General features: G+C 39.1%; 2 protein-coding genes across 5 annotated transcripts; one reads left to right on the top strand and one right to left on the bottom strand.

Moving 5' to 3' along the window:
* Nucleotides 1-3611: 3611 nt before the first annotated feature.
* LOC117435425 (zinc finger protein 438-like) lies at nucleotides 3612-65890 on the top strand. The gene is given in 6 exon segments (XM_059019626.1): nucleotides 3612-3769; nucleotides 9050-9188; nucleotides 54767-54978; nucleotides 57059-58205; nucleotides 58207-58812; nucleotides 59349-65890. Coding segments are annotated over 3 exon segments (2343 nt in total). The 5' UTR covers nucleotides 3612-3769; nucleotides 9050-9188; nucleotides 54767-54978; nucleotides 57059-57081; the 3' UTR covers nucleotides 59962-65890.
* A 46341-nt stretch (nucleotides 65891-112231) lies between these two features.
* On the bottom strand, nucleotides 112232-225352 carry LOC117435459 (supervillin-like). Of its 4 annotated transcripts, XM_059019627.1 has the most exons (43): nucleotides 225154-225352; nucleotides 218804-218875; nucleotides 177552-177615; nucleotides 176982-177073; nucleotides 171563-171620; nucleotides 171081-171223; nucleotides 170217-170925; nucleotides 157263-158180; nucleotides 156603-156773; nucleotides 155960-155988; nucleotides 154302-154366; nucleotides 153255-153394; nucleotides 152328-152423; nucleotides 150057-150306; nucleotides 147615-147692; nucleotides 145722-146412; nucleotides 144596-144818; nucleotides 140725-140857; nucleotides 136905-136952; nucleotides 136067-136144; nucleotides 134668-134736; nucleotides 133647-133794; nucleotides 133118-133204; nucleotides 132616-132699; nucleotides 130419-130602; nucleotides 129574-129746; nucleotides 127143-127298; nucleotides 126160-126296; nucleotides 124004-124151; nucleotides 123550-123695; nucleotides 122461-122636; nucleotides 121654-121801; nucleotides 120961-121240; nucleotides 119848-120002; nucleotides 119296-119401; nucleotides 118633-118840; nucleotides 117954-118087; nucleotides 117645-117800; nucleotides 117267-117410; nucleotides 116578-116699; nucleotides 115816-115971; nucleotides 114212-114232; nucleotides 112232-113201 (listed from the first exon to the last, which is right to left on the bottom strand). In XM_059019627.1, the coding sequence occupies exons 1-43, from the start codon at nucleotides 225203-225205 to the stop codon at nucleotides 113115-113117; spliced, it is 7335 nt and encodes a 2444-aa protein (XP_058875610.1). In that variant the 5' UTR covers nucleotides 225206-225352; the 3' UTR covers nucleotides 112232-113114. The 4 variants fall into 4 exon arrangements, with proteins under 4 accessions (XP_058875610.1, XP_058875619.1, XP_058875623.1 ...); XM_059019636.1 differs by lacking the exon at nucleotides 218804-218875 and having other exon boundaries at nucleotides 133647-133797; nucleotides 224913-225351; XM_059019640.1 differs by lacking the exons at nucleotides 218804-218875; nucleotides 225154-225352 and adding an exon at nucleotides 204218-204739 and having other exon boundaries at nucleotides 133647-133797.
* Nucleotides 225353-242572: the final 17220 nt, after the last annotated feature.

Below are 242572 nucleotides of genomic sequence, written 5' to 3' on the forward strand. Positions count from 1 at the left end.
ATGTTTGTGAGCCAATAAATTACTTCATGCTGTGAATTTGGAAAAGTGCTTACAGTGAAGTTTTCATATTTAAAACACTAGCCTTGGCAAGCAAACAGGGTGTCTGAAACCTGCTTCTCGTATTTGGTCGTATTTAAGAGTCTCTGCCTTTTGAAGACAGTTCTTATTTTTCAATATATCCTACACTACACTTCCATATACTGGAAGGTAAGCATATGTTTGAATTTATATCTCTTTTATATTGGATGCATTGCTATAAGGTATAGGATTTATATTTTAACTGTGGAGAGTGATATATTGTATGTTGCAGGACGTAGCTTTGGGCGCTTTAGCCTTTTGCATTTTATAGCCTGAAGGCTAAGCATATGATAACCATTTGTATTACTGTAATGAAGTATTAATGCTGTTAAACCTATAAAGGCACTGGAAACGACCAGACTGCTTAAATATTACAAATATTGATTGGTTCCATGAAGCACAGACTCTTTACTGACTGTTTATGGTCTTGTGTTTGTGCAATTTGAAGGTGTGCTGAGAATAGACTTCATATTTAAGGGACATTATTTGATTATAAGCAGTTAAAAGGGTTTTATCTTTTAATTGTTATTATCAAGAACGTAATTGTTTTTTTCTGAAACATTATATTGCATGCTATAAAATCTAGGTGACTTTTATGACATGTAATTTGTGAAATGTTTAGAGCACCATTACTAATCCTTTGATAATCCATCATCTCTCAATCCAGCAGCTGTGGACCATTTGAGGACAGGTTTGGTTCCCAAAGAAAGCTGTCACTCAGTATTTGTTGTTAATGATTACAACATGTATCATTTACTGGTAGTAGAAAAACCTACTAGGCCAAAATGAAAGGATATAGTCACTTTAATTAGATGGATTATCTCCTGTGTGACTAAAACATGACACACTCATTTGGCACTACCCATTTGAATGGCCTAGACAACATTTGACCACAACAACCTTGTCCTTGAGTTCAGCTCTTAAAACAAGCTTAGTCACCACTTGCAAGTGTAGCAGGAAGTGTTGTGTGATACAATGCCGTTGCAGATTCTGTCCTTTCCCCTGTCGGTGAGATGAGATTAAAAGCTCTAAAACCACAAATGCAGACAAACATACAGCTAGTGCTAAACAGATCAGTGGGAGTCTGTACATTTAAAATACAAAAATACACATTGTTTGTACAATTAAAGGTTAGTATTATTAAGGTATCTTTCCATCCATTTTTGTTATTGTATAAACAGAAATAAATAATAAAAAAAATCAGAAATTGATACAAATTGATATATTTTGATCAATTATGTTTGCTAGGGTTGGATGCATGTTAGTAAAATACTTTTCAAATGCATCTGAAATCTGTTTTATTCATATGGGTTGAAGATCCATATACATCACATGAATATATGTGTACATCACAGAAAAAATGGGGAATTACATAACAGGGTTTTGAGCCGCTGATCTTTGTGGTTATAATGCACATTCATTTAATTTGAAAATGTAGTAAAATCATGAGCAATTACATCAGTTTTGGTATTTACTCTATCGAATGATATGTTTGTCAAAGCAATGGAAATATGGTTAGACAGTCGGCACTTATTTAAAAGTGATGAATCTTTTGACAGTTACGGAGAACAGACTTTGAGCAGATATCCACCCCCAAAGGTATTAAAAGCAGCTCACAATGTGAAAGGGTCATGCATACCTCCAGAACAACTTGAACACCTTGCACACTTATCAACATTAATTGAAAAAGAGGGGCGTTAAAAAGACATGGATCTTCTTCTTATTATTATTATATTACAGTACAAGTAATAATACAAGTAATAATACAATTATTATTGTACCCTGCAGTCACTCATTTTAGGTTCAGGGTGAAATTTGCGGTATTCTTTAAAAGGAGAACCAGTGATAAGGGGTTACATGAGTGCTAACAAAGAGTGTAAAATCCAGGCAGGTGTAGGTATGTCTATAGAACAAAACTTGTCACATTGTGCTGAACCTTGTTCGAGCCCTTCTTCAGCACAGGTTATACTGTATAATAATCTTGGGGTCTGTGTGACATTCACTTACATTTATTATGAAAAGGACATCTGTTAGCAAGTTGAGACTATCTGGATACAGGGGTACAGCAGCACAGGTACCAGGATTTATATGCATAGCATTGGCATATACACAGTTTATCTATAGTAATGTGTTTGAAAACCAAGGGCAGATCTAATAGATTCTCAGCACAATACAACAAGGGACCAACAGTGGTTAAACCCTCTACTGATTTAGGTGATCAATTAATAAATACAGTCCTTTATGATGCGGTCTTGCCCATTCACTCTTGAGTCAAAATATTCACAAAAAAACTGGCAATGGGGAAGCTTACTGCAGCTACTTAAGTACAAGAAACATGTGATTTACAATTTCATTATCTTGCACAGGAGATTTTGGGGAACCTTAAGTATCATGATTTATAATACTGAATTCTAAAAGGGGAACTTCTACTTTGTGTACATAGAGTATTCTGGCAGAGCAACGCAACCTTCCCTTATTATCTCATGGTGCAAGAGTCCCCTGTGACCAGTTACCTTGCAGTGAGTAATTAACAACTGTCTACACAGGTATGACAAGAAGTGTGTTTTTTCCTAAGATGGAAGTCCCCCACTTAAACAGAATGACCTGAATAGGGGGGGGGGGGGGGGGAAGTAAAATCTCCCATCTAAAGGAAATCCTGTGCTGTGTACATTTTAACATGAGTCACTGCTGCTTATGTTACTCTATAGCTGCATGTGTATTCCATACCCTTTGCACTCACCCCATGTTAAGCAGTGCACCACTATCAGTTTAATTATTTAGCCTGTTAACCATTCAGTGTGGAATGCAAACATTGCCAACATTATGTATACGCATCAATACTGATCTTAGCAGGAAATGTATCTGATATGATCCAACATTCAGTTAATTTCATATTTCCATACACAACATAAGTAATGTTATGCAATAACAACACACACATTGTGTTTATTTTAATAGTATGTACAGCCTAATGTTAACATATTCGTTTGCTTTGTGATCAAGTTCCATGACAATACATAACTGGATAATGTTTATCTAAAAACAGATATAAGATACTGTCCACCAATGAGCAAAAAGAATAATTACTGCTCCCTTATAAAATTACATGTATACCACATAGTTAGTCAGTTCTCTTGAAATTATTGCACATATTTTAACAAAACTGCTGTCATTCAGTAAAACTGCTGTCACCGAGTAAAAGCCCCTTAGGTTGAGACGAGCGCAGGGGGCGGGAACAATGAAAAGAACCCTCTCACACCGCTCCATGAGTGGATGTCGCATTTCAGCAGTAGTTGATTGGCCACATTTTACAATATGACTCAGTGGCTGTCCGAGCCATACCATTACGTAGAAAAAGGGAACCATTCTAATTTTGATTGTTTACACATAGAACTAAAAGTAAAACCAGTAAATGTGTACATTGCAGTAAATTATTTTAAAAAGCTGCTTTACACCACGTGTCTAACAAACGCACGCACAGCTTTTTCTGTAAAAACAAACAAGCAAAAAACCCAGTAAGGCTTCATACCACAATCTCCCTTTTTACCACGAGAACAAAGTACAGCTCAAAATGGCTGTTGTGAAACAGCTGTGTGACAGTGTTGTCCAACATAAAGAGTATTTTATTTTTTAAAAGTGAATAATCCACTGTACTGTCAGTCAGAAGAAACAACGAGCAGAACACGGAGAGGTGAGGAACATGAACGACACACCGAAATGGCTGCATCTGGCTGCTGCTGTTATGAAAACGCAAATCCAATCGGGTTCCTAGGCGACCGGATTACGACAGTAATTTCAACCAATAGCATTGTTTAGTTTAGTCAGGTTTAGGGCCTTGCATGCAAATCGCAGGTGTCCAGGAAAAACACAAGGCGAGTTGTGTTTACTTAAAACAGCGTGGTGTCACGGGTTCAGAGGGATAGCATATTAATTTCGTTAACCAGTATCGGTTGGTTTCTTTCACTCAGCAGTGTGTAGCATCCTGGGTGGCACGGTGTAGCAGTGGTAATAATATGCTGAACGTTTATAACAACCACATTAATCAGAACTGAATTACAGTATGTTAAGGGCATTACCCCATGATTTAGATCAATTATTTTCCTCTTGGATTTTATGACAGGTCATAAATACCCACATGTTTACGATACGGACACATGCTTGTCTAAGATGCTACCATTCAGTAATTTAGTACTCTCTGGTGATGCACGTCCAATGTGTTCTATTCCGTATGCTGTGTATGTCGCGGTGAGCTACTTTTTCATAGGCTGCAATTCATAATTTAGCTGTCCTTGGCTGGGTTTACACGGGACACTACTGGTACCTTCTAATATGGATGCTGCTGCCCTCTGTTCTTTGGCACTTTTAATTTAGTACAGCACCATGACAAGGAAATGGATGGGACTGAAATTCGCGGCAGCTTCATGTTTGTCATTGGGTTTGCTCAAGTGAAAACTACTGCATGGTCTAATATTAAAGAACAGAAAAAAGGAACCGTTCACTTTTATTGGTACATCAAAGCATTACTGCCTAGCCATTGTGGGTTGCTTCCTGGTAAAAACAAAACAAACAAAAAAAAACTATTACAACCCCCCCCCCAAAAAAAACTGGCGTATCAGCCTTTTGGAACCCAAGAAGCACATTTAAACAGTGTCTGTAAATCAGAACATCATTACAGTGCATTAGTGCATGTCGGATCACTGTTTGATGTGAAATTATTATTATTATTATTATTATTATTATTATTATTATTATTATTATTATTATTAAGCATTTATTTTATTTTATGTGGAACGACTGACAGTCTGACTTAGAAGTTCAAACTTAACAGGGACAGAATGTGCAGGAATGGCAAAAGGCCCCCATAAACTCTTGCATTCACTTTACATTCACATTCTGGCCATATTACTAAAGGTCATTTCAGACGTTTTTTTTTTTTTTTTAACAGTATTTCAACGTGTCAGCAAAAAGAAATGTATTTAAGAAGGATGCAATGGGGGTCATTGAGAAGCACCGTGAGAGCTAACAAGATGGTGTATGTTTTCTCTAAACTTTGGTCTGTAAACAATGTTAACATTGTTGCTAGGGAAACTTTCTGCGCCATGTCTGTCTAGTATTTAACATGCAGTGTTTTGACACGAACTGCAGTTTGTCAGTCATGGTGCAGTGTGCAGTTCACAGACCCTACACACACATATGGCTGATGGAAACAAGATTATGCTTAGCATTAATTACCAAACACCCTTAGAACTGTAACATCAAAGGATGTATTTGCTACTTTATAAAGGTATACTGTATATACAGGCTGCACATACTGTATACAGTAGTATATGAGTTGCAGTGAAATACAAGAGGGAATTTTATATTACATGGATTTTACACAATATATTGACATATAAAGTTGCATTGCATGGCTAGTGCACGGTTGTAACAATTAAGGACTTCATATTTGCAGGCTTACTGTATATAAACCCTAAATATTACTGTAAATGTCTGGGTGACATTGGCATTTTAAGTTTTGTCTGTATATGGACAGTACTCTGAGTTTGTGTCTTAATGCTTTCTATACAGCTGTAGTCTTTGATTTTATTAGTTCCATTACTCATGCTGTCCAATAAAAAAAATAACTCTTTCACTGCCAGATTGTATAAACCATTGGCCATATCAATCATACAGACCACATGCTTTGACATATGGTCTTATAGTTTTATTATATGATTCCTCCATTACATTTCCATTGCAGGCAGTTACAGTAGAAATACACAGCATTATAAGGAAAGCGGTTGGCAGTTTTAAAAAGGCAATGCTTTATAAATCTGGGAATATTTTTCAGTATTTATCACTTTTAAATACTATGGTAAGTGTAACCATGGTGTTGGCACAAGTATCCAAGCTTATGTTTTCAGAGAACTGTTTTACATGTTATACAGTGCCTTGCGAAAGTATTCGGCCCCCTTGAACTTTGCGACCTTTTGCCACATTTCAGGCTTCAAACATAAAGATATGAAACTGTAATTTTTTGTGAAGAATCAACAACAAGTGGGACACAATCATGAAGTGGAACGAAATTTATTGGATATTTCAAACTTTTTTAACAAATAAAAAACTGAAAAATTGGGCGTGCAAAATTATTCAGCCCCCTTAAGTTAATACTTTGTAGCGCCACCTTTTGCTGCGATTACAGCTGTAAGTCGCTTGGGGTATGTCTCTATCAGTTTTGCACATCGAGAGACTGAAATTTTTGCCCATTCCTCCTTGCAAAACAGCTCGAGCTCAGTGAGGTTGGATGGAGAGCATTTGTGAACAGCAGTTTTCAGTTCTTTCCACAGATTCTCGATTGGATTCAGGTCTGGACTTTGACTTGGCCATTCTAACACCTGGATATGTTTATTTGTGAACCATTCCATTGTAGATTTTGCTTTATGTTTTGGATCATTGTCTTGTTGGAAGACAAATCTCCGTCCCAGTCTCAGGTCTTTTGCAGACTCCATCAGGTTTTCTTCCAGAATGGTCCTGTATTTGGCTCCATCCATCTTCCCATCAATTTTAACCATCTTCCCTGTCCCTGCTGAAGAAAAGCAGACCCAAACCATGATGCTGCCACCACCATGTTTGACAGTGGGGATGGTGTGTTCAGGGTGATGAGCTGTGTTGCTTTTACGCCAAACATAACGTTTTGCATTGTTGCCAAAAAGTTTGATTTTGGTTTCATCTGACCAGAGCACCTTCTTCCACATGTTTGGTGTGTCTCCCAGGTGGCTTGTGGCAAACTGTAAACGACACTTTTTATGGATATCTTTAAGAAATGGCTTTCTTCTTGCCACTCTTCCATAAAGGCCAGATTTGTGCAGTATACGACTGATTGTTGTCCTATGGACAGAGTCTCCCACCTCAGCTGTAGATCTCTGCAGTTCATCCAGAGTGATCATGGGCCTCTTGGCTGCATCTCTGATCAGTCTTCTCCTTGTATGAGCTGAAAGTTTAGAGGGACGGCCAGGTCTTGGTAGATTTGCAGTGGTCTGATACTCCTTCCATTTCAATATTATCGCTTGCACAGTGCTCCTTGGGATGTTTAAAGCTTGGGAAATCTTTTTGTATCCAAATCCGGCTTTAAACTTCTCCACAACAGTATCTCGGACCTGCCTGGTGTGTTCCTTGTTCTTCATGATGCTCTCTGCGCTTTAAACGGACCTCTGAGACTATCGCAGTGCAGGTGCATTTATACGGAGACTTGATTACACACAGGTGGATTCTATTTATCATCATTAGTCATTTAGGTCAACATTGGATCATTCAGAGATCCTCACTGAACTTCTGGAGAGAGTTTGCTGCACTGAAAGTAAAGGGGCTGAATAATTTTGCACGCCCAATTTTTCAGTTTTTTATTTGTTAAAAAAGTTTGAAATATCCAATAAATTTCGTTCCACTTCATGATTGTGTCCCACTTGTTGTTGATTCTTCACAAAAAATTACAGTTTCATATCTTTATGTTTGAAGTCTGAAATGTGGCAAAAGGTTGCAAAGTTCAAGGGGGCCGAATACTTTCGCAAGGCACTGTAGTGAACTAAAGTAAGGTGGGGAATTCCTCCCATGATTATAAGCCTTCTAATAATTTCTCAGGCAATTACAGCATCGCCTGCTGCTCACTTTTCAGACGTTCTAATGACATCACTAACCGGAAAAATTCTGAAATCTCAGACTGCTCTGCCCTTGGCACAGTCATTTAGGTTCAGGTTGTAGTTTCTCAACATCTGTCACAAGCAGTCAGTAGTTGGAACCCAGACCTGAGCCATTTCGTCTGTAAATCCTTGTATCTTGTAAGATATACTGTACAGAGATTATCTTAGTACAAGTATGTTAACAAACTAGTGCTGGGACAGATATTTGAACTTTGAAACAAACATTGCTGGCTCCGTAGCTGCAGCTCCCAGTTCGCTGTATTTGCCAAAAAATAATATATGTATACACTGACTCTTATGTCTAGCAGTGTCAGGATGTGAGTGCTGCAGGGAATGATGTACTGTCCAACATAGGGTTATTTACAAAGGGAATGGTCCAGTTTATTATTATTTACAAAGAAAACAGGCGTTTGTCCCCGCTACCAGCAATGGTATTGGGGGTGCTGGAATTGTAGTTCCAAAATAAAAAGGGATAAACAAAACAAGAATCCAGAGTCCCAACAGCACAGGCACGGCTTGTGGTTGGGACACAGTGCAGGTGCTCCAGTACAGGGGCGGGTTGTGGTGCTGTGCAGTGGTAGTGGTACCCCGGGATTTGTTTGCTGGCACCATGGCTGCAGCTCCCAGTTCACTACTCATCTGCAATAACAAAAACAAAACAAAAGCACAGTGCTTCATGTAAGGGGATGTACTCACATAGCTGCGTCCCCTTTGTACTGCCAAACTCCTTCCTGTGATCAGTGCGGCACCACGGTCTAACCAATTGCCGCATGCAACACAGCTGATCACAATAGAGTCGTTCAGCAGTCTTACAGCTACAGCCTCTTCCCAAGATGGCCGGTTTCATTACCATCGAGTCGGCCCATCCCTGTGAAGGCGTACCACCAACCTTACTTAGCGCCCTCCCTGGTTGGGAGGCAGATGTGCAGCTCAGATTCCTTCTCTCCTGTTCACAAGCAGCAATAATTAATACATTTTTGGTTTGCATAATGTACAGCTTATTGCATAAATAGAAAATAAGTAACTGAAAATGGGATTGTAAAAGTTGCCATTTTAGATTTTCAGATTTTCAGCCATGTTGTCTGTTGCCTGCTTGTATGATTACTGCTTTATTTGCTGGAGGCTACAGCTACTGTACAGCTGAAGGCTACAATCATAATCTTCATTTCCAAGTTCCCAGTAAAACCAGTGCAGTGTTACTCTGCTGCATTTGTACAATATTTTACAGATTCTTTTTTTAACACTGTGTTGTCTAATTGTATGTTTTCTGAATTCCTGTTTTGTGTTTCATTTAGAAAGGTTCTTCTGGCTTGTCCTGGTAGCAGTCTCTTGAAGTGCTTGTTCCCATGCGTCAGTTCTAGTTTATTACTGGCATGGCTCCCACTTGTTTATCTTCACACTTGTCATCCAGACCAAACAGTACCTGATTAGTAGGTAAGTAATCATTTTACCCACCCTGCTTCAACCTCAAAAGTATGTGTCTTGTTTTAGTATTTATTTAGTCAGGCATTTTCTGAAGAATAATTCTTATCAGACCACCATGTAGAAAAAAGGATAATGCAATTAAAAAATGTATGGTGTGTCTTCCTGTTTGTATAATGTGACAGCAAGTTTCAAGGGGGAGGCAGTTTCCATCCCTACAGCCAAAACTGTCTAAGGGGATGTAAACAAGCTGAACAGTCAACAAAACCTTATGGCTGAAGCGCACAGAAGGCTAAACGATGGAAAAATGTAGTAGACAAACACCAAGGAATTATTTTTCCTGTTTGTGATGCATATCCCACAGTGTTGCATATACAGTACAGAATTTTACACCTGGAGAACCACTTTGCAATTTTGAAGAAATTTAGTTTGGACATTTTTTAGCACAAGCTGTTGAGAGTATTTGTTTAAATAGGAGGGCCTGTTTGTATGTAATTGTATCTAGAGAAATGCTAATCCAATTGTGATAAAACATGGTTACACCATTCTTTACCACAAAGTTATTGAATGAATATTTATGTGTGTGTATATATAATGTAGGATGAACTATGTCACATATTTACTGGATGAGATTCATTGTGACATACTGTTTTGTGATAATAATAATAGCTCTAACTTTGTATTTGCAGCAACAAAAGGCTGTATATGTACTAACATCTATAATATTCACTATGTCTTCTGTGGTAGTGGAGCATTAATTTATGAATCCTAATTCTTCTTCTGTCAGTTCAGTATTCTGTTTGCTCTGCTTTTAGGGCATTCTCTTGAAATTGCATTCAAAGGTGTCCATTTGAAAACCCTGAATACATTCAAACACTTAAATTCTTACCCAGTAACACCAGAAATAGAAATACACTTTTCATGGGAAACCTGCATACAGGCAAACTTGTCTGTAATATAAATACCAAAACTGCAGCATACCCAAATTTGGTCTTCATAGTTTGCTGTGTAGCTTGGTTAGGAAAATAAGCACTCCCAGCTGTAGGTATGCAGAATTAACCAACATAATTCCACTGGGACCCATTCATGCCATTCTATATCACAGTGGTAATTATCAAACTTGTCAAGGGGATAGATCCATAAAACAGCCTAGCACAGTGGTACTCAACGCTGGCCCTCAAGATCTATTCCAGTCCTGGTCTTTATTCCAATCAGGTCCTAAATTAGTTAATTGCCTCTTAGCAGCTTAAATTAACTACATTAGAACCTGCTTGGAGTAAAAACCTGGATTGGATCTCGAAGGCCAGAGTTGAGTGCCACTGGCCTAGCGGATGGTGGTCTTGGTGGTTTTAATTTACAGGGTTTTTAATTGACATAAACAAGGCATATTAAAAACACACACAATATCGAATGCCCAAATGCCCATAGGAAACTCAGACCTGACATAATTGCAAAATGGATTGTGGCAGGGCAGAAGCCCTGCTGCTGTAAGTAGTGTGTGGGGGGATGTAAGTTTGACAGGTATGGAGTGAAATCTGTCCCTGCCAGCAATCACAAGTGTGGCCATTCCCAAATTAGGTAATTGGTGTATAAAAGGAGCCAGAAAGCCCCTGTTTGTTGATGGGAGTAGGTGAGTGTTTCATTGTATTGTGTGGGTGAGGGGTGAGGGGTGAGGGGTGAAGGGTGAAGGGTGAAGGTCCCATACCCAGCCTGACATTAATGTTTGTGGTCAATATTGTTTTGTTTAACCTTTTATTTTGGCCATTGTGCCTGTTTATTTGTACCAGTGTTTGTTTGTTGATTTAATTAAACAGTGCTTTGAACTGCATCTTTCCTGAGCCTCATTCCTGATGCTATCCTTTCACACATGGTGTCAGATTGGGATAGCTACCCCTACAGGCTCAGAGTCAGGGAAAGCTGGAGTTCAAAGTGCAGTTGTGCACATTTAATTAAATTAACAAACAAAACACTGGGACAAATAAACAGGCACAAGGGCCAAAGTAAAAGGTTAAACAAAACAAAAGGCTTTCTGGCTTCTTTTATACATGGGGAATGGCCACACCTGTGGTTGCTAGGAGGGACAGATTTAACCCCATCCCTGCCAACCTTACATTCCCACACACATGCTATTTACAGCAGCAGGGTTTCTGCCCTGCCACATGGATGTAAAACTCAGCTGACACATATAGTATAAATCAAGAAGTCTGCACTCAACTTCTAGTTTTGATATTCCTTTAAGTTTTATTTTTTTAAATGAAACATGCTTGTGTAAAATCCACTACACAAGGGCTACTCAACCCTGGTCCTGGAGGTCCTCTGTCCCTCCTGGTTTTTGTTCTAACTATACACTAAATTGATTAATTGGATCAGCTTTTTTTTCTTTTCTTTTATTGTATGCAGAGTCACTAAACTCTCTAGAAGGATCTTTTGGAAATTGTGAGGAGGTATTGGACATTACAATTCATGACATTTTAGTATAGCTAAAATAATACATTGGATAGGTTTTGCTTAAAGATTTGTGAAATGTAGTTGTTTGCATATATTTACAGTAGGTCATCCCCTTTACTTGCACTGAGCTTGGAGAGCTGTCTCTAACAAGCTTTTAGATTATTCTATACCAGATTTTGATGTTTCACTGTTCGTGTTACCACAGCCCACTGTATACAGTAAGTGGGGTGGGGGTTGAATACTATTTGCTTGAGTAATCCCTGCTAATTATGTTTAAAATGCAATTAATAGTTTAAAATAATAATAATAAATAAATGCAGAAAAAGGAATGTTATGAGGATTCAATATTTAGAAGCGGGCATCATTAAAAGTCATTTTAATAGCAAGTCAAAAAAAGTAAACATTTTTGCCATAACAAGAAAAACCTCTTGTTTGCATTAATTTTTTTTAGAGAGGAATGTATCTTAGTCACCTAGTCTGAACGGTGTATAAACAGGAAACTGTGTTTAGTTGGGAGTTGCTAGGAATTCTTTATTTGTGACTGTGGGTCACAGGAGAGTGGAAATGGGAAAGTCAGCCTAAATACCTGGGTGAATAATCACTTCATAATGCTTATCAGTCCTAAATAACATTAAACAAAACAAATAGTTACATTTTAACACTGACTCTGGGCATCTTAAATCCTATTAGCGTGCTGAAAATGTCTTTGTTAAACAAGTTACTATTAATTGAATACGTTATCCACTAAATGTTCTTTTTCAAATCATTTTAGGCTTGATCTCCTGTCTGTGCTATTTAAGTGTTTGGTCTTCTCTTAAGCTCTTTGGGTGGGCAAGTGGACTGCAAAGTTGACGCTTGTTTTCTGTCCTCAAGATGACTTATTTATATTGGAATCTTTGGCAATCTGACATTTTCATTGGCTGTGTGGGACACACTGATTTATAATGACCCTATTAAAAGGTCCCTAGTCTGTGATAAAAGCTTTGAGTGCCCACTGATGTTCCCTGTGGCAAGGGCATGCAAAGCATGAATGACTATTCCATTGACCTCTGTCTGGAAGAGTTCAAATACAATGGTACAGTATATCAGTTTAGGTGGTTGGTTCCATTAACTTCACCCATAAAGAAACATAATAATACTGTACTGTGTATTAGACAGTTGTTCCGACAAGAAGTCTTTACTGAAGTCTTCAAGTGGAGGACCATGCAAGAATTTGTTTCTTCTGGCACCTCATCTATTTTGTGATTAACAGAGGTAGTTCATCCATAACTTTTATCACTCAATCATAGGATATGAGTACTAAAAAATAAATGTACAGTTGTAAAACATTTAACAAGAAGATTTATCGGTTTCTTCTGTCTAATTTTGACTGTTTCTTTTTAAGAAGTCTCTTGTATATTGTTCCATATTAAATTACAGCAAATGCATCTCATAAATTGCAGAAGAGTTGCTTCTCACTCTGTGTTTTATGGATGAGTAGATGTTGTTGTTAGAATGCATTCTATATAATCCAAGGTGTTTTATTTTCACATAGGTTGCCATTATTTCTGGCTCTCCTCCTACATTGTACCAATGTTCGGTCTACTTTTAAAAATAAGATTGTACAAACGCTTGTTTTACAGTACATTTGTTAACTCGGAGGCATGAAGGATTTGTACAAGCCCTAAAATGATCTTAAAAATAAATTAGTTGGAGACCTACTGTATAAAGAGACTTAAATATTGAAGTATCCGGGATACAGAAGCTTAATGGTTTGGTTCATTAGTGGGGCTATTAAATTTCACATGGATACTGTTAAGAAAGCCCTGAATCTTGAAATGTCAGTCTCCTGAATGTCTCCTTCTTAAGCAGTTTCTTTTCACTGCTTCCTGGATGGAAGGGCTGCCCCAGGTCACCAGAGTGTTAGGACTGCTGTGCTGCTGACAGCTCTGCTGAGGGAGCATAAAAGAGGAGCTCTCAGCTTACTGGACATGAAGGATACTTTTCAACCAGGGGGTGGTCACATGTGCGGTGAACTCGGAGTTAAACTGAAAGAAACTCTGCTCCTGCATATGAAAAGGGAAACAGATTGAGGTGCAGTTGCTGTGTTTAGTTCTTTTGAATACACCCCCATGCCTTTCTAATCATTAATTTCTGCACAGGTGTGGTTGATCTTTCACTACAGTAGGTCACGTATTATTTGGGACGCTGGGTGTGGAAAGCACAGTACTACTGTGTAATAACCAGGAAGCAAGCCACACAACTGTTAAACTCTTGTGATACTTTACATTTTGAAAACCCTTGGGAGGAGGAGTCTTTTGAATGTGCTTTGCTCCATTAAATCATCTTCTTTCTCTCGCCGGACTGGGTTAGTTAATGTAGAAAAAAATGTATGTAGCTGGAAATGCAGTTACAGCAGTTCTCATGCCACTGCATTCCTCTGAAAGGCATCTCATTATATAAAAACAGATTGTCAGAGTTGTACTGTGATTAGGATTGTGTCCTACCCTTGTACTGATTTCTCTTTATTTATTTAATGAAATATTTAATTTGAAAAAAACACACTGTAATTAATCATCTTGTTGTCAGATGCTTCCTTTGATAGTGCTAGCAGAAATTTGGATGAAACAAAAAAGAAAACATTCACACATAACAATGAATCATTTACATTTAAAAAGAAATCCAATGTAATACTATTTAAGGCTAGAGTCAGCATGCAGGGTGATATAGTGATTATAATCCAAAGACTACATTACAGATAGGACTAAGCATTATTTGAACAGCTGGTTTATTTGAAGATCTCAGAGTAATGTGTATGGGCTATAATGTTATATTAAAAAAAAAGTAATTTTTAGTGAACTGTTCTAGATTCATTGGTTTGCTGTTTTAAACATGGTAGCTCAGCAGTGAGTAGATAACTGCTGCATTAGTGGTATAATATGTAATGTAGGATAATAGTTCTGTATCTGGAAATGTGTCCAATCCTAAATTAAAAGTTAACAGTGAGGTAGAAGTTAATGCTAATAATAAAGGCTGCTCTTTTCATGAATTAATGGGCCGTACCATATGCAGGTTGAACTCATTCAAATGGAGGATTAATACTCCAAGCTTGTCTAAATTTCATGCAGAATATTGTCCTAAAATAGCATGACCAAGGACAAGAGTACCTAAGTTCTTTGTTGCTGCCAGTTTTGTAATGTTTTATTTTCCTTTCACGAACCATGGTGCAGGTTGCACTTTGGTCTATACTGTAGAACTCTGACCCACACAATCTTGACTGGCTTGCTTTTTCTGATTGGGAGTTACAGCTCATTTCAGTGCGCAGATCGTTCTCAGATGCTATTATTTTAACACAGCAAGGCATTTACAGCCTGCTCCTTTCTCTGCAGTCTGAAGAACTGGCAGTCCATTAAGGCAGCCCTTCAGTTACACCCCAGTTAAAGTTGGACACGCTAAACCTTCTGCAACTCACAAGAGACCTTTAAATTATTAGTTTTTATGAGCAGAAAAGTGGTTTAGATGCTTTTTTTCTGCTGTTATGTTTTTTTGCTAAAGGTACCAGTTTGACCTTGACAAAAAAATGTGGAGTGAGACTTAAGGTTAATGCTAAACTGCTGTAGTACAATATTCCAAAGGTTTTAAAGGAAAGATAGTGAGTTTCAACATGTACCTGTCAGTACAAAATGATTGTTCATTTCCTGTGAACTGGGAATGGAGTAATGACATACAGCTGTTTTGCTGGACCATACCCTTTCGTTTGTCTTTATCCGTTACAGTCCAGTCTTTAATAGCTCTGGCAGATTTTCTGTTCTTAACATTGGCTCAGGTTTTAGCCTGTACACTTTATTTGATTTTTTATTATTATTTGAAATCCCTTATAACATGTCTTCAATTTTGGCAGGGATCCCCTGACTGTCTTATATTTTCACTGCTCTTTTAAAATATACTTTTAATATATATTTTTAATAGTTTTAATATTTTGAGAAATTACTGAATGTTATGTGAAAAAGGTGGCGAGTAGTTCTTCACATGCTAGGCTTCTTACTGTAGCGACCATTCAAATAAACAGCCTGTAACTGATGTGTTATAAAGTTTTCCAGCAGTAATGAGGACCATGATCACAACGATATGGATGTTTTGCTTGTTTTATCTCTATCTCTGTGTTTCTACCCAGCACCAAGATGAGGCTTGAGCCAATATGAAACCTTGTGAGAACCAATCCTTGGAGGCAGATTCATTGTTCTATTATAACTTCTAGGGTAATTGTAGTATATTGAATACATCTTATATTGAGTTCTACTGTTGCCCTGGGGAGTCTTGCTTTTCATCCCTTTCCAGCACTGTTTTTTCAACGAACATTTATCAGACAGACACCATTGGGGATCCAACATAGGTCCCATCCTACAGACCAATTTGACCTAAGGTGGCAGAGGTGCTGTTATTCAGCAAGATTCACACCACACTGTCCATCACAACCCCAATATGAAAGCACAGTAGTTTAAAATACCTCACATATCAGAATAACAGCTTCCATCCAACTGTTTTTTAAATTTTTATTTTGATAATTTTGTGTTCCAGACTTACGTCAACACTATCGGCTGGTTTCACACACCCCGATTAGCAGTGATCTTAGTTTACCATTGAAACCAGCCCTATAGGTTCACTGTCTTACAGGTAATAAGACACTATGCTGCCCATAGGAACCTAGAATATGTGGGGTCAGAAGGATCCTCATTGAGTACAGAGAAAATGTAACTCTGGAAAACAAAAGATCAATGGCAAATCAATAAAGGGCTTGTAAGAATGCTGCTATGCTTATGGGTGGTAAGATTTCAACGTTTTTAGAAGCATTGGTTGTTACAGTACACCTTTAAGGCAGCACAAGTAAAGTGGCTCAAAGTGGTTATACTTTAGCTAATGAAACGGTTTAATAAATCTTAGCTGTCATGTTCATCCAGTTGCTAAGAAGCACATGTTATAGCACACGTATTTTCATTTGAAAGTTGTATTTGGTACCAAGCTAAGTAAAGACATCTCTGTGTGCATTCCACACTGCCTTTCAGGAAGTCTTGCTCTTTTCACCTGTGCGGCAAAATTGTCCAGTCCCTGTTAATGATTGGCATGCTTTGGTACCAAAGAACAGGTACAGCGACCTACTGGAATGCAAACTGAGAGCTTTCTTTAAAGTTGTATGGTACTAGTTTTCACAAAACATCACATTGAGAACTTGGATTGAAATACAAATTAGCAAAAAAAATCCATGTCACACGCCACTACTGTTATACAAGATTTTGTGGCGTGTGAATGCAAATTCAGTTTTTCAGGGTTAGCGTGTTACAGTGTACAGTACATTATTATATAATAATATAATTAATATTATGTAACTTTGCTAAAAAAAAAAAAAAAAAAAAAAAAAACACTCTATATGATATTGTCTGAAGTACCCTGCAGGATAAACAAAGAACGCATGAAAGTTGAACACCTCTTCTGAACACTTTCATGAGCACTCCACCTTTAGTGAAAAACTAAAATAGCAATTCAAAGGCTTAATGTGTTTTATATAATTACTTGTAATTGGAACACAGTAAGGTTTAGCTTCTATTAGAGCAGTGTTGTCTTTATATTATATCTTGGTCAAAAGCTGTGTATTAATGTTTCTATATCGGGTATCAATTTGTGGTTTAACTTCATCATCCCTGTTTCATATAGGTATGTGTGGCAAAGTGCCCCGCCCCTGTGTGCATTTGTGTGTTCTGTGTTGTATGTATGGGTGCGTATGTTAATGTTGGTGTATAGATTGGTACACGGGATATAAACGGGTCTGTGTTTCACGTATATTTAAAAAGTGTAGATTTGTATGTAGGCACGAGGAGGGCACAAATCACTTCACGTGCTGGTTAAATGTAATATGTGAGCACGGGGTTGCACAGAATTAATTCACGTGCTGGGATTCAAGTGAATAATTAATTAGTAATTGAATCCCAGCACAACACTATAAATAGGCACATTTCTAGTCAGTCAGGGTTGGGTGTTCGGAAGAGGAGAACGGGTGAGAGAGAGAGGAGTAAAGTAAAGTGAAGAAAGATCGTAAATATAATAGTTGTTTGTTCTCACCGTGTTTGTTTGTCTCCGTGCACCGTTTGTTAAGTGTCAGTCGTTTTGTCTGTCTGTTTATTTTGGCGTCAAGTGCCGTGTCCTGTTTTGTGTACCGTTTCAAACCTTTTTATTTGTTAATAAACGCTGAGTGCAGCCATTGCACTCAGCTCATCACAACCACTGTCTCTGTATTCCTTCCTGCTTCCGGTCTGACGCCACCCACTCTGGCCGTCTTTGTGACACGTGGTGTCAGAAGTGGGATAGCCGCGCCTCCAAGCGTCAGACCAGGAGGGGTCTGGATTAAAAAAAAAAAAAAAAAAAAAAAAAAAGATTACAAATATTGTTTTGGGGGGAAAAAACAAACAAAAAAAAAAAAAATCAATGGCAGAAGACGCCATCAAACTGCGGGGCTGGTTCCTGGAGAATGCTGGGCTGGAGGCCCAGTCTCTGCCCATAGTCGTCCGGGTCCTGTGGATGATGGACAGTGAGAGATGGGAGGCATATCAGCAGGAACACACCCCAAACACCTTGGAGGAGGGTGTGGAGTTTGTCCTCAACTACCTGGAGGCAACCATAAATGGAACAGCAGCCCAGGTAGCAGGACCACCAGCAGAGGAGTACCTGCTGTCCCCATCTCCACCAGCAGAGGGTGAGTACCTGCTGTCCCCATCTCCACCAGCAGAGGGTGAGTACCTGCTGTCCCCATCTCCACCAGCAGAGGGTGAATGCCTGCTGGTTTTGCCTCCACAGCCCAAATGGGAGGAGCCTGAGCATCCACAGCCCAAATGGGAGGAGCCCAAGCGGAAGGAGCCCGAATGTCCTACGCCTGAGTGGGAGGAGCCCGAACGTCCTACGCCTGAGTGGGAGGAGCCCGAACGTCCTACGCCTGAGTGGGAGGAGCCCGAACGTCCTACGCCTGAGTGGGAGGAGCCCGAACATCCTACGCCTGAGTGGGAGGAGCCCGAACGTCCTACGCCTGAGTGGGAGGAGCCCGAACGTCCTACGCCTGAGTGGGAGGAGCCCGAACGTCCACAGCCCAACAGGGAGGAGTCGGGGCGTCCACAGCCCAACAGGGAGGAGTCGGGGCGTCCACAGCCCAACAGGGAGGAGTCGGGGCGTCCACAGCCCAACAGGGAGGAGTCGGGGCGTCCACAGCCCAACAGGGAGGAGTCGGGGCGTCCACAGCCCAAAAGGGAGGAGTCGGTGCGTCCACAGCCCAAAGGGAGGCAAGTCGGGGCTTCCACAGCCCTGGGACCCAAGCCACCAGCAGAGGGAAAATGCCTGCTGGTTCAGCCCCAAGAGCCAGAAGGGGAGGAGTTACAGGCTCAACCACCTGAAAATTTTTTGGGGGGAGAAGGGCAGGATGCTGGTGTCCCCCAGCAGCCTCTCGCTATGCTGCTGAAGGCAGCACGGCGTGCACATGCCCAGCCGCCACAGCAGAGGGAGCCAGCACCGCCAGGAGCAGAGGAGCTGGAGCTGCCTCTACCTCCACCACCTCCAGGAGCAGAGGAGCAGGAGCTGCCTCTGCCTCCACCACCTCCAGGAGCAGAGGAGCAGGAGCTGCCTCTGCCTCCGCCACCACCACCGCAAGGAGCAGAGGAGCAGGAGCTGCCTCTGCCTCCACCACCTCCAGGAGCAGAGGAGCAAGAGCTGCCTCTGCCTCCGCCACCACCACCGCAAGGAGCAGAGGAGCAGGAGCTGCCTCTGCCTCCGCCACCACCACCGCAAGGAGCAGAGGAGCTGGAGCTGCCTCTGCCTCCACCACCGCCACCGCAAGGAGCAGAGGAGCAGGAGCTGCCTCTGCCTCCACCACCTCCAGGAGCAGAGGAGCAGGAGCTGCCTCTGCCTCCGCCACCACCACCGCAAGGAGCAGAGGAGCAGGAGCTGCCTCTGCCTCCGCCATCACCACCGCAAGGAGCAGAGGAGCTGGAGCTGCCTCTGCCTCCACCACCGCCAGGAGCAGAGGAGCTGGAGCTGCCTCTGCCTCCACCACCGCCAGGAGCAGAGGAGCTGGAGCTGCCTCTGCCTCCACCACCGCCCGGAGCAGAGGAGCAGGAGCTGCCTCTGCTGCCCGTACCTCCGCAGGGAGTACGGTGGCCGGAGCCCCAGAAAGGGGAGCTGCCGGCCACGAAGAAGGGGGAGGAGGTCTGGAGACCACGTTCCCCAGCAGTAGTTTCGCTGCAGGAGTTCTTGTGGCCGGAGCCCCACAGGAGGGAGCTGCCGGCTACGAAGAAGGGGGAGGTCGGGGGACCACCTGCCCCCGCAGCTTTTTCGCTGCAGGACGGGACCAGCATGCTGTCAGCCGTGCCACTACCGGCAGGGGAGCTGACAGCATTGCCAGCCATGGGCCTACTGAAGCCTCCCTTCCCAGCCCGAGACTTTGTCCTGGACTGCTGGATTTTTAAGGGGGGAGGTGGCCGTTGAGGCCATGTGTGCTGCGCACAAGGGGGGGTATATGGGGCAAAGTGCCCCGCCCCTGTGTGCATTTGTGTGTTCTGTGTTGTATGTATGGGTGCGTATGTTAATGTTGGTGTATAGATTGGTACACGGGATATAAACGGGTCTGTGTTTCACGTATATTTAAAAAGTGTAGATTTGTATGTAGGCACGAGGAGGGCACAAATCACTTCACGTGCTGGTTAAATGTAATATGTGAGCACGGGGTTGCACAGAATTAATTCACGTGCTGGGATTCAAGTGAATAATTAATTAGTAATTGAATCCCAGCACAACACTATAAATAGGCACATTTCTAGTCAGTCAGGGTTGGGTGTTCGGAAGAGGAGAACGGGTGAGAGAGAGAGGAGTAAAGTAAAGTGAAGAAAGATCGTAAATATAATAGTTGTTTGTTCTCACCGTGTTTGTTTGTCTCCGTGCACCGTTTGTTAAGTGTCAGTCGTTTTGTCTGTCTGTTTATTTTGGCGTCAAGTGCCGTGTCCTGTTTTGTGTACCGTTTCAAACCTTTTTATTTGTTAATAAACGCTGAGTGCAGCCATTGCACTCAGCTCATCACAACCACTGTCTCTGTATTCCTTCCTGCTTCCGGTCTGACGCCACCCACTCTGGCCGTCTTTGTGACAGTATGCCACACTTATATTTTTACATGTGAATGCTGATCACTTTAGTCAACATTTCCACTGTCCCATGTACATGTAACTGTTCTGAGATGTGTGCCCAGATGAACATTGAAAGTTGAACATTGTGGTTGTCTAGATCACAGTTAAAGCTTAAAAATGTCTACCTCCAGTAAACCTGTGTTTAATGTAGAATTGAAAGGCCAGTTTAAGGTCCCCAACTATGAACTATTTTACTGTTGTGAGCTGTGTGTGGTCACTAAAAGGCTTTGCTAACCATGCTTGATACTGAGACCTGAAAGAACCTGTTTTCAGAGGTAAGGGAGGACATCATTGGAACAGTGTGCTCGTCAAGAATGTTCTTTTTGCTGTTAAAAGCTCAAAACTTCTTCCAAAAACTCAATGACAAACATTTTGACCAGGAGTCTTTTGAGACACAACAGAAGTTAGCTGAGAAACAAATGACGTCTTTGCTATTTTCTGTCCAATTTGTCATTTATTACAAAATCCTGTCAGACTTTTCTGTTATCTTCTGAAGCAGGGCAGTGAAGATGCATAGGCTGGTACTTGCGGTGAGTTGGAACCAGGAAGCAGATTTAGTATATAGAATATTTTTTCTAATGATGCTTTCAAACGCTTCATCTGCATATGGGTTATCTTTAGAAATATGCAACAAGGACAGGCTGCTGCTGTGGTTTCCCACTGATTTCTAGCATTACCGGTATAGGTGACTGAATCTGGTAAAAGTGAGTTGCTACTGTTTAGGCTAATACTTACCTTTCCAAACAATTCTGGCAACTTAGAGAATTATTTAGTGAAATGACTAAACAATCCTGAAACATGGCATGCATAATATAATAACCTGTAAAAGATACTATAGTGACATTTCAAGTTTTAAAATCAAATGTTTTACAGATTACAATATTATTATTATTATTTATTTCTTAGCAGACGCCCTTATCCAGGGCGACTTACAATTGTTACAAGATATCACATTATACATTATTTCACATTATGCAGATATCACATTATTTTACATACAATTACCCATTTATACAGTTTACTGGAGCAATCTAGGTAAAGTACCTTGCTCAAGGGTACAACAGCAGTGTCCCCCACTGGGGATTGAACCCACAACCCTCCGGTCAAGAGTCCAGAGCCCTAACCACTACTCCATACTGCTGCCCCTTTAGCATTTATATTGCTCCCTTTTCATTCTACAGCTCAGCTTTTCATTTGTAATACATTTGCACTTTGAATAGCCTCAGAGGGTACATCACTATCAAAGTAGCCCTTTCCTCCTCTTGATTCTCAACATTCTGTCTTTACTTGACAGGGAGCAAGTGTCCCTTGAGGCACTTCCTAACTGACCACCTAGCCCTGAGATCATTTTGAATAGAAATTCTGCAGTTATGTAAGACACAGGAAGGGGAAGCTGTGCTGTCCATTAAAAATAATAGACTCCTTTCTTTTCTGTGCCTGCAGTCCATAAGTGATAATTTCATCCAGCTGCTTCCATACTTTGGCGAAAAGGGCAGTATAATTTTTCATCCTTTTTTTTTGGCACTAAAGGGTTACTTTTCACATTTCCTGTGTAATTCCCCCTGCTCTTGCTGGGTTGTGATTACTTTCTTGATGTTAAACATTCCCAGGCTCCTATAACCTTCTGGCTTGCCTGCACCGGCCAAGTAAAGTCCCAGGTGAACGTGTGGGCGAGCCGCCTGTTTTTAAGGATACAATCTCTCCTTTTTCCTGTGTACGGCTCTATTCTATTCTTTTCTTTTTTCTTCTGCATTTCCTTGTGTGTTTCTAAAGTGCCATTATTAGGAGACGAGTATATAAAAGAACAACCATTTAGGTATGTGTCTTGAAGCAAAGGAGTTCTAATGGTTGAAGGTCATACATACAATCAAAGGTAACAAAACTGATAAAACAAGGACAGGTGATTGTGTGTTTTATTTTATTTATTTAATTTAGTAAAACAGAAGCATTCCTGAGAGGTATTAAACATGTATCCACAACAACCAGTGCAATGTAGTTTTCACACACATTATTTCAAGGTATACCTAGAGCAGCATGAGGACACTGCTTTTTTTACAGTATTTTTTTTTCTAATAGACAATTGTTTTGTCCTCATAATCACATGTTTTAGATAATCAAGGGTACATGAAATGTGCCTTTATTGCACACGGTTTCATGCGTTTTTTTATGGTTTTGGATAATCAGGAGGCGGCTGTATGAGATTTACTATGTACATTACTGTAGCAACACCTCATATTGCCAAAGCCATTTGAGATACTAGCTGTGTATTTGCACAGTTATTATAAAATGCTGCTGTAGTTGTACTTTTAACACCGTCTCTGAAATACTTTGAAGATACAGCCTTAACCCCTCTCTTCACATATTTGCAATTTTTGTAAAACATACTCTGTGTCCCAGGGGGTATTTTCATTCACAAAAAACACCTAATGTCTAATTGAAATTATAAAAGTACAGTAGCTGCAGAATGATGCACCACGTGGACATGATTTTGGCATGAATTTACAGTGGAAAGCAGGCAGTAAAAAAACGAAAAAAGCATGTGGACTCAAACACAAAGCCAGTGAATATACTTTGATTTGCAAAACAGATAAAGCCTAGCTCTTTGTCTAAACCTGATATGATGCTGGATTCCCTGAAGCCCAGGGCAGTATATTGCAGCTGTGGGGAATGCATAATAGATTGTTATAAAATGTTTGCATTAATAAAATGCATGCATTTACCATTCATTGTCTGTAATACTGACAGGTAATGTGGTTATATGCCCCAAAACTGAATGTGAAAACTATAGTCAATATTTATTTTCTAAATTTCATTTTTTTTCTTTACATTTGTGTTTCTGAATAAGGTACAGAGTATATAATGGGTGGAGGCACTCCTGTATACTGGGGGTGACTGCAGATGCCAAGAATGACAAAATAGAGGCCTCTATTGTATCATAAATCCTGTAAGTCTACTGTAGTATGACCACAACCACAAAACTGTCTGGGAAATAAAGTCCAGTAGCCCTGTGTCAAAGTCCTTTGGGATGGCAGCACAGGCACTGGCATATTTACATTAAGACAATCAATATATCTGTTTAGTGTGACAGGGATTGTTTGGTGCTTTCACATGCCTTTGGCAATAAACTAAGCACAAGTGTATCAATAGTGGCACTCGGTTATTAGCATCAGTATTAAATCAATATTACTGATCCAGTCTGCCCCGCACTTTCGTTGGTCTGGAACAGGTCCAGAATCGCATTTTCAAAGGATGTTTTGGGACGGCCCTCGCTGGGTTTCAGTTTTGTGCCGGGGCATCTCTCTGAATTCCTCTTCCTTTAGTTGTTTGACTCAAGTGCCTGTGCGTCCAACCTTTTTCTAAACACTGGTTAAAAAAATTCAGTGACAGTTTTTGTTGCCATTGCTTACTTACTCCAGTAAACTTGGTAGCAAACTATAGTCTTCCTGGTGAATATTTTTTTAAAGTGTAGCTGGGCCTACAATGCGATTTTAGGAGTCTGTCCTGTCTTATGTAATCTGTCTGCAGCATGTTTAGTTGATATAACAGGCATGCTTTTTTTGGCAAAGTTGTCCTTGCAGTGCCCAAACTGGGGAACTGACATTGCCTGATCCTTTGTCATGTCTAGCCAGACAATGCACCATGTAATACAACTATCTGTAACCTTTCATGTACTGTGTGATTAGTACACAAGTATGAGGACCCTCAGTAATGTGCTTAGCACTGTGGTGTTGTGTTTATATATATATATATATATATATATATATATATATATATATATATATATATATCTGGATTGTGATGTCCAAATCCTTACTACTGTAAATTGCTTTCCATCACTGAATAATGCAAACCTAGTACAGTACAGTCTATAATGGTGAATTTTCTGCAAACCTGGTCTTTGGTTTGGCTTAAGTTTGTTGGTTAAAGTTTATGGATACCAAATGACATGTGATTGCTTTTGTTTGTGTAGACAGGCAGAGTTCATAATTCATTATTAATGTGACAAGGCGTTTTCAACAACAACCATCCCAACCTGGGAAGTGCAGTTCTGCATTCTCGTTCTTCAAGAACTGGGTAACTCAAACAGAGTGCCTGTTAACTGCAAAATAAGCAGAAACAAATGCTGCTCTAGATTTTAAAGGTGTTACAGTATTGTTTGCATTTGACCAGGTCAAGGAACAGAAAAATGTGTGTTATGCTGAGTATATTATACTGCTGTATTTGCACTGTCAAATTGTTGTTGTTGTTGTTAGAAAAATGCGTCAAAAACATCAACAAAGCTTTTGAATTGCCGTATTTAGAAGAGATTTGAATAATTATGCAGAAAGTCTGATTATTTAGTAATTGCATTCAAATTTAAATAAGGTAAGGTACACGTGACCTTAATTTGTCAAAGTGGTCTATACATACTTCGGAGTATGTAAGAAAATTAAGTTTATTAAACACAGATGGAACTTAAAGAAGGATAATGTCCATAGTGACCATAGTAAATGCTTAATCTGTAGGTAATCAAAATAAAGTATTGGAGTATTGCTATAGCCTCACTGTAAACCTGCATTTCCACTCGCCATAGCGGTTCCAGTAGCACCATCTAGTTATTACATATTTCTACATTGTTCCATTCCGCATTTTATATAATACAGCATGTTTTCGTCATATTTTAGTTTTGGCTTTTATTTCTTGTAGTAATAACAGTACACTCACTGAGCTGCCATAAACACAGCAATATGGTGGCTCTGCCAGGAACACTGAGGGCTGAAAAGTGGGGGGAACCCTGTGTTGAGCTGTCCTCACTCTCTTCTCCAATGGAAAATGCTCGCAGTGCAGTTTTGAACTGTAGCTGAATTACTGTTAACTGTGTTATGAGTGAATTACAATTGTAATTAAATGTACTAAAAAGTTCCAGGTCTCATGCATGTCACAGTAGCCTTTTATTACTTCAATTGGAGATAATAATTCAATTGAGAAGTTAAGGACTGCTCTGACATACAGTACGCCAGAGTCATTTGAGCCAGAATGGCTGTAAGAGTAACCATACAACTGAACACTGCTATATCACCATGAAGGACTGTGAAGTAGTGTTGTAGTAGAGAGCTGGACTTTGTAAACGAGTGCCAGAAATAGACAAGCTGCATATGCATAACCTGTACAGCTCTGATACAAACACGTGTTGAAGTCCACAGGATATGACTACATAGGAGCTTGTTATAGAACAGTAACAGGCTTGCTGCACAAGCCTAACTGTAAAATGCAAACACTATAAGAAGGGTGCTTTTCTGTTCAGGCCACTTGCCAATTAGTGGGTTCCAGTAGGTGCGTGATCATGGCTGCCATTTAAGGTGATTTTATAAAGAATCACCACTGATATTAGTGCCGTACTCTAACAAGCACATTGGCCTATGCACTGTGTTGAAGATTTATAATAAAATTAGTCTATATTCATCAAATTCCACTATTTGACTAGTTGGTAATCGCCAACCACAAGGTGTAATGATTTATTAAGTCTTAATACTCTAGATTATTATTATTTTATTATTATTTATTTATTAACAGATGCCCTTATCCACAGCGACTTACAGTTGTTATAAAATATCACAATAAAAGTATCACATTACAGGTAAGAACAGTTATAAAGTACAGTAAAATCAGTAGAAAATAAGATCAAATTCAAATAAAAGCAAAATAAAGAATACATTAAATAATGACATGTTCAAATAAGAGCAATTGCAAAAAACGTGACTATGGATACCCAAGAGTAAAATCAAGTACAAGATACAGGAAATAGTTATAATTACGAGCAGTAGTAGAATATGGCAAAGTATGGAGCAGTTCAGTGCAAGTACAAGATGATGCAAGTACTGGTACAATTCAGTGCCATATAGTCCAGTATAGTCAAGAGTTGTGAGGTTTACAGATGCTGTCTCAACAGGTGAGTCTTGAGGTGTCTAGATCACTTGGGTGACTGTCTTATGAGAACTGTGAGACAGACTGCCCACTGTAAGTACTGTAAGGAAATGTCCTTCATTAAAAAGCTTGGCTATTGTAGATCTCTTTTTCATTGCTTTGGTTGAGTGAGGAGATTTGGCCTATCAGCTGCATAAGCCCTTTGAAATTTATCAAGCAAAATCCTGCTGGGGAATTAACTGCATGACACTGTTAAACACTGAAATAAATACCTGTGAATAAAGACCAGCCATCGTCCTTGGAAATTTGAAAAAAAATGTATTGAGTCAAAGCCGCAGCATTGATGCAACTTGCTTTGTTAACGCTGCACAATACATTGAAGGAGCGAGTGAAACGAATTTGAATCCTTTCAAATTACAATATTTTCTTCTTCATATTGTTTGAAGGCTTCCATTTCAAATGCTTCTGATAATACAGTAATTCATTTAACTGTCACTGGCCTGATTTATAGAGAGACATGGTTCATGGTGGCTGGGCTACAGGGTTCCTGCATTCTCACGTAAGACCCCTGTTCTTGTATTTGTGTGGTCAAAATCCATACTTTTATTATCATAAATCGATAACTCCCCCTGCAAGCAGTTCACATGCAGACACTGTTAAAAGGAACAAAAAGAACAGTTACTGGCGGTGTTTACATGCAAGTTTTAATCGCGCTACTATAGTGGATTCATGACGTGTCACGTGCAAATGACGCATGATTGTGCTCGTTCCAAAAGTGCACGGCAAAAAAAGTGTGTGACTTAAGTGACATTACACTTTGGTAAAGCACGGTAAAGTGTGCAATAATTGGCCTAATTAGTCCTATAGCAACAAACTCCACAGTCGTGCAAAATACTTAACGATAGACTTTCATGAAATAACACGATACCTCCTCCACTTCCCCTATGTAAAAGAACGCTCTTTTCTGGGATACGGTCTTTCTGTCCTCCCTAATACAAATCAGTTAAATATCCATCCATTATTATCAATCCGCTTCTCCTGATGAGGGTTGTGGCTAAATTATATATAAATTGCATATAAAGATGTTGATTTATACCATTATTTATTTATTTCAGTGTATTATGAACGATGCATGAGAACTACTACATCGTTATGACCAGCATTATTATCATAATAATAATACTACGAATAAGGTAGCTTTTTTCCCGCAGGATGTTTCAAGCTTCCACCCCTCCTGACAGCAGCAACACCAGCTCCGCTGGACGGATGAGGAAACTCGTTCCTCCTCCACATTATTGCGGACCTGGGGGTTATGGATGAACTGGATCTACCTCGCCAAGTAATGCCACCATTTTCACCAGTATTACTGGTGCTCTGGCTGAACTTGGTATAAATAAACGCTCCTGCAGGTATGAGATAAATTCAAGAAACTGAAATATCTGTACCTGCAGGAGAGAAAACGCCTGCAGTCCTCCGGTCAAAGCTCGAGGTCCCAATTTCGGTTCTGGGAGGAACTGCACCGGTTAATGGGTGACCGGCCAGTGGCAGTGGCATCGGACCATTTGCTGGAATCCTCATCCTCCCAGACGTCCTGTGAAATACCAGCTCCATCAATACAATATGGTAATTGCGCCAGCCATTTACTTTTCTAAACTAAAATATGCTACCGCGGTAAAGTTAGCTTGATGTTTGATATATGTAACACAATTTTTGTTCCTGGGTAGTAAGTGTTATTTCCTAATTGCTTATGCCTCAAAAGTATAGAAAATGGCTATTATTCCCCACAAACTTTGCTTTTGTGACCAGGACAGTGATATTTTGAAATTTACCTATTTCCAATGAGAAAACGGGCGAATTTGTGTCTTTTCATTCACATAAAGTCAGAAAAAAACAACATATGAATCCAAATTAACATGTATTTATACTAAAGTAATACAAAAATGACTACAAAAGATTTAGAAGTGAGTAGTTTTTTGAGATTTACGATTATACTTTAAATCACTTTCATGAATCAGCCCCCAAATGTAGTCTCCCATCATGTAGTGATAGGGCAGCAGTGTGGAGTAGTGGTTAGGGCTCTGGTCTCTTGACCAGAGGGTTGTGGGTTCAATCCCCAGTGGGGGACACTGCTGCTGTACCCTTGAGCAAGGTACTTTACCTAGATTGCTCCAGTAAAAACCCAACTGTATAAATGGGTAATTGTATGTAAAAAAAATAATGTGGTATCTTGTAACAATTGTAAGTCGCCCTGGATAAGGGCATCTGCTAAGAAATAAATAATAATAATAATAATAATAATAATAATAATAATAATAATAATAATAATAATAATGTTCTCGTTATACTGTCCTTGGTAGCGGCGTTCAAAGTCCAGTATATCCTGGTGGAAGCGCTCGCCTTGCTCCTCCGAGTATGCTCCCATGTTCTCCTTGAATTTATCAAGATGAGCATCAAGAATATGGACTTTGAGGGACATCCTACAGCCCATTGTGCCATAGTTCTTCACCAGTCTCAACCAGCTCCACATAGTTTTCGGCCTTGTGATTGCCCAGGAGGCCCCGAACCACCGCGACAAAGCTGTTCCAAGCCGCTTTCTCCTTACTAGTGAGCTTCTTGGGGAATTCATTGCACTCCAGGATCTTCTTTATCTGTGGTCCGACGAAGACACCGGCTTTGACCTTTGCCTCAGACAGCTTAGGGAAGAAGTCTTGAAGGTACTTGAAGGCTGCCGACTCCTTATCTAGAGCTCTGATAAATTGTTTCATAAGGCCCAATTTGATGTGCAGTGGTGGCATCAGCACCTTCCGGGGGTCCACCAGTGGCTCCCACTTGACGTTGTTCCTCCCCACAGAGAACTCGGTCCGCTGTGGCCAGTCCCGTCTGTGGTAGTGCGCCTTGGTGTCCCTGCTGTCCCAAAGGCAAAGATAGCAGGGAAACTTGGTAAAACCGCCTTGGAGACTGTCACAAAGATGGCTTGAGTGGGTGGCGTCAGACCAGAAGCAGGAAATAAACAGACAGAGAGGTGTGGTTTGGTGGAGCTGAGCGAATGGTTTCGCTCAGCATTTAATAAACAGCACAGAAAATAAAAGGTTTTAAGCACAAAACAGGACACGGCACTTGCGCCAAAATAAATAGACAAACAAAACGTACTAAACACTTAACAAACGGTGCACGGAGAGACAAACAAACACGGTGAGTACAAACACTTATAGATTATTTCACTTTACTTTAACGTTTCTCCTTCTCTTTCTCACCCGTTCTCCACTCTCGAACACCCAACCCCGAGTGAAAGAAATGTGCATCTATATATACTGTTGTGCTGGGATTCAATTACTAATTAATTATTCACTTGAATCCCAGCACGTGAATTAATTCTGTGCAACCCCGTGCTCACATATTACATTTAACCAGCACGTGAAGTGATTTGTGCCCTCCTCGTGCCTAAATACAAATCTACCTTTTTAAATCACACGTGAAACACAGACCCGTTTATATCCCGTGTACCAATCTATACACCAACATTAATACACGCACGCAACATACAACACATAATATGCACACAGGGGCGGGGCACATTGCCACAGAGACCCATCAGGAATGCCACCATTTTGAAGTCTCCTATGACCTCCCAGCCGTACACATCATACTTCAAGGCGTCCAGCAAGGTCTTGATGCTGTTGTAATCCTCTTTGAGGTGCACCGAGTGAGCCAGGGGAAGAGATGGGTACTTGTTACCATTATGGAGCAGCACGGCTTTGAGGCTCCTGGATGAGCTGTCAATGAAGAGGCGCCACTCATTCTGGTTGCAGGCGATTCCGATTGCCTCGAACAGACTGGTCACATTGTGGCAGAAGCAGAGCCCATCTTGACGGGTGAAGAAGCTGGAAAAAGGTTGGTGACGCTTCCTCTGATCTGCGACTTGCACACTTTCATCCAACAAGTTCCACTGCTTGAGCCTAGACGTCAAAAGCTCGGCATTGGACTTGGTGAGACCAAGATCTCTAATCAAGTCGTTGAGGTCTTTTTGGTTGGGGTAGTATGGATTTCTCTCCTCAGCTCCACCTCTGAAATTGTCATCTGGATCTACAACGTCTTCCTCGCTCTCTGACTTGCTGCTCTCTTCTAAAGACGGCTGCTCTCTCTCCGGAGGAGTGGGTACGGGGAGCTCATGGCAGTGTGGCACCAGGGCGATGGATGAAGGAAGGTCCGGATACGTGATAGCAGGTGCATTCTTGCCAGTCCGACGTTTGGAAGGGTCCATGTGACAAAGATCGAATGAGTCTTAGTGTTAGATCTCCCTCTCGACCTGTGAGAGCACGGTATACGAGGAACAGAGTACCCTTAATGAAATGGCACGACAATTTATTCCGTAGGGTAGATGGAAGTCGGTCAGTTCGGAAGGGGGCGGAGCCATGGCACCCGAGCTCAGTGACCCAGACGGTAAGCGGCGTGGCATCCGAGGACTGGAGGAGCGGATGCGCTCATTAACCTCGGGGTCATGGGCGAGGGTATAAATAGGGGGCATGGCTTGAGTGATCTGTTCCTTTGCATATGGTTAAATTATATGACCAAGAAGGAGCCCGTTTGTGAAATCGACCGTGAGTGTTTCGTGTCTGTGTCCTAACACTGTGTGTCTTGTGTGTTGTTGTCTCACTAAAGATTACTGAGCACGATCCGGAGCTGCAGCCGCAGGCCAGCGACAAACCCGGACTTCACCACTCACCTTTTCACTACTGGAACTGTCTTTTGTTTTGCACCTTTTAGCACTTGAATCACGCACTGTCTTTGTGTTTGTGTTTAGTGTGGGTGTCGGAACGGGACTTTGGGGTTGCGGGTCAAACCCGTAGGATTATAACGAGAAGTGATATACGCCGCTGTATCACTTCCAGCACTATTATTATTTACAGGTTTTGCCTTGAGGCTCTGGACATTTATTAATTTAAATAAACACCCTTGCACCTGTACCAACGTTTTGTCTGTGTGATTATTCTGCACTGCACTCACCTGCACGTCATTACCACTTTCGACAGTCCACCATGCAGAAGTAGCAGTTGCTTGAGTGGTCAGTGGGTTCCCGCCAAATTCTTGGGATAGCGAACTTCATGGCTCTCTTTTCCCCTCTGTACCATCCTACAAAAATACATTTATTTCACCCATGACTAATGTGTAAGAGATTCTCGCAACATTTTTCATATATGATATATTTTTTCAATAACATTGAAAATTGTAAAACATTTTTAAATTAAAAACTTTTACAATTTTAAAAATTTTAACACATTTTATAGCATAAAATTCCAAGCAACAATTGTCCATCTTACGTTCCAGAGTTTTTTTGCAGTGCTCGCAGGTGAAATGAGGTGCCCAGGGTTTGTCTTGATCCCCGACAGGCATAACGAAATATGCCTTGTAGGCCTCACACATCTTAGCAGATGCTTCCACTGAATACTTTTTTGCTCTTGTCTTGATAAATTGGCCGCAGACATAGCAAAATGCGTCTGCTGGATGCTTGCAGCCTCTTGATGCCATCTCAGAAAAATGCAGATATGTATCCACTTAGGCAGCTGGAACTAAACTGAACTGGTGGGCTTAAGGCCCCTGTATTTATACTACTATTTATATTACTGGAAAGTTCTAGAAAGTTCTAGAAGTTACTCCAAGTTTACTCAGCACTGAATCTATCTGGAATGTTCTGGAAAATAGGTAAATTTCAAAATATCACTGTCCTGGTCACAAAAGCAAAGTTTGTGGGGAATAATAGCCATTTTCTATACTTTTGAGGCATAAGTAATTAGGAAATAACATTTACTACCCAGGAACAAAAAAAAAAAAAATTGTTACACGGTGTATTCGTTTGATATTCGACTCAAGCTAACCCGACATGAATGAAAATGGCTGTATCTCGCCAACCACAGAAGCTAGAGTGCTCAAACCAGCTTTAATTTAAAGGAGACCAATTGTGAATTGTTTCACAGTCTCTGTTTTACATGTGAATCCTAAGAATAATTTGTGAAAAAACAAATGGTTGGGGATATGATATCAAGTCATTTTACGCATGTCAGGCTAAGTGTGTGCGCATATGCGATATGTTTTGTTTTTCACATATTATTTTTAGGATTCACATGTAAAACAAAAGCTGTGAAGCAATTCACAACTGGTCTTCTTTAAATTAAAGTTGGTTTGAACGCTGTAGCTGGTAATCAGACGATGCGCCTGGAGTACAGAAGGATGTACCGTCTGATTGCACGCACTGCTGCCAGGCAGGATAGGCACCTTTTGGAAAGGCTGGACCACACTGATCAACAGCACCAAGAGGTGGTTGCGTTGCACGCCAAATTTCTGCACACAATAACAAGAGAACTGCAGGTGCCTACCCCAGCTCCCGCTGAGGTGGGCACCCGTTCTGCTGTGCGCAGTCCTGCCGAATCAGCGGTCTGAGAAGTTTGTACAGAGCAATACCCACTCGCTTCTGCAGCGCACAGGTGTACAGTCATGTATTGGTGACGGCTCCATGTCCACCCGTACAAGTTCCACCAGTTAGTCAAACGTAGCTCGGATAACGCAAAATGTTTCAATCCATTGTTCGTCAGAGAAAGACTTGTGAAGCACAACCTCCTCCCACCAAACAGGGACGATGATGCGCACGCATTCGTCTTTCCTGCCGACACAGAAATAGAGGTCTGTACATATGAACGAAGTGGATGAGGGTGTCTGCTGGAAAGAAAGCTCTAGATAAGAAAGCAATAGATGCACGACTCCTTTCCTGCAAACCCATTGCATGGGACTGAAGGAGTTCTTCCCATACAAGACTTAATCTAGCCAGTGTTTGCCTGCGTCTTCTCCATCCATCCATTTTTGTCGTAACTACGTTGTAAGTAGGCCTATGATTTTATATACCCTTATAACTAATTAGCAAATACACACAAATTATGTATTTTTTTATATTAACAGCGTTTGTGTAAGTTTCCACATTTTCTGAATAATTAATTTTAATATTTCAACAAAGTACCTGTGTTTGAAACCAACACATCATGAGTTGTTGTTAATATATTTGTTCCACATTAACGCATATTTGTGATTATTGAACGCATATTACTTTTGTTTAGCACATTAACAGTTACGCAGTTGGCTAAGATTGATATATATGGGTGTGTGAAAGGACATCAGAAGCCTAAGAAGCATAAGAAAAGCAGTAATGGGAATTGGTGAGTGCTGTCGGTTTTTGTACACGTGCTACTTATACCAATTTATAGAACAACTAATTCTAAACAATAATAGTAATAACTATTATTATTTTCTTCTTGGCAGCATGAACCGTTTTAACTGCAAGCCTTTTGCATTCTAGACAGATGGGTGGTAATCTTCTCTTCATCTCTGCCTAGCGCGTAAAGCCTCATGTAAACCCCTATGCATTATTTGAACGATATCTTTTACCGTGCAGCATCTCTTTTCAGCACGTTTGGTGATATTTAAATAAACCCTCCCATTATTTTATTATTAATGAGGTTGTTTGCATTTGGACGACTAAATTGCATTGACCAAAAAAGCGCGAGAGATCTGTTGTCACGCTTTTCAGTTTTTGCTTGTGTAGCAGGGCGGTAGTAAGCCCTGCTTATTGATATGTGTTTGTTTGTTTTATTTTCAGAACGAGGGTTCCCCCTCCGCCCCTGTGTTATTTTGTGTTTGTTTATTTTGATGATTTATTATATTTAAATGTATGACGGCGAGCGCCGTATGTTTTGTTATTGTTTGTATTTTGACAGCGTAGCCGATTTGTTTTGTAGCGTGGATAGTCCCATCCACAGAAGTAATAATAAAACTCGTGCAGAAGGTGGCCATCTCCCGAATTAATTAAGTGATTTAATTTGTTGCTAATCGGGAGATGGTCACCTGTTATAAAAAGCCTGCAGCTCTCCAGCTCGGTGTGGGTGTTAGTGAGGAGCGAGAGTGGAGAGAAACGAAACGAAACGAAACGAAACGAAACGTGATTTAAAAAGATTCCAGGAACAGTGACAGCAACTGCCCAGCCTGACCTGGGATCGTATTATTTATTTTGTGTTTGTGATTGGTTTTGTATACCCTTTTATTTTGCTCTGTGAGAGCAGTTTCTTTTTGTTTAAATATTTTATTTATTTGTGAATTAAAACGGCGCAAGCCTTTTTGAACTGCAGTACCTGGTGTCAGTATTTCTTCCTGCTTCTGCCGTGACGTCACCGCTCGTCCACCCTGTCACAGCTTGTAAACTGCCCCACTGTCACTGATAACCCCTGTAAAGTGCCACACCCAGCCCATTCAGACAGTTGCCATGCTGAGGCGCTAGGGAGGCTGCACTTTGGTTGATCCCTGGAGCCTGGCAGAGGAAAAGCACTGAGGCTCATGCAGCTATAGATAAACAACTTCAGAATACTGTAATCTGCCTAGTTTTTAACCTGTAGTACTTTGTATTTAATCACATCCTGATGTAACTATCACTATTTAATCATATCCTGATGTAACTATCACTATTACCTGCTGTATTATTGAATTGTGGTTTGTCAAACTTGTACTTTACTTGAACAAAAGTTATTGTATTTCTTGCTCTTATTGTATTACTTGTATTGTAACGCTTGAAATGTTTTTGCTTACGATTGTAAGTCGCCCTGGATAAGGGCGTCTGCTAAGAAATAAATAATAATAATAATAACTACATTATAAGAACACAAAATAATATGAAAATGATTTAAAATAATATAAATGTCCGTAGCCTGCGTCCACTCCACAGCCACAGGTTGTTTTCTAGTTCACTTCACACCCCAATTGAAAGGGTTTGCGGTGGAATATGATATCTCACCTCCCTGATTGTCCACATCGAGCTGGATTGATGCAGTATGCAGACTGTCTAAGTTAATGCAGTTAGACTGTGTACAGTAAATTCTCTGGTTTACAGTAGCACCAATACTATTTTGTGCTACCAGTAGTACACAAAGCAAATACAATACCTAGGGCTATTTATTTTTGCATTACAGGAGTTGCGGTATCTACTTGTATTGTAATATTTTGGTTATAAAGCTATGGTAAGTTGGGGAGCTCCAGTGAATTTATCATGCCAAGGAAATTAATCCTAGTTAATTAATGCAGAGAAAGTAACATTTATTTAGATTTTCTAAAATTAGATCTCCAAGATTCCAGATAAAGGGTAATATTGTTTTGTGTTGAGCAATGAGAATAAATTAGCCTACCTAATACCTTATTTCTCTAAATACAGCACTGTTCTTGCTGAATCCCTGTTCCATTTGTGCTGTCATTCTGCCTGTGCACGAGGCAAACAACATTGTCAGCTCTTACAATAAAAACAGAGATTGATCCTGTTCCCGCTGTTATTTTAAAGACAGAAGATGTATAACCACTTGATCGCTCCTCTGTTATAAATAGAGGCCTGTTTAACGTTCTCAAGTTCTCATGGTGAAGGAAGAGCCGTGAACCAATTAATTTGTCACGACGAGTCTCTTAAAAAGGTCTCCGCTATTTGTGAATCAAACAAACAATAAGTATAGATTTCCTTCTGCTGCTTGCTCCTTTATGCTTGATATAAATCCAGACTTTGAGTTAGCTGGGTCTGCTTGAATCCAATCTGTAAAAGGAAACAATCCAACAATAGGATGTATCTGCTACCCTGGTGCTCAGTTGATTTTAGACCCATAACAGAAGGGGAAAATACCAGGAAATTAGGTACTGTAACTTTAAGATTGCCAAGTACCTCATTAGAAATACTTTGGTAAGTTCAGTGGGGTTAGCATTCCTAATGAGATTAGTACTGATTACATTATTTATGAAGCTGTAACTTATTCATGTCCTGTGCATGCTATCGGTCGCATCTGAAAGTGTTTGGCTGACTAGAGATGGTAATTATGAAGTTAAAGGGGTAAACTGTTACCTTTAAAACATCTGGCCGGTGTTTGCTGGCTATCAAATCTGCTATATTAGCTGATTTTAATGCACTTCTGTTTACATGCTTCATATACAATGTCCAGCAGGACTGCATAGTAGATCACAAACCTGCTGGCCCTGACTGGCAGAGCTGCATATTCGATCTCCCAGGATACGGTAGAAAAGAGCCCCTGGTGACTGGATTGGAGCACATTCACTGTTCAGTGCATACGAGCCATGTCAGTACAATATAAGGCAGCTGAAATGAAATTTGCTTAGTATTAGAAGAAGAAAGTTTACAAACGAGAGGAGGCCATTCAGCCCATCTTGCTCGTTTGGTTGTTAGTAACTTATTGTTCCCAGAATCTCATCAAGCAGCTTCTTGAAGGATCCCAGGGTGTCAGCTTCAACAACATTACTTGGGAGTTGGTTCCAGACCCTCACAATTCTCTGTGTAAAAAAGTGCCTCCCATTTTCTGTTCTGAATGCCCCTTTATCTAATCTCCATTTGTGACCCCTGGTCCTTTTTTCTTTTTTCAAGTCAAAGAAGTCCCCCGGGTTGACATTGTCTATACCTTATAGGATTTTGAATGTTTGAATCAGATCGCCGCGTAGTCTTCTTTGTTCAAGACTGAATAGATTCAATTCTTTTAGCCTGTCTGCATATGACATGCCTTTTAAACCTGGGATAATTCTTGTTGCTCTTCTTTGTACTCTTTCTAGAGCAGCAATATCCTTTTTGTAACGAGGTGACCAGAACTGAACACAATATTCTAGATGAGGTCTTACTAATGCATTGTAAAGTTTTAACATTACTTCCCTTGATTTAAATTCAACACTTTTCACAATATAGCCGAGCATCTTGTTGGCCTTTTATATAGCTTCCCCACATTGTCTAGATGAAAACATTTCTGAGTCAACATAAACTCCTAGGTCTTTTTCATAGTTCCCTTCTTCAATTTCACTATCTCCCATATGATATTTATAATGCACATTTTTATTGCCCGCATGCAATACTTTTTAGCTGCTTCTGCTTGGTCCCCCAGCTGTATTGCTGGAGAGTAGAGGTACTGTATGCACCTGGTCCACTAGAGTATATCTAAAATCAGTAGGGCTGCAATGAAGGATACATTTTGCCCTTCGAAGGTTCGGAACACATTACTGAAGGAAGGTTCAAACCTTCAATGGTACTGTGACGAAGTGCCCGCCCCTGTGTGTATTTTGTGTGTTATGTGTTGTATCTTGCGTGCGTGTGTTAATGTTGGTGTATAGAGATTGGTACACGGGATACAAACGGGTCTGTGTTTCACGTGCGAGTTAAAATTGTATAATTATATTTAGGCACGGGATTGCACTTCACGTGCATTTAAAGTATGTAATAATATGTGAGCACGGGGTTGCACAGAATTAATTCACGTGCTGGGATTCAAGTGAATAATTAATTAGTAATTGAATCCCAGCACAACAGTATATATAGATGCACATTTCTTTCACTTGGGGTTGGGTGTTCGGTGAGTGGAGAACGGGAGAGAGAGAAGGAGAAAATAAAACAAAGTAAGAACGTAAATTAGAAGTGTTTTCACTCACCGTGTTTGTTCGTCTGTCTGTTTAAGTGTAGTACGTTTTGTTTGTCTTTTTGTTTTGGCTCGAGTGCCGTGTCCTGTGTTTTTGTTTCAAACCTTTTATTTTCTGTTCTGTTTATTAAATGCTGAGCTCCACCAAACCACAAGTCTCTGTCTGTTTATTTCCTGCTTCTGGTCTGACGCCACCCACCCTGGCCATCTTTGTGACAGGTACTCATTTGCAAAACACCGTGTAACAATTTTTTTTTTTTTTTTGTTCCTGGGTAGTAAGTGTTATTTCCTAATTGCTTATGCCTCAAAAGTATAGAAAATGTCTATTATTTCCCACAAACTTTGCTTTTGTGACCAGGACAGTGATATTTTGAAATGTACCTATTTCCAATGAGAAAACGGGTGAATTTGTGTCTTTTCGTTCACATAAAATTAGAAAAAAACATATGAATCCAAATTAACATGTATTTATACTAAAGTAATATAAAAATGACTACAAAAGATTTAGAAGCGAGTAGTTTTTCGAGATTTACGATTATACTGTAAATCACTTTCCAAATCAGCCCCCAGATGTAGTCTCCCATCACTGTCCTTCACTGACAGCTCATCCAGGAGCCTCAAAGCCGTGCTGCTCCATAATGGTAACAAGTACCCGTCTCTTCCCCTGGCTCACTCGGTGCACCTCAAAGAGGATTACAACAGCATCAAGACCTTGCTGGATGCCTTGAAGCATGATGAGTACGGCTGGGACCCCCGGAAGGTGCTGATGCCACCACTGCACATCAAATTGGGCCTTATGAAACAATTTGTCAGAGCTCTAGATAAGGAGTCGGCAGCCTTCAAGTACCTTCAAGACTTCTTCCCTAAGCTGTCTGAGGCAAAGGTCAAAGCCGGTGTCTTCGTCGGACCACAGATAAAGAAGATCCTGGAGTGCAATGAATTCCCCAAGAAGCTCACTAGGAAGGAGAAAGCGGCTTGGAACAGCTTTGTCGCAGTGGTTCGGGGCTTCCTGGGCAATCACAAGGCCGAAAACTATGTGGAGCTGGTTGAGACTCTGGTGAAGAACTACGGCACAATGGACTGTAGGATGTCCCTATCCTTGATGCTCATCTTGATAAATTCAAGGAGAACATGGGAGCGTACTCGGAGGAGCAAGGCGAGCGCTTCCACCAGGATATACTGGACTTTGAACGCCGCTACCAAGGACAGTATAACGAGAACATGATGGGAGACTACATTTGGGGGCTGATTCGTGAAAGTGATTTACTGTATAATCATTAAATCTCAAAAAACTACTCACTTCTAAATCTTTTGTAGTCATTTTTGTATTACTTTAGTATAACTACATGTTAATTTGGATTCATATGTTGTTTTTTTCTGACTTTATGTGAACGAAAAGACACAAATTCGCCCGTTTTCTCATTGGAAATAGGTAAATTTCTAAATATCACTGTCCTGGTCACAAAAGCAAAGTTTGTGGGGAATAATAGCCATTTTCTATACTTTTGAGGCATAAGCAATTAGGAAATAACACTTACTACCCAGGAACAAAAATTGTGTTACATAGTGTAATTTATTGGTGACATCACCATAACTACTTGTTTATGTTTGATTGAAAATCCATTTTTTTTTTTTACAGGTAATCCATATAAATGGAATAAAACATTCACATGTAGTTTAAAAATATGATATATAGAACAGTAATCATGTTTTTATAATTTAAATAAAAATAAAAATACATGTTGTTAATTTACACTTAATTGAGCTTGCTTGTGATCTATACAGTAAGCTTGCATTGCACCAACTGCAGCGGACAAAGCTTTATTTATCACATTTTACTACTACTAAAAATAGTAATAATACTGTAATGGACCTTGTTGATTGCTCCATTAGAACTGTGATTAGACACACCTGTTTAATTATTATTTATTTCTTAACAGATGCCCTTATCTAGGACGACTTACAATTGTTACAAGATATCACATTATTTTTTACATACAATTACCCATTTATACAGTTGTGTTTTTTTTTAGTTTTTTTTAACTGGAGCAATATAGGTAAAGTACCTTGCTCAAGGGTACAGCAGCAGTGTCCCCCACCTGGAATTGAACCCACAACCCTCTGGTCAAGAGTCCGGAGCCCTAACCACTACTCCACACTGCTGCTAATTAGCGCAATGCAGTTTGTCGGCAGGTGCTGGCGATTGCAATTTGACTGCCTAAAAAGAGAACCGGCGCTTAACACGACGTGCCTGGACTTTGACTCTGAAATCAGCAAAGTGTTCTTTTAAACTGTTATACTATTGTATTGTATTTTCTACCTTGTAATCTGTGTGTTTTAGTGTTTTATCGGTCTTAAGCACACTTAAACTCTAAATTGATTGATTGAAGTCGTGTGTGGATCTGTAAGGGACAGACACACTCCTCTTTGGTGAGGGTTTATTTCTGTGTGTTTGAGTTTGCTGTGATGTATATTGTTTATCTTGTTTGCTACTAGCAGTTAGTTGATTTGAGAACTTGTGGTTCATTGAGCCACTTTGTTGTGGTTTGTGTATTGTTACTTATTATGATTGTATTGAGTTCACTAATGATTTATTGTTTATTGAGTTATTTTCCTACCCTGCACAGGTTTGTAGTGGGTGTGTCTGCCCCTTCTCTTACCCATTGCACAGATAATTATTAACTTAAATTAATTAGTGTATTCTATTGGTATGGTTCTAATTAATTGTGTATTAATAAACCATTTGCCCTGAGTTGTGTTCCTGGTGTCTTTGTGACGTGACTTCACATGCTCTCCTCCTTTATACTAAAAATATATCAATAACTACCGGACTCCCCAGTTAAACAAAGGTGGTGGCAGCGGCACACTATTGTATAATTAATCCATGCCATGAACAAGAGGGTTCATTACAATACTAATAATAATATGAATTTACGCTTGTCAAGTGACCCCAGAGATTGATTATGCCTCCATGATACGAGTCGCTTGCACTGTTTGCATTAAACTTTTTTTTTTTTGGTTGTCTGGACATTTAACAAAAAAAAAACCCAACAACAGAGGGGTTTCGAGACATTTCTTTCAATACAGCTTACACTATACAACGCTTTGCTGTCAAGATGGCGAATGAAGAAATTAAAGGTTTGGCTCTGGATAACATGAGCTGGAGCTGGGAGGGGCGGACGGTGCTTGGTTTTCTAAATTAAAATGATTTGGTTTAGTGTATATTTTGAGTATTTCAAACATATTCTACCATAGCACTTCTCTTACACTGTCTTGTACACTAGGTATTAAGTACATATTTTACTGACGAACTAGAGGTACGAGGCCACTGCTTTGGATACTATACCCTACTCCAGTTGTACATAATGTATAACGATGTGGTAGCGGATTTTATTAACAACTTTTGTTTACGTAATATGTACAAATCAAAAGATCGAATTTTGCATCTGAGTGACATGTAATGTGTGATTTATAGTATTCAAACATTGTCAAACAGTTTCTGTTAATAGGAAGGAAAAAAAAACATACAGTGCGTGAACCCGTCTGTCGAATCTTCAAAGGTTTAAAACAGTCTTCGAGTCCCTGGCTAGCGAATGAACCTTCGAACACAGCCCTAAAAATCAGCATGCAGTTCAGCCCAGTAGCCCATTATATTTCTAAGCATATATTATTATTATTATTTGTTTATTTAGCAGACGCCTTTATCCAAGGTGACTTACAGAGACTAGGGTGTGTGAACTATGCATCAGCTGCAGAGTCACTTACAACTGCATCTCACCTGAAAGAGGAGCACAAGGAGGTTAAGTGACTTGCTCAGGGTCACACAATGAGTCACTGGCTGAGGTAGGATTTGAAGCGGGGACCTCTTGGTTACAAGCCTGTTTCTTTAACCACTTGTCCACACAGCCTCCTATGCTGTTTAATTGAATAATAACAAATAAAACCATGCATTATTCAATTATCAGTATTTGATTAATTGAAGAAACCCTTAATTGAAAAACCCTTAAACTTACCTATCAGGAGTGTGAAGGAAAATCCAGATTTATTGTATAACAGTGAAAGGCAATGCATTTCATCTTGTAATTGTTTTCTTACTTTGGCAAATTAAAAGCAATGCTATATACAGACATTGTACAGTATAAGCTTTTTGGGAACAGGCATGAACTAATAATGTTCTGGCATACTTAAAAATAAAAGCTAATGGCAACTTAATAACTGCTATGGCATGTTCAATTTCAGAACTTTCAGATACCAAAATATCACAGAAGAATTTGCATATAATAATAATAATAATAATAATATATCATTAAACTAAATGCTGGTATTTTAGCTCCGTCTGATCAGAATTGCTGAAGCTATGGTTCTGTAGGAAACCTGTACATATTATAATATGTACGTGTATAATAGGTTTATAATAAATATATATGTAGTCAAATGTTTAGCAAATACAAGTACGCAGCACTTTCTTATGGAATGTTGTTTTTTAATTATTATTTGTGTAATGCTGTCTGGGGTTGTTGGTTTGTTTTTCTTTGTTTGTTTGTTTGTTTTTTTTGGCCAAATGAGGCAGGCTACAAATTTTGTGGAAACCCACTTAAGAAAGCCGTACGATATCAGTAATTCGCGCAAGGCCAAATTGGAACTCCGACACAAACATTTAAAGATACCCTCCCTATGTTTATATTAATTAGGTTATTTGCATTTGGAACGAGAATTTCTCTGGCTAAAAGAAAACTGCATGGAAACACACAAAACCTGAAAGTACTACCAAAATACAGTAAGAAAAAGGTGAGACTTGTTTTTCTTTTTCCATGGAAATTGCCCTAGTGAATTAATTGCCTCAGCCCATAGAGACTAAACACTAGGCCGTATCTTTGGGAAAACAGCAGACTTGATAGGCAGTCAGGTGGATAAATAGCAATGGTAATCAGGCCCTTTGTAAAGCTGTAGTGTGGGCCAGAACAAGAGCTGCATAATATTACCTTCATAATGGATTTTGGAAGTTTCTAACTTGTACTATAATGACTGCCCGCAATACAGCAGGCCTCAAAGCAGTCTAGCACCATTGTTATCACAAACCTCTTAATTTTAAGTAAGTGTTTTGCTTTGTTACATGTATTGCATTTATTGCTGAGCATGATTTTGCAATATGCATTAAATGAGAACCTTAAACTACATAATGTTAATACCAAGTTTTATGACAATGGGACAAGCGATTCTCTATATACTGTATGTGCTAATATGGAAGTGTGACATGAACACAGTATAAATCATTTTATTTATGGGTCTAATAAAGCAGATATTGACTCGAGTTTTCACATTATCCACTACAGTCACACAGTCAATATTTGTTGCAAAAGTACATTTTCAAAACCATGTTGTACAGCATTTTTCTTTTTGTTCAAGCTTGGGGCTTTTGGTTTCTTTCGCTTCCTTGTCGGTTGTGACGGGAATAAAAGCTGTTTGCTATTACCAGTCTTACATTTTCTACTAAATGGAGCACTTTTGTTTTGCTATGAATGACAACATGCCCCCCCGGATTCTCTGAATTGAAGGATCTGTGAGGATGATTTGTACAACGTCTGAATGATGCAATAAAAAGAGCTACAGATTTACAAGCACAGTGGGCTGGCTGGTGGCTAACCGCAGTCCTTTGCAGTATGAGATCCTGGCCCCCCTCCTTCATAATGTGGCTGGAACTGTAAAATAGGACCTCTGACACAGGATGGTCTCTTATCTAAAGTGAGGGAGGATCCTACGTGGCTTCTTGTGGACACCACAGAATTAACTCACTTGACCACAGTATTTAATATCCTATTGCATCATTGGCCTGTCTTGTCACAGACCGGACAGGCCTGGTTGTAGTACTGTACTGTATTGCCCACAGGCATTTGAAAAGCAGGGCATTTTGTAATCTGCTGAACTGTTTTGACATAGTCTGGTGTCAGCACTTGACAAATCGACCTGTTACTGTATTGCAACCTATTTTTGTTCCTAGACAGGTTTAAACACACATATTTTGCCTATACAGGAGGACAAGTCACAAAGCAGTGCTTATTTTAAAAGCTCTTAAAAATTATCTTTACCATTGGATGTTGTGTTATCTTTTTAAGTTGTAGTGTACTCAGCGCTCCAGATAAGATTGTGGGTGATTGAGTAATTTACTCTGCAGTTTTGACACTATGAGTAAAATGTATTTTGGGTGAGTAAAGTGCAACATTACGTTGAAATCATGAGTACTTTCAATAAATACTGTACATATTTTAATGCTAACTTATGTGGTATGCATTAACTACAGCCTTACATTTTAACTGTAATGTTACTTTGAACTACTGTACAAATACTTGATCTTACAATAAAAAACTTACCTACCCTTATTTTTCACCTGAAAAAAATATAACCATGTTTTTTTGCAGCTATTTAGTCCTGCCTTAATAATATTAATAATATTATAGTCCGGGAAGCTGCTACTCTCGATGTAGCTAACTACTACTTTTTTTTTTTTTTTTTAAATCTCTACCGATACTGAGAATAAAGAAATGATAACATTGTATTCCTATTGATCGTCTTGCTATAGCAATATAAAGCACCCCGACCCTCTTCAAACATAGAATATTGTATTTATTATATAGATTTACCTTCCAATTCAGTTGACAGATAGGCAAATGGGTAGATTAGGTTGAGGGGGACTAAGACAGCGCTGAGGAATCCTAAGGATCAAGACTCCAGTCGCTTATTCAACAGCCACAAACACGAATTACATGTTTCTGGCAATTCCCAGGCAAGCATCAGTTAGATGAAGTTTGATAACATGCAAACTTAAGCCGTGCAGCAACATTGCTCTGCATATTCTTTGCGCATTGAATTTCAATATCATGCGTAATTCCTATTTTTTCAATGCGTGAAACACCCAGTACGCAGCTTATCTGGAGCGCTGACTGTACTATACGTACTATACATGTTGTCAAGCCCTGGGTGGGCCATGCTCTTTGCTTTTGTAATGGTCCTAGTTCCCTGCACATGTAAAGTATGAAGCTGCTTTTTCATGTTCACCTGATTTAAGGGCCTGTAACACTGACAACCCCAGGCCTGTGGCATTAAAGCACTGCAGTAATTGGAACTGTTAGAATAACATAAGAAAGCAGTGGGGAAAAGTCATTCTTAGCATCTAAAACAGAGCTGACAGCTTTCCATGTGGTAAAAGTTAATTCTGGCTCTCAAGCAACTGGCAGGCCTCAGTCGACCACTCCTGTTGGAATACCTTTTCAGCTTTTCCAAGGTTTGAATGTGTTATAAGGCAGTCAAGACGCACTGCAGAATTGATGAAGGTAAACTGTTCTTTATAATAGGGTAACAAAAAAAAGAAAGAATGTTTTGCACCCAGCTGCTAATGTATTTCTGAAAAGTTCAGATCTCGGTAGTTGCTTGGGAAACTACATTTAAAGGAAACATTATTCTGATTGCAGTACAGTAGATTTAATATGCATAAAACTAGGTCAACCATGTTCAGCCAAATAGAAGCTTGGCTGTAATGTACCCTGGAGCATAGGCTGTTGTTTACTAATAACTTAATAAATTGCCTACTACTATTACCTACTGTATCACCCAGGTTATATTTGTATGAAATTACAGTAGATGGTATTGTATCCAGTAAGAATGACTTGGTTTCCATGTGCTGATTAGGTTATTTTAACAGTAGCATGTGCTGTGCAGTACAGTATACAGACATAGTACCACATCATTGCTGTTTGCTTCTATGATCTGGTCTGACGGTTGTTTCTGTACCGAAAACACAGACATTTTTAGTTTAAAGTAAGAGATGGATTGACCAACCTGTGTAGGATGACATGGTTTACTTTAATATAAGTGCTGGTATTTGATCCTAATTATAAACAAAGGAGCTACTAAAGTATAAGGATGTATATATTTAGCCCAAAATCGAATACCATTTGTAATGCAAAAAATATATAGAGTGGTACACTGCTATGCATGTTTTATTTCAGCATATAAGACTTGCATAAATTATGCTGCTGTAGCAAAAGGCGTTGCTGGAAAATGTAATCGTGCTGGAATAGCATGGTATTTATTTGGTGACAGCAAAATGGAAGTTGTCTCCTTTTAGGAATGATAAACAGAGACTTGCAAGTCTAAACAGCGGAGAGCCTTTGGTTGTAAATGGAAATTTCCAATGAGCAATTGATCCACACCAATGTAGTTGCAGTGCTGTGCCTTCACAATAATGTTATTATAACTAGCACACGCAGGGTAAAGGGTGGGTAATGGCAATCCCGGAGTTATTTATAAAAATAAAAAAGCTAAAACATCACAACAGTCTGGAATGTTTTTTTTTTTTTTTTTTTAATAGATGGGTTGTCTTCTTGTTACAGCACCAATTTGATCAAAACAGCAATAGATACACTTCAGCTCAACTGCTTCAAGACCAGTGTCCGTGCCAGGCTGGTCTGTGCAAGTGAAATGCAGGTTGTTAAAATCCTGAGCACCCAGTGCTGCACAGTATACTGTAGACTGGTCTGGGAGAATATACAGTTACTGGAATGAGTTAAATAAGTACTGTGTGCATCGCCAGCAGGGATTAACACGTCTCGATTTGTAGAGGAAGTCATTTATATTTGTGAGGATGGTTTAGACTATTTCTCAAACGTTATTAATAGAAAAACAGCAGTTCAAATACTGTGTGTGGCCTATTTCATTACCCTTTCCTCCAGCTGAACGAGTGTACAGTACTTGCTTGTGGCCATGAATGGTAAATAGCACCCAGTTGCTAGGAAAAGCACATGTTTTCAGGTACTAAAGCTAAAGAACAGTTCCTTCAAAATCGGTTTTCCATACCTTGCCCAGTAGTATATTGTATTTTGCCTGCAGAGATCCATCATATCACCAATGCATGCTCTGGCAAATTGGTTAAAGTTTTAATAAATTAATAAAGATTTCATTTCAAGTGACTACAATAAAGTCATCCCTTTCAAAACTGTAGTGATCACAGTCAAAACTGACCTCATTATCGACTAAACAATAATTGCTGTTTACTATAACAGCGCAGTGTATTACCCTGGCACATTATTGCCATGTATACAGTATACAGTAGTGGGGGGTGGCTTGCTTTAAAAGATGTACTTAATGGACAGGCGATGGCAGTATTGAGCAGACACAGTCTAGTGGGGGGTTGAACTTGAAGCCAGCTTTTCATTTCAGTTTCATTTTTTTTTTTCTTTTTTATAATTCAAAGAAGCTCCAGATCCTTAGTGATTCCATTATCAGAATGCACTTCTACTTTTAAAGCACAGTTTAAAGCCGTCCAATGCAACAGAGGAAGTGTCTGAGCGCATTACCCACCGGCGCTGCTTGACAATTCAAAGAGTTCAGAGATTTCCAGATAGTTTTAGTGAACAGCTGAGGGATGGTTTAGGAAGAGAGCTTTTTTTTTTCCTTTCCCTTTTCTTTTTTCCTTTTCACTTCAGATGTGCTCTAACAAGGTTGTTCTTACAAAGATAAGAAATGTTAAATGAATAATTTACAGAATGTGTTTTTTATTTATTTAGCATTAAACTGACGGCTTCTGTCAGCCCTTTCAGGATTGTCACTCTAGTTATGCAAATCATTAGCTGCTCTGTCTAATCTTGACTCAGAGTGACATGGCGTTCTGTCTAGTGAAGAAAAGGAGAAGGATGAACCCTGATGAGCAGGAATCTGCTGACAGCTTCACACAGGCCTTCCAAATAACAATGTTTCATTAGTACACAAATACACATTGTAGTTTCAGTAGAGCCTCCCCTCTAAATACACAAAGGGGCCTGTATGTTCTGTATGTATGCCACAAAGAGGGTCACAATCTGGGTATACAGTGGCTCTCAAAAGTATTCACCCCCCTTGGACTTTTCCACATTTTATTGTGTTACAACATAGAATCAAAATGGATTTAATTAGGAGTTTTTGCCACTGATCAACTCAAAAAAGTCCATAATGTCAAAGTGAGCAATAAAATCTACAAATTGTTCTAAATTAATTGCAAATGTAAAACAGAAAATAATTGATTGCATAAGTATTCACCCCCTTTGCTATGACACACCTAAATAAGCTCTGGTGCAATTGTCTTTAGAAGTCACATAATTAGTTGAATGGAGTCCACCTGTGTGCAATTAAGGTGTTTCACATGATTTCAGGTTAAATACACCTGTCTCTGGGAGGTCCCACTGTTGGTTAGTACATTTCCTAACAAAATCTACATCATGAAGACGGAGGAACATTCAAAGCAAGTCCGGAATAAGGTTCTTCAAAAGCACCAATCGGGTAGGATATAAGAACATTTCCAAGGCATTGAATGTCCCCCGGAGCACAGTAAAGTCCATTATTAAGAAATGGAGAGAATATGGCACAACTGTGAATCTGTCTAGAACAGGCCGTCAAAAACGGAGTATCCGGGCAAGAAGGGCACTAGTCAGGGAGGCCACCAAGAGGCCTATGGCAACTCTAAAGGAGTTATAGTCTTCCACGGCTGAGCTGGGAGACACTGTGCATACGGCAACAATAGCCCGGGTGCTTCACAAAACTGGCCTTTAAAAAAACTCACATCAAATCTCAGCTAGAGTTTGCCAGAAGGCATGTGAGACTCTGAGACCAAGTGGAAGAAGATTCTATGGTCTGATGAGACCAAAATAGAGCTTTTTGGACTCAATGCTAAGCGCTATGTTTGGCGCAAGCCTAACACTGCACATCATCCTGAGAACACCATCCCTACCGTGAAGCATGGTGGTGGCAGCATCATGCTATGGGGATGCTTCTCTGCGTCAGGGCCTGGAAAGCTTGTGAAATTAGAGGGCAAAATGGATGCAGCGAAGTACAGAGAAATCCTGGAGGAAAACCAGCTGAAGTATGCAAGAGACCTGGGACTTGAGAGAAGATTCATCTTCCAGCAGGACAATGACCCCAAACGTACAGACAAAGCCACACTGGAGTGGCTTAAAAACAAAAAGGTCAATGTCCTGGAGTGGCCCAGTCAAAGCCCGGACCTCAATCCAATTGAGAATATGTGGAAAGAGTTGAAAATTGCTGTTCACCAAAGGTCCCCATCCAACTTGACGGAGCTTGAGCAATTTTGAAAAGAAGAATGGGCAAAAACTGCACTGTCTAGATGTGCAAAGCTGGTAGAGACTCATGGCTGTAATTGCTGCCAAAGATGCCTCTACCAAATACTGACTCAAGGGGGTGAATACTTATGCAATCAATTATTTTCTGTTTTGTATTTGTAATTAATTTAGAACAATTTGTAGATTTTATTTTTCACTTTGACATTATGGACTTTTTTTGTGTTGATCAGTGGCAAAAACTCCTAATTAAATCCATTTTGATTCCATGTTGTAACACAATAAAATGTGGAAAAGTCCAAGGGGGGTGAATACTTTTGAGAGCCACAGTATACTGTGCATAGAGGTGCCTGTCCATGACAGCCATAGTCCCTGCCATGCGTGTAAATATAAAATAAGATCCATCAGTATCATAGGAAGTATGACCTGCATCCACAGTATGTATTGAATATTTGAACACTGCATGTCTGACGTACAGTTCAAACTGTGGATGTAGGCCGTGTGATACACTTTTTCATTGTACAGTACAGTTGATTTGTTTCCATATACAGTACAGTTGATGCTGAAAGACCCTAAAACAGCTGTTTTTCTCTGTTTCATTACAGTTATTCTCTGGTTATAGAAAAAGATGTTTCAGAATAGTTTATTGCTTTTGCCTCAAGAAGAAACTAAAGTGATTGTGATGAAAAAGAGACTGAGCTTGTGATATATTTGAAGCATTCCAGAGCAGAGAAATGTAGTCAAGCTCAATCATGAAAGCAATCCTGTGAATTATATTGTGATCTTTTATCATGTCATCCCATCCCTTCTAAGGCTTTAAAGAGTTTTAATTTCAGTGAAGTTTTCCTCCAAGACCTGGAGAAATGGCCAGTTCCTCTGAGAGTTTGCTGCTTAGTAAACATCTCATTTCCCCACCCCAAAAGGTGAATTCAGGCCCACTGATCTGCAGTTGAATTAACGTCCCACACTAAGAGAGCTGAGATTCAGCCTTGTGGCCTTGTGGCTTGCATGTAGTTCTCGAGTGCAGCAAATGATAAAACCAGGGAGCTGGAACACTTTGAAGCAACATTTAAAGCCTTAAGTTCTTTAACTTTAGCATGTCCCAAATGCCCACTTTTCTATAGTCTCAACCTATAGTATTGCCAATTATCAGCAGGCTGCAGTACACGTACTGATGATTCTGCTGCTGCTTCTCATCTTATCCCTGCAGTTTTCTTTTTCCATTTTAACCAAAAAAACACTGTGTTAAATTTGATGAAGGTCTTGTCTGTTTAAAGTAACAGCTTAACTGTAGGAACTCTTGTATAATTACTTTCACAATCCCTTGATCCTGAGAGACAATACTTCCCATGCATTCAAAAAAGTCGGTCGGACTTTCACCGGGTAGATATTTGTAGTGTTCTTTTAATGCATTGTGATGTTTTGAACCAATAGCCCCCTCTTAATAGCAGGCAGCCTCATTTAAGTGACTGCATTGTTTGTTGTTGTTGGATTGGGAAGCATGGCTTCAGATTTATGCCAGGTGGTGGCAGATGAAGATTTTTGACTCAAGTACAGATGCGAGGGTTATTCAAATGACTTGGATTAATTGTTTAAATGATCGTTTTATTTAACGTAAACTATTATGAACTTGTTCTACCCTTTAATCTTTATGTGGCTTAATGGATGAATGTCACCATTTGATAAAGGTGCACCATCTTGTTTTCCATCAGTACAATTTTTCATAATCTAAGGGAAACAACATTTTAAGGGTGTAGTCATTTATCTGCATGCAGGCACGTCCCCTGTAAGACTGTGATACATGATCAAGACAAACAGAAACATTGCAGGACAGCCTTCACAATGCCTTTTCCCGGTGATAAGCCCTGCTTCGGTGCCAGAACAATGAGTTCTCTTTCAGTGACACAGCTACCTGGAAATGCCCCGAGTGATTGCTGTGACCTCAGCATGACATCACCTCGGTGGCGGCTACAGGAGATTCTTGACTAGGATCAGCAGCTCAAGTGTCCCAAAAATAAATAGTGCCTTACTCTTCAAACAGGGGCTTTCTGAAACGCACATTACTCCTAGGAAGGCAGACTGTTGTTGTTGATATTATTATTATTATTATTATTATTATTATTATTATTATTATTATTATTATTATTATTATTATTGGTATTATTATATTCCACAACAATGGCTGCTGTGACATTTTGAAGTAGAACTGGTCATCAGTAAACCCAGTAGATCTGAGATTTGTTGCTAATTATGCAGTACTGTATATTATGCAATATAATGGTCTGTTAGTCATTTTGAGCTTCTTGAATGTCAATTAAAAAATAGACCTTGTATATAAAAAATTTTACCGTACTTTTTATTTACATAAAGTAGCTTCCATTAAATACATTTGGTGGGGAAAAAAAAGGAGCTGCTGATTTGATCATAATTCTTTTTACCTTTTACAGAAAATAGGAGTATCTGGAGTCCACATGAATACTACAATTAGAAAACAGTGCTTCTGAGACCAAAGGCAAGCCCCCTTTTAAGGTCCTACTCGTTGGTTTTCCATTGAATCTATTGAAAGCTACCGTAAAATTGAAAACACAGATGGGGTCCAGAAATATGAAGGTTACAAATCGAATTAGATGTGAGGCAGACTATTATATACAGCTAAGACCAAATGTTTTGCTTCACCCTAAAGAATTAACAAATTTTGCTTCATAAAGTCGAATGAAACCTGCTGAATACGTTAACATATTGAATTGCATACCGCTTTGTAGTTTTCTATGTACCGTACTTACCAAAAAACTGACAAAAATAAAAAAATGTGACATTTCAAAATCTAACATGAACTACTGTACTACTATTATGGCTTTCGCGATATTATTTTGTAGTTTTCTTTGATTTGCATGATGTTAAATAAAATATCTAAATTATGTTCATATAGTATTTTTTTTTTTATTATGTCTTGATCCTACAATTCTAGGTGATGCAAAACTTTTGGTCCTAGCTATACAGTAATTCTCAATGTTCTGAGTGCTACACTGAGGAAAGACTCAAAATGCCCAGCACTTCCCTCCTTATGTCACACTGAGTTTTGCATATAACTAGAGAATAGCTTGTCCAATTACCTTTTTACTTTAATTGGGTCCAATTTTGGATTAGTTGATTATTTCACAATGGCGCCACTAGCTGCAGAATGGTCCTCATTATTTAGCATTATTATTTAGTCATTGAGAGTGTCAGATTCTGGAGATGTAATGTATGGAGGTGTCTTTCTGTCTGGTGACCCATTCACCTGTATGTCACACATATTTCTGCATACCTCCGTTGATATATGCTATAGGCATCACCCTTTTCATCGCTGTGATACTGCAGTTCTAATCTTGAATTTACAGCCATGGCCAGGGATGATATACTTCAAATAGTCAACATGTAAACAATTTATTAAGAGAATAATGCCATTACCAAAATTAAAGAAAATACAAGCTTGTTGTTAAGTATTCGGTTTGCTGCATGTACTGTATGTCCTATTCTCTAGAAATCTTGAGTGATTTTGCAGTGATGACAGTAAGGTAGAGCTCCATGAAGCCTGGAACTTGCCACTATCCTAGATAATCAAGAAACACATACTCGTATCGCAAAATATACCAAACAGATGTAAAATGTATGGATTTTATGCAACGCAATTCTTAATTTTACATGCATTTTGGGGGTTTCCTTTGACTTTAATCTACTTAATATATAATAGTAGATAATTGAGTTCCAGTGTGTTTGGGATCATTATGAAGCTGGAACTCAAGTCGTGGGCCAGCTGGATGTCTTTCGCTGGGTAGGGCATGCTGGATCAGTACACTGTGGTGCTGCTCCTTTTCCTGATCATTCTGATTTCCTTTGGCCGAAGCATGTACAGTACAACACTGGTCATGCGCTGGGTAGTGGCAGATCTGTGTTTGGAGGATAGATTCAGGGCATTCCCTACTGGAATATGGTAGCTTGTGAGGGGTATGAAACACCTGTTCAGGAGGCTGCCTGGCACACTTGGGAGTGTCAGAGAGTGTTGAGTTACATGTGTGGACGGACATTTCTCCATTAAGGATTTTATTATGGGAGCACTGACAATAATGTTCAGGTTACAGAGTATGGTTTTTCCACACAACACCTCAGCACTTATTTATTTTTTCCTGCACTCTTCTGTTTCTGTGTTCCCTTTTAAAAAGTTATTGCAGAATACCTCCGCTTTTCCACAGCTGAATAAAAAACCTGCTTTCTAGATGTGATGATAATTTTCTTCCTGTCTGATTCACTAGTCCAAGAAAAAACAGAATTGTATTCTAAATCCCTTTCAAGTTGTTCTGTCCTCTCTCAGTAGACGGTAAAGCTCCACAAATAAAAATGGCCTGTACGGTTAAAAAAAATATCCATATTTTTTTGCCTGAGTGAATTAATGTGCAGCCTGAGTTATGAAGCCGATCCCTTATTCCATTCTGTGTGTTAGTTTAGTATGTTAATACCATCTTATCACTGTAGTGGATGTGTATCATTGCAGGGAAGCTGGTGTAACTGATGTTGAATGTTCAGGGCTGAAACAAAGTCATTTGTTTTGGGATATATTCACACATGCTGTGCCTCGTGATGTAGAGTGTTGGATATTGGTAGTGGCGCACACTGATGCAATAAATTGCCAATTGGGTATTATTTTTTGTTTCCTATGACTTTTCCTGTACCATCTACATCTAAAGTTTTTATAAAAAAAAATAATGCATTTTCTTTCTGTCATAACTGGTTACCCAGATATGTACATGTGCACCACATAACTCCTAACAAGGTAGTGGAAACTGTAGCACAGATCTGTAGATATCCTGTTCTTACAGTAACATTTTTGGTGTGATGTTAATACAAATAAAGGTGCACAGAAAGTACTGTAATAACAAGCAACATGGGACATGCTAAACTAAAAGCAAATCTCCAATTTTTTATACTGTATTCCTAAGGTCAGTATTGTGATGCAGTGAGAAAGCAATACATAATTAAACAGATTGCATCCATGTACTGCTATCCCTTGTGCAATATGCATTTGACAGAAATACAATGAGTTCTGGTGATAAATCTTCCTCCCGACCTGTGAGGGCGCTAAAGAACAGGAGGAGAAGTATCTGGAAGGGCTCGCCTGACAGTTTGTTTCTGGGACAGGGAAGTGGGTCAGCCTGGAAGGAAGCGAGACTCTGTTGTAAGACCGTATTGATTTGACAGGTAAACGACGGGCAGCTGCAAGTAATAAGGCAGCTGCAACCGTTTACCTAGATATCATGCGGGATTACATATAGGGGCCAGGGTAACGCTGTTCTTTTCCTTCGTTTTGGGTAAAGCTCGAGAGAGAGAGAAGGACTGAGAGAGGAGCTCTCAATAATAAATAGAGACGTGTTACGTGTTTTTGTGTTGTGTTTGTCTGTGTTGTAATTGTTTGTGTTTTTTTACATCACCAGACAGTTAGAGCACATCTCCGGAGCTGTCCCGAGGGTCAGCACAATCCGGAACACCACTGCACCAGGGCTGCGAGAGGAAGGGAGTGTTTTGACAATTTAGGATTGGAGGCTCAGCCTCTAGAACAGGAGAGAGAGAAAAAGACGGGCCCAGACTCCAACCGAGAGAACCTTATATAAGAACCTGTGGAGTTTCTGAACTCTAGGTCACGCAAGTGAGTCTCACTATCCCCCCAGAGGGGACCAACACAGACACGCGACACATGAAAAACTGAGGAGGAGGAGGACAAAGCTAACACAAGAGAAAGAGCAGAGCTGTGTTGATAGGCACGTGAAAATAGGAAGAGACGAAACCCTGGCTTCCGCTCCCCGAACCCCACTAAAGTTAACATTAAATACAAAATGAACATAATTAAGCCTAGTTATGGTTTTAATGCATTCATAAAGCCAGAAATAAATACCTGAAATTAAAGTGCAATAGGAAAACTCTTGGGTCAGATTATTTCAGAAAAGCCCCTTGCTGGAGGCCATGGTTTTCGCTCCAGTTAGCTGTGCCAATATGACTTTTGGCAAATCTTGTGCTTCTGCTAATCTCTCTGCTGTACGTGTATCATTATCATGAAATGCAGGTGCAGAATAAGAAATGTCTGCATTATGACAGAAAACAGTCTCAACACTTCGCCATGGGAAACAACACATTTCTGATTGTCTACATCTGTTGCAATGATATATAGAAGCTGACTGACAAACAAGCAGGGATACAACACCTGCCTCTGAGACCAGTCCCTGTACAGCAGATGTTAACATCTTTGTTAAAGCAGATGACTTCCTTGTCTGAAAGCCTAGCAATGAAAAAGACATATGCTGTACTGTACTTTGCTTTCTTGTTTGTTTGGGTAGAAGTTAATACATTGTCTGTAGAGAGATGTCATCTTGTGCAGTTTGTGCTCTAACTTTGCAAAATGATATCTCCTGCAAGGTTACAAAAGATCTTAAGAAAAAAAGCCAGGAAAATAAAGTGAAATCCAGATAACTGGAGACTGGTGTGGATTTTTTTAATTTTTTTTTAACACAAAATTGATTGTTACAAACACTGCATGGAGGTAAAATATGTCATGGTGGGGAATTGGAGAACTGATTTATAAAGGGCATCATTTTGTGTGTTTTTAGAAAATGGTGGTATAAAAATACGGTACTGCTGCATTAAGTCACCCTTGACTCTATTTAATGTCAGTACAAATAATTATGTATTAAAGGTAACTTTCATATTGTACACTTCCTGCCTAGAGGCAATTTTGTGCTCCACTGAATGCCAGGAACTACATTTTTGAAAAAAAAAAAAAAAAAAAAAAACTATAGAAACAGCATGATTTAGATATCATGCTGAGATGGATAATAACATGATAACACAGGGCAGTTTAGTTGTGTTTTGGCTGATGTAAGGAAAGTGCTAAGAGCTACATTTCACATGTTCTCCCTCAGTTAGAGATATAGTCTCACATAGGTTTTTTGAGTTAAGTTTCTACCTGTATAGTGATTATGGGGAACAATGGTTTTATCCTGAACACAATATGGCAGAAGGGCATTAAACAGCTCTTTAAAACAAAAGATACACTTTGATGTTAACTGCAGCATTCTGACTTATAATAGGAAACTCCTTTTTACACACATGATGCAATTCTATCAGTTGTATTAAAAAGGTAATACATGATTCAGTTGAAGTGATCATATCAAAATTTAACCTTCATAGTGTTGTAAGACTCATTTTGCATAATTAACAAGTTTTACCATATCGGAGAGGCCTGCCTGCCGCAAGGCTACCCGAGCTAGAATTTTCACATTTCAAAACCAGGGGGAAAAAAGCTCTAAATACATCTATAAATAAGACTGGCTTGTTTTCTGGAAAGATGGGTAGCAGTCTGGTGGTCCAGATTACTGCAGATCTGTGTAGTTCAAAAGTCGCTGTGAAAGACAACAATTCCACAGCCTTCCAAAGGTATCTGTGAGACCCACCTGCTAATCTCAATAAAGGTAACCAGTAACCAAAATACTGCCACCTTGTCAGTGGAGAAGAACCGCTCTGCTGAGCTTGACACTTCCTGTATTGATCAGTGACGATATCCTTTCCATAATGTTAGTAATAGTCACGTGCAAATTTATTTTGTGCCATAAATTGTATATAATATTTAAATGTCTACAAAAGTACACTAGGTATTTTAAGAAAATGTTCAAATAAGTATCTTACAGGATACTTGAAGTTGAAGTTAAGTCACATTATTGATGTTGTTTTTACAGGTGAGCTTAGACCATCATCCATCATGGCATGTCCGACGAAGAGCCTCCAGTTTAGGACCATTGCTCCTAAAGTGCCTTCCTCTGTCGTTGGGCCAGCTGTCCTGTCATGTCAGCCCTCCCTGCCCGATGCTCAAGCGACCAGCCCGAAGTCCATTATCATGCCAGCTCAGAAATACCCTCTGATGCAGGTTGCCAGCCAAGAGGGGACCTTTTCCCTTGTAGCCTTGTCTCCACCTGTGACGCCTCAGTCACCCCAGCAGATCCAGAGAAACATGACCTTCCCGAAAAACATGAAATTGCCAATCCCAAGGTACCAGGCCATGAGAAACAAGCCCACTCCGGAGAAGGCTGCAGCAGCTCAGACAGCTCACATGTTCACACCTGCCAAACATGTGACACAAGCTGTTCAGATGCAGACTTCTGTCTCCCCTGCTGAGACTCCCTCTAAAGTAGAAGGATCCGAGCGAGTTATATTAATCGACCCCAGCTCCAATGAAATCACTGTCACCACATTGCTTACTGGGAGCACTGTCTTGGGGTCTTCTGTAGAAAAGCCAGCAGACACAGATAAGGCAGATATAGACCCAACCATCTGCAGTGTTTCGCAACACCTCCACTCTGGAGCAAATGCTGCTGAACCAAACAGCAGCACTTATCTGAAAGACTCTGAGGATGAAGCCGAGAAGTTAAAACAACACCTATCAAAGCCTTCTAACTCATCCAATACCATAACTGTTCTCTCGCCAGCGATTTTTGGCAAAGCTGTCCAGATTATTCCATCTGCTCCTAAAGTGAAAGTGCCCATCTTGCCCTACTCCAAAGTAAAAAACACCTTGTACCTGGTGACTAAATTGAACTCGAAATCGCCAGAGAAGACAACGTCTACCTTGAAGTCTAATCTACGCAAAACAGCAGAACATGCGCCAAAGCCTCTGGAAGCTTCCGATGGATGTTATCTAGCTTCCTCCCCGTCGCAGGGCACCTCACAGCAGGCAAATACAAAGTGTCTTGCTAGCAGCTTTGGAAAAGTGCTTGCAGATACATTTCAAAAGCCGACCACCGGCACCAGTAGAAAAAGGGGAAGGAAAAGAAAGGCCGTTGAGGATGTACTCGCTTCGGAGGCTAAGAAGAAGAGATCGTTCTCTTTCTAAGAGACGATATCCAGACAAACCATTGCCAGAAAGCAGCGGATCCAAGGAGAAGGCACTAGATATTTCCAAGAAGTATCGCAGTATCAGGCCTAAACCTGTTGCACTGGCAGAAGCTCTTCCTCATGTGACGGGTCTCAATCAACTCCCTGAGTGTTTGGAACATGAGTTTTTTACAAACCATAGATTTGCAGGTAGAGTTTTAGACTGTCAGCACTTGGACAACATTACTGACAAGTATGAATCTATGAAAACTAGTAATGTATACCTTGGGTGTAAGCAGTTGCACAGGTGCCCCACCTGCAACCGTTGCTTTCAGTTTAAACACCACCTCCAAAGCCATATGAATAGTCACAATAACAGCCGTCCTTACGTTTGCCCCCTGTGTCATAAGATGTACGCTCATTCGGGCAGCCTGAGCACGCACATGAAGCTTCATCACAGCGAAGGCCATCACAAAAAAAACATGCGCTGTGAGTTCTGTAATAAAGTTTTTGGCTACATCGGAGTCTACTTCAGACACCTGAAGGAAGTCCATAAGGTGATTCTTAGTTTAGAGCCGTCTGTTCGGCAAAATCAAGTTGAAGTTGACACTGCAAATGGGGGGTGAGTGATTTATTAATATTATTATTTTTTTTTAAGTATGTTACTTAAGTATTAAGATCATGTCACCTTAAAGTCTACCTTCCAGCTGTTCACTGATAGAGGCTTTCTTTGTCCTCTTCACACATCAGGGTCCTGTGGCATGCATTTTATATTGTATAGTGGGGTCTATTTCACATGCTCACCTTGAAAAAAAATAAAAATAATAATCATAAGAAACATATTGGAAACTAAAACTACAGGAGAAATAACTACCTTATCACTTGTCTGCCTTTCATTTTGGTGAAAATCTGTTGGTTCTGAGCTGTAAGGTAAAACAAATCCAGCTTTAGTTCTTTATTTTTGGTACCCGTTCATTATGGTCAGATCTCAGCTAGGCTATTGGAGTGTAAATGAGTTACAGAAACTTTTAATTCCATAGCGTATAAAAACCATGCACAGAATGCAAGAAAAGGGGAATAGTCATAACATTGCTAATGCTAATAAGAGAATGGATTTTAAAACTTTTGTTAGCACATCTTTAATGATCTGTCTTCCAGGAGTAATTCCACAGATTCCAGTGACGACCCAATTCAGAGTCAAGAGGAACAGGCGGAGCTGCAGATCAAGTGTGGCCGCTGCCAGACCATCACGCCCACCTTTGCGGATATGAAGCTGCACCTACTGTATGTTCATGGGGAGGAGATCCAGGTGAGGCTCAAGGACGGGGTCCTCCAGGGAGGCAGAGAGGCTGAAAGCGAGCTGGTCAAGCATGCAGCCCACTATTGGAAACAGCTGAACGAGAAGAGGAACCTTGTCAAGTGTGGAAGCTGCAAGGAGGAATTCTACTCCTTCTCAAAACTGAAGAAGCACATATACTCCCATCACCTAGGTGAGTTTGCAACGAAAGTGGATAGTGCAGCATCTGAAAACACACACAGGGACCACGCTCAGAACACCAGCCCTGAGCTGCTTGACAAGAGCATTACACTGAGGGCAGAGAGGGGTTTCAACTGCATCTTGTGCACAGGGGTCTTGGCCAGTAAGGAGGAGCTGTTTGATCACTGGCAGTCTCATCACAACTGCGAGGACCTTGCTGTGCTGTGGATGGTGGTGAGCGCTTTTATGGAGCGAGAGGAAGTCAACCCTTCCAGTGAAATCCCTGAAAGGTAGTCAGCATATCACCCCACACAGCGCTGGGGGCTAGAACAACTCTTTCAGAAGGGGCTACAGAGAATCTAAGGGGCATTTATTCCTGGAGAAAACAATAGATTTAATATAAGCCTACTGAACATCTTTGAAATTATTTTCCCAAGACACTAGTGCCAAAAGTGCCTTATGGAATGCTTAATGCAATGTAAACCTAGCCTATCTAAGATAAGGATGCAAAAGATTGTAGTTAAATAATAAAGTTAAATCAGATTTTTCTTATTGAAAAAAAGTGTAAATGTTCTTGCCTTGGTCATCTAACAATTCTGGTAAAGTACAAGCATCTAAGGAGTACACGAGTTTTAAACATGTGTAGTAATGTATATATCCCTGTTAAATTGGTTAACTTAATTTAGTTTTGTTGGTTTGTTGCTCAATGGTACAATAGTGTTTAAAGAGAAATGTGTGCCAGAATGATTTTCTGAACGTTAGCATTCAATCTGAACTATATATACAGTTCATATATACTGTATATATATACAGAGGTCGGCAATAATATTAAGAACCCATAGCAGCTCTGAAGTTGTATAATTGGTGCCTGAGTCAAATGTATAAAAGACACCATTGAAATAATCCATGGGAGTGTGCTTCAGAGGAATATTTAAATATAAAAATATGAAGGATGTGGAACGGGCAGTGCTGTGTGATACACTGCCTTTACTGGTTCTGTCCTATCCCCTATGCCATTACAAGCTCAAAAGCCACGAATGCAGAGGAGCCCAGCTCTTGCATTGTGGTCGAGACACTCACTTGAGGTGTGCGAGATCACCGGTTTGCGCCCAGCCACCGTCTTGTTAATATCTATTTGCATTTTTATTTCCTAAAAATCAATAGGAACCTATAATATTTGAAAGCTGCACATGCTGTTCTAAAACAGAGTTGGGGCTGGCAGAATTGAAAGGCTGATTTAGAGAAAAAATATAATAATTTTGGTGCAACAGAATGCAGAATCATGTAACATGATTGCAAGCATCATTAAATGACAAGAGGAATGTACAAAATCAATCAAAATGAAATCTGAAGTACTGCACTGCATAATATCCAGTGCTCAGCATTTTAACCATGACTCCCACAAATGTACTGTCTTATGGTGAGCTTGATCCTTTTCTGAAGTAAGTAATATTATAAATAGTGGATAGATATAAATTATGATTTCAAAAACCACTTGTCTTATTGTTAATGTTTGATAATGATCTGGTTATGTTATTTTTCTATTGGTATGGGAAAGCGAATTATGTTAAATAACCATTCCTTTGTATTTTAGGCCCCACCCATTCAATGGCTCTATTCATCTCTATCAACAAATTCCAGGCTGCAAATAGACCTTGATCTATTTGAGGCTCCACCTCAGCAGACACTGTATGCACATGACCTCACCAGATCTAGGTCTAGGTAGTAAAGTGAGATGGATCCTGGTGGTCAGGATTCAGATCTCTTCTTGATTTGGATAGCCATGTGTGTTCTGCTGTCTGACTCTGCTGCTTTGTAAGATATCCTCCAGAGGGAGTTGCTTTACAGTCAGAAGCTGTCATGGCATCTTGAACATCAGTGTCAACCCAAGAGACCTACAGCATGGCGCCATGGGGGTCTCAGCACAACTTCCACTAGCAATGCAAGCTGCACATGTCTGCACCCATTCTGTCCTTTTTGTTCAGCTGGAATTTCTATATTACAACCACTATTGGGACTGATTACATCTTTAAGTCTTTATAGAGTTGGTCCTAATAGAGGAATATTGTCATATTGTCTCCGTGTGGAATGAGAATCACAGAGTACAGTCTTAATGGTGAGTTGGTCACAAAAAGGTGTATGTGTTCATGTTTTTTTTTTTCCTTTAGTGTTGTCTATATGCTGTACTTATGGTCTGGTTAGGCTCCTGTTCTTCTAGATATCAAAGGTTACAAATGGTACAGATGGACAACAAACATAGGCTACCTCACAGTAACCTTGGTGCCCCGGAGAGCTGATTACCATCTGGTACTTGTGCATGGTTCTCTTCAATGTAGGCAAAACTGATGTTCTTGCTTTCCGTCTGCGTACACGCACGTGCCTAAATAATGAGCCTGCGTTAACGGAAAGCACTATGTGGGCAGATTTTGCTATACAGTGTTACCTTTCTTCTGTGGAAGACTGCAGACAATACCCAAGACAACAGGATGGATATGTTCCTTTCAGGGAATTTCATTTGCTAGAGTGGTAACCTACAGTTACAAGGCACTCTTACAAATAAGGTTAATGAAATAAAGCTTCCAGACAGCAGAAAGTACTGTCTGCGTAGGTATAAAAATAAAAAGGTTATCAGGATTACGTGCGGCCAAGCCTGAGCATATGGTTCCACATTAAGAAAATGTATTTATTTTACAAGTCTGCTACACACATTTGCTATTTAGCAGTTTGAGGGGTACAGCACATACATGCTGTCTAGCAAGCTTGTGACGCCTGTCACACAAAAGTAAATATTATATAAGTGGTCCATTTAAGTGCACCACTTTCAGCCTGGCCAGGTATTCAAAATGTGTTGTTTAAAGTCAGAATATATGATACTTCAATGTATGCTTACTGTTACCCTTTTAAGAGTGGGTTTTAGGAAACGTTGCCCCTTTAAATATGTTGGAGGACCTTGACCTTTATAAACCCTGAACTAATGCACTATGGGACAGCACCTTTTCCTGTTGGGAGTTTGGACTCTGGTTAGTTTGCTGCTGAAGGTTTGTCGTCGGGTATTTCATGTGTACAGGTTCACTAAACTTAGATGTGTTAATGCAAAACTGCATAAAGTTAGATGTATACTATGTTTATCTAGCTTTAGTTTTTTACAGTTTTAGTCAATGGTCTTTGTTTAGCAAACGTTGCTGGCACTTATTTTTCCTTTTTCATTGCTATTTCCTGGAGGAAAACAAGACATTCCATTGGATTTTGGATTACAGCTGTGTTTTTTGGACTTTGTGTTGTCTTTCTGGAGCGCTCATGGACAACCACAGAAACCGATGAGACCGAACTGATTTATTATTATTCTTTTACGGCGGATGTTTGTTTAATTTCCTTTTACTTTATTTTTGTTGGTGGATTACAAACTGAATTTTGATTTTTGGGTTTTTTTCTATTTTTTGTTTGTTTATGATACTGGACTATTATTTTGGGACATTTCTACTGGACATTATTTTTTACTTATTTATTGCCTCTGTAGGCTTACCAGTGGATTTACCACCGTCCTATTTCTGTTTCAACTTGGTTTTATGTGCATGGGTCAGCAGCTACCCGAGGTACTGTGAGTCATAAAATTGTTTGGTAATCTGTGTGGCTTGGACAGATGTTTTTGAAATTAAATGTTTTGCACTCAAACGAACCTAGCAATCCTATTTTTTGCTGTGTATCTGCCTTTCTGCCATCTACTTTTTATGTCATTTTTAAGGAGTTTTTGGTAGTAACCAATTCTTATTCTGGGAATGTTGTGTTGGCCTTTTGGGTCAAAGGTAGATTGTTACAAACTCAGTCCCTCAGACTTGGCTGTTACTCGTTTGTTTCCCGAAGCGGGGGCACGCATCCCACATACAGTATTGAACCCTGCAGTTCAGTGTTCCTGGAGCTTTGCAATTCAATAGACAAATACTGACATTACCGACTCCAGCTCCCATTTGACGGGTTCATTAGCTCAAGCTGAAGGTGATGTAGTACTGGTATGTATATAATAAAAAGGGGGCTTTTGTTTTGTCTATTGTTCCTATCCTTTTTTGTTACATAATTCATTTTGTAGCAATTCTTGTAAGTGGTATTTATGTCTTTGGCCGTACCGCCATGTAAAAATGAAAGCTCTTAAACTACTCCGAGCCTGTCCACCTTTCTTGTGTCTAACGAATGATCTTGTGGCTCAATTAATTTAGCTGATCCATCTCTCCTCCCTCCACCAGTATACTGTAACAAGGATTCCTGCAATGCGTCTCCCCAGGGAAAGCTTGGATCTGATTTCTGCAGTCAGAATCAATTACACTCATCCATTTTTCTCTGCAGCATTTAGATGAGTCACATTCTTCAGGCACAGTTCAAGCATACAGTCAAGTCTCCTGGGTTGCATGCCTCCTGGGTTCAGCAACCCCACTGTCAGCAGAGAAAAATCATTCCCTTTTGCAGATTGCAAAAAGAAAAAAAAAAAGTGGATAAATCCGTACACATAGAAAAGCAATCTAAATGATAAGGTATAAATAAACTTGTCTGCTCAGCAGTAGTGGGTGTATCTATATAGGGTGATCATAACGGCATTGGCCACTTTGTATTGCCGCTGTGGTTTACTGTAGAGCTGTGAACCCAGGGAGGTGGAGGCTGCAGATGGTAGGCAAAAAGAGCTCCTTTTCAAGAGGATTACTGACCATCGCTAATGGTGGTTGGGCGTTTACTCGTGACCCTTTATTTTCACTCCTGCCAAGTCTTCATAAAAGGTTTCAGATTTTGGCAAATTTGGTGTACCAATCCAGCTTGGGTTCCACCCCCAATTCATTTACATTTTACTTCCTCCATAATGTTAAAAAGGATGCCGGATTCTGAAATAGACAGGTTACGGACTGTAGAGGGTATAACACCATCCAGGAGAGGGGCTGGATTAGACAAGTTTTACTGTATTTTGAAAGAGGAACATGAAGTCCCGTCCGAATGTCTTCGCCAATGTTTTTTTTACCCTGTTTTTCTCACCAATTTGTTATTTGTAGCCCTGTTCACTGCTGCAACCCCCTGGTGACTCGGGAAACAGAGGCTGGAACACGCGTCCTCCGAAACATGCTCCTGCTAATCTGTCTTTTTTTCACACTGCGGATCCACAGCAAGGCCACCAAACCTATAGTGCTGGAGGACAACACAGATCTGATGGCTCCACTGCAGAACCGCAGGTGCCCTATCAGCCACAGGGGTCGCTGATGTGTAGTGAACCGTGGATTGCCCTGCCGACCTAAGCCCTCCCTACCCGGGCGGCACTCGGCCAATTGTGCGCCAGCCCTAGGAACCCCCGTTCACGGTCGGCAGTGACATAGCCTGGATTCAAACCTGCAATCTCCAGGCTATAGGTCGCATCCTGCACTCCACGCGGAGTTATGTCCATATTTTTATCCCAGATAATTTTCTCGGAGATGCTCCGATTTGTTTTACTCCTGTTTTACTCCTGTCTGTCTTTTTACTCCTGTGCGAATCGATCATGTCAGTGTTATGTTAGAATTGGTACAGCATTTCCGGGGTATTCGCCTCAAAGCAACACCAGGAGTGCGTTCAATGAGCAGAGCGCCCCAGGGCGTTGCATAGCTTTTCCTATTGAACGATGTGCACAGCGCGAGCGCTTCCTAACAGTAATGAGCCGAGTTAAGAGCTGCCTCGCTGGAGGTTCAAAATGGCCGAACTGCATCATCAGTGCACTGGCTGCAAATTGATTTTTTCAAATATGGATATGTATGAACAACACGTGTGATAAGTAATATTTTTGTTGTCATTTTGGCTTTTTAAAACTGATTATGATATTTTATTTTTTTTTAAATGACGATTGTATTACAAAATAAAACATGGACAATTTATAACTTGACAAATATGATTCACGCCCCAAGATGCTAAACCAAAAAAAAAGTGTTAGTAACTTTACATTACAAAAATACAGTAGCAGTAATTACATTTAAAAAAATATATTAAAAAAATTGCAAAACTCACTTAAGCAACTTTTTTAATACACAGTGATGCATTGCCTGCAATTGTGAAACTGCTTGCTCCTAACACACCGTTCAATAACTGCTAACATATATTACGGGCGCCACGAGAGAGCATTCTGCTTATTGAACGCGCCCCAGACTTTACAATAAACCATAATATAATATTACAATTGATACAATCAGTATCAATACAGTTCAGTAAAACCCAATGATTGGGCATCGGGGGGAAAATACAAAACATAATCGCAGACTCTTAAAAAATGGATGCCTTGAATGGTGTATTTGAAGATATGTATGGAAATACATATCACTCAAAGGATGAAATGGTTATTCAAGCCTTTGGAAAAGGCCACTAGAGGACACTAGATTTTTAGTCCCGTGCGAATCATGCTTTTGTTGTATAAAAGTACCCCACCTCATCTGGTAACTGGCCTGTTGCCTGTAGAGCATATGTATTTCCAACATATGAGCCATTTATGTCACATTTGCACATTTACCCCATTTTGCCTTTTAGGGCTTGCTCTGTCAGAGTGAACTTGACATCTGACACATAATGTCAGTCCCCATTACAGAGCATTTGAAGCCTGGATCTGAGAATTATAATGTCAGCTAAACTGCAGCCATTTCATTTCCTGTTATGTAGAAATACCTTTACGTCACTTGACAGTTCTACTGAGCACCACTTCTTCATCTTCGTTTAAAGGCACGATGGGAAATGATTCTTGCAACATTATAAATTTATTTTTTTTACAAACCAAAGGCATGCCAGGCTTTGAAGATATTTTTTTTCCTCTGGAACACCTTGGGTCTGTCCTGCGTTTAATTGTATTGGAAACAAAATGATAATTTTGAGATTGTATTGTCCCACTGTACTCAGATTTAAAGAAATAAAGCAATATGCAACTACATACAAGCTGTATGTAAGAGCATGCAGGTAATTAATAATATGTTTGGTATTATTTAAACTTAGCAAATGAGAAAATAAAACTATGTATAATAGTCAATAGGCTCTATTTTAACAAGATGTCTGTGTGAGGGTGGAGCTCCTGGGACCCAGACATACAATCTGATTAAAACTTTTATCTAAATTACAAAAAATACAGAAAGACGTAACCTGCTAATACTGTGTTGTACATTCCAGGGGACTTCAAGACGGTGGTGGGTGTGATGAGAACCTGCTTCCTCCTCAGAGGCCTGATAATAAAGAACCTGAAACCCCAAAGTGGACTCGAAACATTATTTTCCCAGTTATCGCATATTAAAGAGTAAGTAGCGAGGTTCCAAAAAAAAAAGAGAAAAGTGTTAGATGTCCCCCTACAACTGTTTAAATAACATACCTGTCATTTCTCTTTTCATTGTTAACATCCTTTACACTTATACTGTAACTTTAAAGTCTGTTTCAAAGCTCTTTTCAAAATGTCTGCTCTAGTTTGAGATATGTCCTCTAAATCACTGTAGGATGTTAACAATAAAAAGAAAAATACAGGTGTGTTATTTAAACAGTTGTAGCAACACATGGGGATGTGTAATACTATATTTTTCAGAACCCCACTACTTACTCTTTAAAGAAGTTCTTAACAAGAAATCAGAGTAGCTGGAGTCTGCTGTGCATAATTTGAACAAGGACCTCTGCACACCCACACAGAATGGGGTCTTGGAAGACAACATGGTGACTGGCCCTAAAAACTGCTAACCTTCTGTAAAGCAAACTAGATGTTTTGGAAAACCATCACAACAACCTCTGGCTGGTTGGGCTGTATATACAGTATAATCCCATCGAAGCTACTTAAAATGGGTTTAGCTCAGTCTGATCTATGCTGGCATAGGTGTGGTGGTAGGGCTGCAATGCTACATCTCTTGTGGGACTACTCCCCCATCTACTGGTCTGGTCTAGTGCACTGTAGCTCATGCCTTGTCTGAGATATGCCTGTTGGAGCTGAGCCTGGTATCTGACAAATGCTGTCATGCTGCCTCTGGCTTTATGACAGCCAAGAGAACAAGCCTTCTTAATTGGGAAAAAAAAACACAAACCTGAATGTTACTCCTTAGATAAAGGGCTGCCTGATTACCTAGGTTTCTTAAATAAGGATTGCTCCAATATTTCAGCAGGGGCCTTGAGGGAATCTGGAAAGAAGTTCATAAATATATTGATTTTCACTGATTCTTTCCCAGACAGCTCCCTGGCGAGAAGAAATGGATTTGTGAACTTAGGTGTGTAATACAGTGCAGATTTGCAGTGGTTTGTATGTATAACGAAACTGTCAGACAAACAAACTGAAGCTTTTTACTTACTTTGAATCTGTTTGCTTGTTTCTGTGTTAGTTTATTTCTGCTTTTTTATTATCCATGATTTGGCATTGTTATTGTTTTGCTTTGCATTCCTCTTAAGAAAATAGCAAAAACAAAACTTCTAAACACAAGAATATATGAGGTTGTATTTAGAACTGCCACTGTGTACATTATTAAAATAGCCCCCATGGGTTTGCCTTTGTGTAGCACAATCAGTTTTATATTGCCTGCAAAGTCTGCTTAACCAAGATTGTATTGTTTCCTTTACAGAACCATAGTTATCTTAAGCATGCATTAAAGTACAAGGTTGTTCAGTGTATAAAGACACTGTACTACAAAAATACATTGTTATCGTGCAGTCTTGCTCCAAAAGTATTTTGATTATTATGACCTGCCACTTTGCTTACTCAGTCCATTGATTACTCAGGAGGCTTTTTGCACAGACTGAGAGAGAGAAAGAGAATCACATATGCATGAATATAAAATACAAGTGAATGATTTTTAATTCAAATTGTTCTATCCAAATTCCCTGATTGAATATTGAACTCATTTTTTTAATTTTATTATTACTGCTCAAAACCCTTGAATGGGATAGCAAATCATAATAATGGCAGAGACATCATATTATCGTTCATCCCAAAAAGACCAGTGGCCTAGTTTACGAACCTCAAAACACCTGCACCACATCGAGTAAGGGTCCCCAAAGGCTTTGACAGCACCCCACACCCATTATTATAAATGTGTCAATAAATCAGAGATTACAATACATTACACTGGAAGAAAATTCAATTTGTCTCTAGAGGCCATTTAAAAAGTTCTTATTAGATTCCATATGGCAAAACTATGCAGTCAATCTGGACTCTTAGTATTGTGTACGCCCTCCCTTGGCCTGAATTAGTTCTGCAAACTGGAATACTTGGAACACCCCTATTTCTGGCTCAATCTTGACCCATTCCTTAGCATTTGGTCTCTTTATTACCACTCCCACAGAGCCTGCTCAAAATATTTTACAAATTCAGTGTTTTGAGTTGAGACCATGGTGAAAAATGGACTTCCAATGGCTTAGCTTTTGCACCACTTTACACTCCAAGATGTTGGCAAAATGTATTATTTTTCCTACATTAAAAATAATGTACTCATCACAAATTTAAAGATATATTTGTAATCCTGACTCACAGAACTGTATCCACCCCACAATAAAAGCCAAGCACAACTCATTCCACTGTATTATATCAAAGTGCTTGTATCTCCCAGGTGCACTATTGTTATAAATCCAGAGTGGTTGAGTCTCTCATCATGGAATAGCCAATGTTATACCAAACAACACAGATTCATTTTCAAGAAGAAGGAAAAAGTGGCCCCAGGGTATTGTAGCTCATTTTGCTCAGTAAAGCCAGGTTGGTGATGAAGGTTTTTGTATAATTATCTTTTTGTTTTTTAATCCTTTCACCTACCTACACTATTTCGCTGATTGTATTATCAATTGACACTTTGTTAATTGACGTCCGTTCATTCAGCCATTGACAAAGCAGCCCAACAGAGAATTTAGGAATGGGAAATGACACCTCAATAGTATATTTTCCTGTTGTAGCAAAACAACAAACACAAAAACAGAAGCACAGCTAGAACAGGACTCTTCTTTCAGTTGGGTCCAGGAGACTGAACCCTCTGCTGTGCTCTCTGACACACCTAATTGCCTGGGGGCTAACCCAAAGTGTTCTAATTATCTACAATATACAGAACCTTCTCTCACCTGCCTGCTGACTCTAATTACCACCACTATTACTCTGCTTGATTTTTATAGTACCAGGAAATCCACCTGAATCTCATCAAACCCTTGAGATCCTGTGATCACAGAGCCACCACAGACAGGGCGGACTCCTCATTGCAGTAAAATGCTCTATCACAGACTAAGCTCTGGCTTGTCCCGGCTGGCTATAGGGTGAATAAATAAACCTTGAAGCTTGTCTGCTGATACAGTTGAAAATATCAGATACTGTGAACATGGAGAGCAGAAACTAATTAAGCAAACTGAAGCATTAATAATAACCTTTCTGGCCTCTAAGCATTCTCACTTGCTGCGCAATCGCTATTGGTCCAGGATCCAGGCATGCAACATGGCAGGAGCTCTGGCTAATTATAAAAACCATTCAATATGAATGAAAGCATTTATTTTCTTAATTCCAGGTGCTCCCCACAGCAGGATGTAGAGTTGCCTCTACCTTTAGCCCCACCTTACTGTATTCTTCCTCAGTAGGCATTTCCAGATCCTCATCTCCAGCAATAGCTTCCAGTGCTTCACTGTTGTACATAAAACACAGCTCCAGATACCCCCCTATTGTTAGGGACATGACAAACCTTGCATATTGTAGAGTGAAATGTATTGGTAATCCTAGGAAAGAAAACGTGTTGATAATGTTAAATCAGTTTGCTGGAGGTGACTGGTATGAGTACAGTCACAGGGGTAACTTAGGTCAGAATGGTTGAAGTGATAAAGCATGTGAAAGAATGTATGGGAAAGGAGAAGATATGGTCAACAATTACCACGGTAGCTTCATAGAAGAGAGTAGTAAGTGGTTGGTTGCACTTGAATGGAGTAACAGCTGAATATCTCATTTCTATTATAATTAGTAAGATAGCAGAAATTAACTGTAGTCATGTAGTCTCTGAGCCTACGAGAGGCATAGAAGGCATACACAGATAGAGGATGTTCCAGTACCTCCAGAATCCTCGTGGACCACAGGTGTAGCGTCTGAGGGCTCTCTCCAGGGGTTCAGGTAATCCGATCAATTCTATAGTATTTTATTAATACTAGTGGCATGTATTGTATCTAAACAATAATGCAGAATGTAGTTTGGGTGTTTCAAACTAATGCTAAATATGATTAAACATGGTCTGGTCTCGTCTGTGTAGCATAACACAATAGTTAATTACATGTTTACCTTAATTCATTAACCTTAAAATATTGAATTAAAAAACAATACTGCAATACAGAGTGGGTATTACCTGCAAGATAGCTCACCATGGTGATACATGCTATTGTAAAGCACAGTTGCTTACTGTGTGTGCTTGAAGACATTAATGTTTTTTTCTGCACTATGGAGCTTGAAGTGTCTGTTACTGTGAAAGCTATAAGATTCAATCAGTGGGATAATGACTGCTGAATAGGTTTATATTTCTACTTCATTTGAATATTTGCATTAAAAAAATGATATAAAAATAATTTTAAAAAGCCCTTATACAGTAAAATATAATAGATTGTGCACTATGTCAACATGGCCTCATTTACCAGATTTGAATGAAATCAAGAAATAAAGAGGAGCACTGAAGAGAAAAAAATCTGCTATATTTAATAGACACCAGCCACAAGTGCAAGATTCACTCATTGCTAAAATGTAGGGAAAAAAACATTGATAGCTTTTGGTCATGTCTTCCCTTGCATCCAATTCCCTGATAGCCACTCAGCTGGTTCTAGTGTGTTAAGAGTAGTATCTAATAACACTGGCTATTTGTTGAGCCGAGTGAGAACCAAAACCATGAAACTCTGGCCTCACAACACTTCTGAATCTGGCTTGGAGCCGAGCAGAGGCAGGGGCGGGGTTAATGATTTTTTGTTATTACGTTGCGGCGTCTAAGGCAGATTATCTTGCTTATCAGATCCAAACTGCTGCTCTCTCTGAGAAGCATTCTTCTCTTTGCTTAATCAGCCCTTCATTGCATTTCAGATATATTTAGTAATACATGAAGAATGAAAATGAAGAAAAACACAACCATAACCACTGCATCCACCATTCTCAACTCAAATACAGCGCCTCTCAATACCGCATCATGTACATGCGACTCGACACGTTCATTGCGTGTGATGTCAGCTGCGTGGCTTCGACTCTGCAGTGGAAACACAACCAGGATCCTCCTAAGCTGCGCTGGGCTGGCTCGGTGCGGCCCTGGCACGGCTCAGTTGTACAGTGGAAAAGAAGTATAAGGATAGATATAGTTAACCAAAAGAGATCCCTGTGGCGTTCTCTAAAAGAGTAAGGACTGATCAGTGTGGGGAAATGCGTCACCAGCCAACTGCACTGATAGGTCGGAAAAACACTACTGGCAACTTGCCAAGCGTCTCTTCAGCTAGCTTTTTTACTGAACAAAACAATAAAAAGAAAGGCCTTTCCAAGAAAGAGTTTTTTTTCCTTTCCAGTGTAGAAAAGGGACTGCAGGTGTTGTGTGTGTATGTATATCTGCATAAACCACCGTGCGTCATGCTCTGTTGTAGTACTTCAGGATCAGGAGCATTTCTGAGAAAAAAAAAAAAAAACACAGAGGCTAATGAGTGATACCGAGAAGCAGAGAGTGCTTTCTTTCACTCCTGCTCGTTCAATAATTATTGATATTATTTTCTTTTCTGGTTATGTGATTATGTTACCTTAATACTGTTCTTAACAAAATTCTCAGTTCAAAGTAGTGCTCCACCAGTGACGACTACTGCTACTACTACTGTTTTGTAATTCTAAAGTAATTTGCATTAGAAAGTACAGAAGAACTCCCTCGTAATTATGATATATATATATATACTGTATATATATATTTCTTGAGCAATACTTAGGTGGTCTAACTTTTATAATATTCAACCTAAATGCATAATGGACGGGCCGTCACACATGGGATGCGCCATGTAGAATACATTGTGGGTGAGTAATGAAGACACGTACACTGTCTAATCTGTTTGTTCGTTCTGCATTGTGCAAAACTTAGGAACAGGACACAGTGCAATGAACATAGAGAGAGAGGTCTGAAAAAAAAAATGTTTCACTAATATTTTCCATAATTTAATGAGCAAAAAAACAAGATCAGTCCAGTCGGTAGACAACAATCACTCCAGTGATTCCAGGTGGATCCTTATCTTATCCACATCCCCATTTCTGTCTCTCTGATCACACATTGTTACCTGTGCCGCTGCTCCACACACATGTGAAGAATGCTCCTCCAGACGGTCAAAACCTCATTTTGGTAACAAGACCACAATTGCTAAAGCAGAAATACCTTATAATTCCATGCTGAGCATGTGCTTTTATAATATGTGATGGTTATTAATGCCTTCTCCATGTTGAAAAGAAAATCTGTGAAAGCTTTTCAAAGGATAATTGCCCTGAATTCTAAGGATGTGTGGCAGGAATTTTAATAATGAATGTTGTATTGAAGCAATCAGGCACATTATAGTGGATGTCAGGCTTCCAACAGCTGAAGCTTGTGCATAATGTTTTACCTAGGGGACATGATTTCACTCCCCTGAAGGCTTGGAAATGTATTGTATTTGTTGTTTATATGTATCTGAAATCCCCAAACCTAAGCTTGGTAAGCCCATATTGACATCTTCTGTTGTTAAGATGTTTTTTAGTATTAGACAACCTTGCTGCTTTATTCACACACTTGGAGCACTTCAGTCTTGCAACAATTGATTGAGGTAAAGGGAAGCTGTCAGGAATGGAAAGCATGGGAATGTGGATGCATAGGTGAATATTAGTGGTTTTAATCTTGACATTTTCTTTTGAACGATTAATCATCCGATCTACGATTAATGAATCGATTAATCACACCTGTTTGCTAGTTATAAGAAATTGTATTGAAAGACAATTACAAGTTATCACTTTCAGTGGCGTAATTTGACATTTTCTTTTGCAAAAAAGCAGGTTAAAATTGTTAAAATGCCTTTTATTGCTTCCAGGACCCTGATTGCCTGTAATAATGTAGGTGGTAATAATTACTTGACAATCACATTGCATACAAATTGAGAAGCTAATTTCAGAACAGCTTTAAACTTAAGGCAGGATGTGGTCATTGTTTTCTCTTTCAGCTCAACAGGAAACAGTTTAGTATATGAAAACATACTGTACATATTATCTGATGTGGTTGGTGGTGCATTATAATAGATAATAACTACTGTACTATGATTTTGTAAAAGTCTACAAAGCTCTGTAGTCTTCAAATTAGTAAACATAACAAACAATGTTGTCTGTAAAGGGGTAACACGAATGACCTTGTAATTACACCAGCATTGTAACATTGCATTGTAAAATAACTGTGTGCCTGTGAATACTGGTCTTCATGTGACTGCAGCATTGTAACATTACATTGTAAAATGACTGCGTGCCTGTGAATACTGGTCTTCATGTGATTGCAGCATTGTAATATTGCATTGTAAAATGACTGGGTGCCTATGAATACTGCTTTTCATGTGATTGCATCATTGTAAAATGACTGTGTGCCTGTGAATACTGCTTTTCATGGGATTGCAGAATGGTAACATTACATTGTAAAATGACCGTGTGCCTGTGAATACTGATTTTCATGTGATTGCAGAATGGTAACATTACATTGTAAAATGACCGTGTGCCTGTGAATACTGCTTTTCATGTGATTGCAGAATGGTAACATTACATTGTAAAATGACCGTGTGCCTGTGAATACTGATTTTCATGTGACTGCAGAATGGTAACATTACATTGTAAAATGACTGTGTGCCTGTGAATACTGCTTTTCATGTGATTGCAGCATTGTAACATTACATTGTAAAATGACCGTGTGCCTGTGAATACTGATTTTCATGGGATTGCGACCTTTCAACTCAAGAAGCAACACATTGGGAAAATCACAGGACGGCAGTTAGTTAGAGTCATAGAGAGCTGTAAAAAGATACATATTTTAATAGAATTTGTTGATGTACTCTAGCGTGAATGGAGTTCAGGGTTTTTAAGGTATAGTTGAATGATATGATGCTGTTGATAAATAATTAATTTACTGTTGTAGTGTCAGCAATATAATTCTAGCCTACATTAGCAGACTCACTGCTCAGTGTACAGCTTTTTACTGAGCTGTAAACTTGAGGATAATTACTGTGTGTTACATAAGATTACAGGAGTGAGTTACACCTAATGCCAGTGAAAGTACTCCATACATTAAATATTTAATCGGACACTGAGGGAAATGAGGCATACAACTGTGGAATTATACAGGCCCTTAGTGAAGCAGTGAGCTAAGCTGCTATTATACTACAGCTTTCCTGATAGGAAGGAAAGTGTATTATTACCAGCTGATTTATCTGGTGGCACATACAGTGCCGTGAAAAAGTATTTGCCTCCTGTCTGATTTTCTGCATTTTTGCACATTTTTCACATTGTATTTGGTCAGATTGTTTTGTGGGTTGTAGAGGTATATAGAGGGAGTCTGAGAGAAAAAATGACACCAAAGTTTGGTGCTTCTTTCATTTGTTTGGTGTGCAAGGTAATCAAACATGCAATCTTCAGGTGTGAAAAAGTCATTGCCCCCCCTAGTTAACTCAACACAATTATAGGGATAATTAGGGGCCAGCTGTTTGAGTACTTTGGTTAACAACCAGGCCTGATTTGGGCCAGCCCTGCCCAATATAAATCTGACTAACTTTGGCCCTTACCATCAGAGCGAAATTGTCAGCACACAGGTTCTAGAGGCACATCATGCCACGAACAAAAGAAATTCCTGAAAACCTCCGAAAAAAAGTTGTTGATGCCTATCAGTCTGGAAAGGGTTACAAAGCCATTTCTAAGGCTCTGGGGCTCCACCGAACCACAGTCGGAGCCATATTGTCCAAATAGAGAAAGTTTGGGACAGTAGTGAATCTTCCCAGGAGTGGCCGTCCTGCCAAAATCTCTCCAAGAGCAAGGCGTAAAATCATCCAGGAAGTCACAAAGAACCCTAGAACAACATCCAGGGATCTGCAGGCCTCTCTCGCCTCGGCTAAGGTCAGTGTTCATGACTCCACCATCAGAAAGACACTGGGCAAAAATGGGATTCATGGCAGAGTAGCAAGGCGGAAACCATTCCTCACTAAGAAGAACATGAATGCTCGTCTCAAGTTTGCCAAAAAGCACCTGGATGATCCTCAAGAGTCAAAAGTGGAACTTTTTGGCCGACATGGGCCCGTTATGTCTGGCGAAAACCAAACACTACATTCCACAGTAAGAACCTCATACCAACGGTCAAGCATGGTGGTGGTAATGTCATGGTTTGGGGATGCTTTGCTGCATCAGGACCTGGACGCCTTGCCATCATTGAAGAAACCATGAATTCTGCTCTGTATCAGAGAATTCTACAGGAGAATGTCAGGCCATCCGTCTGTGAGCTGAAGCTGAAGTGCAGCTGGGTCATGCAGCAAGACAATGATCCGAAACACACAAGCAAGTCTACATCAGAATGGTTGAAGAACAAGAAATTTAAAGTTTTGGAATGGCCTAGTCAAAGTCCAGACCTAAACCCCATTGAGATGTTGTGGGAGGACCTGAAAACGAGCAGTTCATGCTCGAAAACCTACAAATGTCACTGAGTTGAAGCAGTTCTGCATGGAGGAGTGGGCCAAAATTCCTCCACGGCACTGTGAGAGACTAATCAATAACTACAGGAAGCGTTTGGTTGCAGTTATTGCTGCTAAAGGTAGAGTAACCAGTTATTGAGTCTAAGGGGGCGATTACTTTTTCACACGGGGGCATTGGGTGTTGCATAACTTTCTTTAATAAATAAATGAAATATGTATAAAATTTTTGTGTTATTTGTTCACTCAGGGTCCCTTTTATCTAATATTAGGTTTTTCTTGAAAATCTGATAACATTCAGTGTCAAATATATGCAAAAATGCAGAAAATCAGACGGGGCAAATACTTTTTCACAGCACTGTAGCTGGTCTCAGTTTCTATAGCTGGTTTCAGTTTCTCCCCTCTGAGTGTTTCACCGTTAAAGTGGATCAGGGTGGGGCCTAACGTTTCCCAAGCTACAGTATGTGCTCCGGTTCACTGAATTCACTCATGGATTTTGCATCAACAATTGAAAGCAGTTGTTTTTCTACAAACACAAAGTCACCTTCTGACGAGAGATCTCATTCGTTGTTGATGTTTGGTTGGTGATTGTGCAAGAACTGCAAGGTATACATCCCCCCCGCATTAGAAATAAATAAGAGCTATTTTAATAACCGCTTAGGCATTTGATGCTGTCTTGTAGAACTGCCAGTTCCTCTTAATAGCAGATTGATCTGGAGCTGAATTGTCATTATGGGTTGTCAAACTTTTTCTGAAAGGGGAAAACAGAATCTAACCTTTTTCTTGTTATTGTGTGTTGTGTTTGCAGAACAGTTGTTTCACAATTGGCTTCACATTCTGGCCATTAATCTGTTTTAAAAGGCTGGTTGCACGCTACCTTTTGCAGGCTCGTTTTACAACATAACAAATGCTGTTACTGTTGACATCTGAGCTTGTGTTTACTCTATAACTTCAGTTACTTTGTCTTTCTGTTTACAAGATCAACTCTTTCTGGCATTTGAAATAGAAAGATTTCTTTAACCCACAACCTACAACCTTACTGACCTGCAAACCAGAAAATGCATACATGTTGTACTATACAGTTATCTGTCATTCAAATCCAAATTGCTGAGCTACACAACAGTTTTGTTGCACCCACACGGTTACCAGTGTTGTATTTGAGCAAGAACGCGCCAGAGCGCACCACAACGCCATTCTGGTATACTTTTCTATAGGCAGCAGTGATGTAGTCAAGTCGGAGCTTCCATAATAAGCAAGCTAAGTCACATGATTCACATCTCCTGCACAACTGTCTGATTCAGTCAGTAGTCCTCTTGATGCAATAAAAAGAGCATTAGGAACTTCTATTACGAACTAGTTCTTTAAGAAGGCTACAAATACTGACGAAGACGACAGCAACAGTGAGTCAACTACGACTGTGGACATAAACACAAACAAAGCCACTGACACACAGACAAGTAAAGATAGAGAAACACACTTTGTGGAAATACTTGTAGAAATTAGATCCAAACTACTACCTATTATATGTGTTTGTAGAAGTTCAGTATACAAATGAAATGTGACTAATTCTTTATTATTAGCTGCCTAGGTGCTGGGGCATGCTTGTTTTTAAAGGCATATTACAGTAGTTGTGGCCGGTGCTTGTATGTACTAACTGTGCGATCACATCTGTGACGGAGCCAGTCAGAGACAGTAAATGGCATAGCTACTATACATTCAGCCTATGTAGGGGAACCAATACTATATGTTCCTACCCCTAGAGATTATCTCGGCTCTGGTGTGTTTAAAAATGTAGATAAATACAAAGTACGGAAGCACTCCTGGGTTTATAGTATATTTCTCCATCCCCTCTTTTCTGTGAAACATTCTGAACCACCACTGTGTCAAGTCTTGTTTTTCAGGGAACACTATTTATGTCAATAACCTGAACACATGAACACAATGAAAGGACTCACGTCTCCACTTTACTTTTCAAGAGCAATACTTTGCTGAACAAGCAAGTGGTTTGAAGTTGTTAAGCCATAACAAAGGGTACAGCTCCACACAAGGGGTTTGTCTTCTTCAAGCAGCACTTTAGGTGTTGGCTTCTAGTTATTAGTGCTAGTAGATTTTAACACAGGCAAAGGACTAAACGAGTTCAAATGAGTCATCAGCTATTTCACCGTGGGCTGGGTTTCCATGCGAGTAGGCTGTGTGTAATATTATGTTACATTCAAAATACAGCCCCCCACTAGGAGAAAAACACTCAGTTGCCAAGAAGATTGAATGTGATTCTCAGAGTATAGCTTTCAAACTGTATGTGTACCTGCAACCCATTCCACTGTCTTCCTTCCAAATACGTATACGCTAAAAAACAAACACAAAGCGAAATAAACGGCAAACACAATCTCTGTGCACTGGATTTACCTTTGATCATGACTCCTAATGGAGAAAGATGGATGTGAGAGATGTAGTGTAGGCTTCCCAAGAATCTGTCAAGGGTGGGTGTTGTATCCTCTTGAAGCTTAACATAATTCTAGAGGGCATTCCTTTGAGCATCCATGTTTGTTTTCAAACAGGCCATTCACTAATGATGGAATGGGTAAGTGAAATTCCCCTAAGATGATATAACATTTTTTTAGAGAGGGACATCATTGATGATCATAGAGCGTATGTCACAGTCACATATACCTCAGAACATACCAGTATGTTCTATCCAAACTGCCATCACACAACACTAAATGACTAACCGTTTCTGATATTAGGTCCATTTGCTCTCCTTATACACACACATTTTCATTATTTTCAGTGAGCTGTTATACATTTAGTGTCCAGCAGGCACACGTAACTAAGGTATACCATGTACTTTCCAACACATTCATAATTCTAGGTTTTGTTAATGTAACAAGGAAGAGGCTGGGCACGAACCAGTGACCCCACGCACCACAAGCAAGTGTCTAAACCACAATGCAAAAGAGCCAGGCTCGTCTGCATTCGTGGTTTTAGAGCTTTTAACCTCATCTCACTGGAGAGACAGGACAGAGTCCGTAATGACAGTGTATCACGCAACACTGCTCATTACATTCGTAATTAGTGACTCTACTTGTTCAGAAAAATTATCAGCTGACAAATGAAACACATGAGGGTATCCATCTCTGTCATAAAAGATGCCATTTGATTGCCTGTGCTTTGGTACTCAATTATTGTGCAGGTAGGGGCAAATGAGGGAAAAGTATATTTTCTTATTGTATAATTGTGATGGGGTGAAAAAGCCTCACTTGTAAATAGTGTTTATTTTGTAGTGGTACTTTTTTTCCCTTCGCTCACATTCTGCAGTATAAATGTAATATAATTCCACCAGCTACATCAACAGCAGTATTCTCTGAATCTTCATGTTTAAGTGTGCCAAAATATATTACTTTATACTGTTAATAAATGTTCCCAGGAAAGACTTCATTTTAATGTGAAAGCAGCTGGTCAAACTGAATTGCTTAACTGATTGCTAATTTATCCAGGCTCAGCTGTATTTTAGCATGGCCCTTTGCGTTAGCAGTTGAGAGTCCAGTTACCTGTGTGCTCTCGTGCTCTGCTACATAGAGCTATTTTGATAGAAGCCTGTTAGGCAACTTTCGTTTTTCGTATGGTTAAAAGTGATTTCATTTTTCATTTAATAAAAGTGTGAAGCCCTGCGCTTGAACAGCATCCTCTGACTCCTGCTCCAGTACATCCGCACCCCCATTGTGCCTCAGTCCAGTATAGACATTTACTAGTTATTTGTTTTGGCCATGGAGCTGAGTCCCATGAATCAATGTTGTAGTTTTCTTACACCCAGAGGGAAAACTTCTCTTATTAATAGCGATAATGGCCCTTGTCAGCTTGCTGCATTGATCCCAAAATGGATGGTGCCGTATTGTGATGCTGAAACTCCTTAACGCAGGGGTTGAAATGCATCATTTATGTGTACTGTGATGCTGAAACTCCTTCTCGCAGGGGGTGAAATGCATCATTTATGTGTACTGTAATGCTGAAACTCCTTAACGCAGGGGTTGAAATGCATCATTTATGTGTATTGTGATGCTGAAACTCCTTCTCGCAGGGGGTGAAATGCATCATTTATATGTACTGTGATGCTGAAACTCCTTATTGCAGGGGGTGAAATGCATCATTTATACACTCTGCATGGTGAGGTCACATTGTTTCAATAATTAATAAACAGACAGCCCCTCTTGTACATTACATCATTATTTTTTCTTAGTCCTTTTTTAACAGGTGTGGAAGGGTAGCCTTCAGGGCCCTTGCTCAGGCTGCTGAGGCTGGGGCAGAGGCTGGGGCAGAGGCTGCCTTGGAGGCTGCTTGGGGCGGTTCCGTTGATATGCTGGTTCCCCACGTCCGGCGTTTCCCCATCCTTGCTGACGGCTCCGTGTTTTAGCTGCTGCGGAGGCCTGGAGGTGGTGCCTTGGGGATTGGAACAGTCCGGGTTACCGTAGTAACTGCCGGACGCTGTCGCCGTGCCTGGGTATGGGAGGGGAGCATTGCAGCCACCTGTTGAGACATCTCTTGCTCTCTGTGAGAGCGTTGCAGTATCTCCTCTACCGCTGGTTCAAAAGTATGGCCAGAGGAGATAGGCGCATCCAGTAAGGTGGACTTGTCCGCAACCGGGACCCTCACCTGAGACAACCACAGCTGTCTGCGTGCCATCACCAAGCTTGTCAGGCTTCTACCCAGGGCTTGCCCTTAGAAGCTGGAGATCTGTAGCAAGGTACCCGAGACCAAGCGTAGCTCTGAAGCCAGTGGTTCAGGAAGGGTTACAGATTGCAGCATGCCATCCAGGTAGGCTGTCAAGAGACCTGCCGTGTTGGCCAGGCGCGTTACTTGCGCTTCCGCTGTGTAAGCCTTTTTTAGGTGGGCTTCCGTGATCCTCCATTGGCAGTTCGGGCATACAGGATCCTTGGACAGGCCTCCTACTGGGGCACCTCGCACTAAGGCCGCTATGGTGGAGTCCACCGGTGAGAATTGTGCTAGCCTTATCGCCTCTGCGCCTTCCAAGAAGGCCAGTGAGGCTGCACTCTTGGACACACTGGGCGCTGAGGCCAGTTGGTGCAAGGAGGATTTGACCTCCTCCAGAAAGTCTGGGAACACCGGAAAAGGCTGGGGGGTTGAAGTCTGCGCTAGTCTGAATACAGACCTGTACAGTTCAGACGCTGCCTTCCAGGGAACCTGGAGGAAGTTGGAGTCGAGGCAAGCTCAGAGCTGGGGTCTGTCTCTTGTGTCAGGTCTTGTTCTTGAGACCAAGTGAGACCGATAGGAGCCGAGAGAAGCCGAAAAAAAAAAAAGGTGCGTATCATCTCATGAATACTGATACGACACCACATAGATAACACGGACATAAACAAACAAGATTGCTGCTTCCGCATCCAGCACTCAAAGAAAATCGCAGACCTTTGGCAAGCTTTTTGAGATGTTATAGTAATAAAATAATGACTTGGATCGCATTATTGAGGAGTTTGGTGATAAAACGAGTGATCAGGAGATGATTTATCAGTATGCACGACTATGAAGAGGTATGTGATAAATACAGTGAACAAGGGGTGGGGCGTGGCTGGAGATGCAGTACTGAGTGTCCTGTTTATATGCAGTACCTTTTAAACCTGTTTTACTGTGAAAAAAAATACTTTTAAACAGTGAGTGTAAAATAAACAGCGCGTGTGAAAATAAATTGGACCTGACGCCTGAGAGGCGCTGAATAAATGGACCGAGGCTATAACGCTAGAGGGAATCGAGTGTGCTGATGCAAAAAGTGATTTAGCACCGAGGGCGTCGATGCACTGAGGCGTCGAAGCCCTGGGGCACCGAGGGTGTCGAAGCACTGAGGATCTGGGGCACTGGGGATCGAAGGTACTGAAAAGCACTGAGGACACCACTGCAGGGAGCTCTGAAGCGCTGCAGGTGTCAAAGCACCGAGGAGTTGAGTCCTCGAGGCACCGAGGGTGTCGAAGCACCGAGGTACCGAGGCTATGAAGCACCAGGGACCCGAGGGTATCGAGGGTACCGAAGCACAAAGCTTAAAAGCCTCGAAAGTGTCAAAGTGCCAAGGTGTCGAGTCCTCGAGGCACCAAGGGTGTCAAAGCACCGAGGCTATGGGGTGCCGGAGCAATTCTCAGATGGTCCCTTCTGGATTGCGTGCAGTACACAACTGGTGCAACGCGTAGCTTGCAACGGGGTGGCATAGCCTACAGATGTGGAGAGAAAAGACAGAAGAGAGAGAGAGAGACTTTTTTTTAATAATAAATTATTATTATTGGACCTACACACCGCAGTAGGCCAGGCCTAATGGAGGAAGCATGCGTTTTTGTTTTTTTGTTTTTAACTGCAAGGCAGTAGCACACACAGACACTCAACAGCAAGTTGGAGTGTAAAGGTCTGCAGCTTTGATATAAAATGCTCAGTAAATACCTGACAAGCAAGCATATCCCAAAAGTATTGTTTTGGTGGTCATCTTCGAATTGAAAGGGAACATGTTTTTCCTTCAGCAAGAGAGGCAAACGTCAGGGCTCGGGGTTGGGTTCGATCACTTTAAGTTTCTCCAAATAGTTTTATTTCTAAATTCTAAGCCGACAGGTATCACTTAAAACAGAAAGGAACCTGTTAAAAACATGTTAATTATATGATGACATTTCCTGCCTTGTCTATGTAGTTTTGCAGATTGGACACTGGAGGATAGGATAGCAGAGAGCGAGAGAGATGGAAAGTGGAAATCAGAGAGAGAAGATGCAGTTTCTTAGGCAGAAAATTGACTAGATTTGCAGCAGTAATCAGCAATAAAAAAGAATCTTGGAATTTTATATTATCGAATTGCTACTGTGTAATGTAATAACTATACCTGTGTAGAAATGCAATTACATAATTTTTATTCACAAAAAAGAAAGTATTTAAAAGTAAAAGATTTTACTCTAAATATCACCATCTCTGCATTCACTTTCAATATGATATTAGATCAAACATTGCCAAAGTGAAAATAAAAACTCTAGAGCTTCCCCGTAGCTTGGAAGTTATTCACAATATTCCATACTGTCCCAGTTTAAGGACTTAAATCTGACCACTTTAGATTTAATCCAACCAGAGCTTTTTTCATTAAAATCGGGCAAGTCATTTTCAGATATCACTTTGCTGATGAGAATACTGATGATCTGATTCTGTGGTCCTCAGGAATGCCTGTGCCATTCATTAGAGACGTTATATTCGCAAGGTTAAATGACACAGTCGCCAACCTATACGTGTGTTGTGATGCATATGGTATTTGCTGCTGCAGGCTCCGTACTGTGTCAAGATACTTAATTCCTTGGATGAGTGTCTAATGTAGGCATAATTTATGTGTGCTTTATTTAAACTTTTAGAAATCAGCAACTGATATGGTGTATGCAACCCTTCATTTTCATTCAGTGTTCAAATTGAAAAACACCAGGGCTATACAGTATCTGTATAACTGATCTATCGGTTTTAACAAGTCCCCCCCCCCCCCAACTGGAAATAAATCATAAAACGCATTGTGACAAACCAAGGTGTGCTTGCCACATGCAGGATGGTATTCACTTGTCTTTTTGTGTAAAAAGGAACAGCACTCCAAAAGCACAGGTAAGGGTTTTTTTTTTTTTTTTTTTTTTTTTTTTTTAAACAGGGCAGGCCTGTATGTTTATTTTAAACACACAACAACATAAACAAAACCAAAACCTAACTCCTCCAGGAGTGCCAACTAAACATTTCAGTTCTAAACTATACCGGATAGCTGAGCTGTTTACCTCTCACAAAAACCCCATATAGTTTTACAAGCGGCTCAAAACACCGTACTATCTCTTTGTTCCAGCTCCCTGGTTGCCTCTCTCTAATGGACCTCTGGGTTCTCTTTTTATAGGATGTGGCTGTTCCCAATTAGCACCAATCATTCCATTTGGGAGCAGCCACATTCTCACATGATTTTGGCAAGGACAGGAATTAACCCTGTCCCTGCCAACCACCACCAAAACACACAAATACAAACACTATTACAGGCAGGGTTTTTTTTTCTGCCACATGCATTTCTATCAATATTATCATCAGCAACATGAATACTATATTATCATGTTAACAGGATGAGCGTTTGTTTAGTATTGACAATTACTGTAGTGTCACAAGATACCATGCTGTTGTACAGTAATGCAAATGTGCTGATTCTGTGCAAGGTGATACTCAGGCACAGGTGCATAGGACAATATATAAAATCAAACAGGTTACTGCATTTTCTATTTGCATGGCAAAATATAAAAAGGGTAAATTAATTACACTGTACAGTAGGTACACTGTTCTAGCAAAACACCCTACTATTAGGTTATCACAGGTTTCACAATTGATTTCCTTGAGAAATGTCCCCATTGCCGTGTAATATGTAGTTCCCTGTCAAATTTCCCATTTCTGAAAGAACAGTGTAAATATACATATTTTTTATCACTTCAAAATAAATACAGCAAACCATTGCTTATTGATGCACTACCTGTTACACAGTTCACACTGCATTTAGGAACTTGGCAGTCAGTTTAGGTTGCTTCCAGTAAATGATTGAACACACTCCATAGAGCTGCACCATTTCTTTCAAGTGTCTTCAACAAAAAAGGTACCAGGTGTATCAAAGATCAGAAATATTTCTGCTAAAGATTGCTCTGTGCTGTACAAAAAAGGGACATTTCACGTGTCTGTTGTTATTTTTATATTTATTTGAGTTTGTATTTTGTTCGATAATTCTCTAATGGTGAAAATAGAATGTCTTTAAAAGGTGGACATAAAACATGTAATATTCTAATATTTAGGAACGTTTGTTGTATAATAACTCTAGAGAAAATAATAAATTTTGAATGTGACAACACTATTTTTTCTGCTTTAATAAATATTATGTTTAGTCGTGAACTATATTGAAATACGTATTTTAAGACAGTGAAATGCTGTGAGAATAAAAAAAAAAACGCTCCAGCCTTCATCCTTTAGTCCGGCAGCAGTGAGTACATTTCACATTTTGGAACAGCAGAAGGAAAATCACTTCTTCCAAATTATGTTTTCCAAAAGAGAACTACAGTGAAGTCCAGCTAAATTATGAGCACACTCCAGACTTTGATGTTTTCTGGACTAATGTGCATAATATGTACCAAAGGACATTGTGCAACTATAGCCTTGTACACAAAATGTAATAGCGTGACTAGTGCTGTTCTCTTTAAAAGGGAAGGTCTAGCCAACCAAAAATAGATCATTTACAGCACAAAACAAAAACATATCAAGACAAAAACCTTTAGGCAAGATAGAACGTTTTATGCAACACACACGTGTGTGATTTGTAATGTTGACATACAGTATTTCTAAGCCCAGGCTTCAGTGATGTCCAGCCAGCAGTTAGGAACACTGTTATTTATGAAATGTGTGTTCCAGAGGTTCCCAAGTGGCTCGCCTGGTAAAAGCGCAGCCATGTGGTGTGCAGGATAAGGCATGCAGTCAGGGGAGCGAGGAGGTGTGCAACCTGGCTGTGCAGCGCGGATCTTCGTGCTACAGCAGACACTACTGTCCTCCAGAGACCGGTAGCTCCCTGACGTCTGCTCTTGAGTTCTCTTTGCTCACAAGTTGTGTTTTTTGTCACATGGTTTTATAGTAACAAGTTCTCCATATATAGATGATTTCTGCATTACTTAGAACCACTCCACATTTGATTAATAGGCCATTTACAATGGCCTTATCTGTTTCCTTCCCAGGTTGGGATCTGCACTTAAGATGTCACAAGCACATTTTACCTCTGTTTACTTTGGGAAAGCATGTCTTCAAAACCAGCATTTGTTTGATTGAAAATAAGGATGTACCGGTAACATTAATATTTATATTTGTATATGAAAGATGCTTTCAGGGCTTTTTCATCTCCTGCAACTAATCATTAGCTATCTCCTCTTTCAAAGAAGGCTCTGCACCTGTTTAAACCACAAGTACATTCATCATTAGTAATCAAGTATTGTATTAAATAATATGTACTTATACATTTTTGTATATAACTGAAATATAGCTATATTGATGCAAGTCAGTCAATATAGCTATATCTAATGCACACATTACTATTCACTAGTGAAGTATGTATGTATGTATGTATGTATGTAGGCAGAAAAGTATCTATTAGGGCTGTACAATAATACCGATATACAGGTATATTGTGATATTCATCAGGCAATACAATAACCGGTATTTTAACAACAATACCTGTATTTTTAGTTAAACTGATTCAGGGAAATGTCTACTGGAAAATGTCGGCTATTGCCTCGCGAGATAATCAACTGAAATTTTGAGCTGCTTAAATTCTGCAAAGCAAAGTCACATGTGTGCAATCATTTCCTAATAAAAAAATCTAAAATGATTGGCTGTATAGCATCAAACATTGCGCTATGTTGTTTATGCAAGGCTGAAGTAAAATATACTGGCGGTACTACCAACCTTATATACAGTCGCATACATGCCAACAGTCCCTATATGGTCGGGACATTCACGATTTCCTAGCAAATGTCCCGCGTCCCGATGCATAGGAAGAAAGTCCCGATATTTACACATAGAAAAAAAAAAAATATCCTGCACAGTAGAGTTAGTGAAAACCACACGCTGTGCTCTTCGTGCGGCTGACACATCTGCTGATCACTAACTTACCAGTATACAAAGGCAATGTTTACTGTCATGCTGGTGAGGTGTTGTTGAGTTGAGGGGATATGTCTATTATTACTTTGGCCAGCACCAAGCAAATAGGCACAACTGTCAAAGTGGTGGGGGCCAAGGTTGCCACAATTGTTTCTACTAACTTGGCTTGTGTTTTTCAGGCACAATAAAGACAGATCAAACGCATGAGAAAGAAAATATTATAAAAAGGTTGGTGTTTCTTATGCATTTTACTTAAAAACTAGACATTAGGGCGTCCCGGCTTGTTAATTCCTGCCTCCCGGACGCAGATGGTCAAACCCGGACAGGTGGCAACCCTAACTCAGGGAGACGGTGTTGAATTCTCAAAATGCTCTGCAACCCCTGTATAAACAAAACAACACACATTCTCCCCATTCATTCACTCACTCCCTGTTCCCCTTACAATACATGTAACATATATAAAAGACAGACGAGTCAAACTGAACAGACAACAAGTCCTGCAACAAAGCAATTGTCTGGGTCATTACAATATATTTTTTAATTATAAAAGTAAATATATATGAAAGCATGACCTCTATGTACAAAAATCTTCACTAATATGCAATTGAACAAGAACTGTTGAATATATGGGCAGCAGTGTGGAGTAGTGGTTAGGGCTCTGGACTCTTGACTGGAGGGTTGTGGATTCAATCCCAGGTGATGGACACTGTTGCTATACCCCTGAAGAAGGTACTTTACCTAGATTGCTCCAGAAAAAACCCAACTATATAAATGGGTAATTGTATGTAGAAATAATGTGATATCTTGTAACAATTGTAAGTCACTCTGGATAAGGGCATCTGCTAAGAAAATAATATTTATTGTTTCATACACTATTAAATGGCAGTGTTCATATGATAGTGAAAAATAAATACATATCAAGATACAGAAATAAATACATGTCTATGTATTCATTTATTTAAATATTTAAATTAATGTATTTATGTTTTACTTTTACCAAATATATATAGGCTCTCCTTCAGCATAGCTAATTCTCAATGGTCCTTTTTGTCCAGTGGGACCACAAATAGCGTTACTCTCATCAACCACTATCAAGAGAGGAAACCGTACTTCCTTGCGCCAATAGGGACCACAATGAGCGTTACACTGACAGGAAACCAAACATTTTGATGATTGATGATGATTGATGACCCAAAAAAATATCAAAAATTTGTCCCCTAAGAATTCTCAGCTGGCTGACTTCATCTTTCAAAATACCGCTTGTCTCAACTAATTGTGTAGCACTGACAGTTAACACAACAGGCTTGCAAACTGAAGATTATAGGATCATACTCCATGTATACATGAGCTTTTTTTATATTTAAATAAAGAAAGATTTTTTGCAGGCAAATGTTCCATTTTAAAACAGAAATAAATCATTTAATATAAATGATAGACATCACAATAAGTGTGTTCCCTAGTATATTTCGATGTTGACAGAACAAGTTAATTGTCATTGTACTTGGATGTTGTCTAATATACATATGCGTAGATAAAAGTGCCTGGGGTCTGAAGAAGAAAAAGAAAGAAGGAGATGGACATTTTTACCGTACTTTGGCGACTTATTTCTCTTACTGTATCACAGGTATTGACTTTGTTTTTTACATTTCTCCAAAGAGTGTGGGGAACTACACATTAAAAGTGGAATGGTGGTTTTGGCTGTCCATGGGCTAGAAGCATCGTTCTATATACTGTCAAGTACAAGAGTGTGGGGAACTACACATTAAAAGTGGAATGGTGGTTTTGGCTGTCCATGGGCTAGAAGCATCGTTCTATATACTGTCAAGTACAAGAGTGTGGGGAACTACACATTAAAAGTGGAATGGTGGTTTTGGCTGTCCATGGGCTAGAAGCATCGTTCTATACTGTCAAGTACAAGAGTGTGGGGAACTACACATTAAAAGTGGAATGGTGGTTTTGGCTGTCCATGGGCTAGAAGCATCGTTCTATATACTGTCAAGTACAAGAGTGTGGGGAACTACACATTAAAAGTGGAATGGTGGTTTTGGCTGTCCATGGGCTAGAAGCATCGTTCTATACTGTCAAGTACAAGAGTGTGGGGAACTACACATTAAAAGTGGAATGGTGGTTTTGGCTGTCCATGGGCTAGAAGCATCGTTCTATACTGTCAAGTACAAGAGTGTGGGGAACTACACATTAAAAGTGGAATGGTGGTTTTGGCTGTCCATGGGCTAGAAGCATCGTTCTATACTGTCAAGTACAAGAGTGTGGGGAACTACACATTAAAAGTGGAATGGTGGTTTTGGCTGTCCATGGGCTAGAAGCATCGTTCTATACTGTCAAGTACAAGAGTGTGGGGAACTACACATTAAAAGTGGAATGGTGGTTTTGGCTGTCCATGGGCTAGAAGCATCGTTCTATATACTGTCAAGTACAAGAGTGTGGGGAACTACACATTAAAAGTGGAATGGTGGTTTTGGCTGTCCATGGGCTAGAAGCATCGTTCTATACTGTCAAGTACAAGAGTGTGGGGAACTACACATTAAAAGTGGAATGGTGGTTTTGGCTGTCCATGGGCTAGAAGCATCGTTCTATATACTGTCAAGTACAAGAGTGTGGGGAACTACACATTAAAAGTGGAATGGTGGTTTTGGCTGTCCATGGGCTAGAAGCATCGTTCTATACTGTCAAGTACAATAGCTCAGCTGCCGCCGTACTGCAGTCATGCATTTTCTTGGCAGTGCAAGACGCCATCTTATGTTCTTGACCCTGAGGGATATCACTCATCCGGGGGTCCCGGAAGTCTTTCTGGTTCATCTGGCTTGGCTGACATTGTGTTTCCTCCAGCGGTGTACAATGCCTGTCTTCAGATCAAGCCTGGCAGGTATAAACACCTCAGACATTCCTTAACTGTGGCAGTGCCACCCTGCATTTAGCCGGAACAGAGATAATCTCTTTGGGCAGTTTGTAGCCCCAGGGCTCAGTGAGGTGTGCGGAATTAATCAGCTGCACCTGAAATGTCAACAGGCCTGCACCAGAGGCTATGCAACCCTGCAGCAGGACACTGGCCAAAGCTTTTAACCTCAGGGGAGAAGGAAGATCTACTGAGCACAAAACGTGACAGTAAAAAGAGTGACAGCACATAGGTGGAGCTGGTGGTGGGAATGTTCAGAAATGCTTTTTATATATTGTAATGCCTAGCTAGGCTTAATTGGGAGAAGGCATTTGGAAGCAAGCATTGTATTAAAGGAGCACTGTGACCTTTAGGATGTGCACAAGTACTATGTAAACGTGACTACTCTGGAGTATCATGATACATTGATACTGGCTCTTCAGTACATGCTTACAGTGTCTAACTTAACGGCATCTTTCTTTCTTTTTTCATTGCATGAACTATAAATGTATCCCCATTTTCTCCCTAATTTAGAATGTCCAATTATGTTCCCTCACCACAGCAACTCCCACAAGCTCTTACCAGGTGAGCCATTCAGGGACCAGAACATTATTTCAAGAGGTGTAGTGTACAAAAGGTTCCAGATGAATGGCTGTGTCTCCACAGTAGAGTTAGTTAATTTTTTTTTTTTAACAGACAATTAAATATTAATTTGGTGTTTTACTTATTTTACAGACATCACATACATTGTATGACGCTTTGTTTTCATAACCTTTGTTAATATTTAGGTCTGCTGCTGTTTTGACCACCTGAATCCTGTGATCTCAAATTGAAATAAAAATATATATATATATATATATATTTTTTTTTTAAACTGAAAAAACCCTGACAGCCCTCTGCTAGGCTGCTATATTTCCCTGACACCCTGGATTCCTAAAGCTACAGAGTTCAAGCCCTGGAAAGGTAAACTGATCTGGTTATCTGTTCCTCGCCTGTGTTTAAACAACCTCTGTAATATTTCTAAACAAAGCTGCACCTCTACCTCAGTCAGTGACAGTTGCTAAAGCTGTTTCCATCTGGACCTCTAATCTCCCGTAAAAGAAACAGGCTAATGAAAGTGCCCTGGGCACTTCACAGGCAGGAAATGAGAGGATTAAACCATCCTGGGGCTGTGCCAGAATTAACAATGAGGAAAACAAGCTGTGGTGCTTTGCACACATTCGATTTAGCTTTACAAAGCAGGCCCAGGCAGACTGAGGTGAATTCTGAGGTTAACGGGATTTCATTCACTTCACCAGTGGACAGCCCATCCACCCTACTGCACATGATCCCCTTACAGCCTGCCAACTCCCTGCTTTCAGTGTGCGAGTTTGTGTGCATATTATCGCTAACGTGTTCTGAAATCACCAGTATTCGTAGCTGCCATTATTCCTTGCAGTATCTGTCATCATTACTTCCAGCCATACGCACTGTAGGCTGAGCAGTAGCTATCCTCTGGGAATCTTGCCTTACATGACCCATTGGACTTTGGTTAACACTTTACATTAAGTGCCTCTTATTACTGTGTACTTACATGTAATTACATTGTCATAATGCATAGTTACAATGTACTTCATGTGTACATCTTTTTGCACGATATAACCCTACCCCTAACCCTATCCCTAATTCAAACTCTAAACCTAACCTTACCCCTAACCTAATCATAACTCTAAACCTAACCTTTACCCTAACCCTCTAACCCCCTAACCCGAACCCTTTTCTGACACAATTGTGCACTTACAATGTTATTATGCATAGTTACAATGCACTTGATGTGTAAATATTTTGCACAAATATGTCAGTACACAACTGCACCCCTCTAGGGTTATTGTTAGGGTTAGAGGGGTTAGGGTTATAGTTAGGATTAGGGTCAGGGATAAGGTTAGATTTAGGGTTATAGTTAGATTTAGAGTTAGGATTAGAGTTAGGGATAAGGATAGGGTTAGGGTTATGGTTATTGGTAGTGTTATAGCATGCAAAACGATTTACACATTAATTGTAACTATGTATAATAACATTGTAATTATGTGTAAGTACACATGTATTTACTAAGTAATTACTATGTAAATACATCGTAATTAGAGAAATTGAATGCAATGTGCTACCCAACTTTGATTTCCAGGTTGAAATTATAATTGTAATTACAGATTTTTCAACTGGGCACCATATTGTAAAATGATATTAAGTATACTTTTAATAGAACGTGTGAGCCACTAATAAAAGAGTGAAGAGTCCTGGCATTGAAAATGGTCCCGGCCTACAAATCTTACTTGGGGACATGTGTCAGCTCAGAATCTCCATGGTGACACACTTTGCTCTTCAAATGAGCCTTCAGTTCAACAGCGGGCAAAGGTAATAGTTTTTGATTGCTGGTATTGAGCTCATTGCAAATCATTTTCCTTGTATTATGATGATTTAACACTAAGCTCAGATGTCTTCATTGCACGGGGAATGGGAGAGAAGGGTGTCAGAGGTTTTTTCACCACATAATGACTTCATAATAAGATAGCAACTTGAGAACAATATTAGGCAATCCACTGACCTGCAATTGCACTCGTTTTAAAAATCCACTGGGCGAAAGTGCAAATCTGTGGACGCTTTGCTCTCTGCTCAGCAGTTTTCAGGGACAGCACAGGGCAGGTTTGGATTGTGTTGTTACAGAAAGGAAACATTTACAATGTAATAACGTACTTCTGCAGCCCTGGTTTATATCAGCCAGTATCAGCCACTTTAATTACACGCAGGTATGCTCGTCAGCCTCCAAACTGTAATCAGAGTGAAATACAGCTGAAACGATATCTGATCTGGGAATTTATTCTCAGCTTTTCTTTTCCATGATGGTTTTCATTTCCTGTAATTTGGAGCTGGAAACATTTATGGAACATCACATGGTTTTGGTTTACATAGCAAATCAACTGCAGTTGTGGAAAGGTACTGATTTAACAGAAATAGGTACTCTAATCATTTTTATGGATCTTAGGGCTTTATGGGTCTTACTTGTTTTCTAGGCATTGAAGCCGGACATAAATTAACTTCCTATCAGGCAGGAGTGGTGATGTTCTCCAAAAACGTCTTTAAATTAGCCAGTTTATTGGGACACATAGTTGTTTGATTGCTTCCCCTTCTAGCAAAATCCTGCATGGATAATTCTGTAAATGCAAACAGACTTATGAGGCAAAATGGATGCAGGGACCTAAATAAGGAACAATTTATACAGTGAAGGCCTTTTCTACACAGCATCAACACGGGTCTGGGTTGGATGTGATACTGACCATAGTACTTGCTACATAGACTTGCTACAGTACTTGGAAATCCTCACCTGTGATTGGTTAAAACCTCATCATAGGAGCAAAAATAGATTTAACTATTGCCCTCACATCCTTACACCACCGGGCAATAGTTTCAGTCTGTCATGTGATTGGTTCACATCACTGTCGATTCCGCCTCTTTTCACACCCATTTTGCTCCAGAAATATGTACTGCAGATTCAGCTAATACTGAGGGTGCAATAGCTTCAGTCTGTGGCTTTGGATATTATAGCCCCCTGTCGGTAACCATAGCCTTCCCACGGGTCAAATACAGTGCTCAATTTCAGACCTGTTGCAACCCACAATCTGTATACACTTTGGGAAATACCATGCACAGTCATCTCAATTTTCCTCCCATAATCCTGACCAAATTACCGCAGCTTAGTAAATGAGACCGTTAATGCTATAGCAATAGTATTATCTGATGTGTTTTAACAGAGGCAGTTATTTCTATAGAATATTAACTGGTAGGCAGATCAGCACATCGTCAAACTGTGACCCTTTGTTGCTAAACGCCCAGGGTTTCCACATACACCCTTCTACCAACAGGGGTCACTGTGGGGCAGAGAAACATACAGTCCAGTAATGCCACCTTGGAATTCACTTTTGTTTATGTCCCCCAATAATTTGCTGACACTAGAAAAGATACTGGTTTGTTTTTTAAAGTGATCAAATATTGAAAGTATAAGTAATATATGAAATATAAAGACACGTTTCGCATTTAGCCCAGTTTATTTCGGTGCATGTGAATACGGGTCATGCAGCAGTGCTTGTGCGCTCTGTGTTGTTGGAACAGAAAGCGATGAAAAGTGTTGCTGGGGGGAACATTATCTGGATGCATTGTGATGCTTATAAGAGTAATTATATTTCTACAGATTAAATAAAAGGTGAGAAATGTATTCCCCAAGTGATTTATGAATGACCTATTCATAAACCTATTGTATGAATAAAAATACAAAAACAACCAGAATGATGTTTAAAAATAATATTGCTATGATACAGAATACAGCAAAGGTAAAGCAATGCATTTCATGTGAACACTGCAGGCTGTTCTTTACAACGAGCCTGGAAATAAATACTTTAGCTGTAGTCAAATCTTTATTAAAATGTAACATACAGTATAATATTATGCACTCAATGGTAAGTAAAGTAGACAACCGTTTCAACAAAATGTCTTTTTCAATGAAGATATTACATTGCTGTCTCATGCACTGTGCACATTCCAGAAATATCTTTTTTTTTAACATACTCTCAGTTGTTTTCATATGCTCAGAGTGCTGGCTAGTAGTTCAGCATCTAGATACATTAACTCATGCTTTGTTTATAGACTGTTTTCTTTAAAGGGGAAGTCTCATTGGAGCTTTGTAGGATTCATTAGAAATGTGCAACATACTGTATGCGTTGACATTCGCAAATATCTGAAATACCTGCTTGCCTTGTTATAGGTATCTGCATGTTCTGCCCGCGTTGTTGGACAGCTGGGCTCTCACGCCACATGCAACACGAAGTTAAAGTTCGATGGAAACCCTGAAGGCTTTTTGGAAAGTCAACACTGTGTGGTTTGCAGTTTGCGTCCAGGCCTTGCCTTTCCATTCAATTCAATGGGCTGAGATGCCAGTTCTTTACACTATGCGTTACCATGCTGTCACCATGGCCTTTTACACTTTGCTATGCTTTTTCTGGGACTGCCCCAAAAGGTTCATTATGCTACTGATGACACATGAAGGAATGACAACGCAATAGCAAAGGGTAATTAAGAGCACTTCAATATATGTCAAAAACAGACAAGAATAATAATCATGATATTGCCCAGGCCAAACAGAACTCCCTTCCCAGCACCTCCTTCATCTGTAATGACATATTCTCATCGTAACAGACAGCACAGACACAGTAAAATGCTATCCTGAGACACTACTGTGATCTGTTCTCTTCTTATTTCTTTTGCAATAGCAATAAGAAGTCATGTCTTGGTTATGAATTCACTTGCTGTGCTGCACCTATAATCAGTTAATAGTAACAGATCTAAAGACATAAAGACAGCCTGATTTGAAATGTCAAACGCAATTGAGCCGAGTGTCTCTATCCCTTTGAATTATAAAGCAGAGTCGTGCATGCAGAACTTGTACAGTATACCAGTGTACTGTATTACATTTGCTTAGCCACAGCCACGTCTGTTCCAATCATCAATACCATTGCTAAGTGTGTATATATAATTTAGATAATTATCTCACAGCTCACTCTTTATTGCCTCTCCATGACTTAAGTGCTCTGATATAATGAGGTTCCACACAATGTGCTTGCGTATCATTTATAGCTGTTAATGGATGAGCTAATTAACATAGTCAATTTAATAAATTATTTATGTATGTATTTATTAATTTATTTAAAACCGAGATACAACATGTAATTTCCAGAGAGGTCGTGTATGGTATGGGGGTTAGGGAATGAAAGCCATTTCAATTAGATTAGTCAGAAGTAGTTAGAGAAGCAGATAGAGAAACATATATATATATATATATATATATATATATATATATATATATATATATATATATATATATATATATATATATATATATACATACACAGGCTAACTTTACTATAACAAACCCCCATGGTAACTGGAGAAATGTTCGTTATATCAGGGTGTTCACTATAATAGGCTTTGGCATTTTTCTGTATCAGAATAATGACAAAACAGCAAATTTGAATTGAATATCAATATATAGTACTTTTATGAAGATTCCTTCACATTGATCAACATTTAAACGGTATTGTGACAAGGTACTCGTGTCACTTGTGTGGGTAACCACATTGCAAGACAGAGAGACATGGGAGTTGGAGTTGAAAACGCCGGCTCAGGCGCGCAGGATTTATTAAACACAAAACAGAAAGTAAACAAACAGGTCATGTGACGCTACCAACAACAGTAACACACAGAGGACACATACAGAAGACTGTATAAAAGGCAAAATAAAACACAGTACAAAAGCTACAAATAAAAGGTGCAACACAGGGCAAGCGCTATTCTTACTGAACAAGGCGTCCGCTCTAGGAACCTGCTACACTACGTAACCCGCGCTATACATTACTTGGGATCAATATCCCCTAAACTAACCTACTTATGAGCCGGTATTCTTACAACGAATCCTGCTTATTCATACGGCCTTGGCTGGGCATTGCCTTCACAAGTACCGTGTTGCAGTTTAAGGGTTTGTGGCAATGTGCCCCGCCCCTATGTGTATTTTTGTGTTTTATGTTGTATGTTGCGTGTGTTAATGCTGGTGTATTGTAGTTGGTACACGGGATATAATGTGGGTAATGAGCACGAGTGTTTAAAATGTATAATTGTATTTAGGCACGGGGATTGCACTTCACTTCACGTGCATTTAAAGTACTAATATATGAGCACTGAGTTTTCACAGATTAGTTCACATGCTGGGATTCAAGTGAATAATTAATTGGTAATTGAGTCCCAGCACAACTGTATATATAGATGCACGTTTTACTCACTTGGGGTTTTTTTGGGTGTTTGGTGAGTAGAGAACGGGAGAGAAGGAGAGTAAAAGAAACTAAAATAAACTAAAGAATAATTATTTGTTTTGACTCCCCGTGTTTGTCTGTTAGTCCACTGTTCGTTTAAGTGTTAGTCTGTTTTGTTTGTCTATTTATTTTGGCCGCAAGTGCCGTGTGCTGTTTTTGTTTAAAACCTTTTTATTTTGTTCATTATTAAACGCAATTCACATTTCACTTCGCAGTACTGTGTGTTTGTTCCGGGTCTGACGTCACCACTACAGCCTGTTTGTCACAGGGTTGCGTAGCTGTAGTTCCTGCAGAGCGGACGCTCTCATCCTGAGGGTACACAGCGCCCCTCTGTGTAGCATGGCATCACCCAGAATGATCCCCACCAGATGTTTTTATGCTGACAGACACTCAGTCGAGACCCGCCCACCTGCTGACTGAGAACCAGCACGACCAATCACTTGCTGCCCTTCCTCTCAACCAAACTTAGCAGGCAATAAGTCTCAATCGAGTGCCCGTCTGTAAACAATCATTTGATCAAACATAACTCCAAAAAACACACAAAATTAACCCATTTCCGCTACAGGTATGTTTAAAAGAAAACAGTAAAGGAAAGAATGTACACTTACATACTGAATACAGTAATTACATGTCCTTCTCTTTGTCATGGATGATTCGTACTACAATAGGTCATCTGTGAATTAGCATTATCTTTGAATTAGTCAACCATGGTCTTTGTTTTCACTGAGAGAATAACATACTTGACACTGGAGAAAGTTCAGCGTCAGTCAGTACTGAGATCGTTGTATCCGGGTCGATCCTTATGTGATCGTTCTAATAGGGCTAATTTGCATTGAAAAAATTGGTTCTTGCTATTGGGATCGTTAAAAACAGGTGTTCGTTATAAGAAGGGTTCGTTATAGTGAAGTTAGCCTATATATATATATATATATATATATATATATATATACATATATATATATATAATCGGATTCTGCCGAGTCAACGCCCCAGTTTGAATGATCGCCCCACCCCAACTTTTAGTTGAAAGTCAAATTTTCACCATTCATGTTTCATTATGTGGTTTTGCTGTGGACATGCTGCTGCAGCTTTGAATTGTATTTCACCAGTCATTAAATATGTTACGTCTTGATTCTTTAGCGTGACTCTGCGCTGCGCTCTACCTTTGGATTTTAAGCATGCTTAAACATAATCTATCTACCTATGTATGTCCACTGTTTTGTCATTTCAAATATTTTCATCAAACAAACATTACACTTTAAAGCTGCAGTCTCCAGTGCAAAAGCACATCATGAAAAACCACATTTGTAGGTGAAAAATGCTAGAATAAAAGTTGCTACATTTAAAAAATATATAAACACGTGGAAATTCTGGTCCACTAAAATAAATGGCTTTACATAATCTCTGGAGTGTCCAGTGTGAAACCACAACACGAAATAATAAATTACCGTAGCATCCAAACTAGCACTATAGCATTAAAATGTTCAATACAAAGAAATGCCTGTTACAAGCTCCTGTAAATACAAAACCAACAGGGGACTATAATGCCTGAAGCCAAGGGGCCTTTAGTTTCCTGCTATGAGCTGAGGCCTGCAGTCCATATTTGTTTTCTGAATCAGTTAATTAAGTCATGTTTTTGAAGTCCATAGCGCAGAGTTATTAAAGTTTTTTTTGGCATAGAACTGTCTGATTAACTTTCTCACTACACCATAGAATTCTCGGAGGAGTCCATTGAGTTTGTGAATGTCGTATTTATTTACATCGTGGAGTTGGATTTGTTTGAATTTTAGAAAGTCAGAAAACACTGAAACCGAAGTTTTTATGATGATTTTAGTGTTTGCACATCTTTGTTTTGTAGTATATTTTGTAATTCATTTTCAGTTACGCCACAAAATCGCTGTCCAGGAGGCAGAGATGTGGGTTTTCCTGCCATTTTGCTTTGTTGTGTAAAGACAGGATGGGCATTCAGCGTGATGATGTAATTTGAGGGAGTTTATAAGAAAACTATTGACTGTAAGCAGCGTCATGGGGGCAATATTTTTGGTCATGTGTTGAGGTTTTAACCAATCACATGTCAGAATTTCTAAGGACTGATTCATTAACAAATAGGAGACACGCTATTTAGCTTCTAATTTACAACAATGAAAATCAGACTCAGGAATTGCAATTGAGCGTAAAGTGTGTTGTTCTTTTAAAAAAATAAATTGTGTTGCACTGTAGTGTTCTAGAGTGTGCACGGGATGCCATCTGTACACAGATTATGTACTCAAATTCAAAACCGACATTGGTTAATTTCTTACCTGATTTCTAATGGTAATTTAACTGTGTTCTACAGGGATCAAAGAGCCATTCCATGTGTTGATGTGGAGTTCCTGGTCACATCCTCTGTAACTGAGCTGCTCAGGAGGAGCAGGACTGGTGGCCTGTCTCTGGTCACATGGTACAGAGAGAGCAGAAACAGCAAAGGAAGGAAAACATGAGGGTGCTAAGCCTGGATCCCATGGTTTCCTTCTTGAAAGGGTCAATCTGGAATCAATCAGTGTCACTGTGTTTTGCCAGCTGGTTAGGGTTGTCACTTATGAGTCTGAAATCCTGACATACGCTAAAACAGTTTATTTTTCTCCTTTGGGGGGGGTTCTGACTCAATAGAAAGTTCAAAATTATCCTGCTTTATATTTCATAAGAACATAAGAAAGTTTACAAACAAGAGGAGGCCATTCGGCCCATCTTGCTTGTTTGGTTGTTAGTAGCTTATTGATCCTAGAATCTCATCAAGCAGCTTCTTGAAGGATCCCAGGGTGTCCGCTTCAACAACATTACTGGGGAGTTGGTTAAAGACCCTCACAATTCTCTGTGTAAAAAAGTGCCTCCTATTTTCTGTTTTGAATGCCCCTTATTTACTCTCCATTTGTGACCCTTAGTCCTTGTTTCTTTTTTCAGGTCGAAAAAGTCCCCTGGGTCGACATTGTCAATACCTTTTAGAATTTTGAATGCTTGAATCAGATCACCGCGTAGTCTTTTTTGTTCAAGATTGAATAGATTCAATTATTTTAGCCTGTCTGCATACGACATGCCTTTTAAACCCGGGATAATTGTGGTAACTCTTCTTTGCACTATTTCTAGAGCAGCAATATCCTTTTTGTAACGAGGTGACCAGAACTGAACACAATACTCTAGGTGAGGTCTTACTAATGCATTGTAAAGTTTTAACATTACTTCCCTTGATTTAAATTCAACACTTTTCACAATATAGCCGAGCATCTTGTTGGCCTTTTATATAGCTTCCCCACATTGTCTAGATGAAAACATTTCTGAGTCAACATAAACTCCTAGGTCTTTTTCATAGATTCCTTCTTCAATTTCAGTATCTCCCATATGACATTTATAATTCACATTTTTATTGCCTGCGTTCAGTACATTACACTTTTTTCTATTAAATGTCATTTGCCTTGTCTCTACCCAGTTCTGAATGCTGTCTAGATCATTTTGAATGACCTTTGCTGCTGCAACAATGTTTGCCACTCCTCCTATTTTTGTGTCGTCTGCAAATTTAAGTTTGCTTACTATACCGGAATCTAAATCATTAATGTAGATTAGGAATAGCAAAGGACCTAATACTGATCCCTGTGGTACACCACTGGTTACCTCGCTCCATTTTGAGGTTTCTCCTCTAATCAGTACTTTCTGTTTTCTACATGTTAACCGCTCCCTAATCCATGTGCATGCATTTCCTTGAATCCCTACTGCGAGAATGAATCTTTTATTTCATATTGATTTATATGTAACATTTTATTCTCCTTCATATCTTTTCAGTGTCCTGTCTTCTGCAATAAAATAAGATCTTTGAGTTATTCTAGGATCAGATTATTACAACAACTATTCAAAACAGAACTGTCAACAGCTATCTAACACAAAACAGGGATCAACCCTGAAAACTCAGCCTGAATCATGACATACTGTAATTTTTTGCATATATCACGCATCCTGGGTATGATATTCAGGTTGTGTGTTATGTACAAGGTAGTACTATGATGATTTTTGCCGTAGTATGGAAAAGGTGTGTATTACGAAACAATGTGTGTGTTATACACAGGGTGTGTGTTATATTAGAAGAATTATGGTAGAGTATTGACAGTCAAACCTTAACACTTGTTTAAGGGACTGATTCAAATGCTACTGTATGGTGTTTAGAACAAATCTCCTTTGCTGAATGTTTCCCTGCCATATATTTTTCAGTTGCATCTCTTTTTATACATTGATATTTATATTCATCTTTCCTAGTGTGACACTGACTTTAAACCCAACACCCCTTAAACTCCAAATTAAATAATTGCTGTGCCAGGCATGAATACACCTTTAAGTTGTCTTAAACTTTCCATGACACACCATAATAAACTTTTACAAGGTTTGTAATAGACAATACTAAATGAGACAACGTGTACTTGGAAAGCATGCAGCAATAGAAAGGGAATAGTGAACTGAAAACTAGTCTCACAGCCAGCACAGTCCTAGCCCCTATAGCTACATTCCTAGATATCTGATGTGCAGAGTTGCCCCCTAGTGACCATTTCAGGTGGTTATTTCTGTCTGTTTGGAAATTGAATACCGTCCCAGACAAACTGACTGTGCAAAGGAACACGTGCCATTTTTAGTTACACCACCAGGAACATAAAAAGGAATGGCTCACCAAAATGCTTCTCCATGCTTCACAAAGAACTGCACAAATAAATCCACCTTACAGGCCTTTATTTATAATAAATCACAGTAACCAAGTTGCTTTGAAGTGGCTTTCTTAAATTTGGGCAGGGAAATAAATGTTCCATGCAACAGTAACTAGAAACCAAAACCTGTCCATTTAAGATGCGATTCCGTAATGTGAAAAAGATCAGAACACAAGTGACTCACTGGGGGAAAAAACAGTGGATGTTGTTCAACCACAATGACTACTTCTCGCTTTCTAGAAAGTAATGTTGGCACCTGACCAGAAATAAGTTCTCTGGAATAATGTTGTTTAAGGGGGTAACTATTTCATTTTGCTTTCTTGACAGTCTATTAAATTAACATAATAAACACAAGATTCAGCTGGAAAACAGCTAAGTAAGAACAGATGGTTAAAAGTATTAACAAAATACTTGGCAGCGCTTGTGTTTCCAGGTTTCATTTCCATGTATGTTTAGACAGTTGTATGTGTTTGTAGCAGATGGCATGCTCAATATTTCCAAATACAGATTTTAATTACGCTTCACACCCTAACCTCCTAATCCCCAGAATAACTATCGCCCCAATGTTTGCATACTTCTACAAAGAGGTAGATTACTCGCCCGAACGAAAATCATTGCAATACAATAGGTCAGACCTGTTTATGTGCGGAGCTGTCTGCATGTTTATGTTCAGGAGGGAATCAAACCCCCACCTGGTATCCCTGCACGTTACAGTTTCATTAAACAGGGTTACCTAAACGCTGACACTCATGTAGCAGTGCTGTGCAGGGGAAATGCGTTGACAAATTAACTTATGTGTGATGTTAAGACCTTTATTGGCTGCAGTGCAAGAATACACTCTGACATACATTTGGTCTTAAAATGCCTATATTTAGTTTCCCAATTATGGTGCCCCACACTGTTTTATTAGAAATTAGACATGCTGACCCACGCCGACAACTTTTGAGATATCTACTCCCCATCTCCTGGCCACACTATGTATTACATTGTATCTTCCAATGCAAAGTACAATCTCACTGGAGCGCAGATATGAAAAAGAGTTGCTAGTATTTTTTAATTATGTGTAACTTTGTGGAAGTCTTATATTACAGATTTGATTTTCCTATAATCCCATGGTTCACAGTTACTGTCCTATTGTTTTGTGAAGCTTCTACATATGAAACTCAGTTCTGGAAGGAAAGTCGAGCCCCTTTTCTCTGGGTTTGACAGTGAATCGCAGCATTAAACAGACAAGGTAATCTGTTGATCTGGCAGTTGATTTACAGTAGTGCATCTCCCAATTTCCTGTTTTCAGTTCAACTTGTTCTTTCAGATGAAACATTTGGTATTACATTTCAAGCAGCATTTCAGAATGGGCCTTTGTTGTATGCCTGCTAGACTCAGGTGACCATGGAAACCAGACAACCAATTATTTTAATCTATGATTCTCAACATTTTGTTTTTTTTATACTCCAAAATCTTTAGCACATTTATTCTGAAAATAAAAAAATACCAATTATTGTGCAATTCTTCAAACCAACTTCAGACTGCTCGGAAGCCTTTAAATTAAAAACCTGAGTTGAAAAAGGAATGTTAATAACAAATTGGAGTAAAAGGGCTTTGAGAATCTTGTCTAGTAGTCTTAGACCTGAGAAGAGAAAGATGAACGCAGTGTCATCTTCCACAGTAGCAATAAATAATATGTTTTGCCACCTGGCTGATAAATGCTTAAAGGAGGTACTGATAAGGAAGTGCCGGCACAGAACATCATCTGTACCAGCTTGGCATCACTTCACTTTTTGAAACTAAAAGCCTCCCTTCTTGTATGGTCCTCCTAGCTTGTTTTTAGGTTTATGTCCAACTAGAAGAACTCTTCTTTTCCCCCCAAGATATCGTGACATTTAAAGTTAGTCACATGGTGTTTCAGCACGTTAATATAAGGAGTGTGGACGAACCCAAGACCTGGTAAAAGACCATACCGGAGTTGGGGTTTTCTGGCTGATCTGAAAATACAACCGTATCTTCAATTACAAGCAGTGCAATCATATCTTGAAGGCTTAAAAAGAGTTTTATACTGTAAAACAATATACTAATACTAATAAAATACAAGTTAAAAATGTGTTGAATATATTTATAAGGTTTATACTGAAGCAGACTTCTGAAGTAACATTTTTCTGCCTTTGTAATACAGGGTTCTGTGTGAAAGGGATTCAGAATGTGAACTTCAAATGCATGAAGTGGATTTAATGTACAATTGTGGCAGAATGAATTAACAAATTTAAACCATGATATTCATGGGCATCTCGATATCCATGCATTAGGGTTACCACAAAATTACATTTCACTCTTCATAAGATGGAATATGTGAACACCTCAATAATGCTATATTTAAGTTAGTTTTCATTGCTTTTCTTTGCTATACACTTACGCAACTGACTTCCCTGCATCAGTGATCCAGCTGTCTTTTCTTATGTGAAGCCATCAATCCATTACCATCATTTTGTATATTTGTGAACACCTACACAGTGTTGGTTTTATCCAACTACCCTACGCGATAGCCAGCATGCACTGTTATCCTGTCCACATTCATTAAAACACCTTTTCCCCGCAGTCACAATTTGCTTTGCGATAATAATATAATGGTCCATGTGCATGCCTATTATGGTAAATCAGCCCCAGGTACAATATTTTTTAAAGCTGCTCACTCACAAATTGAAAGCTCTAGAATTCATTACCACCCTAGTCCATTATCCAAAAAACTAAATGCACACAGCATTCGCAAAGCTGCATTAATCCACTCTACCCTGCAGTAAATCCCTTGCTTCAAATGTGCACTACTCCAGCCCTGCAGGCAAAGAAATACACTTTAATACTTGCCTAGGTTTAGAGAATAATGCCAACAGGTTTGTTGGAATGTATCCATGGCCGTCACTAGTTAGGAGGACACCGAGGTCATGTCCTTGTTGTTTATTTTGCATCATTAATGCTGATGCTTGTGTAAAAATTCTGGTAAAGTACAAGCCTCCTTAATTTTCTCTGTTGGTTTGCTGTGTGACATAGATTTGGAGGTTGAATAGTAAATACCAGTCATATAAATACTGCAGCTATAGCTTGAAACCTCAGTTTGACCTCGGTAGAATGTCAGCTCTATTGACGACGCTGAAAGTATCCCTTACCTGTTGTAAAAGTTTACTATGGTACTGTACAGCTAAGGCCAAAAGTTTTGCTTCACCTAGAATTTTAGGATTCAGAACCTAATTTAGATATTTATTTAACATCATGTAATCATAGTAACAACAAAATTATATTGCAAACGTCTACCAGATACCAAATGTAATCAAATATGTTCCGTCACACTAGTCAGCAGGTTTCATTCGACTTTATGAAGCAAAATTCATAAATCCTATAGGGTAATGCAAAGCTTTTGGCAATAGCTGTACATCATGTTGGGTATTGTGTCTCTCTCACTTACTGGCTTCATTACAATAATTTATTACATGCAGTAACTTCCAGGGGCCTCAGTGTAAACAATGACACCCACCCTCACAACTAATTCACGGCTCTATTACTTCAAGGCTGACTCCCTTTTTGCTGGCCCTGATAGTTGTCTAGTAATTGCAATTCAATTAAAAACTGGTTCTCTTACTTACAAACTGCCCTTGTGAGACCTATTATGAGACTTTTTAATTTGTTATACATGAACTCTTATAAAGACTCTATATGGACCAGACCAGACCTTACGGTTGTCTCACAGTGGTTTGTTGAATGGTATGGCCCACAATTAAGTTGATATTTACTGTACATCATTTTAGGTGCTTTAGATGAAATACTTCCTTAATATTGACATAGTATTGCATTTAGTTTGTGTCCTAATTGAAAAGGATTTTTAGGTTAAACATAGATGAAAGAAGACAATCAAGCTACAAAAACACCATTAAATCTTAGAAGAAAAAAAAAATCAAGAAAAATTCCACCCTCGACTTTAGTTTCAATAAAATCTGTTTTATTTTTTAACTGAAACACCTCTGTATTTTTTAAATAAAAATTGAATAGATTATTGAAACTAAAATTGCAGACTTTTTCTTTTAGATTTTATGCTGACACCTGATGAAGACTTTTTGAGAAATACTTTATACATTGCACAAAGGTATTGGATATAGAAATGTACAAAATCTTATTAATATTTGTAACATATCGAGCAAACCATGAATAAGGACAAGTTCCACTCAAAAAGAATGTGATGATGCTTGTTTAAATTGTGATGGTATATATATATATATATATATATATATATATATATATATATATATATATATATATATATATATATATATATATATAACTATACTGTTATACTATGAGAAATACTGCATTTTTAATGACAATGGAATACCTCTGTTCTCATTCAGTAATGATGAGAAAAACAATTCTGCTAAACCTGAGATCTGCACTAGACACCAGTCTCTTCCCTTTGCTTCCATACCATTGAAAAGGTTTTGCTGCAGGATTCAGTTCTTCTATTGGGTCTGTTTAATATTGAGTTTTTGTTTAAATGTTAGAGCTGGAGGGTAAAAAATAAATAAATAAAAAGCCATGTAGCTCTGAATCTCAGCTAACTAATCTGTATTGTGTAACCTGCAGCATCCTGCCAGGGAGCTTGCAGGAGACTCTTCTAGCATCCATTTAAATCCCAGTAACGAGAATATTTGAAGCTACCATCCTAGAGTCTATCTGTCAGTCATTTCTCAGTGATGTGACTGGAGGGACATTCGATTCTCGGCTTCAGTCTGTCCCTTTTTATCAAATGCACCTTCTGATGTTGGTATCTGTTTGAGTTTAGTGCTTCATGTAAAAAAACAACAACAACAGGGGTATGTTTTACATGGTTACCATGGCCGATGTTTATGGAAGATTTTCACAGGGCACACATGGAAAATTCCATTTCCTTACAAAGACTTTGGAAGCAGTGTAATCATATCTCACTTGAGACAAGCTAGTGACTCCTTTTAAATCACACTGATAAACATACAGATTGCCTGAATTTACCAGGAACATTCGAGTCTGAACTTTTAATTTTAATGTAACCTGCACTTCTGCTCCAGCTTTCCAGCATCAGTGAATTTAGAGATTTTTGAAATGTTTTCAATAATGGGTTGCACTTTAGACACACTTGACCTTTAAAGGGCATATAAATAAACACACACAAATCTAATGCTTGCACGAGCCACTCTGGTGCAGAGAACACAATGGGAATGATAATGGCAGAAAACCACAATAATTGCATGTTTAAAACACTCCTGCTGGATGGCTGTTGAAAACCGACAGGCTCTAAACATTCACTGGTGATATCTCATCTAGCGGTAAGACTGCCTGCACAAATGCATCACATGGTACTGTATGTTATTAGATACCACAGGTTTACAAGAGCTCTGGATATTGGGTGAAAAAGTCCTACAGTAGTATAGGCCACCTGTCAACCTTCTTTCAAAATGACCTGTCAATTGTTTTTGTTTTTTTGGTCAGTCTCATCCTGGCTTTTAGTAGATGCTGGGCGACATCAAAAAAAACAAAACAAACAAACAAACAATAAAACACAACAACATTTGCATTTTGTTAAGGCAGTGGGTGCAGTATGTGGGGTAATGCTAATAAACAAAATGGCTGCCAGATTTGCCCACTGTACCTTTTTATTCAAATAGCTGTTTCCAGGCTCAGGGTCAATTCTTGTTTTTCAATTCCCAATTCCAATTGCTATTGAAACAATTCCAACACATGATTGCTCAACATTGCAAATTAGCAATATTCTGTTAAAATGAGCTTCACACAGTGGCAACAGATCACTTCAATTGAAGTCACCGTTAGTCAATTAAACTGGCTTCAAATGAATGCAGTTGATGAATCACAACAATGATGTCTCTAAAATACCAACTCCAATTATTTCAAAGGAATTGGAAGTTTATTTTAAAAATTAATTGGAAATTGAATTTTAATTGAAAAACTAGAATTGACCCCAACCCTGGGTGATTCCCATTTGACAAGCTGAGATTCTTAATGTAAGCTGTTCTTAACTGTTCTCCAATCTATTTATTTGACAACATCATTGCTGATTCAAGGTAGAGCTATGTTTTGAACACAAGTCTGTATCAGTGCGTGCATTTGTTTAAATACGTGTTTATTTCCCTGTCCTGAATCCTACCCTCCCCCTCATTCACAATAACATTTTATTCACAGCAAAGAAATAGCTGGACTCTGCACTCTGCCTTGTAGTCTCCACTACGGAGACTCAGAAGTGATCAGTTCTAAGTGAAAATTGGTGTTCTCAGAAGTCATTCATGAGATCACTGTGACGTCATCTAGAAGGCAGTGCATGGAATCTCTGAGAATATATTGCTTAGCAACATCAGAGTTCTGTCTGCAGTGTTTAACAGGTTATCATGCTGCTGCTGTCATGTAGGGTGCTGCTGGACAGTGAACTTGAAGCCCTCATGGTCAGTCAACAACCCACAATATCCCAATCCAGAAGAGTCTTAAATACACCATGTAGCAAATAACTTTAACTGCAAACAAATCCAACATATTTATTGGGTTAGTCTACAAAAAAACCTCTCCTCAAATACTGCAATATTATTGTTTTTAAATCCGGTTTCAGACACCACACTGCTTTTCAGTTGTACTCCTGTGATGCATACAGGAAACTATGCAGGGTTGTGTTCCTCGTAACACAAAGTGGGAAAGAGGAAACCCACCAGAGTTAATGGGTCCTAGTTTAATTCTGCAGACCTTACTATAAAAGCTAGCCGCATGAATACAGATTTAGAAAAGGTATGAAGTTAATTAAAACAGACTCCATAATGCTGTGTATGGGAAGTCTGGAAAACATAATGGCGGCAAAACAATAAACGTAAATGACAGGTTGAACCTTGGTTACACTTTGAAGTCACATTTTTTTGTTCTGTTTAGAGCATCTTTAAAATGCCATTCAACTGCAAGTCTTGTATACGCTATGGTAATTCTTTCAAGCCAGATGCCTGGTTTAACAGAATGACAAAAACATATACACAGAATAAACAAACTAAGTCAATCTGCTGAACAGCACTCTTCAGAATATGTATTTATTAGCCTTAAAGTGCCACCTGGTGGAGAACATCTTTATACAAAAATGTAAATAGAATTGATCAAATATTCCATGAAAACGATCACAATTTGGACTGATGTGTCTGTAGAATGTGCTAACATATCCCAACAGCAGTGTCAGAATCCACACATACTCTTTATTTATATATATGCTCGGAGCACACTCTTAAAGACGTTTAAGGAGGACAGAGATGTTTTAAACTCCTCTAAGTAGCTTTGTTCGTGCACTGGGCGGGCTATATGTCCAGACAACTTTTTAATATTCAAGAAAATCACACAGACTCATTTAATTTGAAGTTTTACGAATCAGAGCAGTGTTAGTACTCTTTATTAAATGCTTTAAAAATTGATCAAGTGGTTGCAAGCCACTTTGGATCCCTGCTAATATGCAGCCTGTGCGATCCAGTGCCTTTACAGGTTTAATAGCATTAGTACTTCAATACATTTATGGTTATAACATGTTTTTAGCTTTGAGGCTATAAAATGCAAAACACCCACCGCTACGTTCTATCATGTTCTATAGCTAAAATATAAATCCTATACCTTATAGCAATGCATCAATATAAAATAGATATTAAATTCAAATATATGCTTACCTTCCAGTATATGGATGAATAGTGTAGAATATATTGAAAAATAAGAAGTGTCTTCAAAAGGCAGAGACTTGATTTCGACCAAACAGCAATCCGTTTTTCAGAGATCCTCAGAGCATAGACCACACAACTTGTAGTTAGCAAGTCGAGTGATACTTGACTGGGGTTTTACCTTCGTTTGTATCGGATTTTCCCTCTGTTGAATACATCAGGAGTCCCAATCTGATCATCAATCTGCCTTGACAGTTCTTATCTTTGAGTTAATGATATATTCTAGAAGGATCCGGTCAGTTCTTTTTTAAAACTAATTGGAGTCGCTCAACAACCTTCAAAATTAATTGGATATAACTGCTTTCCAAAGATATTGGAACATGATCTCATAGTTTCTCTATTTTCAACCCCTCCTTTTTCTAGTCAGGTGAATCACAGTTCACAGGATCCTTGCTATAATACCTCACAATACAATACAAGTTTATATGTGTATTAAAAGAGATGCTATTATATATATATCTCATCATCATCATCATCTTTCTGTGTGATTATATTAACCTGATTATATTATTCCCTCTGAACAGTCTTTTTGTTCCACACTTTGTTAACATAGCTGTAAATGAAAGTAAACTAAACTGAAAAGGTGTTTTTGGTTTAGTTTACTTTCATATACAGCTATGTTAACAAAGTGTGGAACAAAAAGACTGTAGGGGTTTATGACAAGCCTTTGAATAAGCATACAGTGGTTAGTTCAGTTATTTCCATTTAAATGTAAGCTATAATAAAACATGTTAAATATAGTAGCCTTATATTAACTTGTACCATACTTTGCCCAAAACTGACCTCTCTCCATTTCTAAAAGTTGCCTGCACAAGCAGGTTTCCATACACCTTGTTTACTTGCCAAGCCTAGTGTTTAAATTAATATGAAACTCCACTGTAAGCACTCTTCCAAATTCACAGCATGAAGTCATTTTTTGGCCGATTCAAGAGACGACTGGACCGGTATCTTTTCAGATAATAAAAAAACGCTTACATCCTAATTTTTATAACTCAGCTCGCATTATTTTCTTATAATATAATGACATACATACTCCTGTCTTTCTTAAAGCACCTTCCATTGGTTATCATTCAAGGTTTGCAAATCCCGCTTTCAAGAGCCAACACCGAATCCTGCTTTGCGGTGCCAAAGACTAAGCTTCATTTTTTGAAGGTCTAATGCCCTTCCAGAATTATACTGTGTGTCTGAGACAAACATTTAATTTTCACTTTTAAATTCTTCTGTTTCCCTGTAAATAAGTACCTCTGCAGTCAAATCTTTATATAAACTAAACATGTATATTCTTGGTTTAATTGATATTGTAATGTCTAAAAGACTTTTTGTTTAGTTGGAGAAACTGAATTAATTCTTAAATTGATTAAATTAAATGAACATTATCGCAAATGTGTCAACAATATGTTTGCAATATTATCAGTGCTATGCTTCTGTTATAATAAACCTTTACTATGTGCTTTCAACAGTTTAATTTTAAATGGCATTATAAGATGCATTTCTAATTAAGTTACTTCAGTATAACAGTTGCTCCTAGAAATTGTAATATTATTTTTACTCCATTGATAAATCTTTTAAGCTTTTAATGGAAGGTCCATTTATTTATGTCTAAATACAAGCTATCATTAATATATCTTCACTGTTCATACAAAATCCAGTTAAAGCAGGTTTTAAGACAGCCTCTGCTTTTTGCCAATTTTAGGGTTGATTAATATGAAACACTATTGTAAGCATATTCCAATATTTCAAACCAATATTGAACTTAACATATTAACACATCCTACGCTTTCCATTGCCATCTCTTCCTGCCAGGTTCTAATTCATTTCTGTTATATATAGAAAATGATTATTGTAATATAAACTCCTATCTTCTGTTATCCAAAAGGTATTTCTGTTCGTTACTATTAACGAGATCGCTCATTAGAGAGGATCTTGGCTTTTAGATCGCTGACCATCAAAAATCCCCGCTTCATCGGCCAAAACCAATGAGTCATCTTCAACACTGCTTTGACTAGAGCCAGATAAGGACAAGGTTACAAATCGGTTCACTTTATATGCAAAGTTACAGTTTATACTTTAAATGATTTTATAACATGTAGTTCTAATTCAGATATGTCAATACAGCAATCTCTTATAAACTGCAATTCTATTTTACTTCATTGATATACACAGAAGAGGCTAATTTTTAATGAATGAAGTCTGTGATTGTTAGAAACATACACTGCATTAGCTACAGTACGTATGCAAGTTTATTTTATTTAGTAGGAGATCCTGCCTAACTAACTTAAGTGAAAATGTGGGAAAATATAATTTAACATGTATGTATAATGTAAGTCCCACATGAAAGACTATAGAGAAGAATATGTAATGATACAGAGGTGCTTAGAAAAAGCAGTAAGATAAGCGGTGTAGGCTAAAATCAGGATGAAGTACTTGGGACCACGTGCCAGTTCTGACCCTACTATTGCTCATACTGTAGAATTGCTAGATAGAATTGCTATCTACAAAATCATGGAAAGACATATTAGTTTTAGTGGGTTGGAATTATTTTGCTAGCTCTATATAGTTTAACAGTACAGAATCTCATCAGGTGGAGACCACTAACAATCAAAATGTTAAGTTACATAATACAACTCTAGAGGAGTTATACCAAGTTATTGTGTGATCCTCAACTTGGAGCCCACCTAGAACTTTGCCCATCTAAGGCCAAAAACTATTGCACTTTATAAAGCAGAGAGAAGGGCAAACAGGTGAATCCCTGGACATCCTATAATGGCATTTAATTGAAGTTTCTAAAATCTTAAATGGCATAAGTAAAGGAAGCAGAGAACTACTCCAGATACATGGAACACTGCACCTCCCCCTGGTGAACTAAGGTAGTAACATCTAAAACACAAGCTTCATTTACTGCATTAAACTGTTTCCTTTTTGATGTGCTGCGCAGCCATATCTCCTTCCCATCTTATGATGTGTAGTCTGGGCATTGAAACATGAAAAGACAAAACACAACAGCACTTCAGCTTTCATTTCTGCAAGTTTTATTTTCTAATTTCTTCTACCGCAAAGGAACATGATTAGTTTTTACAACAAATGTTGTAGTTCAAGATGTCTTTATTCTAGCGTTGCTTCTAAAATGACCAAAGTACATTTCATCGCTGCCATCCTTAAACATCTTCAAAATGCAGACTAATATATTTCTGTATATAAACTGTACACAAATACAAGGCACTATACACTGTGATTTCATATAGAAATAACTTTCCCTCTTCATTAATTCCATGCCTTTAAAAATACAAACATTTTATTTCAGAATGCAAAAAAAGATTTTATATATATATATATATATATATATATATATATATATGGCATTTTTATTCACATTTTGTTTCTACTACATATCAAGATATGACACAAACCCTTTATAGAGAATATATTTTATTTGTTGTTCTTCCTAGGTGTTTATATAAATATAAATTCTTTATAATGCATTAACACACACAAAATAACACCTTACAAAGAGAATCTTATCAAAAATTGGTAGGCAGTATGTGGCCGAGTGATATCTTTCAGATGTCTTTGGGACAACTGCTAAATGTAAGTGCGTACAAGGTCTATGGATATAAAAGCACTGCTGCCCTGAACCTGAAAATCCACTCCACTGGAAAAAAATAATAATAATAAATTTGCTTAGGGGTCTCCTAAACATTTACAACAGAAAAAAAACAATATAGGACAAACTAGTACAGGCAGGTACATCTAGAACCTAAATGATTTCTTTGATCTTCCTCTCTCCGTCTGAATCTCTTGAAGATTAGGGGAGACTTTACACCGCTGCTGGTTCGAAGGTGGCCGGTCTGCACAGTCATGGTGGGCCTGACCCATCGTGGCTGCATGCCACTCAAAACAGGCCTTTGGCTTTCTTTACTTTCACTTGTTTCCAAGCAGGAAGCGCCTCATATTCTTCTCTCACCATGTCTAACGCTTTCTGAAAATACAAAGACCAAAACACAATTACTACCTTAGGCAGAATATGATTTTTATCCACGAATTACATCACGAAACACAAAAACAAGAAATACTAGCCAAGCAAAATCTCTCCAGTTTCAATCAGAAATATCAAACACCAGCGTTCCTCATGTGCTACCTTGTCTGTGTTGTGTAAATAGGTTTAATCTATTAAGTACCAAATAAATGTATATTTGAAAAAGAACACAAGCTGTACTTATGTAATTTGACACGTTATATTTAGACTTAACTTTTGACGGTTAACAAAATTAGAGTACGCTATCATAACAATGTAGTTAGAGAAAATAACAGGTAGATGCCAGTTAAAATGCTTCAAATGCTTAAAGCGGACAATGGCACTTTAACCGGTTAAGAATTTTGTTTTATTTTATAATTTTATAACTTCGAGTTTTTTTTTTTTTTTTTTTAAAACAGGCACAATGGTACAAATGAAGATATCCAAACTGGAAATTGGTGTGCTGGGGTACAAATAAATGCCAAGGCATGTTAAGTCTTGACCGTGTGGGTAAATGAGGAAGGCTGAGGAAGTACTGTAAAACCTTGAAGCAATGGACATAATTGGTGGTGGAAAATGTCAAAAACTGCCATGCATGTGCTGAGACAAGGACGAGTGTCTGGAAGCTGTTGTCAGACTCAGCAACAAAACTGAGGGCTTGTACCCATTTAAAAGAAGCAAAACCATGTACACTTGGCATCAACAACCAATTTCCAACCCAACCAAATTCACCAGATGTTCGCTCTCCATAACTTAGCTGTGGTGCAATAAAACTAGCAGGTGATCAAACTGTGCAAGTGGGGCCTAACTTCACTTGGTTCCAAGCATTGCAATGGCCAAATCTTGGAACCTTAGGGAGAGAAACAAAAGTGCTGTTTAGTTTAGACAGAAGCTGAAGTTGTAGACAAGCTTGTCGAGTGAGAAGTCGTGATGGTGTACTGCAAGCCTCCAATGAACACGCTGACTGCACTCACCTTCATAGTTGACTCTATCTCCTGGAATGTGAAGTGAACAGTTAACAATGGGTTACATACACTGCTACAACATTGTGACATGAATTAAGCTAGAACACCTTTTTCAGAGACATCTGTACAAATCCACCCCTTAAATACGTAGACCTTTCTCCTGTACAACCATTATTCAAGTTGAGAATGGCGGATCCAGAGGTTATGGTTGTTTTTCTTCGTTTTCATTCCTAATGTATTACTGAATACATCTGAAATGCAGGCTAATCACGCATAGAGGAGAAGAATGCTTTTCAGAGAGACCAGTAGTTTGGATCGGATGAGCAACATAAAATCAGACAGACGCTGCAACATAATGACTAAAATCATTAACCCCGCCCCTAGCCCTACTTGGCTCCAAGCCAAATTCAGAAGTGTTGTGAGGCCAGAGCTTCAATGCTTAGTTCTCGCTTGGCTTGACAAATAGCCAGTGAAAAAGAGGTAAGCGAAGGAAGATCCTTAAAGTCACTAGTGTGCTCCTCAAACCTATCAGCTCTAAGTAATGATTCACAGAGACAATGGTTGTCTTGGTAGTATCCATCCTCATCATGAAATAAAGAACTGCATCTGCCATAGGATTCAGACATGACTGGGATCAAATATGCAGGAAGCCAATGGAAGGGTGATGGCAAAACTCTTCATTATCAGACAGGAAACTTTAAAAAGAGGCCCCATGTTCATGCTTACGCTGAGAGAGCATGAGTATAAATGCCTACCAATAATGGATACATCATATAAAAGATGGGGTAAATGTGTCAAATACCATGCTTCAAAACTAAAGCCAAAACGGAATTACCTGCAAGCCACTTCATGGGCTTTGACAACCCTATCGCTTTCTTATATCAGAGTGTGTTTAGTTTATTCCTAAGCGGCTGGTCCAATCAGAAGCTCTTTACACAGCGATACAGGGCTCAACAGCTTTATCCTGACTGGGCGGCTCTTGCAATCTCTCTTGCTTTTTAGGATTATGCTATTTGCTGAAAAATGTAACACACTTCATTTCAAAATATTAAATTCATATTTTGGTGAATTACAGCTGTAGTAACATTACAGGATAACAACATTGATAAAAGACCACATTAAAAACAAAATATATTTCTCTCTCCTGTTTTAAAAAAGTCTTACATAGACATCCATGCAAAAAAAAAAAAAAAATTGGAATCTGACATGAAAAAAGAGCAGAGTACAGCAAAAAGAAAGGCTGATAATTATTGCACACCTCAGGGGGTCGCAGATTTGTTTCCAAAGCCCCAGTCAGCATCATTTTAATACATAGTCAATTCTCACTGCATTAAAAAGCAGCTTGGTATGGGTATGAAATATCACAGTTAGCTGATGTATTTTCTTCTTGTTTAAATTCCCTTTGCATATAAATTTTCTGTGTCCCTCAGGAAGTTTAAAGTACCACCGCAACCACAAAACAGAAAATATACAAAGCGCTTCTAAACAAGAAAACTACATTGGTTAACATGTCACACTTGTGTATAGAGAGAGCTGCTCCCGGGGATGATAAATTAAACAGGCAGATTTGTACTTGAGGTTTTATCAGCTGTGAAACTAGACATATTCCTCACCTCAAAGTCGTCATCTGAAAGGTAGAGTTCCAGCTTCAAGGGGTCGACACCCTCTGGGAGGGGCCTGGCCAGCAGCTCATCCAGGGGGTAGTGTGTCTTACACAGCCGGGCCAACACGTCCTCCACCAGGATGATCTGACTGCACAACTCCGCCTCCTGCAGACCAGCAACACCCGCCGCCATTAGGAACGAGCATGTTGCAAACAACAAATACTCAAACAGTGCCGAATTAAGAAACACTAAAAGAAGCCAAAATTCAATGACAAACATTACCACTAGAAGGCATTGAAGAATACTTCGAGTTTCTTTTTATTACTTAAAAATAAAAAATAAATAATATTTGACATGTCCACCAGCTGTACACTGAATGTTGCTGCACAAATAATAGTGTGTCTTTGTCGCTGGGAATTGCAGCTTGTACACTTTGTACTGTACTACAAGGTGTGTTACTGGTATAAGAATTTGAGATGCTTTAGTATACCAGTATGGAAACTGGTATGTATTCTACAGTAACTGGTATGTATTCTACAGTAACTGCAAAAGTGACAACAGGACTTAATAAGCGCATGTCCTTCCATTTAAACTTTACTGATCAAGCACAAACCTATTTCTTCAAGATTCCTTACAATGTGGATTTGAAATGGCTAGCGATAAACAGTGTACAGTACATATTAATAACAGTGCACAGGTTCATGTATTGAAAGAGTTCTAGAACAGCCCTTTGTTTCAAAGACACTGGGTCAGGAAGTGGCTGTTCATTACCCTCTCTGTGATTTCCGCAATATCTTCTCTGTGCTCCCAGCTGGGGAACATGTTGGTAAACGTTAGGGGTTCCAGCCCAGCGTGGATCAGGTAGGACTTGGGAGGTTTCTTGTAGTTCTTTTCTAAAATGTAATGAAACGAAAACATTACATTTAGAAAACCACTTTAGTGGTTCATTATTAGTGCTTCTGTTTTAAACAGGTGAAGAATAAAACATGTCAGTAACATATACTCCCCCCCACCCTCCATCGGCTCTAAAGGAGAGCTTTCAGTGTAATGAGAGCTGATGACCATGGGAGGTACCAATAGTATGTACACAACAGTACAGAAGAAGGGGTTGAATTTCACCAATAAAATAAAAAGCTTGAAGCCTTCCAAAGTGATGCCAGAGTTTATGGTTTAACTAGCTAAAAAGAAAAAAAAAAAAACAACATTCAGTGCCGCGGCCTGTCCGATTCATACAATGCACAAACAAAGCAAGAAGGACAGGAGAAAGTTGAGCAAATGTAATTAAATGTAGTAAAATATCCAAGTGGATATCCTCAGTCAGTGCGCTTGGGGGATTCAAGTACACATGCAGGCCAAACAACACTAAAATAGTTCATTGGAAAATGATACATTCATTTGTGTTGAATTGCATGTTATTCACACAACGCGTGGCTCGCTTATCCTGCGAATGGAACCCCTACCTCTGCAGTACTGCAACACAGTCTCCATGGCACACTTCCTGTCTGCATCCCACCGGATTCGAGCAGAGCCCGGAGTCTCACCGTCTGTGGGCCACCAGCCCTGCCACAGGTAAACCTCGTGGTGATTGTCGACCATAAACAGAGCTGTGCAGCAAAAGACGGCATTAAAACCCAGACTGTTTTGGGGTGGTGGGTTAGGAATGTAAATGCTGTAAAAATCTTCACTTCATGTTTTGTACTAATTCACATACTGAAAAGTTGCACCAGCTGTAAAGAGAAACAGCTTGTGATTGACCACTTTGTACTACTAAGTCGGGGGCAGTACAATATTGAAGTGGCTGGTGATTTTAACAATGCATGGTATAGTGAAAGCATTACCTGGCTGTGGGGCAGTGTAAAGGTCTTCTTGTAAGAAAGGCAAAGAATTCACTAGCTCTGCATGCCTCGAGTGATAAAGATACTCCGTTGCATGAAACTCCCCAGAAGAACTACTCAGGATAAACAGACGTGGAGTAAAGTTGAATTTACCAGGATCTTGACAAAGTAAAAATATATATATATAAATTATTATTTATTTATTTTTATTTTTTTACAGTTACTGCAAAAAAAACAACAACAAAAAAACACACCCTTATGTTTCCTATATATTCCAGCTTTAAATGTACTTTTGATGAGCTGTAATCCTACCTTGCAACATACAGTCATAAGCTTTCCTGTCTCTCTTTCCCACAGCTTCCCAGAATCCTCCTGGCTCTGCTCCCTCATCACATTCATGTATTGTCACTTTACTGCTGCTGTGAAGCCCTGCTTCCAATGGACACCTGCAAGCAAAGTGTCAAAAACAGTGTTGCATATCCTGTACTTCACGTATCCGTTTACATTACATTCTTTTAATGTTCCAGAACACGTTGCAGCGTTTTCAAGAAACTTACTTCATTTCTGCTCTTTCCCGTGTGTCTGTATCGCAGCAATATGCTCTTAAAGAATTTGTCATGAGGATCGTAATGTATCCACGTTTTACTCCCTCCTGCAACTCTGCTTGTAGTTTTCTATTCTCATAACACACCATTTTTGTCAATCACACCATCTTTGCTGCAGTAGGGAGAATGAACTGGATACAATGCGATGCTCATAATAATAATAATAATAATAATAATAATAATGTATTTTTCCTGCCTAACATGCCTGAGAAAGTTGAGAAATGTATTCCTCAGTTGATAAAGTAAGTAAAGTTAGGTAAGAAAATTAATTACAGTAAGCCGGTTAGTAAGCTAGAATGCAGAAATCAGGAGGTAGGTTTATATGCCAGTCCATCAATATACAATACTGCGAGTCTCATGTGTTTGTATGGAAATACTGCACGCACTGTTCTTTTATCTTGTTGGCTGCAGTCCTTCCCACATCCCTGGTGTGTGGCTGAGCCTTGCAGCCGTGCCAGAGATAGATAATGGCTTTGTTGACATTGAGAAGGATCATGGAAGCCCTGGAGCGCAGGCTGCTGCAGTGACAAGCCGTCTCCAGCAAGTTCCCTTCGACCGGGACCTCTCCTCGCACGCAGTACAACCGCCAGTCACCTGGGAGGCAAAAGTAGTAGATGCAGTTGATGAACTCCGCTCACACCACACCCCTCAGCCTCATGCCGTCTCAGGCTTGTAGAAATGCATTCTTTTTAAATGTATTTTACATTGTTCTTTGCTCATAAAGAGAGTTGCTATTTCTTCCAAGTCCCTTCTGGCTGCAAATGAAAATGTTACCACAATTCTCCTGGAAACGTATTGTAATACACTGTCTGTGCGATATCTGCCACAAGCAGGCTATAACTAAACTACTGTAGACCTGGATCCCCAGTGGTTTTCCATGTAAACAAACACATGCAGGGGAAATCCAGTGGAAATCACAGGGACTTCCTTGTTGATGTTTTTTATCCAAACCAACACCCTAATCCCGTCAGTCAGCCGAGGGATTTCATCCAAATTCCCGTAACCTGTAACCTGAAGGACAAAGCCGCTGGAATATGAATAATATTTACTTTGCGTATTTTCTTCTTCCTCTTCCCTTTTCCCTGAATGCACAATCATCCCTCCATTGAAACACTGCAGGAAACAGGGGGGCTCCTTTCCTTGTAACACCTGAACCTGGGGGGGGGGGGGGGGAATAAAAAGTTATCCATTTGAAACAAACTTTGAAATTCTTGACTTGGGAAGGGAATAACGCAAACTGGTTTATTAATCCAGTAAATATTGAAATGTGTAAATTGGCCTGGTACGGTACTAGAAGAACCTGATATAGTTTCTACTGCAAGGGACATGGCAGGAGCAGGGTAGAGCTCTTAAACCTGTGTCACACGTATGGGAAACTGAGGAAACACGATGCACAGAAAAGCCAGGCATTATTTCATATAAATCTGTACTATCCCTACACAGACCTGTGAACTAAGGTGGTTACCTTTTCATTGCATCTTTTTTCTTATGGAAACACATTATTTTTCCAGGTGTCCAAATAAAAATGTCTTCTGGAGGCCAGCACTGAGTGCAGGGCTAGTGCGAGTTTGTGGCCCTGTACTCTAACTGAACACACTTACCTGAGCTCCCCTCTCCTCATCCAGCTCCACTGTCATCAAAGCAGATGTCCCCTTCTCGCTCACCGTCGAGTGCCGCCCCTGCCAGAAGAAATAGGCACATTTCTCCTTCCCAGCGCCAGCACTACGAACCTGCTCCGGCTTCTGCCTTTTCCCAACTGCAAGAGAGATTCAAAACAGAAGATCAGCAGAAAGCATGAACAGTGATACTAACACTGTAGACCACCCTGTATGTGTTGGTGGGACAGTGAAGAGTGAGCTCCATTCTATTCAGAAGCTTGTATGCAAGCTCAGAGCTACCAAGCAGAACATCTCAACACAAAAGAATACAAGCATTCTGCATTTGGATTCACAGGGCTACCTTGTTGGATAAATATGAGCTAATGCTATGCACTGCTAGCTAATGATAAATGTTTGCTGATGCCAAGTCAAATTATACTGTTTTTTAATGTAAGACACATTAGTGAAACATTAACTGTGGCACTTTGGATTATTTCAAGCTTGTGGGGACTACATTTCAATAACATACTGATTGCTTAAAGAAAATCAGGTGGCAAATGTCTTTATTATTAAATGTTAGTAATCAAAAGATGTCGATTTCAACAAGCTGAAATAACAGCACTCGCACACAAGTCAATTCAGTGGCTCATCTCCAGATATCACACTTGTTAGTGGATGAGTATTCACATTGCAAAACTACAACAACTGCAATGTTGCTGCTAATCCTCCCATGTGAAGAGGCTGCAAGGTTCTTAAACTGTACTGCCAAGCAAGTGCATTTTAAAATCAGTGCCTGCTGCATACAGTAGAACATGTGCAAAAACAGGAGAGAAAAATACATTTCATTATTTTGTATCTATGTTGCTGCCACTTCATTTCAAACTATGCAATGACCAAATGAAGTATATTTGCAGCAAGGCACAGCGTTCACTTTAAGAATGGGCAAGTGATTCCAAAATCTCCAGAAAAAAATAAACTCAAATGCCAAAAGCAGCGTATGGTACTGATGATACAAAAGCTCCTGGTTTTATTTCCTCTTGTTGTGAGTGATTTATGGGACAATACAAAGTTATTCAACACACATGTAGAATTGGTGAAGGGCTGCTTTCCACTAACCTGCAGCGCTCACCATGTACTTCCACTTCACCACATACGTGTCTCCTTCATGGAACTGCCCAATACTCTGCTTGGGCAGCCGGCTGTAGTCAAACTCCAGAATGTGCCACACATCTATGCACTGAGTGGTGATCTCAAACAGCCTCCTGTCATCCCCTTCCACAAACCCCGAACCGCGCCCAACATTCATGCCATCCAGCACTGTGCCCACTGGAGTCTTGGGCACTGGCAGCATCAGCGCTGCACTGTACGGCTTAAACTCATGACCGTGCTGCTCGTGCTAAAATTATGGAGGAGGGGAAACAAACAAATCAACAACAAACAAAAAAAGGAAAGGAAAGTTTATATATATTATTGCTTTAAGTAATGCGGTAGTACCAAGTTCAAATTCATATTTCATAGTTTAAAAAGCATTACTGTCCAAATGGTCATGGAAGATAGACGGCTCAAGGTTCAGCTAATCAAATAGAACATTCTGGCAATTTGCATTGATCATTGCTTTCAGTAGCATTTTTGCTGGTTGAAAAAGAACGAACTGTGCCTCTTATTTATCGGTTTTATTTTTTAGTTTACATAAAATTCACACCCTTCAAATTATAAATGATGAGAAGGAAATTATTATTATTATTATTATTATTATTAATTTGGCATTTGACTAAGGGCCGCTCACCAGTATGAATGAATCAGACCTACCTTCTGCTCAGTGGACTGCTCATTTCCATTCTTTGGAGACAGCTTCTTCGATTCTGTCCAGTCCAAGAACTTCTCTTTGAATAACGTTGTTTCGTTGTGCTCAGTAAGTCTGCCAAAGATAGCCCAGTCAGGACGTCCCTGTCCTTTCCTATAGAAACAAAAACAACAAAATACCTGATGAAAACATGCAACTGATTGGAGGTTTGGAGTCTGCAAATTAGCACAGGCATTTCAGGTTTTCAAAATTAATCAACTTCACAAATATCTTTGGAAGGTCCCTACATCATTTGCTTCAGCCAGATGAGACTATAAAAGGACATTTTGTAACGAGTACCTAAAATGTTTACACATATTGAAGTGCTTGGCTCAAAATCTTAACCAGGAAAAAAAAAATGCTTTGCATGGATGGCTTCAAGAAAACAAACCAGCATCTGAAAAGCAAAACCAGGTCCCATGGGCCTTCACAATTGGTTTAGAAAACCTTTGCATTGTAAACTCTGCAAGCAGCCTGAAGTCAGACTGTTTGAAAAACCTTTGCAGGCTTAGCTGGTACATTAGACTGTATTTACATCCTGTTTGCAAAATGCACATTGTATTCAAGCAAACAAATACAAGAAAAAGAATGAATAGAAACAGAATGTACAGACCAGCTAGTTAACAGCATGTTGGTTTCATGTTTGTATTGAAACCATTTTGTTCATGATCAATGAACTCCAGGAAAGGGAGGAGAGCCTTTCTGCCCACTCAGTGGATTAAAAAAGCTGACAGCAATACAATGAACACACAGTACAAATGGAAGATCCCTGCCTGGGTATGAGCGCGTTGCACTCCCCTGGGTCCAGGGGATTGATGTCGCAGTTAGTGTAGTCAAAGGTGCCGTTCCACAAGTGCTTTGCCAGCTGGAATGCCACCTTTCTCTGAGCCAAAGTAACCTCTTTCCCATGCCACACGTACACCTCACTCCCAAAATCGAACACAAGCACCTGCAAAAATAGATAAACAAAATTAACTGCTGCTGCCAACAGATGGTCATGCCGAGTGTTAAACTTGACCCATTTAGAAACGTTCGTCCCACTTGCTTTTCATTAGGATTCTGGACCTCGGTTCTACCCGACTTTCTGCCAAGTTTCAGTTTATTTTGTGACGATTTACAGCAAGCTGACTACATGGACACTCCTTGTATACCACTATAATAAAAAGCAATAATTCCCCAAAACACCCGACATGTTCACGCTGTGGCTAACTACTACACAGTACAGTGAAAACAAAAGCTTCAGGCACTCCAATAAAATATTATAAGAACATAAGAAAGTTTACAAACGACAGGAGGCCATTCAGCCCATCTTGCTCGTTTGGTTGTTAGTAGCTTATTGATCCCAGAATCTCATCAAGCAGCTTCTTGAAGGATCCCAGGGTGTCCGCTTCAACAACATTACTGGGGAGTTGGTTCCAGACCCTCATAATTCTTTGTGTAAAAAAGTGCCTCCTATTTTCTGTTCTGAATGCTCCTTTATCTAATCTCCATTTGTGACCCCTGGTCCTTGTTTCTTTTTTCAGGTCAAAGAAGTCTCCTGAGTCGACATTGTCTATACCTTCTAGGATTTTGAATGTTTGAATCAGATCGCCACGTAAAATATATATATATGTTCTCGTAATAGTTCGGTCCAGATTTTAATTTTAGAAGCTTAATGAGCATGGACAAAAACAATAAAAATGTAGTTTACTTATAATGTGGCTACATGTAAACAGCACTTTACATCCTGTAGGATTCAGTTAAAGTGTCAACAACCCCAGGGACAGACTGGCAATGCAGAAAGAGCTGCTGATACACAGAACTGGTCAGCCTGGTTCCTGGGGTGCGATGTAAAGCATGCTGCAGCCTCTCCAATGCCTGACCTCTTTGGAGTCCAGCAGTGTGCACCGCGGCACTTTACCCCAGAAGTCATCGACTGGGACAAGCTTGTCGTCCACCAGCCGGTAAATGCAGTTAGTTTCTACTATTGCACTTTCATAGAGCTCATCTTCCTCTGGGCTTCCAGCACCTACACACAAAAAAGAAAACACTGGTTTAGCTGTATTAGCAGGTTACATTCGTATATGCAACTGCTAAACACAATATTGAGTTATTTCTTTTAGCTGAATAGTTGAAAATAACAACCATAAAAATCCATGCAGACTCAAAATAAGCAAACTGTGTAACATATATAAATTGCAGTACAAAAAATGGATGTGTGCAAAGCAATTCATGTATATACAAAAGAAGTCCATTTAGTTTTATGCTTTACATTGTCAAAATATGTAGCATGTCAATTTTAAATGAATCTTTTTTAAAAGATGATAAATCCAGTACCCTGATAGTTGGACTGTCCTCCCAGCAGTTTCCAGAACTCTCTCCCTGCGTGGCTGTGTGTGTTGATTCCTTCCTCTATCGTCTGCACATAGGCAGCTCTGCAGCCCAGGTCTCTCTTTGTTTGGATAAAGCCTGCAAGTTCACTGGCCTAGAGAGGGACAAGAGAAAGATGTGTGCGCTGTTGTGGTGGACTGAAGTACTGTACGACATCAAGATTTTAACATAACCATGCAGAAACCAATTTCTTTATTTCAAGCTACCTACTTTACTCTAGTTGAGTATCTTATAGATTATATCAAATTCAGGGATATCACTGCAGAATTATTTCTGTTTATACAGGCCCGTCTCAGTTTGAGGAAAACCAACGGATTATGAATAAAAGAAAGCAGGAGCCAAAAAAACGATATCATAGAATGGACTAAAGAGTAGACAGCAATTGCATATTGGCTGCTCTTCAAGCAGCAGAAATCAATAGGCAAAAGCTTCATAAAGCTGAACTAGACATTTACTTTCATAAGGCATGGGTCCATCAAGAACCCTTTCAAACCTTCAAGACAATAGGTTTTCATTAGTTTCAGAGCAGTGAACTTCCTGCAGCTGCATCCTAACTAATCTTAACTTCCTCTGTTTGATCATCACTCCACTTTTGTGTAGAATTCCTTTGTATCTTTACAAAGAAGTGGGAAACCCTGTTAATCTTGTTTAAGCCAGGGGTGGAAAGAGAACACAAACTACGTTTTGAATTGCCAGCTAGTTTAACATATACTACTACAACCGACATCTGTACAACGTCTTGTATCCCAAAAGCATTGCGCATCAAACAAAATCAAGGAAAGGAGGACACTTCCAAAGACTTGCAATGTGTACAGCCACTCAATGACACTTTGCAATGTAGAAGCGTGCACCACATTGAGGAGACCAGTGCATTACAAAGAATTTCACAGCTGGGGGGGGGGGGGGGGGGGGGGGAATACATGAAGATTAGTATTCAAGACAGCAGCCCTCTTGCAACAGTGGTTGGCTGATCTTTAATTGGCATGCCTCTTACTTAGAGGAAGAGAGCTTATTCAGATCAGGGCCAAAGTGGCAGCTGTACCATAGTGTGCCGTGCCGATTACAGTGCCCTGGAGACCGAGTGGAGCCACAGAACAGCATCTCCACTAGCTGTGCCAGCCTTCCTTTTAGAACCAGCCCGAAGTTTGGGAATGTTCTCCCTCACTGTGTCTTTGAAGTAAGATTAAATGTTGCAGTTCAACCTGAGCTATCAAATCAGACTGTACAATCTAACCAAAGACTGCCATCAGAGCACTCTTTAAAAGGTATGAGTGCAGTGCATTATATACACATTAATGCTCCTGGACGTGTACCTTGTTTTAATGGGATTGATAAACAAGGACTGATGGTTATATTCATGGGGCTTTCCCCTTCCATTTGTACTTGCCCTATCAAGACTCTTACGAATAACACAGCGTGAGTAACCAAAGCTCAGGAAACACAAAGCCAATTGTTCAGGAACAGTGGCTTGAAACCTCGTTCTAGGAGATCGGGAGACCTAGTATGAGGCAACTTTGATGTATCAAACCCCAAATCTCCCCTGGTGTGCCATGCAGTGTCCTAAAGAGGCTTTGTGTTCCCTTGTTTAAGACTACCACATTGAACCCTTCTTAACATGGCTATACCTGTAGGTTTATACTGTGAAGTTGGTGGGTGACAGAACTAATCTCACGTAAACAAAGAACAAAGATCCTTCTATAATAAACAATGTGAAAAAAGTAGTATCCCTGAGATAGACAGATAGATCTAGATATAGATATAGATATATACATAGATTATATATATATATATATATATATATATATATATATATATATATATATATATATATATATACACACACACAGTATATCTATCTATCTATCTATATATATATATATATATATATATATATATATATATATATATATATATATATATATATATATATATATATATATATATAGATATATAGATATATAGATATCTACTGCGATAGAGAATTAATCATGAACTTCTAACACATTTCAGATGCACAGCTCAGTCGAGGGCAAAGAAACCTCAGGCACGGCCTTCCTTACGAGTCATTGATCAGGATTATAGATATAGTACGGCACCCTGACCTTGGCTTTCTCGATGACGTTTCCAAACTCCCCTATCCATATGAAGCAGTGGTGAGGTGTAACTAGCAAGAAGCAGTCTCCACTGTTCAGGGATGATGCTCGTGGTTCAACCAATCTTGTTTGTACATGTCGTCGGCCTGGTCAAGAGAACAAAACCAAAAAAAAGTGTGTTCCTCTTAAAGCAACAACTTGAAAATAAACAAAATCAGAAGCGTGACAACTGCCTTTGATGTCAGAATGACAAAAAAAGATGACTGCATCTTGTACAAAAAATGCATTTAAAATCGGAATAAAACAGAGGACAATCCAATAACCCAACTATAAATATGTACATGTGCAGCAAAAATACAGGGTTGAAAAGTGATCTTTTAATAGTCAGCCAATAAAAAAAAACAACTTGCATACTTTTAAACTTAGAAGATCCTCTAGGCACACTGAGAGAACAGCCCAAGACTTTGTAAACTGAAACTGCCGCTGGGTTAACCCAGCTGTCCCCAGTGGTGTCTGCTTGTGACATCTTTCTACCTTTTATGTCTCTACATAAATGTAATTGAAGAGCAATGGAACCCATTGTCACAAGACTAAAAGACATACTGATCCTCAGATCTACCCGTCATATTGTATTTACTGTGGACATTTTAACTGGTATGAGTTTACATACGATAAACAGAACCAGATCTTCACTAAACTGGGCAATTCCGGTAGCGTTAGAAACCTACACTAGTCCTGCACGGAGTGATCAGGACGCAGGGGTCTGTGCAGTCAGACCGCTGTAAAATAATGTGTTTCTCACCTGTAGCTACATGCACAGCTCTTAAAAGTAAACCTATAGGCTGTGAACCTGGTTATTTCAATAATATACCAGGACTGGGAGCAGGACTACGGACTAGTATATGTTTTGAACACTGCAATTATTACATTCCAGTGATGCCGAAACTAAGGAAGAAGGGAGTTTTTATTGATACATGTTTCAAATTGCTTACCTTTGACCTGCATCAGCATTAGTTTCTTGTACGGCACAGCACTGTTGTTGGACATTTGCTCAGTTATATTGACACTCCTGAGACTAACGCTGCTGAAGTTTTCTTTACTTGCCAGTCCAGCCAGTGCCACCTCTGAGTAACCTGAATTCTTGGTCACTAAAATAATGAATAAATATTACTTTTCAGCACCAAGTCATTTTGCAAAATGACAACCCTCCTATTACTTATTTAAAAGTGTCATGGTCTTATATGGTACCACATATATTATAATTAATTTATATATATATATATATATATTATATATATACACACACACACACAAACACACACACAACGGGCAAGCCAAAGAACATGACCTCTTAACTGGCCTGTTGTGTTGAGTGGAGTACTATTTCTAGGTTGTCAGTGTTAAAGTTCAAAATAGAGTTACATAAGAAAGTTTACAAACGAGAGGAGGCCATTCAGCCCATCTTGCTCGTTTGGTTGTTAGTAGCTTATTGATCCCAGAATCTCATCAAGCAGCTTCTTGAAGGATCCCAGGGTGTCAGCTTCAACAACATTACTGGGGAGTTGGTTCCAGACCCTCACAATTCTCTGTGTAAAAAAGTGCCTCCTATTTTCTGTTCTGAATGCCCCTTTACCTAATCTCCATTTGTGACCCCTGGTCCTTGTTTCTTTTTTCAGGTCAAAGTAGTCCCCTGGGTTGACATTGTCTATACCTTTTAGGATTTTGAATGTTTGAATCAGATCGCCGCGTAGTCTTCTTTGTTCAAGACTGAATAGATTCAATTCTTGTAGGCTGTCTTGCATACGACATGCCTTTTAAACCTGGGATAATTCTGGTTACTCTTTCTAGAGCAGCAATATCCTTTTTGTAACGAGGTGACCAGAACTGAACACAATACTCTAGGTGAGGTCTTACTAATGCATTGTAGAGTTTTAACATTACTTCCCTTGATTTAAATTCAACACTTCTCACAATATATCCTAGCATCTTGTTGGCCTTTTTTATAGCTTCCCCACATTGTCTAGATGAAGACATTTCTGAGTCAACATAAACTCCTAGGTCTTTTTCATAGTGAAATTGAAGAAGGGAACTATCTCCCATATGATATTTATAATGCACATTTTTATTGCCCGCATGCAATACTTTACACTTTTCTCTATTAAATTTCATTTGCCATGTGTCTGCCCAATTCTGAATGCGGTCTAGATCATTTTGAATGACCTTTACTGCTTCAACAGTGTTTGCCACTCCTCCTATTTTTGTGTCGTCTGCAAATTTAACGAGTTTGCTTACTATACCAGAATCTAAATCATTAATGTAGATTAGGAATAGCAGAGGACCCAATACTGATCCCTGTGGTACACCACTGCTTACCTCACTCCATGTTGAGGTTTCTCCTCTAATCAGTACTTTCTGTTTTCTACCTGTTAACCACTATTGAAACAGTTAGCAACCATACTAAATGGCTACCATATTCTGTAATAGAAGTGCTTGTACAGCACTGTTGCTAATTTGTTGACATGCTGAATAGAATTGTGGATTGAGATAATGAAAGTGGACCCACAATTCCATCTTACCTGTGAACACTGCAGGCACCCCGTTTATAAAAGGAAATTAGGCTGGACAAAAATAACAACAGAGATTGAAAACAGGGCAAGAGTGGGGTTGGGTGGGAGTGCTGATTTGAAAGCATGATAACACACCTCAGAGTGATCAAATGGCTACGGGCAGGGGTTCATTTGTGCCAGATCCCAGACCCAGCATTAGAGTTTCCTAATGATGAACCGTATGGAAAAAAAAATAAAAATAAAACACGCTTTCCTGTTCCATTAATTGAATGACTTAAGTGTACTATACAATTATATATTTTAAGATGTGGCATCTATGAGCATGGAAATTACTATTTTTTTACACCCCAAATGGTGAAACGCCAAAAAACTAGCCCTAACACCAACAGTGTCATCGCTCCTGTTCACCAGAATCACTGGTATTGTTCAAACCTGAAGATTGGGTTAAAACAACAAAGATCCGAAACCTACAAGATGATTCACAGAACCATCCATATTTATGCTTCAAGTTCTCAAGGTCACTACATTAGGTCTATAAATAGAAATGCTATACAATTAGAAGATGCAGCACCTTTTTGTTTACAAATGAACCCCTGGATACAGGAACATATCTGAACACCTTGTTGTGTGTTGTTGCTCTCTCGAAATTATCAGGAGAGGTTCATGCAACTTTCATTACAGGTCACCCCAGTTGTTATCTGATGTAAAATTTGACTGAATTAGCAGATCAAATAACGTGCAATTGCGTTTTCTTTTTTTTCTTTTTAACAAAGTGGCGCTTACAACAGTTTGGTCTATGTACACAGAACAAACCTAACCTAACAGACCCCACTTTGCTGCCCCCACGCCTGCTTACTCTTCTCCGCTCTCATCCTCTTGGACTCCATGAAGGCGATGTTGAGCCTCTGCTCTGTGTATTCCTGGTAGATGTCCTCTCTCGCAGCGAGCTGTTTCAGAGGGTTTCTGGAAGACTGAACGTTGCGCATCGGCCTCACAGCTCGCTTGTGTTCTGCCACCGCAGAGGTGAGCCTAGGGCAACAGCACAGAAGACATTTTTAAACAGCTTCACCATACCAGTGCTACTCGATTCTGTATTGCCTCTTAGCAGGTTAACTGTTTTAGAACCTGGGAGTAAAAACCTGGACTGGATCTCGAGGGCCAGAATTGAGTTCCACTGACAATATAGTAATTATCATTGTAATTTATTCACGATTTTGATGGTGATACACAGTATTATCCAGGTTACATCACTTGTAGACATAAAAAAAAAATCAGATTCAATTACTTAAGAGCTTCTGTTACAATTACATTTTGGTAGGTTTTTATATGCTTTAGGAGCTTTTAAGCTCTTTAAAATCACTGGCAACAGGCTTGGTTTCACATGCTGTCCTCTGTTATAAAAGTTCCAATAGTCAACGTGTTATTAATATTCATAGAGTGCTATTGGTTGAAAAGTATTGGAATTCACTCTGAAATTCAGGCTTCTTGGTGTTGTTGCAGCTTACAGCATATAAAAGAGGGCTGCCTCATGGATTGTTTTACCTACTACTCCCTACAACTGTTACCGGTACGTTTACAGTATGAAGCAGTCATGTCTAAACATGCATGTATGGTTCTCTCCACCTTCTGCATATTACTTTTACAAAATACAACTTTTCAGGTTGAATACTCTGTTACATATACACGCAGTACTCAACTTACTTTGGTGTAAGAGGGTCAAAGATGACGTCAAAATCGTCTTCAGCAATATCGAAATCTCTGGGCAACTGGGAGAAATCTTCTAAAGGTCGGTAGAATTTGGCAAAAATTTCATCATCGTCCAACTTCATCACCTCTTTTACAGACTTTTCCGTCACTGTTAGCATTGTCTCTTGCATTCCTCCCACTGTAGACAAAGAAACAGCAGACTGAATGGGTCAGAATAGACACAGAGGTGGCCCCAAAACAAAGAAGCAACATTGATATTGAGGGATGTCCTTGGAAGAAAAACACCACAAGAGGAACACATTCTAGCTTCATAGTATATAGAATTAAATTAAAAGGGATGAGGAGGAACAGTTTGACAACCTTAACCCACAAACACGTCAGTTTTCAGGAATACATCGTCATACGTTTTGGTTGTGTCACCTAATGCAGAACAGGGAGTTTTACTCCAATATATGAGGCCAAAATTTGTGGATCCCCTTTTCACTATCCTTTTAACCCCTGAATTTCCTGAATGATGTTGTAATCCGCACTCAGCAGGCTAGTGATTTTCTTAATGTTCTACATGTATGTTTTCCTTACAAATATGCTTTTATAACCCCTCTCACACATTTTTTATATTATTATATTATTATATTATTATTATTATCATTATTATCATTATTATTATTATTATTAATTTCTTAGCAGATGCCCTTATCCAGGGCGACTTACAGTTGTTACAAAGTATCAATACAAAGTATCACATTGCAAAATATCACATTACAGATAACAGCAGTTATAAAGTACAGTAAAATCAAGAGAAATAAGAGCAAATTCAAATAAGAGCAAAATAAAGAACACAGTAAATAAATGACCTTTAAGAGCAAATTCGACTAAGAACAGTTACTTAGTTAAGATATTTGCTTACGAGAGTAAACTCCATTAAGAGCACATAGTAAGTACGATAAATGTATAAGAATGATTTCAAGTAAGAGGAATTACAAAAAGCGTGAATATGGACACCTTCAAGAGTAAAATCAACTACAAGATACAGAAATTTTTTATAATTAAAAGCAGTAGTTAATACAATTTCTTGAAATTTTAAAACAGTTTGTTTGAACTCTATGGAGTTTGAGAAGTTAAAAAAAAACATATTATAAATAGGGCTTCTGATTTTCGGTTTTAAACCAATAAACACTGATCACCCGATGCAAAAAAAAAAGAAATCGCTGCATATCTAGTAAACACATAAACACCAGAAAAACACTGGAGATGTTTATTCAATTCGTTGACTTGACCCCTTTCCCTGTGAAAAATAAATAAATTAAAAAATACAGTAATACAAAAAAACAACATCTCACATTGATTCGTTCTAAATACTTTAAACCCACCCCAACTACTAAGTGGCAGCAAATTCCTACATTTCTACTGAAGAAATCTAACAAGTGTGCAAGATTTAAAATGAGATTACAATTACTGCAGCGGAGGATTGTTCTTTCAGTTCCATGTACACGCTCAAAAACCACAGAAGAATATGCCCGTGACCATAAGGATTTCATAGAAGCCAGCAAAGGAAAGAAGGTACATGAAGTGTGCAAGTACTGTCGAGTTAATACTATTGGTGACAGAAAAATAACGCTCAAGAATTGTGGAAAGTAACCAAAATCAATAATTTCACACAATATATAAAAAGCAAAAGTCCATCCCCTCCTAAAAAAAACAAAACAATTTACGTAAACTCGAAAATAGCTAAAAATAAGCACAGAAAAATGAAATTAATAAAAGCAAAAGCCCTAATTATAAAACAGATAAATAGATAGGAAACAAAACCTGGTACAATTGTGCACACAGCGACAGAGGAACAGCAGTAGACACTGTGCTTTGGATAACTGTGTGGGAAGATTGATGTGCATGATGTATGTGTATTTTGTAGCTGGTTCCTATCTGTACACTCATTTATTTTCTTACACCTCTCTTGCTTCAACCACTTTACATGGACAGTAGAGCGGTAAACGCTTACCATGCCATCGCATGTACTTATGCCAGGGAACAGAACCACACTGCAATATTGCACTGTAAGTTAACTGGATATTTGCCATTATTTATGAAGGTTAAAATGAGAGGCCTAAGTGTACATTGCAAGTATTTTGGCAGAATATTGCAAGTGTTTTTCTGAAACCAACATGGATAAACTAATAAGTAATAAACTAACCTTTGTTAAGTCGGCCCAAGAAAGACTCCAATTTGTCAAGCTTTCTGTCAGACTCCAAATGCATATCAGGCCTGGCTTCAATTTCTTGAGAGAAATAGCAAAAAAGTAATTATTTCACTGTTAATTTACTGAAATATCAGAGAAGCAGATATTAACCTCAGCACTACCAGTTAAACATTTTGACACGTTTCACTACACCACTTCACAAAACAAGACATGTACATACAGTAAATAAAGGTTTGAAAAGGAAAACATTAATCTCTCCTGTTCTTGTTTAGAACATATTTTCTTTAACTCCCCCCCCCCCCCCCCCCAATTTATTACTATCAAAATAAACAGTTTTATTACTACAGGACACAAACAAACTCTCTCAGCTCCCATCAACCACTTTATACAACCCCCAATTAACCTAGTTGATCAGCAGCCACTAGTCTGCTAGAAATCAGTCATGACACCAAAGCAACAGGGCATTCTGGTACAAATTCATCACAATTTTGGTTACCTTCTTGAGGTTTGGAAATGGCAGGCGTGGTGTTCTTTATTCTGTTTGGTGATATAACAGGACTTATTGCCGAAGGAGATGCCAATCCTGGAACAGAAAACATACATCTTAGAAAAAGACTTGCCTTGAAACAATTTCTGGAATTAGGGTCATGTATTCACGTGGCTCATATGGAGACAATAGTTTCTTATAAAAGGTTGCCGTGAGTGGAAAGAACCATCTCTCAGCTGCATTTGGAACTCCTTTCCAATCTGTGTATATCTATAATCGATGAGTCACATGATTGTTCAATATGCCCAACATTCCAGAAACAAGGAAATCAAGAAGGCAAAGCATGGGGCAAGTTGAAAGGTTCCTCGCATACAGTAAAGCACAGTTCTATCATAACCAAGAATACAAGACAGACTTGTCAACAGCACTGGATTTAAGGGATTTAGTTACTAAAATAAAATGCATGTGAGTTTAGTCCAGCAGTCACCATTTACTTTAAAAAAACAACAGTGCTGCAGTAGAATAAATGTGTGCTGACCTTTCTTGACCATTCGCGCAGCAACAGTAAACTGGGTGGAGTCATTGGCTGCCCCTTTGCCCCTGACTTTCCAGGCTTCTTCCCGGGCAGATATGAGCTGCATCCTCTCTCCAATGGACATCTGGGATTCAACGTCGTCTCCCATTCTCTGCTTAAAAAAGTACATGTTTTTTAAAGACCTCCTGGAAGAGGGCTTTAGTGCAGGCAGAAACAGATTTATTAAAAACAGGGCTCGATATCTCTGGATGCTTCACCTGAGCCTCATCTGGTGCTAACTGAGCAAATAATATTGAAAAAAAAGGTCATTTTTAGTATTTATAATTTTTCACCAAGATCCAAAACGATAAATGAGCCCAGTGCTTGTAATTGCACTCTGCTTCCTTTGTATATAAAAATAATTAAAAAAATACCCCACCCATGAAAGTTTGTTCTACAGGCTGCAACAACTAAGTAGTATTTTTTTTAATTAATTGGTACCAATAAAATCGACTGGTGATCAATTAATCGAAACAGTGGAAAAGCCAGACAGGTTTTAACTGCTCTCTTCCTCTCCCCCCCCACCTCCACCCCCCCCAATTCTAATTAGTTTACCAACAATAGTTTGTGGGTCTATTCAATTGAACGACATTTTACAGAAAACACACAGCCACTAAAGAGGAATACATGCACTGTTAGAGACACACATAAGGGACTTACTTTAATGACCTGAACAGCAACAAACCGGTGGGACTTACTTAGATCATACAACAGGATTAATTTCCATTCTTGTAGTTTGATCAATTTTACCACTGACCATCTTTATAGAGAGGTTTAAACTACACCAAGAACAGAGCACACACAGGAACAACCCTCTACTCATGCACAGTAAACCTACTGAAAAGCACACTGTAAAAAAGTGAAATGAATTAAAAGTACATCAGCTTAGGACATGTCCTAAGATCTCTCAGAGGGTTAGAGCATTACATTTTATTTATTTATTTTATTTATTTATTTTAGGCGAGTTATTCCATTTTTATTTCACCTTCCATCTCCAAGGATGACGGTCATCAACCATCAGGGGACTTGACTCCCTAACATTAGGAGGACTGACCTTCAAGGAAAGCAAAGAGGAAACAGAAGAGTGAGGGAGGACAGATAGGACAGTGAGGAAATGGACCAAGATGGCAAAAGAGCAAAAATAGTTTTTGAAACTCTTTGAAAAACAGCTGCTAAGCCAAAGCCAGCGATGTCATAGTATTTTCATGTCAAGTCAAGTTTAGCGTGAGCAACCTCGTGTGTGACAGGGGATAATGCTGCGGCGAACAAGAGCACATCCCCATCAACCAAACTCAGCCGAAAACATGAAGCTCCACATGACAAACTAGACAAGATGCTTCTTATCTGCTTTCAGCAGGTCACTGCGCCAAAGGATTATTTATTATTGTTTTTTCTTTTTGGCTTTCAAGCTGTTTAACAAAAAAACTGATATCAGACACAACCTCATTTATCCAGTCCTAAAATGAGTGCTGTTAATGTTACTGCTGTTTTTTTTCTGGAGGGGGCATTAGCAAGACTCATTTAAAGATACTGTAAACTCAAAATAAATTGTGAATTTTGTTTTTACCTTGCCCGTTGCAAATTTGTAAATCGATTTCATAAGCTGCAATGTCATAAGAACACTGAGCATCAATAAAAAGCCGTCATTTAACAGAATACAGTAAATACCAAAAAAATGAGTAACATTATTTGACAACTATTAGAAGCGTTTATGTTGAATACATTTCCACATGCTTTACATGTTTCAAAGTTGGTACCAGATTTCAACACATAAGGAGATTTAAGGTGGTTTTGCTAAATTGTTCTGGCTTCTACTGTGGTTTTAGATGATTCGCGAGGTTGAAATAGAAAAACAGTACTGTACTAAAATCAAATCAATTACCTTCAACCACAGTCTAACAATCCCACTGTAAATCCCATCTTTGCCAACATCCAACACAGGTTCTCCATTGGAAGGAAATACAGCTGATTTGGGACACTTAATTATACAGTTCTCTTTACTCATAACCAGCCAATGCTTTATCAAAATGAACTAGAAAAAATGTGATTACCATAGCCAAGTTAGTTACTAAAGTGATTTAATATTGGGGTATATCCGTTGTAATTTATTTTTGAATAAATACATTTGATAATTTTAGAAAAAAATTCAAATGTATCAATGTGTGGCTCTTTACACATCCCCTTTATTTTTTTAAATGCATTGAATTTATTCCAAAGTACTAATTTTAGGCATTCTGCCAGCCCTCCCCTCTCCTAAAGGGTAAGTTAACAGGGGTGGGGGGAAAAAAACAAAAAAAAATGCCAAGGACAGCTAAGCAAAGCCAGTTGACAAGCATTCAAGTCAAAATCATACCACTTGAAGGCTCATGCAACTCTTTCCTCACCTGGTTATAAGGTACAATGTACTGATATTTTTGGCCATTAGGTACAGTAGGAGAATAAGTAGATGCAAAGACAGGTTCCTATAGACAGGAGCAAAAGCAAAGCGAGAGAGAGAGAGAGAGAGAGTGCACGAGAGAGAGAGAGAGAGAAAGAAAGAAAGAAAGAAAGAAAGAAAGAAAGAAAGAAAGAAAGAACACACACAGAGAAAGCAAGAATTAAAAGGAAACGATTTACAGGAAAGAAACTGTCCAGGTATTAATCAGAGGGGTTTGATTTCTTTTTCTCGCTAAATTTCTTTATAAATATGTCTCCAGATCAGTATTAGAAAACACACACGCTCTTCAAACCTGTTAAAACAGCAAGGCATGCAGTGAAGTGTCTAGTTCCGAATCAGGACATTATAATGAGTTCAATGTGTATCTTGCATCACTATCCATTTAAAAAGGTCTCTCTCCCTCTATATGAATGAAACATTCTTCAGAATTCTAAAAGTTAAAAACGGATCTGATTCCATCATCTCTGTGGGTTAACTAAACATACAGCACAGCACTGTAGGTGAACCCTGACTACTAGTACTGTACTGTAGTAAACTAATGGAAACAAAATAAAAAAAAGGCTTTTGCTTGATTGGAAGTTTACACAGAATTCATAAAGGAAACCAGCCTCAATCCCCAGTGGCTTTAAGGAAACCAGGCATTTTGCATTTCCCTGCCCCTCTACATTAGAATGGCCTTAACAATGTTAAGCAAGTTTCTAAAAAGGAGTTAGGAAGCAGAAGAGAACACTCCTCTAGAACAGCAACCCTAGAAGCTCCCTCTATAAGCACACGACAAAGCTTACCCAGAGCAGATTAGACACAGAACTGTCATCAATAATCACTCCTTCCTCCTAGAAGGTGAAACAAACGGGAAATGTTGCAAAGTGTGGGTGAAGTGTAGCAAGTTCCCTTGAACCCAGCTAACTACCCCTCCAGGATATGAATACACCACCCCCTTAAATCAGCAGCAGCACACCCAGACAGGTGACCACATGCATCTTCACCAGATTAAATGATGATCTCATTTCGACACTAATCTTCCCACTTAAGAGTTTGCACACGATACTTGCCAGTCTATGCCCTTTACATAGGTTAAACCAGATTTAAAAAAACAAAAAAACAAACGCACGTTATTTGTCTACATACCGTGCTAATTATTTATTTGAGAAATGATAGCACAGTACGATTAACATGATAATGAAAATGATGCCAAAATGTCTACTAAACTATACAAGATAGAAGCAGTACTTGTGTGTAAAGCATTTTACACACTTTTCTCTTCCAAAAGATATGTGGAAATGTCACTATATATATGCACCGTATATATGTGGAAATGTAACTGTGACGTGTTAGAAACTGCAAATCAAAATTATACATCAAGTTAAATGCTTCTTTAAGTTTAAGCAAAAACCTGTTAGTCTCTGTAGGCTTGTGAAATTAAACAAAACGATTGCTCGTTATCTACCGATCTTTTCCAACTGTTACATGGGACTTGAGAGAATAGAAACCTACTGAAATTGCACCAGAACAAAAACACACTATAGACTACCTCAAAACCTGGTTCAAATCCCAGCTTGGCCTCCGAGTCACAGGGTAATCTTGAGGGGAATAAAGTCTCGACATTCTTCCCACCCCAGCAGTAAACCTGTATAGAAGCAGGGCCCAGCTAGAAATGATATCAGGGGCCTTGCTCACAAAGCTTTGCATTCAGAGTTAAAGTATGTATTTAAATAAAAAAAGGAGGGCTGTTAAACGAGAGAGTCAAAGCAGTTAAGATGTGTGTGTGTGTGTGTGTGTGTGTGTGTGTGTGTGTGTGTGTGGTGGGGGGGTGGGGCGGGGGTGGGGTGGGGGTGGGGGGGGGTGGGATGGAGATTTAGTTTCAAATCTAAGGCGGAAAAAAAAAAACTTTAAATGTAAAAAGAAAAAGTTATATTACAGAATTAGTCTCCAAAGACGTATTCTTGTGCTTTAGTTTTTACTGGCACTGGCCACAGATTCTTGTACTTCATAACCCCATAAACTTAGATCTGAGGATTTTCAATTACATCAGCTTTTGGCTGGTGCAGCCTCATAAATAATTCTAAACTGAGTTAGTCACGTACAGTGACATAATGACCTGTGCTTACATTTCTACCTTGAAGCAGCAGAACCATACAGAATTACAAGTTTCATGTAGATGTTGAAATAACATTTATTAAAATAAGCAGACAGGCATACAGGAGATAAGACAGACGGACAAACAGGACACAAAGACAAATACATAAAACAGAAGACAAACTTAAAAGCCTCTTAAACCCAATTCTCACAGGACCAAAACTCACCATTTAAACAAGCTCCTCTGCTAAATGTAATAAGAAATTCAATCTAAAAAGACACCTGGGTCACCAGTTTGGGAAGCTGAAGCAGCTGTGTGCTTCTTGTTGTGGGAAGACATGCTGCCCAACTGTGCTTGAAATGTGTGAGATAGTTTCACTCCAAGGAAGTGACAGAAAACTTTGTGGGAATTCAACAGATAACCTACTGCTTTCGTGATACCCCGAGGACATTTTATGTGGCAAGGTTTAGTCATTTGAGAAGCAGACATTATAAACATGGCAAAACATGCTTGACGTAAAGTTAACAGCAAGATTAAACACATATTAAAGTCTTTATGAACTAAAGAAATAAAAACTATAATATATATTTTTTTCCTTAACGTGGCTAAAAGCACACCTTTGAACTAGTTCTCATATTTCTCAGTCAATATTTTACTAATAATGTTTAATTGAAATATTGGGCCTTATTCCCAAACCTTATTTTTTTAAAAGTTGTTTTTAAATGAGTTTTTCTGTTGCTTATACATCCTTTAAAACGTTGTGAATAGGACCCATTGTGTCCTTCCAATCAGTCCTCCTGTGAAAGATGTGCATCCATTAAAACACTTCAAATGCTCTAGTCAGACTATTTATTACTATTTTTTACAATAGTAATTTGAAATAAACAATTTAAATTAATCCCACTAGTGTAAATATTGTTGACTTATAACTTCTTAAAAAAAAAAAAAAAAAAAAAAAACAACACAATGTTAGGTATTACTAACTTCAGTAGGCTAAAACGATCTCTTGCTGTATATGAAAGGTTTGCTTAAAGCTGACGACACAGTTTGTAACTACTTATCAATAGCACACTGGCTGGGTCTTAGCAGTACCACCCAGCACGTTCTCAATGATACTGAGATTAAATTGGCGCAAGACACCCTCTCAATTGGAATACTATTGCAATCGAACGTTCTAAACCATGTGAGCAAAGCCAGAACGCCAAGATGGATTTACAGTCTTGGTGTATTTTATTTGTTATTACACATTAGTAACTATTTTTAAAATTATTACTGAGAGAATAAAAATGTGAGTGAAATTAGTTTTTCTCCTCAACGAATCCCCTTCTTCCTCACTGAAATGGAAACTTTAGAGGCTGTTGTAGTTTATTTTGGTGGAATCTTCAACAGTGACACATTTATTTTTAAAAAGCGAATGTCTAAGAATTGATCAATAAAATGAAGTAAGACATGGAAGATGAAGATGGAATAAAGTGGCTGTAGACAACCAACACAAAGAAGCAAAGGTTGATAAAACTGAAAAAGAAACTGTACAATAAAAACACCACTGCAAGGTCTACATTTCTGATTGGTAAAATGTGTGTAAAATCAATGTCTTCTGTTGTGCAGAACAGTGTAGCTTACTTGAATGCATTACTTGTCTGAAACCCTACCCCTAATTCTCCAAAAAGCACACTAATTAAGGATTACTATGGGTATTCAAACCTGTACATTTTCAGTGGACTTAAATGAAAAACAAATACAGTAGGTCTGCTACAAAACAGGTTTGTTCTTACAAGTGATCCTCAAAAACATTCCCACATAAAACGGCCTCATCTTTCCCAGTTTCCTGGACAGCAGATCCCCAGAAAAGAGAATTGTCTTAATATTGCCAGGATTAGAAAGTCACACTAGTTCTGCACCCTGTTCTACATCTCACAACTCCCCTTGCTTGGGTATATTTTAGAAATGACACACAGTGCCAGAAATGTTAGCAATCAGGGCCCTGCTAACATGCAATGAACTGATCGGACCTATCGCAGCATGTCCTCAGGGGCCTGGTTGTGCATTCTGCTTCCAGATCAATTAAATACACTTCATTGAAGGTAGTTCTGAAACCCAAGACTGGGTGCAGCAGGAGTAGTGGGAGTTTCTCATGCCATTGTATGGGCACGCTGGGTTAGGATAGGACTAGATCTCTTCAGACAAGCATATTACCTAGTGCATACAGTTGTTAGAAAGAAGTGTGAAGTAATTGGGGCTCAATTGAGTCAACAAATATATGATCACTAACAGGAACAGAAGACATAATAAGATCCATCAAATTTAAAAAGGAAAGCTGTCCAAATAAAATATCCATAACAACTATCCAAAATAACAAAAATAAAATCGATGCATAACAAAAACAGGTGTAAATGCAATTCTAGATGAAGCTTTATGTGGGTTTACAATGAGATAAATTCACTAAATATTATTAATATTGAAATTTTTCAACTGTAAAGTATATTTTATGGATTATCATTTTCTTTGTTTGCCCCAGGCCAGGTTACCTTCTTTTTGAAGCTCTGTTTGACTTCCCATAGCTGTGATTGGTGTTCAGCGACGACCACTTTGACAACGTCCTGCTTTTTGTTGATTCTGTTCCTCCAGTCTTCTTCCCCGCTCTTCTTGAGAAGGGCTAGCCTAACAAGGAAGAATATGCAGCCTTAGTTTCATTAAACACCTTCTTGGGATTCCTTCCGAACATAGCTTGACAGCCAGTTTGTATTTATGTGGTCTATATGCACAAAGAAACAGAAGCATGCTGTAAACCACAAGGGAACACAGCGTTCAAAGCCATGCAAACAGAGCAGTAGAATTCTCTAGATTTACTGCAAAATCAAAAGTATTGCACCAACAATACAAACAACAACTTTTATAGTTTTAACAAAACGGAGATGAGGTGCCATTTCTACATTTGTTACACAAACAGTACATGTAACAGGTTGAGTTTTGATGCATTTGCCTTATGCAAGCAAAAAAAAAAAAAAACCTTGCACATTTTATGCCTGGCTTTAAAGATGATGAAGAACAACTAGGAATCAATGCTTCTCAATGATGTATCACTGCTATACCCATTAGACTTCCTATGGCACATACATTTTAATCTGTGTGTGTGCTTAGGAACCAAACTGATGCGTGCTAGTGTGAATCTGCACAAGTAAAGGCAATGTACCTGCAGTATACAAGACTTGGCAACATATTGAGTTCCAATGCCCATGGCTGCTCCACAGAGAGAGATTGGAATTGATTTTGTCCAGCATATTGTTCACAACTACTAACAATCTTGCTGATGCACCATGTATTTATTGATTTATATATGTGTGTATTCTGAATAGCTGTGTAAGTACATTGACTGTAAATATGTACAGAATACAAACTGATCAACCACTGTCAGTCGTTAATAAAGTCCTATCCCTCAGAGTCTTCTCATAATAAACACATGTTCAATGCTGTCCAACACGTGTCACAAACAAACATGAATCATGCTCAACACTGCATCACAACGGTTCACTATGTTATTATAGTATACTGTGCTGTTCTAGTTTTTTTTATTGAAAACTTGCATTTTATTTTTGGATCCTTATTTCCCTTGTGTTACCAAAGTAGACTGATGGGGGGTATTTAATTCTAATCATCTAAATGCTGTTTCAACTTTACAGTACAGAATTTATAACAATAACCCTTGTTGAGTCTACAGATATTAAGAACAAGCAGTGTGGTTTCACTAAGATGCATTGGATTAGTTTGTTCAGCATATCTTTCTTTATATTCCCTGTGTAAATGTTTGCAGATTATTGATTACAGCTTGGAATGGAAATGGTTTGCTTTTTAAAATAACCACACAATTGTACTATGAATATTGTGATGTAGATGGATTCCAATTTAATTTTAAATGACTTAATATTATTTCAAAAGACCTGTTGAAAAAGGAATACAATGGGGAAAAAATATTTAACTAACTATTTAAATAATGTAGTCTATATGTGCACTACAATGCACAGAAAATGATTTATTTTTTTATTTATTTTTTGCGCTGATGAAGATCCTGGTTTATTTTCTATATGCTGTCCTATGGATTTGTTCCCATGATCAGTCTAACTTGTTGCATTTGTTCCCATCAGCTAAACTACTTAACAGATTAGTAAGCTGCAATTACTACTGCTTTTGTTCAGTTCTTTGGGATGCTCCAGTCCCACAAGTACGCTGCAATTGACCCACAGTGACAGGACCACTTGTGGATAGTTATCCTGCAACAACAGGATATAGGATTTGTGTTATAAAGTTATGAATTCCGCAGTTTTCCTCCAACGTGAAGGACTAACAGTTGTCTTAAAGCATAGTGCAAACGCGTTATTAGTGAAGGAGCCATCGTCCACAGGGAAGAACTAAAACTTCATATCCAGCAGCAGTTTGCACAAAAGCAATCATCTTGCCACTTGTTTATGTACATTTATTCCATATCCACAAAAGCAGGCCCACTGTGCTAGAGCTACAGCATTATTTTTGCATTACACACAGACACCATACAATAACAAAGTGGGGCCAAACAGTCAGAGCAGACAACGTTGTACAACACTTCATACTTCATGTCTACAGCATCCAATGGAATCTAAACACAGTGGGAAGCTTTCTATGTGAGCATGAGTTTAAAAAAAAAAAAAAAAAAAGTGTTTCAGAACCCTAGCAGTGTTCACAAGAAACTCATTACTTCACCTTTGCTGTATCCTGTATCGTCCAAATCCAAATTACAGTGTGTGTTTGTATCTTAATTTTGACTTTCAGCCCCTCTTGGACCAAAAAGGCTTCATTTTTCAAGCAATACAATGCTATCCAACAGTCAATATGAACCAGTCACCTTTGTGTGGGACAACATGTTCTAGCAAAATAATGACCGTGTAATCAACACTTCCTGTTGCAATTGGCACATGATGGGTGGAAGTGTTGGGCAGCAGTGATACTTCTTGAGTGTCAATTTTACATTAATTGAGATGACAAGAAATTGACAAAATGTTGCTTTGGGAACACTGTGGTATAGGAATGGGCATATTCTAAAAGGTGACAAATACAATATCAATATATCTTTGCATGTTTAAAAAACTCCCGAGTGGCGCATCCAATAAAAGCACTCGCTAGAGTGCAGGATGCGCTCTATAGCCTGGACGTCGCCGGTTCGAGTCCAGGCTATTTCACAGCCGACCACGGACGGGAGCTCCCAAGGGGCAGCGCTCAATTGGCCGAGCGTCGTCCGGGGGTGGGTGGGTTAAGTCGGCCAGGGTGGCATCGGCTCACCGCACACCAGCGACCCCTGTAGTCTGGCCGGGCACCTGCGGGCTTGCCTGTAAGCTGCCCAGAGCTGCGTTGTCCTCCGACGCTGTAGCTCTGAGGCGGCTGCAGGGTGAGTCTGCAGAGTGTAAAGAAGTGGCACACGCTTCGGAGGACAGCGTGTGTTCATCTTCGCCCCTCCCGAGTCAGCGCAGGGGTGGTAGCGGTGAGCTGAGCCTAAAAATAATTGGACATTTCAAATTGGGGAGAAATAATAACTAATAGGCAACGACTAAATTTAAAAAAAAAAAAAAAAACCTCAATTCACAAAACAGTATATTATTGTTTAGTTCTATAATTGCTTGGGTAAAAGCTCTGTCACCTACCTAACCAATAAAAACACAAGCACAGGTAACCTATTTTTCTTCCAACTTTGAAACAGAATGAGGTTACAGCATCACTCCTGCTGGCTCCCCTTGAATGATCAATGATATCTTGCAGGTCTGTTTCCTAAAATAAATTCCCTGAACTCACGTTAAAACTGCAACTGCAGCCTACATTCCTACAATGAGAGGCAAGGTGAGCATAATTCACCTGCTGGAGGTTATTTGCAAAACCCAGAAAAATGTCAGGATTTTTACTTTACCTTACTTGGAAAAAAGAAACTGATCTGGTTGAGAGCTTTAAAATGCTTAGCAATGTATGCATGCTACAAGAACCAAAAAAGGACATACTTCTGTATTTAGAAAACAAAACAAAAAAAAAAATGCACGGATACATAAAAACACACGCAATCCGTAAAGTAAAAAAAATACTAAAAGTTTGTCAGATTGATTTACACAAATTCAACATCATTATTTAAAGCTGCTAAATTCCTAACCCTGACCCTGTTCTTAAACTCAACAGATAAAACAAATCTAATAGTTAACAGCTGTGTTATAAAATTCAGTTTGCTACTACTATTTGCCAGACTAAGCTTTTTTCTTTTTTGCAAAACAGAACTTAAAATTGTACATGCACCTCAAAAGAGAAATCTACATTATAAAGCACAGCACACACATTTTCATATGCTTTAAAAAAATAAAAGGTTAAGAAAAATCAGTCTTTAAAATGTACCTGTCTTTGATGGACATTTGTTTGGAAGACATGCTGTCAAGAAGTTCTTCACTGGTTTCAGCCTGGTTTTCCTTGGCAGAGATGAGCTCAGACTGCACACCGTATCCCCTGTCCTCAGTGAGCTCTGAAGGCTGCAGTACGGAGGGCAGCACATTGGAAGTGTGAGAGGCACTCCTTGCTGTTGTAGACACCGCTCTGAGTGAAGCAGTGGGTTCCAGCAGCTCTGTACACAAACACAACACAGGATGGCGTTGGAACCTTTTTTTTTCTAGTATGAAAAACTGCTCAACCTCAAAAAGATTAAAAAAAAAAAAAAAATCTAATAGTTTATAGAGAGAGAGTTTAACAGCTGTGTTATGAAATCCAATGTGCTACTACCATTTGCCAGACAAATTAGAATTATTATTATTATTTTTTTTAAAAAGGAGTATGAAGGGCTCTGGCACAACTGTGCAAATAAGTATGAAAGACCCTAAAAGGATCATTTAAACAAGAAATGTAGTACTGCCTTACTGGTCTTTAAACTACATCGTGGACTGCATGTAACACAAACGCTACTGTATTTATTTGGTTAATCTATCGCATACACACATGTCCTTGCCAAGTTAAATAAGTGAGTTTCAGTGATAGTCAAATTGACGAGAAACTGTGAATCAAACAGGAAAACCATATTGTGTCTACAATGACATGTACAGGAGAACTGACAACCACATTCTGCAATCAATCTTCCTGTTTCAAGAAAACAGGAAATTGTTCTCTTTTTTTCTCATGATATACAATTTTTATATAGATACAATACATATGTGTGTATATATCCATAAAGGGTCAATATGTTAATGCATTTATTGTAAGGTTTGAATCATTTAACTGAACTGAAAAAATCGACAAGAGAAGGGACTAACATGAGGAGAATATTACATAAAATCAGTTGCTCACTTTTACATTAGCTGTTTATCTTAAAATACCACAATTGAAATTGTATTAAAAGCACAAAAGGTCTGCTCAACAAACACTTACATGGAAATACAGCTCGCTTAAAAGGAAAAAAAAAAAAAAAACACCACCACATGCCATGCTTTTGAGCAAAACCTGCTGTCTACAGACAAAAAACAACACAAAGCCTCACCTGATACGATTGTCTTGGATTTTCGAACACTCTCGGACTCAAACAGGTCCTGCGAGGGTTGCCTTTCTCTAAGAATCCCCCTTGCCTCCTGTCTCTCCAGCACAGCGCCACTTTCTGATCTCAGGAAACCCTGGGGCTCTGCCGGCTGAAAGGCTTCAGGGCTGAGCTGTTCCCTGCTGCTTCTGGGAGCGTCGTGCCTCAGCTCCCTGATCTCTGCATCCCTCTCGCTCCCACCTGGCTGCGCTGGGGGCTGCTGCTGCTGCTGCTTTCCGTCTCCCTCGGTAGATCGGTGCTTAACCTTGCTGCTGATGATGCTGCTGCTTTCCTGTGCTACAGCTCCTATCAGTTCTGCCGGTCGCTGGTCAGCAACAGAAAAGCTTTGAAACAGCCCTGTGATCTCTGGCTGCTGCTGCTGCTTCTCAGTTGTTAAGTGTAAAGGTTTGAGTTCTGGAGCTGCTACACTCTTCACAGAGAGATTGGCGCTGGCTGCAGTGCTGTGGTGCTTGGGTATGGATCTGTTGTAAAGCCCCTGGGTGGACGGCAAACTCTCCTCTCTCACTGCTTTGGATCTTCCAAGTTGTAGATCACCGGCTAAAGTTGTAGACAGCGTGGCAGCCTGAGTTGCTGCTGCTACTGATTTCACAATAGATGGTGATAAAGGTCCTATCTTTCCCCCTGCTCCGTTTTGCAGCTGTGGAAGGCAAGTTTTCGGCACAGTTGGTAACAATAACCTACAATATAATTGTCTGCTTCTTAAAGAAAGACTGAACCGTTATAATGTCAGTTAATCTGCTGAGCAATGAAAGTGGAGCATCACAATGACTCATTTCACATCCTGTTGATCAAAGCAGAGTCTTGGCTTAATGACATTTCCCATGAACAGGGCAGGTCATCATCACAAATCAAAACAATGCACTCTGAGTATAAGTGCAGGCAAGAGCAGTGTGCTTATAAATACCGCATGTATATATATATATATATATATTATATATATATATATATATAAAAATATATTTATTTTCCTTGAGAATTTCTAGGCTCTAGAATTTGTGGATGAAAGCAGTACAATGCAGTGCCATTACTTACAACAAGCATTTCAAACTTCAAGGGATTTATTTTTTCTCTTTTAATGATATGTTAAACATCCTGTGCTTGAACAAGTAAATAGTCATGCACAGTATTGAATAAAATACATGCATTTATAATAATGTAATTATATAAACAATTAGTGGGCTAGCTTTTCTATACCTTTATTCAACTAGAACTTCGTTATTTTTATGTAAATAAATGGTTTTCAAAACAAATCTGTGGTCTACAATAACAATCAAATCAAATGCAGACCCAGTTCAAGATATTCTCTGTCAGAGACACCACTCACAAGCCTTCAGTGTAGGTCATCAAGGACTAGATTCTGAGAACCTCAAGTACTTGTGGGGAAGAACGGTGTACTGGATACTAGCACCAAATTTCATTCAAATTCTGGAAACCGTTAATCAAGATTTTTTTTTATTTATGACATACATTCACAGTTCACTAAACTGTCCATGCACAGTTTCATGAAATTCAGGCAACTGGTACCTAATCTACAGCATTCATTAGACTGGAACATCACAAGCCAGCACTCACCGTAGGTCAACATAACTTGAATCAAACTTGAGAACAAAATGTGAAAATGAATGTGCATACAAAGTTATAGCACAAGCTGATGAACATTTCTGAAGTGCAACATGTATACATTTGTATATTCATGTACTTACAAAGCAGATCTACTCTATCCCAGATGCCGAGGATAATAAATCAAGTTTTGTTTTTAAAAGCACTGATTTCTGTGTGGAATATGCAGCAGGCGCGTGTGTAACAGAAGCAGTGCCACCACATGCACATTGCTCTTACTTGTACAGAGCGCATCTCTCTTTGCAGGTATTCTGGAATGCCATAGGCCATGGGGGTTGGAACTTGGGGCTCTACGTCCTGTGCCAGAAATATCATTTATTATTAACTTAGAGAATATTTATTTTTCCTTGAGAATTTCTGGGCTCTCTAGAATTTGTGGATGAAAGCAGCACAATGCAGTGCCATTACTTACAACGAGCATTTCATCCTTCAAGGGATTTTTTTTTCTCTTTTACTGACATGTTAAACATCCTGTGCTTGAACAAGTAATTAGTCATGCACAGTACTGAATAAAATACATTATGTATTTATTCATTTTTTATTTAATACATGTGCGTGTATTGACTCAAATGAGGCTAATTGTTGGGTCGCCTTTACTGCTTTTGCCTAAGCTTTGTCTTTTCTGTTGACAGAAAACTTCAGTGCAGTGAGTCAATAAGCAATAATAAATCATAAAAAAAAATTATATATTATATATATATATATATATATATATATATATATATATATATATATATATATATATATATATATATATATATATATATATATATATATATATTCATATTCTCAATGACTGAGACAATTAGACAAAGTGTTGCCTTTTGCTTCCATTCCACGTTACAGTATTTTTTCACATGATATTTAAACAGTTATTGGAAGTCACTTGTGTCAGTGACATGCCGTCAGAGCTACACAATTAATTTAAAATCAGGGGTTACTACTATCAGTCTGGAGTCAGGAAACCTAATGGTAACTGCAGATTCAGTCCAGAGGCTTGCATCAGGGAGCACAGCTTTCCAAAGTACTCAAGAATTACTTAATTCCCGGTCAGTTGTTCCTAGTTCTCACAGGAAATTGTCCATGAAAAGACTTAAAATTGTCTTTGTCAAAATTGAAAGTATGTTTTTGATTAAAATTCAACCAAGCTTTTCAATAACAAAGATTGGTTCTGCGTACATTGAAGGAGGTCAGAATCAAAAGGGGCTCTTTGTTTTTCGCTGCATCGGTGAAACTCACTGAAATCTAAGGCAGGCCTCAATATAAATCCACTTAAAAGGACACCTGATGCTTTAAAATGGGATGAACAACTGACGTGCCCCAACTGGCAGAGAGGATATCAACCCAGGCAATTATCTTTGTGCAACACACCATTGTGCTCATTGTACACAGAACTAGCTCATTGTACACAGAAGTAGCTCACACCTTGTTTTATAAGTATGTTATAAACAGATGGAGCTCCCCATGACCCACACCTGCTGTTTGTAGAAATACCCCAAGACTCTTAGAATGTCCTAACCAAAGTGTGTGACATTCAAAACGCAGTGCCCCAGACCGAGTTAACACTAGAACTACCAGGTGCAATTTAAATCATGTAATTCCCAAGCATTCTTGAAAAGAGAAAAGCTACTTCATTTATGTAACTAGATTTGGTTTCTTGTACAAAACTCTTTTTTCCTGTTCGTCAACACAATAAACTACATGTGAACAATTCTGATTTGTGAGGGTGGATTTAAAAAATAATTGAAAAAATAATTGTATAGAGGGGTGGCTAAGCATCGTACCATATGCGATACAGAAATGGGCATTACAGGGTTAAAAACTAAGCCTGTATGGTTCTTAGGTTTGCCTTACATTTTAACACTGTTTTATCTATTCAGATTTGCATATTTCTTTGATTTGAAAAAGGGAAGTGACATGACAGTGCTGTTATTGCCTGATAATGGTTCGTTTTGGGGTGCAATATATAATAACCTATTATATACCACTTTAACAAAATTATACAACTCCGGGTGCTCTTCCACTACAAAATAATGTTCATCTTATAAAAGGTTTCTCTTCTCTCCTCTGTATTCCATTTTACAGGTCGGTTGATTACAGCCATCCATACACTTTCTTAAAGTAAAATCGGCATATGCTAGTTTAACACTTTACCTCCCAACAATCTTTAAACTGAACGAATTCCATTTGAACCCCTCATTGAGCTCTTCTGCTAGTTTCGGGATGTCCAAAGTAGCTAGTGTAATTCTCATTGAATATTGTTTGATAAATAGGCAGGTGGTCTTATTGGATAAAGACTTGTACACGACATGAAGTGATAAACACCCTGCACTTGGCTAAAGTTTGTTGTTCTGATAATTAAGAGAGTCCATTTACCTAAACAGGGTGGCTTGGGCGTAACAGATCAGGGTAGGCAACACTGGCCCTGTAGGTTCTAACAATGTCCTAAATAAAAGGGGGTTCTAATGTATTTAAATCATTTACACATACAGAGGGCTCCTTCACTATAAAGGGGGGGAAAGTAAGCATCAGTCTTATCTAGAAGTAGTTTCCAAACTACAGTATACGAACAAGGAGCAATGCATTAAATCTTTGGTGGAATAATCATCCAGGACCAGAGCTGCCTACACCTGCAATACACATTATTGGCTCTCTAAATACCTGCTCAACTTCTCCGAGTGTGATGGGCTGTGTCTGGTAACGTGTGTTCGCCCTCCTCTGCCGGAGATCGGCTCTGCTCCTGGACGCCACTTTGGTGTTCGTTTGTGACAGGCGATTGAACAGGGCCATCTTTTCTGACAGGCTGAGAGTTGAAAGGTCAGGCTCATCTGGTCCTTGTTCTTCAGTGGTACATTTGGCTTCCCTGGCCTGCTCTCTTGCTAAAGCATTCTGCTGTGAAGATGCTTGCAAACTAAGAGAAAGATAAAAAATAAAAGTTTGCATTCAAGACCTTCCCTCCACCCCTTCCCTAATTAGTTGTGAGGTGCTAGACTTTCATCAGTGATCTATAGATAGATAGATAGATAGATAGATAGATAGATAGAGATAGAGAGATAGATGACACACTGTAGTTAGTAGCAACATTAACACACATTTATGGTTGCACTACTTCCTGCTTTTTGGGGGAGAAAAGTTCAGCAATGTGAATATCCGGAGAAGAAATGTGTGTTGTGTTCTAATATTGCCATTATATTGCATCAACCGGTCCTGTCCAATCTGCTTAATTTTGCTCAGGATGCTTATAAAGTTGGTTATTTTTGTTTTTTAATGAATCCCCATTACTGAACTTTAACATCACAATTGCGTTCATGTGCAGTATTTGGCCAAGTAAATCCCTACATATAAATAAATACATAAAAAAAACACATCTAAAAACATGCCAGAAGATTAATTATGGTTTTGAAAGTAAATTAGTAATATTTTAACAGCCACCCCAACAGTGCAAGATCCAATGTGTTACAAGAGGTGTACTGGGAAAATGATATCATCCTCAACTCCATTTTCTTTGGATCTTAATTGCTTTCTACAATATTTCCACCCAAATGTAACTCGAGTTTATCCAGAAACGAGTTCCTAATGGCAATAAGCTAAATGAGTTTAATTTGAAATTGTGGGGTATCACATTTTTCCAGAACACCAAAAGAAGATTGTCCAGAGAGAACAAACCAAAGCATTGTTTATGCAACATGGGCTTACTTCTTAAAGACCAGAAGATGGTGCTGTGTAACCAAGCTAGTCATTTTATCAAACATTAAATGTTTGGAAGAGTATGGAAACTCACACATCGTCTCTAATTAAAGAATGACGAAACAGTTTTGCAAGGAAAATTAACAATTAAATATTTATCTCAAGAGTTAGCATGGCATTGTGACTCTACCCCTACCCCAAAACAAAAGTCATTAACCTTTGAAAGACAGTTGTTTTTAACATCTAGTTAAGATATTTTTGTTCTCAATGAGAAAACGTACATTTTTGCCATATTAACTTGTGCAGTACATACCACATTATTTTCTTCCATCTTGACATGCAAATTAAGATGATTTACTTTTATGCTTAACTCTTTACATGAAATTTGAATAGTAGGTACAAGTAGGAAAACTGGTATTCACTGAGAAGGTCACTGGACTCCAATTCTTTTGCGTCTGCGAGCTGTTGGAAGGGTCTGCTACTGTGGCTACAGGGCTTAACAGCAGAAATTAAATCCGTAAAAATCCAGCAACTGGGCTGGCAGCTTAACTCTTTCGTCCTGCTGATAGCCAAAGGATCAGCCGGACCGACTCTGCATCACCTCTGGATTCTCTTCAAAGACACAACCATAAATAGGCTGCTTGTTTTGACTTCCAGGGGAGTGACAATGACAGGTACAGTGCAGGTGCAGCAATGAAGGAACACACAGCACTGTCGATTACAATCTTTTGGTTAACATTCCTTTCTAATTTTGAAAAGGGCTTTGAAAGAGATTTTAAAAGTTACAATGAGAAGAACAATGACAGGTCCGTTATTTAAACAGTTGCAGGAGCATGTGGGGATGTGAAACGCTGTGTTTTCCGGAACCCCGCTACTTACTTTTCAAGAACAATGTTATTAGTGTCGACACCAACAGCCTACTCTCTCTTAAAAGGGTTGTGCTTAAAATGTGTGTGTGCACACAAAGAATCGTACACAAGTCTGAAATGTACTTTTGGGGAAAACAAAAGAAAACTATGCTTTACTATTGTTGTACTGTAGAAGAGATACTGGCCTAATCAAAGTTATGACAAGCATACAGTGTATTACCTTGTATTTATTTACTTAATGTAGTTAGTTTTAAAAGATGTTGGTTCTCCCGCACCTACACATGCACGTGATCATTTATTTTTGGCAAGAAGGCACTGTCCATTCAGAATGGTTAGTAAAAAGGCTCAATCTGGCATGCGCATGTCATCCAAGTACCTGATCCTTTGCACACTGGTGCTTACTACAGTGGGGCTAGGGATTCTCGCTACTGTTGTGTGGACAGTCACAGTTTGTGAGGCAGGGGCTGGTACGCTATACAAAGGATGGGAAAAAAGGGTCAAAAGAAAAGCATGGAACTGGAGAAAAGAAAACACAGCACTGAAATCAATGAAGCAGGAGGGGGAAAAGGTTATACTACAATGGCAGGTTTGTGCAAATCTACTACCATATGACAAAAGGAAAACAGGCAGCTGGTAGAGCAATCAGGAGGAGATCATACAAACAGAAATCTCAGCTGATAGAAGGTGGCTAATTGCTAGGATTTCTCATAACAGCACTTGTAGAAAACCGAGATGCTGATAAACAGAATATGTATAAAGAACCATGCTGTAAGTGTTACAATTAATTAAAAACCTTGAACGCAACAACTGAACAGTTATCTATAAGCAAATCACACAATGCAATGTTTAATGCACATTTAAATGAACACTTTTTCTACTCTTTAGATATTTTTTTTGTTTCTGGATCAGCATTAAAACTTCACGTTATTAAATTGCTTTATAGTGCATTTCTTCTTTAATGAAACAGCAGACCTCACATGAAGGGTGCCCACAATAGTAAAATTAGCAACAAAGACAATGTCATTTATTTTGGTTGTAAAAAAAAAAAAAAATCATTAAGATCATAGAATAAATACTGTATAAAAACATTTGAACAGCAAAGTCCTGGTCAGCCTGCGTCCTGCCAAAAGAAAAGCTGTTTATCTGCCCATTTGCACCCTTCTCTCTGAGGTGCTATTCTGTTCCCAGGAGCACCTGGATTCTGCTGAAATCTTGACAACCTATATAAATCAACCTGCTAATGGGTGGAACTTCAAATCTTTAAACTGGACCCAAGATGACCAGCATTTTTACAGACACCTACGTGGCGGCGATGACGACTTCCTCAGTGGTGATGGGCTGCGTGCGCGAGCGATCCTGCGTGCGCCTCAGGCGTCTTTCCACAGCAGCATTGCGAGAACGAGGCTTTGGCACGGGAGCAGAGTCAATGCTCTTTTCCAATTCCTAAAAAGAACAAACAAGTAAAAAAAAAAAAAACACACATCCAGATTCCAATTCTGCAATTTATTTTCTGTGCTCATCACTACTATCATATACTGTCCAAGTATGTTAGTTACATTCCCCCACCATTCCCTGTAAATACAAAATCAGAATCGTCACCAAAAAAGGAATGACTTAAACCCACCACACGTCAAAATATAAGAGGGACATACTGAAGGACGGCCAGACAGAGTGCTGAGAGAGTGGGTACTGGAAAAGCTTGGGACAGACAAAACCATGCGACAAAACATAGTTTTATTTTTCGGTCAAGGTTATAAGAAGGAAGGAAGGATGAATAGAAGACGACCTCTATTTGGATTGGTAGATAATATTTAGGCATCTGCAGGTGCTGCTTGAGGGCACCTCGCGGAAAGCATGCAATCGAAACGTTTAGTGCTAAAACTCAGAGACCGTGGCAGTAACGGACCCTCCGATGAGAAGAAGAAAGGATAGTGAACGACTTAAGGCCTAAAAGAGAGCCAATATATTTTTCAAATACCTAACAGTGAAATAAATTAGGCTGTACACCGGTCTGTGTTCACTGGGCAGCCTTGTAGAGAAGTAGTTATGTATTATTATCGAGAAGTAATACATTTGTTTTAATCTGGACCAAAAGGAACATAAGGCTATGTATGTCACACCTTTTGGGAAAACGACTCTGCTGGAAAACAAGTGAGTAAGGATCTTGGAATTTCAACACAGGGAGGGGATGAGGGTAAACACCATCTCTCTGCATAGCATTAAAGATGCGCCACAAGCACAGATGTAGTCACAACTCGGTACGATGCCGGCAAAGGTTATTACTCTAAGCAATGCCCACAGGAGCTGTTGAACAAACGATCTCAATGGAGCACAAAAACAAGCCGATTACCCTGAAAAGTGACCTCTTGGCAGCAACGCTCATCTTGGCTCTCTCATCAAGCTTCTCCTCGTCCGCTGCAAGAGAGGGAAAGAGCAAAACAATCAGAATGAAAGAATACTTTCACACCACTATTAGAACAAGATGTTTGACAATAATAACAAGGTTGAATGGCAGTGGAGCACAGCTGTAGGAAACCCACAGGGAAAAGTATAGCACAATAACAGGAATGCATATTAAAACAGATCGTTTGGCTGCATAGTGGATTAACTGGGGGTGAATGCACTCCACCTTACCTAAAATGAATGCCTGGTTTCATTTTCCAGTTAATACTTTGATTATACAGTTGTAGTCAGAATTTTTCATACCTCAGTTGGAAATAATTTCTAATTTATAGAAATTTCTCAAACAAAGAATTTTAGGAAAAATCTTCTTGACTGCCAAAGATAATCAAAGTGAACAGGCTGCAAGTGGGACTGGGGTTTCCACTTCAACCATAGGTCGACTATCGCATGGTGAAGGTCTCAAATGGTCGCAGGCCAAGGAAAGTCACTCTTAGGAAAATGTCACAAGGACAAATCGCTTAAAAGTGTGCAAAAAGGCATTTGAACAATGGATACAAGTTCTTGTCAAAGGTTTTGTGGATTGATTAACCAAAAAAAAATCAAGCTACTTTGTCATGCTGATAGTCGGTACGTTTGGCGAAAGTCTGGTGAGGCGTACAAAGAAAAACCTTACCTACTGTCAAGCATGGAGGTGGTAATATCCTTCTATAGGGCTGTTTTTCCTCTAATGGCACAGGAATTTTAGTTCCAATACATGGTAAAATTGATTCCATAGCATACCAAAAGATATTGGCCAATCATCAAAACCCTCCGCTAAAAAACTTGGTTTAAAGCACAACTGGACATTCCAACACAACAGATCCAAAGCACACATCAAAATCTACTTCAGAATGGTTAGAGAAGAATAAAATCAAGGTTCTGGAATGGCCTAGTCAAAGTCCCGATCTAAATCTGATTGAGAATCTTTGGTATGAGTTGAAGGAGGCTGTGAAGAATGGTTTAAAAAAAAAAAAAAAAAAAAATCACCAAAGAATCATGCCAAAAGCTCATTGACAAATAACCCAAATCGTCTAAAAGAGGTTATTATTGCTAAAGGTGACTCAACTAGCTATTAATTTCATTTTCCTTGTCAGGGTATGAATACCTTTGAATTAGCATTTTTGGAGTTTTGCAAAAAAAAATGCTGAAATAAATAATTTGTAGACATCTATTTCTTGTAACGTTTATTATCCACAAAAGCAAAAACTGTTGTTACAAAAGATTTTGCCTAAAATTCTTCGAGACATTTCTAGAAATTATAAAATTTCCATTGGGGTATGTAAACTTTTGACTACAACTGTATGTATTTTTTAGCTCTTTCAATATTGATATTAAATATGCTGGACCCGCAGCAAGAAATGAAGTAGAAAAGACGACGGTGGTGGGGAAGTGCAAGAGCCTCCCTCTATTCCAACAGCAAACAAACAAATAATAATCCAACAAAAACCCTCATGACTGCACTGAACAATGCAGTTGTTGTACTTTTAATCTGTAAAAGTTTATTTATATATATATATTTATATATATATATATAAATAAAAAAAAAAAAAAAAAGAAAAAACATACCTTCATTATTTTCAGGACCAAGGCGTGACCTGCGAGTTAGAAAAACAATAATTCAGAATCACAGGATTTCAACTTTTTTTCTGGTGGAAGGAAAAGCAGCAGCAAATGCGTAACAGATAATGGTGTTCTCTAAAAGGGAGAATTGCTATGATTTAGCAGAGCTGAAATGCAGCAGATTCCTCATGAGTGAAAATGTGATGGATGATTAGGAAACGACTTGGAATCAGCGCCCCGAATAATTTGCTAAACCCATTAGAACTAAAACTGCTTCCAAACCGAGGAAGGACGAGCACTTCAAGGAGTAAACAATGAGCGATTCAGAAAGTGCGGTCACATGGGCCAGTTATACAGTGAGTTTTCAGTCTCTTGTTAGTCCCCCACAACCTCCTTATTTTCTTAGAAAGGAATTCTAACAATGTTCATAAATATATTCATAATCCCATTTGATAAAAAAAAGTGGATTGGTTATTTTAAATTAAAAAAAAAAAAGGATGAAAATTCATCACACACAAAATATGAAATAGTATGTAATGTATGAGGCCAGGGATTGTGTTACCCTGTTGTGTCTTTATACAGTACGAAGTAGGAGTATCTTGGTTTAGATGAGATTTAACTTTTTTCACATTATCTGTCATCAGCCTACCTATCTGATTCCAGTCGCTCTGATGAAGTGACAGGCTGAGTCCTAAACCTTTCAGAAGTCTTTCTACTTTCCCCAGGAGAAATATAGCGCCTTGGCTTCCGAGCACCCCTTTCTCGCTCAGTTTTGGAAGCCGAATCAAGACCTGATGTTGACAGCTCTACCTCAGCTTCCCTTTAAGCGCATGAAATCAAAATGACATGGAGAAGAGAGACAAGAGATGGGAGAAAAGAGAAAAGGGAGGCAGTGAAAAAGCAAAATTGCAAGAGGAAGCATACACCCACCCCACCCCTGTTTTTTTTTTTTTTGTTTAGTTTTTTAATTCGCACAACATAGGTTAAAAACAATAAAATCACACCACAGCCAACACCATGCATGGATGTTTTGCACACATTCCAACTATAGGTCACCACTAGAACAGACACAAAGCAAACATGGCAGGATTAGACACCATCCACCCCCCACCCCCCCAGCTCCCGATAATTGCACACAGTGAGTCAAGCTTTAAGGTGTCATATTTTGGTCAAGACAGCAAAAGCACTTGGATGTTTTGACGTTGTTTAATTTGATGAAAGGCTGATTAAGTCCGTGCAAGTAAAACTGCAGTGATTTAAAAAAAAAAAAAAAAAAAAAAAAGTGAGTGCATTCCAATATACCACCTACAGTTCTTGTTTCTTGCTGGAAGCGGCTGTTTCCAGGTAGGAGTGTCTGAGCTGGGAGACTGACACCCGTGTGTCTACTGAGCTGAGTTCTCCGTTTTGCACGCGACTGGCTTCAGGACTGTGGAACAACATCTCTCTCTTTGGGGCCAGTTCTAGATTTCTGAAGACCGACACCTTCTGCGCCACTCCAAAATCTGACATGGAGCGCGTCAGCATTTTGTGCTTCGTTGTCGAGGCATCTTGGCCCGGACCCCTTTGCCTTGCCGGACCCAACGCTGCTCCCCTTTGAAAACACAGGACGGCCTCGCTTCTTTCCATGCTGTCCTTCGTTTGGGTCTGCTGCTTTGAGATTTCCACCGCTCTGGGAAGCTCTTCGAAGGTCGGGCTTGGCCTGCGTCCAACGTGTGAAGCAGCACTGGGCTGCTCCTCTTCCAGGACCCTGCAGGGGTCCTCCTGGTTCTTCTCTCTCTTGCGGATTTCTGAAGGCAGGACTGCTTTCCTGCTCTTGAGGAGGCACGATGTTCGGAAAGGGTGCTTTTCCTCCAGCAGGTTTCCAAAGCTTTGATCTCGCTCAGACCATCTCTCGGTCTCGTCTTCGCTCAAACCCTGGACTTTTGCTTCAGAGCTGGAGGCAACTGGCATCAGAAGATTGCTTTGGGAGCATCTGTCCCCCTTTTCACCCATTGTCACAAACCTGGCACTCTGAACTGGGCCAGCAGGCTGGACAAAGCCATACACCGGTTTGCGCACTGCACCCAAGTGGACAGCAGCAACCCTATCAAAGGCAGAAGTTTCCGACTGGAAAGGCATGTAATGAGCTGGCACCCGCGGATGTCTCCTGGAAGCTGTAGTTTCTGTGACAAGTTCGGGGCTTCCTCGAACGCCTTCCGCTTTTGCCAGCCTCTCTCTAACTTTAATTCTTTAGGGGAAGAAAAGGATTAAACTTAATACCAGCTTGCTAGATCTATATCATGGGGTAACCATCTTTAAAAAAAAAAAAAAAAGTAAGATTTAGATTTGAACAAATTGCATTAAATGGATTTCAAGATTATCCCAAAGCATATTTTCAGTCAAACATATTGTGAAGATTTACACTTACTAAATTAAAAAAGCATATTAATATTACATCTAAATAAATAAAAACAAATAAACAAGCAAATAGAAATACCCAAAAACATTACAGCAGATGGTCCTTGCAGGCTCCTTGTAAGCTCCAAACGACTAAATTGAAAATATTAGAATCTAGATGCCTACTGTATATAGATGACTGCTGACTGATTGCGTGTAGGAATTCTTGAAGTCATATTGTTGACACTGTTAGAATTATTACACAAATGTAGAATTACACTTTACCTAGCAACTACATTCAATTATAGAAACTACATACAAATACATACAGTAAATGACAAATTATGAAAACAAATGATTTTACAGAAGGGGTGGGGATTGCTCATTTTTCCTCAATTAGACCCATTACTTAAATATCTCATTATCCCTGAATATATAATCTTTTCCACTATGCAACAAAGTGTAATGAGCAAGACATCTCACAAGTAGAATGGTACCGCAAAATGTTCTCCTTCTTCTAGGAAAGCAGGACAACTGGGGATGGGGATTCTGTTGCCAGATAACATCACTCAGATTATTAGCTCACTAACTATCTTGCATTATTTAGTGAGCTAAGGATTTTAATGAACAACCTCTCACACAAGTTCAGTGATTCTCTAAATATGAATAATTTACTACCAATGCTGAATGACTGGGTCGATCTTTCGTTCTCTGTTATACCCAAAGAAACAATTTTCCTGAGTGGTGACTGCCCAGACAAGTAAAATACGCAACGCAGGCAGTCCTTAGCCAGAAATGTATTTGGAGGGTAACGTGAAGAGAAAATGTAATTCCATGGTAGTTTGTGGATCATATCTGAAGTACCACTGCACTTGTGGGGCAGACTGCTCCGAGACAATTATCTATTCAGGGATACCAAGATATTTAGTGAGAAAGTTGTCCGAGTGAGGTTATCCGGCAACAAACTCCCCATCCTCAGTTTCACTGCTTTCCTAGAAAAAAGGAGAACATTTCAGGGTACCAGTCTACTTGTGAGAGGTCTTGCTCATTAAAATATTTAGCATACTTTAAAAAAGAGGAGACAATGATCTATTCAGAGACACCAGGGTATTTAGTAAGTAAAGGGTCTGAGTGAGGAAAAATTGGCAATAAAAACCCCCACCCCTTCACTTGCTGCAAATCATTTGTTGTTTTCGTAGTTGTTTGTCTTGGTACTGTATACACCTGTATAAACACATTCAAAGGTGATTTTTCATGGAACCAGGTAAAGAATAATAAAATCACCTCTAGGTATCCCTAAACTACAAGAGAAAGGCAACACTTAATGGTTTTGAAACATGTTGACAACGTCCACATGTTCCTCCTCCAGAACAATAATCCTACCACTTGAGGCTCTTCAGTAAAAATCAAGAGCAGTGAATATTTAAACAAACAACAAAACACGAACTGAATGGGAATGGTCTGGAAATCTTATCCATAAACCTGTACTGCACCTTACACCGCGGAAAAAAAAAAGCACCATAAATGTAATGCAAGAAAATCATCTGGTGACAAGCAGCTCCTCTATATGAAAAGCAGCCAGGGATTATGGAATAACGTGGCATGCCATAAAGGGTTACTTTCCAACCGGTCCGTAATCCTTGATAATTCCCTCTGCACAAGTTTTAATGGATAATTATTATTTGATTGAAATAAGGTTGATTTGTATTGTGTCTGTCTCTACCTCTCTCCATCACACTAACAGATTCAGTTTCATCAGAAGCACTACAGTAACAACTCTGTCAACCCCCCTCTTCACCTGTCCATGGTACTCAATAAACACAGTTAACCTGGCAGCCGTGTCTTCAGTTTGCTTGAGCCAAGCTACGACTCATAAGTCCACAACTCTTCCAGCCACTGAGCCTGCAAATATTAGTGTTCACGCTCCTAACCTATTTGTTTAGTTTTTTCTTCTTTGGAGTCATTTAGTGGAATGCCCTTTCAAAGTTACTAAAAAATAATAATAATAATAATAATTCTGCATCCGTAACTGGTTGAACGGCTCACAAGCTGCCCTGCTCATCACTTTCACCCTTGATTCAGTTTGCCTTTACTATCCACAAGTTCAAGGTAAACTCATGAAATCCCAATTGTACAATCTTCAGATATTAAGAGATCAACCCAAGGACAAAGAGAGAGGGAGAGGGAGCAAACTTTAACACATCGTTTCATCCTTCTTTATTGCTCAAGCATCCAAAACAAAAACCTTGAGCCCTTTTTCAGAAATAAATAGTATGATAGTCTGTTTGGAAATGTATTGGCTCATAAAACATACAGATCAAAAGTAACTAGTATGTCACAGCTGAGCAAAAGGCAAGTGCCCAATCAGAATTACACAATTACAGATTGCCCAGCTTCCCTTTTGGGTAGGGAATGGTGTTGAGCTCAAAACAAAAAACACGGTAACCTTTCTCTAAGACAACTCCTGGAGCTCAAATCCATTCGCAGTGAATCTTTAATAACTACAAAAGGCTTTCAAATGTGTGACATGGACACTTTCTACACTGCCTCAAGTTAAACAACTCTAAAATGAAGACACAGTGATGAGGTCTAGGTACAGAGCCAAAGCAGCCTCATTAAGACTGTTAGTAAGAGACTGGGTTCTGTGTTTTCAGACCCCAAGCACCTATACAGTACTTACAGCTATGGCCAGTTTTGCATCACCTATAAATTTTAGGATTGAGACCATTTATATATATATGTAAAAAAAAAAAAACCCACAACACAATACCTGTAAATCTTGTTTAAGATCATGTCATCAAAGAAACTACAAATTATATCACAAAAGTCTACCGGAAGCCATAACAGTAGTACAGTATGTCTGTGCTGTGCTCACCGAGGCTGGTGAGCACGGACACACACAGCTGCCAGGAGCGCCAGCCTGCATGGTCTTTCAAGTTCATCTAACCAGGACTTCTACAAGGAATGTGTTTGTGGTGGCATCAGTTATAAAAAGACAAGATGACAAGAATGATGGTTGCCGACTCATGTTTGACTAACGCGCTCACCCACACCTACAGACAGTTCCCATCTTTACATACAAAAGAAACAATTAAACATTGCAGTGGCATTTTGCTGAATTAAATTCATGCAATTATACTTTTAGCAGAATTGCAAGGAAAACAGAAAAATGTAAAAGAGAACTAAGAATTTGGTGGGAAAAAAAGCATAAAAAAAAAGGTACACCAAGTTGTGCAAAAAAAAAGGTAAAAATCATTTGAGGGGAAAAGCACAAACATTTTAAATGTGTTCTGGTTTCAAATTAGTATCATTAGCAAAATGTTAAAAAGGGGAAACTTATTTAAAATTGTGCATGTGGACCATATTCAGGGTGCCAAACAATGAACAGCACACAGGCGAACTGAAGAGCACAACCGTGTCTAAACGCAACTCAACTTTTATAAATATAAAAACAAACGTAAATAGTGAACATATTTTTTAATACAAAGGTCACATCACCTACCGTGCTTTCGCTTTATTTTTTGTGTAAATTAAAGAATTTTAGTGGAAACAGTTAATATCCTGTGGAGGTGACAGCTGTAGTGGGTAACTATACGCGACAACAGCAACCTTCTATCAATACACTACAACTGTCACACATGTAATGAAACAATTACATCTGTAGCATTCAGGCTTGACATTTTGCATTCAAATGATTAGTTAGCGTAGGTTGTGCTATGCAGGTTTTTTTCTGTGTTGCTTCTGGTTTGGTACGACTGATATTTGACCTTTTTTTTGTTACATGGAGGCCATACACTACGTTCTATCATTATTTCAATTAATTTTATAAGTCATTAAGAATGTGTTCAGGTTATAACAAAATTGATGAAATGAGTTAGGAGTCATGTTAGGAATAGTCTAAGAATTGGACAAGTCCACACCCAGCAATACCTGGAGGGCCAGTTGATAAGAGAAGGTGTCTCGCCTTCTGAATCTTTCTGAAGAAACCACTCACTCTTTGGTTTTACCACGAGGCTACATAGAAATGTGGCAAAAGACAGCTTGGGTCAATCTGGTGTCAAAAGTAAAACGGTACACAAACACAGACACACATAGTGTACAGTACATCACCTCCCACGCTTACTGCAGTGCAGCAACCTCCTCAAACTCTTTCCTCAAACTCTTCCTTACTCTGTCTTCTAGAGACCACACTATATTGAATAAAACCGTATACCTCTGGAAGCCTCTTTTACGCCTATCTTAAGAGAGCACAGAGATATTTCTTCAGCACATCCACAGAATAGTCGTTTTGGTTACTGCTCTTCGGTGCAGTCTTGGATACAGAGGCACCTGGCGACTAAGAACCTTTTATCAGCCTAACAGTCAGATCTGCCATCTGAAACTGACATGGGACAGGGAGATGCACTGTTTATATATGAAAGAACGTCCAGGATGCATTGCAAGTGAAGCATTGAAAAGAAGGGCTGTAATTTCGTTACTATGCTTGCTTACAATAACTGCAGTACATTACCCCTGATTCGTTATTATTATTATTATTATTTATTTCTTAGCAGACGCCTTTATCCTTACAACTGTTACAAGATATCAAATTATTTTTACATACAATTTCCCATTTATACAGTTGGGTTTTTACTGGAGCAATCTAGGTAAAGTACCTTGCTCAAGGGTACAGCAGCAGAGTCCCCCACTTGGGATTGAACCAGCGACCCTCCAGTCAAGAGTCCAGAGCCCTAACCACTACTCCACACTGCTGCCCGTTAACTACATCAGCTGAACTGTTGGCACCATGATGGCTGAAATCTCATGTGAACTTTTCGTTGAATACACTCAGAACAGCGTTGCCAATTTGGCGAATTTGTCACTAGATTCGGCGACTTTTTAAACACAATGGAGATTTTATACATGTGAATGTGACACGTCTCTAATACAGCTACTCTGAATTAAATCTAGTGACATTCTATTCTAAATAGAAAACACTCATAAATTTATGATTTCCATTACACGAGAGTAGATGTTAAAACTTCATGCTGATTTGAACTCGGCTCTCGCCAAGATAAGCACCAACTAAGACGCAGCTTTACAGTAAACTAATGTGATCCATATGTGTCTCCATCCATTTACGTTTCCTTCCATATGATGATGTAGATATCCTTCTGTCTGGTGTTAATGGCTGAAGTGTAATGCTGGCTCCAGGGATCAGCTTATTTTGCCTCCCTGGCGCATCAGCACACACAAGCCTGATTAAAGCCTGCTCCCCATACTACGATTTGCCTATATTCTCCCAACGCAAGCTCCACTGCTGTTCCTATAGGATACTGTCGTGTTGACCACAGATGCGCTTTTGCCTGCCCGCCTTTCCCCACAGCTCCACCACTCAGAGGTGACACCTTTATGATTGACATGGTACATCAGCTACCCCGCGTCGACGCTGGCGGGGGACCGACGTGCATAACTTTTCACGTCGTGTGGGTCAGTATCTAGCAAAACAGTTGTCTTTTTGAAGAAAATGGCAGAAAAGTCATCTAGAAAACTACGAGCAACATTTCCGGGAAGCCTGGTAAAAGGAGGATGCTTTTAAAGAACTGGCTTAAGTATGTTCCTGGCACTACAAGCAAAGCTTATTGCAAGCTTTGTAAAACCTCTTTAAATGCAAAAAAGTCAGACCTGACTAAACACGCAAATATGGCAAAACACATTGAATGTGAGAAACCATATTCGGATGCCAGACAGCTGCGTATTGATTAATTTTTCTCATCATCATCAGGTAATTTAGCTGTTGGAGAAACTGAAGCAGCTTTGGCCTTCTATATTGTTGAACACAGCGCAGTGTACAGTGTCGATCATTTAACCGAGCTGTGCAAAGCTCGATTTAAGTATTGCCATGCATCTTGTCTGAGGCTGCATAGGTCTAAATGTTCGGCTATCATTAATGATTCATTAGGGTCTCATTTCATCAATGAGCTAGTGTCAGACGTGGCAGTCCATTCAGCTTACTTATAGATGAATTTAATGACATTTCTGTGGTCAAGATTCTTGGAGTTGTTATAGCATATTTTAGTGTGAAATAAAAATAGATTGTTTCAAGATTTCTAAGTGCTGTGGAACTTGAAGAATTCACAGCAAATGGAATAGTTTCAGCTCTGAAGAACTGCATTTCAATGTTGGGGCTAGACCTAAAAAATCTTACTGGGACAGACAATGTCTCATTAAATGACAGGGATAAATAATGGTGTTTATGCAATGCTAAAATCTGAAATTCCCCACCTAGATCTGGTGCGGTGTGTTCGTCACAGTTTAGTACTGGCAGTCTCCCGTGCTTATGAATAGTCGCTTCCTAAGTTTTTTAGATTTTTTAGTTAAGGAGACTTGCAATTGGTTCTCCCACAGTGCTGGAAGGCAAATAACATACAAGAAGGCATTCGCTGCAATAAAGGACGGGGCAGAGCCTCAGAAGATATTGCGGGCATGCTCGACCAGGTGGACTTCTGCTGAGCCAGCGGTACGGAGAATCCTCCAACAGTGGCTTGAACTGAAAACACTGTTTGCTGTTGCAGGTGAGCGAATGAGAGCTGTTACATGGCAGAACAGCTCTACCGCCTGTTTTGTGATCCACAAAGTCGGCCATTTTTAATATTTATAAAAAATGTGCTGTAAGAGGTGCAGGCTGTCAACAAAACATTCCAGGGTAATAACGTTGATCCAAGTTAATTGACAGACTTGTCAGGCTTGCCACATCACTTGGACGCAGTGTAACACTTCCTACAGCACAGGTTGATTTTCTCACAGATGACATTTCGCCAGCATCTGGATCCTAATCCACAACTTGGATATGAAACCGAAAAAGCAATCAGGGTCGATTCTGTGCCAGAAGCAGCAAAAGAGGCAACACAAGGGTGCTGTGTTAACTTCACAGTGCTACTGTTACAGGTGATTCAGAATCGTTTGCCAAACAATATAAAAATCTTACGGGAAATGTCTTATGTGTTGGTGAGGATCTTCGACATACATATAAATCAATAACGGAGCTGGCAGAATTGTTTGCGACATCCCCAGAGGAAATCAACAGAATTGAGTTTCAGTGGTGCGACATACACTATATCCAGTGGGAAAATGTTGATGACACTGAAAAGTTCTGGTGTGAAGTGGAATCCTACAAAAGATGCTGCAGGTGAGAACCCCGCTTACTGTTATTACTCTGACAAACAGCTTATCCAATTATGATCTTTCAGTTTTGTATTTAATATAATTTTTTTTTCTCAATAAAACCTTTTTTCCCCTAAACAGTGTAGAGTATGGTGTGTAGATAAGTGGAAAAAAATCCTCATTTAAATGCATGAAACTCTGAGGCACTGACAACAAAATGTGAAAAAAGTTCAAGGGGGTGTAGACTTTCTATAGGCACTATATACAGTCACCTCCAAAATTATTGGCACCCTTGATAAAGATGAGCAAAAAAGACTGTATAAAATAAAGAGTTAATGAGCTATATTTTATGCTCAAATATATGGGAAAACCATATTCTTTTATTCTGATACAATTGCTCAGAGAAAAAGTTTATTTTATTAACAAGTAATAAAAAATGTTCTCAAAAAGATAGGTGTCAGAATTATTGGCACCCCTAAAGATTCTTATAAATAAAACCAAACACTATTAAATCTTGCCCCCACACACAGTGAGGCAGATGGTTCGGGAGGCAAAGGGAAATCCAAGGGCCACAGTTGGAGAATTACAGAACATGGTTGCATCTTGGGGTCACCAAGTCTCCAAATCTACAATTAGCCAGAAAAAAGCCTTTATTTAGAGCAACCAACAAACGTAAGCGCCTGGAGTTTGCTAAACGGCATTGGCACTTCGATTGGAACCGGGTGCTATGGTCAGATGAAGACGAAAATAGAGCTCTTTGGCCACGCACACCAGCGGTGGGTTCGGCGTTGAAAGAAGGATGCGTGTGTCACTACATCCAGTGGGAAAATGTTGATGACACTGAAAAGTTCTGGTGTGACGTGGAATCCTACAAAAGATGCTACAGGTGAGAACCCCTTCAAAAGAGTTGTATAAACTGGCGCTTACTGTTATTACTCTGACACACAGCAATGCAGATGTGGAGTGTATCTTCAGCCAGTTTAATGTAATTAAAAATACATTTAAAAAACGTCTCTCACTGTGTACTGTGAACTCAATTCTTCATATTCGATATGGCCTCCAAGCTGCTGGCAAGAAATGCTATGAGTACATCCTACCCTGCAGTGTGCTTACTACAATTGGCACGATGGCACCCTTACTGGAAGCAGTCAGTCAAATTCTGAAGAGGAGGAGCCCTTTTACCAGGACGTCCTCCAGGCTCTCTTTTTAAAGGCAAGATAAATTAATTGTATTTAATTGTACTTGTATAACATTACACAGGCACCCCCCAGCCTTTCTGGTCTGACGACATTTTGTCCAATCTGGAGACTTTTTACTGTGGATCTAGTGACTTTCACCGAGTAAGAGTTGGCAACACTGGTTCAGAACACGAAGACTGAAGTTGTGGGTTCAAAATTTGAACCGTGTTCTTTTGTAATTTCTGACTCGTTCACTTCATTTGTATTGCTGATGCTTAGAGATTTTTGTGGAACTTTGTCTTTGAAACAAAAAAGAGTATTTTTTGCTGTTTGATGACATTTTACTAATCTTCTAATAGGTTTGTGTGGACCTCTGAGTAAGTTGGTGTGCACGCACATAGCCTCGGATCAGCTGAAAACAAACAGCTGTCAGACAGTTTCCCTTTGTAATTGACCTGCTTTTAATTGTAACTACCGTACACTGTACAAGTCATTTTCCCAAAACGACAAGGAGTTGTGTGGATGTGGGATGCCACTACCACGACTGTATGAAAAGACAAGCGGCTGTCATTTTATTTTATTTTTTGCCAAAGTGGCGTTTAAACTAAGCCTAGATAGACGAGAAGCGTCTGGCTGCTGTAAATCGGCAGCTGCTAAGATGGATCTCAAAAACCATCTGCAGCAAACATGTTCATGGTAAAACATAGTTGTAATTACAGTATAAGCTACAGTAATACGCAATTATAATTTACACAGAAAAATCGAAAATATAATAACCACAATACTAACACTTTAGAAGAGCATTGATGGGTTTTCTCAAAAAGCAGATACATGAATGTACTCAATTCTTTATTATTATTATTATTATTATTATGATGATGATGATGATGATGATGATGATGATGGCTGAGATTGTCACGGATACCGTTTTTTTTTTTGTTTGTTTTGTTCTGTTTTATTGCCCGTGACTTGCAATATACAAGTGATTTATGTTGACAGGTCTGCTTTTTCACTTAAGTGAAAGCACTCAACTTTACCAACGCGACCAGTGTAATATGTACGATAGCAGGTGCTCCATAATGCCAGGAAACATCTCAATGTACAACATGCTGTACCAGAAATATGTAAATAAAAAAATGTGAACTTCTATGAGGACAGAAGAAAAAAAAAAAGAATTGTTCAACTATTTTCAAAAGATATGCAAAATATGCTTTTTTAAAATGTATTTGTATTTTATACTTGTTTATTTTATATTATATATATATATATATGTTCTTTTGCAAAGTTCAACGATTCCATTTATATTATGATGCTTTTCATTCAAGAGCCCACACGGAACTTTATTAGGCCGAGCTGTGCAATGGATGCTGAAATGCTATTCCAGCCCCAGTGATAACTCACATGATGTGCTGTGAAACACGACCCAGTCCAATGTAAAAATGACACGGCTGCTAAGTTATGAAATTCTAGCACGGCAATGAAGGGCACTGCAGCAGGAACCAGAGGTCACGGACCATTCTGGTGACACATCTTTTGCCATAAAATTTGTATTTGGAACCTCACACCCAAAAAACACAGCATCAACTCCTTTAGAAAAGCATACAAAACACCACGTCAACCAACTCCTTTAAGAAGGGCATACAAAACACCATTCAGCTTTCCACAGAAGTGCTCAACAAAATGTCCCACTGCACAGCACAAAATCCTTCAGCACTGTTCCACTGCTGGAGGTTTTGTGAAAACATAAAAAACAGAGTGCAAAACAGTAGTGGCTTTTAATATTTACATAATGAGCATTATCAGCTGAAGAAATAGAATATGCAGGAATTTTTCTAAAAACAAATACAGTCTCGCAGTCAGCATTTTAGACCCCCACAATTCTCCGACAGCACAGTTCAAATTTGTAGCAGCCTCTCTCATGTAATGCTGTGAATGCACAAACAAATATTTTGAAATTACAGACCATTAGGAGACCCCATTTGGAAATCTGAAACAATAAGTCTTTCCTGGGCTAAAGGAGGGTCACAGGGTATTCCATGTCTGCGCTGCTTGCTGCTGTAGTGTTGGTTTACAGGAGGATTGCTCAGCAGAATCATATCTGATGACCTTTGACTAACCTGATCTCACACCAGAGATCAATTCCCTGACAGTTTAAAAGGAGGGCTGGCATGCACATGCACATCTGAAACAGAGCTTACACCCATCACCTTTAACCTCTAGACCACACAACTGTGGTGACCGAGTGAAAGCTCAGTTATGGACCCAAATTAGAATATAAATATTTTTTCTTTACAGAAATCATCCATGACTTGTGAAATAAATCAGGATGTGACAATCCACCGCACCTTTTCTGTCTTTGGAAAATGTAAAGACTCAAATCACTTACATAATCCCCTTGGTTTTAGGTTTTACTTTCTCCAATTGTGTCTTTTGAAAGCGCACACAATTTTCACAGCTTTTTCTGGAGATGGGGAAATTGTCCATCTAAATTTCAATGCAAGGCTCAAATAAAAAAAAAAAAAAAAAGAAATATCTGCTGTATTCAATGCAATAAAATGTAGGTATTGTTGGGTTTAAAAGAAAGAGGAGTAATTTGCTTCAATTTTTTTTTCTTTTTTTTTTCTTGTGTCTCTGTGTGTTAACCCTTTCAGTGCTGGCAGGACCTCAAGGTTCTGCCTCATCTTAGCACCACTTTGAGTTAGAGCTAAAAGTCCCATTTACCAAAACGTATGTACAAAATATTTTGTCCTGTTCTCAATAAAGCAATTCCTTTTTCTAATTATCTAACTTAATTTCGCATTCTGCAGCTCAACAAAAATTATTTTGCACTGAAAGGGTGAAGGTGCTGTGAACCGAATTCAGGGGTTGCTCTCAGTATCAAGTTGCCTGCCACTGGCTAGATGACACTAAGACACATTAGCCCTTATTTTCAAAGTGTTTCGCCCATTCTTTAAACCAAATCATGTTAACATTACAAAACGAGATGCAAAACACATTGAGAGTGCTTAAAAAAAACTTACCGTAGTTGTTTGGTTTTAGTTTTGTAAAATGAACAGGTGTTTTACTTCTTTCAATAAACAGGAGTTAAAAGACTAGAGGAAACACTTTGAAAGTATGGCTCATTGGCTGATCTAGCCCGGGTTACTTATATCTACGGCAGGAACATATCAAACAGTAAAATATGAACACAATATTCAAGTGACTGCAATAAGAACCACTCTGTAAATCAGGGTTGGGTCAATTCCTTTTTAAAATTTATTTCCTTGAAGGAATTGTAATTGACATTGTAATCTGTTGCCATGGTGAAAAGCTAATTTTTACACAATACTGCCAATTGCAATTTTGATCAATAATGTGTTGGAATTGATTAGAAGAGAATGGGAATTGGAAATAGATTTTAAAAAGGAATTGGAATTGAAAAACAGGAATTGAGCCCAACCCTGCTCAGAATTATTGCATTCATTATAAAAAGGCAAGCGGGCATTGACACTTTAATTACTCTTTAAACACTTGATCTGATGACCAGAAAAACTAAAACCACAACAAACACGCCATTGAAGGCTTACCCTTGTCTGCTGAGGATGTTTTGGGCTTGGTGCTCAATGAACAGGTCACCCGGTGATATGGCTTGCTGTGGAGACTGCAGTGATGACCGGCGGCCATGCCTGGGTGAGCTTGGCACCTCGCCCGTAGAAAAGTCTTTCCCCGGGACTGCGGCGGTGGTGGAAACATCCGTAAATGACGGTTGCCCATAAACCCCTGGTTGGGCTCCCGGATCCTGTGCCCTCTTGTAGTTCTCCAGATTCATCATCCTCTCCCTGTCGGAAAAGCAGTCCACGCTGTCCCGGAAAGCATTCTCTTTCGACTGCATGATCTTTGGCTCTCTCACAAGTCCGGTCCTGGTGCTGTACAGCGAGCTCAGTTCTCTGTCCTCCTCCTCCTCCTGCTCCTTTCTGTTCTGCGAGGCTTGGGCATGTTGCTCCAGTGCCTCAGGTCCCTTTCGCATTCGTGAGTACTTGGGGGAGAAATCCGATTCCAGTTCGTGGTCCAGCGATATGCCGTATCTCTCTGCCAGCTGGCGCCTCCGCTCTGCCTTGTACCTGGCTATCCTCTCTGCCTTCGAATCCGTGCCTGCAGTTTCCATGCTTCCCGAGCTATAGGTTGACTCTGTGTGAATAGACCTGGGCTCCGCTCGACATCTAGCTCTGGACTGTCTCTCTGAAGAGGGGTCTTGACTCTCCTGGATATCAAGTTCTTCTTTACTGAACCTTCTTGCTGTGAAATTGAAAAAGGAAAAGAAAAAAAAAAAAGTCATTTTCAATTGACCTCCTCCCATCAATCACCACACTGAGGATTTTCACCCGAACGCTGCACAAGTCAAAGTTTCACAAATATGAAATCAAGCTTCTGATGAATGAATCCCATCTTACCTGCGCATGGACTGCAAGGGTCGTTGGCCCGAGTATATCTAGGAGTGTCTTCTTCCAGCAGGCGATGTGAAACTAAACCAGCACAGCTTTGCAACTGGGTGTCACTTTCGATGGCTTCTAAACGCCTGGCAATCCTCTCTTTCCTGCAGAAAATCGAGTTCAGAGAAGGTAACAGAACATTCAAGGTGTATATATGAATGTTGTAGTAGTCATAATAATAATAATAATAATAATAATAATAATAATAATAATACTATGAACCAATACAATTAAAGTAAGTGTCCACCACCACATCAGTTATGCAGAAAGATCAAGCCTAGATCCCATCACCTCACCCACAGTGATATTAAGGGCTTTGGTTACTTACAGGTCAAAGGATAACCAAATTCTTTATACTGTATTCCTCTTGTCTGATAAAATGTTGACTACTCCATTCACATTTCATTCATATCTAAGCTTCACAGGATGTGATGTCATTGTACCTGTTCATTTCCAAAGCAGTATGGCTTTCAGGTTCAAAACGCTTTCTTAATTCTGAAACTGAAAGAAAAAGAAAAAAAAAAGTTTTAGAAAATGCACAGAATTCAAAATTGTTTAAGAACTTTGACCCTGGCACCTACAATATCTATCCATCCATCTATCTATCATTAATGAAATTCATCCATCACTACATAAATCGGATACTTTTAAAAATTCCACGGCTTCTACCTTCATTATTACGGACCTAAAGAAAGTGCTGGGACCTCAACATTAAATCATATGACAGCTCTGTAGCAGTTCTCCGAGCTGGGGGGGGGGGGGGGGAGATACAGAAATAGGACTTGACTGAACACGCGCTGAAGTCTTTTCAGATCCAACTTTAGCTCCAGACTCAAGTCAAACATTACATGTCATTTCTAACACACAGTTGGTTAGTATGTATAGTTTTAGCCTTTTAGAACTGTGGAGTGTAATAAATGAGAAGCAAAACTGAGTTTTTCCCCCTTCACGTCACAACGCTATTTCCACGTTTGTTTTATTTGAAGTGTTTAAAGTTAAATTTCAGGTTTTCGTTTGTTTGTTCGGCTACAAAAAGGCACAAGTAAACCACATGTTATTACTTTATGAAAAATGTGTCGATGGCCACGGTTTACTGGGAAGAAACGGCAATGGCAAGGAATGAAAAATAATTAATTAATTAATTAATTAATAAAATGCGTTGTCAACTTTATGTACTATTTATTTTGGGAATAAACAAAACAACGTTTTACTTGGAATCCTTTGTTTTGTAGTTAATTCACTGGGGTAAAGTAAGGCCTACACAACGTATTCTTTACTCCTGGGATATTTTTCTACTTTAACATGTTACATATTGTAACGTCTTGCTGTAATATAAAGGCACACACACAGGGGCCACGCCCCCCTGCCCCTGCTGCTATGCTGTCTCTGCCTGTGTTCAGAGCAATATAATGGATTTTATTACTTTTTGAAAAACGAACAAATATTTAAATTACGAGCGAATATCCGAACATGAAACCCTGTGTTCGTCCCAGCACCCGGCGCGTGTAGAATAACCAGAACCGGGTACCCACCTTGAAAAAGATCTGGGTACCCGAGTATTTTTCAGGTAATGATTTAAAAAAATAAATAAATAAATAAAATAAAATAAAATAAAATAAACAATATATTCACACACACAATTATAGTACACATACATTTAGTCCCTTCAGATCTGTAGACTTGTGTAACCTTTTTTAGTACTGGAAACAATTATTATTATTATTATTATTATTATTATTATTATTATTATTATTAAAACAAATCTCAGTTTAAATACAGTTATTAATGTTAAATGCGCATCATGCTGTGGGATTCTTTGACATATATTGGCCATATTCCGCTGTTGTTGCTGCTGTTATTGTTAACATGGCTGTTATGTTCAGTTTTAAAACTAACAGTAGTACAGCACCGCTAGTATTATGTTATAGACTGTCGCAATAGCTACTGTAAATTGACGGCAGTCGCAAAAGAGACATGTGCATCTGTTTGGTTAACAATGAAGTTCCTGACAACTAAATTCTGTCTAGAACAATGGCATCCAAGCAAAGCATTGGGTGCAATGTCTTTACCAAGCAGGAGAAAATGGAAATTTGCAAACTCTGCCAAGGAAATATTTAATTCAAAGGAGGAAGCACACTTACTTAATGTGCTCCCCGTTATTTTATTTGAATTATTTGCGTATTTATTTTTAAATGAAATGCTACTTATTGTATCTTTATGGTAAGAAACTATATCTGCACAATAACTGTAGATAAAGCATTCCATATTGGAAGCCACATGGTTATTAATGGATCACAGTGTTATCACTGACATAAAGCAACAGGATGTTGTTTTGTTTTCGATTTAGTTCCTGAGAAGAATAGTCGTCACAGTTATTATTATTGAGGTGTACTTGCTGCTCGCTGTGTGTTATAGTTTTCTGTCAGTTAAGAAAAGGCTTAATGCAAAAGCTTGTTTTAACGTTGTCTTTATTACGCCAGCCAGAGACCCGCGCTTACAACTGAAATCAAATCAAAACCCATGTAGTTAAAAGAGACCAGGGTAGCATTGGGTAATTGAACTGGAGCAATCTAGGTAAAGTACCTTGCTCAAGGGTACAGCAGTAGTGTCCCCCACCTGGGATTGAACCCACAACCCAATATATATAATTATACAGGTAGTAGACAAAAAAATGGAAACACCAATGTAAAGTCACTTAACAGGGCATTGGGCCACTATGGTATCCCGCTCTGTGGAGTTCTCAGTGGACCGTTTTTGTTGAAACTAGCTGCTCGCTCCCCAGAATGAAATTTGCAGTCAATTGATCTGCAGTTGCTCGTCTGGTTTGCCTTGCACTTTGAATTAATGCACGGATATCATGATCCTGAAGCATGCGCTTCCGCCCACTGTTGCCCTTTGCTGATGATGTCCTTCCCTCGGAGTTCCATGCCGACATCACCTTAGACACCGTTGCTCGTGAAACATCAGCAAGTTGAGCTGTCTTGGTCACTGAAGCTCCTGCCAAACGTGCCCCAACAATCACCCCTCTTTTAAAGTCACTGAGGTCTCCTCTTGCAGCCATGCTAGCCATAATTATAGGCAACCAGGTCTGTCCAGCATTTTTATACATGACACTAAGCATGCTGGGATATGATTTGCTTAATTATTATTTGTTATTTTTTTATTTAGCAGACACCTTTATCCAAGGAGACTTACAGAGACTAGGGTGTGTGAACTATGCATCAGCTGCAGAGTCACTGACAATTACGTCTCACCCGAAAGACGGAGCACAAGGAGGTTAAGGACTTGCTCAGGGTCACACAATGAGACAGTACTGATATATTTATATATATATATATATATATATATATATATATATATATATATATATATATATATATATATATATATATATATATACACACACACACACACACACTGTATATATATATATATATATATATATATATATATATATATATATATATATACACACACACACACTGTATATATATATATATATATATATATATATACACACACACACACACACACACACACACGGAATGTATTTTTACATGTACTGTAGTGCAACCTGATCCCACGTGACTCATTTTATAATCACTCAGACTGAATGTGTGCTGGCAGAAGGATCATCCAGGTACATGATCAGGCTACAGTATTCATAGCAGGTATGAATTATGTCAGTACCTCTCATTAGCTAACCTCCCCCCAAGGAACTGAACGATTGATGTGTTATTCTTATCCCGTTTGATGACTTTGGTGCCAACATGTCATTATGACATCATGCCTAACGGCAGTGATTCTATAGAATGAATCACAATCCATTCCCATCCCACCATATTCAAACTCAACAGCTGGTGGCCTCCAGTGGGATCCTTTGCTTGGTATCAAATCACATGCTGATGTGAAATGAGCTCAGAGGCAGATCAAATGGCACCACAGCAAATTCACAACAGCACTGAGAACACAACTATAGGGACAAAAGTAAGACTCAGATTTAGAACATTCTCTTTCAAAAGGCTAGTTCAAGATTAACGGACACTTACTCTGCAAGTTATACTTGAAATACAACAGTTACCACCGAAATGTTTTTTTTGGCCTACAGCATATGGACAGCTTGTTAATTAGTATCCCAACAAGATTCATCATACAAGTCAGGATAATACAATACATATCCTCCACCAAGGTTATTAAACCCAACCAGGAGACCGACACCATCCACATCCAGGGTTCTCCCCAGGCCCTGGCTGTCGCTGCCCGGCTGAAAAAAACCTGATCCGCCCATCTTGCACATGCTATTGTGCCTTTAACAAAAAGGATTGACTGCATTTCTAGCAGATGAGATCACTTGCGTGTTGCTGGGTGAAAAAAATATACATCTTGGAACCACATGACAGCTGTGTTCCGCCTTGACACAACATTTAACCTATCAGAGAGTTGAAGGGGCAGGTTTTGTGTGTTAAGCACTTTGAGAGGCTAAAACGTTAAAACAACTGCTAAAAAAAATTGCCAATTATTTTCAAAGCAAAAATAGTGACAATGAATGCAGGGTTTTCAAAATACTATATTTGCGCTGACTGTCGTATTATTGTACTGTAAGGTGATATATACTACATAATAGCTATACATATCCACCAAAAAAACCGCGTATTCCTTTTGTTGCGATAGCGTAAAAATGTATCCAGGTGCTTGTGAGAGATATTGGGGTTTAATATACAAAGGCTGTATGAGATGTCAGCTGAACACTTGTCAGCTGACATACAAATGCTTAAGTGCAGAGGTGCTGGATTATTACACTCCGGTTTCATGCAGCGGTTATGATGGTGACCAAACGTGTGCAAGTACTGTTGTGTAAAAAAAAAAAAATAATAATAAAGTTAAAATGAACAGTTGCATTAAAAAAATGTAGAACAGTGAAAAACAAAAATAGAAAAAAACAATTTAAAATGAAGCAATAAGCTCAATAATTACGCTAAAAAGGAAGTAAAAAGGTTACCGTTTTTTTTATTTTTTTTGTGAACTCCAATAAACCTACGTTATCTTTCCCCAGTCAAATCGTAGAGTGCCTAAATAAGCACGGTAATGTTACCATAATGAAAAAAAACAGTAATAAAAATGTATAACATAAAAAAGAGCAACCAGATACAGTCAAAGAAAGACAACACATTATTCAAATTCTTTTGTCGTATTATATATTTAAGATAAGGCAAGTTTATTTTCCCATTAAAAGTGCTCCAGGCTATATTATTCTGCCAACCGGCTGTACAGAATTCCTGGGGAGAACCCTGCACATTTCAGAGCTTCCTAAGGCACATCATTCAGGTGCCAATACCATGGAGAAGTGTGTCACTGTGGTGAACTGTACTGTACTGTACATCACAATAAGTTAAAGGCACGCATGGTGTTATTATAAGAAATCATTTCACAGGAGTAGGTAGAACCCAAACTGATTGAGATGGCTTCACTTATACAATAAGAGACACCCAGTAGCAGGGCAGAACTCATGCATGAGCAACTCGCCAATTCATCGGATACCCTCAAGAATGCCCATACCAAGCTCCTTAAATTGAAAGAAACGCTCTCAAAATACAACTCAAAATTCAAGTGAGACCGACAGTACGTCTATACTGATGACCCCCACCATTTACCCATTGGATAGAGGCATGTATCCCCACAGTAGATACAAATCAATAATCTACAGTAAGTTTGTTGAAATGCTAAAGTAAAGTTTAACATGTTTAATCAAATTGTAATTCTTGCATTACATTTCTTTATATCCAACACAAAACAAACGTAAAAAACACAAACATATCTAGCACTTCATTACATGTAGCAACAAGAAGAAAAAGATTCACTGACCTTTTGGAAGCACTGCCAAAATATTATCATCAATGTCCTGTGTGCTCCTATACAATTGTTCTTTGTCTTCGAAGGAAAATTCTTTCTGGAAGCTGTGAAGAAAACACAGATGATCCATCAAACTTAAAACAGTCAGTTTATGAAAATAACAAAACCGGAGTTGGTATGCAACGTTTCAGGTTACCTCTAGTTGACATGGAACATTCATTTTACAATATTTATGTTTTCTATCAAGTTTCACCACATTTGGTCTGTCTCCACTTCATTCCTGTGGAAATATATACATGTAATTCCCCCCCCCCCATGAATGAATGATTTCGAAATAAACATTAAACAAGTCAAAGTTATTTTAAAGACTGGTAGTTGCTCCCAGGACAGCATTGACAAACATGAGCTGGTAATAGGAAGGGAGAGCTGGAGAACATGGTCATGTATTGCTCAGTACAGTAAGTGGAAGGGGGGGGGGGGGGGGGGGTAGACGGACTACTCACACACCAATGTGGCTCAGAGTGTGTGACATGTGCCCTGTATATATGGTGACATTTACATGGAATATTTAATTCTCTGTACCTTAGTGCCCTCCTTTGCAATAGTCTTGAATTTCCAAATCTGATGGAAGGCTCACTTTCAAATCCTACAAGAAACAAAAGACGGAGGAACAGGTTAACCGTTTGCCATTTCAAACAATCATAAAAACGTTAAAAGAAATCATTTAAAAAGGATCAGTGACATGGAAGAGTCTTGGGTCACTTATTTTGATGAAGACACATATTGTTTATTGGAACATCTAACGCAACAAACCAACTCGAATCAAAAGGTTGAAACTTTCGGTCCCTAAATAATCTTGGTAGGCGCTTTAAAATCTCCCTTTTGCCTCGTTTGACTATTTATATAAAAGGGTTTTTTCGGATTCCCCCAGTTATACACCTCACTGCATTCCCAATGAGGCAGGTACTATTACATTCCCATCCTTTGAAGAGGTAACCCCTGGACAGGTGCTATTTAACTTCAGGAGAAACTTGGTGCATAAATGCTTAGATTCACGGTTTACACCATTTTCTGTTTCAGTCATCACACCCTGCTGACTTTTTAAACTCTGATATAAAAGCATCCTGAAGACCTCACTACAGCTCCCAAATCTGTCATATCTCCAAGTACAGCTGGTACACCAGTGTGTAACCAATAACTTGTCCCCCTGCAACAATGCTCATAGAACTATTGCGGTTCTTGCATCCACAGGGGGAAAACAATACAAGTATGGTACAATAGATCAGCAAGGAAGTTGAATATTATGCTGTAGCAGGCTGGTAGAAAGCCCTGCTGTTTAAATGTATTATTTATCTATTTTTAGAACGAGGTACCCCTCCGCCCCTCTGCAGTGTACCGTTTTGCATTTGTTTGTTTTAGTTGTTGCAGTAGTAGTCGTATTATTATTATTATTATTATTGTATTTGTTATTTAAAAGTATAAATGACGGTGAAGCGCCGTGGGTTGTGTTATTGTTTTGTTTAGTGACGGCGTAGCCGAATGTTTGCTTTTGTTTCATACTGTTTGGTAGTGTGGATGGGAAGACCAATCCACTATTATAAAAACCTCGTGTAGAAGGTGGCCATCTCCCGAATTAATTAAGTGATTAATTTGTTGCTAAAATTGGGAGATGGTCACCTGCATAAAAGCCTGCAGCTCACTGCACTCTGGATGGGTGTGTTAGGAGCGAGAGCGGAGAGAGCGAGAGAGAAACAGAGAAACAAAACTTACTTAATTAAAATGTACATTATTTTTGTATTTAAATAAACAGCGCCACTGCGTCTTTTTGTTTTGAATCTGCAGTATCTGGGGTCAGTGTTTTTCCCTTCCTGCATCTTGCCTGACGTCACTACTCAGCCACCCTGTCACATATGCACACACAGAAATAGTTCAACTATAAAATGTGTGTTGAAAACCAATATGTATTGCACTTCCTAATTCCCTACAGTTCAGGTTTAATAGCTCCGCCAATGAAGCATCAGTGACCTTGGCCTACATTCAGACTAGGTGGAACCGCAAGATAATTTCCATCAAAGGACCCAGTTTAATATCAGCCATATTTAGCCACACCCCAAACAGCACTAATGATCTGCTACTAGATTCTGACAGAAGATAATAGACCAAGAGATGCTTCAAGGCATATTGGAAGTGAAGGTCGTCAGCACAGGGGTTTATACAGTACAACCCATAACTCAAGAGGGTTCATCATGTGGTAAAGATCAGATTTTTCAATTATTGTTTCGCAGTATTGGGCTGTATCACAATTTTATGTAATGTCTCTGAGGAGTGTTCTACAAAATACCTGTTTTTATTAAATTAACCAATGTTTGCAGTTCCTTTAAAATGGTTTTCAACCGTTTTATTTTCTACACTTTTTTTTTTTTTTTTTAAAACAGTCCTTGAAAAACTTGTGAAAAGTTACGAACCTCAAGATGCGACAAAGCGAATTTGAATTTTGCAAAAAAGTTACAGTTCAAATTACCAGTAGCGATAGTAAAGGACACAGTTAAGTTCCTTTGTGCTGTAAAGGAAAAAGCTCTAGTTTATAGCCCGAGGATAACCTATGCATACATCAGCTTCTATAAACACAGTAGCTTCTCATCGTGTTCTATCATAATGAGGAACGATCCCTGGTTACATTCTTTTAGATATGAGGTTTTGCTACTTTAATAACTTTCTTGCAGCTGCACAAGGTGCTTAATTAGGACTCAGTAATAACTATGTCAGTCATGGCAAGAAAATATAGGCCAGGCATATTGCCTTGGGTCATGGATTCCATCCCAACCCATTCTGATTGGGCACAGTTTTAATTCACTTCAAGGCAAGGCAAATATTTCCTGTACGTGTTCAAGTGTATCATTTATTCTAGGTAGTTTACAGCCAATCTTTAGCAAAAAAAGATGGCACTTGAGCCTTTTGTGCTCTGTAATAAATGTTTTTATATAAAATCAAGACAAAACAATGATGAGACATATGCTTATAAAACCCCAGATTTATGCAAGGTAGAATTTATTGGCTGTAGGCCTGTGCTGTTAAAATGAGACAGTATGGGGCTAACCAGAAACAGCCCTGTGTAAAAATGACTGCAAGGCAATTGGCATGCAAGAAATCTCAGGAGACCATGGACTTTCAAACTTTTCATAGACTACAAATTCTGCCATAGGTAAATAAACTGCACAATATATCCCTTCTGACAATCTCAGATCTACCTGGAAGGTAAAGGGCATTCTCATTTGAAATGGTGTATAAAAGTACAGGTATTAACAGGTACAGGTATTTTTTTTTTTTTTCAATGATTTGTTTATGGCCGCACCTTAATATCAATATCAGCCAAACAAAGCTCATTATTATTCACCACGTCTTTAAATATATATTTTTATATTAAAATGTGAGAATATGCAACATGTTTTGCCAATTTCCCTGATTTCATGTTTTTTGCTTTAGTAGAAAACATTGTATTTAATGTTTCAGTTGACCCCAGCAAAACACATATCCATATTTTAATGTGAAAACACACAATCTCCTCAGCAGGTTGAAATAACCTGGAAGTCCCTTTAAGTTTTTCAGCATATCAGTGTGCTAGTCACTAAGCCAGGTGATTGTATAAATCAGCTTCCTCTGTCACATCCTCAGTCAAATTAACTAAAAAGAAGCAGCGCATAAATTGACTTGTCTAAGAATATCCACCTGCTAAAACCCACCACATACTTTACAGGATCATCTTTTGTATTGACACAGCCCACACCCTGAAGTCAACAGAAATCTAAATGATCAACTTTCTATTGCCTTTCTAGAAGAACATTCCCTAACCCTTTGCACTAAAAAAAAAAAATACAAAATACAAAAAAATGCAATATGTATAATTACACACATAATGTATATATGAAAATGCACATGAATGCCTGTGACACCTGTTGTGAATATCAAACAAACTTATCAAATCACAACACCTGTCAAACTTAATTCTTGTTGCTATCCACAAAGATCAAAAAGCTCCCTTAAACTTTAAGTTCATGCTTGGATACAAACAGCAAAATACTCAAAACTTTACATCTCTGCATTAAACTGACCATGTATGATTAATATCTTTGGAACCTCAGACTACGCAGTACAAGGACACAAGACAAATGTGCTGTTCAGATGCATATACTTTGGCACTTACCGTCCCCAAAGTACTTTCTGGCTCCCACATAGTTGGAAATCCAGCGGTTCCTGAACATAATTGCTGGAGAAGATGATGTTTCAGCAACAGTACAGGTAGCAGCTAATTTTAAACCAAGACACAGCACTAGCAGGCCTGTCTATACTGCAGAGCGAGGACAGCTAGCAGCTCTGAACAGACTGGAGCTGTCAGGCTATCATTGGGCTCAGGGAATAGAGCAAATGCATCGCAATACGCTGCAGGGGCAAAAGCAGCTCAGGCTGGTAATCTGATTACAGGCAACAATTAGGCACAATAAAATGCTAAAACAGCTTGGATCAGAGTGTTCAGGAGACTGAACCACGAAAGAGCTGCAAATCTGTGGGCAGGCGGTAGTCACAACAGGTTTCCTGGGAAGATACAGCACGACAGCTACACAATTGAGGCTCCTTAAGCAAAGAGGAGAAACAGTCTTCTCTAATGGATAAGAAATTCCACTGATCTCTATGTAATCAGAAAAGTGCAAGGAGCGCTCAGAGAGAGAGAGAGAGAGAGAGAGAGAGAGAGAGAACACAAAATCAGCTCCCGGACTGCCAGGGGATTGGCTCCAACTAATCATATCATTATGTTAAATACTTCGCCTACCTAATGTCAAGCCAAAAAAAATTATGTTTTCACAGTTGTGATTTATAGACAACATATGAGCAAAATTATGGAATAGAAAGAAATAAAAATAAAAAAGAAAATGCAACAGATTCCAGAACGATTTGAAATATTTTAATACAAGGCAGAACGTGTGGGGTAAAGCAAACCCCACAGATTTACAACCATGGCCAGCTGTTGTATTTACTTTTTTTAATGGCATTTTATAGAAAAGGCTTTAAAAACTGTAAAAAGGCAATTATGCATGAACAATACAACTCCTATATCAGTACTGGTTTTTTTTACATAAAAAATAAATAAAATAAATCTCTTTTTTTTTTTTTTTAAGACACTGATTTATTAGCTGGACAAGGACCAACATCTGGACCTTTAAATTGAGCACAATGCCATAAAAGGGGGTGGTGGGGAGGCGTTGTAGGAATTAAGTAACGGTTTTGGGGTATTTCCATCAGGATGTGTCTGTTACGAATATAAACAGCCCTAAGCTTTAAATGGGAAGCGTCATATTAAGTGAGAAAAGTTGTGAAAAGACTTCTATTTGAAACCATTTTAGAATACACTTTAGCATTGCTGCATCATATTCTACAACTGAGTGTGTTACACTGTAGATCCTTTTCAAGCTGATTAGACAGTTTTCAATAAGCTGCAGAACTAAGAAACATTGATTATGTGAATGGGGTTTGTATTACATCCTTAAAACACTTCATAGTGTAACGACCTCAAGAGAGCTGGGGTCCCCCTTTAAGTCCTTGGAGGACCTGTGTGATGGAGAGGTGACGGGAGCGCTGATTAGACGGGAGGCGGAGGCTATTGGGAGGTTTCCTCCAAACTGATTCTCAGGAGTGAGAGGATGGGGCAGTATAAAAAGACAGCGGGCTTGATATGACGGGAGAGAAGGAGACGACAAGTGAACTGACGAGTAAGAATAGAGAAAGAGAGAGAACCACCACAATCCGCCATTAATACGGCCAGCCATGAGACGGGCCCCAACCACCGTTGTGCCCCCCCCCCCCCGAACCTTGTTGAAGGAAGGAAGAGGCGAGAGGTAGAGGACGGACAACCAGTCGAGCCAAAGGAGCGACTGCGTGAAGGAGAAGGGAAGCCGGACAGGAGCTCCGAGTGACAAGCCAGAGGAGCTGCATCAGGAGAGCAGTGTGTGTGTGTGTCTGTGTCTGTGTTCAACCCTTCCCCCATTCTTTTGCCTACCCTGAGCTCTTTCACCCCACTATCACTATTCTAAAATAAATACAGTTTGCTACAATTATTATATCCGCCCTATTCCATAAGGGCGTTACCCAAAATCACTACAATATGTTTGGGTCAGCATACCAAAACTAGGGGTGGGGTCAGAAATGATACTACCAGTACTAAACTGACAAAAACAAGGGCAAGAATGATGAATGCAGTGCAAAACTGGCAATTTAAAAACATTGGTAACTTGTCTATTTTTATGGATGGACTTGTTAACCTGTCAAAACCCCAGCCCTTCACAGACAATTTCCGCCTGGGGGGCTGTGCCCTTAAATAAATCACAATATCTTCCAAAGTATAGACAGCACAGGCATGGTTCAGGGCTTGAATTCAAGGTAACCCTTTGGGCATCAAGACTAAAACCTCAGGTGTGATAAAAGTCTTACTCAGTACCACACTGGAAGGAGATATCCAGAAAAAATACATAAAAAAACAACAAACGCTTTTCATTTTTTTATGTTCTATAGTCAGTTTTTCAACTTGTAGCAAATGAAAAGAGCCAGATTTTTTTCCAGTGCTTCACCAACATGTCTAATATACTGGGTAAAAGCTTTTTTTCTCTTTTGCTTTTGTAATAATATTAAAAATGAGTTATGAAATATAATATTTACGTGCAGTTCCGTGTTCTGCCCGCGGGACTAGAGGGAGTAAGAGGTTTTTAACAAATAGTTTCCAAAACAGATTATATACATTTTCTTTCCCCCCAGTAAAATTCTTCACAAATGCTCCTCATTACAAAAATCCATAACGATTTTACTTCATGGCCATTTTGTCCAGAGATTAAAGAACAATAAATTGGATAACAGGAGTATTTTTCATGCATTATTTATTTCCCAAGCTGAAAGCAATTTGTTCACCAAACATGCCAAATTCCCGAAACCCTGCCAATATCAATGGGTAATGCTAAACATTACAGCAATTCTCACACTGCCTTCAAGCATGTCATGTAATCCATCAAGCCAATTATCATTAATTATCGGTACTGCAATCCTTTTAAACACTGAATGTTATTGGAATGACTGGCTTCACACTTTTCAGCCATTTTAGGATTTCTGTAAGTCGCCAAGTACTGCTTCCATAAAATAAATTAAATGAAAACCTTTTTATTTATTTATTTATTTAAAATAAATCAACTTCTATATAGTCACTGCAAGATGTGTAAGCAAACAGATCCATTGCCAGGTCTGACGATGGGTGGGAATTAAAAAAGCCAAAAGCACACTACTTCGGTGCAGCCCTAGGACCCTAGTTATATTTGGACAGTAAATGTTTTGAATCCGGCTAATCAGTTTGTTCAATCAATAATCTGACATGCTGCTCATCATAACCGATAATAGAAAAATACACTAAGTCTGGAAAACTGTACAGTACGCTTTAATACTTTTTCAAGTCACAGAAACAACCAGCAGTACATTGGTTTTAAGGAACGCCTAGAAAAGGAATTTGTAAAGGACTTGCTTGCTTCACACTGCATATTAAATGTACACAGATACATACTTCTCTGCCAGTATATTGAAAGCGAATTCATCATGCAAGTACAACTTGTATTTCAGGCAATACAGTTAAATCGTGTTCAGGGTTGGGGTCAATTCCAAGTCCAAGTCTCTCATTTGCTTTGAAGGACTTGGAATTTGAATTGGATTACAACGGAATGGGAATTGGGAATTCATTTTAAAAAGGAAATCATCCCCAACCCTGATAGTGTTTGTTTCCGACCCAAGATCGTGCTGCTCTAGCCTCTTCCAACAGCCATCCTCTTTAATATCCCCTGTATCTTCTGTAGGGGAGGACATTCAATTTTAAGTGGTACCTTTATTGTTGCATAAATATATGTCTTCACACAACATCCAAAACCCTACTGGAACTTTAGCTTGTCTTGAATCTTTCCCCTCAGGCACACACTGATCATTCTAAGAATGGGCTCTCGAGATACAAGCCCTATCCAACAAGGGTTGAGACATCTGCAGCAAACCGGGGGCCAGAACAGGGCATCTAATGCTCATCTTACCCCAGAAGCTTTGAAAATATATTGGTATGCCCGAGATAGATAATCGCCTCCTCTTCAGCTCTTTGAAAATGTTTTAATGAGCACTACCTCCAGCGGTATCTAAAACGCATCTATATGCAGAGCAGAATTACTGGGCAGGGTGTTTGTTTTTCTCAGAATCGCTGAGGATGTCCCTCTGTGGCTGACGCACTGTATGTTAAATTACATTTACTTTGTTTGATTTTTCATTTTACAAGCCTGGTATCACATTGAAAATCATACAAAACCAACAATAACAATGTAACCTGTCATGCAGGTGCCTTTAATGCCCAGTCATTTTTTGGTTATCAACAAGATGAAATGGTAAAAACTGGAATGCTTCATATGAATGCAATTAAAATTAATAAAAATCTACAGTCGGCACTGAGCTTCCCTAGTTGGTCTAAACCGTGGTCATCCAATGGTGGTTGTATGTCTGTGTCCAAGCATAGTGGCGGTTGTATGTATTGTACAATGCCGCTAGGAAGGCAGTCCTCCAGTTGATTCGCTGGCACCCATCCACCGGCAAATTATTGCTCAGAATACTCTACAAAAATGCACCCCCTGGGTTACCTTCAATAAGACCAAGCTTTTAGAAGGTAAGGTACTGCTGTAAGGTGCAAGCCTTGCTTGACCTTTATAGATAGTATTTTTTTTTTTTGTTGTGTTAATACAAGAGAATCAGCTGGCAGGCAGGAGTAGTATTTGAGAGATGGGTCTGAGGCAGGTAGGCAGCGTACATGTTTCAGTAATGGCAGAGTAAAGACAGACACTGCCACAGCCCCAACATCTGCTCTTTCACAGCGAGGGAGTTCTTTCTATTTACAATTGGTGTGTTCTGCCCACAGGTCGGTAGGCCTGGTTGATAACTGGATATTCTTCTATCCTGTACTTTTCCTATGCTCTTTAGAGGTTAAAGAACAGGCCATTTCTTGACAATAAGACCATATTAAGAATTAACAGGGATTAAGGTTTGTTTTAGTACTTCAGGTCACTGGCTTTACCAGATTGACTAATTCCCGGGTAAATGTTGCTGCTTAATAACCAATGTGTCCAAGTGTTACCGGTCTAGGTTTTTATTTATTTATTTAACACAGTTGGTTTACATTTACAAATAGAGGGATGCCCTAAATCACAAGTAAGCACAGAATTATTAAACAACCTCACATTTTTTTGGCTTCCGTGGTCTTCGCCTGCTGATCCATGTATCCAATTACTGCCAACCTTGGCAGTAGTTTCTCTTGTACCCTCTGGGGTTTATGAACTTAACTGAACAGCAGAAGATTGAGAACTCATCGAGCTGGATTCACGAAGCATTTACTCCACGGACGTGCTGCACCATTTCTTGCAAATGTAAAGAAACATGTTCTGTTAATTCAAGGAACCATATGAATAGCTTCACTAATGTCTGCTTAAATTTGTAACATTACCATATATAACTCATAAAAAAGGATTAGTAGGGTATGATGCACGAACTTCCATTACGAATGACCTAGTTTTTCATGGTCATTTTCAACTGCCCACGCCAGGACTGGTTTCTCCAAGGGAGAACTGTGTGTTCACAGAATAGCCAACCAGAAGGTATCAATCTTTCTGGCAGTTTAATGATGTTGAGCTAGTGCACCACATGTGCCACTCAACAAACACTGCTAGTCTTTGCTCAGATGGATTCAATAAATCAGAGTTGGGGGGGGGAGTGGGGGAGAGGACTCCTAGCGATTCTCACACTTTTTCAAATTGGGACACCCTTTCAAATGTGTTGCTTCATATTGCAAATATACACATCTGCCACAGGGTTGCTACTGTACTTAGCAACTTGTGTGGCACCAGAAGGAGCACAGCATTGTACTGCGTCTAAGCATTAAGCAGTTGAAAAACACACATAGCACCACCACTTTAAAAACCAAAACCTCAACCCATCTGGCTGGAGGGTGGTTTCCTCACACTGCTCTTCTTTTTGATGTAGAACAGCCTTTTATAACTAAGTCAGGGAGCTCCATAAGTCTGAACATGAGGGGGCCAGTTTCAAATGACAAAAAAAAGGTGGAACTAAGTTGTTTGAATATCTAACTGGACCAAAACAGAGACTAATTCAAATAAAATTCAGCACACAGGTTTGCCAATACATGCTGTTCTCAAATACCAATAAAGAATTGAACAAAAAATGTTTTAAAGTGGTAATAAAATTAATAAATATCAAAAAATCAACAAATTAACCAAACAAACAAAACAAACAATTTCTAATAAAACTGAAAGTTGTTAAAGAATCACTCATGGCAGTGCCTTGCAAACAGTCCAATAAAATAAATTCTTAGCTGCACAATTATATAAAAATGCCTACAAAGATACCACTCAAAAAATAAAGACAAACTGTATAAAAGAGCTTGAGGCTTGTGTAGCAGGGACAGATCAAGATCAGCTAATCTTAAAATACTAGTTAGCATGAGAAAGAGTTATCACACAGCAGAAGCTCTTTCATTCACACTGGAGTTCTGGGACACTTCTCAGGGGTGATCTACAGGCACTCGTTCAAACAGCTACGAGCCGGCATGGTCTGTCCCCAAGCACCTTTTTTCAACTGCCTACCCTAATAAGGCAATGTGCGATCTGACTGGCTGGGAGGTCCTGCAGGGTTTACCTCTGCCAGTAAAATGGCGGCTTGCTAGCATTTTGGCAATCAGGGGGTACATAAATAATCATGGTCAGGAGCTATGAAAGCATTGCTGTCAGTATGTGTTCATGCAATGGGAGATTTACAGTTTAGGAAAAAAAACAAAAAAAAACAAACACACACACACACTGAAACAAATCAAGTATGTAAACTGTTTTAACCCATAGCCAAAAATATACCTGACAAATACCTCACCAGGAATCACTCATTCTGTCAAGCACTTTAAAATGTATATCGTATGGGGAAACTATTTTATCAGCCGCCTTCATTGCAAGTGTTGATGCATTTTAAAAGGCTAGCCAACAATAAAATAAAACACAGTAATATGTCCCTCTGTTGGTGATCTTTTGGTTATTTGGTTGTATGTTATTGGTTGGATTTTTCAAACACCAGTCTAGATGAAAAGTTACTGCTACATCCCGGTACCTAATCACTCCATGCGTTTTAGTTCAAACTCTGTCGAAGCTCAAGAACCAAAAGAAAAGGGAGAGCAGTAATAGTTATATGACATCTTCCAAGAGGCAAGACATTGATTTTAAAGCAGTGGTTCTTCACACACAGGAATTTTGAACATGTGAAGTACAAATTGAATTAAACAAATACATAGGTCAACTCTGGAGCTATAGATCAGAAATGTTGGATCTGCTTTATGACTTCAAATTTATTTATTTAAAAAAAAAATCATGTTTTGTGTTGCTTTTTTGAATTTTATATGGAGTTGTGTTTGGTTTAATTTATTTTTTTATTATTTTGTGTTCTGGCATTTCACATTTTATTTTCTTCATTACTTCAGCTTTTATATGGAAAGATCTGCGTAAATGAGTTAGCAACACGTAGTAGGGACTTTCCTTGTTTTTGCCTGTCTGTGTTTGTCTGTGGGAGGGAGGTTGCCTTTCATGTTGCGTGACTGATTTTAAGGAGCTCTGATACAAACGCAAATCTGCCACAGCTCTTGGTGCTCTATAAATAGTTTTGTTTCCAAACCCTGTTACCATGCACTGTAGACCAATATAATCTGAGTTCAGCATGAAACGAATACATTACTGACAGGTTAATTGCATTACCAGTTGTGTTTTTTAAGGTTAGAAATCCACTGTATGAGCCAAAAGCATCAATTGTGATGCACCCTTTGCCAAGGGAACCTAATGGTGTCTGGCCCAGTTTTGCTTCTGAAAAACATTATTTGGAGAAATGACCACACGAAATATTTTTGCTGTCTGTTTTTATAACAGTGAGTAAGGAACACTTGTTTAACACATTTTTATGGAGGCTACTTCTAGGTGTATTTGTTACGTGCTATGAAATTATTTTCTACAGGTGGGATGTAGGTGACCTACAAGTGTTTGTTATTGTTACACCTGTATTGTAGTGGTTTTATCCTTGGCAGGGAAATATGCATTTTTACTGACCTACCTTGTGTGTACTATTCCCCAAAAGTTCTGTTTATATTGGGGGGGGGGGTCCTCGGTCTCTTGAGGTTACGCAGCGAGCCGTGAATGTACTGTTACTTTCAAGAACACCACACAAGCGTGAAAGAAACCTTGTAAATAGCAAGCTACAATATACAGAAGACACTGCAGAGATCTGATTAGTAAAGAATCTCAGTGTTCTGTGCCTATTACAGAAGGTTGATCGGATTACTTCATGGTTCATTTATTATAGTATATTATAGATTTCATTTTATTTGCATGCACTCTTGTTTTTTTTTTTTTTTTTTTTTTTTTTTTATTTCATCACACAGGACCACTGGAGCCCAGTGATTACAGCAATTGCAATTTTTAGATTTGAATTTCAACTTTGCACACAGCTGACAAGGCAGGTAACTACAGCTAGTAGAGCCCGGGTATTAAATGTAAAGACTAGCAGGGGGGTATTGTTGAAGTAGTTTCACTAAGCTGGCAGTACCATGAGACCAATACCCCATTTACACTGCCTGGCACTCCTGGTTATGACGGCCCAAGGCAACAAAACAGGGTGTTACACTGCATGCCCAGGCGGCTGAGCTCGGCGATCTGCTCAGGATTTGCATCTCATATGCGATGTAGCCAAACTGGCAACAATGGAAGTGTGTCATCACATAGCCAGGAGGGGTTTAAGCTCTTTGTTTACGGCCATGATGAAACATGTGGAAGATATATAAAAAACAAAGCAACGTTAGCTGCCCTGTTAAGGCATTTCTTTACGATGTGTTATTGTTTCATGTTTCACTTTCCATCCGTCTTCTTTTGGCGGGTTCATTCAACTGGGTCTTGAGAAAGCCGTCTAAAATCATATGTAGTGCCATAATGAAAATAGCAATGAACGTTCCTTCTTCAGCTTCCATTGCCTGGGCTGCTTTGTTCTAAAGGCAGTAATATCGCCGGTTTCTTTAAAACAAAAGAAAATGCCATCCCACAATCCTACAGTAGCCTTTGACACACGGCAAGAATTTCCGAGGTTGGACAGGTTTGTAAAAAAGCACGGAAACACTCTTTTGATTTCAGCGGCTAGCCGTGGGCAGCTGAAGCCTGTAGTGCCAGGCAGAGGAAACAAGGCTTTAGTGCCATAGCAGACAAGAAATATCTAAAAGTAAGGACTTAACCACAGTGAAAGCTGTTTTTTTGTTCAGCACAAGTATGCCAATATAAAATATAGAAGGATATTTCTAAAAAGATATAGGAAGTCATCTTTTTTTGAGCAAAGTGAAATGAACAATTCACAAGTCGTTCTTTTCATAGCTTTTATACCACATGTTACAAACAAACAAAAAACTCTGTTCACAATACAACATCACGTTAAATCATAAAACCAGTAACATTACACTTGAACATCTCCTTGGGATTTTTATTTAAAGTACCATCTGGGAAAAGGAGATCCCAACTGTATGGGTGCCAGCACAGTATTTCAGGACTGTGCTATTGTTGATATACAGACTGATTTGTGAAGTCAACATAGCATCTACTGCCAAGGTCAGAGACGTTCCTATAACTGACAAATACAGATCACCAGAAAACAGCTTGCTGCAGCCAACTAACCTTCAATCCAGCATGCAGAGCAGACGTCTGCCTCTAGATCCGACAGAGGCTTAACACAGACACAGGCGTGTCTTTATTTGGAGACACTATGAAGGGCAGGGCTGCTTTGTAAAAGGAATTCAGAGACAGCATACTTACAGCGACAACGTTACACTCTTTGGCGGTCGAAAAGCTTAGTGCAATGAAAGAATATTTTATTTGTTTTTCTTTATTTTTTTACATCATTGTGCATAACAGATCATTGTGCATACAACGCCATCAAGTTGAGACAAGACCACTTTGCAATATTTTATGTGATGAATGGTTCATTTGAAATTAATACACAGTATTTACTTGGTGCTACCTCTGGGATTTTAATGTATAAATCTGTTCTGTGACAGAAAACATGGCAAATTACAAGTTTCATGGACATTTATGTTCACAGGAAGTTTAATAAAACTTCAGTAAGCGATTCACAAATAATTCTGTGTACAAAGAGCTGCTGGCATAGGTGTAGAAAGATGGGCCAGGGTTTTCTGCAACGAGCCAGCTGAGAGCATTCAAACACTGAGCTTAAAATTTAAAAATGAGCCCAACCCTAAAATCGAAAGAATGCAGTTCAGTTTTACATTGGCCCGTCTTTCTGCATCAGGTGACGAGCGTGGTCCATCTTTCTGCACCTGTGTCGAGCTGCTTCTGGGAGTTTTACAAGATCTCAAACTCACCGATGCCTTAAGCTTTGACTCTCCTTCTCGGTTATCATGCTTAACAGAATGCAGAGACGCAGTGGAAGTGCTGAATCTGGAAATTGTTCTAGTAGCTTAAAAAAAAAAATACTGATAAACAAATCAAATGTTTACCATGGTGCGTTTTATCCTTTGCATTGGAAAATACAAGAAAAAATAATCACTAGCTTGGATAAAAACAAATGGGACTCACATACTTATTCAAATTGAATATTTTTATTTTATTTTCAGCAAGAGAAACAGTCATCCAATAACTTGCAGCTCTACATTCACATACAACTGAGAACATTACAACATTCTAAACCTCCTCATGCTGTTGATCTCACAGCCCAGCAGTGAATCACTGCAGCTTTAGTTAATTATGCAAAAGGCAGCATAAGCTGTGCACCAATAACAGTGGGGGAAAAAACTTTAAAAAACGTTTATTATTAAATGCTTTTAGGGGTTAAATGGATAGATGCAGTATGTACAGAAACTGTAGCATATGGTATCAGACTTCAGAACCACATGACATGTGGGGGGGGGGGGGTCACTGTAGCCTAAATGAACTACAAGACATTCCTCGTTCAGATGCCTCTCTCAAACCTTTGTTGTACACTGAGTGCGAAACATTCCAGACCGCTCTCCTATACTATAAAAAGCACACCGTGGCTTGGTCCTGATTTCATTTTAAGGATTATATTTAAAAAATGTTGCAGGTCTTTGCTAATAATACTTGTAAATAGTGAAAAAAGAAATATGCATAACCACATGGGAGTACATTATATTGTGTATATATATATATATATATATATATATATATATATAAATAATTTAGTTTATGGTTTCATTTCAAAATCCAGTGAATCATGTCTTCATTTTTCATAGGATGTAAAGTATGATTTGCCAAGTTACAAAAAGAAAAAAGGTCAGACTTGATAAAGCGAGCGATCGTGAAATATGCTGGATTAGAAACAAACCCTCCCAATACCCAAAATATGATTATAATGAATTGTTTGAAAAACTGCATATTAAAAATGATTTCACAAATTCAGTGTTAAACACACCCCTGCCAAGCCCCCATCCGACAAATAGACTATATTACAAATGTTAAAAAGACACTTCAAAAACATTAAAAACTAACATGGCCAATCACCAACATGCACTAACAAACGATTATTCTCATATTGTTGATGTATTCAGAGTCTGCTTTCTTTCATCCATTTGATACAAATTCATTTTGACTTCAGTTTTCACACAACATATCTGCAGTCAATTGTGGGATTGCAGTCCTTATACTACAAAAGCAACTCCAAGTACACAACACCGGTTGATCATTCAGCTCAGAGTAATTAGCTCTTAGGTAGGGCTAAGAGAAGGTCACGTGTATGTGACAAAAATCAGAAATGTTTTCTATCATCTGCACCACCTGCTGTACAGCAGTATAACTAACAATGCCCCAAGTGAAAGAGAAATGTGCTTCCAATTGGCTTTTAACTCACTTGATGAAAAATGAGGCGATTTCATTGTTGTGAAATGAAAACATTAACAGGTTTGTTTCGGTTTCATTTAATACCCGTCAACAAACACAGTAAAAGGGAACTGAAAATCTGTACAGAAGAAAACAAAAACATGATCGTGCCCTATGCATGCAGCTGATGCACTTAACTCTCCCCATTGCACAGCAGGAGAAATCATACCAACACTGAACGTGAGCTTAACCCCCCCTTTTTTGTTGTTTTTATTCTTTTGAATAAAGTTCAGTGCGGCCCATTTACAGCGAGTCAATAGTAAAGCCTGGAATGGACTATGGAATATGCAGGGCTCTCCGTTTAGATTTTTAACTACTGGCCCTTTGGGCCACTAAGCTTGTGTTTTTACTGGCCTGGATCCATTTTATCTGGCCCAATATATATTATTTATATATTTTTTGTCATGACTTATTTTCACTGTGTTTCTAACTGTGTAGGGTAACTGAAGATAGCCCATGTCTCTCAAAAGAAAAATAAAGTAGCTAAGCATAGACTTTCAATATACGTTACTTCAGCCATTTAGCATGCACGCGTTTGTGCTCTGATCAGAAAATGAAAATACTAAAGATTTAAAATTGCATGTGTACAAATGACTAATTTTTTCACAAGCAAACCCGTAACCGAGCTGTTACCATATGGTCACAGCAACGCTAAAACTGAATTATAATAATCCTAAATTAGGGATGGGTCAGCGTAGTCGAACACATGATTACACGAAAATAAATTTTTAAAAAATCAATCAAATAGCATATTATATATTCGAGTACATACAAAAATGTATGAAGTGAAATAAAATACATGCATATAGCAAGTGCTAAAAGAAGGAAGTCAAATTTGGGAAACACTGAAATCAGAAAGGTAATTTAACGTTATGATGAATATAAGACATACTAAATGTTAAGCAGAACAACGCAGTGACTAATAAGAAAAAGCAAGATACTTGGGAGTTTTTGGGGGTTTTTTTAACTCTGGACTGCAGTTCTCAATGTAAAACATCTACTGTTGACATTTTGTGAATGGATGGAGTAACGTTAACATTTGCACTTACCATTAAAAGTACAACCAGGAATGTTCCTTGTTTTGAATTACTTGCAGGTTATTGAATAAACAAAGTAACTTGACTTAGATTGATCTGATAATATTTAGGTTGTTAAATGATAGGTGTTAATTTTATTCTGAATACAGAAAAAAAAAAAAGATTGAGTTATTTGTGCCAAATTATGCTGCTGTTGCTTTAATTGGAAGAGATACGCGCTGCGACGTTGCTGCTCATTGTGATCTGTATTTTAATTCAGTAAACAAAAGGAAAAACCTGTGCTGAAGGAAATAGAGCATTGAACAAAGAAATATCGGCTTAGACATTGTTTGTACACTGTGAACCCGGCTAAACTTTATGGCTTACACTGTTATGCTGTCTGCTTGTAGTACACAAACTTATTCTTGGGAGGGTAAGAGCAGGGACTAGAGTTTGGGTAGTCGAATACATGAAAATGTTGCACCCTGTGCATTCTAACAGGAAACTATTTGAAATTTCCATTCCTAATCCCAATAATAAACACTATTAAAACAAATACAAAATAACAACTATCCTACTCAGAGCGTCGTCGCTTGTGTAGACTCTCCCAAGTCAGCCCTAATCTTGCTGAATGATACCAACGAGCCCTGGAAAGACTGTGAAGTCACAGCAGACAAACACCTGCTATCTTGCAAACTATTACTGTGAGACTGGATATGATGTAAACGAAATGTTGAGTTTTCAACAAATAAAGCTGCTGTTTTATCTGCAAGTCTGGGAAACAAGGCAGAACATTACTTTTTTTTTCCCCCCACTGTCATAATGAAGCCAGATGAAGTCTCCACTCTGAATGTTCGTCTTCATTTTTTTCATAATGACTTTACTTATGATTATTGATTTCAGCGCTTTCCTTTTGGCTTACTGGTTGCTTAGTTGTAGAAAACCTGATTTGTAAAGATTGTCCATGTAGCGGGAGCGATTCTTACCAACACAGCACCGTCAATCTGAGACTACTTACCAAACATGACGTGCAGCGGGAAAATTCAGATTAGTTCAATTACGTCATTATCAGAGGGGATGGGGATTGGTTTGTAAATTAGTTTTTGCAGCTTTTTGGCACACTGGTCCATTTTCTTTGATTCATGAAACGGAAAAATGTAACCGGCCTAGTCGGGCCTGTGGTGCTTCATAACTACAGGCCAAAATGCGATCTCTACCGGCCCTGGACCGCCGGTCCAAATAAGTCTCATATTCAGGGTTAATGTTAACCCTGAATATGAGACTTATTTCCATTCCTGCTCTTGTTTGAGGCAGTAAGTACAGTAAAATGAATACCATTTTGCAAGCAGCTACTGTACACAGGGAAAAACCGACATGTTTTAGTTCTTTCTTTCTGGAGCCTCAGATTCCAACGACTCTTGTGGGATTGCAGGCAGCTGGCTCCCTGGACCTATTACAGTATGGCGATAGGCCGGAGATACACGAGATCATTGTCAATTGTAGGTCGACACCAAAATATTGTGGTTTCTAAATATGCCACACGCACACTGGAAAACTGACAGTTTCTTTAAGCAATTTTAAAAATGTTTCAGCAGCTGCTATAATAATTGAAATCATCTTGAAAAAAACTTGTATGGAACAGCGGAAGTAAAACTCAGTATTTTGCCAGGAGAAGGAAAACAATCTTCAGGTTTGTCTTTTACCTCTGCTGGGGATTTTCCAAAAATATTTGTTAATTTCTTTATATTCCGCACATCCAACATTCCATAAACATTTTCTACAATGAAAAACAATATCAAATCAATTCCAAAGTCTCCTCATGTGACCACTTGTCTGTAGCCATACTTCCTATTTAGCAAAATTGAGTGAAATTAGGGGATTCGAAAATGCAATGTCATTGGCTGAACAACACAGCAATTAGAAAAATTGTCAAATAAAGTGCTGAAAATAGAGCAGTTGTCTATTCTAGCAACTCTACTGCCAACTGGAGTTGTCAATTAGTGACACACAGTTAATTTGAGTTGTGTAACAGGGTGAGGTGCCCTGTACATTGCTTGTTTACTTTTAGATCGGGGTCCCCCTCTGCCCCTGTGTTATTTTGTATCATTATGATGATTTATTATTGTATACATGACGGCGAGCGCCGTATGTTATTGTTTTGTTTATTTTTAAAACGTGTCCTGGCAGAGGCGAGATCGGTGCTCGTCCTCTGCCAGGTGTAATGAAAAATACTCGTGCAGAAGGTGGCCATCTCCCGAATTAATTAAGTGATTAATTTAGTTGCTAATCGGGAGATGGTCACCTGAATATAAAAAGCCTGCAGCTCTCCAGTTCAGGGTGGGTGTTTGGAGTAGAGAGACGGAGAGCGAGAGGATTAAAACGAAACTAACAGTAAACAGGAACAGTGACGGCGATCTGCCCAGCCTGACCTGTGTTTTTGTGTTGGTGATTTCTTTTTGTTTAATTATTTATTTTGCTCTGTGAGCGAGTGTTTTCTGTTTGAATATTTTATTTATTTTTTTGGATTCATTAAATAAAACGGCGCCCGCGCCACTACACAATACCTTTTTGTTTTGTTGTCCCTGCTTCTGCCGTGACGTCAGACCCTCAGCCATTCCTGTCACAGTTGACAAGAAAAAATTGCTTGTGTATGCGATGCAGGTTCTGCCACTTAAATAGCATGGGGGGGGGGGGGGAGAATACTCCAGCAACCAGCCCTTGGGGACCAACCCGAATATTTGATTATTAGTGTCACTATATTTCCTTTCTGTTCAAAACAAGCAAGTATTCAGTGCTCTCAGTTGGTAAAGATCTCAGACAGCGGGTGGAAATTAGCTGTTGATACAGAGTAGATTAGTAACATTAGAAGAGGACAAAATATCCACCACACACCATCTGCAGCAAGATTTAACCCTTTGAGTGCCGAGGACAGAAGCAGCACTGCTCCACAAACCAACTGCAGACCGTGTCGTAGTTCACAGTTCATATGCTATTTCATGTGTTGCTGAGCGTTCCTTTGCTAGTATAATCTGAATACATTCAGTGGGATTCTAAAAGGACGACGTGTAGTATTTGTTCTTTTACGTTCATTTTTGAAGTTAAAATGTCTGAAGTATTGTCAAGTGCGGAAAGTATAATTTTACTTGTGTTATCAAAATGTTTGCTCCGTTTACGAATACTTACACATGTATATATTAAAAAAAAAAAAAAAAAAAAAAAAAAACACCCCACACACACCTAACCCTTTAGCTAACTTATTGGGCCAATTTAATTCACTGAGCTTCACTCCTAGCAATCCACTACTCCTTTCGGACGAAAAATACATCTCAAATCCTTTTGGATAATTGCCACCCACAGTGGTAAAAAACTATTCTCCAATGAGCAGTGATAAACCCTCCTGCAACATGCGTGTGTGTCAGGGACAATTATTCTCTGAAAACAACACATCTGAACACTTAATCCAGGCCAGCAATGTCAAGCCTAAAGATCCGGTGATTACGCTTTCCTTTCAGATGGAAGTCACCTTATTGACCCCCATCAGCAAACTACTATACATGCAGATGAATACCGGGGATTTTCTACAGTATGTTATGCAAAATGATCAAATAGCAACTTTAAAATGGTAACAAGTGCACAAGAACAATTGAAAGACGTTCTGAAAATCAAGGGAAGATGTGCAGTAACTAGACCTTTCTGAACGAACACAAAGCAACCCCCTAGCACTGTACTCTATGGATACAACTTCAGATATACCAATGGTTTGGTCACAAGACAGTTTTGCAGAGTTACAGTGTAAATGCAGATACAAAGTTTAATAAAATGTTATCTGCAATGTTAACTATGATCCAGAAATCAGTAAGTGTAACATAGCTATGTAAATGTGAAACCAATATTCCTTCTTACAACCATTTGGTCCAACCAATTTGCTGGCTACAGATCATGTTCACCAGGGTACTCATTGACATCCCTTCGGTTTGGCTTTGTTTAATATCATATGGTGCCTGTGCCTCCTGTCTACCATCTGTCTGTAGCCTTTGCAGTGTCTACCCATACTGCCATTGCTCCCCAACACAAGCACCCTGCCCATCAGGAACAAGTGGAATGCGTCCGAGTCGGTTTGGCTCACAAAACACGTTCATTTATTTTTATGGTCATAATCAAAACCAAAGCCAAGCAGCTAATGTTATTCAGAAGCAGCTACAAATATACACCAATACTACAGATATTGCATGTCATAAACTATAATATTACAGGTCAAATAGAAACATTTGTGTTATAGTACAGACCATCGTAACGCAAGGCTGTATTTATTGTATCTTGTATGGTCGAGCAGACAGCACTGTTTGACCCAAGAAGCAGAACATGTTCCAGGGCAGAAGGGTGGAACAGTTTCACAGCATCACACTGTGCAGGTCTGTTCGGTCTCATGAGAATTCTGCCTCAAGTAACTTCAAATTAAAATGAATATTGTTTTGACTACCATCTTACCTTTTTATGGTATTGGCAATCATTCCAAGTAGGCCAGAGTCTCAAAGTGATTTTTATGAACATTTTCACACATCCAGAGTATGAAATTGCCAGCTCTGACCCAAGTTGCAGAGTTCCATGTCACAATAAGCGGTGTACAAGACCTTCTCCATGGTTACCACTGGAGTCCCTGTGTTTATTACCATATAACAGCACAAACAAGGATACAGCTGTAATATGATGTGCCTTCGGTCCAGACAAGAGCATGTGCTTGTACAATGGACTATTTTTGAAAAGCAAAACAAGAGTCAAAATAGATTAGAAATCTACTTGCAGAGCTTTAACATGGTCTTCTCAAGGTCACTATTGCAAATAACTATGATGTCGTACAGTACACATTTATAAAACATTTTATCCGCAAAGTGTTGCATGTATAAGAACATAAGAAAGTTTACAAACGAGAGGAGGCCATTTGGCCCATCTTGCTCGTTTGGTTGTTAGTAGCTTATTGATCCCAGAATCTCATCAAGCAGCTTCTTGAAGGATTCCTATCAGCTTCAACAACATTACTGGGGAGTTGGTTCCAGACCCTCACAATTCTCTGTGTAAAAAAGTGCCTCCTATTTTCTGTTCTGAATGTCCTTTTATCTAATCTCCATTTGTGACCCCTGGTCTTTTTTTTTTCCAGGTCAAGTGAGCAATGCATGCGTCTCAAAGCAACATAAACCCAAACATAAGCACGTGCACCTGATTTCATGATTATATGGCAATACCTCAACGCCTGTAGGCATGGCGACAGCATTATCACCATTTAGCAGAATAGGAAAGTCCAAACAGATGTGAACTTTCAGCAACTTGGGAGTCGAAGTTGGCAATTTCAAAACAGCAAGAAAAGCACCTTACTCAGTCTACAAGAAATATGAACCTAGTCAGAGTAATCAGAGCTACTCTAACTCCAGTAAATAAAAGCAAATGCAAAGAGACACACACATATATATAAATAAAATCTACCAGTAGACTATTGTACAGGTTTTTGCACAAGATTGCAAATAAATGGAATTACTTTTGTGCATTTGCAGAATACATACACACATCAATACCTATGTGGAAATGTATCTCAAACTTTAAAAGTAGTCATATTAAAAACTACAGCATCAGGTTACCCAGAATTCAGTGCACAATTAATGAGAACAGTTGAATTCACAAGGATTCCATTTAGACAAAGCTACAGTACTTACAACTCTACAAAGCTGTTGCTTAGACAAAGCCTCCTCATATTCAGTCAGGCTTCTTTCTAGTAGGCAATCTCATTTCATAAGCTTACTAGCATAGCAATCTGACTCTAACCAGATGCATTGTCCAGTGAAGTAATGCGGATTTGCTGCCAATGGTTTTATTCTCCTAATAAGTATAAAATATGTTGTATGCTCAAGTTCCTTCACATGTGCGGTGTGTCAGAGTAACAGGTCACAGACCAAAAAAGACTCTCATTTGATATTTCAGAAACACACCACTTGACAAAACAGAAACTCTAGAACAAAACTAAAACTTGTCAAAACATTAAGAAAGACCTTATACTAATATAGTTTTCATTTTGCATAGATGCTTGGTGATTCTGGAGCTGAAAATATGGGTTGCAATCCAAAAGTCTGAATTTATACCACTCGTCTCCATAAGTCTGCTAAATGAAGCAATTTCTCACTGCAGACAACAGCAGTCATAATAAATCGGATTACTGACAGGTAACCAACTGTGATGTCACCAGAGGCTCCGGCACAATCAAGACTGCCATCTAGGCTGCCTTGTCTCCACACAAATCAGTTAAGTCTACAGTCTAGACAGGATCATTAACAAATCAGACTTGGTTCCAGAAGCATTGATCATATTTGTTTGGGGTGGGTGTTGTAGACTTTATATGTACACATCAAGAGCAAAACAGGGTACTTCTCTTTCCAGAAGCATCACAAAAAAAAGACTGGAAAATGTCTGAGCTACTTCAAATCAAAGTTATCCAATAAAAGGAAAAGAGTTATTCACATGGATATGAAAAAAAAAATCAGATGGTAATTGGCAGAGGCTAAGTTTGTAGGGGATTTAGAGATTTTCTACCAAATGACTTGATTAGCACTATGTAAACACAATTTTTGTTCCTGGGTAGTAAGTGTTATTTCCTAATTGCTTATGCCTCAAAAGTATAGAAAATGGCTATTATTCCCCACAAACTTTGCTTTTGTGACCAGGACAGTGATATTTTGAAATTTACCTATTTCCAATGAGAAAACAGGCGAATGTGTGTCTTTTCGTTCACATAAAGTCAAAAAAACAACATATGAATCCAAATTAACATGTATTTATACTAAAGTAATACAAAAATGACTACAAAAGATTTAGAAGTGAGTAGTTTTTCAAGATTTACGATTATACTGTAAATCACTTTCACGAATCAGCCCCCAAATGTAGTCTCCCATCATGTTCTCGTTATACTGTCCTTGGTAGCGGCGTTCAAAGTCCAGTATATCCTGGTGGAAGCGCTCGCCTTGCTCCTCCGAGTACGCTCCCATGTTCTCCTTGAATTTATCAAGATGAGCATCAAGGATATGGACTTTGAGGGACATCCTACAGCCCATTGTGCCGTAGTTCTTCACCAGAGTCTCAACCAGCTCCACATAGATTTCGGCCTTGTGATTGCCCAGGAAGCCCCGAACCACTGCGACAAAGCTGTTCCAAGCCGCTTTCTCCTTCCTAGTGAGCTTCTTGGGGAATTCATTGCACTCCAGGATCTTCTTTATCTGTGGTCCGACGAAGACACCGGCTTTGGCCTCAGACAGCTTAGGGAAGAAGTCTTGAAGGTACTTGAAGGCTGCCGACTCCTTATCTAGTGCGCCTTGGTGTCCCATCAGGAATGCCACCATTTTGAAGTCTCCTATGACCTCCCAGCCGTACTCATCATACTTCAAGGCGTCCAGCAAGGTCTTGATGCTGTTGTAATCCTCTTTGAGGTGCACCGAGTGAGCCAGGGGAAGAGACGGGTACTTGTTACCATTATGGAGCAGCATGGCTTTGAGGCTCCTGGATGAGCTGTCAATGAAGAGGCGCCACTCATTCTGGTTACAGGCAATTCCGATTGCCTCGAACAGACTGGTCACATTGTGGCAGAAGCAGAGCCCATCTTGACGGGTGAAGAAGCTGGAAAAAGGTTGGCAACGCTTCCTCTGATCTGCGACTTGCACACTTTCATCCAACAAGTTCCACTGCTTGAGCCTAGACGTCAAAAGCTCGGCATTGGACTTGGTGAGACCAAGATCTCTAATCAAGTCGTTGAGGTCTTTTTGGTTGGGGTAGTATGGGTTTCTCTCCTCAGCTCCACCTCTGAAATTGTCATCTGGATCTACAACGTCTTCCTCGCTCTCTGACTTGCTGCTCTCTTTTAAAGACGGCTGCTCTCTCTCCAGAGGAGTTGGTACACGCAGCTCATGGCAGTGTGGCACCGCGACGATGGATGAAGGAAAGTCTGGATACGTGATAGCAGGTGCATTCTTGCCAGTCCGACGTTTGGAAGGGTCCACCATGCAGAAGTAGCAGTTGCTTGAGTGGTCAGTGGGTTCCCGCCAAATTCTTGGGATAGCAAACTTCATGGCTCTATTTTCCCCTCTGTACCATCCTACAAAAATACATTTATTTCACCCATGACTAATGTGTAAGAGATTCTCGCAACATTTTTCATATATGATATATTTTTTCAATAACATTGAAAATTGTAAAACATTTTAAAATTAAAAACTTTTACAATTTTAAAAATTAACAAATTTTATAACATAAAATTCCGAGCAACAATTGTCCATCTTACCTTCCAGAGTTTTTTTGCAGTGCTCGCAGGTGAAATGAGGTGCCCAGGGTTTGTCTTGATCCCCGACAGGCATGCCGAAATATGCCTTGTAGGCCTCACACATTTTAGCAGATGCTTCCACGGAGTACTTTTTCGCTCTTGTCTTGATAAATTGGCCGCAGACATAGCAAAATGCGTCTGCCGGATGCTTGCAGCCTCTTGATGCCATCTCAGAAAAATGCAGTTATGTATCCATTTAGGCAGCTGGAACTAAACTGAACTGGTGGGCTTAAGGCCCCTGTATTTATACTACTATTTATATTACTGGAAAGTTCTAGAAGTTACCTCAAGTTTACGCAGCACTGAATCTATCTGGAATGTTCTGGAAAATAGGTACATTTCAAAATATCACTGTCCTGGTCACAAAAGCAAAGTTTGTGGGGAATAATAGCCATTTTCTATACTTTTGAGGCATAAGCAATTAGGAAATAACACTTACTACCCAGGAACCAAAAAAAAATTAAAAATTGTTACACGGTGTTATGTAACAAAGTAAAAAATGGTTCCAAGTGTGAGAGAAGAATGCATATTTAGGATCCAGTTGCCCAAAGCAGATTTACCAAAAGGCTTAGAAAATTTTTACTGCCACTAGCACCCCACTGGGAAAAAGCACAAGCGCCTCCCACCCCACCCCCTATTGTTAAAAACTAGAATTAAGCCCTGCTTAAGCCAATTAAGCAATGCTTACCTTGAGTATTTATGGGAGGCTGCACCTTAAAAACATGTGTCACTGGGCAAATTAAATTATGCACATATTTCAGCTACCGATATTCCATGTTGTCATTTTCAGCCTGTTTGGTTTGGGGTACTATTTAAAAATGCTTTGCTAGGGCTCCCGAGTGGCGCATCCGGTAAAGGCGCTCTGCGTGGAGTGCAGGATGCGCCCTATAGCCTGGACATCGCCGGTTCGAGTTGAGGCTATTCCACTGCCGTGGACGGGAGCTCCCAGGGGGCTGCCCACAATTGGCCGAGCGCCGAGGGGGGTTTAGGTTGGCCAGTGTGTCCTCGGCTCACCGCGCACCAGCGATGCCGGTAGTCTGGCCGGGTGCCTGCAGGCTTGCCTGCAAGCTGCATTGTCTTCCGACACCGTAGCTCTGAGGCGGCTGCATGGTGGGTCTGCAGTGTGGAAAGGAGCGGTCGGCTGACTGCACACGCTTCGGAGGACAGCTCGATTTTAACAGAAAATTAATTACATAATATACTACAGAACAAAGATACTGCAAACACTAAAATCATCATACAAACTTAGCTTTGTGTTTTCTGACTTCCTTAAATTCAAACAAATCCAACGAGACAACGTAAATACGATGTTCACAAGCTCAACTGACTCTATGCCGTAGCAAGAAAGACAGACAGTTCTATAAAAATGTTTAATATACTATTTAAAACTAGAGCTTTATTACTTATTGTAATTTACAATGTAATTCAGTTGCTTGCAGCCTTTTAGGAAAAACATTTAATACAGTATGTGCCAACAGTATTTGCTCTTAGGCAATTGCTTTAGACACTCATTTGTGGGGGCTCAGTGCCTTTTAAAAATAAAATTAAAAAAATGGTATTGCGATATTAGTAACCCTCTCAATAGAAAAATGAAACATGGATATATAAAAAAAAGGATATACTCCAGTAGATATTTATAATTTGGCTTTGGCTGTACTATCGGGTTACCCTACACAGCTGTGTTGATCTTGGGTGAATATCCTAAGCACCCTATCCACTACAAAATACCTTGTGGGAAAAAAAATACTGAAAAAGTTAATTCAAACACAAAGATTTGTGCTTCATAAACAGTTGAAACAGACAAACTATCCATTAAAAAAAAGAATAACTTGTACTTACTTTGAGTTTGTTTCCAATCCTGACACTTCAAAAGTCACGATCATCTGACACTGGCAATGGAATAGCCTTACTTTCCTTTTGTCTTTAAAGTTTTTTCTTTAGTTTTTTTTTGTTAAGGCAAAAGAGTTGCGTTTTTTTAAACCTAATGGCCGTCTCCTCTCACACTCGTGCCTTTTCATAGAAGGTCACTCTTCAAGAGGCTAAAAGGACACTAGTGACACATCACACAGAATGCCAACACCACAGCATGCAATCCCAGAAGCAATGCATGGCAGCTACATCTGCAATCAAGAGGATTCAGGAGCGTTCAAATTTAGAATGGTGCTTTCCAACGACTGCTGGACAAAATAAACAAAAGAGAGAGAGAGAGGAGAGAGAGCAAGTCCACAAGAGGAGGGGGGGGGGGAGAGGAAGAGTTATATTCCAGGTGTTCTTAAAGCAACTCCAAAAAAACAAGTTAGTTTTCCAAACTCTTCCTTGGAAAGCCCTGTGTGCTGGAGAAAGCTCCAGTTTGGTTGTCCTTGCTCCAATTTTTGGAAATTCCCAGATCAATCTCTGGAGCCCCAATCAGATCAAACTAAAGGCTCTCTTCAACCTCCGATGACTCCAGGCCAAATGCAGTGTGGCAACCTCACAGAGGACCAACCATTTATGGCCTGAACAGTTGAGCTTTGATATCAGCTAATCTGCCAGAAATAGCTTTTGAAACTCAGGAGGATCAAAGCAGCTGTTATAACAACAAATCTCAGAGTGCAGTTTTCAGCTCCAGTTAGTCCTCGACTCACAGAGGTGTGTTGCAGGTTAGATATATTTCAATTCATTTAATAATTACATTTATTTAAATACAAAAAAAAAAAAACAACATGGATCTACATTTTACCCACACAATACATTATTTAAAAAAGCTAAACTGAAAGCAAACTAGTCAACCTAATTTTGTTTTACAGTACTGCATCTGTGTTTTTCTTTTGTATTGTAACAAGAAAATGTTGCTTATCTGGACTGAACAATTCAATGGCTCTTAGTTCTATGAGGACACTTAGCATGATCTACATAGGCTGCTCTAGCCTAGGTTACTACAGTAGAACTGAAAAGTATCTCCTGAACTCGGATGCAAGCACCTCAACACAGACTTACCTCTCGTTTACCAATGAAGTCAGTTTGCTCAGTTATCAACCTCTGCATCTATTATCGAAAGTCACCACTCACAGAAGAGTGAGGTTTTCTGCTAGACAGAAACTGATCTTTTTGACTAGGGTTGTAGTTTATTTGCAAATGCAAACAAGAGAGGAGTATAAACAATCAACAGAAAGGAAAACATGTAAATCCAACATATATTCAGAAACAAAGATATTTTAAGAGGAATAAAAAGTTACTTTTTAATTCCAGTACCATGCTGATGTAAAGTTGCGGTAAAAGAAGCACCCCACAACATACAGTGCTGTGAAAAAGTATTCGCGCCCTGTCAGATTTTCTGCATTTTTGCATATTTTTGACACTGAATGTTATCAGATCTTCAACCAAAACCTAATATTAGATAAAAGGGTCCCTGGGTGGACAAAACACAAAAATGCGATACATATTTCATTTATTTATTAAAGAAAGTTATGCAACACCCAATGCCCCCGTGTGAAAAAGTAAATCGCCCCCTTAGACTCAATAACTGGTTACGCCACCTTTAGCAGCAATAACTGAACCAAACGCTTCCTGTAGTTATTGATTAGTCTCTCACAGCGCCGTGGATGAATTTTGGCCCACTCCTCCATGCAGAACTGCTTCAACTCAGTGACATTTGTGGGTTTTCAAGCATGAACTGCTTGTTTCAGGTCCTGCCACAACATCTCAATGGGGTTTAGGTCTGGACTTTGACTAGGCCATTCCAAAACTTTAAATGTAGACTTGCTTGTGTGTTTCAGATCATTGTCTTGCTGCATGACCCAGCTGCGCTTCAGCTTCAGCTCATGGACGGATGGCCTGACATTCTCCTGTAGAATTCTGATACAGAGCAGAATTCATGGTTCCTTCAATGATGGCAAGGCATCCAGGTCCTGATGCAGCAAAGCATCCCCAAACTTTGACACTACCACCACCATGCTTGACCGCTGGTATGAGGTTCTTACTGTGGAATGCAGTGTTTGGTTTTTGCCAGACATAACGGGGCCCATGTCAGCCAAAAAGTTCCACTTTTGACTCATCTGTCCATAGAACATTGTTCCAGAACTCTTGAGGATCATCCAGGTGCTTTTTGGCAAACTTGACCAGCATTCCTGTTCTTCTTAGTGAGCAATGGTTTCCGCCATGCTACTCTGCCATGAATCCCATTTTTGCCCAGTGTCTTTCTGATGGTGGAGTCATGAACACTGACCCTAGCCGAGGCGAGAGAGGCCTGCAGATCCCTGGATGTTGTTCTAGGGTTCTTTGTGACTTCCTGGACGATTTTACGCCTTGCTCTTGGAGAGATTTTGGCAGGACGGCCACTCCTGGGAAGATTCACTCCTGTCCCAACCTTTCTCCATTTGGACAATATGGCTCTGACTGTGGTTCGGTGGCCCCCCAGAGCCTTAGAAATGGCTTTGCAACCCTTTCCAGACTGATAGGCATCAACAACTTTTTTTCCCGGAGGTCTTCAGGAATTTATTTTGTTTGTGGCATGATGTGCCTCTAGAACCTGTGTGCTGACAACTTCACTTTGATATTAAGAGCCAAAGTTAGTCAGATTTATATTGGGCAGGGCTGGCCCAAATCAGGCCTGGTTGTTAACCAAAGTACTCAAACAGCTGACCCTAATTATCCCTTTAAATTGGGTTGAGTTAACTAGGGTGGGGCAATAACTTTTTCACACCTGAAGATTGCATGTTTGATTACCTTGCACACCAAACAAATGAAAGAAGCACCAAACTTTGGTGTCATTTTTTCTCTCAGACTCCCTCTATATACTACTACAACCCACAAAAAAATCTGACCAAATACAATGTGAAGAATATGCAAAAATCAGACAGGGGGCAAATACTTTTTCACGGCACTGTATCTCAGAACACCAAGAAAAAAACACCAAAAGAAAAAAAAACAAAAAACAAACACGACACAGGAAAGTAAAAAGGGGTCAAACCAAAAGATGAAGCTAGAACCACATAATGACAAACTGTAAGAAGATGGACCAGGAACCAGAGGGAGGCTGAAAACAGGCTGCAGACATCCGAAAATACAATGGACAGGATTGCTAGACTTGGCAGGAAGCTGTGGATGCTTCCATCCTGCTGTGGGCTCTTAACAGCAGACAATACCATAGAAGACTGCTAATTTCTCTGTGCTTTGACATTACATGAATCAATGACCAGTGCTTAAGAAGAACAAAGCTTGTATTGTATTTCATGTGTAGAAGAAAATTCATTATACTTATAATCTGCAAGCCAGGAGGTTGCAACAGTTCATCCTAGGGAAGTATTCAGTGAAGTATTCTATATAACCCAACATGTTTTGCAGAGTGAGTGATGATCTATCCTGGACCCTGCACCAGGATTCAATTTACTGAAAATTATGATGCACAGCTTAATCCAACCCAGAGATCCTCTTTGTTACTTAGAATTACCACAAATCATGAATTACTCTGTGAATATCAGCAGTGATGCCACTGCATGCGTGCGTGCATGCACACACACACACACACACACACACACACCCTAAGTCTTGGTTCCAGAACAAACTCCAGGAACAGGAAAGCCATGTAAATCAATTAGGACATCTCGTTTTTCTCAAAATGAGACTAAATGAATCCCAAAGCTATCACCACCACCCCCAGCTGATGGTTTCTAATTCTACATATCTACATATCTACATATATATATATATAAAGTAGATAGATATATTTCACACTTTGGAAATTGTGGAAATGAAAATCAACAAGAAAGTTATTAAAAGGTTGTCAGGAGAAAACCAATACAGTTTACAAGTCACAGTTATTGGCAATAAATGTACTGTAAATTGACTTGCAACATATGAAGTTGGACGGCTACATTACAATGAAAACAAGAATGGGGTGAAGAACTTAAAAAGCAACTATGTATGAATGTCTGTGTATAGGAATGTGAAAGCCCTCTTACGAGTGAGGGGGCCCATTAGAAAACACAACTGCAAGAAACCATCAATAAAGCAACGTACATGTGCTGCTAAAAGACCGCTTTCATCATCCATTCAGCTCCAAGAACATCAACACCACACTTTTGGTTCAAATCTGTGTCAGCTTCAATTGCTTCAACAACCCCTAAGGCACTTTGGAAACTGAGTGTCTAATCTAGTGAGGCAATTTCTCAGTGTATACTGACCCCTAGTGTGCCATTAGGAACAGTTATTAAACCATTTCTGTTTTTAACTGCAGATAAGCACCCGACATAGCACTACCAAGTGATCTGCACAGACTGAGAACGACTGTGCAGAGTCAAATAAAATCAACACAGCTGTTAATGCATTATAGCACTGATCTCTTATTTCTTTTGTCTTCTGGTGTCCGTTTACACTGCCTCGGCATAAAACACCTGAACTTGCAGTGGTGTTCTCAAATATCGTGTCCACTTGAAAGTTAGTTCAGGAATTTAAATTAACAGGCAGGTGGTTTAACTGCAAAAGCCAACAAGAGATTTTATAAAGAAAACAAAATGTGCACGGAATGCCTCATACTATTAAACAAATATTTAAATGTTTGTTTAATGCAGAGTGTGAGGTCTGCGCTACTTCCATGGAGTCACCCTGCAGCCTTTTGTGATACTCTGTTGAGCAGAGCTCATATAAAAACTTGTGAAAAGCCAATTTATAGGACAAGACAAAAATAAAACACACTTACCGGTACATTCTAATTAGAATGGAAGAATTTTTACACAGGTACTGTGGCTAATATTTGGCAATTTTATTCCACATGTCATAAACTTTATATATTTAAAAAAAAACACAAGTAAAATGTATAGTTTTCCGTATGATATACATCGTAAAAATGTAAAATAACTGCCGGGTCTCAAATAATCGCCTGTCTCCAATACGCACCGGGTCTGCTGGCAAATATTGTAAATAAACGCCAGTCGTTGAATTGAAGTTTTACTGTACACATTTTTAAATTAAAATATTATGTTCAAAATATTACATCGCTATAGGAGTTTCCTTACACCAGATGCTTTTGTGTTATTCTTCCTTAGCTTTAGAAGAGCTTGCATATTTATTTTATAACAGCCTACTGCTGTAAAAGTATCCAGGCGTGATTGAATCACTGCTGGAAATTTCTTTGTAGTTATTTTCCAACTTATTTCAAATTCAGAATGTAATGTACTGGCAGTAGAAGATAAACTTGTAAAGACTGCTGTACAAAATATCAAGTCTGTGTGAAAAGGTTTTTGTTTGCCAATTACCAGGATTAGCAGAGCACGGTGTATTTCATTTTTCCAAACCAATATATTAGAGATAATCAACTGCTAATCACATATAAAAAAGCCACAACCCAGTTATCTGCAGACCCACAGGCATGAACAGTATGTAGACTTAAAAATAAACCAGACATTTGGGACAGCTGCTCTGCTCTGTCAGTACAAACATACTGCAATTGTGCTTAAATCTCTTCTGGGGAAACCAACTATTGATTTTACTAAACTACAATAATTTGAAGTAGCATGGCAACATACGTTCTCTGTAAACAAAACAGGAGCACTGCAGAAGAAGCAGAATCGGACTGCAGAAGAAAGTAGTTAATTGGTTTTCCTGAATGGGAAATCTGTTTATTTGCCACTATCCAGAGAACGCAGGGGCTGCTATTTTTATGTGCCACCTAAGACTGCCATTTGTTCCTTTATCATATTTACTAAATACTTTACATAATACTGTATTTCAACTTGGTACAGTAAATTACCATTTATGAATTAAAGTAATCGTAACATCCCATATGGCCAAGAAAGCCACCAGCTGATTCAGAATATTATTGGATGTCAGTTATTCCAGACAACACCACCACTGTTTCTCTGAGGCCTTCGTTTGTAGTGACGAGTGGCATAAAGGGAAACCTGAAACCACTGGCTTGGCAGGTGCAGCTCTATGGGAATGGGAATGCCTGCAGATCAACCCAACTCTCTCGCCATTGAGTTTCAGAGCTGCACATCAGGGGAGGAAAAAAGGAGAGCGAGCTGAAAAAATCTTATCTTCAGGTGGTTTACAAATGATTCAAAACCAAACAAAATAAATAAAGCACTTCTTTCTTAGACTACTTGACAATACCTTAATTGCTGGGTAGCCATGCCTTAAATGAAACACCACAGTACCAATATCTGAAATGAGCGTTTAACTAAGAACATCAGTGCATTAATGAAGTCAATGGAAAAGAAGAGTCAGAATTAAGCCCCCGTTTTAGGCCTGTATAAACTATAGTACACAAGCATTACCTGGGTTGGGGTAAATTCCCTTTTTTCAATTCCAGTTCAATTTTTTCAATTCCAGTTCAATTTCCTTTACAAAAAAAAAAAAAAAAAGGTCTTCAACCTTCATGAACAGGAATGAGAGTACAGAATAACAGCGTTTCAAAACACTCTGCAGTTTTGCAAAGGATACAGTATATTTTGTGTCACAGTTGGTGTACTGAATGTAGGACAAGTAAAACATTAGGAGCAAAAGTTGAGGGAAACCAGGCTGTTTAATCAAAAACAAATGTAGACAGAAACAAAGAGTGCAACAAAATCTTCCAAATGTCTGCACATCCTCATCCTTGCCTCAGTCAAAAAACATAAATCAATAACTATACAGGACCTGGCTCAAATTTCACTAAAACTGTCATTTGCAAACTGAGGTTAGACGGCACATTTTGCAGTGACACCAACAATACAAATGTGCCAAAATGCCATCCCCCCCCCCCCCCCCCCATTACATTGTAGTAAAGAAAATAGATTGTACTGTTTGTACACATTTGAACAATCTTAATTTGTAATTATGCAATATGTCTAATACTATCTATACTGAAGGGCCACTGAAGACTTTGGAGTATCCACAGTAGGTAAAACGCAGATCTAGTCTGCAATGTATGTGGTCATGTGACATGCCATGTGATCTAACAGACCTATACGAGTAGTGCAAGAGTTGTGTCCAATCCCCCTCATCTCCCAATGCAATGCGAGGCGTAGGGCAATAAATGAAGCATCCCAACAACAGTTGCACCCTTTTCAGGCATCTTGAATGCTGTACAGTATGTGAATGGCTTTCTAAAAAAGGAAAACTATTAGTACCGGTATCAACAAGAGGAGACAATGAATTATCATGTCAACTGCTGGCAACTGCCTTAGCACTGGAGAATGAGGTTAAGGACATAAATATTTTTTTATTTGTTAAGAAATCATGTCTTATTATCTCACCCCTGTTTACAGCTACCATTTGTTAACAGAGGCTTGTTAAAAATCCACAATACAGTTTTATTAAAAAAATAAAATAAAAAAAAAATTCTGCATTTAGTCTATACTGGTTGTTACAGCATTTTTATTTTTTCAAACATTAGTTGGATAATCCCCTCATTTTTACCCTTCTCGCCCATTCACACACTCACAATCCTCAAGCTGGTATCTTAAAGAATTGAAACAAGCCACCCACAGGTCATCTGTTTATTACAATTGAGCAACCTCAATTAACAAAACTAAAGCAGCGATTATCAGCATGGTTTGTTGAATAACACTGGATTCCGTTATGAGGCAAGGTTACAATCTGGCCAGCCTAGGACAGTTTTACAGGGCCGGAACAGCAAAAAGGCTCTCTTAAAACCACATCTGCTAAAGCTATCCTTTCATAGCATAAAGAAAATAAATCCTTCAATGCTTAACACTCACGGGGGCTAAGTAAAGGTTCACGATTCAGTCTGAAGTTTCCTTCACAATGACATCCTCCAAAACTCTCCCTTCTAACCAAAACCACCACCAAACTTTGTACTAACTGTATCCCTGCCACACAAACTCAATGAAACAGATTTCAAAACTAAATTCTAGCAATACTAAAATTCATTCTGGATAGAGCAGGTATCCAGAATTAAAAGCAATCAAGCTCAAATAGTAACTTTTGATTAGGACAACAGCTGTATTAATGTTTTGCTCATTTTAAACTTTCACTCAAAGTGCTAAAACAGAATGGGGATGGAGGATAGCTGTCATACAAAACATTGTTATATTTAGCATCATAATCCACAAGGGTTCGATTCAGTAATGTTAAGATCAGCAGTATTGGATTGCCTTGCATGAGTGAGCAAGATAATCTGTTCTGTGTGTTTATTAACCAGAGTCAATAAATGCATACTTCAAAAATGCAATTTTGCATTGGTTACCAAAAACTTTAACAGCTTAACATACAGCAACAGTTCAACTGAACAGCAGTTCTGTGGTAGATCTTCAGTATGAAGATTCATGTTGTTCACTTCAAAATTCTGGCCCTAGCTTTAATGCAAGAACTTTCACATTTCACAGTGTACTCTAAACATGTAGATGTCATTTTTTTGTTTTTTTAAATAAAACAATGCCTGGCAACCAAAGTTATCTACATTATCAAGCAAAAGTGGACCACTCCTCTAAACTGATCAGAACAAAAGGGGGAGTGTTGTTGTTAATGGCATGCGAGTTGAGATTGCAAAGTTGCTCCTCAGAGTCCCCTCCTCATGCAGTTCTCACAGCTGCTGGTAGTGCTTTATCTCTGGAATAGGAAAACACAAAATATCCACAAAGTTTGCCTTCTTCCTTCTTCAGACCTCAGAAGAGTTTTCTTGCTTTCCTGGCTTGGAGATATTTTAAGTGAAGTCTTTTCCAATAACTCAGCACTGATTGAAATTTTTATTTCAGTTTCCAGAAGGAAAACATTTTCCCTGTAAAGTTTTGGGATGCCTCTTTTTAAAAAAAAGGTACTGCAAGCATACTTGCAGACAGAAAAACAACCTGTTTTTAGCAGAATGTGTTTATTATATTGTACTGCTTCCAAACGTTCAAGCTGCACTTTCTCAAAAAGAGCACACTTTAATTCTTCATTTGCAGAGGTATTTAACCATGGGGACATCCACTAAGTGAAAGCACATTATCTCAGTTCTGCTGCGTCACTCACTTGGCCTGATAAGAGGCCTTTTATTTGTCTTGGCTCCCAAATGTTTCAAACCCAATTAAAATCTACTTTACTATAATATTCACCTTATTCTACATGCAAACAGTTGATGGAAGTCAGTTCTGCAATGGAAACAGTGACTTTTGAATGAGAATAACAAAAAATGATGGAAAAAAGCTGAATTGCACAATAAGAATGCATGCGGTTTCCTGTAAAAGCAAAATCTCCATCCTCAACTGCAAGGATGGAACCAATTTGTACAGCTGAGGGAAAAGGGGATTTCACAAACTCCCATAATATTCTTAAAAGTACACAACACATGCTTAGGCCTTTATATTGCATAGATAATACACTCATTTAGTCAAATCTAACAGATTACCAGCCTGCTTATAAAGCAGAAGATACGGTACGTGCTTTGGGCTTGCTTTTTCTTGTACTGCTGGATACTTTCCCACAGTTCTTTGTCTGAGAAATATTAACCTCTTTGTAAAATCCTATGGAAATAGAAACTATACAGGCCACCCCAACATCCCATGAACATACTCATTGGAAAATGCATGTGGGAGATCAGAACCTAAACATACAACTGTACAAATATGACATATGACACCGCTTCTGGTTTTCATGGTGCAAGAGAAAAGTTTAGTGATGTCCTGGAGAAAGGATCTTTACGATGCAAAAAGGCCAGCCCTGTTTTGTTTCTTTAAAAAGAGGCTTATGAGAGTTTAATTCTTAATTAAAATCAATATTCTTTTTATATTTTGTAAAGGTATAGCCACATCACACATCTTGCGCACAAAATCATAAGACTTCAGACTTGAACCTCTCCCTAAAAAAGTTTGACAGGTGTTTCCCGCACTATGACTGACCTCCATAAATACATTCAGCGGCATGTAAAACACAGGCTGTCAGACCTCTGATTCCACACCAGCTCCTTATGCATTCACATTAAAGAATTACTTTAATGCCATTAACATTGTCTTTTTCAAACCCTTGAAGTCTAAGACCAACTAACATTTAATTTCACTTCAACTGGGAAAAAATCCCCAGATTTTTTTTTTTTTTATGTTAAATCTGCACATCTAAATAGCTGCAATACTTAGACCTGCCACTGTTCTCATCATTAAAAATACCATCCCACCTCCATCCACCTACAATGTCTTGCTTATTCAAGTTCACATGAACAGAAAACAACATTTAAATTAGACGCAGTCCATTTAAAAAGGCTCTTAAAAACATTATGTATGGAGGAAATGGGGACGTATGCACTTGCACTTAGAACAAAAACAAAATATCTGATTACCTTGTACAGTAGCGTGGATCTGTGGAGCTGGAACGCCTGAACGAACGTGCAATCGTCACCTATTGTGCAAAGCGAAGACGCTCCAAACTGTTTCTTGAAGACGACAGTCTGTGCAGATCAAGCACTAAACAAGTTACTGTTTTCCACCAGCTCCTTAGTGAGAAAGAACCAACAGAGCAGTTACAAAAGACCTTACTATTTCTTTTCATAACCCAGTTCTCCAATTCTGCAGTTTCCTGCTTCATTAAAACCTACAGGCTTCAAGGCAGATGGCAAAGCGCCAACGTTATCTTAAACTATTTCTACATCTGTTATCCTGCTGTCTCTGGATGGCTGGATCTCAGATTCCTTGACCTTGGAGTCAACTCATATTTGTTCAATACGTTACAGAAGGACATCAATTACCCTTATATCTCAAAAGACAATGAAATGCAGTAAACCAGATAAATTTCAGAAAGCTTATTGATTTAGTTACTCAGTGTACCAACTTGTAACTTTGAAGTGGTAGCACCACACAGTGCCTCCAAGCTCACTTCACACACAGTCAAACACAGTATGCCAAACTAGAACATGCACAGTTCAGTCCTCCCATTCCTGCAACAACCTTGGTGCTTAGAGCTGGGATTATTAAGATATGAAACATGTCTGATTCCTTCACAAAAAAAAAAAACAGAAATCAGACATTTGCAATTTAGAGAAGGTGCTCGTGTTCCATAGGAGTGTGGAAGGAGTGCTTTTAAATGAGGAAAATCGCCATGTAGAACAGCAGCCAGGCGTTCTGATTTCTGACACATGCCGTCGCATGTACACCAGCAGTAGCTACTGGACCTGAAACTGCCTGTCAAACGCAGATACCCTATACAGAGGCATGTAGGCAGTCAAATGCCGAGAGAGAGAGCGACCTAAGAGATGGTTAAACATTGAGAAGAGATATCAGACATGCTGAATGTCCAGGATGTATTCACAGGCCTTCTTTATATTCTCTAAGAAGTCTGCAGTTCTAATTTGAGAGTAACTTGGGAGTATTTTATCAATGAAGGCCTTGCCGAAGCTTTTATCTACTTGCATGTTTACCTCAACTTCTTCCAAATCTAGAGAATGGATGCATTCTTGCCTTGTGCAAGGAGATGGCAGGCTCTTGGCCAAGGTGCTGTCCGACAGCTGGGTAACACAGAGCAGTTTATCATTTTCCAGAAGTGCCACATGTTTATACACAGCTCAATAACAGAAAGTGTCAGATGTAGCTTTACTACATGCACCACAGCTGCATACTATTAAAGACATCTGACATTAATTAAACTAATAGCAGTTCACAAGTGATGCAGATACTGTAAAAAGAGATTATTGTAGTACAGCACAAAACCTGAAAAACTTCCCTGCAAGGTGTGCGACCACATCATAACGCATGGCCCCTTTTATTATGAATGCTGGTCTAGCACAACATCTGTCCAGTTAAAACAAATCCTCACTACCACTCTTCTGCTGCCGCCTTCAGCAAATTCCAGTCCCTTACTTTTAACAATGCAGAACGAGTGAGTATTACAAACACTATAAATAATAAAGAATGGTCCTCACCCAATAACACTATAATTGCTTCAAGATGGATTTGAAGAATCTACTTACACGGTTTTCCCATTGTCGCAAGGAACTGTTTACAGAGAGCCAGCAATTGCACAATGCAGTGTATGATTCAGATATATTAATTGAATCCATCAGTCCAGTACTTTCTGCTCAGTAACATCTATAATGTTGTAAAGCAGCAGTCTTGCTATAAGAGATGTTTTTCAGTTAGCCTTGTGTGCAGCACTTACACACACACACACACACACCCCCCTACCACCCCACACACCAATGCAGTCCATATGACCACAATCAGATTCCGATTCTTTTGATGACATTTTATAATTGTATATATACCGAGCTTCAAAAGAAACTTCACTATTATAACACTTTTTTTTTTTTTTAAAAAGGTATATAAATGATGGACATTGACAAAATGTTTTTGGTTTCCTTTTAATCACTCGATCATTCATCCTTGACCATGACACGCTTGAGTGACTATGACTGAAGCTTATGCACTTAATCACCTAATTAGTGAGACAGTTGATTGGACACTGGATATGGAGTGATTTCAGCTGTTGAATTGCAAGCTTGAATAAAAGCAATAAAGAATCACAGAAAAAAAAACATTATGCCACGTCTGTCAAGACAGCAGCGCCTTCATGCAATTGGCACGTTGGAGGCTGGACTAGGGCAGCGTACTGTGGCTCGTCGTCTTGGGTGCTCACAGTCAGCAATTTCAAACCTGGCGAGAAGGTATAACCAGACACACTCCGTCAATGACAGGCCACGAACTGGGAGACCAAGAGTCACAACACCTGCCCAAGATCGACGGATCATTTTGCAGCATCTTCGTGAAGTAAATTGTTAATCAGCACAATAAAAAGTCACTGCACCTGCTCTAAAACAGAGTTTGTCATTTTCCAGTCACAGCTAATGAATATTATCCAAATATAAGTGATAAAGTTTCTTTTGATGCTCAAATATAAGTGATACGTTTCTTTTGATGCTCAGTATACCAGTGGTAGCAGAAGGCAGATAAACAATAAACTAGAATACAGATTGCCGAACACTGAAAACTAAAACAAGCAGTGATGTACTGCAGATGTCATAAGGAAGGATACAGAACAAAGTATTTCGTGACAAACTTTTTTTTTTTTTTTTTATTGAAGTCAACAATAACAAAAGAGGATTTTCCAGACGAGTTCAACTGGAGCCACATGCCTTCAACTCTCCCAGCCGGTAAATAATGCACTGGACCTCATCATTATTGCTTATATAGTAGACGACAATTGCATTTTTGCATCGTTAAAACTGACCTTTCGTGTTCGGAGCACAATATACTTTGTTATCAACTTTGATATACTACTCTCTGAGCAACACTTATTAACAGATGACAATTGGTTAACACTGTGACCAGTATTTATGTCAATGACGCTTACTGCTGTAAACAATCCTTTATAAAAGGTAGTACAGTCAGCACTCCGACCCTATATAATTTTGACTTCAGTAAAGGTTAAGAGTGCAATGCACATCTGATTATTTCATTTTGACCCGTTTCAGGGAACACAAAAAAGAAACAAATGTCCAAAATACACAGCTGAAAGGACCGTTTTAAAATAAGATGGCTTCCATTTACATGTACTGTAGTTGGTTTAGTATAGTACTACAACACTAGTACTATAGTAGTACTAAAATACTAGTACTACTATAGTACGAGTATTTTAATTCAGAAAAAATCACTTGCCAAAAGAGACGACACATGGATTGTAATACAATACATACTTTTAATAAATCCAGTATGTATTGTAGCAGTATGTAAAGTTCCCCATTGACGACCCAACAGCAAAATTCAATTAAAATGGTACCCATGCACAGAACCGCGTAAAACGTAAAAGGCAATGCAATCTAGCAAATGATTTTAAATAAATAAATAAAATAAATAAATAAAAAGTTTCCAGAATTAACAGTATCTAAACAGTAATTAACAGGCTTCAAAATTGCAGAATATAGTGCTCAATAAGGCCCTAATGTCACAGCTCACTTGCAAATGAAAATGCACAAATGCATCTAAAGATGACGGATTTAGAAAAAAAAAAAATACATCACAGTATCTAAAACTGTTTAACGCTTAACTGTTTTACATCAGAGTAGCTGGTCTCGTGCGCTTTGTTTTTGCTGCATTTGTCTGGTGAAACTGGAGGAAGCACTGTGTAACTGCACAATAAAGACAGACTGATCTGCGCATGCGAGAAAAGAAAAGCAGGCTGTGATGGATAATCAAATAAACTGAAACATTGAAGAGACAGACTTTGTATCAGAAAACTGGTGATGGAGTCGTTAAGTGCGTGCAACGAGTTAGTGCATTAATTTGTTAAACATTTTATATATATATATATATATATATATATATATATATATATATATATATATATACACACATACACACACACACACACACATATATTGGAATTGATTTGTTTCTTAATACAAGGACGGCAAAACACGACTGACGTGTGTCGTATATCCGAGTGCTGGCTGTACTTGTTATTTTTCATATCCAAGAACATTGTGTTTAAACAGTGTTTATGCAGCGGTTTTGTTGAGCACCAAGATGTTAAAATAAATTGAAATACCATTTTCTATTTCTTCAGTCTCTCGTCTAATGGGTAGTGTAAAAGTCAGGAAACACAAATCAAGGAATCTCTCTGAACCAAAAACAAACACATGTTCCTGATGGTTTTAATCCACACTCAAATGCCTTTGCTTATCAGCTTCAAAAGGATTTGAAATTACTTAAGCATTTTTTTAAACCTGTATATGTTAATGGGTTACTGAGTTAATGCTATGCCAGGACAGCAATTTCACAACAGAAAACAGCATCATAGTAGTTTCAGAAGGCAGCATTGATTTGGATGCAAACTGCCGTGCCAGGTAGAAGCCAAGTGTCGACTCCCTTAATGAGTGCTGCAGAGAATCATTGTGAATGTTCAGTTTCATTACACACATGGCCAAACATACACAAATAACAATATCAAAACAGACATTACATATATTTATTTATTGCATTTCTATAGTGCTTTTTATACAGAAGTATCGCAAAGCACTGTACAGTACATAGCAGAAAAAAAGAACAAACCATAATACATGTATAGCATGTCACACATACGACTACCACAGTCAGACCATTTAAATAACAGTATACACATAATAATACAAAAGCAGCCATTTTAAAGTTACATTAAAACCCACTAAAATAAGAAAGTAATTTTATAAAAGTGTGTTTTTAGTCTTGAGTTAAAAACTGTAACAGTCCCAGCTTCCCTGACAAACGAAGGCAGAGCATTCCATAATTTAGGAGCTCTACAAGCAAAAGCCCTCCCTCCTCCCGTGTTGCTTTTGTTTACTCTGGGAATAACCAGCAGCCCCGCATCCTGTGATCTCAAGAGTGCGGTTTGGAAGATACGGGGTCAGGAACTCCTGCAAATAACTAGGTGCTAATCCATTCAGGGCCTTGTAAATTAACAGCAAAATCTTAAAATCAATTCTATACTGCACAGGGCACCAGTGTAAATTTGGACCTTGCGATACCTGCACGATGGGAGTCTTCAGTAATACAGCATCTACAACAACAATCAAACAAATTGTTACAGACTTTCTAACAATTTTGGCTTGTTAATTTAATAAAAAAAACACACACACAAAAATGCTTAACATAAAACAGATCAGTGCTACTACAATTCCAGATTTTTTAAATCTTTTGATGGATGTGCCCGGTCTCACATACACGTTGACATCTGACACGTTATTTTGGTGGAAGTATTATTGGCGGTACAATCAAAACTGCTAATAAAGCCAAAATAAATTCTCCACCAAAATGTCCTATTATAAGGCAATTATATGCCATTTTTAATGAATAAAACGATTTGAAAACATTCATATAAGTATAAGGCTTTTCTTTGTCAGATGCTTTTTCTTTATATATAGATGATTATGTAGGGAGATACAGCTACGTATATGTACTGCGTGAAACAAATGCGAAAGAATAACTTGATGGATTTATCCTTTAAATCACTGATGACTATAATATCGTCTACAGCAAATTCACATCTAACTCACAAGTATTTCTGGGGAAAAACGGTATTATTTCCTGCCCATCTCACGTGATAATTCAGAAAAGCATGGCAACGCCAACTTTTTCATAAACTCCATCAACTCGAGTTCTGGAAGAATTCAGGCCAATTCGAGTAGACTGTCCATGGAAACGAGGTATTATTAGACATAGTAAAACCAGGAATGGATCAAAGTGCTTGGCAATGTAAGGCTTATTTACTGTACATCTCTGTAATACTGAACACAACATGTGTTAACAATATTTACAGAGTAAGACACTGACCTAAACAGCGCAGGATCTTAATACCATCATCCTTATGAATGTAATATCCTGTGCTGTACAAGGCTTCGCTAGTTCACTTCCCCTCCACATTTCAGTATACAATAAAAACAAACAAAAAACCAATACACCTACAAAAGGTCTATGATACTGTATAGCAGGTTCATGACTTTTAGTACAACCCCAGGGCTTCTTATTTAGTCCTACAGCCATCAGTTTTGATAGTGATTAAAAAAAAAAAAAAAAAAGGATTATAGCTTGAGGCTTTGTGGCCCAGTGCTTAAAGGGGCTTGTTACCAGGAGGTTCCAGGTTCAATCAAAGCTCAGCCACTGACTCACTGTGTGTGTGTGACCCTGAGCAAGTCACTTAACCTCCTTGTGCTCTATCTTTCGGAGGAGACTTAAAACCAAGGTCCTGTTGTAAGTGGCTCTGCAGCAGCAGTTGTGATGCATAGTTCACCCCCAAGTCTCTAAAAAGCATCTGCTAAATAATAACAACAATAATAATAATAATAATAATAATAATAATAATAATAATAATAACAACTTAATCAGGATAGAAGATAAGAGCATTGCACAGCAGCTATGAATTTAATTAGTTACATCTGAGCTTAATTAGACGAATGTTGGAGGCCACAGCTAGGTGTGGTTAATTAAGCTATTAAAGTCAGAATTGGATTGAACACTTTTTTGGTTTGTTTTGTTTTTGTTTTATCATTTAACACCTGGTTTAAAAGTTGTGTTACAAATAATGGGTGGTCAAATAAAATAATAATAAAGTGTCCTGATCGCTTGATCGAGGGCCATCCTTGTTCATCCTATTGGCAAGGACTGCGAAGTATTGTCCACATGCAGTACAATGAAATGTAAATCAGCTCAAAACATTTAGAAATGAACAGGTCAACTAAACTACAAGAAGGTGGCATTTTACAGTTTTAGGACTACAAACCTGGAGTATAGGAGCCTAAGCTTCCACTTTGTATTCTGTGCATGCAGCAAGCCATTTGCCATTTTAGAATGTTAAATTGTCACAGATGTATTTTTTCTCCATAATTCATGCAATGTATGGTTTATGCAACCTGGTTATTATAATTACAGGCTATAGATGACTCACCAAGAAATACAGATTAAAAGTGTTGCATTGTTGTCTCATGCGTGCCATGAAGCACAGGCCTTCTAAACACACCCTCTAGTCCATTTACACTACGAAGCCCTCAGTTCACATGACACCAGTAGCTGCTTAAGCAGAAGCATCAAAAGTAAATATTATTTCTGCACTTGCCTTGTTTGTTTCCCATCCACGAGCTGCAGTGTTACCTTCATCTGCTAAAAGACGTCACTTGCGATATCCCTTGGTGTCCACTGAGGCATTCAGCACCACAACACGCAGACTGACACAGGCGCAGTTAAAATAAGGCAGTTTTTATGCAAAAAAACCCCACAACAAACCACACACAACAGCAACACCACAAAGTGGCTTTGTGTTCCCTCAGCTTTATATCACCATTTACAACACCTTGCTGGTGTTACTTTATTTAGTATTCTGCTACTGTGCAGCCCCCCTTGTACGAACAAAATATGAAGTGAAATCACTTGCTTTTTTAAAATAATTTACAATTACAAAAAGATCATACAAAAATACAGCAAACTGAATGCCAAAGAGTAAATTACATTCTAAAAACCCTTTTAAAGATCCAAGCAAAAATGCTTAAACATAAAAACGTTTATTTTCTGTAAGAACAGCAATCAATATTTCATAAATGACAACCAAAACCTCCTTCTGTAGAATGTCACTACTCCTACTGTTATACATAAACTGGCCACCATTCATTTAGCAAAACTATCATTTCACTAAATAAATTAATTAAATAAAAGTTCACTAGTGAAAGCCCAAGCACGCATAGAAACATAATCTGTAGTGTGCCATGTAGGATCATAATATATACAGTACAGCTCTTTACTAAGAGAAATCATGTTGCAATGCAGGAGGCTCTTCATTCTTCATAAAACATAAATCATAGCGAGCAGTACGTAGGCAAAGAAAAACAAAAGCGAGTAAAGAATTCAGCTTAACAGTGCTGTCATGTAAAGCATTCGTGTGTAGCTTAACAGTGCTGTCGTGCTTCTGCTCTGGTCTTATTTGTGCGTATAATGATTTCTATATAGTGGAGACAGTGATTCACGTGGGATTCTGTCGGTCCTTTCCCTGGCCGGAGCACAGCTGCTCTGCACTGAGGAGCCCCAAGAGAGCAAAGACGTGTGTCTGGGGTGTGTGTGGCTGCACTGGATCTACAGGACACGCTCCACGGCTTCCCGGATTGCACACTTACACTTAATGCTATTACAAAACAACAGATAGATGTACAAGAGGCAAGAAACCAATATATAGTTGAGACCACAGCATGTTAATAAATGTGAAAGACCTCTGTTTATTGTACAATAACAGCCATGTTTATGGAGGCTGTGTGGTCCAGTGGTTAAAGAAAAGGGCATGTAACCAGGAGGTCCCCGATTCAAATCCAACCTCAGCCACTGACTCATTGTGTGACCCTGAGCAAGTCACTTAACCTCCTTGTGCTCCGTCTTTCGGGTGAGACGTAATTGTAAGTGACTCTGCAGCTGATGCATAGTTCACACACCCTAGTCTCTGTAAGTTGCCTTGGATAAAGGCGTCTGCTAAATAAACAAATAATAATAATTTATATATATATATATATATATATATATATATATATATATATATATATATATATATATATATATATATATTATGAGACACATTATTCATGAAATGAATACTTCAACATTAGACTTAAACATTCTTTTACTGGTATTCCCTTTTACAGACTACTTAAGAATGTATAGCTGTCATCCTACAGCTGTGGCCAAAGGTTTTGCATCACCTACAGAATTAACACACTGCTTCATAAAGTCGAAATGAAACCTGCTGAATAATGTTATGTTAACATAGTGAATTGCATACCACTTTGTAGTTTTCCATATACTTGATGAAAGGCTGGCAAATTGAAAGCATTTGACATTTCAAAATCTAACATGAAATACTGTACTACTATTATGGCTTCCTGCAGACTTTTACGATATAATGTCATAGTTTTGGACCACACAATGTTAAATAAAAGATATAAATAAACGTTCATATAGTTTTTATTTTATATTATGTCCCAATGCAAAAATTCTAGATGATGCAACACTTCTGGGCACAGCTCTAGAGATAGGGATTGTGGATTTTTTTGATGTGAAATATAACTTGACAGGTGGAGGCTCAAAACATGTGTCACAAATCACTCTGTGCTCAACACAGCTATAATGTGCATTGCATCAACTGCTGCATGTGGGCTTCATTGTCATGAGAGCATTAGAAACAGCAGTGTCACTGAGACACACTACACCTCTTGACAGATGGTGGTGCTTCAGACCAGATAGACATTTCTGTTGTTTTTATCTCCCCATAGCAACACTGCTAAAGGCCATTCTGACATGCTATCTTTGTTCATGTGCCCCCAATTAATTAGGTGTTAAGCATACAGTTACTGCTGGGCTGCTATTCAAAGAAGCCTCACCCAATGTCAAAACACAGTAAGTGGCTGTTGAGATGGCAGACAGCACCTGTGAACGAAGCATACCCTATTCTAACTGCCTTGTGATGGTTGCTGATGGATTAAGTTAAAATTAAATAGAGTAACTCTATAGCCACTCAGTATACGCCATTCTTACGTGTAGTAACTATATATTCTCACATATTTCACAACATACAATGCAGATTAGGAAACGGTGTTCATCGTAGCGGTGGTGATGTACAGATGGTGAGCCGTGAATATATTCTCCGTTACCTTCACGTGGGCGGGGCCCGATTCCTGACACACCCGGTTAATTGTAAAGAAAGTTTAGGCAATAGAAGCACATTGATACGGCGCACATACACTGGCAGCTACAATGAAACACTTTTTACACAGCCACATTTGGTTAGTTAAGTATACAATAATTTCCACTCTAAGATACACAGCTGAGGTACGCATACAAAAATGTGCAAAATACTACATAATTACACACCGCATCACCTTGGCCAAATGGAACCACCCGGCGCCAATTGGTCAATGCCATCTGGATTAATATCAAACATATCAAAGTGCTTAAAACTTGTTCAAGATCACTTTTCAGTGGCAGAAACTATCAAAGTAACAAATGACAAACATACATTTATACTTTGCAGCAACTTTTAGAATTACAATGTAAGAAGCCAAAAAAAAAAATACTTATTGATTATTGTTATCATTACTTTTCCTAGGCATCATAAAAATAATTTTAAAAAAACAGCATGCAAAATAACTTACCTTTAACATAAAGTGCCTACTTCAGAAAAGAGCAGACAAAAAAAACGTCTGAAAAATAAACTGAAAAAAATCTGGACACTGGCATAAACTCATGCGATGCCGCGATGTGTTGCTTGAAAAATATAATGCAGCCTGCGAGAGCTTAAAATCTAAGAATTAAGACGCTAAACTGCCGCCCAGTCTGAAGACTCAATTCTCTCTCTGAACAAAGACATTTGAATGGATGTGCAATGTTCCTTACCAGACTCCTTTTTACACTGCGTTTGGTCTGTTTCTTGCAATCCCGCTAACATGCATTCGGTCTGGCCACACTAGGGTCTGACGTGTAGGAGAGCAGAACCTGTGGTTAATTTATTTAAAGTGAAAGCTGCCCGTTTCTTTGACTATAAAAGCGCCTGTCACTCACGTCTGCCTCTCTCAAACTTCTCTGCTGTCCTCCCCCTCCCACAGAGATTTTGCTTCCGGACTACGTGAGCTAACTCTTAAAGGGGAAGCTTTGCTGGGCTGGATGAGTGGCGAAGGCGCCAATACAAGGCACTGCGGTTCAGTTGAGTTTAAAAAGCATTATTAATAATTTACACAAAGAGTGACAACATTATTATTATTATTATTATTATTATTATTATTATTTATCACTACACTCTAAAAAGACTCGATCCTAAATCTGTTAACTGTTCTTATAGCAACACGGTTGCAAATATCAACATTGCCTGTTGTGTACCTTATGTACATATGTCCCTTGTACCTGAAAGGGCTAACATGCATGATCTAAATGTAAATGTATATCCTATTTGTACTGCTTAGTTACAAATATAACCAACATTTTCCTTGGAAATTGTGGATCCAAGAAGCCAGTAAAACCATGTATCTCAGCGTTTAAGAGCTGGAAGACATGCACAAGAAATCAACACTATCAAGAAACAAATATGGAAAAAAATTACAGAAAAAATATCGTGCATTTACAAAAATTATCAATAAAAAAAAAGGTTGCACTCCTGCATTTTCCTCTTTTTTTGAACAATGTGTATTTCCAGTTCAAATATCTGAGATGACGCTCTATTCATCCCCAGAAATGGTATGGCCTGGGAAGCCAGAGCTTGAGCTTGTAACTTTATATCCATGCAGTGATGTGGCAAAATAACAACACTGATTAAAAGTGGAAATAAAGTGTGGAAAACTAAACAACCTAAGGAGTGATTTTTTAAAACCTTTAGTGAACTACTTGAATACACTATCCTTTCCATACACCCTGTCCTTTCCATACACCCTACCCTTTCCATACACCCTATCCTTTCCACACACCCTATCCTTTCTACACACCCTATCCTTTCTACACACTCTATCCTTTCCACACACCCTATCCTTTCCACACACTCTATCCTTTCCACACAGCCTATCCTTTCCATACACCCTATCCTTTCTACACACCCTATCCTTTCCACACACCCTATCCTTTCCACACAGCCTATCCTTTCCACACACCCTATCCTTTCCATACACCCTGTCCTTTCCATACACCCTATCCTTTCCACACACCCTATCCTTTCCACACACCCTATCCTTTCTACACACCCTATCCTTTCTACACACCCTATCCTTTCCACACAGCCTATCCTTTCCACACACCCTATCCTTTCCACACACCCTATCCTTTCTACACACCCTATCCTTTCTACACACCCTATCCTTTCCACACAGCCTATCCTTTCCACACACCCTATCCTTTCCATTCACCCTATCCTTTCTACACACCCTATCCTTTCCACACACCCTATCCTTTCCACACAGCCTATCCTTTCCACACACCCTATCCTTTCTACACACCCTATCCTTTCCACACACCCTATTCTTTCCATACACCCTGTCCTTTCCACACACCCTATCCTTTCTACACACCCTATCCTTTCTACACACTCTATCCTTTCCACACAGCCTATCCTTTCCACACACCCTATCCTTTCCATACACCCTGTCCTTTCCACACACCCTGTCCTTTCCACACACCCTATCCTTTCCACACACCCTGTCCTTTCCACACACCCTATCCTTTCCACACACCCTATCCTTTCCATACACCCTGTCCTTTCCATACACCCTATCCTTTCCACACACCCTATCCTTTCTACACACCCTATCCTTTCTACACACCCTATTCTTTCCACTCACCGACCTTAACACACCTGCTACCGATCGACTTCGACATAGGGCTGAGCGGCCTTAAAATACAAGACATGTCAAGCAATAAAAACATAATTCTTAGGCTCTATGAGAGTTGGTGATCAAAGTTGCTGTGTAAAGATATTGGTGGCTTTATGACATAATATGACATGACTTTTTCCAGGAAGTTAAGTGAGACCACTTCTTAGTGTAGAGCAGACCACTAAAAATGCAGAACTCTTATAAAGCCCTCAGGAAGGCAATGCTGCTGACCTCAGTGAAATCAAAGCGACCACCCAAAGCTCCCAGCGTGTCACAAGTGTATCAGGGTGGAGGCTGGGCGCCCACCAGCGAGCATCTTAAGCACTATGCAAATATGCTTCAGTAGTTTTAGAGCTTTTAACCCCATGTTCTCATCTCACCGATAGGACAGAATCCGCAATGGCTGTGCATCACACAGCACTTCCTGTTACACAAGCATGGCTTTCTTTTTCTGTCTCAGACTCACTCAAGCCTGAAGGCAGATGGCGAGTGACAGAGCTGTATAGATACATATTGATTCACAATCCACAGAGTTATGAACTTATATCGTTTTATTGCATAACAGGAGGGCTCAGCTGGTGGAAAATATCAAGTGAGGTATGTCCTATTGGCATCAAAAATAGACATGGGATTTTCAAACAGCGCTAGTAAATTACAGGACAAAATTAGGGCATACCTTACAAAATAACATTCGCTTCTCCTAAATGTTTCCAAGACAGTTCTATTACAACAGGAAATGAACACAATCCCATATTATGATGAAGAAGTTAAAAGTAAGTACAGTACAGCTATAAATAGCTTATTGAATCAACTACCTTTTAACAAAGTTACAGTTAATGATATAATGCAGATCATGTTGTATGCTTGCAGCCCCATCTCCACTCTTGGTAAACAAAAATTACGCCATTCAGGCTGTTATCAGTGGCCAGTTAACATATGTAATGAAAGGACGTTGCAAAAAAACTGTAGTCTCTTCCTTTTCATAACAATTAAAGATTCGCACAGACTAAATGAGGCCATCTTTGGGACAGACTAGGTTTGACAGCAACACATTCGTATTATAGGATTCTTCTGAAACATAACTTTTATTGTCTGTAAAAAACAGAATACTTTTATTTTTTACTTCAATTGGAATAACGCTCATTTTCGGAATGGGATCATTAATTTCTGTTATTTAAAGTACAGTAAGTTTAACTTAATAAATTACTTGAAAAAAATGAATACCTTTTTATACTGGTTACATTTAGTTGACCTTTTTTTAAAACAAACAAACAAACGAACAAACAAATACTTTAGATTTCTTTTTTAAATATCCAACTTTATTTCTTTCACCAAAACAGACTTTAATGAATTTGTTAAACCCGTGTAAATAGGGAGCTTAGTGTCTTCAATTCAAGTTGTAAAATAATTAGAATTAGCAAGGGGAGTACATCACCTCTGAATAATGTTTCTAATCCTGGCACGGACTGGACTGGGCTATTACTAGGGACACCTTGGTGACAAACAAACCATTTCCATTATCAGCATCTATCCATAAAACAGCATCTGTTTGAATTCAGTTCAAAGTGAAGAAAAATGGGACACAAAAAAGATCTCAGTCTAAAATGGCCTCTTCAGTGCTGTATATTCTGTTCTCCTTTGAAGGTTCAAACCTAAAACACACTTTACAGGTACAGATTGAAGCACCTGTTCTATTTGGTTTGTTATCCACATTCGAATGGCAATTTTCAAAGACCTGCTTATTATGATACCACTGAAGGGCAGTGGAGATGGAAATGCACAGCGTAAGGCTCTCTTTGCAAACAGGCTGCACAAACCCGGTTCAACAGGAACTTTCTGAAACCACCATGTTACGTATTGCTTTGACATGTTTCAAATATGGCACCTTCACAAAATGAACCACGTCAACACTCGAGAATAATCATGTTACGGTTCAGTCAGTTCACTGGTCTGATGCTCTGAGTGGAGTTACCTTTCCCAACAGTGCCGGCGTTAGATTTTACTGGGCCCTTCTCTATGCCGTCCTGCAGTATAGCAAACAGTATGGTACTCATTTATAATTTACATTCAGTTTGACAGGCAACAGGTGTGGGTATACCTCTGACAGGAGCATAGATATTGTAATACGTTCAGAGCCCTATTCACAAGACCTTTTTTAACTCATAAATTATTTAATATTCATGAAACTGTTACTAGATTATAGTTGGCTTCCTCGACAGTATAGGAAGGTTTCATGAATACTAAACTTTCTCGTAACCTTATGAGCCATGTGGCAAAGTGGTTTGCAGTGCGCAAGTGTAGTGGTGATGTGATTATGTAACACAATTTTTGTTCCTGGGTAGTAAGTGTTATTTCCTAATTGCTTATGCCTCAAAAGTATAGAAAATGGCTATTATTCCCCACAAACTTTGCTTTTGTGACCAGACAGTGATATTTTGAAATTTACCTATTTCCAATGAGAAAACAGGCGAATTTGTGTCTTTTTCATTCACATAAAGTCAGAAAAAAACAACATATGAATCCAAATTAATATGTATTTATACTAAAGTAATACAAAAATGACTACAAAAGATTTAGAAGTGAGTAGATCTTCGAGATTTACGATTATACTGTAAATCACTTTCATGAATCAGCCCCCAAATGTAGTCTCCCGTCATGTTCTCGTTATACTGTCCTTGGTAGCGGCGTTCAAAGTCCAGTATATCCTGGTGGAAGCGCTCGCCTTGCTCCTCCGAGTACGCTCCCATGTTCTCCTTGAATTTATCAAGATGAGCATCAAGGATATGGACTTTGAGGGACATCCTACAGCCCATTGTGCCGTAGTTCTTCACCAGAGTCTCAACCAGCTCCACATAGTTTTCGGCCTTGTGATTGCCCAGGAAACCCCGAACCACTGCGACAAAGCTGTTCCAAGCCGCTTTCTCCTTACTAGTGAGCTTCTTGGGGAATTCATTGCACTCCAGGATCTTCTTTATCTGTGGTCTGACGAAGACACCGGCTTTGACCTTTGCCTCAGACAGCTTAGGGAAGAAGTCTTGAAGGTACTTGAAGGCTGCCGACTCCTTATCTAGAGCTCTGACAAATTGTTTCATAAGGCCCAATTTGATGTGCAGTGGTGGCATCAGCACCTTCCGGGGGTCCACCATTGGCTCCCACTTGACGTTGTTCCTCCCCACAGAGAACTCGGTCCGCTGTGGCCAGTCCCGCCTGTGGTAGTGCGCCTTGGTGTCCCTGCTGTCCCAAACAATAGCAGGGAAACTTGGTAAAACCGCCTTGGAGACCCATCAGGAATGCCACCATTGCAGCCTCTTGATGCCATCTCAGAAAAATGCAGATATGTATCCACTTAGGCAGCTGGAACTAAACTGAACTGGTGGGCTTAAGGCCCCTGTATTTATACTACTATTTATATTACTGGAAAGTTCTAGAAAGTTCTAGAAGTTACTCCAAGTTTACTCAGCACTGAATCTATCTGGAATGTTGTGGAAAATAGGTACATTTCAAAATATCACTGTCCTGGTCACAAAAGCAAAGTTTGTGGGGAATAATAGCCATTTTCTATACTTTTGAGGCATAAGCAATTAGGAAATAACACTTACTACCCAGGAACCAAAAAAAAAAAAAAATTGTTACACGGTGTTATGAAACAGAAGACAAACAACAAAGTTCACAGTCCAAACAATATGTTTATTTATATTCCTGGTCTGGTGACCACAAAGAATAATCCCAGACAATACACGGCAATGTGTATAAACACAGTAGAACATACATAAATACACACACACAATCACAAGTCCAGAGTCAGTACTAAAGTGCTCGTGGTGAAATACAATTTATTCGTGCACTGTTGTGAAGTGTTGTCCAGGTTTAGTGCTAGCTTTTAGCGACAGTTCCAGGTCATGTTAGCCGTCAAATAAGAACAAACAAGTAGATTTTAGACATAATAACAAACAAAACACTCACAGCAACACACAGTACTCCTTTCTCGGTTCAGCTTAACCATAACAAAAAAGAACAGATCACCTAGCCATGTCCCCTTTTGTACTGTCAGTCACACCCTCTTGGTTAGCGAGTGCAACCGTTTTTCCTCCAATCCACGGTTGCCACATCACTTTCCCTCTGGAGCAATGACTTGGTGTACCTTAGCTCTGCCCCCTTTCTAGATGGCCGACTTCCACCTAACCCTTGGAATGAATTGTCTGACCATCCAGTCAGGGGCACTCTGTTTCCTTTACACCACAACCTCACAGGTCGGGAGGGAGATTTATAACTAAGATTCATTCTTTCTCTGTCACAGTCCCAAACTCTGCTTCCCTAATGTTCATAGGCCATGCAGCCTGCTCATATCAACCCACCTCCTCTGAGCTGCCCAAGGTTAATAGAAGTCTTAACCAAAATGCAAAAGACCCGGGTTAGTTTGCATCTGTGGTTTTACATCTCATCTCATCGACAGGGGATAGAATCCATAACAAAATCCATCAACAAAAGCGATTACTCTGGGCCATTCGAGAGAGCAGGCTTTCCATCCCCAACTTCCCTGAAGTAATTGGAGGTGGAATTCATTGAGGAATGGTCATGTATTCCTCCAGAATAATATACTGCAGACTCATCATGTCGAATAAAAAACATCAATCTATTTGCTGAAAACTTTAAATGAGGGACAAGACATTATTATATTGCTGTCAATGGGCTATTTTTTTGGTAGCCGTTTTGAGCCTCAGCAACTAGATGCAACTAGAGGCTCATTTCAGGGTTGTTAGTCAACTTAGAAAGGGTACCCATTACCTTCCACTATTTTAACTTCCTTCTGTATAGTACATGAATCTCCTGTTCTTTATTTTTAAATAGTGATTGAATCTGATGGCTGGCCTGTGCAAGCACTTTACAGTAAATTATTGTTACAATTATGAGGATCAAAGTATGTTTTTTTATTGAGATGGGTTGGCCTTATGGTATGTATCGTCCCTGCAGATGCTTAATTCATCGTAAAGAGTCCTTGGTGGAACAAGTGACATGTTCAATAAAGATGTTATTTAAAAGAACGTATTTGATCTTGGCATAACTGTATCCCTGAATTCACTTGGTTGTTTAGTTTTAGAATATCGGTTGTGTTGTGCAAAGACTATTTGTCAAGGTTTATTTTTTATTTTTTTATTTACGTATTCTTATTGTATTCTATTAAAAATACCCACATTTAAAACCTAAATACATTCATAATCTTACAGCTTTTTCATAAAATTCACTATTAAAGTGTCAGTTTATTAAAGTTAATGCATGACAGCGCTAATCTTTCTGCTGCTCGGCTATCTGATGTTTTGTTTACGGTGGAAACTACAGGCATTTTTAGTGTGGCGTTCTGTGGGCCAAACACCACACAAAATGTTTTTGTACCTGTGAACAGGCACAGGAGTGACGTCAGGCCAGAAAGAAACACACAGACAGGCAGTACTCAGTGTTTTATTGTAAAATAAAAGGTTTAAACAGAAAACAGGACACAGCACTTGAGGCCAAAATAAATAGACAAACAAAACAGATTAACAATAAACAAACAGCGGATGAACAGACAAACAAACACAGTGAGTCTAAACAACTTATATTAACTTTATTTTACTTTTTATTTTCTCCTTCTCCACTCACCGAACACACAACCCCGAGTGAGTAAAACGTGCATCTATATATACTGTTGTGCCGGGATTCAATTACTAATTAATTATTCACTTGAGTCCCAGCATGTGAACTAAATCTGTGCAACCCTGTGCTCACATATTATTACATACTTTAAATGCACGTGAAGTGAAGTGCAATCCCTGTGCCTAAATACAATTATACATTTTAAATAACTTGTGCTACACACCCATTTATATCCTGTGCAGCAATATCTATACACCAACATTAACACACCACACGCAACATATAACACAGAAATGCACACAGGGGCGGGGCGCATTGCCACAGTACCCCACAGGAAATTTTGAAAAAAAATGCACCATATCAAATGTAATCCAATGACATTAGAAACCTATTCGCTAAAACTTATACATATTTTATTCATAAAACACAAACATTGTTTAAAAACGTGAGTCTAAGCATTGTGAATTATGCCCTAGAAGACTTGTGCAGCACTTTATTTTAAGTGGCATTGACCATAATGTTATAACATTGTAATCATTTGTGTCCGCGTAGTTGGGTTGTCCACAACCAATCACCACCTCAACCAGTCCTCAACCTCAGCTCAAACAGTGTATGTGTGGGAATGGGGTTAAATCTGTCGCTGCCAGCAATCACAGGTGTGGCCATTCCCCAGTTAGGTAATTGGTGCTAATTGGGGAGTGGCCACAATGTAGGTAATATTTTTTTAAAAAAAGGTTCAAAGGGAAGCTAATTTTGGATAGCTGCAAAGTTGTGACTGTTTGCAAAAAATTGCAAAACTGGTTCTACTTTCCAGCTATCGGCTCATGCAACCTTTACCTCTTCTGTTTCTGATTGGCTAATTACAGGTTGCCTGCTTTTTTGTTTCTTTACACAACTTTATGTAAAATTTGTTGCACACAAAGTCACTGAAGTGTATGAACTCCAGTGTTTGAAACCATGAGGTACATTTTCCAGTTTATTACCGCTGTTTATATCCAAAACATATACGGTATATAGAAGACACACAAAGCAGCTTTCACTTGAAAATTTCCCAGCCTATTGTATAACATGTTTCTCTAATGTATTCAAACAACAGCCTTTCCTAATAAGGCCTGATTTCTACACATCCTGAGCTACCAGACCAATCATAACATCCCCGAGACCACAGCATGTTAATAAATGTGAAAGACATCTGTTTACTGTACGGTAACAGCCATGTTTATGGAGGCTGTGTGGTCCAGTGGTTAAAGAAAAGGGCTTGTAACCAGGAGGTCCCCAGTTCAAATCCCACCTCAGCCATTGACGCATCACCCGATACGCATGCCAGCGTCAGTGACACACTGTCGCTGGAGGTGAAAAGCGCTCAGTTACAGGTATTATACACCAGCGCCAGTAGGCACTGAGCGCTTTTCACCTCCAGCGACATCCTGAGCGAGTCACTTAATCTCCTTGTGCTCCATCTTTCAGGTGAGATGTAGTTGTAAGTGACTCTGCAGCTGATGCATAGTTCACACACCCTAGTCTCTGTAAGTTGCCTTGGATAAAGGCGTCCGCTAAAAAAAACAAATAATAATAATAATGTTTAACTAACATCAGAGACATTTTCAGTAACTTAAGCAAAAAATAAATTATTCCAAATATGTATTTAGTCAGCGGCAAATAAATCAATTTGCCATCCAGAAAATAACATGTACTGTACACTATTGCACGTTATAGTAATTATTATAAATTAATAATGCTTGTTGTTTCACCTGATGGTATAAGCTTCGAGATGGAAAGAGCCCCTTTTCTGTGTGGCGCATCAGAAAAGACTAGTGCACATTCATTAAGGAGACCCCATGCCACCATGCTAAGAGCTTAAGACTGTGAGTCAGGCGGTGCTGCCATTACGGATTGTCGTTCCCTGTCGAGGAGATGAGAGGTTAAAAGCTCTATAATCACGAATGCAGATGAGCCTGGCTCTTTTGCATTGTGGTTTAAACGCTTGCTTGAGGTGTGTAGGGTCACCTGTTTGCGATCAGCCTCTGTCTTGTTTCATTAGGATAATCTAATATTAATGAAGCAAAGGGGGTAATTTAAATAAAAAATAAATAAATAAAAACTGTTTTGTTGGTTTAGATCTTGCTAGACAGTCGATAGGAAATAAGTGCCAACAGTAATATGTGAGTCAGCCTATAACACAATCAAACTCCATTGATGTTGTGTACTGTACTGTAGTGAGCAAGCAGCCAGACAGATTACTCCTGTATTCAGAACCGTGGCTGCAGTGCTGCAGGCAGGTAGGCAAGGGCACTGCCTTGTGTCTGAACCCTCATTAAAATTGCCATTCAGAGCCTCCTGCTTCAAAATACAAAGCTTGATAAGAGAGAAGCAATGGTATTTTTTTTTTCATCGAGTTTAATCCAGCTGGGCTGGCCCATGTTATAAATCAGACCAACGTGTGCACAGTTCTATTTATTTTACGAGACATTTTCCTCAATTAAACAAGTAACCTCCTGACTCACAAACACAAGACTGCAAATTAGATGTTGTAAATCTGAGCTGTGGCTCATTTAAGAGCTTGACTCTCTATGTAAATGACTGTTCACAGCAGCAATGACAGAAATTGCCAAACTCCTTAAAAGTTGCCTGTAGAAGGCAATTGCAGTTCAAGGTCTTATATTAACACACAGCATGCGAGGACCACAGGTTGAATTGCAAGTATTTTTTTTCCCCAGTTCTACATTTTTTAACCTCTTCTGTAATCCTCTTATTTGTGTATCGATAATTGATGTAATATACAATCTTGGCTTGCAAACTACTGTATACTCCATTTGGGCTTACAGTATAATGAAGGCGATTTTATAACTAGCATTAGACCACAATGAGCATCAGAGCTAACAAGCATATAAACTTAACTTGGTATAATGAATAATCTAGTTTACAGCTGGGGATTACCGTGTGAACCAAGTTCAATGGCAGAAGAAAAGCCTTGTTTCTTTAATTACTTGCTTAGCTTTAACCCTGAGTGAAACACATTCTGAAGGTATCATCTGTTCTCTTACCCACTATTATTATTTTCCTCTTTTGGTCCAGTGTTGCTTGTTGCCATGATGTACCATCATTTCTGTGGTCTTGGCAATATATTAAGACATGTTTATTCCAGTGGCATTCCCAGCACATCTCCACTCTGGCACGCACTTGCCGATTCTTCCTGAGCAACATCTGAAGAATCCGACCCTTCCTCACCAACTACAGTACCCAGCTCCTGGTCCAGGCCCTGGTACTCTCCCGCCTAGACTACTGCAACTCCCTCCTGGCTGGCCTCCCTGCGTCCGCCACCCGTCCGCTCCAGCTCATCCAGAACTCTGCTGCCCGCCTGGTGTTCTCTCTGCCTCGCTTCGCCCACGCTACTCCACTACTCCGCTCACTCTACTGGCTCCCGATCACCGCTCACATCCTGTTCAAGACTCTTGTACTAGCCTACAGATGCCTTGACCAGACTGCACCCAGCTACCTCCAGACCCTCATCTCTCCCTACACCCCCACTCGACCTCTCCGCTCCGCCTGCACTAGAAGACTGGCTCTACCGCCGCTACGCTCCCCTGCCTCCAGAGCCCGCTCCTTCTCCACCCTTGCTCCGCAGTGGTGGAATGACCTTCCTACAGATGTCAGGACTGCCCAGTCCCTGACCACATTCCGGTGCCTCCTTAAGACTCACCTCTTCAAACAGCACCTGTAGAACTCCTCTGTTTGTATCCTGGGACACTATCACCCTTCATTTAAATGTGCTTTATTTTGCTCTTATCTGCCCCCTATTTTACTGCATTTAATCCTGTACTTCAGAATACTGTAATCTGTCAAGTGTTTAACCTGTAGTATTTTGTATTTAATCATATCCTGATGTAACTATCACTATTATCTGCTGTATTATTGAATCGTGGTATGTCACACTTGAACAAAAGTTATTGTATTTCTTGCTCTTATTGTATTACTTGTATTGTAACACTTAATGCATTTGCTTACAATTGTAAGTCGCCCTGGATAAGGGCGTCTGCTAAGAAATAAATAATAATAATAATAATAATAATAAGTGGCAAACACCAGCAATATTTAAGCACCTGGGAATACATTATCTCTAGTATGGAGTATTTGCTTGCTCTGCCCTATGCAAATGTCATAAGCCATTTTCTGGGACTGGCGTATATGCTAATGAAATAATACTTGTTGTTTATCTCATACTTTATTGAAAACCCTAACAGATTTTTTTTTTAACATTTGTACTCTGTTACAGATAGCGGTCCAAATGACTTCAGACCAAATAGAGGTAAGTTCAGCACATATCAAGTCCTGGTGACATGGCCATTTCTCACACTGAACCAGGCTTCACCAAGTTAGTGATTAAAGCGATGTCAAGTTTTATTATGGTCCTTGTTTCTTCACTGGCATCTTGGTTTAGAGGTGCATGGGTTCAGCTGCAGACTGATCTTTACTCATCCTTGACGCAGGTTTAAAAAGAGCTCCGGGTTGTGTGCTATCCAGATAGTAGACTGAACCCTAAATCTTCTGTCTCTCAGTGCATTTCTCTATTCTTTTGCTTGTATTGACTCACATGGTTTTCAGCCACTGCATGACCAAGATGCACAGAACACGCAGTACAAAGTGCTCCCCCCCCCACCCCACCCCCATATAACAAGTAATCTACATTTACAGAGTAAAACAAGCTAATATAGGCAGTTTCCTAATGCAGTAAAATTTTAATTTGACAGAGGAATTTGTTTGTGAAAATATTTCCCTGGAAAAACAAGAAAACTGCAAGCCTTATAAGTAGTAGGACTTTTTATTCTAGTCATTATTTTTACACTAGAGGATATTCACCAATTAAAAAGCCCACATGTAGGTGTAACAGGTAGTGTTGTGTGATGCCTTTATGGAGTCTGTCCCCCGTTGGTGAGATGAGAGGAGGTTAAAAGCTCTAAAACCACAAATGCAGGTGAGCCTGGCTCTTTTGCATTGTGGTTAAGGCGCAGGGTTGTGGGTTCATGCCCAGCCTCCACCCTGTTACACAACCTCTTCAGCTCCTGGTGGAAGGTCCACCCTGTGGAGCTCTTCACACTACCTATTTGGGTTCCTGTGCGTATTGACAGATGCCACAATCCTCTACAGCCATTGCCTTCCCCTATCACTTATCAGTCGTTCCCAAACAACTTTTCCTTTTGGGATGTTTGCCAATCCTGGGGATGGATTCCAAACTTGCACCCTCAAAGTATAAGATACCCCTGCAGGCAGTGGTGCCGTTGCTAGGATAACTTTTAAAAAGAAAAGTGCTACTGCCTCTACACTGAACAGCAGCATTTCAAAAGGGTTACCACTTGTTATGCATTATCAAGCATATGAAAGATGAAAAATACACTGTCTTTAACTCTCCCAGAAATAGTCAATGTAGATGAAAGGAAACAGTGCAATATAAGGGAATAAAAAAGAGAGTCATGCACATTATTTCCCAGTGTTAATAACTAGGACACTGCAATTCCTCAGGCTCCCTGTGCTGCACTGTGTTGGCGTGATTGTGAATTGAAGTTCTTTTTGAACTGAGACCATCTATAAAAATAATGTTGAACATTTTTGTGTGGAGCAGTCATGCCTTGATCATTTGAGCTAGTCTGCCTCGCTCAGGACCATACATGGTTACAATTGATATGTTTATTAAGTGCAGTGTCTGCAATCCCCATCAAGGTCATATATTACAGGGAAGAATTACATTCGCAAAGCATGGGGTATTAAAGGTCACTTAAGCCATTAAGTTTATAGAGGTTGCTTATTAAATATATTTTCTTGCCACTGTGAGTAATATATTAATGTATTATAAATGTGGAAAGGGCAGATCAACTGGGAAATGCAATAAATTACCACAACTTTCACTTATTTAATATACCGGTATTATATATTATGACTGAACCTATATTACGACTGAACCTGGAGGTAAAAGTTTCGGACAGTGAACAAAAAGCTTATAAATAATGTTATTATTGTATTACTTAAAAAGAAAAAGTAAAAACAACAACAGGGTTCTCAATGTGCAGCAGTCTGTACAATATATAGGTGCTTAAAAGTAATATGACCAGTTCATAGATGCCATGGGAGAGTATTAATGGTTTTCCTTGATATACTGCATGCATTCTTCTCCTTTTCTAGTGCAAGGCAGGGTGTCATTTAACATGTAGTGCTGCACAAACCGATTATTCCATTGATCTGACTGAGCTCTCCACAGAAATCAGGTGCTGACAATCAGGGGAGGGTCATTGCTAGTGATTGGGCTAATTTACCATTCCACTTGAAACAAGTGAAGAAACAGCAGCTTGGATTTGTGATGATTGCTGCTTTTCTTAGTCTCCATGGAGATCAGCAATCCACACAAAGCAAAGCAGCTGTTTCTTCACTTGTTTCTTCAATCGGAATGATCCAGTAATCGGCTCAGCAGCTCTATCAACATGTTTTAAAGGCCCATGACACTGGATGTTACTGGCACTCTCTCCCAATCCCACATCAGTGCACTTCCTCCAGGTAGCTCGCCTGTCCATCGGAGGTGTTTAAAGTAGCCTTTTGCTCACAGTGTTTTATTGCAGAGGCAAGCAGCTAAGCTCACACCTTTTTGCAAAGCGTGGGAGGGATGCATTAATTGCACTGTTGCATTTCATCACAAAAAAAGATGAATAATAATAATAATACATTTTTAGAATGAGTATTTTTCATCTATAATGCACTGTAAAATACCTAACACTTAAAATATTCTAAGGTAGAAAAATATTGTTATTGCTCTTCTAAACAATACAAAAAGTACAAAAAAAGACAAACAGTGTTGAAACAAAAAAGAAATGAAACTTAATAGGAAGGGACTGATATCATTCTAGAAGACAATTCTTGCCACATAACAATATAAAAAAGCAGATGCATTGTTAACATCACAACTGTCAGTTTCATACTGTGTGATATTTAATATTCTTTTTTCATAAGACGTACAGTAGATTACAATGAGAGCTCTCCCAGTAATACAACACAATGACTTCTGTTGCAGCTCCACTCCTATGATGTTTACAGTAGCATGAAAAGGCAGCACGGCTGTAACTTGTTCTCAATGGTTTCTCTGGCTCAGTGTTATTATTAAAAAAAAATGCATCAAATACATTGTTCCACATCTAATATCACAATACATTCTGTAATGTGCTTCTTCACTACAATGTATCTGGTCATCTATGACATGTCCGCACAATCCTACCACCACGCTCAAGCTTTCCCTGAATCAATCTTGCAGGCAGAGTGCTGTATCAGCCTTTGAGCTCTGGTTTAGTTTGTCAGCCTATTGGCGAATCGAGTACTGATTGGAGATGGGCAGACATTGTGGAAGGTAAAAAACCTTTGCTAGACCTGGGATATTCAAACTAAAGGATGTTTCTTTTAAATTACACAAACAAAACTGTGATTTAATCTTATATAATTGCTGCATTGACTCACTTTTCTTAAATTTTGTTTAATATACTAATGAAACTTCATATCTACCTCTCAAAATGCTCTAGAGAAAACTGTATATAACATTCACAATATGCATACTGCACATTTTAAATTAGTGAATGTATTTCAGAGCCATATCATTTCAGTGCTGTATTAAACAGCAACGGAGATAATAAGAATACAGTGAGATGCTGCAAACTTTAGTAAATGTGTTGTATCTTGTGTTCCTCGTAGTGTAATTCCCCACAATAACGACACTCTATCCAGGGTAACCCAAACAGAACAACTATTTATTATATGGTCTATAACATAGCCAGGCTGGTGATTATTCCTCTTAATTGCACACTACTGCTAGTCCTCATATTATTAACCATGACGCTACGAATCCGTCTGGAAATCTGCCCTCACGCTTCAGTTCTCTTTTTCGGAAGTGACGTCCTAGCCAGCCGACGTCACTACAAAATGCTAAATGGAAACACACGCCTGCAATAAAGACTCTTCATTTCCAGTTGCTTACAAGGGAGTCGATGCTTTTAATGTGTCAAGCTATAACTTATTCATGAAACCCAGAAAAATGAATTAATTGAATGTTCATCATGAAACAGCTCTCCTGCTTTGTGAATGCTGGAGGCAAGGCAGTCTTTAAAGAAAGAAGGATTGGGTTCTTGTTAAGAACATGAGGGAAGCATTCATTAGCACACACACTGTCATTCGCTTTTATTCATTCTGGTGAAAGCCTATAGAACAGGAAAGCAGAACAGGAGTGTGGTGTAGATGTCTATTCATTTCCTCTCTCCCTTACCTTTCTGTTCAGTGTGTAAGCCTTACAGTGCAGTGTCTTTAAATTCATTTTTCTTACCTTTAGTACCATGGTCACTGCTCACTTTATACTTCAGACGTTGATAAACTTTTCATTTTAATATGGTTTGGTGACTTTCTAATATTTGATTTATTTCTTAGCTTATATAAGTTAATTAAATCCAACTTGAATGGGGCAAAACACATTTTTGTCATTGCACACATTAAGAAGTGATCTCTATACAAAAATCCTAAAGACACATTTTGATCAATCCAGTGATTAGCAGATGATTACACAGTCCATATCTTGGACTACACCATGGTACTTTTGGTACAGTAAGGCAGTGCAATAGTGCCAATAAGGGCCTGTGAACTCAGCCGAAAGATTCTAATGGGATTATATTGTACATTTTCCACATCACGAAGCCTGTTGACTGAGGCTCATGTAACAGTCCTGCAGTATCTTACATATCGCAAAAACAGCATGGAAAACTACTGGCAGATGTCTGATTCTGAGGGTTCCCCCGATCAAAATTCCTTATCCATTAAGTATCGTAACTCAGTGCGCTGTATAGACATCTCATTATTTCCATGTCTGGACGACTGCCATGGCGACCCTGCAGACACACACACAGTCCCCTCTGAACAGTAAACTATGTTAGTCAGAAGTACTCACAAGTCAGTACTTTGCAGAGATGTCATGGTTTGATTATAACGAGAACGAGACTAAGAATAAGAAAAGGCTGTTCAGCCCATCATCCCTTGCTTGCACATCGTTGGCCCCAGGGTGGTATCTCATGTGTATTAATGCCCACTATAGCTGGGAGCTGATCGGCTGATGATACTAAATCATTTTCTAACTGTTTTGTTTTTAAATTCCCTTTGCATTCTATTATCTTTTCTACAGTGTATGGGATTAATGGAAATCCCCCTTTACGTATATTTGTTTCTAGTCTGAAAAGGTTTATTATAACCTGTGTTTTAGGCACAGTATAGGCCTACTTGCCATTCACTGTACTTACTGTGTTTTCATTTTTGTAAACAATTGGAGGTTTCAGGGTTTGGTTTCAGCTTTATTTGGCTAGGCCTCAATGCAGTTACAAATTATATTTCTCTGTAAACCTAGCTTCCTGTCAGGTAAGTAGGTAAACCTTGCCATTGTGGAACATCTCACCAAATTAATGAGAGTTTCCTGTAGAGGAGATAAATGGTGCCAATGAGACTGGGGATTCACCTGAGCACTAATGGGAGCCAACTGGCATAGAAACAAATCTGCAGGGGGGCAGTGGATACAAACAGGTCTTCCTGTGTCTTTCTGTGTGTCAGACATGTATTTGTTGTGCACTTATTAAATGTGTGGCTGCTGGTACAGTAATTGAAATGATTTACAGAACATAATACATGGTTACACAGAGTTCATTTTTATTGGGGCTTTCACTGCTGTTTGAACAAGTAAGCAAAGATTCTGATTTGGCCAAAATGCTGAAATGAATCAAAGCAAATCACAATACCATGCACATATAAACTGTTCACAGAATACCATT

Source organism: Acipenser ruthenus, chromosome 3 (assembly GCF_902713425.1).
Source record: "Acipenser ruthenus chromosome 3, fAciRut3.2 maternal haplotype, whole genome shotgun sequence".
NCBI classification, from domain to species: domain Eukaryota; kingdom Metazoa; phylum Chordata; class Actinopteri; order Acipenseriformes; family Acipenseridae; genus Acipenser; species Acipenser ruthenus.

Coding starts and splice junctions, on each gene's coding strand:
- LOC117435459 (XM_059019627.1), bottom strand. CDS start 225,205: ATGTTAGCGGGATTGCAAGAAACAGACCAAACGCAGTGTAAAAAGGAG. Junction 154,367..155,959: donor TGGTCCTGAAAATAATGAAG/GTATGTTTTTTC, acceptor CCTCTCTTGCAG/CGGACGAGGAGAAGCTTGAT. Junction 140,858..144,595: donor CAAATGTCCATCAAAGACAG/GTACATTTTAAA, acceptor CTTCCTTGTTAG/GCTAGCCCTTCTCAAGAAGA.